The sequence below is a fragment of the Delphinus delphis genome, chromosome 6, assembly GCF_949987515.2.
Source record: "Delphinus delphis chromosome 6, mDelDel1.2, whole genome shotgun sequence".
NCBI lineage: Eukaryota > Metazoa > Chordata > Mammalia > Artiodactyla > Delphinidae > Delphinus > Delphinus delphis.
In genome coordinates, this window is record NC_082688.1 from 19,839,243 (window position 1) to 20,127,600 (window position 288,358).

Consider the following 288,358-nt stretch of genomic DNA (forward strand, 5'->3'; position numbering starts at 1 on the left):
GGGGGAGACCTATCCAACCTGTTACATACACATTCCGCTCTTACCATTGCCGGCTACTGTCCTAGTGCTTTACAAGCGTAACTCCATCAATCCTCGTGACAATGTTCTGAACCAGGAACTATTATCCCCATTTGCAGATGAGGGCACGGAGGCACTGAGAGGGAAAGTCACTCACCCAAGGCCACACATGCCAGTGAGTGGCACAGAAAGCAGTCTGGCTCCCGAGTCCACGCTCTCAGCCACCACCAGATGCTGCCTCTCCCAGCAATGCTGCTTCCCAGCTGGGAGACCCTAGGCAAGTCACTTTACCTCTTGGAGACTCAAATGCCCTACCTATAAAGGGGAATAATAGCACCTACTTGACGAGGTTGTTGTGGGGATGATCAATTCCGTGGCCGGTGGAAAGTGCTGGTGGACAGCTGGCACACAGCAGGTGCTCAGGGAATGGAAGCTGTGAACATCATCATCATCATTTCTACTATTATTTGCTAGGGCTGTGGGAAGCCACGGCTCAGAGAAGGAACTCTGGGGACAGGACACCCGAGCTCTCGTCTGGGCTCTGCCACAGACCTCCCTATTGTCTCTGCTAAGTCACTTCCTCTCCCCGGGCCCCAGTTTTCTCATCTGAGAAATGGACCAGTCAGGCTTGTCCTCCTGGCTCCCAGGTGGAACGACCCAGCGGGAAGGGCCGGGGGCTGCCCGTCTCTTCATCCCACCTGGGACAGGTGAGGAGTTTCTGGGGAAGCCTTCATGGGGCCTGAACCTAGCGCCCGGCTGCACCAGGACCGGGTTGCATTTGGCCAGCAGCTCCTCTGAAGCAGCCACCCTGGCCCCTCGGGACCCTGACCCCGGCCTGGGCACTACAAGGGATCGATTGGCCCTGGCCTTGGGGCCCTGATTGGTCCCGGCTGAACAGAGCAAACAGCAAGGTCATCTACAGCCACAGGCCCGTTCCCCAGCCTCAGTCCATAGCTGCCTCGTGCAGGCAGGTGGTGGCTCTTCTGTCCCCAGACGGAGCCCGTGAGTGACACCCCAGGCGGAGGAGCCCGGAGCCATGCAGAGTCTACGGGCCCTGCTCTTGCAGCTGACCGCCTGCCTGGCGGTGAGTGCCAGCCCTGTGACGACGTTGCCCGACGACATCCAAGTGCAGGAGAACTTCGACCTGTCTAGGGTAAGGCTGGCCTCTCTGGCAGCGATGACAGGGTGTCCGAGCGGCTGGGCCTTGCTGCGGGGGAGGGGCAAGTCCTAGGCCCTGGGCTCTCAGTCTCCGCATCTGGAACTCCACGCGTGGGTCCCTCAGGGCCCTCGCTGCTGCCCAGACTCTCAGGGATCTGCTGAAGCTACAATTCTGCATGCACCGTTCTGTGGGCCTCCAGGCTGACATTCTGAGTCAAAGGTCCTCACGTCTGACCCTGCCCTCTCGGGTTCCCAGGGGAACCCATGCTCTGATTAGAACCCACCCAGAAAAGGCTCGGTGACGACTGCTGCCCTGCAGCCCCCAGCAGCACCGAGGTTTTTGTGACCCTCCACCCCGCAGCCCTTCAACCTTCAAGTCCTCACCTCACTCGTAGCATCTCTGTTAGCCCGTCCTGGGTCCTCCGCCCTACGTGTGGGATTATGGGGAGATGAGAAGCACGACAGAGGTCAGGCTGGTGGGATTAAGAGGCCCAGGCAGGGCGCTGTGTGTGGGGAGTCTGCCCTCCGGCCCCAGCTCTGCCCGAGGTGCTGGGTGACCTTGAACGGGGCCTGCCCCTCTACCACCATCCTGGGTTCCGTCAGACCCTTGTAGCCGTGCTGGCCTGAGGACTTTGCTTATGTTCAGGGATGAGGAAGGTTGTGGAGGAGAGGCGTGAGGAGAGGGCCTCTGGTGGTCAGGGATGGCGAAAGGTCTGCGGGGACCTGAGGGCCCTTTCAGGAGAAAGAGGCGGCAGGCTTGCCCTGGGTCAGATGCAGCTTAGGGAAAGGAGATACTTTCTGACACGGAGGTATGGGCTGTGTGCAACGTGGTGAGCAACCTGTCCCCAGAGGAGTAGAAGACAGGACTCCTGCTTTTGGGGAGCGGTGGTGGATGATGACCTTAAGGCTTGGAGATTTGGACCCCGTCCAGGTGAGCAGCCCAGATCCTACATCTCAGCAGAGTCAGGCCCTCTGCCAGCGAGGTGGGGCCCACCTGCACATCTCCGTCCTAAGCTGGCCTCGATGCCTGGAGTTCCTCCATCAGGGCTCCACCCTCCCTGGAAGCCCTGTAGCCTCCAATTACCTGTAAGACAAGGATGATCACTTAGGAGAAGTCACTGAGAGGAGGGAGGGGGACAGATATCCTCCAAATCTTCCTCGAGGTCCAGATCCTCAGAGCTTGTGGCTGCCTCCTAGATCTACGGGAAATGGTTCCACGTGGCCGTGGGTTCCACCTGCCCGTGGCTGAAGAGGTTCAAGGACAAGATGACCATGAGCTCGCTGGTGCTGGGAGAGGGAGCAACGGACAGGGAGATCAGCGTGACTAATACTCACTGGCGGTGAGTGGGGACCCACCTCCACCCCACCCCCTGCCCTGGCTTCAGTCACCACCCCATCCTAGAAAGTGACAGGTCTCCACTTCCAGCCAGGACTCGGCCCTGAGCTCCAGACCTCTCTGCTGCCCTCCACCAGGGCAGCCCTTTCTAGTTGTCCCATCTCCACCTCAAGGGCAACGCCCCCAACACTGTGCCTTCTTTCCAACCTGCTCTTTCTCCTTGGGTGCCCTTAGTTCAGTAAGGGTACTTCTCCCCGCCCCCCCCCCATCTTGGAAAGCTGGGTGGGAGGTGGCTGTCCTAGACTCCTCTTTCCACTGCCACGGCCATTCGATCCATCATCAAGCCCTGTCCCTGCCCTTCCTAAATCCCTCCAGTCTGTTCACTTGTCTCCTCTTCACCGCCACCACCCTGGACCAAGCCACCACCCTTTCTTTCCTGGTTGTCTACAGTAGCCTCTCTACACTTCTCCCCACCTCTAATCGCCAACTTTCCATCCAATCCTTTCGTCACCCAGCAACCAGAAAGACCTTTCAAAAACTCAAATCTGCTTAAACCTTTCCAGAGCTCCCTACTGCCCTTGGGAATAAAATTCAACTCTTCAACGTGGCCTTTCAGCACCCCCTGCCCCTGACCCCCAAGCACTCACTGTTCCCTGCCCCACTCTCTGCCATGTACTCTGTGACCCACCCAAGCGGACCTTCTTTCAGTCCCTGGAACCCTCCATCCTCTGGACCTTTGCGTTGGATGTTTCTTCTATCCGAAAACCTCTCCCCACCTCCCTGCGCTAATTCCTATGGATCCTTCAGGACGCAGGTTCTTTGTCACTTCCTCCAGGAAGTCCTCCCTGACTCCCCCCAACCCAGGTTGAGGTTACATGCCTTCTTCTGTGTTCTCGGAGCACCTCGGGCTCCACCCCGCCCCTTGTGGCAATTCTCACACTGACTGTATCTGCCCCTGGCCTGCCCACCCACCTCACTCAATTATAAGCTCCATGAGGGGACAGGGTCTGTCCTGCCCTCCTCTGTATCCCCAGCATGTAGCACAGTGCCTGGCACATAGATGCTGCTCATTAAATATTAACAAGATAAATAATAATCATAGTAACCATAATACCTAATAAGTGCATAGTGTTTACTCTAAGCTTTTTGCATATAATATCTCAGTTGATCCTCACAACCACCATGTGAGGTAGAAGCTATCATTATCCCCATTTCTCAGATGAGGAAAATGAGAGAGACACAAAGTAATCCATGAATTAATGTGTTAATTCATCGTTCTGACTTCACGGTGCCTAAGTCTGATGTGCAGATTTGCTTAAGGAAGTTGATTTTTAGTGCTGGGCTTACCAAGAGGTTAGCATGGATTAGTTCCTTTTTTTCTCTGTCCCTCTGTTCCCTCATGTGAAATTTGTGTCTCCCAGGGCTGGTGTGAGAATTAAACCAGATATTTGGAAATGTTACTTTCCAAATTAAAAAAAAAAAAAGGCATTTAGAAGGACCCTGCAGGAGAGTGGGGTGTCAGGACCATGGTCTCTGCCAGAGGTTACCCTCCTTTTGGTTTGTTCATTTCCAGGAAAGGTGTCTGTGAGGCGATCTCTGGGGCTTATGAGAAAACAGGCACTGACGGAAAGTTCTTCTATCACAAACCCAGTAAGTTGAGTCAAAGGAGACATCTACAGTTCCCTCCTTTGCTAAAAGATACCTGCTGTCTTAAGCTCTCTTTCCTTCTGCCTCAGCCCTCTCTGCCCCTACAACTTTTCCTCCCACTTTTCTGCAGTCATCTAGCCTCCCTCCAAATTTCCCCCTCCTTCTCCTTCTCTCTCTCCTTCTTTCTTTTTCTCTCTCTATCCCTCCCCCCGCCCCTGCCCTGCCGTGCACGTGCTCATCCACAATTTGAGTGATGGTGCTGAATGCTAAGGATAACATCAAGATTTCATCAGTCCTCGTGTTAGGCATCTGCAGTCAGCTGACAAAAATTTGCTAGGCATCTACCATATACAGTGTGTGTGGTGCCAAGTGATAGAGGGACTTGGACATGAATTTAATCATTAATCCAGCAGATGCTTACTGAATTTGCTCTATGCATCAAATAATCATGTCAGGGGTTGAATGTTTGGGGTTGGATAAATAAATGAGTGAGAGAATTAAAAAATGGTAAGTGAATATAAGTATGATGGTAGATTAGTGGGGTAGTCAATCAATCGTTTAATAGATAAATTGATGGATTAATGGATGGAGGAAAGAAGGAAGGAAAGAGGGAGGGAAGGGAGAAAGGAAAGAAGGAAAGAAAGAAAGAAAGAGAATGAAAGAAAGAAAGAAAAAGAAAGAAAGAAAGAAAGAAAGAAAAAGAAGGAAAAAGAAAACGAATGAATTTATGGATTGATATATGATGAGGATGGATGGATGGAACGATGGTGGTTGAATTAATGATGACTATATGGAGGAGATAGATGGATGGAGAGGGAGAGAGTGAAGACGGATAATAAATATATGGAAGGGATGGGTGAACAGAAGGATGGATGAATAGATGATGTGTGGGTGAATAGGTGAAGGATCTCAGGCTAGAAACCTTCTGACCACTGATCTTTTTGTCTTCCTGAATCTTCCATGCAGAATGGAACATCACCATGGAGTCCTATGTGGTCCACACCAACTATGATGAGTATGCCATTTTTCTGACCAAGAAATTCAGCCACCGCCATGGACCCACCATTACTGCCAAGCTCTATGGTAAAGGCCTGGAACATGATACACTCGTTGGAGCTGGGCGTGGGAGGAGACCCGGGATTTAGGGAAATGGAGTGGGGAAGAGCAGGGAGTTTTGCTTTTTCCTTCTGACAAAACTCCAGTTAAGGGAAAGGTGAAAACATTTACTCTCCCTAGAGGAGGTAGAGCTCAGTCTCCCATTTGAGGTAGAATCCTCTTCTTTTGATCTTGAAAATTCCAGAGAATTCCAGAGCCTTCGGGTTCTTAAAAGAACCAGTGGAAAGAGAGCTGTGTGGGGAGTTGGGAGACCCAGATGGGGAGCCTGGGAGGGACACCTCATCCTCTTCTGGGGCTGAGGTTTCCATAAGGGTATCGAAGAGATGGAATTGGGCCAACAGTTTTCAAACTTCCCCAAAATGAAACTCCCTGGGCAAAATAACCTCAGGCCCTGATGGCCCAGGTACCTGTGGTTCTAGGAGTCTCCCCTGCTTCCTACTTGCAGGACGGGAGCCACAGCTTCGGGAAACCCTGCTGGAGCAGTTCAGGGAAGTTGCCCTGGGTGTGGGCATCCCTGAGGACTCCATCTTCAGGATGCCCGACAGAGGTAAGTGACACCTCCACCCCACCTCCCATTTCTGATACCCGTCTTATCCTTCACGACCCCCAGAGCACATCTTCCCAGTCCCTGGGTCTTTCCCATAACCCTCTGAGATAAGCTGAGCTACGATCCCCCTCCCCTCTTTATACAACAGGCAGCTCAGGCCTCTGGATTTGCTCCAAGTCGCACAGAGCGTACCTGGCGAAGCTGAGAGTAGACCCAATTCAGCGTTCCCTCTGCTGCCACCCGTCTAAGTTTGGTTATAGCCAGAATCCATGGCTACCTCCTGGGAGGCAATAGAGTGTTGGGGTTAGGAGCCTGGGCTCTGGAGTTAGAGCACCAAGTTCAGATTGAGCTGGGTGGCTTCTGGCTGGTCACCCTTCCAGAGCCTCATTTCCTCATCTGTAAAATGGGGATAATAATGCCTCCTTTAGAAGTTGCTGTGAGGAGTCAATGAAATAAAGCAATTAAATACAATAGCGCCGCACTTGGTGTCTAGCAAGTGCTCAATAGATATCAACCGTGAAATGCTGGTTGTGGGTGGAGACGATGCAGGTTGTGACAGTGGTGCAGCCACCAGTCTATCACTTTTCCAACAAGTGACCTGCAGCAAGCCATGGGGGTGGAGCCATCCACGAAGTGGGCTAATGCACAAGACAGGTCCCAGCGCACGTCCCGCCTGACACGTAGTCGTTAGCTCTATGGAACAAACAAAGCCTGTCTGGGTCTGGGATGTCTGGGTCTCATTCCCTCTCTCTCCTGTCCTCTGCCCTAGGTGAGTGTGTCCCTGGGGAGCAGGAACCAGCGCCCACTCCACTCTCGGTGAGTACCTCTGCCCCCCACCCCATCCCCACCCTGCCCACTTAGGCCCTGCTGTGCTGGTAGGTGGGGTCGTTGAGAGAAGGCAGTGATGGGCATGTTCTGCGATTGGGCTAACTGCTGCCCCATCTGGATGTCACTTTCCTCATCTGTGAAACGGGGTAATTACCTTTACCTTCCAGGTGTTAGAATCCAGTGACATGTTAGAAAAGGTCTTAGCATAATGCCTAAAAGCAGTGACATACTCAATAATGAGATAATGATACTCGATACGCAATAAATGAAAATAAAGTCAATTGATCCCCCAAAAACGCAAATCCGAGAGCAAAGCAGCTCTCCTGTGCTGACTTTTGATTTGCGGGGCTTCCTTCTTCTGTTTCATTTTCCTGCCTTTTGCCATATTAAGTCTTCATTCTTTCTTTCTCTGATTATTTGGAAATTATATATCCTAATTTAGTCTACTGCTGTGTGTTGTGTGTGTATATATCTATATATGTGTATATAAGTACATATATACATGTAATATTTATTTTAGAAACATATTCTTGAAAATGTGAAAAATACAAGAAAGCAAAAAAAAAAGACAATAATGTCCTTATTCCTACATAGAATTAACACTGCTAACATATTATTTGTTTGCTTACATATTTTTTAGAAAAAAATTACCATTGTTATTATAAAACTAACATACGATCAATATAAAGAATCAAAACAGTGCAGTATAAAGGTATAAAAAATAAGTTTTAAAAAATTCCACCACCCAACACCTACCAGCAGTCACATTACTCTGGTAATTTGACCTGCATACACCTGGAGAGGGGCAGATAGAAGGAAGGTTGGATAGATAGAGGAACAGACTTAAATATGCTATTATTAAATGGAATTACATTACAGATGCTATTTCTAAATTTTAAAAGGCATTCCTTGTAGTTTTACTCGAATTTAAAAGGGCCCTGGGGAATTCCCTGGTGGTCTAGTGGTTCGGACTCCACACTTCCACTGCAGGGGACCCGGGTTCGATCCCTGGTCAGGGAACTAAGATCCCGCAAGCCGTGCGGAATGACAGGGGAAAAAAAGCCCTGAAGTTTGAAGGTTTTAAAAAAAACTTCAAATAAATATTTCTTATCCACAAGAGATTTACTCCTTAAAGAATGCTCTAGATAAAGTCAAGGTTATGAACTAATATTTAAGAGGCTGGCATCGCTATGGATACTTTTAGAGAAGATCTGCTGTCTGCAGGATTTGGAAGACAGACATCCTCACTCCCAAACTTGGTTCCATCTTCTCTTCCCTTTTGCTTTTACATTGTCCAGACTGATACCATCCCCATTCTGCTCTGTCACCACGATTCCCAGACATCTAGTAATAGTTCTATATTTTAGTGGCGTCTACATTCACCCTTAGTGAATATAACACATTCTCCATTCCTGAGTTATTCTTTCTATTAATCTCTTAGTGCCATTTTTTTTTACCAAGTGCTGTTTTCAAGGAAGGTTCATGGGTGTTTTAATCCCAGAATTCTTCCCTGTTTGAGAATGTCTGCCCATTTCCTTCCTCCTTGAAGGGTATTTCGCTTGAGTGTCAAATTCTAAGGTCATGTTTTCTCTCCCTCAGAAGCAGCTTTGTGTGCACTGCTCCATTGTTCTTCCACACTTATGACCGCGGCAGGGAAGCCTGAGGCCAGCCTGCTATTTCTTCTCCTTGGAAGCAATTTGTTTCTTCTGCTCAGATGCCTGGACAGACTTTCTCCTTGATAAGAAGTCAGCATCTTAACAAGGACATGTCTTGGGGTTGAGAGTCTATATCAAAACTTCCTGGAGGGCTTCCCTGGTGGCGCAGTGGTTGGGAGTCCGCCTGCCAATGCAGGGGACACGGGTTCGTGCCCTGGTCCGGGAAGATCCCACATGCCGCGGAGCGGCTGGGCCCGTGAGCCATGGCCGCTGAGCCTGGGCGTCCAGCGCGTGAGCTCCGCAATAGGAGAGGCCACAACAGTGAGAGGCCCGCGTACCGGGAAAAAAAAAAAAAAAAAAAAAAAAAAAAAAAAAAAAAAAAAAAAACTTCCTGGAATACACCGTGCTCTTTCCATCCACAGATGACATTTCTACTGTATTTCAGGAAACTCTCTCATGATATGGAATTCATATTCTATTCGCTTTGTTGAGTTTTGCCATCTGGCGAACACTTGTTCTCTCATCCTGGAGCATCTTTATCCTCCATCATGCACTAGCTTTTCTCAAATTGCTTTTATTTGCATCCACTGGGACTGTCTCGTCTATGACAATCTTCTATTTAGCAGCATCTATTCTTTCTGCTCCTCGCTATTCCTAATTTATTCACGAGCCCTGAACCGATGTTGTTTTGCTTCTCGATTTGTTTATTTAGGCCTGGGTTCTCTCTTCGTCTTATTCTGTCAGCGTTTACCATTTCATCTTTGAATCTTGTCTTAATACGTGCATGTTCTTATTATGTAATTCCAAAACTTGAGGCCAAAGAGGGATTTCCTTCTGCTTCTTGAGTTATGTTTTCTTCTAGGTTGGGTTCCCTACATCAACATACATGGACGGAAGAGACAAAGGGAAGATTGGGCAGAGGCAGAAGGAGAGCTGCAGGGCAGTCACAACAATGGCTCAACCAACCCTATAGGGAGCTCTGGAACCAGGACCATCCTTGGGAGTTGTCCCATGATGGAGCCAAGGGACGGAGCCTTAATACCCTATGTTGATCAGTCTGGGAAGGGAGCATGACCTTGAATGAGAGGGCTCCCTTAGTTGAGGTGGTCTCCAACAGGGGCTGACAGTGGGTAGCTGGGAATATAAATCCATTGCTGATGGGAGGACTTGGCAGTTCATGGCCATGTCCACCACTGGACTCTTGGCCTCTTTCTCTAGTTCAGGCTACTTATTCATTCATTTCTGAAGTGGGTCTGCATAGTTTCTGTATCACTTCTTTTATCTGACTCCTGCTTAGTCCGTTTTAGATAGACTTTCTGTTTATTCTGATATGGTGGCGTGGAGGTTTCCTTATTCCTTGGCTCTCTTCCTGCAAATATAAGCTTAGTCCCCTCCCACCCAAACTTAGAGTAAGGGCTGGGTTTTTTGTGTTCCATCCACTTTTCTGAAGTCCAGAGCTGGTTGGAATACACTCGCTTTGCATTCTCTTTGGAAGGACTGATAAATACCCTATGGGGATTCATTCCACCTAGTCGGGGCTGGCAGCAAGGTACATCTGCCCCCAGTGACACCCCCTGGAGCATTGACTGTGTAGCCCCAGAACCTTCCCTTAGAAAGAGTCAGGCTCTGGTCTATTTTCCTCTTTTTTCCCCCAGAAGTCATTTTCACTACTCCTCTATCAGAAGAGGAAGAAGATAGGGTTCCCCACAGTTTTCTTCTCTTAGGACTTGGGAGTATTAGGGAGAGCTATCAGAAATTTGATGACTTGCCAGGACTGGGAGTTGGAGGGCAGGTCAGGAGCTGAACCTTGCTGACCTTCCTGTTCAGCTCCAGATTAGTGGATCGAGAGCTTTAGTTTTTCCTTCAAATTGTGCCCCTTTCCTCATTTCAGTGGTGTTGATCAATACTTGGGGGCTGGGATTCCTGAATTCATTCTTTGCTGATGGCTCGGTATTGGAGAGGGTAATTTCTATCTGCCATCTTAATCCAGATCTCAGCTGAATCTGTGCTTCTTCATCCATGTCAAGAATGAAACAATAGGGCTTCCCTGGTGGCGTAGTGGTTGAGAGTCCGCCTGCCGATGCAGGGGACACGGGTTCGTGCCCCGGTCCGGGAAGATCCCACGTGTCGCGGAGCGACTGGGCCCGTGAGCCATGGCCGCTGAGCCTGCGCGTCCAGAGCCTGTGCTCCGCAACGGGAGAGGCCACAGCAGTGAGAGGCCCGCGTACCGCAAAAAGAAAAAAAAAAAAAAAAAAAAAAGAATGAAACAATAACTGATGACTTCCCTTGCAAAAGAGAGAAAGGCAGCTTACTTTTTATTTCTTCCTTCCAGGCTTCCCACATCCTCATTTTTGTGGATATAATCTGAGATTGATGTTTATATTTTCCACCTTTTGTTTGGAGAATTACTTTTAACATTTACATTAAGTTGAATGACGATTTTAACAACAATTTAACCTCAACTCTCTATTTTACTGGCTTTCTAGTTTACCATCATTTCTTTTCTACCACATCATGCATCTTCTTGTATTTAGGTTCCCTTCTCAAGTGTTGGGACTATTTCTGTAAGTAATTTTTTTCTGGAAAGGTACATGGTGGAGAACTACAGGATCTTTGCATGTCTGAGAATATCTTTCTGTGTTTATATCACATGATCAACAGCCTGGTTGAGTGGAGAATCCCTGGGTTACAACCTTTACCCTCTTACAACCTTTAGATATTGCTCTGCCGCTTCTGTTATTCAATGCTCTCGTTTACTCTGAGGGCCACTACTAGGCTCTTTATCCTTTGTCTCTAGGAAATGTCGAGATAGGACTCTTCATTAATTTTCTCTCTTTCCCTTTGAGCCCTTATAATTGAACAACTCAAGTCTCTCTTCAACTTGGAAAACTTTTCTTCTATTATTTCTATATTGTTTGCCTCTCCTTCTAGAATTCCTATTCTGTGAGTTTATTTCTCATAATCTTTAAACTGCAGTTTATTATCCCTACCGTGTGGTTAAATTTAACAAAATCCTTTTCACCTCCAGTAACTTTCTACTTCTCCCATATTATTCATCTGCATAACTGTGGGCTCCTGTTAACGTTGATGCAATGCCATCTCGAATTTCATTGATGGTTTTAGTTTTCTTCCGTTTCTTACCTACACCCTGTGTTTAGTGGAGATATTTCTCCAGCTCAGTGTGATTCTTCTGAGCAGTTGCATTATTTAATTCGTTCCATGATTTTTCTCTTTTCCTTCATCCTCACCAAGCAAGACCTATGTGCAACCAGCTTGAGGTGGGTTCTGGTAGACAGTGGGAGTCCCTGATCACAGCTTCAGTTGCACCTTCAAAGGAGAAGGGAAAAGTTGAAGGTTACTACAGTTTTACCTTTTCAGATTCCAGGTCTCACCTGTGGGCAGGAAGACTGCCTGATGGCCGGCAGTGTCCCTGCTCATCCTTCTGTAACTGTCCCGGGACTGTGCCTCAGTGGACTCTACTCCCAGAGATCCTTTCGACAGCTTTGGCAGCCTGCCCTGCTCTGCAGTCCCCACCCCCACCCCCATATCTAGGAGTATTAGGGTCAATCTCGGGGTCCCTTCTTACTCTCCACATGACTTTTCCGCTGTAAGCAGTTAACGATGGTCTGGTCAGCCCTTCCTGCAAGTCACTCCCGCTCCCACTCCCTTGTGTAGAAATGCCTTTTAGTTTCTAGTATGGGAATGCTGCTCTTCCCTGGTTCCCAACTCTGGGTTAGGTTTCTTTTCCATTATTATATTCCTCTGGGCATTTCAGCTGGAAACTGGATATGTAGGTATTGTTCTGATTTGTCATTTCAGACCAGAAATCTATCTTGTGATGCCTATTCTGGAATTCAGGTTGAAGCTTTTGGGAAAACAGGCCATTAACCAATCTAGTAGTGTTTCTGTCTACACCCTGATCCCCAAAGCAAGTGGTTTGTTTATATATTCCAGGGGTATATAGGGGAGCAGCAGTGGCTAGATCCCTGCAACGGCTTCTTCTCTTTCTTCCCCCAGAGAGCCCGGCGGGCTGTTCTGCCCCAGGAAGAGGAAGGATCAGGGGCTGGACAACTAGTAACTGATTTCGGCAAGAAGGAAGGTGATGATCACCCCCCTTTTTTTAATCCCCTTCTGCCACACTCCAGAGAGGAAGGGTCCACAGTTGGCTCACCCCAGCTGCCCTCATCACCGTGAAGTCTTTCTTATTTTTCTGCTAGAATCAAGGACTGAGCCTAGAAAGGGCAAATCCAGTACTCTGCCCTGGGCCAGCGGTTATGGGGGAAGAGAGAGGAGTGTAAGGCATGGTCCCTGAGCTTAGCAAGTCTCAGCTCCACGACGAGAAGCGAGTTCTTGGCTTGTCTGTACCACTAGGTGGCCTCCTAGACGTGGCTTTCTCATCTGTACAATGGGATAACAGCCTGCTGAGCTGCCCTTCAGGGCTGCTGGGGGAGCACATGGGCAAGAACGTGAGAATGCTTTTTGTGATTGATAAAATGATCATTCTCCAAATCTCTCAGCAAACACTGAACCCCGACCCTGCTCCACCGCAGACTCTGCGCTGGGCATTGGGGTCATGGGGACGAACCACCATCTTTTTGGACCTTCTTGTCTAGTAGAGGAGGCAGTCAAGGAAGAAAGTGAGGGACCCAAAAGGGAGGGTCAGCTAAAAGGCTGAGGGAGTTCAGAAAATGGAGGATGAGGTGATCAAGGAGGACTTCCTGGATGAAGGGGAATTCATGCTGTGTCCAGATATGGTTTTAGGAAGGAAGGCATTCTGGCATTCTAGGGGCAGGAATGACGAGAGCAAAGGCACGGTGGTGGGACATAAGGCAGAGGTCAGGCTGGCTGGCATGGGTGCTGGTGAATGTACCATCAACTACTATCCTTACCGAGTCTTTGGGCAGACAAGACCAACACAGGGGATGTTGGGTCTCTGGGTCGTTGGTAACTCCCCATGTTATGGAATGGAATGAGCATGGGTTTTTGGAATCCAGCAAATATGGCTTTGAATTTCAGCTCTATGTAACTCTGGGCAAGTCACTTTACCTCTCAGGGAGTCAATTTCCTTACCTTTAAAATGAATTGAGAATCGTTCCTCTTAATGCAGAGATGAAAACTAAATGAGATGATACCTGTTAAAGTATCCGGCCCGGTGACAGGTACACAGTCAGCATTCAGTGAGCACTGCTGTTCTGCCCCTCCCCAGATTCCTGCCAGCTGGGCTACTCACAAGGTCCTTGCCTGGGGATGATTCAGAGGTATTTCTATAACGGCTCATCCATGGCCTGCGAGACCTTCCACTATGGCGGCTGCATGGGGAACGGCAACAACTTTGTCTCAGAGAAGGAGTGTCTGCAGACCTGCCGGACCGTGGGTGAGTGTGGCCCCACCTCTCCACCTCCCCCTGCGCCCCCCAACCCTGTCCTTCAGACAGACCACCTGCCCATTGAACAGGTAGCTAAGAGAGGATGCTCCAGTGGTGGAATTCCAGGGCAGGTTTCCTGAAGTCATAGGAATTGCACACTTGGGTATGGGTGACCCTCGGCACGTATGCCTTCTTGTGGTCCCATTTCTCAATCTATAAAAAGGGGTCCAGGTGTTGTGGATGAGCAGGGTCCCTGGCTCAGGCCCTTTGATGGGTGTCTTAGGTCAGCAGTCCTAAAGACTTCCAATGCTCTGCACCTCCCTCCCCCTCCACAGAGGCCTGCAATCTCCCCATAGTCCCTGGCCCCTGCCGAGGCTCCACCCAGCTCTGGGCATTTGATGCTGTCAAGGGGAAGTGCGTCCTCTTCATCTACGGGGGCTGCAAGGGCAACAGCAACCAGTTCTACTCAGAGAAGGAGTGCAAGGAGTACTGTGGCATTCCTGGTGAAGGTAGGAGGCCCGACAATGCCAGGCTGGGCCTGGGGGATATCGGGGTCCAGGTGGGGGAGCCCTGGTAGGAGGTGAGGGTCTGGAAAGCTGAGTTCTGTACTCTGTACCAGGTGACCAGCCCATCCACTCTCTGGGCCTCAGTTTCCCACCTGTAAAATGGGGCCAAGCCTGAGGCCTTACCCCAGCTGGGATGGGGCATCTGGGCCCAGGCAGAGGGAAGGCAGGACATGAGTGGGGCAGAACTGGGCTCCAATCCCGGCATTGCCACATTTGGGCTGGCCACACTGAGTGTCAATTTGAGCCTCAGTTTTCTCTTTTGTAAAATGGGACAAAGTACCTACTTCACAGAGCCTCGCACGGTCCACATCCACCTAGCGGCAGCCGTTACTAATAATGGTGGTGATGCTATAATGATAACAGGAATAGCATTCCAGGGAACAGCAGCCGTTAAAGATTTCTGTGCCTTATCTCCCCACTGGGAAAATGGTACCTAAGGTAAATCAGGAGGCAAAAAATCAGATCATTCCGTGGAACGCACTCTGGAGATAATCGAGTCACTCCGCAAGCAGAAGTTTCTGGCCTCAGGCTCCGGCTTAAGCTCAGCCCAAGCTGCCGTCCCTCCTCTATGAGGCATCCCCATCCCCTGACCGTCCCCACCCACAGACCCCTGGACGACCCCACACCTACTCCCCGAGCCTCTCTGTGTCCACAGGGGAGGAGGAGTTGCTGCGCTTCTCCAGCTGAACGGCCCACAGGCCAGAGGTCCACAGGCCACAGGGAGCGCGAGGGCCAGTGTCCGCCCCAGGGTCCCGTGGCAGGTTCCAATAAAAAGCAAATTGTAGACTCCTGAAATCCCATGTCCTGACGATTCATCACGAAGTATAATGAGATGGGGGGAGGGGAGGGGGAGACAAGCTGGGGAGCGGGCATGAGTAACCCAGCTTTCCCCACATGTGAAAAATGTATGTGTTGGCAATGTAATAGAGCTATCTTCAGGACATGAAATTGGCTATGCAAATTATGAAACATAAATCACAGCTCTGTATACAATGGGACTGTTTTGTCTTAATAAAGCTAGAAGAGAAAAGAGGGGAAAACTCTGGGTACTTGTTTCTGGGAGGGAGTTGACAGGGCTCATCAGAGACCCAGGGTCAGAAGAAATCACCGTGCCCTAGTGTGTGCCCAACTGGGTCTAGGTAAATGCCCCACGAGCGCCTGAAAGGATTCCCCTGTCCTTGGCCGCACAGAACCCCACGCCAGCGTTTACTTTGCTCACAGCTGCATCCCCAGCAGTAGCTGCCAGGGGCTGGAAGGCCTCGGGCTGTTTCTCCACAAGGGTCCTGGAGATCCCATCTCCTGGGATCCTTGCTCTGGCCCTTTGCCCCGGAAGAATGGTCACCACCCTTTGCGCTGTGCCCAGAACAACCAGCTGGCCCTGGACCGGAGCTGAAAGCCCTGGGTCTGGCCCGGCTTCTGCTCCCTGGAGGAAGAGAGCAGGTAGGCTGTCCAGGGTGGCTCAGGCACCAACTTGGCCCAAGCGCACAACTCCGGGAGCCTCCAGCTCACACACACCGGATTTACAAACATCGGACTTGTAAACACCTCTTTCGGGCTCCATCCACCCAGAGGCCTGACAGCTGCCGCTGCAAGAGTCCAAACCCCAGCCTCCTGGGCTCTGAGGTGGAATGCTGTGTTGAGGGGACGAAACCCAGAGGCAAGGATCTGGGTGGAGAGAGCTTTGCAGCCCCCTTGGTCAGACCACATAGAGATTCCCCGCCTTACGCACCCCGGAAGTCCCAACCTTGGGGCTTCCAGGTTTCCATAGAGAGGACAGTCCTGAGGGACAGCGTTTGTGGGCCTGGCTGGGAGTCACTGGGCAGAAGTGGGTGGGGTCGGGGGTGGGGACACAGGGAGAAGTGACAGGCTCTCCAGCCTGGAACTAACAAATGTCATCACGTCCTGCGTCCATACCTTGCCCCCTCCATGCATGATTCACACATGGGGCTGCCACCTATGGCAGTTGGAAGGTGCCATGCTGAAGAAAGAGATTTTTGAAGGGACCTGAAGGACAAATGCCTAAACCGGACAGTGCAAGCCACAGGTGGGCTGGCCAGTCTCAGCTCAGCTGGTGGATGGGAGTTTGGCTCCTAGGGTATTTTACAGTTCTGAGTTCACCATTAAAAAATGCACCTCCCGGACTTCCCTGGTGGTGCAGTGGTTGAGAATCCGCCTGCCAATGCAGGGGACGCGGGTTCGATCCCTGGTCCAGGAAGATCCCACATGCCGCGGAGCAGCTAAGCCCGTGCGCCACAACTACTAAAGCCCGCGTGCCCTAGGGCCCGCGCGCCGCAACTACTGAAGCCCGGGTGCCTACAGCCTGTGCTCTGCAACAAGAGAAGCCACCACAATGAGAAGCCCGCACACCGCAACAAAGAGTAGCCTCTGCTCGCCGCAACTAGAGAAAGCCCGGGCACAGCAACAAAGACCCAAGGCAGCCAAAAAAAAAAAAAAAAAAAAAAAAAAAGGACCTCCCATATAAAACTCTAGGTTTCTCAATTCTCTTGAAAAATAAGTTCTGGCCGCCTTGGGCCTGCATCCTGCACCCGAGACACCCCTCTAGCTGGGGCCTCCCCTGTGGGTCACCAGCCCTGCCTGCCACCCTCCCTGGTCCTGAAGGCTTTTATCTCCATGACAGTTACTAAAACTTTCCCTACAAAATCCCTTGGATCTTGTCTTACCCCTCAGGGGTGGGATGGGGTTGAGGCACATCTGTGACCTCCAGTCAGGAGTCCACTCATCCCAGAAGGGACCAGAATCCTTCTCAGCGAAGCGGCTACCCTGATGACTCATCTGATTCTTAAACAGTCTCACCTCAAATTCTCTCTTAAAGATACTGGTCATGCTCATCTCTGTCACAAAATACATGTGGCTGCTTAATAAACAGACATGCTTTTTTTTAAAATTTTTATTTTAAAATCCAGAGGCTGGCCCTTCAGTCGTATGGAGGCTCTGGCCACGCCCTGACCTCATTGGATCCCGACGTTCCCAGCTAGCGGGGGAGTCTTCCCGCTCCAGCAGGACTCTAGACTTTTGTTTTAGAGCCAATAGAAACTCCTTGATTAAACTTCAACCGCTGGCTCAGGAATGTCCACACGGTACACCGAACAGCAGGAAACTCCCACCGAAGGGGGGTTCTGAGGGCAGGGCTGATGCCCCCGGGAGGCTGGCCCAGACTCGGCCAATTCGTGCCGTCATCCTTGCGATTGGATGGAATTTGTTCGGCTGATCGAGCAGCACGTCCTCTTCGAGGAGAGCACCCGTTTCTGGTTGAGGACAGGGATAAAGCCGGACGTGGTTCTACCTTTGAACGGCTGTTCTGGCAGGAGCAGGCCTGCTTTAGGAGAAGCTGCCACCCTCCCTGCCCACTCTGGCCACAGCTGTCTTCTGGTGGCGTCTTCTCTCCATGACTTGCCTTCAGTTCGACTCTCCAAGCCAAGTGTTGATGTGCGTGTCTGGAGTGTGAGGCTCGGGTCGAGGCCAGCAGAGGGGCAAGTCTATGCGGCTGGGCCCCCGCAGCCCACCGTGGAGGGCACTGGCTAGAGTCACGGATGCCACTGGCAAAGCCACAGATGCTCTCCCCCGGACAGACAGTACACAACACTTCAAACTTCACACACATGACCACTGGGCAAGACGAACTTGGACGTGTGCTTTACTTAGGAGACGGGTGTGCTGACTCCAGGCAGGTGGGGCAGGAAGGCCACATCGTCTTGAAGGGAGTGGGAGAGCTGTCTGGGGTGCTGGCTCGGAGGATGGCAGCAGGTCGGTGGCCAGCAAATGGGGAGGAAGCATCAGAGAAGGGGACACTGCGGGAAAGCCACGCAGAGCTTCAGAAGGACAGAGGAAGAAGGGCACCCGAGCTACCTGGTCTGGCTGCCCGGCGGGCCCACCAGTCGCTTGGTTCACACCCACTGCGGGCATCTGAGCTTTGCCTGAACCTCTCCTGGGATGGAGAGAGCCTTTCCTCCCAAGGCAGGCTTTCCACTCTGACCTGTGTTGGGGACAGTGTGTCCAGACACTGGGCTGAAATGTGTCTCCACAGCTCCCACTAATTCTTAACTTTCTGAGTCACAGATGCCATCAGGAATTTGGCACAATCTACGGGCACTCTTCCCCAGAAAACGGACGGTTTACACAACACACATCACATAAATGATGGTGGCCAAGGCGAACTTGGATGTGTCCCTTGGGCACTGGGCCTGTAGGACTCAGACCAAATCCATCCTTCCTCCGCTGGGACAGTGTTTCACAACAAGGCCCACGGAGACCACGTCTTCTTGTGGCCGTGTCCCTCCCTTATGTATCAGACACCACCAACCTGGGTCTGGTGCCTGAGGTCAGCAGGGAGCTCCGAGGAGCTGACTAACCCCAACCTCACGTAGTATCCCCTCGGGATGGACTCCAGCTCTGTCACCCCCAGGTGACATCTCTGCCTCTGTCCACCTCTACTCCCCAGTGCCCTGCTCCTACCTGGATGACATGGCCCAATGCCAACCCAAGAAATCACACCACGCACTGCCATCTTCCTAAAGGTTGTTTTATTGTAAAACCATAAATACAACACTGACATGAAATCATTTAAGCAACTGATCCTCTCTAACCATTAAAAGGATGTCTTTTTACCTTGGCATCAACCAACCAGGAAATAATGTTGCAAGAATTCGGGGGGTAGGGGGGTGCTGATTTCTGGGTGGGGGCTTTTGGCGATTTAAAGAACCAAGTGGAACCTTCCTCTTCTCCCTGGGAATGTCCCACTTTTGGACAAGAACAGACAGGTAAAAACAGCAACATTTAAACAGCTCAGTTTTAAATTTTATTACTTTGTAAAAATCTTTTTTTTTTTTTTCCTGTTCCTTTCCTCCATTTGACATCAGTAAAAGTTTTAAACACCAGAAAACTGATTTGGCCGTAAATGGAGAAACGGTACCAAAACGAAATGAAACCAAAAATCCAAAGGACAAACAGAAAAGCCTAAATAAACCCTCAAGTTTGGTCTCGGGGGTTCACATATCACAAGAACTGTCAACTCAACCCCCATGCAATGTGACTCCTTGGAGAACTGTTGGGTCCACACCAACGACACAGGAGACCGCAAACAACGTCTTTTGTTAATTAACACAGCAAGGGTGACACTAGGTAACTTTTTTTTTAAATACAGTACATGGTACACAGGGTCCCAAGATAACCCTGCATAAACCCCTTGTGGAAACTTGAGCCAAAGCACTGGCTGTTTATAAAAATATTGTGTTGCTACAAAAGTATAAATTAATGCTACCGGTATTAAGAAATATTAAACACATAAAACTTATAAGGATTAAGAAAAATATTCATTAATACCTGTAGAAAACTCTGGCCTAAAAAAGATATTTTTTTTGTGTTTGTTTTTTTGTAAATTTTTTTTTTTTGTATTTTTTTAAGATGACTTGAGTTTCTTGCACTCGAAGACAGAGACACAGTCAGCTGTGCCTATGGTATTGCCTAGAACGTCTTAACTACTGAGAAAGGATGAGGGTGCACACGCATGGGTACCGAGTGGGGCCTGGGAGGGAGGGGCACCAAGGCTTTCTCAAGATTTACCTGATGTGAAACAATCACCGACGCAGTTACGGGGAAAAGAAAAAGGAAGGATCATCAGAAAACAACTGAAAATAATTTATGCTTTTTAAAAAATATCTCTGCTTCAGGTGGTTGTACAAAATGATTTCCTGATGCTCGGCATCTGAACGGCCCTGGACGCACTGCCCGGCGGGTCTGGGAGCCCCCAGCCCCGCAGGTCCCTCTGTCTCCAGCCCCCGTGCCAGTCCACGAGCTCGCTCACCGCTTTGGGACCCGGCCACCCTGGCTGGGTGGGAGGGAAGGGTCCCAGGCAGGGACCGGCTGGCACCTGGGTTGTGGGAGGAGCCCCCCTTTCCAGCTGGCCTCAGACCCCATGGTCTCTTGCCAAGCTGGACTTCAGGAAGCGCCACAGGGATCCCAGGCCCCTGAGGTTGCGGACCAGGCTGGGCTGTGCCCCTTTAAAAGGAACTTTGGTTCGAAGAGTCAAGGTGCCCAGTGGGACGCATGGGTGGGGAGGGCCCCTATGCTGACACCCAGCTGCAAACTCAGCAAATCCTTCTCTGTACAGCAGTTGAACCTTTAAAGCAACGCCCGTGGTGGTGGAGGGGCATGAATACTAACAGACAGCAACCCGATGCCCTTCACCCTCATCAAAGCAGGAGCAGGGCCTCTCCGCACAGAAACTACAGGGCCCCTCCAGGGAACGGCGGGGCTCCGCGGACCACGATCCTTAAACGCAAAGGACAGAGGAAGAAATACAACGACAACAAAATCCTCCAGAAAACCCTGAAAAGGGGAAACCCGGTGGGAAACAGAAAAGGGAAAACACTGTATCATTGGTTCACCATAACTGGCCTAGCAAACGTTAGCCACAGTGAAGAGGGGGCAGGCCCCTTCCCAGTTCTCCCACTGGCCCGGCCGGATACAGGGGGGCCGAGACAGGAGCCCTCCACCCACTGTCTCCAGGGGACAGCCTGAGCCTTACTTGGCCTCTGGGTTTCATCTAAACCAGCAGCCTTTCTAGAAGCCCTCCCTCAGGTACGTCCCAGGGACAGAGGCGCTGTCGCTGTGCCCAAGGCAAGGGGCAGAGCTATGAACTTGCCCGGCTCAGGGGGCAGGAGGAGACCGCCGGCCGTGCTTTGGGTGCCTCCTCTTCCTGTCTCTGCAAACACATCCATCGTCATGGCAACATCCAGGTACTGTCCCCTTCTGGGCCACGGCTCACAGGACCTCCCTTCTCCATCCGCATCCCAGGTTCATTCCAAACCTTTCTTGTGAACCTGTGGCCCCCAAGAATGCACGCTGCATCCCTGACAGCTCTTCAGGTGCCCACTTTCCAAGGAGTCTAGTCCAAGTCCAGACGCAAGCCTAGAGGACCCCTAAAGGCAGGGGGTCTGCTTCACAGTGGAAAACACGCCTTGCAGAGTTTTTCTCTGGTGTTTCTCGAAAGTGCAGGAGAGAAAGGAGCAAACTGAAGGAGAAGACGCTTGCCAGCCTACAGAGCTGGTGTCAAAAAAAGTCCTTCCCAGACATCTGGAGACGCAGAACTTCTCAACTGTGTCATCGGACTGTCCTCTCCTCACCAGGAAACCTCAACATCCTTTTCCCAGACAAGAGCCAAACCCCGAACGCCAAGCATGAGGCTGTCAGGCAGGTTGGTGGCGAAGCGCCCTCGCCCGTGGACACAGTAGGTGGCTTCCTATGCCGTGAACCCCGAGATGGAAGTGTGGCCAGAAAGGAGCTTTGCCCAGTGGCCCCTCTGTTTCGTTTCCTGGTTTCTAACTACCATCTGGAGGGAGGCCCGGCTGGTGGACCTGGGCACGGGGAAAAAGAACCATGTCGGCACAAGAGCATCCACTCACAGCGACTGGGACGGCACCGCTGCTCTTGGTGGAGCTGAGACCCCCCAGTTACTTCAAATCTGAGGGACCACCCACGAGGCTATGGTCCTTGGCTTGGGCTTCGGTGGTGAAGCCAACTGACCTCAGATGAGGGGGAACACCCTGCAGAGTGGAGGTGTGTTTTCTCCACCTCCCCTCTGGGGTCTGTGTATGTCAACGCAAAGGCCATTTCTATCCTGGGAATCACATGGTTCAGGCAAGTTGTGTCCAAGTCAGCAGGCAACCGCCTTGAGCTGTAAAGTCCCATAGTGGTCACAGAACTGGGAGGCAGAAGACAAAAACTTTCCGAAGGTCGATGCCAGGCTAGGGGCCGGGAGATGAACTGGAAGCGCCGACCTCAATCCTTTGGCTAAGCTAGAATTTGGATAGGGTGGATATTGCTGGAGATGTGGGGCCAGTGGCTGGGCCTGTGAGATCTTTGGGTTTTATCAAGCTGTTCACTGCAGCGGGCTCTGCACGAGTAAGCACACGGAGGGGGCACCTTGGTACAGCCTTTCCTGTTGGCAACGAGTTTCCGAAGAACCAGAGGCTGCAAGAGAGAAATGACTACCTGCCACCTTGTTCCCATATCTGGATGAGGCAGCCCCAGGAGACAGCTTTCCGAGACCTAGTGGCACTCACAACACATCTGCAGAGCACGCCAAGCCCTAAGGATTGAACTGAGGTGGAAAGGAGGACAGGACAGGAGGTGACACATATGACTAGATAACTGCAATTTAGTTAAGACTTAAATTTTTCTGAAGAGAAGAACGCTGATACCAGGGCGTGGTCCTGATGGCTCTGCAAGAAAGTGAAATGCCTATTTGCTAACCGAGTGGCCCCGTAATGAGGCAACACCAGCACAGCTCCGCTCTAAGAGGGAGGATGGGCTCCAAGGCTTGGCTCCCACTGACCACACAGAACGGGTAGCTCCCATCCTCTGCGTGTGGTTCAGAGTGCCAGGTCGAGGACCCTTCCCCAGCAGCAAAGCAAAGTTGGAGGTCTTTTGCTGCAGGCATCTGTCACCCATCAGCAACCCTGCAGCCACCTTCTGGAACGCCCCCAAAAGTCTCATCGAAAAGTCTGCGGATGCTCCCATATACTCTAGGAAGCGACACGAGGTGACTGTCCAGTGCAGACGGAGGCTCTTCTGACGGTGTGACCCCAACTGGAAGTGCCGTGGAGTTAATACCCAGAACTTCTCCGGGAGAGGAAATGGCGTGGTGGTTCCTGAGACCATGGCTTGCTGGAGTGAATGGGGAAACGGCCCACTTTGATGCCTTTCAGTGTGTCCAAGACTCGGGAGGGTTAGTTCTCACGAGGCAAAGTGAGCAGGCTTGACACTTGGGACAGTGTTCTGGTCCATGATCCTAAGCCTTGAGCTTTCAAATCAACTTTACTTCCCCAACTTTACTGCCACGGACCGGGGGGAGAGGGCCGTTGTACAGTGCTTTTTGTAGTCGAGGTATCTCACAGTTGAACAATGTTTTGTTACTAGGAAGGGATGGAGTGGACGTGGTCAACCCCCAAGATGGTAGAATGTGCCCCCCACGATGGCAGGCATCCTCAGCCTTGGTGTAACTATCTCTATCCCACAGCCGTGGGCACGGGGGGATATGGGACCACCAGCACTTCATTCACTGAGAGGTGGGGTGGGAGGCTGAGCACTGATCCTGACGGAACCACCTCTTCAGAGGGGAAAGGGTCACCCTGTTGGCATTTAGGCCGTGTGTGGAACCTAAACTGCTCACAGAGAAACAAAGCCTGAAAACCTCTTTCACAGCATCAAGTTGAATGTGGCCTAATGCCATTTCACCCTCAAAACATCCATCATTTGGCCCACAAGGCACCGTGCTCAACTACTGTCCTAGAAGGAGGGCTGAGGCTCGCGTGGGGACCCCCCAGGGCTGTGGGCAGCGGACCCGCCGGAATCCCCGGGGTCCTGGGGAGAGGAGGCCGTGGGTCTGAGGTGCGATGGACGTGAACATGGATCAACTCAGGAGTCCCTGCTGAGCTGGAAGGGTCAGTGACGTGGCGAGTAGTGTAGTGCACTCTGGGTATAGAAATCAGACATTCGCAGGACCAGACACAGCGAGCCAGGAGGGCGGTCTTCCGCTTACATTCAGGAGAACTCCTAAGCCACGTGCTTCCCTATGGCTTCCACCGAGCCCCACGTCTGTGAAACCTGTGACTCCAACCTCACTCCTCGTCTCCAAACAGCACAACCAAGTTCATGGTCCTGGCTGTTCGAATACAGGAAAACTGGACTGTACAGGGAAGTCTAATGAAAACCTTAGGATACTGAATATACCACTGAGATGAGCTAGTTTACAGTGTGACTTGAGGAACAAAAAGGGCAATCAAAAAACAAACAAAAAAACCCCCTCCAAAATATAAGTTACAGACATTCAGTGCCTCCTAGCAGAGCCTAAATCAAATTTGAAAAAAAAAAAGTAAAAAATGTTAGGAAAAAAATTATTAAGGAGTGGAGACAGTATCTATACTTCTTTGAAAAATGTCTTTTTTTTCTATCTTATATTAAAAAGCAAAAGGTCAGCTTTATATTCTTAAAGTCTCCTTTCCTGATTTGGGGAGATAGATAGGTGTGTTTCTAAGGCGGCTGCCCCATGACACCCAAGGGTATCACAAAGGCAGCAGCTCAATGCCCTGAAGGTGAACGAGAACAAAGTCCAGTGCAGAAGCTGTCCATCTGATGCAGTTTGGAGAATCCATGGCAGGGCAGCCGGGGAGGGGTGGGGTGCAATAGGGTCAGGAAGGCTTGGGGAGGGGGACGGAGGGCAAGGGGGACCACAGAGTGAAGGACAGAGAGCGTCAAGTCACTTCAGATCTCAGCTGCCTGAACGTTTTACATCAGTTTTCTACCAACCTGCGCACCTGAACATGGAGTCTTTTAAAGCCCCCTTACTGAGAAAAGGAGGTGAAACATCTTCCCTCTTTCCCAAACACTCAGCTTTCCTGACACGCCCAGTTTAATGCACACGCGCCCACGAGCAGGCGTGCGTACATGCACCAGGGGAGTATATGTGTGCATGCGTGTGCGACACTTCTGCGGCCACACGGATGAGCACAGAGCCGCCCACGCCCAAACTGCGCACGCGTGATTGCGTACACACATGCACACACACACTGAAAAAAGCACTTAAGTTTCCAGGGGGCATTTATAATGAGGTCCACAGTGTTTAGAACTTAAATTCCTTTTTCTTTGTTTGCGACAGTGTTGTGTGGTTTTTTTTTTTTTCCTAACGTCCTCTTCTTTTTTCTTTGTTCTTTCTTTTCATCCGGAAGTCTTAAAGCATGTTGGATTTCAGAAACATGAGTTTGTTCATATCTTCTGGACTGAGCAGTCGCCTCCTTCTGATGAGAAGTGCTTGTTCGCACATATTTACACACCCGCTCCTGGCCCCCACGGCCGGCACCGCGAGGAGCCAGAAGGCGAGCTTGGCGAGTTTTGTGTGCTTTTGGGTCACGCACGACCAGTACTGGAAGAGATCCGGGGTGGCCTGGAAGAGGGGTTCCTGCAGGTAATCGTACACTTCCTTCTTCCCGAGCCGGTCGTCCTCCTGGGCGGCGGGGTTCTCGCCGGGGGCGGAGCGGGGCTTCTTGGCGGCGGGCTCGAAGTCGGCCTCCTCGGTCCAGGACTCCTTGACCTCGTTGATGAGCTCGCACACCTTGCCAATGATCTCCTCGTGCTGGTAGGGCGGGACGGGCCGCAGCTTCTGCTGTGGGTCCAGGATCATGGCCACCTTGTGCGCCGGGTGCACCTTGAAGTTCTCCTTGAGCGCCTCCAGGAAGAGGTGGCAGAGCTTGCTGACGGTGCCCGCGTCGTTGGCCTTGGCCGTGAACAGCTTCTCCAGCCTGACGTAGGTGGGCAGCACCAGCTGCAGGGTGGGCTGGCTCTCGTTGCTCAGCTCAATGACCGCCTGCTTCACCGGCGTCAGGATGGCGGCCAGGTTGCTGAGCAGGTGCTTGTTGAGGCTCTGGATGAGGTTCATCTTCTTGGCCCGGCTGTAGAACTCGCAGATCTGCTCGTAGCGCTCGTGCACCAGCAGCAGCGAGTCCGTGACCGAGTTCCAGCAGGGCGGCGGCGAGGTCTCCTCCAGCGAGCCGAAGGTCTCCTTGGCGAGCCCGGTAGAGCCCGCCAGGTCCTCGCACACGTTGAGCAGCTCGATGACCTCGTGCATGCTGCGGGCCTGCAGCGTCCGCTTGCTCAGCACGCTCTGCACCACCGAGTTCAAGGCACAGGCTGAGCAGCGAAGGCACATGCCGGCCTTGGAGAAGGCGGATGCGCTCACCCGGCAGTCTGTCACATACACTGTCCTGATCTCCGACATCACGAACTCCGACAGCACGTTCTGCACCCAGTGGTGCACCAGGTCGCCACTGTCGCGAATGTCCGCGCCCTTCACGCCCAGCACGTAGCTCTTGATGTGGTTGCCCTCTGCCTGGTAGGCCGTGAGGATGTAGCAGGAGTCAGGGCCGACGCTCTGCGAGTGACAGGTGACGCCAATGCCCAGGCAGGCGTTGCTGCCCAAGGCGCACGTCACCTTCACCTTCACCTGGTTGTACATGCGCGGCAGGTGCTTCAGCGCCAGCGTGTTGAAGTTGCCCAGGATCTCGGTGACTGAGAAGGCCCCGTAGCGGGCGCCGCTGTCCACCAGCGTCTGGGCCAGCTTCAGGAACTCCTTCCCGCTCACAACGCTCAGCGCGCCCAAGTCGGCACACATGACCCGCAGCAGCCGCTCTGCGATGTTCTGCCGCTCCTTCTCGGGGATCATGCTGTTAGGTGTTAAACCACTGGTCGTGGCTGGCAGGGGACACAAAGAGAGGTGTGATTAACCCTGCCAGTCAAGGCTCCTTGGTCTGGCAGTGGCCTAATACTCAAGCATCTAGTATTAGGAATTATGAACAGATTTCATCTTCCACACAAACTGATGGTCTTGGCAGTCTTTAATATGTGACAGTCTCACAGGAATAAAGTTCTGTGATTGATTAGTAATCCCTGCCGTGAGCATGGGAATAGACTGTAGTGATATGTGTGCAAATACTTGTTGCATGTCATTCACCTTGACCTCTGAAGCCAACCAGTCTAACCTCTTCCTCAATATAGGAATGGCCTCTAACACAGGAGTCGCTAGTGAATAAGGTACATGAGGCCACAGTGTCAGGAAAAAGCAGACAAGAGAAATCGTGGAGAGTGGATTTGGATTCTAATTCTGATTGTCACTAATCTGTGTTCTCTGACCACAAACAGATCACCTCTCCCCAGGCTGCCTCTGTCCATCCCACGAGGTCAGAATTCCCACCAATGAGGTCTCAGGCATGAAAGTGCTTTGGAAACCATGATGCGTGGTCTTGCACCACCATGGGAGACACACAGGGGTGGGGATGTGGGAGCAGAGGGGAACAAGCTGGGGTTGAGGGGGGAGGCCTCTGGAGGTGGGTGTAGTAGACTTCCACCAGTCCCCGGGTCCTCCCAGGAAAGACCTACTGTTGTTGGCACTGTTCCTCTGGGCCTGGGGCTTCCACTTCTCCTCCACGACAGCAGGGGGCGATCGGGACTGGTTGGAGGCGATGTTGTTCTCGTTGTCTGCTGCGGGCACAAAGGGGACAGTGTGTTTCCCTGTAGTGCAAGAGGCCTGCCGGCTCACCAGGCGAGAAGAACTAGAGCATGTGGGTGGAGGCAAGAGTGGCCTCTGGGACTCAGGCCTGGGTTCAAATCCGGGCTCCTAAGACAACTATCTGAGGCCCGCAAAGCCTCATTTTCATCACTCGGAAGAATGAAGATAATCACAAATTGCCAGAAGGACTAACAAGAGATAATACAGGAAAAGAGCTGGGTACAGTGCTCAGCACGGAGTAAGCACTCAGGGAATGGGAACCGCTGTGTCCCGAGTCTGGCTGGGAGGCACCCCCCAACACCCCCGAGCACAAAGTTCTAGCTCTGAGACCCGGGAGGGGGTGCCCATTACACTCCAAGAGGCCAAAAGCATCTCACACTCTTGCTTCTTTAAAGTGTGCCTTTTCGTCTTTTTAGTATATTTTAAACTTAAATGAACACAACAAAACCAAAGCCCTATATGACATAAAATATACAATTCTCAACCCCCTCGCTACATGTAGGAAGTGAAAACCAAAGTCTAGATACAGGAAAGGATTTGCCCAGGAAAACACAGAAAACCAGCAGCAGAGCTGGGACGGACATCCCAGGTCCCCCGGTCCCTAGCTGCCTCCTCCCTGCACTTCCCTAATTTTTGTTAACGTGTGCAGCCGTTTTCAGTTTTAAGTAATGGGCAGGTACCATCCTCTATGCACGGTTACTCCTTGACATTTCCGTAAGATCATATCTGAGCGGAAATGGTCTGAGTTACATGCCTGCCATCACAAATGGCCACACAGTCTTTTATCACACAATATTCCACAAATTGCTTAACTACACTCCAAGTCCTAAGTTTCTGGGCTGTGCCGTTTACAATATTACTATTCTGCTACGAACCTACTTGCCTAATATTCTCATATTGTTTCTCTGTGCTCTTTGGCTGTTGTTGTGGGTGTATTTCCTTGAGACATCATCTTACAGGTAGAATTCACAACCTGAGGATATGAATGGGTCAGTGGCCTCTGTTCAGGGTTGCCAGACATCCTTCTTCCATTCTTCTCAGTTAAAGGCATCAGGCCTTAGAGGTCAAGGCCACACTATTCATACCTAGAGAAGAGGCTTCCCCAACTTCTACATATTCAGTCAGCCCTGCAAGACTAGTCAAGAGACTCTGGGATGTGCACTCAAGGAATAGTTTGCAGCCACTAGAAAGGTGGTCATGTAGACTGGAGCAACATGGGAAAATGCATAAGATAATGAAAAGCAAGCTCTAATCATCATGTCATATGTATTATTTATAGATACATATTTTAGACTCACAAGTCAAATAACGAACAAATCTATGCATCAAAAAAAGATGGGGAGGGGACTTTCACTTCTGCCCTCCACATGCAAACAACTGCTAATCATGATGATATATGACTGCTTTCATACAGGCAACCCAGGGTCTGATCCCAGAAAAAGAAACAAATGCGGTGAGCTCTCTGTGCAACTTACTGCCCGGAAGCGGTTTTCAAGCTGCTGCGTAGGACCAGGGAACTGAACAGAGCCCAGCGGTCCCCTTGAAGAGACAGGGATTAAAGTTCAGGCAGGCCCAAGACAGCTAGAATTTACAGGGAAAAGTACCAAAGAGGAGGGAGTTACAAAAAGAGAGAGCTCTGGAGATTTCAATGGGGTTCCCTGGAGCCTTTGCTGTAGCTACTCTGCCTATGCATAGGGTCAAATTCCACAGGACTAGGGCAAGAAACACTAAAATGCAGTAGGCTGATCGCTCCCAGGGCTCCCACGTGGGGGAAATCATCTGCATCCCCTCCACCAGAATGGAAAGACCTCAGTGCATGAGAAATACTATGGGGCTAAATTAGCCATAGACTAAGCCACTAGATCTGCCCTAATACATTGAAAGAGCAAGCCTCCAAAGTATTAAGGTGATCCCAGGTAACAAACTGTAAGCCAAGCTTAATACTCCTAAAAAATACAACATCTAGCATCTAACACCATAAAATTCACAATGTCATTCATCTAATAAGTACCAGACATTCAAAATAGTAGGAAAATATGACCTATAACATAAGGAGACAAACCAATCAATAGAAACAGACCTAGAAAGGACAGAGATGATGGAATTAGCCAATAAGGAGCTTACAACAGCTGCTGAAAAAAAATCAGTGAAGCTGGAGACAGAGCAAAAAAACTACCCAATGAAAACCAGAGAGAGTAAAAGACTGAAAATAAATAAATGGAGCATGGACAATGTTAAGTAGTCTAACATAAATATAATTGGAGTCCCAGAAAAAGGGGGTGAGGCAGAAAAGATATTTGAAGAAATGGCCAGAATCTTTCCAAATTGGAGGAAAACCATAAACCCAGGTTCTAAAAGCTCAACTGACCCCCAGCAGAAATACATAAAGAAAACACCACCAAGGCACAGTATCATAATCCAATTGTTGAAAACCAATGACAAGAGAAACTCTTAAAAGCAGCCAGAGAGGGGGAAAAGTTAAGTACAGGGGAACAAAAATAAGAATAACAACAGACCCAGCAGGTAACAGAACAAACTATTAAAAGAGAATGTCAACCTAAAATTCTAAATGTCCATCAATAGATGAATGCATAAAGAAGATATTTATATTATATTTATAATCTAAATTTATATAATATCAATTATATTTATACAATGGGATATTACTCAGCCATAAAAAAGAATGAAATAGTGCCATTTGCAGCTACATGGATGGACCTAGAGATGATCATACTAAGTGAAGCGAGCCAGACAAATACCATATAATATCGCTTATATGTGGAATGTAAAATAATGATACAAATGAACTTATATATCAATACAAAACAGAAACAGACCCACAGACACAGAAAACAAACTCATGGTTACCAAAGAGGAAAGGCGGGGAGGGATCAATTAGGAGTTTGGGATTAACATATACACACTACTATATATAAAACAGACAAACAACAAGGACCCACTGTATAGCACAGGGAACTATACTCGATATTTTGTAATAACCTATAAGGGAAAAGAATCTGAGAAAAAGATATGTATGTATGTATAACTGAATCACTTTGCTGTGCACCTGAAACTAATGCAACATTATAAATCAACTATACTTCAATTTAAAAAAAACACAAAAAAAATTAAAAATAAAATAAGGGAATTCTAAATCCAGTGATACTATCTTTCACAGATGGAGGTAAAATAAGGACCAAAAAAAAAAAAAAAATCATACCTGCAACTATAAGAAATGTTAAAGGAAGTTCTTTAGGTATTAAAAAAAAAAATGACATCACCCCCCCCAAAGAGAAAATAACATCAAATAAGAATCTGGATCTAGAGAAAGAAATAAAGAGTTCTGGAAATTGTACATGAATGGATATAAAAAGTGTTTTCCCTCATTTTTAATCTCTTTAACAAGATAACTGACTGCTCACTGGAAAAAAATAACAATGAATTCTGGTAATTATATATAGAAATAAACCATATGTTAACAACAGAAGAAAGACTAGGGAGGGGAAATAGAAGATTGTGTTGAAAGTTTTTCACACAATATGAAAAGGATAATAGCCTTTAAATGTAGACTTGATAAGTTAGAAATGCATAGTTCAAAACCCAAATAGACTATAAAAAAACAACAGTTATAGCAAATAAATCCATTGTAGAGATAAAAATGGAACCATAAAAAATTCTCAGTCCAAAATAAGGCAAAAAATTAGAGAAAAAGGAATAAGCAACAAGTGAAACAATTAGTAAACAAATACGAAAATGGTAGATTTAAACCCAGTAATACTGAAATCACATTAAATTTAAATGGTCTCCACATTTCAAATAAAAGTAGACTCTGTCATACTTAATAAAAAAGCAAGACCCCATGATATGCTATCTATAAGAAACCTATTTAAATATGAAGACATGGATAAGTTAAAAGTAAAAGGTTAAATAAAGGTAAAACATACAAACAGTAATGAAGAGAAAGGTGGAGATGCTGTGACAGTATTACAGAAAGAACAGACCTCAGAACAAGAAATATGATCAGGGGTAACAAGAGACCCTACATAATGATCAAGTGGTCAAATCACCAAGAATATATACTAATCCTAAGTGTGTGTGCAAGTGATAAAAGAGCATTAAAACACATGAAGCAAAAGCTCAGAAAACTGAAAAAAGAAATAGATAAACCTAACAACTGGAAATTTCAACTGTCTTCTCTCAGTAATTGCTGCTCTCATGAGAAAAGAGAAAAAAAGACTGAATATAAATGAACAGAGTGGACAACACCAAGCAGCCCCATATACATATAACCAGCTTACCAGAAAAAGGAGGTGGGACAGAAAAATACCGAAATCATATAAAGTATAGCCTCTGACCATAACTGAATTAAATTAGAAATCAACAACAAAAAGACATTTGGAGAAATTTCAACTATTTGAATATTAAACATCACAGTTGTAAATAACCCATAGGTCAGAGAAACATAAGGGAGATCAGAAAATGTTCTGAACTAAACATTAAAACATAACGTTTCAAAATTTGTGGGATACATCTAAATAACTGTTATTTATAACATTAAATAATTATATGAGAAAAGAATAAACATTTAAAATCAGTGTTATAAAGCTTCTACACTAAGAGATCTGAAGAGTAAGTTTAAAGAGTAAGTTGAGTCTAACATAAGCAGAAGAAAGGAAATAATACAGATAAAAGCAGAAATTAATGAAACAGAAGATGGATAAACACAATAGAGAAAAATCAATGAAACTAAAAGCTAATTTTTTGTAGAGATCAGTAAAATTGATAAACCTCTAACAAGAAACATTAAAAAAAGAAAAAGAGGACACAAATTATTAGTAGCAGGAGTAAAAGAAGGGGACATCACTACAGATGCTACACATATCAAAGGGATTAAAATGATTATGAATAACTTTAGGCCAATAAATTCAACCATTTAAGTGAGGCAAAAAAAAAACAAACCAAAAAAACCCCTAAAAAACATAAAGTACCAAAGTTCACTCCAGAAGAAACAGGTAACCTCAAATCTCTTAAGTTCTATAACTATTAAGAAATTCAGTTCATAGTTTACATAATTTCCCACAAAGAAAATTCCCATATGGGTTCACTGGAAAGTTTGACCACATATTTAAGGAAGGAATAATACAAATTCTAAACAAATTCTCCCAGAATTAGAATAGGAAAGAACATTTCCCAAATCATTTTATAAGGCTGTCATTATCCTGATCCAAAACTAGAGAAAAAAATTACAAGAAAAGAAACTACAGACCAACATCCTTCATAAACATATACACAAAAATCCTTAACAAACTATTAGCAAGCCAAATATAGTAATATATAAAAATAACAACACATCATGGGAGTTCCCTGGCAGTTTCAGTGGTTAGGACTCAGCACTTTCACAGCTGTGGCCCGGGTTCAACCCCTGGTCAGGGAACTAAGATCTCGCAAGTCATGTGGCCAAAAATAAAAAATATAAAAATAAAAAATAACATATCATGAATAAATGAAGCTTATCCCAGAAATAGAATAGTTACAGAAAACCAATCAGTGTAATTCCCTATACTAAGAGGAAAACAAAAATACGAAAAATCATCTCCATAGATATAAATGCACTTTAAAATGTGATAAAATTCGATACCCACCTATGATACAAAATCTCAGCAAACTAGGAAGAGAAGGAAACTTTATCAACCTCATAAAGGACATCAAAAACAAAAAACAAAAAAAAAACAAGTTTACTGATCTGATAGAAATAAAAAGGATTATAAGGAAATACTATGAACAGTAGTATTCCAACAAATTAGATGACCTGGATGAAATAGACAAATTCCTAGAGAGACATAAACTACTAAAACTGATTCAAGAAGTAGAAAATCTGGATAGATCTATTAAAAAGACTGAATTAGCAGTCAAAACACCGACCATAAAAAAGAAAAGGAAAGCCCAGGCTCAGATAGCTTCATCAGTGAATTCTATAAAAAGTTAAAAGAACACTTCACAAATTCTTCTGTGAATTTGAGAGGAGGGAACACTTCTCAATTCATTCTATGAGGCAGGTATTATTCTGATACCAAAACATGACTGAGAAGTCACAAGAAAAAACAAACTATAGTCCACTATGCCTTATGAATATAGATACAAACATCCTTAATAAAACAGAGCAGACCAAATCCAGCAACATATACAACAGGTTATACACCATGATCAGGTGGTATTTATTCCAGGAATACAAGATTAGTTCAACACACAAAAATCAATACCATATTAAAAGAATAAAGGACAAAAACCACACGATAATTTCAATAGATGCAGAAAAATTATTTGACAAAAATCCAACACCCTCTCATGATAAAAACACTCAACAAACTAGGAATTGAAGGGAACTTTTTCAACTTGACAAAGGGCATCTACGAAAAACCCACTGCCAACATCATAGTTAATGGTTAAACATGAAAAACTTTCCTCTTAAGATCAGGAACAAGATAAGAATGTCCACTCTCTTTTATTCAACATGTATTAGAGGTTCTAGCCAGGTCAATGAAAGAAAAAAAGAAAGAAAGAATAAAAAAGAAAAGAAAAATAAAGGGCATCCACATGAATGGAAGAAGTAAAATGATCTACTTACAGATTACAGATGACATGACTGTGTGTATAGAAAATCCTATGGAATACACACACACACACACACAACTATTAAAACTTATAAATAAGTTCAGCAAGGTTTCAGGATATGACATCAATATACTAAAAAAAATCAATTATATTTCTCTACGTTAGCAATGAACACTCCAAAAATTAAATTAAGGAAATAATTCCATTTATAAAAGCTTCTAAAAGAATAAAATACTTAGGAATAAATTTACAAAAGAAGTATAAGACTTGTACACTTAAAACTAAAAACATTATTGAAAGAACTCAAAGAAGACTTAAATAAATGAAGAGGCATCCCATGTTCAAAGACTGGAAGACAATATTGTTAAAACGGCAATATTCCCCAAATTGATCTAGATTCAACACAATCCCTATCAAAAGTCCTGCTGTCATTTTTGCAGATATTGACAAGTTGAGTCTAAAGTTTATGTGACACAGAATAGCCAAAACACTCTTGAAGAAGAACAAAGTTGGGGGGCTTAGACTTCCCGATTTCAAAGCTGTTATAAAGTCACAGTAATCCAGACAGTGTGCTTCTGGCACAAACACAGACGTACAGATCAATGAAATAGAATTCAGAATCCAGAAATAAACCCTCACATTTACAGTCAATTGATTTTTGACAAGGGTGCCAGGATCATTCAATGGGGGAACAAAGAGTCTTTTTAAAAATGGTGCTGAGATAACTGGATATCCACATGCAAAAGAATGAAGCTGGGCCCCTACCTCATACCACATACAAAAATTAACACAGAATGGAATACAGGCCTAAATGTAACAGTGAAAACTATAAAACTCTTATAAGCAAACAGAGGAGTTAAGTCTCTGTGACCCTGGGTTAGGCAATGATTTCTTACATATGACATCAGAAGCATAAACAATGAAAGAAAAAGTAGGTAGAGTCGTCATCAAAAATCTTTGTGCTTCAAAGGACAGCATCAAGAAAGTGAAAAGACAACCTACAGAATGGGAGAAGATATTTGTAAATCATACATCTATAGAGCCCTCGTATATAAAGATAAAAAGATCTCTTACAACTCAATAATAAAAAACCAAAAAAACCCAATTAAACAATGGGCAAAGGATGTGAATAGACATTTCTCCAAAGAAGATATTTAAATGGCCAATAAGCACATGACAAAGTGTTCAACATCATTTGTCATCAGGAATACACAGATTAAAATCACAATGACATATCCCTTAATGCACTAGAATGGCTATAATCAAAAAGTCAGATAATAACGAGCGTTATCAAGGATGTGGAGAAACTGGACCCCTCACACACTGTTGGTGGAAATGTAAAAATGGTTGTAGCCACTTGAGGAAACAGTATGGCAGTTCCCTAAAAGGTTAAATATAGAGTGACCAAATGACCCAGCATTTCTACTCCTAGGTATCTACCTAGTAGTTAAAAACATTGTAAAGCAATTATACTCCAATAAAGATGTTAAAAAAAAAAAAAATGTTCACACAGGGACTTGCACTTGGGCATTCACAGCAGCTTTATTCGTAACAGCCCCAAACTGGAGACAGCCTAAATGTCCATCTGTAGGGGGATAGATAAACAAATTGTGGTATATCCAAACAATGAAATATTACTCAGAAATAAAAAGAAATACTGATATCACAGAACAACAGGGATGAGCCTCAGAAGTATGCTAAAGTGAAAGAAGTGAGACACAAACGACTAAATATCATCTAATTCCATTTATACAAAATTCCAGTAAAGGCAAAACTATAACAAAAGAAAGCAGACAGTGGTTGCCAGGGTGGGGGCCTGGGAAAGGGACTTGCTGCAAAGGGAACTTTTTGGGTTGATGGTAACACTATACATTGTGCTTGTGATAGTGGTTAAATGACTATACGTTTGTCAAAACCCATCAAACTGTACTCTTAAAACTGGTGAATTTTATTTATGTAAATTATATCTCAATAAATCTGATTTTAAAATAGACTGAAAAGAAACCATTAAAAGAGTAACAGTTGGGCTTCCCTGGTGATGCAGTGGTTAAGAATCTGCCTGTCAATGCAGGGGACACGGGTTCGAGCCCTGGCCCGGGGGGATCCCACATGCTGCAGAGTGGCTAAGCCTGCACACCGCAACGGCTGAGCCTGCGCTCTGGAGCCTGTGAGCCACAACTGCTGACCCTCGCGCCTAGAGCCCGTGCTCCTCAACAAAAGAGGCCACTGCAGTGAGGGGCCCGTGCACCGTGGCGAGGAGTGGCCCCCGCTCGTCTCAACTAGAGAAATGCCCACGCGCAGCAACGAAGACCCAGTGCAGCCAAAAAAAAAACCATTCACTTTATAGCAGTACACCATATATATGCAATAAATAGTTGTAAAAAAAAAAAAAAAGTAACAGTGGCTAACTTTGAGTAGTGAGATTATGGCTGAGTCTTCATTTTGTAATTTCTCTGCATTTTCCCAATTTCCTTTAATGAACAGACCTCATGTGTAAAAAAGAGAAACACAAATTTTAAAACGGAAACCAGCAGCCATTCTTACTGACTTTCTCTGCTAGAGTACAGAGATTTGGAAGCCCGGGATTTGAACCAGGCTTTGGCTGAGTATTATAACCTTGAGTTAGGCACTTCAATTCTCTAGGGCTCAGTTTCCCCTCCTCCTTCCAAAATCCCGGGGCTGGGCAAGCTGCAGGGCGATTCCCTCATTCTCTGCCTTTCTGCAAGGCTTTGAAATTGGGATTACTCAACCTCTAATTAGATAATGATGTCTAGCATGGTTTATTAAAAAAATTTTTTTCTCCTTATCTCACAGATAATGCTGCTAAATGGGTGAGGTACTCAGTAAATGATCTACAGCTTGAGCTGGAAACAAGGTTTACTCAGTGCGGCTAACGCTGCGTACCAGTACCACAGATACACGTGCTCACACACGTACAGATACACAGACATCGGCAAAGGGCGGGATGCAAAGCTGGAATAAAGGCTGTCTCCCAAGGAGGGACCAGTTGCAGAAAGAAGAAAGCAGTTGTTTCTAGCAGGGGATGGAAAAAGAGAAAACTGCATTATTCAGTCTTATTTTAGAATGTGCTATAGCCCTTAATACTTTACATACATCATCTCCAGAACCCTCACCCAGCCTGTGGAGAATGGTGACGAGCCTACTTTACAGATGAGAAGATCGATGCCCAGAGAGGGGAAGTAGCTCAAAGGGATCAGAAATTAAACGTGGCCATTCCCAAATCCTACCACTCTGAGTTGCCAACTTGTTTGCCCCCTGGGAAAGTCCCCAGGCCTCACTTAGCTGCAATCCCCCGACTACTTGAAAAGAGGCTAGAAGAGATGACCTCTGAGGGGGCTTCCCCCACCCCTAATCCTCCACCCCATCTACGCTGCTGAAGAGGGTGTGTTCAGAGCACCGGCTCTGGAGCTCATGGGAGGGTCAGAATCCTGGTCTGATACTGTGGCTGCAGTGCCGTGGGCAAGTTACTTAGCCACTTTATTTTATTTTGAAATTTACACATTTTATTAAAAGAACAAAAAATAAACAACACAGAAACAGCACACTAAAATGAACTGCATAATGCACACTTCTAAACACAAACAAGCCAAACAGCACTATAACTTGGGAAAAAATCAAAGCATCTGCCCTACTGATAGCAGTTGAGGAAATGAGCTATTGCATTCTGGAGGCAAAACATTATGGAAACAGTGTATATTTCTTAAATATTATGATCATTGTTTAAATCATTAATTGTTGCACAGGACTAATCATTTTCTTATTGATAAGTAATTTTTAAGTGACATTTTTCTGCCCAAAATATGTGCTTCCATTTTCTATACTTAGCCCTTTTCACCTCAGTTTCCTTATCTATAAAGGCGAGCTAATGTGGACACAACTCAGAGGGATGTTCTGAGGATCAAATGAGCTAATACGTAAGAACTCAAACGATGTGAGGTACTTTTTACGAGCCATGCAACTTTGGGCCAGCGATTATGTTCTCTGAGCCTCAGTTTCTTCATCTGTATAATGGGGATGATAATGCCAGCCAGCTTGTTGAGGAGCCCGGCCTGACACACGGTAATCGCTCACTAAGTGTTAGCTATCTTTAGTATTATTGCCGCCAAAACCTGCTCCTAAGCTGTCACCAGGGGCCAGGCGGGTTCTCCTACAGCGCAGACGGGAAGTTTATTAGCGGGAATTACCCTGTGCCATTCAGCAGCCTCTTAATGAGATTGCTGTTATTCGAGGCTGATCCCCCTTATCAGCGGCGCTGTGAACTGCGCAGATCATGACGCTTAATTTCTCTCTATGGAGTCAATCCTTTAATCCCGACTCAGCCTGGCTGGGATTCAGCCTGGCTTTGCACTGGATTGCCGGCAAGGCATTCTCTGCCAGCACTGAACCAGAACAAAGCAGCCCACAGCTCTTCTCGGAAAACAAGTTGGGATGCTTGGGGGAGGTGGGGCGCCCGCAGGCGCACCCTTGATTTGCATGTTAATGGCCTCCGCCCAACTGCCTGAGGGACAGAGAGGCACTGGCACCCAGACTCTTCCCTAATTAGGGCTCAGCTTTCAGAGCCGGCAGAGGGGCAGAGGGTTTCAGAGGAGAAGGGAGCAGAGACGGGGCCGTGGGGGTCTCGGGCCCAAGCGCTGTGCTCAGGCAGTGGTCCCCAGCATCCTTCTAACTTTGGCTACTGGTTCCCCACGGGGTCAAGTCTAAGTGCTCTGAGTGCGTTCAAGGCCTTCCCTGGTGCAGGATGGCTGACAGCAAAGGCAAGCAGGAGCTGTGAGACACGTGAAGACAGAACCCTGGTGTAAGGGGGGCAGCTGGAGATTGCTGGTCTGTGTGCCCTTGTTTTAGAATGGAGACTCAGAGTGGGGGGGCACGACAAAGCTTCCTGCCTGAGGTCACATCAGTTAGAGAGGACTGGAACTCACGTGTCATGGCAGCCAATCCAGCTCTGCACTGATTTTATTTTATTATTATTATTTTAAAATTTTTGGGCCGTGCCGCGCAGCATGTGGGATCTTAGTTCCCCGACCAGGGACTGAACCCGCACCCCTTGCATCGGGAAGCACATATTCTTAGCCACTGGACCACCAGGGAAGTCCCTGCACTGATTTTAATGAGTACATTAGAAATAAATTATCTCCCTCCCACCCAAAATCATGCGAGTTGGTGCCTAGTGTACAGCAGATACCCAATAGATATACGCTGCATAAATGAAGAGGGGTCACACTAACAGAACAGCACCTGCCTGGAGAGCGTCTCGCCCTGTAATACTCTGTGCTAGTCAGGCCAGACCTGGAAGGTGATATGAAAGGTTCAGAAGCCTAAGAGAGACACAAGCAATAACTAACAACAACAACCACCGTGACAGCAGAAGTGACAGCAGCTAAGCAAACACTCAGTCTCTTTCCTGGTCAGCTCCTCTCTGGCCTTTACTGAGCCACCGTCTGTGTCAGGCGCTTTTCTCACATCACCTCCAATGCCTCCAGAGGATCACCCTACGGGAAGGGTGGCAGGGTCAGCGAGCTGTCTCCCCCATGTTCCCGTTTCCCTTGTCGGGCTGTCCCTGGGCAGGGCTCTGGAATTTGAGCATATATGTGTCCCTTGTGGCCTGAAGTGGTAAAGAAGGAAGTGTGCCTCTCTCCCCGCCCATCAGTCAGAGAGAGAGGACTCTGTGATCCAGGGAGGATGGAAACACAGGAAGGAAGGAGTCTGGGTCCCTGAATCTCCACGTGGAAGGCCGCGTGCATTAGGCTGTGATGTGGCTGAGAAGGAAGTGGTTATGTCAAACCACTGAGAATTTGGGATTTACCTGTTACAGCAAACAGTGTCTGCCTGCCTAAAACAGAGATCAGATCAGAAATCAGATCAGCTCGGTGCTCTGTGACCACCTAGAGGGGTGGGAGAGGGAGGGTGGGAGGGAGGGAGACGCAAGAGGGAGGAGATACGGGGATATATGTATAGGTACAGCTGATTCACTTTGTTATACAGCAGCAACTAACACACCATTGTAAAGCAATTATACTCCAATAAAGATGTTAAAAAAAAGAAAAAAAGAAATGAGTGCTACTATGACCAAAACCTAAAATTGGAGGCTGGTGGTCTCGCGAGGGAGCTGACATTATAAGCCGGACAGATGGCAAAACAGCTGATAAAAAGGGTGTCCAGACAGCAGACTCCTAGCTGTGGCGCTACAGCAGCAGTTCTCAAAGTGTGGTCCCGGACAAGCCGGGTGTGTGTGGCCTGAGGACCTGTCAGAAATGCGAGTGCTGGGCCCCGCCCTAGACCCACGCGTCTGAAGTTCAGAGTGCGGCCTAGAAATCTGTGCCGTCACCAGCCCTCCCGGTGACTGATGCACGCTCACGTTTGAGGACTGCTGCTTCGGGGGTATGACCGCGAAAGCAATGGGGCTCGCCACAGGCTGCCCCGGGCTGAGCCCTCTCCACTGCCCTCCCCTTCCTCCGCTCACCTGGGTCTCAAACCACACTCAACCCTACACACGCCCACGACTCTGTCCTGCCCAGCTCCTGTTTGGCCTCTAGGCTCCGGGCAGAGGTCACAATTTCTGGAAGCCTTCTCCAGCTCCGACCCCCTCTCTGGCTACGCTGCCAGCAAGCCAGCTGCCCCCGCAGGGCACAGACCGCCCTGACTTACAACGGAGTAACCAGGGCTCCCACGTCCTGGGACTGTTTTTTGGGAGAGCGGCCGCAGGCTGGCCCTGGCCGTCCCTGCCTTTCGCAGGATCTGAGGGTGGGAGGGATAAGGGGGGCTTCAGTACCCCGCCCCCGTCCACCGTGGGGCCCTTACCCGCGTGGGACTGCATGTGCTCCAGCAGGTTGTTGTAGAACTGGAACTGGATTCCACAGGCGCCGCACGTGTAGGGCTCTGCAGGGAGAAACGGAGCAGCCGTTTCAGGGGCAGCACGAACCCGGATGCCTTTCTGCTGGGCCGCAGGCAGCTTTGGAACTGGGCACCCAGACACACATGGGGGCTGTGCCCTCAGGGCTCTGGGCCTGTCTGCCCCCCTGTCACTAGCTAGTGAGGGAGAGGCTGCGGGGGAAGGAGCAATGGAGAGAGGAAGACTGGCAGATCAAGACCGCCGAGTGCAGTCAAGCGGCATTTATCGAGAGTTCACTGTGTGCCACACTGTTCCGGGCGCCGGGGACACTTCGGGACAAGAGCTCTCGGGGCGGAGACCACGTCTTATTTGTTCCACAGCCCACCTCTCAGCCGGTGGAAGCACACAGACAGCACTGTTTGCTGAGTGAACAAATGAATGAACGTATGAATGAACCAAAAACAACATAATGGACGTGGAGGGCAGTAAAGAGAAGGAGAGAAGGGGTGAGAGAAAGGGTGAGAAGTGGAGAAACACAGAAGAGCTAGAGAAGCAGGGATAAGACAGGAAAGGGAAGAGAAGCGGGCCGGAGGGCGGCAAGAATGAGAGCACATAGGAACGCGAGCACGCGTGCCCAGCAGAGGGACGTGGAAGGAAAAAGAAAGAGAGAAGAGAGCCAAAACGAGTAGGGAAAAGACAGCAGGAGGATGGCGGAGATGCGCTCGGAAGAGGCGTCCTGAGCCTGCCCCCGTGAGCAGGAAAGGGTGGCTTTGTTCCTGCAGGGCTGGGGGTGGCAGAGTCAGGACGCCCATGGTCACAGCTCTACCCGACACCTGTCCAAACTCCTCCACCCGCCTGGGCTGGGTCTCCCTGTGCCTCCACCTCCTTCAACTGGGTTTACCTGGGAGGGCGGCCCAGGTCTGATGCTCTGGGGAGGGCCCGAACGTGTGGCTGGCTGAGTTCATTCCCTACCCTGCCTCGCCCTCTCCAGCCCCCCGACAGGACCATCACTTACTCTGTAGGAGAGGGAAAGGATTGGAAATCAGGGGACTTGCAGTTTCTGCAAAAGAGAAACAGTTTAGCTAAGTCTCTTCTGGTTCTGGTGCTCGGAGATGACAGTCATTACTTCTGTCCTTAGGAAGTAGTGAGCCAGATGGGCTCTCGGAGGAGGAGGGGGCAGCTGGGGTGGGGCTGGGGCACGGGCAGGGCGAGATCAGCCGGGGCCATCCCTCCAGGACACCCCCAACTTTCAAAAAGTCAGCCCACAGAGCGCCAAGGAGAAAATATCCACGTGTGGCCGCCTGGTTCAGGACAGGGAGCTGGGAGCTGCTTCTAGGTCCTGGCACCGGGGTGGTACTGTCTGGCACCAAACACCAGAGAGGCCAAGGGAGGGCTGCGCTTTGAGGGCTTTTCTGTCTGCTGGCAGCTCCCCGCGCCTCCTGGCATGGTCAGCCGAGCCTCACAGGCAGGAGGCGGCAGAACGGGGCCAGACGGACTACACCGGGAATCCTGGCTCCACCACTCACAAGCTGGGCACCTGGGGCAACAATCAACGTCACCTGAGCCTCAGTTTCCTCATCCAAAAAGTGGGGATAACAATAACACTGACCCTCACTGGGCTGTGGTAAGGATGAAAACAGGTTAAGACACATACAGCTCTGAACACGTGCCAGGCACACAGTAAGCGCTCAATAAATGGTGGCTGCCGGCGGGAGCAGCGCTTCACACCGTCATTCCCAACTCTGAACATCGGCTCTGGTGGAAGGAGAGGCAGGGGGTGCAGCCTGGCTGGCTGGGAACAAAGGCTCCCGGGAGACCGCGGTTTCAGTCCTGGCTCTGCTGCTTATTCCTGTGTGGCCTTGAGCCAGTCACTCCAGTTCTTTAAGGCTCATCTTTTGGAGGGGCTGAGTGGGTTATAGCTTCCAAAAGGATGAAGCAGTTTGGAAAAGTCGACATGCTCTCTACGGTTTAAAGGATCGTGGCAACATTCTCGGGGCTCCCACGGCACACCTCACTCCCTTCCTCGGAGCACTTATTCATCAAATCACTTGGTTTACTTAAAAACACCACCACCTCCCAAACAGCCTACCATGTGAGTGTGTGAACTCTGCAGGGCACCCTCTGAATCTTCCCCACCACAGGGACGTGTGTGCCATGCCCATTCCACAGCAGAGGTGAGATCGAGAGGCGAGCTCAAGTCACCGGCTTGTGGATGGTGGAGCTGGGGTCGAGCCTCGGCTGGAGCTCAGATCACTGAGGAAGCTTGCACGTGCAAGTCTGCGCTCCTGGATGTTTCATAAAGCCCCTGACTGGTGGTCACGCCACGTGCATCATCTGTCTGCACCCAGGCAGGGCCCAGCACGGTGCTGAGCACAGGCCAACACCTAATCTGGTGAAGTAAACTTTAATTGAGCAAGAAAGTGAGTGATGGCTTACCTCAGTATAAAGGAAGTATCAAAACCTTTTTTACACCCTGCCCTGGCTGGCACTGTGCAGACCAGATTGCTGTGCCTTTCTCGGGCAGAGGCTGCTTGTGCTCACGCATGGCTCCGCCAGGCTGGCCCCAGGTCTGGCTGGGGACAGTGGCTTTCGGCTGCTCTAAGGTGCTCTAGGGTTCCACTAGAGTCCTGCAGGAGGCAACCACCAGGGGGCGCCAAAACACCACTGGGAACCTCAGGCAAGCCTACTTGGGCTGGTAGGGGCTGGAAGGGAACCTTTGGACGTTCCCAGGTCCAAAAGGGGACCAGAACTTGGGGCCTCCGGCTCTTAGGCCACAGCTCTCTCTACTGTACCCGCTTTGCTTCTTCTGGAAAAAAAAAATGGCTGTGATGTTCATCCTATAAACATAGCAATGGCTCAAAGGGGGCCATCCAAGTCAGTATATCACACAGGTCATGGGGCAGGGGAGTTCCTCTCTCCATGGGGAAGAGACAAAGAGGATCCACAGTCCCGGAGATGCTCCTGAGGCCCGGAGGGATGTCCCTCCCGCTTCTGCCTGCCGGGCTCTGGCCGCCCTCTAATGCTCTGCTCTCAGCCTCCTCCCGACACCCCGCCCCATCACGCACCGCAGAGGTCCCGCAGCGGACTGAGGCGGCAGCACAGGGTGACTGTCACGGGGCACACTCACCGCTGGAGTTTTGGGAACTGCTATTCGTCTCTTCAAAGTGGTTTTGTGCTTTGCCTTCTACCCTCCGACTGAAAGCGCTTTCTGCTGGGTGGGGAGAGGAGAGAGCAAGGAAACACCACGGTGATGGGTCAGCAACAGGTCCAAAGGGCGGGGCATGCCAGAGGGGGCTTGGGAGGCCAGGGACGCGGGAACTGCCCCGGCCCCTGGGCTGCTTGAGTGCCTGAGGCTTTATGCTGGGGAACCAGCAGAGGGATGGGCTCCAGAACCCCAAACCCCAAACCTGCAGTTCCTCAGGCTCACCTGAATTGCCTGATACCTCGTCAGGGTCCCAGGAGGTCCCCGACAGTGCCCAGGGTGGGTGGAGGTCCAGGCACGGGGGGGATGTGTGTGGGATGTGGGCGCACTCCTGAGCTCCAACTGATCGAGTAGATGGTACACAGGCCAGGGTCTCCCATCTCTGACCCCTGGGGAGCCACACGTGACACTAAGTAATCTGGATCTGCCACTCGCGACTTGCTCTGCCCGATTCTGCTGACACAGGCCCCACCAAGGAGCGGGGAGGGTGACAGACTGCTTCCTGGGGGTGGCTCCGGCAGAGAGGAGGGCCAGAGGGTGGAAGGGGTCCCTGGGTGGCAGAGATGTCATGATAGGCTGAGCCGGGTAGCCCCACACCCTGGGAGGCCAAAGACCAGGTGAGGTCTGGTCGGGGTTCACCGGGGGCAAGGGACTGGCTCCCTGAGTGATTCTGGGGTGTCTCCACTGACGTGCCTTCCTGAGTGGCTCGCCTTCTCCCAGAACTCTCTGTGAACGCCGGAGTCAGAGAAAGGGTCCAACCAGGTGGGAGACACCCACGTTCTGTCTCGAACGTCTGAGCCAGAAGGCGACGGCTTTTCCAAGCTGCTCAGTGGGGATGCTGGATGTGCCAGGATATAAAGGCTTCTGGGAACAAGTCAATCTGGGATGAGCAGCTGACCCAGCAGCATTTCTTAAGGAGAAACAGCTTGCATGAGGATATCAAAGGCTCTGAGAAGTTCGACCGGAGAGAGACCCATCTAGCTTCACTGAACCCGACCTTCCCAAATAGAATCGGCCACTGAAGCCCAATTAAAAATATGAGATTCCTTAACATCCTTCGAAAATGGTGATTCTGGGAAATGCCATTGTCACCCAGGCCACCCTACGCCAGGAGGGCAAGCACTCATACTATGGGAGCCGAGGTTCCAGACGGCCACTGGGGTGATGGGAAGGGAAGCCCCAGGTGGTTCCTATAGGCCCTGCTCAATTCCCCCGCCCCCGACTCTGACAGTGCCTCCTGAGGCAGCCTCCGCTTTGCAGAGGCTGTTGACAACATCACACACAAGACCCTCTCTTCTAACTGTGTCTGTAAAATGCCTGGACTGAGAGCTACACACCTGCCCACTTCAAGATACCATCTGTAAATTGGCAAAGAAAGCCCCTCAACTCTCCACCTAGGAAAAACGGGGGGACTCTTATTTACGAAGCACCTGCTATGGGCCAGGCACTGGTCCAGATGCTTTACATCCACATAATCCTCCAATCGCCCTATGAGGTCCACGCTGTCATGCCCATCTTATAGGTGAAAACACAGAGAGAGTGAGGTTGTCAAGTTCCTGGGCCTGACTAAGCTCCTAACCCTTTAAGATGGCAGAATAAGGAGATTTCATTCTTGGGACAGATGCTTCCTTTTTAAAAGGGGCTGGGGCAGGGAAGCAGTTCCTTCTGCCATCTTAAATCTCATGCATGCAGGGGACGGTTACCCATCTATGGAGGATTTTTGTGCAGCCTGACCAACACATTGGTACAATTCAGCACAACTAAGGTTGCAAACTCTTATAATTAGCCTCCTATGGCTCAGCTGGTAAAGCAGATTGTGATCAGCTACCCCTGCTATAGGCACCTCTGGCTGAAAACCAGCGAGCGGCTCCACAGGGGACATCCCCGCGCAGGCACGCGCGCGCACACACACACACACACACACACAAACACACACGCACGGGAGCGGCTGCCTGTTCTAGCATGACGGGGGCAGTGATGACTTCCAGCTCCAACAGCAGGCTCCGGCTCACAACCTGGTGTCCCCTGACCTGCGCAGCTAGTAGTCCAGGTGTGACACCCATCACAAGTCTTCCAGGTCACAAAAAGGCAGCCAAAGGCAAGCCCCATTGCTTGTGATGCTTACTTGGTGACTCTGGGCTCTGAGAGCTGCCATAGACCACACAGGCCCTACAGGCAGTTCTCTGCAGAAACTGCAGATGCAAAAACTCCCAGCCACAAGGTCGAGAGTAAAATCAAGATCTGAAAGCCGTGATCCCATTATTTAGTTGAGCGAGTATCTACCACCAATAAGTCCGTGACGACCAGCCTGTTTAACTGATTTATACCTACTGTTGCCAAAAAACAATGGCTACTAGCTCTTCTCTACACAGTAGCTGAACACCATTACCTTCAAAGTTGATTAACTACTTACTCTCCTTTCGGGAGATCTAAGCACTTAAGCATAGCTTCAAATATTTTTAAGAACCACGTCCTTGCTCCTGGTTAGCTTTCTGAACCAGAGGAAAGGCGAGCACCACTCATCACGTGGCTGTAATCGGTCCAGCCCCCTGGTTCATCTGAGTGAGTTCTCAGTTTGATCACTTGTATATTTTTAATGGATAACGTTGGGCCTCTTGAGGGTATCTGAAAGGCCCGTAGTCCCAGAATGACCAAGTCTTCACTCTACCCCACATCCCACATATCTAGGGAGAAGGCCCAAGGCTCTTTCCATCCAGGTGTGAATCAGGATTCCTGATTAGCTGGTACTCAGCACACAGTGTGTCTTATCATTCCCCGATAACTGGTAAGAAATGGCTGGTGTGCACGTTTCACTGCCTGTTCGCCCTTCCAGAGTCTGAGCCCTTTCTGCGTAGACTCAGACAACACTGGAGTGGGCATCCGTTGGCTTCCCGCTGGGCTATGGCTCACGGAGGGGTTTCCTGAACAGTGAGGGAGAGGGAGGCCAAGAGAACAGAGCTCCCAGCCAAACACTCTTCTTCACGGAGAGCAGCTCTTCGTAGAAATGAGTTTTTAGACTGGGTTTTCTGAAAAATGGGGGATGCGAACTCATGCCAAGAGGGTCCAGGCAGGTGACGTAAATGGATGAACTGGGCTGGATGTGAGACAGACAACAGTGTGATCACAATGAGACATGGCACCTGCCACGTGGCCACTGTATTGGGGAGGCAGGAGGGAGTGGTGGGGACTGTGGAAAACCGGAGAGCACACGCTCTACTGAAGGAGGCAGCTGTGGCTCGGCCCCAAGGCAACTGCTACCCTGAGGAAAGTGGGCCCAGGACTGCCAGATCTGACTTTTCAATGTAAGCCAGAAATCAAAAGTTTCATATATAAATCTCCTAATGCTCAAAGGTTGGCAATTAATTTGAAAGAATTTAAAACCCCTTAGGCCATGACTTGGGGAGAAAAACATTCTCCTACTTAAAAAAATTAGTTTGCAAACCATCTTGTACAACCCTCTGATTTAGGGTAAGGAAACCTAGACTCAGAGAGGCTAGGTGGCTTGCCGTGGTCACAGAGCCAGCCTGAGGCAGAGCCGGGACCCAGATTCGTCCCAGAGAGCTAGGGACCACCACCCTCGCTCTTGCAAGGGAACAATGACCCCGGGCACAGCTGTGGCAGGTGGGGAGAAGGGCGGGGAGTGGAGGAAGTGTGAGGGTAACATAGGCCATTGGTACCTGCAGTTGCCTTGCTTGCCGGAGATCCCGAATTTGGAGTGCGGAACGTCGGGGTTTGGGTGGCTGGAGGGGTGCGGTGTAAGAGGGTAGCGCATCGGACCACGGAGGCCGGAGCCTTTTTCCCCGACTGGTTCGTCTGGGTCTTCGCTGCCACGAAGCGTGGAGACGGGGAGACCTCTGGATGCGAACACTCAGACCCCGTGTCTGGATCGTCCGGTGGCTCCCACCCGGGGGCAGTACCTGAGAGGGTCACGCTCTCAGTTGCCGAGGGAGCTTGGAACCGACCAAGTACCCCTACGCTCGAGGACCAAAACTTCTTGGTCCACAGAGAGCAAGGGCTCTGGCTCCCACCTGGAGCCTGAGAAAAGTCTGGGAGTCTAGAACCTTCCCCAGCTTCTCCTCGAGGGAAGCCTGATCGCCAGCTCACACTCAGCATTACTTGGAGGCCACTGACCAGCCCACTGGCTGGGTCACCCATAACCCTTGACCAACCCAGGCTCTGCGTGTCTAAGAACTCGGCCTGTGACCCACGCTTGGGGCACTTGAATTAGTCGACCCAGGCTCAAATGCATTTTCTAAAATGCTGACTCCTGAGCCTCTTTTCCTTCCAAGGCAGGCTGGCTCAGCAGTAACGATAGACGACAGAGAGGCAGAGACGTGCAGGGTTGATTGATGGGAGAGGGGAAGAGCAGAGGGCCCAATGTCGCCCCACGGTCTTACGGGAAGGGGCTCGTGGAACTCCTGGGCACTGCCTGGGATTGACAATCTCAGGGGACAGTGCTTGACCCAACACCTGACGCTTTATTGGAAATCAGTGCAGCAGCTCCCTGGTGGGGTTAGGGGCAGCCTGTGTCACCATTTCCCACACCTCCTGCCTCCCCTGCCCGCCTTCTCTGCAGAAACTGGAGTTACTGAGAACAGGGGTGGGGGGCCCTGACCCTCAGCGGGTCTCCAGCTCGGCTGGTATCAGGTGGCAGCCTCCTGCACGCTGCCCGGAGACGTAGTTACCGGGGTGGCAAGCCCCTGAATGTGGCCACAGTGCCACCTTCCAACCGAAAGGGGAGACAGTGGTTTCACTCAACTGCAACTCTTCCCGGAGAGCAAGAGTGGACCAGACGGCAAGAGAAGGGACCCCTCCGGGGCTGACCGGGGGCTCACGGAAGCCACCGGCACTGGGAACATCTCAAGGGCACCACCTTGCCGCAGAGCCTGGCCGGAGCCTGGGAAGGACGCTGCCCTGCTGCCTGCCTCAGGGGCAGAGGAGAGACCTTCTTACACCCCTGCTCCCAGGGCAGTGTCCATCCTGGGCACCAGACGCTGCGCCCACGGCTCTCATAGCCAAAATAGACGGGCGCTCCCTGACCCTCCACCTCTGCCCACTCCTGGCCGGAGGAAGCCCAGGCCCAGAGACGCAGGAATCAGGGCCTTGTTCAAGGTCACACGGGACCCAAGGCCCTGAGGTGAGCTCAGAGGACTCAGGCTGGCCCCCCTTGTCCCTCTGGGGAGGTCACTGCCTTTCCACCTCAGTAGCAGCCAGATGCCAGGAGCTGGGGATGGGGCGTCCTTTGGTCGTGGCCCCGTAAGCAAGCCCTCACCTGCCCCCCCCAAGCCCCAGGAGGAATCCCCCAGGCTCAGTCTGTGGAGAACACGGGTGTCCCCCGCCACTCCTCTTCCCCGCCACCCCACTCTCCAGATTCTCACTTTCTCAATCAGGAACTGGAGACGGGTGGGTGGGGAAGGATACTTACATATGATCCCCCTTTCTCCCCCCCTCCCTTTCAGAGTGAAAGACCTTGAAGGTCCCGAGTTCAACCGGAAGGGTGGCTCATCTCCCAATTCTCAATTGTTTTTTTCTTAGCCACGGGATAAACCTACACATCAAACTCTGAGGGAGGCGTCCAGCGTCCCATCTCTGATTTCTCCCCTGTCTCCCTGAAGCGCAGTTTGGGGACCACAGCTTGTGGTTCGCTGTTTAACGGAAGCAGCCCTGAGTGTGCGGTGAGCCTGACCCACCTCTGAATCTCGTCTGTCACCTCCGGCTTCTGCGGTCTTGGACTCTTTATTCCCCTCTTGGCCTCACTTTTCCCACCTCACCTCCACTGATGAGAGCAGGACACCCATCTCTGCACTACCAGCCTCACGGGGATTTTGTGAGAATCCACACAGGTCACGGAAGCACCTTGACCGGTAAACTACTCTTCAGATGCAAACAGTTATTAATGGTATTTTTTAGGAATAAGGAAACCAAGGCCCAGAATGGTTAATAAGTTTACAGCCACACAGAAAGTTAGTGCCAGGATGGGACGGGGGCTCAAGCCTGCCAGCTTCTCATGGAGGTCTTTGCACAGGCCATGTGGTCCCCTTAGGCACTAACACACCCCCGGGCACCTGGGCACAAGGGACAGAGAATTTCTGAGCAATAAACAGAGCGTGTTGCTTCCCCTCTTAGGCCTCGTCTCCACCCGCAGAATGGTTTCTAGGAGACCCTCTGGACCAGATCTTTTCATGGTCTGCGAGCCTGCTGTCAAAATCCTGGCGTTCCGTGTGGGAGAGCCCCTCCTTCCCCGTGGCAGGGAGCTCAGGACACCCAAAAGCACATGATACAGTAAACCCTTGCCTGGGGCCTGCCCACTTCTTGCCCTCTCAGTCAACCCCTCTCTCTTCCAAGTTTCATGGCCTTTGCTCATGGTATCCCCTCTGCCTGGAATGTTCTTCCCTCCAGTTTCTGCCTGGATTACTACTGCTGGTCCTACATACCTCCACCTAAACATCACTTCCTCCGGAAGCCCTCCCTGATACCCCACCTGGTCATTTATCTTCCAGTCGCCTCCCTTGTTCCCTTCCAAGATCTGACTGCCACCAATGATGACCCAGGGTGTGATCTTTGATCAATGCCTCTTTCCCCATTACCCTGTATGTTCCGTGGGGGTAGGGACTCTGCCACTTTGGTCCAACCACGCACTCAGTGCCTGGCACATTCCCTAACACACAGGAAGTGCTCAACAGATACTGTGGAACCAGGAATCAAAGCACGAATGGCTCAGAAGCACTTAAACAGAGCACATTAAATATGGGATGCCCAAGAGAGGGCGAAAGAAGCTTCTCACATGTTATCCTCCCACTGGTACCAAGGGTATAAGGCAGCTAGGGACAAAGAGGCTCAGAGAGGTACGGGCACCATGCCAGGGTCACAGAGGAGATCAGTGCCGAGCCAAGATAAACTTCCCAGGCTCCTAACTCATTTCACTCAACCTTTTGCTCCATCTGTTGACTTTCTCACATGGAATGTTATCAGGCTGATATTCCTACCTGGGCTCTCACTGAGAAAGGAAGAAAGCAATTCAGACTGGCAGACTGGCCTAGTAAGAAAGGTATGAGATATTTACACATAAGAGATATTACAAGTAAGACAGCACGTGGTCTCTTCTTTCTGTAAAGCTGAAAATTTAACTGGAACAGAAATTCAGATACTATAAGGATTCAAGAAAGGTAACCACGCAGCGGAGAGGCAGGGAAGACCAGAGGATTTCCCTGAAACCTTTAACGCAGTAGAGGGGGGTGGAAACGCATTGGAGGCAAAAGGGAATAGGGTGCTCAAAGGCTAGAGGAGGGAATGCAAGGGAGAGGTGATGCAAGAGGAATCTCATTTGGGAACCACTGCTCACAGATTTCGTCTTAGAAAGAGAACTGGAGACCTTACACTTCTGGCCATGATGGTATGTATACCTGGTACAGGACTAGCCCTCCTCCAGATTCAGCTGTAAAGCTGGACAAAATGCATGGAACAAGAACTTTCAGACTCTGAATGTAGATGGTGCAAGACTGTGATTCATGAAAGAAGACCTGCTCTGAGCCCCAGGATCACCCCAGCTCTCTGCTAGGATAGACCCTCTGGACCACAGCACAGAGGTAGAGCTGGAAGGATGCGCTGTAATCTCACTGATCTGAGAGACAGTGATCAGAGTTCAGGGCTTCTGAGGCAGCTGGAATTGACAGGGAAGAATAACAAAGAGGAGGCAATTGTGCAAAAAAACAACTCCAGAAACGGGCAGAGGGGCCCCTTGAAGTCTCTGGCTGAACACCAAACTGTATTTGTACAGAGGGAGCCTCTGCAAAGACTGGCAACCAACAGCTGCTTGGGGGGGGGGCGGGGGATGCGGGGAGCTGACTGAAGATTCAGAGGTGGCAAAAGGCAAGGAGATGTCTGAGTTCCACCTGCCAGAGGAGAGATCTTGCTGAATACCTCCAGCATTCAGTTGAGACCCAGAAAAGCCATGCCTCAGAAGGATTACTCTAACCCTAGAATAAGGACTGCTCTGGAACTGCCCTAACACAGCTTTAAAACAAGGCTTTGAAGTATCGAGTTGATCTGTAAGTAGATGAACTGCCTGCCAGATGCCAGGACAAAATTCAACACTTTTTAGAAGAAGACAACAAAATCCACACACTCAGCAACACAGCATATGCATCCACAATGTTCAGCACAGAATAAAAATTTATTTGTTAGGGGAAGTGGGAAAATGTGAGGAATAATCAAGAGAAAAAAAATCAACAGGAACATAAAGAAATGACAGGGATGATGGCGTTAGCAGCCAAGGACCTTAACACGGCTATTATAAATATGCTCAAACACTTAAAGGATAATATGAATATAATGAAAGAAACAATGTAAAAAGGAACCAAGTGGAAATTACAGAGACGAAAAATACGATAGCTGAAATGTAAAATTCACTTGATGGACATTTCTAATGAAACAAGTAAGACCGTAGAAGAAAAGATCAGTAAACTTGTACACAGGACACTAGAAATTATCCAAATTGAAACACAGAGGGAAAACAAGGCTGGAAAACTGAACAGAGCTTCAACTGATGATCTGTAAACATCATAAAACAATCTAATATATATGCAATTAAAGTCTCAACAGGAGAAGGAAGAGATTGGGGAAGAAAAATATTTGCAGAAATACTGGCTGAAAATTTTCCAAATCTGAGGAAAACTATAAACCCACTGATCTAAGAAGCTCAGTGAAGCCCAAACAGGATAAACACGAGGAAAACTATACATCGTAATCAAACTGCTGAAAATTAGTAATATAGAGAGATATTTAAAAGCATTCAGAGAAAAGAGACCCATTAAATACAGAACGACAATCAGAATGATCTCTGAATTCTCATCAGAAACAACATAAGCCAGAAGATAAAGGAATGACATTTTTAAAATGCTGAAAGAAAAATATCTCAACCTAGAATTTCATAGCCAAAGAAAGTATCCTTCAAAAGAAAAGGTGAAATAAAAACACTTTCAATTAAGAGAATCTTTCATCAACAGACCTACAGTATAAGAAATGTTGGGCTCCCCTGGTGACGCAGTGGTTGAGAGTCCGCCTGCCGAGGCAGGGGACGCGGGTTCGTGCCCCGGTCCGGGAGGATCCCACATGCCGCGGAGCGGCTGGGCCCGTGAGCCATGGCCGCTGAGCCTGCGCATCCGGAGCCTGTGCTCCGCAACGGGAGAGGCCACAACAGTGAGAGGCCCGCGTACCGCAAAAAAAAAAAAAAAAAAAAAAAAAAATCCATGTAATTTACCACATTACCAGAATAAAAGATAAGAATCATAGGATCATCTCAACAGATGCAGAAAAAACACCTAACACCAATTTCTGATAAAAACTTTCAGTAAATTAGAAATAGAAGGTAACTTCCTCAACTGACAAAGGGGCATCTATGAAAACCTATTTTAGCTAACATAATACTTAATGATGGAAATGATCATACTTAACGATGAAAAACTGAACCCTGTGACTGGAAACTAGGCAGAGATATCCACACATTTCATTTATTCAGCATTGAACTGGAGGGTCCTAATCAGCATAATGGGGAAGAAAGAGAATAATAAAAGGAATACAGATTAGAAAAAAAGAAGTAAGGCTGTCTTTATTAGCAGATGACATCAGTATGTACAAGAAAAATTCAGATAAATTTAGAAAAAAGCTAAGAGAACTAATAAGTGAATTTAACAAAGTTGCAGGATACAAATTCAATATATACAAAAATCATAGCAACAAAAACTGGAAAATAAAAAAATCACAGTAGCATCAAAAAACCCCATAAAATACTTAGATATAATTTAATGAAATATGTAAAAGACCTCTGCTCTGAAAATACAAACTATTGCTGAGAGAAATTTAAATAGACCTAAACCAATGGAGAGATACACTATGTTCATGAAGTGGAAGATCGACTATTATTATGATGTCTATTCTCCCCAGATTGGTCGATAGATTCAGTGTAATCCTAAACAAAATCCCAGCTGGATTTTTTTGTGGCAATTGGCAATAAGACTAACATTTATATTGCAAGGCAAAGTTCCTTGTTTTAAGAAAAATATTCTTAAAAATACACAAGGTTGAAAAACTGAGAGTACCTGATTTAAGACTTACAGTAAATAAGACCATGTTGGCACCAACACAGGCAAATAGATCAGTGGAACAGAAATAAACTCACACGTACTTACGCATTCAACTGATTTTCAACAAAGGTCTCAATGCAATGTCATGGAAAAAGGACAATCTTTTCAACAAATGGTGTTGGAACAACCAGTCATATGGAATAAAGTTAATCTCAAATCATACCTCTCATCATTCACAAAAATTAACTTAAAATGGATCAGAGACTTAAATGTAAAAGCTGAAAGTACAAAGATTCTAAAAGATAATAAAGAAGAATATCTTCACCACCTTGAGGTAGGCAAGGATATCCTGAGTAGAACTGAGAAAACACTAACCATAAAAAAACTGATAAATTAGACTTCATTAAAATGAAAAACTGCTCATCAAAAGATACTATATGAAAATCAACAGTCACACCAAAGACTGAGAGAAAATGTCCACAAAATATATATTTGATAAAGACCCTGGATCTAGAGTATACAAAGAACTCCTCCAATTTAACAATAAAAAGACAAACAACCCAACCCAAAAAAATGGACAGAAGACTTAAACAGTTTCCAAAGTAAAATATACGAATGGTTAATAAGCAAATGAAAAAGTGCTCAACATCATGAGTCATCAGGAAAATACAAATTAACACCACAATGAAATACCACTACACACTCACCAGAGTGGCTTCCTACCACCAAATTGTTGGCAAGAATTTGGAGCAAGTGCAACTCCCATCTGTGGCTGGTGGGAGTGAAAGGCGCTAGTGAAAGGCGCATTTCCCAGTCATCTTGGGAAATGGTTTGTCAGTTCTTAAAAAGGTAAACATACTCTCCCCTATGACCTATCAATTCTACTCCCTGGAATTTATCCAAGAGAAATGAACACAGAAAGCCTAGTACAAGCATTTTCAATAGCAGCTTTATTCATAATAGCCTAAAACTGGAAACAATTCAAATGAACAAGCCAATGGCTCAACAAACTGTGGTACTTGCGCACAACAGAACATTGCTCAGCAGTAAAAAAAAAAAGAATGAACTGATATATACAACATGTATGAATCTTAAAAACATTTTGCTAAGTGAAAGCAGTCAGACCCCAAAGAGTACATATTATATGACTCCATTTCGTTACACCTCCTTCCAGTCAGTCTACGTCTCTCTGGATGCTCTCAGGAGACCCAGGGTCTCTCAAGGCCTGGCCCTGAGTACCACTTGATGAAGCCATCAAGTCCAGCCCCCAATTCCACACAGAACCCATGGACATACAAATATCTAGATCCAAAGGCCACTGGAGGGGCTATTTCTTGGTCAGCTTTGGAGAATCAATCCTCTGTTGGATCTAACCTAAATCTCTCTCTGTAATTTTAAACACAGATGATCACGGAGTCCCTAGACTTCACTAATAAAGAAGAGATGCACTCAACAAACAGATGCAGAAAGACAAAAAGAGTTCACGATAGAGAGAACAAGAAAATGAGGAACAGAGAAAGAGCAGACAGCCTTTCAGGAGAGAAGTACCTGGATGTTAGGGAAGTAATCAGGGTACAAACGAAGCACCCCTTCCTGCTGTACCATCTGACATGTGATGCAGGAGAACTTCATGGTTAAGAGTATGGGCCTGGAGGGTGCCTGTCAGGGTTCAAGCCAAGCTCCTCCTCTTATCAACTCCATGACCTTATTCAACTTGTTCCAGCAAGAGCCATTTGGGGAAAGAGCAGAAACAGCACTGAAGGTTTTCTCCAAAGGCTGAAACCCAAGTTGCAGGATGGCTTTGTAACTAACACCTAACCGTAAGTGCATTCTGCGTAGCAACCCCTCTGGGCACCAGGCAGCGGGGCAGTTGCTGCTTCCCCGGAGAGCACAGGTAAGCAGGTACCCACACACAATTGCCCCGTCCCTGCCCATGGAGAGCGGGATCCCCAGAGGGGTCTGAGCCATGGAGCTCAAGCCACAGCCCTGATGCTCCAGCACCAGCACCGTGAGTGGGTCAAATGGATGGGTTAGTGCCCACCCAGTGTAAGCTGTGGCCTCTCCCCCCCACACAGGACCTGGCCATGTGGTGGGCAATAAATAACCCGTACATGCTTAGCGTGGGTGGCAGGAGAGGCTCCTGTAATCGCGCCACTGCAGATGCCTGCCTGAGGGTCTCCTTATACTGGAGATGGCTGGAATCCAGACCCCTGGGCTGAAGAGACCTCGAGAGCTCCCACAGGTGGGAAAACTGAGCCCAGAGAACGGAAGTGACAGGTCCAAGGTTACCCAGCAGTCAGGGGCCGAGCAGTATGAGAACCTTAGCCCAGTATTCCACCTAAGGATGGGTGCTCCCCATCTGAGGGAGACCCCTCAGTCCTGCCGCTCTGCGCAGCAGGCAGGACTTCCTGGGGAAGCCACCTCCTCCACCGCCTGAGCTCTGGACACCCCTCCCTGCCCACCTGAAAGCCCTCAGGGGCCCAGGGGCCTGTGCTGCTACCGGAGGGTTGGGCCCTCTAGGCACCTTGCACCCTGATGACCTTGCATAATCCCTTCCCCTCCCTGAACCTAAACCTTCCCATCCACGGACTGTGGAGTGGGATCCCCATAGCTCTTTTGTGAAAAACAAAAGCAGGGATACTCCCAAATACCTCTTAAACACCCCGCCCTACTGCCCTGCAATGTGGTTAAGCCCCGCCCTGTCTGAACTTTGGCTGAGGACTGAGGGCCCTCTTAGCTCATATACTTGGGGATCTAAGGATACAGACCCCTCTGACATCCAAAAGGGAAGCTGGGAAATCAGCGGCATGGGGAGAATGGAAGGCCAGGATGTCCCTGTGGGAAGGATCCTTAGAACCCTTTCCCTCCCAGGCCAGGGGAGGAGGGAGAGATTGGGGCCTGCCCAAGGCCACACACATGCCTGTGACTCCACTGGGACTAATACCCGGGGCTTCTGAGGCCAGCCTGGCACTCCTTCTGACTTCTTACCCTTTCTACCTCCAAGGGCAAAGCTGTCTTGTCTAACTGACCATCCTCTAGCCTGGGTTAGGCCCTGCACTGGTTCAGACTGAAGCTGCATTACATGGTGCTGCCTTTGGGGGTGGCGACTCAGGAACCACACCATTTGGAGGTGCTTGGAAGAGGTGAGGACAAGGCTGCTGAACGACTTGGGTGAAGGATGCCCACCCTTCCTAACCCCAAATCCACATGGGCCCAGGCCTCTGAGACCACCAGGGGAGGACTCAGACTTTCCTGGCTGAAGGGTGGGGCTTTCCCTGCTCCTGCAGTCAGGTGGCCCCAGGTCACACCTGGACACCTAGAGGCTAACCCAGAACAAGTTCACCTGTGCTTTCACCCTCCCCTGGCAAAACTCCAGAGCCTCAGCCTATGGCTGGCCCACCCTTCCCCCAACCAGAGAAGGTACTCACTGATGGGGGCGTGTAAGGCCACGTGCTCCTGGTAGGGCGTGTAGTACTTGTACTGCTTTCCGCAGAATTCACAGGTATAATTGCCGGTTTCTGTCCAAGGAGAGGAGAGTGTGGGAATGGGTGCCTGTTCCCATCCAGAAGTAGCAGCTTGCTCCCTCCCCACAAACCCCTCCTCATTCTGGGACCACCAACTAGAATCAGGAGCCCCCTTGAGTCAGACCGCCAGGGTTCAAATCCCAGCTCCTCTATTTCAAGCTGTGTGACTTTAGGCAAATCTAATAACCTCTCCGTGCCTCAGTTTTCCTATCTGTAAAATGGGGCAATGATAGGACCACCTTATAGGATTGCTGTGAGGATTAAATTTGTATGTCACATGCTTAGAACAGTACCTGGCACACGCTGTCCTCCTCCATCGCTCCACCCCCAGGCCCCGGTGCTCAGGAAATGGGTGGTGTCCTGAGTTGACCTCCAGTGCCAACCTCTTTATCAGCCCCTTTTCAAGCCTTGCCCTCTGCAATGGCCACATGTGGGTCACCTTGTCTCCAGGGTCTTCCCTGCCCCCAAACGCCCCCCACCCCCTGGCAGAAGGGGCCACGTCTTCCTCTTGGGTCCCACCGGACTTCATCTTTACCTCTCTTTTGGCACTGCCTAACTTCTTTCTTCTTAAAAATTTCTGATGTAATATTGTTCACTGGGGGAAAATTATAAAATACTGATAAATACAAATACAAAATTTTAAATATAAGAGAAACTTCAATCATCTATAATCCCCCAAAAAGAGTAGCAGCTACCCCACAGGGTGGAGCATTCACCTGGCCACTTGCCCCAGACCCCACCCTGCACTCCCATCTCATCTCTCACTGACGTCAGCCATCTCATCTCTCACTGACGTCAGCCGTCTGGCTTCTACGGGCCTTGAATTAGCCGGCCCTGATCTATATGCTCTTTGTAACCTGGTGCATTCATTCAATCAACAATATTTTGTAGACATCTTGCTCAAATCAATAAACATCGATCTCTACTGCATTTATTGGCTGCCTGGTTACCACTGGACTTTGGAATTTGCTGAGCCAGTCTCCTAAACCAGAGGACACTGAGATTGTTTCAAAATTTTTCCCTTATAAAAAAATGCTGTGATCCATACCCTCGTAGAAATTTTTGCACATCTGCTCATTATTTTTGCACACCACTGCGAAATAAAGATTATTGTTCATAATCTTTGCACATATTTCCTCAGGATAAATTAAGGGTCTGCATTTTTAAGGCTTCTGATCACCACAGCACCAACTACTTACTGAAAGACTGGGCCAATTTTCGCTCCCATCAGAAAGATCTCAAAATGACTGTTTCCATATACTGTAGCCAGCATTTAGTACTATCATCTTCTTACTGTGCCTGATAGGGAGAAATACATTGCACTGCTGGTTTTATTTTCCATTTCTTTGAGTTCTAAGGAAGCTATTTTTGAGGATTAATGAACTACAGTTTTTCTTTTGTGACTTTCCTATTCGTGTTTACAGTCAATGTTTCTACAGGCATGTCTACCTTTTTAAAATCGCTAAGAACTCTATAGATGAAGGGCATCAACATTTCGTTCGACATGTTACAAGTATCTTTTCTCAATTGGTTTCTTAGTCTGTTTATGTTCTTTTCTCGCAATATAGAAGCTTTAAAAATTTTGGTAGCTAAATAATTTTTGTTAACTGATTCATGACCACGGTAAAGATATATTATTGCTCTTTGTGGGCTCTGAAGTTGTTAGATCAACTGTATTAATTGTATTATTCAAACTCTATATAACCTTTATTTCTCTCCTTGCTCTGTCAAAGACTAAATGTTGTGATCAATCCTTCCAATTCATTGTGTTTCTGAATTTATTTTGTATATTTAGATATAATGTTGTTTGATGCAGACGGGCTCATGAGATCAAAACCTCCACTTTGACCCATATCCTTTGTTAACATTACACTATTTTCTAACACAGCAGTTCTCAAAGCATGGTCCCTGGGCTAGTGGCAATCAGCATCGCCTGGGAACCTGTTAGAAATGCAAATTCTCGGGACTTATTCGAAACATTCTGCAAGAAAAATCCTAAGGATGGGATCCAGTAAACTGTGTTTTAACAGGTCCTGAAGAAAATCCTGAAGTGTTAGAAAGTTAAGAACCACCACTCTTTTTTTTTTTTTTTTTGCGGTACGCGGGCCTCTCACTGTTGTGGCCTCTCCCGTTGCGGAGCACAGGCTCCAGACGCACAGGCTCAGCGGCCATGGCTCACGGGCCCAGCCGCTCCGCCGCACATGGGATCTTCCTGGACCAGGGCATGAACCCGTGTCTCCTGCATTGGCAGGCGGACTCTCAACCACTGCGCCACCAGGAAAGCCCCACTCTAACTTTTAATTACACTGTTTTATTAGTTTGTCTGGTATTAATATTATTAGTTCTTGATAATTACTTTGTTAGGTCCTTCTACTTGTTCACATGTGCCTAAAGCTGTTTCCCTAAATTTTCTTTTACTTGCATTCATCAAACAGGTACTGTGCTAAATGCTGGCACAAGATGTTGAGCAGTGGTCCCTGCCTTCAAGGAACTTACAGTCTGGAAAAGGAGAAAGAAAAATCAAATCATCACACAAATCTAAAACTGCAACCACAATGGGTAGTCTCAAGGAGACACGGGGCTATGAAAATCTTAATAGGGAATTCAATTTAGTTAAGGGAGTAGGAAAGAGCTCCATGGGAAAGAGAAGACTAAAAGACAAGGAATTAACTAAGTATGTCTCATAAACCATTCTTAATTGGATTCTTTTAAGTTAACCTGAGAATCTTTGTCTTCTAATAAAGGAAATTATGCCATTTGCTTTTATTGCTATTACTGACTTGGTTTTACTTGTCTTATGATTCTTTTCTTTTCATCCTATACCCTTTCTGGTTTATTCCCTTAGTTTTCAGTTGTTTGATGTAGGAACTCTTTTCTTTGCCTTTCCATTATTCTCCAATATTCCAGCATTTTCCAATATTTTCCATTGTTCTAGACAGTATATAAGATACATTTCTCTAATTTTTATAGTCAAGCACGAAATGATATTTTCATATCTATTACCATTGAGAAAGGTAGTTTAACTCAGTGCCTCTCAAACTTTAGCCTAAATAAGAATCATCTAGAAAGATTGTTACAACACAGACACCTGAGCCCCACCTTGGAGATTCTGATTCCACAGGTCTGGTGTGGGGCCTGAGAATTTACATTTTTAATAAGCTTTTAGGAGATGCTTATGCTGCTGGTCTGGGGACCACACTATAAGCAGGACTGATTTAACCTACTTTATTGTATCCTTCACCTATTCCTTCCTTCCTGGTTTTTAACATTCATTTTTAATATTTTAGAATGATCTCTTTTTTTGCATTCAATTTTATAATCAGATTTGCAACATTTTAAACTTAAACTTACTTCTAGTTTACCTGGCTTCAGTATTCACAAGTCCTCTTTTACTATGAATTAATGCCTCATAATTGAGCCCTTGAATGTGTTCAACCACTCAGTTCATTGGAGTACATCTTCAAGTAATTTTTTGAAGTTGGGTATATAGGAGAAATAGCACGTTTTTGAGCCCTTGCTTTTTTTTTTTACACATAAATCAGTTTGTCTAGATATAAAATTCTTAGATTACACCTTTTTCCCTTCAGAACTTATTCCATGATCTTTCAGCATTTAGTATTGCAGGGAAGTCCGATGCAAGTCCACCTTGAAATCATTTGTAAGTAACTTGCTTCTTTATTTCCAGGTACCTGTATAGTTTTCCCCCTTATATTTATAGTTTAAAAAGCCACTAATATCTATCTAGTTATGGGTCCTTTTTTATTGATTCTATCTGACATATAGGTCTTCCTTTAGCTGAGCAATTTTTTCTTCTATTGTATCTTTGGAGTATTGCTTCTGTCCCACCAATTATCTGGAACAGTTTCCCCGTTCTCCATATTTATCATGTTTTCTGCTTATTAAGCTCATCTGTTCAAGTTTGTCCTTCACATTATTAATTCCATTTCTGCAGATCAACTCCTCTTTACTATCTACAATGTAGGTTTTAAATCTGCTCTTATATCTTCTGCTTCTCTCCAATTCTTCTCATCTCACTCCTCTCTCTTTGCTTTTTCATCTTATATTGTTGCTTTTTCACCATACAGCTTCCTTTTTTACAGAGGTCATGCTATGGACTGAATTGTTTCCCCCCCAAATTCAGATGATGATGTCCTGTCTCCCAATGCAATGCTATTTGGAGATGGGGCCTTTGGGAAGTAATTAGGTTAGATGAAGTCATGAGGATGGCAGTGGGGTCCCTCATGATGGGATTAGTGCCCTTATAACAAGAGGCACCAGAGAGTTTGCTCTCTTTTTCTTCTCACCATGTGAGAGTACAGCCAGAAAGAGGGTCATTGGACCAGAACTCAATCATACTGGCACCCTGATTTTGACTTCAGCCTCCAGAACTGTGAGAAAATAAATTTCTGTTATTTAAGTCACCCAGTCTATGGTACTTTGTTATGGCAGCCTGAGTGAACTAAGACAGGTCATATTTTCTCATACTTGACTGTGGTTGCCAAACAGCATTTCCTTCTAGACTCTGTGGTAGATCATTTTCAGAGGTATATTCTTCCTCTAAGTCTCTTAAATTCCTTTCTTGTCATGTGGAATTTTCATAGTTCCCAAGTTTTATTTTCTTATTTTTTTTTTTACCTTTCAAGTCACTCTTCCTTATCCAGGTATAAAACTCAAGTAACCTATAAATAAATCCAGATTTACACTGTTTCAATAGACTTGAACGAATGGTCCTCAATCATCCCCCCATTATCATGGTAGACCATTACCATGGGAGTAATTCTCAGATCTGCACCCGAAGAGCACGCTGACACACAGGGCCTCTTAGACCAACTCCCTCCTTCTAGCAGGATTCCTCTGCTCTGTCCTGGCTCTGGCTTCCTCCTCCTTGAGTACTTAATTCTCCAATTTGCTCAGCTGACATGGATGTGAAAGGCATACTTCCCAGCATGCCCTGCTGCCACTGTTTCTCCTCTTCCCCTGACCTATAGAGCTCTACTTGTGGGGACTAGTCCCTCCACAGTGCACTGTACCCCTACTGGCTCCCCTTATTCTGTGCCTCATCACTATCAGGGTTCTGTGGCACTGGCCAGCTTACAAAAAGTGGCAGAAGCCCAAGAAGCAGGATTCTGATCTCACAAGGCAGCTGCTGAGTGGTAAAGGAACAGCCTCATACTCTTATAGACATCTCAGTTCCATGGCGTCAAGCTGGGAGCCAAACTCAGTCAGTTTTCTCAATGCAATTCCCTACTCCATATAATTTGTGATAATTCCTCCTGGGTCCTAGCACCGGCTGGCTGTCAGACGTAGTTACTGATATAGAGAACAAGTTTCATCTTGCTCTGCACCTTTCTGGATAATTAATAGGTACCACTTGTTTAATGCTTTCCATGTAAATGTCAAGGACTATACTAATTCCTTTACGAATATAATCTCATCTAATCTCCATGACAATCCTGAGAGGTGAGTTTTACTGTCATTACTGTGATTAAAGAGATTACCAAACTTGCAGGACGTCACACAGGCATTAAGTACAGAGCTGGGGTTCATCTTTGGGATGGCTCTAAAGCTCTCGCTCTTGACTATCTCTCAGCAACATCGCTCATTCGTTAAGCCCTAAATACGAGCCGGGTGCTGGGCTAGACACTTGACACAGGCATCCTCCAACAGCCCTGAAGAACAGATAGATGTTCTTATTCCCAATTTATACAAGAATCAAAGGACACCCAGTGGGGGTAAGGAGCTAGTAAATTGGTGATGTCAGCATTCAAACCTGGGCTTGTCTGATTCTATAGCCTATGTTGTCTGTATTCTATTTTGATAATTATGATACTACAGATGGAAGGGGTGGTGCTATGCTGGGACTGCTGGCAGACAGCACTGATGCAGGAGGGGGGCAGTTTCACAGATCCCAATGTCCCTGTCCTGCACTGGTCTATGAACGTCCATCATGGAACATGTCTGATTCACATCTGGGTTCTCCCACAGTCTAACTTCTGGCAGTCTTACTGTTAAGGATTTCATCATTTTCTTCACTTCAAGATTGTTATTTTTTTGTTTTAAAGATTTTTTTTGTTTTGATGTGGACCATTTTTAAAGTCTTTATTGAATTTGTTACAGTATTGCTTCGGTTTTATGTTTTGGTTTTTTGGGTCTGAGGCATGTGAGATCTTAGTTTCCTGACCAGGGATCGAACCCACACCCCCTGCATTGGAAGGTGAAGTCTTAACCACTGCACCGCCAGGCAAGTCTCCACTTCAAGATTATTTTAATGTTACTGTTTATTGAATGTTTACCATTACATATGACAAGTGCTGTCATACAGACATTATTTTTACATCGTATTTACAGACATTATCACATCTCCAGTTTCCTGAGTGCTTTAAGAGGTAAAGAAAAGGAGAGAATCATCTCCTACGAGGAAGGAGGAAGAACACTCAGGGGTCCATCCAATGCCTTCCAAGGGCCGGGACCAAGTCCCGCCCTCTGAGGCTTGTCTCTGGCTTCACTGTTCCAGCTCCCTTGACTCTCCCTCCCTAAACTTCCTCATCCATTCAATCTATGTTTGTGTGTGTATTTTCACAAGCTGCCTTAATCCTTACTGCAACAGGTAGAGCCAATAAAGGTCTCTTCTTGCTGGGTAGTAAGAGAGGCACGGAAGAATAGAGAGGAAGAGGCAAGCATGCAACTTCCTGAAGGGCTGGACCAGTCTCACTTGCGAGAACCAACCTCCACCCCGACCCAAATCCACTCCCCCTGCGGCAGCCAAAATGTCTTCCTAAAACACAAACCTGATCGAGTCCCTCCTCCACTGAGTAAACTCCGGCTCATTCCCCTCAGGATGAAATCTAACTGCCTTCTTCTGGTTTTCAAGGCTCTCTAAGACCTGAACTCAGAATCGATTTGCCTTTCAGTTCCTGGAGCAAGTGCAGCTCTGCTGCCTTCATGTGGGATACAGGGGCTCATCCCTACCCTCATCCCCATGCAGAAGCCTCATGGATTCCCAAGGCTGGTCAGTTGCCTCCCAGCCCCACTGCTCCCTGGGCTTCTATGTTGTAACTACCTGCTTACTGACCTGCTGCCCCCTCCCTGTGTGAACTACCCGAGGCAGGGCCACATCTGTCTTGCTCACTGCTGTGTTCCCACAATACTCAAAACCGGTGCGTTGCGAATAGGCAGGTCAAGTGCGTGGCTCCTGCTCTCAGGGGTTTACTGGGATGAGGACGGAGCGTCTGCATGTAGCTCCCCCAGAGAGCTTCATTTGCTGATAAACCCCTTCTGACAACAGTAACGACAGTATTTTCCGAGCACCTACTATGTACCAGGCACTGTGCTAATTAAGAGGTGATTTATATCCATGATCTCATTTAATCCCCCAACAAACCTGCGGGGAAGTGTCACCCTTACTCCACAGGTGAGGAGCCAAGGCTCAGGACGGCTAACACTGGGCGCCAAGCCTGTGCTACCTTCACTGCCCTGACCTGGATCCTGTGCTGTCCTGCTGCTTCTCAAAAGCAAGTCCTAAGAGTGACTGACCCATTTGACAGGTGGGCAAAGTGAGGTACAAGGAGGCCAGTGCCTCGCTGGCCAGAGCTGCAGGATTAGCAACGCTGCCCCCTTCCAGTGGTGGGACTCGCCCTGCCACCCTCAGCCACCCCCACCTGTCTCCCCACCCAGCCCCGGCCCCAGAGAGAGGCCTGCATACTTGGCCCGATTTTCTGGAATGGTTCCGGGGGCTCCTCCTTCACCTCGTCAGTGGCCACGACACCTTGGTCGAAGGGGTCTGTGGGAGAACACACGGCCCTTAGTGCCCTGGTAACCAGGTCTCAGAGCCCAGGTTGGGACAGGGAGGTGGGCAGCCACCGAGGACTTACCTGCCCGATTCTCAGGGGCCCCTTCCACACTAAACACTGCGCCCGGGCGGGAGGCGGCAGCCGCAGAAGGAAAGAAGCAAACAGGAACCCTGTTAGTCCCTGCCCATAGCTGCCTCTGCCCAGTGCTCCCAGCCTCTGCCCCAGCGAGCTTGCCTTTGGGGCCCAGGACAGCTGCCTCAGCCACTGCGGCTGCCCAGGAAACCAAGGGCCACAGGAGGGCACATCCCTCTATTCCTCGAGGGCCCATCCCCGGGCAGGAAGCCGCTTTCGGGCTGGCCTGTTTCTGGATCACCGCCAGACGCTCGAGGGACCAGGGCAGGAGAAAAAAAGGAAGAGATGGGCGCGTGGGTAAAGAAAAAGGAGGTGAGAGGAAGGATGGACCAGAGGCGACAGGTGGTGAGACCCGGCTGTCACAGCCTGACACGGGCTTGGGGTGTGGGGCCAGAGAGGGAACCCTCCAGAGGCTTTTCCAGTCCAAGACCCTATTTCTAGGATTCTTAAGATTCCAAAACTAAATTACCTAAATTTATCGTTCTAATTTCTAACTGTATAATCTAAGATGCTAAAATATCATCGATTTAAAAAATTGGTTTAATTTCACCAGAGCGTGGGAATACTCAACATGAAATCATAAAATAAATCAGTATAAAATTGTTGATATCCGACTGATTTTGACCCTCAAAAACGGCAATTTCACTTGGGTTACCCTCATCAGAAAGACATATGGAATATGATGGGGACCTTCTCTAGCCCAGAACCCTCGGAGGTTCATCACTCCACTCGTGGCCTGCCTGCTGCCCGACCTTCCCTGGGTAGGAAGTGGGAGGGGAAGCTGTGGGTGGGCCCTGGGCCCCATAAGCAGTCCTGGAGGGGGGGTCTCTTTGCGGGACTCCGCTCCTGAGGAGTGAGGGGCCTGACTCACCATCCACTGCGTGCAGGTCTCGGTGCTCCTGGAAACAGCTGTAGTATTTGTACTTCTTCCCGCAGATGTCACACGTGTACCTGAAGTTGTCTGCGGAGGGTGGAAAGACACGTGGTTACCAGGGCTTTAGTCACTTGGGGCTGGGGAAGGTGGTATGGACCAGACTGGGCCCAACTGGTGACTCCATGGAGAATAGTTCCTGGGGTGTTAGGAGTCTTGTACACAAGGAGACCAGGGAGCCTTGAAGTGATTTTCAAAGGCACTTCCAATCCTACCCCATGCGAGCTGAGCCCCTAAGGGCCCGGATCATGACTTCCTTCGTTATGTGAGAATAACAATCACTGCGGCTACAGCTTCCTGGGTGTTGGCTGTCCTGTTGGGGGCCAGGCCAGGAGCTTCCCCAGCACTCCCTCCATTCGGCCTTGCAATCGAGGGAGGAGGTAATAACCCATTTAACACTTGAGTCTACTGAGGGGCAGAAGGGACCTGCTGCCAGCCCTACAGCAAGGGGGGCCTGGGTGAGGCCCATCACGGATGGTTCTGAATGACCCTGGTTACTGGCATTCCTGTCCTGTGCAATGTCTCGGCTGGACCCGCTAACTCGCTTCTAACAGAGACAATGCAGTAAGGTGAGGAGCAAAAGAGGGCCAGGAGGCTGGTACCCCAGCCCAGGAGCGGAGAGTGACTCATCTGGACAGAGAAGGACCACGTGCCCTGACTCAGCCACGGCTTAGAGTTAAGTGATGTCACAGGAAGACTACGACTTTGGCCTTGCTCACACCGTCTCGCTCTTGCTAGCTGCCCTGATGCAGGCTGCCTCACACAGAGACCCACTTGGCAGCCTCTGGTGAACAGCCAGCGGGGAACTGAGGCCCTCAGCCCAACAGCTTGGGAAGGACGGATCCTGCTGACAAACATGGGAGTACGTACAGAGGCGGTCCCTTCCCCGGCTGAGCTGTGAGGTAAGACCACAGCCCCGGCCTTGACTGCAGCCTCGTGAGAGACCCAGAGCCAGAGGACCAGGTGAAGCCACGGGGAAGTGTGTGACACAGCAATAAACAATGACAGGGCCTGTGTCTGGATGCCCCCCTAGGCCTCTCCAGAGTCTGAGGCTGGACTCGTACAGGACAGTGCCTTTGCCACATCGGCAGCCCCTCCAACGTTTGGACTAGCAAAGACCTTGTGTGTTTGCTCCTTGGGCTGATCTAGGGATGGCTCGTCCTCCCCAGCTTCCCGAGGATGCCCAGCACAGGGAGGTTGGGCGGCTTGCTCAAGGCTGTAGAGTGGGGCAGGGAATAGCCAGGATCCAGCTTCTCACTTAACTCTAAGCCACAGCTGAGTCAGGGCACATGGTCCTTCTCTGTCCGGATGAATCACTCTCCACTCCTGGGCTGGGGTACCAGCCTCCTGGCCCGTCTTTTGCTCCTTAGCCAAATACAGGATGTGATGTGACTGCCCCATCCCAAGGTTGCAGTGCCAGGCGATTCTGTGGGAGGGTTTCTGGCCCCCGCTTAGCTGAACTCAGGGACACAGATGGCATTAGCCAGCTCCCCGCCTCTGACTCCACCTTTTCCATGGCACCTGCAGTCCCTGGACATGCCTGGAAGATGCAGGGCCACAGAGACGACCTGGTCTCCAGGCGAGGTACACACAGACATTCTGAGGGTGTGGGGACCAGGAAGGGTTCAGGCGTCCACCATCCCACCAGGCCCTCCCATCTCCATGCCCCTGCCCCGACCCACCATGGAGTGGCAGGGTAGAGGTGGTGGGACGTGGGGAGGAGACTCTTGGTCCCGGCCTGCCTCACCCAGACTGCCAGCAAGTGACAACCCCACCTCGGGATTCAGCATCCCCATTTCCCCCCTAGTTTGGGGAGGGGGTGTGGTGGTAGATGAGCTGATTCTCAAGGCCTCTCCCAGGCTGGCAGTTCCAGGATTCCAAGCCTGGCACAGGCTTCGATCCTTCCCCATGGCCAGCAATCCAACACAGGCAACAACCTACCCCATCATGTCCCATCTGGACTGTAATCCTTCTCAGAGCTGAATACCCGGGGAACAGAGGTGGAGAAGTCAAGCCCAACTGGGGTCTGCTCGTTCCAGATGGGGTCCTGCCCCGTGAGTCCTCTCCCATACTGGTCAGCGCTGGTCGCCCTGCAGTTGCCCACCCCACGTGTCTCATCTCTGCTCACGCTGTCTCTCCTACCAGCTGGGCCATGTACATCCGCCACCTCCAATAAAAGGTGAACCCCCAGCTTTCTGCCACTGAGAAGTGCCCCACCCTGCTCTGTCGAATCCCACGCCACATCCTGATCTATGTCTCCTCGATGTGGACAGGATCACATGCCCGGGCCCTCCTAAGGCAGGAGCGAATTAGGACAAGAGAGTTATCCCCAAAGGAAGAAAGGCAAAATGATTTTTTGGTCAGTGAAACCACAACTTCAGAACCCCAAGAGAGTTCAGGGACTCCAGGAATCTCTGGGGAGGCAGGCTCTGGAGGCAGGCTGCCCAAGTTCAAACTCAACTCCACCACTTACAGGTGCCATTAACGTCGGGCACGTGCACTAAACTCTCTGCTCCTCGATTTTCTCAACTGTAAAACAGGACTGATATGTTCCTTCATCTCCCAGAATTGCGATAAAGAATAAATGAGCACAACACCTAACATACGATAAATACTTGGTAAATGTTACCTAATATTATTGTTAAACAAAGGCAAGAGAGCTCGATGCGGAGTTGATCTTCTATGTTCGTAGTTGAGAGATGGGTAACTGGGTATATGCCTCTATGTATGAATGTACTATTTTTCTAACAAATAAATGAAAGATTCCTGAACTAGAAGGTGTGAGACTTGGTTTCTATGCCCACTTCCACCCCTAAGAAGCTGCATGACTTCCCTCTGGAACTCTCTCTGGAACTCAGTATCCTCATCTGACATTCTCCACAGGACTCCATGTCGCAAGGCTGGGGTGTGAGAAGGCCAGGCTGTCTGAGCAGGCGCTGCTGGCCCAGGGCAGGGCGGGGGGGCAGGACGGAACACAGAGTCCAGCAAAGCACACTGGCCACGGGGAGTGAAGATCGCAGAGAGGAAGGACTAAAAATACCCCCAGTCACGAAGTCCTCCACAACTAGTGAAACTCCGGGAACAGCGGAAGCCAGATGGAGCATAACGGATCATTGAGGGGCTGCTGGAGAGGCCAGGGGCTCAGAATAGCCAAAGAAGGAAAGATAAATAGGGAAGTTCCTTAACTGTGCGGCTGACCACAGGCGGGCGATGGGAGCCGGAAGAGAAGGGAGCTATTGAGGGAGAAGGAGCCCGGGGCCAGGCAGGGGCAGCGTGGGGCTTGGGGAGGAGGCATAGGACCCCGAATTCCTCCTGCCGAGGACCCTGGGGCAGGTGCCTGACCAACCTGAGGCTCAGATTGTCCAGAAACCGGAGGGGTAGCCTCAGCCCTGCAGGCCTTTCACGTGGTGTAAGAATCCAAAGAGAGAGTGGATGCGAAAGTGCCTTAGAAGAAATGCTGTTAGGACCCAATTGCAGCTAAGGCCCTGCCTCCTCAAACTACTCGGTTTTGGATTTTTAAGGGGGGTGGCGGGGGGTGGCTTGTGTTTATTTATTATTCTAAGAAACTTTTCATGGTGGTACACCAAACATGCAGAACAGGGGTGGCCAAACTATGGCCTGCCCACCGTCTGTTTTGATAAGGAATCCATTTCCATACCGTCTCTGGCTGTGTTCGTGCTCCACGGCACAGCTGCGCAGCCGCGATGGAGATAACCTAGGCTGCAGAGTCTAAAATATTTTCTATCTGGTCCCCTATCAAAAAATATGCCGACCACTGATGGAGAAAAATGTACAAATCCTAAACGTTCAGCTCGTTACATTTTTGAAAACCGAAAACACCTGTAACCAGTGCCCAACTCAAATCACAGAACCCAGAAACCCCCTCCCAAGGGTAACCACGACGCTGACTTCTTGCAGCGTGAATTAGTTTCCCCTGTTCTTGTACTTTCTATACGCAGATCTTAGGGGAAGCACTCTTTGTGCCGGGCTCCTTTTCCTAACGTTCTGTTTGCGGGTAACCCACGGTGCTGTGTGTAGCTGTCCGCCTTTCCCTCTCACTGCTGTACTGTAGTCCTTTGTGGGACACACCACGACTCACTTCTCTATTCAACTAGCGCTAGGCACTTGGGTGGCTTCCAGTTTGAAGCCGTTACGAGTAGTGCTAAGAACACCCTGATTCCCATCTTTGGGTGGATGTGCGCACACACGCACCTGGGAGGGGAACTGCTGGGTTCCGGGGCTCAGTCAGGTTTGTTGTGCTGGCTGCCTGCCAGCCCTGTGGGCTTAGATCTGGAGACAAGGCAAGCAGGGGCCACACGTAGCCAAGCAGAACAGTATCCCCACATGCCGAGGGCCTGCACATGCCAAGCGGCGGGATGCCGCACCCCAGGGTGCGTGCCCATGCATTTCCCCAACATCAGCTACGGAGCCCCCGACCCATGAGTGGGAGTCAAAAGAACATAGGAAATGGTGTATACCCTGGACCCCTCTTGGGGATACACGTGCCTATTTTGCCGGTGAAGGGCCCTGAAAAGTCTACAGCAAAGAAACATGTTCAACTTAGCAGAACTCAAGGCTTCCCCAGGTTATCTGGCCAGAGAAGCCTTTACGGACAGAAAGCCTGTTAACTTCCCCCAGCATGCCTAGCCACGGAGCACACTTTGGGAAACGCTGCTCTGAGGTGCTGTGTCCAAAGCCAAAGTCTGCATCACAGCAACAGGCCTCCCAGAAGCCGCCTGGGGTGGGGGTGATGGGTTGAGAGCATCACCCCCGGCCCTGGCTCTCCCTTCTCCTCCCACCCCTGGCCCTCTCAGCCCGCACAGTCCAAGAGGAGGGAAAAATACTCACTGCCTTGGGAGGCTCCCTCCCCTGAGGTGGCTTCTGTGTCTGTGAGAGAGAGAGAAGAAGGAGGTGAGCAGAGTGGACCAATGGAAGGGCCAGCACCAAAAGAGAGAGAAGCCAGGCAGGCGGAGGCCAGGAGAAGCCGCTACCGCGTGCCCAGGGATGCTCTCTTCCCACTCAGGATGCGGGCACAAAGCCTTCCCCGTGTTCTCTGCTGTCTGTCAGGCCCTGAGCCGGTGCCCTTCCTCCCTGCCTGCCAGGGTCAGGCTCAGGGAGGGGCAGGCACCATCCCTCCTGTTCCCGTAGCTTCAGCACCCTCATCTTCAGAATGGAGACAGCACCCCGCCCCACTCCCTGGGCTGTCATGAGCAGCACATGAGATGACACACGAGCACCTTCCCTGCAAGGACCGCTGACAGTGAACAGCACTGAAGCACCTTGGGAGGAAGCGGGCCTGTGCGGGGCAGACAGGGGGCACTGGTGGCATATCCTGCTGTACCCCACCCCACCCCCATCCCTGGGTGCTCTCCCAAGTTAAGGAGGCCTCTCCTCTCCTCTTCAGGTCCCACTCCTACTGCAGAAAGAGCTCTGAGGGCCTCTGGGGTCACCCTGGAGGGACCCAGGCGGAGGATGGGGAGGTGCGGCCCCTCAGCTCTGCCCCAGGGACATGCCACTCACCTCGGTGTGCCCGTACGTGGGTCTGGAAACAGTTGTAATATTTGTACTTCTTGCCACAGATTCCACACTCGTAGGAACCTAGAAAACAGGAAAGGAAGGGACTGGTCAGCCAGCATCCAACGTGCGCAACCACGAGGCCCCGGGACCCCTGGTGATGCCTCCAGGTAATGCTAACTCTGTGCCAATGGGCTATCGTGTCTCCCACGAGCAAAGAGGCAGCAAGGACCAGCAAAGACAGCACTGAGCTGGAGGTCAGGAGGCTGGGGTCTATTTCAGGCTTTTGTCTCTATTTTCTGAGTGACCTTGGGAGAGTCACTTCCCGCCTCTGGGCCTCAGCTTCCAAATCTAAGACAGAGAGGGTAACTTCTTAGGTAACTCACAGTTATTCCTTGAAAGGAAAAAGGAGATGAATGTAAAAGAACTTCAGGATAAGGAATAAATTGCATCCATGTAAGGAAATCATCACTTAGATGCAATGGAATAATTTCTAGCTACTGCTCTCCCCGCCAGGATGGACAGAGGTTAAGAGCACAGGCTTTAAACCATGTATCTGGGTTCTGCCACTTACCAGCAGCATGACCTTGGTAATTTCCTTAAACACACTAAGCCTCAGTCTGCTCATCTGCAAAATGGGGCTAAAAGTACCTACCTCACAGAGTTCGCCCTACGCCCCATCAGGAAGTGCCCAGCTCTACTACAGATGTGTCTGACAAGGAGAGGGCCTCTCTTGTCTGTTGAGGTGCCGTCTTGATCCCTCAGACGTGCAGAGATCAACATGGTATGAATGTCTGACTCCAGCCCTCTGCCAGGCCCTTCTCCCAGAGGCAGGTAGACTGAAATGGCTGAGTTCCCAGCAGGCATTTCAGATAAGTCAAAGGCAGGGCCCACCCATGCAGATCCTAGGGCAAAGGCCCATGGCAGGAAGGCAAGCAGAGCCCATCAGACCCAGCCTGGCAGGGGTCCCAGGAGGTAGAGGCCCTGCCCATCCCTCACACAGGCCTGCCACCACCTGGGCCCAGGCCCCATCCCTAACAGAACGACCTGGGAGCTTGCACACACACAGAGTCCCTGACCCCACCCCAGGCTAACAGTACCAGAATGGCTCGGGCCAGGGGCCTAGGAAGCTGCCTTTTCCCACAGCATCCACAGAAGATTCTGGTGCCCAGCAACCAGGCGTGGGAAACACTGGTTTGAAGTCAGGCAGCCCTAGGATGGAGTCTCAGCTAAACCATTTACTGGCCGGGCCTCAGTCTCCTTATTGGAAAACTGTGGCTAACTTAAGAGCATCTATGTGAAGACTGGATGAAGCATGAGTAGTATTCCTACCACGAGTGCGGACAGTCGGTGAGTGGGACCATCATCAACTCCCACTGCCTGCGGTCTCCGACCTCGGGCCAGAGGCCCGGCTACTGGGTGTGAACTCCAAGTATCAGGTTAAGTCAGAAGAGCACTGGGCTCGGAGCCTGACCGTGAGCTCAGCTCTGCCAGCCCCTAGCTGTTTGATCGCAGGAACATTCCTTTTCCGGTCCGAGCCTCAGCTTCCTCACCTGTAAAACAGGACTATGATACCTGCATCTCATGACCAAGATCAGGATGACTGAGCTACAACCTGCGAGTCAGCGGCCCCCAGGGGGCAGCGCCACTTTGCTACTGTGGGTCACTCAAGGGAACGCTGTCCTGCAAACCAGCATGGAATTTAGCAGCCTGTTATTCAGTGGTTTTATATGTGTTACCCTTGTCTTACTGGGAAAAATATAAACCCACGGAGGGCAAAGATCAGAGTGTATATTTCCCTGTCTTCAGTCCCGTGACTAGCACACAGCAGGGGCTCAGTAAATTCACGCAGTCCTGCTGTTCTACTCATCTGTCACTGAGTAATAAAGACCTGGACTCCCTCTCTCTGTCTCCAATCCATGCCTCAACGGTTTCTGCTAATTCTCCTTCAACCGATCGGGAATTTATTGAGCGTCTTCACATGCCCGGCACCGAGGCCCCAACCATAAGCAAGACGCGATCGCTGCCCTCCGTCTGATGGGAAGCAGACAGCCCACCAGGCGAGAGGATGTGCAGACTGGCTGTGCTACGATGGCCAAGTGCAGGACCTGGTGGGCACAGTGCGGGGCCCTGACACGGCTATAGCAAGGGGCCGCAGGCAGGGGCCTTGAGCAGGGGAAGGGAAAGACGGGGGGACGTGTAGGGGCAGGCAGCCCAGGGAAGGGGGAGTCTCTCCCCAAAGGACCGAGGCCACAGTCTGTGATGGGGAAGACTTGTTTAGACTTGATGCACTTCTGATGAGGTCTCTAAGCCCCAGCTCTACCCCTCTCTGCCACTAGGCCTGGGCCTCAGTTTCTCCAACTGCCCTCAGTACCCAAGGTCTTTCCCCAAACCATACAGTAAGTGTAGGCTGATGGACAGAGCCTGCAGGCTGCGATGTCCCCGACTCACCCGCCCAGCTGACACTGTTCATAAGCAGGTGTCCCACTGGCTTCTCCCTCAATCCACAGACAGCCAAGGGTCCATGCAGCCTTGCTCACAGGCCTCAACCCATTCAGAGAATCACAGGGGCACAGTTCGCCAGCTTCGGGCCCTCTCCTGGCCCCAGGGCAGAGCAGACCCCTTGCTTGGCACAGAGTCTCAGGACAGAGCAGTGTGTGTTGGCAGGAGGGACACCTGAGTTCAAGGTCCTGCCTCTCCCCCACTCACCCTAAGACCCCAGGCTGCAGGTGCTCCGTCTGCAGAAGGGGCTGGATGGGCAGGGAGGCTGGTGCGTGGGGAGAGTGCAACAGAGTGGCAGCCCCACAGCGCAGCTGTGTCAGCAAGCCTGGGTTCAAATCCCGGCTCACCACATACCAGCCTGGGGCCCTGGACAAGTCATGGAAACACCCACACCTCAGGCTTCCTCTCTGTAAAATGGACACAGTAAAATGCTACCCACCTCATTGGCGGGGGGCGGGGGGGAGGAAGGGGGGGGCAAGCAATAATATGAGCAGTAATACTGTGGCCACTAAGCACAGTTCCTAGTACAAGGCAAGCACTCGGTAAAGGAGAGCTGCTGTTACTGTCAGCTTTCCCCAAAGTGCGCTGGGATCCAGCTTCCTGAATGCATCCCAGGGAGAGGAGCCTGTGACCAAGCAAGGGGGAGGCGCGGCCCATCGGGGGAGGCACCATGCACGGGAGCTGCGCCCGCTGGGAGAGGTCCTGCAGTAACGGAACCCAGCGGACTGTTAACCCCAGGTCTCCCAACAAATTTGGCCACGGAACTCCTTGCTCCCCTTGGCTTGTTTCAGAGCTGCAGCCCATAGCAAGTGCTGCTGAAAAGGTCCCGACGTTCCCGGCTTCCAGATTCCTACGTGCTCTACCATCCCTCCAGCAGCATGTCTTCCCGGGCCCCGGGCAGGCTCAGATTTGCTGACCGGTGGCAGTGATGGGTGGAACAGGTGGCTCCCTGTGTCCCTGCAGAGGCTAGCAGGCCCTGGATACTCAGGGGTCTGCAGCTGACGGCTGCACTCAGCCACGGCCCCGCCCTCATGCTGGCCCCCGATCGGTCCTCCTGCCCTTCAGCCATCAGGTACCAGATGCATATCTCAATGCTTGGGCCCTGAATATGGTTCGCACAGATTCACCGTGAAGGCTGCCTTCCGGCGCTCTTCCATCTGAACTAGTAAGAAATCAGACAGAGCCCTTAAAGATGGGGCCCAGTGAGGAGGGCTCTGAGTCTAGGGCTGGCCAGTCTCCTGACCTCTCCGTGCCTCAGTCTCCCCATCCACACACGAGACGGTTGGACAAGACCACGCCGTCTACTTTTTCACTGAAGAGCTTGTGCTGGCGAAGGGGCAGCCACACGTCCCCCGGGGAGGCTGGGCTATGGCAAACAGCAGCCGCAGGCCCAGATCCCCCTGCAGCTTTATGTTTCCTCTGTCCCGATTCATAACATGGATGTAACATAAAGTTACCCATCCCGTGGTTATAACCTAACATTTCTCCCCGTAATCCTTCCAGCAAAATGACCCTCCAGGGAGGATGTACCCCACGTGTGCTGTGGCCTTGTGTCCCCCTGGCCCACGGCCACCGTGTACCCCAGGTTGGTGCAGTGGGCGCTGGAGGGACCTCACCGACGGAGACTCTCTGCTCAGAAGGTCCCCCTCCCTGCTGCCTGACTCCCTGCCCCGCCCGCTTCTTCACTCCACCACGTTCCCAGCTACCCTCCTGTCCTTTGTCTCCATCTCTCCCAGCCTACTAAGTGCAGGCGCTGCAACTCATTTCACTTGCGCCTCTCCAACGTCTCTGCACAGGCTGGCCTCTGACCCCACCGCACCCCACTGCACGGTGCGGAAGCTGCAACTTGCCCACTTCACGCAGCCAGCTAGTGGGAGCGGGCTCTGGACTCGGGGGCTTCTCACGCATCGGCTCAGTTCATCTTCACAAATCCAGCACAGGAAGGTGGTTATTATCCCCATTTTTCAGATGAGGGGGAACACATCGGGCCAGAGGTCACCTGATCTGTCCTGCTGCTCCAGTGCCCGTGTGTGTGACCACCACACAGTCAGCCCCCGGGAGGATGCCAAGAAGAGAGGGCACCTGCTAACGGCTACCAGTTACCGAGTACACCCAGGTCTCATTTCCATCCTCCATCTTCCCAGAAGCCCTCATGTGGTTGAGACAACTCAATGGCCACTTCAACCATGAACTTGAAAGTTCTAGGGGCCAGGTGGTCCAGGGCTGGGGCCACTCAGATAGTGGCTAGTGAGGAACTGGGCTCAAAGCTGGCCTTCAGGGATCCAGAGCCATCCTACTGCCACCATGCCAGGTTACCTCCGGATGCCAAGGAACCCCCTTCAGTCATGGGGCTCCCCCTAACACTGCAGGGCAGCAGAGCCCCCTACCAGGTCTGGTACCACCACAGGACCCCCAGAGCACCCTATCAAGAGCCTTGGGAGAGACTGCCTGGGATGGATGGCAGGACACGTCAGCACACAGACACAAGCCTTTTCCTCTCCCCCATCCCGTTGTCACTAGTGACACAACAAGAATCCACAGGCACTGATGAAGAGCATCTGTCTAGCATTTTCTGTAACCACCTGGCAGAGAGCCTGGCTTAAGCTCCCTTCCCAAGAGCACTGGACAGACCAAGTGAGGCCAGGTGAGAGCAGGTGGGTGGAGGTCCCGAAGCCACTGGAGGGAGAAGTGGCAAGACGGAGGTAGAAGAGGAATGTGGGCGGCATGCCTGAACTCTATCACTGGCACCCAGAGAGCTCCAGATCAGCTCCACCACCTTTCAGGATACACAAAATGCAACAAGGCAGAAATCCAGAGCAGGGGAAGGAGAGAAGAAAAACACAAGGTGGGGGGACGGACACATGGCTCCTCACAACAGGCAGTCCCATATTTAGCTCAAAGAGTCTTGGGAGCCGCTGTTCACAGATCACATGCTCAGGAGCACCCTGCCCCCTTGGTCCTAAGAAGCAGCAGAGCTGGCCCAAGCACAGCCTGCTGGGGGACAGGGGGCCTGGAGAGGTTAAGTCGTGGACAAGTAGGTTTCCTGAGGCTCTCTGGGGCTGGGACTCAGACCAAATGTCCTCAGGACCACGGTCTTCCAAGTAGACTACAAATCCCCTGGGGATGTATGAGCACAGGGAATTTTAAGAGAATCCATTCCCAATGCATTTCTTCCTAAAACCAATGGGCCAGAGAACGTGGAGGGCAGGGAGGCCCCACTCAGCTGGTTCTCCTCACCGTCACCCTTCTCCACACGACAAACACAATGGTCCTTTCACCCACCCCAATCCCACCGTGGTGCTGTCCAAGGGGGATGAACATCTCAAGGCTCCAGGCAAAGAGATGCTGTGTTGGACTTAGAAAGTGGGTGGATCTAATGACTGGGAATAATTTCTTTTGTAAATTGGGTGATTTCTAATTCTTTGTTTTCAACAAAATTGAAGAAGAATCTAATGGAGTTGTCAGCGAAGAGACCACTGAAAATAATATCTGACGATAGACCCCTGTGTGATTTCTGGCGTACAAACTGGAAGGTGTTCAAAGAATTGAGTGACACTGATAAAACAAGACTGCCTCCACCCCTGGCTCCTTATTTATGTGATCAAGCCTTCTAAGCACTTACACTTAAGAAAATGGAGGGCTTCCCTGGTGGCACAGTGGTTTAAGAATCCGCCTACCAATGCAGGGGACACGGGTTCGAGCCCTGGTCCGGGAAGATCCCACACGCCGCGGAGCAACTAAGCCCGTGTGCCACAACTACTGAGCCTGCACTCTAGAGCCCGCGAGCCACCACTACTGAGCCTGCGTGCCACAACTACTGAAGCCCATGCGCCTAGAGCCCGTGCTCTGCAACAAGAGAAGCCACTGCAGTGGGAAGCCCGCGCACTACAACGAAGAGTAGTCCCTGCCCGCGTGCAGCAATGAAGACCCAACGCAGCCAAAAATAAATAAATTAAATAAATATATTGGAAAAAAGAAAAGAAAATGGAAAAAAAGGAATTAAATGAATGCTGAATCTTGTCTCACTCAACAATAAGAAATATTAATTCACAGAAACTTGAGCCAATTGAAGAAGAAATAAAGGCTCATCTATTTCATTAAGAGGTGCATTTTCAGTAATTTTTTACTTTTACGTTTGCTATTTATCTAAATTTGTTTTTGACAAAGTATATGCTAAGAGCAACTCCATCAGGAAAAACAAACGTTTTAAAATGTACAGCTTTCTGATCCCAACGTATTTTTTAGAAATTTCTATTTCAACTTACGTACATCTTGTTGTGGGAGATGAGTGTGAAACGGTGATCAATAAAAGACTCTCAAGCATAAAAAATACATTACATTAGGATAAAATCCTGTGAGGGAAGTGGGCTGGAAATGTGAGTTCAAGGAGAAAAAGGAAAGATGCATAACTTCTGACTGTTCAAGATGAGCCTGTTCATACGGTTTTTAAAAGGATGATGGTGGATATCAAAAGCGGTGGGGTTTGGATTCCCTTGGATACACTTAAAAGAGTGGTTCAGAGTTTTATTTCCAAAATGCCACATTTTAAAAAAAACAATACAACACGTCAGAAATTATATCCTTTGTAATTACTCCAACTTTGGATGAAAACGTTAGATGTCAACTCAAAAATGTGAAAGAGAATATAGTTTCTCAAAATTCTTTTAGGAGATATTGAAGAAAAGAAGTTTGAAGCCATTGGCCTTTCAGCTTCCTATCATTCCAGAGGTAACCCCGGATGTGTCAACATCCAAGGCTTTGGCTAATACCACTGGTATCTGTTTTGCATTTTCTGTCCCCCTCAAAACCACTTTTATACCTATGACTTCAGTCTGACCTCAACAATCCTACTGGAAAGACAGACAGACTTTATTACACCCACTGATCAGTGAAGACAGTGTGGCTCAGAGAGGTTAAGGGAGCCTTAACATCCTGAGCCCCACAGCGGGGCAGACCCCAGGTCTTTTGGTTACAGTCCAGGGGCCCTTTCCCACGGAGACCCTCCAATCAGGAACCCCATCCCACCCTGGACCACCAGATGGAGAGTCAGCAGCTGGGATAAGACGCACCTGAGAGGGAGGCCAGAACCCTCCTTTCTGAGTGGCTGCGGCAAACAGCTGAGCGTAGGCTCTGGCAGGCTCAGGCCCAAAGCCCTGCCAACGCCGACTGAAACAGGAAACTATCAGCTGGCACTACAAAGCGGGACCTGGCACCTTCGCTGCCCGGGTTTATAAGAGACCGAAACCCATGTGTCTGTGTCTGAATGGCTGTCTGCTCTTCTGTTGCTCCTTCCAGAGCTGTGGCCAAGGCCCCGCCTCCTCTTTCCCTGCCCCTCCTCCCTGGGCAGCCCTGTGTGTGTGAAAACACCACCACCCCTGGTGCCCAAAGCTCACTGCCTAGAAACATCCTTGCAGGATCCAGGCTCCCAGCTGACTGACTCTCCCTCCTGTACCTGGTCGTGACCCTCCTCTGCTCACCCATCTCCAGGACAGGAACTCACTCCCTCACAGGCCTGTATTCAGTTACCAAACACTTCCCATAATCACATAGTCCTCCCTTTCATGAGCTGAAATCACCTCCTGGTGACTTTCCTGTATTGGTTGGGGCTACTTGGAATGTGTCTGCCCGGTCCCGTCCCACCAAAATGCTCTAAGTCATGAATACTTAGACTCCATCATCTCTTCTGCACCATTCTTCCAGGAAATGCTCCATGGGCTGGATGCTTTTTGGTGTAAACCCAGCTCGCCTTGTCTTCATCATCTAGGACAAGGTTGACAAGCAGGTGTCTACTTCAGATTTTTCAATTCTAGCTGACCGGCAGTGACTTCCTAGTATACTGTGTTGAGAAGGATTCTGAGGTACACTGTTGGGACAGTGTGCAGTGATCAGTTAGGGATGCCTTTCACTTCTGGTTTTATCCAACAAAGTTGTCACAGTCAGTATTGTCTCTGCTCTTCTTGCTAAAAAAGGAGAGAGATAACCCTTTTCTCAGTCTCTCTAGACTGAGAGAGACCCTTTTCAGCACAAAGAATTTCTGGGCAGCAGAAAAGTAGCAGCAACTACGGCAAGCTTGGCAGCCAGCCTCCTGGGCACTGATGCCCCTCCCGGCTCTACAAGTCTGAGAAGGGGCCAAATGCCATCCATGTGTCCAGACCCAAAGGTCCTCCATGGGAAGTGCCTCAGATAATGTTTGTGTCACTAGGAACACTGTTTGTCTGATGGCTGTTAAAGGGCCAGTGAGGACTTCAGGGTGGGAACAGGCGGATGGAGCTCAGAGAAAAGGCAAGCGGGAGGTTCCCTCATGGCACAGCACTGGGTGACCGAACAGGAACACTATTGTATTGAGCAACAGAGCCCGGCCACAGCCCTGCGCACCCCTGCCAAGTGCCCTGGGAACATGTTCACTGCACGGCGCCCAGCCACCAGGGCACAGAAGCACACTGTGGCATAAGCTCATTTAAAGGGATGGCTCTAACCAGCATTCTGTCCCGGCCAGATCCCTGGGAATGCTTTCCTTCCTTGTTTTACTTCCAGGAGCAGGTGGGAGGTGGGTGCTGTGAGGTGGAGTGGCAAATCTCTTCCATTTCCTAGGCCTTTGTTTGTCCCTCTATAAAATAAGGGGGTCTGAGTGCCGCATCTATAGCATGCGGAGCTCCTCTGCCCACTTCCATATCCATGACAGACATCAATAATCAATCATGACACCCTTTAGAATCTTCAACACAGAACTCCTAATAGCCAGCAGCAATTGCTCGGATGTGGCCCATAAGATAATATCTACTTGCCTTTTTGAGATGAGATGAGTTCAGAATATTCAATTCTAACACTGATTTTTTTTAAAAAAGTTGCCTTTCTTTCCTGCTACTAAAAGGCCAAGCCAGATTCCTCTGAGCCTGACCCTTGGCAGAAGAGACTACACCCTCAAGGAGGTCTGCCTTGATGGATGTGAGACGCCATCATGACCAGCAGGGGGTGCCCTGGCCCTGCTTTGGTACCGGCTCCAAAATGGTGGCTCCGCTTCTAACTGTGGTTCTTACACCTTTTCCACAGAAGTCTTCCAAAAGCAGGTTACTCAGAAATTGCATAACATCCTCAACGTCCCTGGATTCTAGGGGGGCAGTACTAGAAGAAGCTCAGGGGAGAAAACCGAGAACCAACTAGAAGCCATGTCTTCTGACACCTCAGCCAATGCCAACTTTCTTTTCTATCCTGCTTCTTCTCTACATCACACTGGCTTATTCTTCAGATCTGGGAAAAAAGCAGAAACTATTACTACTCTTTCCTCTCGAAGAGGTACTTTATACTATCAATACTAGTATTACTGCTAATAACAGCGAATTATTTACTAAGTATAATGTTGAGTACTTTATACACATTATCCTATTGAATCCTCACCTAACCCCATGAATTTGCAATTGTGAGAACTGAGGCACAGAGAGGTCAAGCAGTTTGCCCAAGGTGCAACAGCCATTAAGTCAGGGAGCCTGGATCCACTCCCAGCCTGAGGAGCCGAGCTCATTCTCCTTGCACAACACTGTCCCCTTCGGTTCCCACACCTATGAGGTGGCCAGGACAGGGAGCATGTCTCCTTTAACAGAAGAGGACATTAAGGCACAGCAAGGCCAAGGAACCTATTGCTGAGTAGCAGCTGAGCTGGAAACCAGAGTCTGTGGCTGGCACGAGGCCCTGGGGCCTCTCACTGTGCAGGGAGTTGGCCCAGGGAGGACCCCCAGCATTTCCATGCATGGCCACTCCAGGCTTTCCCCACTGAATCCTGACTGCTGGCCCCGCCTCAAGGTTCAGATTCAACTACCCTTCACTGGGCATCTCCCAGTGAAGGGCATAAATAACTCCTGGGTCCAGTGAGTCTTAAAGTGAGCAGGGCAGGGCCTCTCCTCAGTTAACTAACACATCTATGAGTGGCTAACACAGTCCTAGGCCTTGGGGAGTGAACACTGGTGGAGGGAGGTCAGACGCAGGCCCCAGAAAAGACTCTTCTTTCATTCGACACTGGGCTAAGTCACTCATGCTCTTCAGCAAATATTTCTCGTTCATCCCCCCTTCTGTCACATGGGAAATGGCATTTCCCCACCTCCCTGGGGTTGGGCGGGGCCCCCTGACTAACCTGGCCAATGACTGTGAAGGGAATTAACACATCTCACTTGTGGATCACAGCTGGCACATGAGTCCCTCCAGAGCTCTTTCCCTCTGTCACTTGGCTGGCAGCATTCCAGACAATGGCTGCTTTAAGCCTGGGTCCAGAACAGAGCAGAGCCCCCAACTGGCCCACAATGGACATGTAGTGGGACTAAGAAATAAATGAACCTTTGTGGTTCTGAGCTACCAAGATCTCTTTACTTTTTAGGGTCTTTTGTTACTGTGGCATAACCTAGCCCCATTCTGACAGCTATAGCAGCAATGACAACACTGCTTCCTAGAAACTAGTACCTTGCTAGGAATTGTGTGGTGGGAGTAGGGAGCACAGACACAGATCAGACAGGTCCTGGAGCTCTAATCTCCAGGAGCTGCCCATCTTGTAGCAGAGGCAGGTGCCGACAGGGCCCCTCTAATCTCAAGTGGATAATGGGAAGTGCCCCCTGAGGGGCAGGGCAGAAACAGACCACTTCTGACCAGAAGAGATCAAGGAAGGCTTCTGGGAGGAGGGGGCACTGGAGCTAGTCTTGTAAACTGGGTTGGATTTCGGCAAAGACATTCCAGGGAGAGAGAACGGCAGGAGCAAAGGGTAGGAAATGCTGCAGAAGAGCAGACTGTGCTGGAATGAAAGGACCGGGAAGAAAGAAATAAGAAAGGGGGCTATGGGGCTCAGGTTATGGAGGACCTTGATGCTATGGCCTTGACCTTAGATACAGTGGGGAGTGACATGGTCAGTGTTTCATTTTTGTCCAGGTCCCTGGCAGCCAAAGTAGATGGCAGGTGAGGGCAGAAAGACACAGAGGCACAGCTGTTAGCAGGACGCCACAGTGACCCAGGTGGAGTGATGGTGGCCACAACCAGCCCAGGAACAGCTGGGAAAGGGAACCTGAGGCTGATCCCCAGCGGCTGGGAAGAAAAGGCAAGAGGTCTCGAGTCTAAACTTGGGGAAGCAGACACAGGGCAGCCTCCCCTGCCTGCCACACATGGGATGGGAGCCTGGAAGTCAGGAGGAGGTGGGCAGAGCTGCCCCAGGAGGGACAGGCAGAGGGGAGCGAGACGGTCTCCTGAGCACAGGAATGCGGAGGAGGGCACAGATGGAAACAGAGACCTGGGAGCAGACTAGGCAAGGTCTCCGTGCCAGGCTGAGGCACGTGGACTGTATTTTACAGACCGGGGCTGCAAACTGGTGGTCCATGGAGTGACTCTCACGCACAGGTATGTTTTGCTTGGCAGATTTAAAAAGTCAAATTAGTCACCAACGTTTAAAGCCAAAAGAATTTACATTCAAATTCTCATTTCCGGCATGTGTTCTGCCCAGAGATCTGGCCACCCTGAGCCCGTCTCCCCACCTAGTTACCATACGTGAGGGTGTGCTCTCCAGCTGGACCCAGGCCCTACCACCTACCACCTGCCTGTCTGGCTCATCTCCACGATGCTAAATAAACGTTATCTTTCGGGCTTTGTGGGCCTTTGCGTTTGCAAACTGGCAGGAGTGCAGGCAGCCCCTAAGGGGTATCCCCTGGCTCACGCTGTAATGTAGCGGGGAGAGATGGTTTCTAAGAAGCTCGTTTCTACTGAGCTCCTCTGAGCCTGGCCCAGACCAGAAGAGGCGGGAGAAAGTGCCAGACTGCCACCCATCTGATCCTGACTGGACAACTGGTCTGAGCAGGACCCACACTGAAAGCTGCCCCCAGAGGCCCCTGGGGAAGCCCAGGAGGAAGAAATGCAGACGGGCATTTAGGACACCGAGTGATACAGGCTGTGCTGGACCCATCTGGGGTGTGGGAGCCCCATGGTGTGAGAGATTCACCGCGCCTGCAGAAAGTTCCAGGCATCTGACTTGAGCAAAGTCTTAAAAGGACAGGTAGGGTTTTGCCACGTCAGGTGGGAAGACAAGAGCTCAGAGCAGAGCTGAGCAGGCAAAGGCGAGTGTCAGGAGCTGAGGCCCTTCCCTGAGGGCAGCCACAGAAGGCTCTCGCAGCCGGGGAGGGACAGGGATCCCAGGCCTCCCTTCCTAGCACTCCGGCTCCACGTTCCCACCCCGACCCCAGCCCGACCCTGCGGACGGGCGCTCACCCAGGGTCTGCTGGTTGCGGACACCGCCAATCACCACGCAGATCTCGGCAGGCACGTCGCCGGTCCCATCCTTGCTCACCCCCTTCTTCTCCTCCTTGGCCTCGCCCTGCCAGATCACCTCCTGGATGTAATCGTCGGGCAGCTCCGTCTTGACCTTCACCTCCGTCATCGTTCCCTGCTCGGCGCTCAGCGAGGCCTCGGCCGGCACAGGCTCTGGCCCCTCCACCTTGGTGCTCTTCTGGTTGCGCTTCAAGCGCTCCCTGGGAAAGAAGACAGTCTGCTCAGTGTGGACCCCAGACCTACCTGGGCGCGCCCCAGCCAAGGGGGGGGGTTGCAAAATTTTTAGCTATAGACCCACCTCTCACGGGACCCTCACCGTAAAGCACAGGTTCCCACCGCTGCCCCTGAGGGTCCTCCAGGGAACCCTGGGGCTCCAAGGAACACAGTTTGAAAATCACTGGACTAGGATGGCTCACACTGCACCCATTTTGCAGATGGAAAAGCTGGGGTCTAAATGTGACCAGTAACTCTTGTAACTGGAGTTACAGGAGACCTGCAAGCAAAGCTCTGGCTGGTTGAAATGAGTTCTTCTCAAGCTTCAGCGTGACCGTAAATCAGCTGAGAATCTTGGTAAAGTGCAGATTTGGTGCAGCAGGTCTGCGGCTTGGCCTGAGATTCTGCATTTCTAACAAGCACCCAGTGGAGACAGGCGCTGCTAGTCCTTAATGGCGGTTTGAGCAGCAGGGGTTTCAGTGGCTTGATGTATGCAGAGCACGTGGTCCCCTTCCCTTTGCTCCTTGGCGGAAGGGCTGCAGAGCTCACCCTGCTTTACACTAGGGAACATGCAGGTCAAAAGGCTCACTGAGGGGGAGGCCACAGAGCCAACACTTGGCCCCCCCACAATGCGGCCTCTAGGTGGCTCTTCAAATAGGAGAAACATCCTCAAGTTAATAGGCTCAATATCGAGGGTGGGCCCTGAGGCCTAGAGCAGGGCTGTGACCTGCCCAGGGCCACACACAAGATTGGTGGCAGGCCGAGGCACGAAGCCAGGTCCCGGCCATCCACTCCTGAACTGTTCTCCTTTCAGTGAGACTCTCTGTGTTATGAGAGCCCCCTCATCCTTCTGGCAGTGGTGGGGAAGCTGAGGCATGCACAAGCTGGGGAATCAGGTCACGTTCCAGGCCTGGGGATGCTGCCCTGGCCATGCCCAGCCCTCTCCAGTGCTCCAGAGAAGCAGCTGGACCGTGAACTTCAAGGCCCAGGCTCAGGCAAGGCCGACTAGCATACCAACTGGAGCTTAGCGGAGGTGCCCGGGCTGGGAGGCAAGACCCGGGATCTCATCCTGGATCAGCAGTGGGCTTGCTCTGTGACTCTGGACAAGACCCTTCCCCTCTCTGGGCTTCCAGCTCCATCTACCACAAGAACATGGGTTTTATCATGTCCACTGTCCCGCCCAGCTCTCAACTTTCTCCCAGGTTGGGGAACTGAGCAGAGAGAGAGAAGGAAGGCTCCAGCTGATGACGAGGGGGCAGAGAAAGGCCACTGGGGTGGTCCTATGACTGCACTGTGTCTCCCCACCCCCGCTTCACGTGGTGAAGTCCTAACACCCAACGCGACTGTATCTTGAGATAGGGCCATCAGGACGTAATTAAGATTAAATACAATCAGAACAGTAGGGCCCTTATCTGATAGGACAGTGGCCTTAGAAGAAGGAGAGAGATCTCTTTCCCCGCTATTTCTCTACCATGTGAGGACACAGAGAGGAGGCTGTCTGCAAACCAGGAAGAGGGAGCAGAGGCTGCCTGATGGCCTGGCGGGAAGGAGATGCGAGGAACTGAGATGGAAAGAGCACTGGGTTGTGAATTTGGATCATCCCAGAGCCGAATCTCAGAACTGCCACTCTCTCAAGTTGTGGGTTCCTGCAAAAGTGACTTCAGCCCCGAGCCTCAGTCTTCACACCCATTCGATGGGGATAAACACGGCACCTACCCCACCGCACTGTGATGCAGACACAAGGCAATGTGTGCAAGGGACCTAGAACGCTGGCCCCAGTGGAGATGTTCTGGGGTACCTATCGTCTATATGGGGGGCAGGGGAAAGAAGTCTTCAGAGAATGAGAGAACGCAGGGGAAGAGTCTTACACGCGTAGATTTTAGTGCAGGGGCTGTGGAAGCAAATCAGTGGGGTTTAAAGGCAGCACTGTCATGCCAGCTTGGAACCCTGAGTGGGCCCTGACCCTCTCTGAGCCTGTTTCCGCACCCGTGAGGCAGGGAGCCCCACACTAACTCAAAGGGCCTCGTGAGGACCAACTGCAAAAATGTACAACCAGGACACTGTCTAGAGTGACTCCTAGAGTGGAGATGCTAGTGCTGAGGGAAACTGGTGATAGAAGTTGCTGAAATCCCTCCCTATTCCCTAGCTGAGACCACGTGGGTGCTACAACTGGCCAGTCTTGCCCACCCTGAGGCTCGCTGAGCACAGAGATAGAACTCAGGGACCCTGTCCGACCCTCCATGCCAGCCTGGCAAGAACACAGCCCACGGGTCCTAAGGGCTGCTGGACAGGCAGGCAGCTGAGGACTCTCCCTGGCTTGGGCCTGGCTGGTCCCGACCCCGACTGCACATGGGGCTAAGCCCCAAGTTCAGGGCAGATGGGCTTCCCAGGGCCCGCAGAGAGGCCCACCAGAGCGGAGGTGTCCCACCTGTCAGTGTTCCCCACAGCTGACGTCACAGGATGGGAAGGACATAGAACAGCTCCCTGCCCAGAACGCCCTCCCCCCAGGGCCTGTGAGCGCTTGACCATCCTGTCTTAACAGACCTAGTGTCCCTTCCTGCCCTCAAGGACCTCATTAGCATCTCCCATCCTGGTGGGAGGGGGAAGCTGTTGGAGTCTGACAGGTTGGGTGTCCACAAACCCCGCAACCTCTGGCCAGAGATTCCCCTCTCTGAGTCTGTTTCCTTGTCTGCTAAAGGGGGACTGTGCTCCTTACCAGCGCGGGGCGGGAGGGGAGCCAGAGAGCTGTACAGAGTGGATCTCCTTGGATGGCAGCTGCCACTATGATGACACTGGTCCATGATGACATACCTGCCTCTGGGAAGCCTTCCCTGCTTGCTCGAGATGGCGTTAGACCCCGTCTCTGAATGCCCCGTCTGCCTTGCACAGGTGACTCTCACACCCTCTTGCCCACAAGCACGATGGCACACAACCACCCACTCTCTTACAGGTGACACCCCTGAACCCCTGCTGCACTGAGAACACGGGGGACTCCTCTTCCCCCAGCTTCACACTTTAGATTACAAGCCCAAGTGTTGCTTTCCTCGGATGCTTTACGTTTAATTAGGCCTCCTAATAACAATGGAATTGCAGAAGCACTTATATCACTGTGAATTAGTGCTGCAGCTCCTTCTAACTTCTTTAAGAAAATATTTTTTCATGTATCATTTTTTAAAATAGAGCTCATTATTTTAATTATATCCATTTAAATGTACAGTGGAACCCATGGATATTCTCAGCACGAATCATTAGGTATATTAGTGAAAAAGCACTTGGAATCTATCTACATGCTGACACTCCATAATCTATTCTATTTGTGTCACTGTAAAATAGATTTATATATAGATAACTACAAAATAGTTGCTTAAGATATGCTATGAATTTTATATTTAACCCGAGTCATGCTTCAACGTAAAATCCAATGTCAGGCACTAAAAGGATATTTCTCAGTAAGCACAGGATGTCTGTGGTCACTGGTTACTGCTCATCCCAGAATGCCAGGAGAGAAGTCAGACCAAGTGGGTCCCTGCCCAAGGAACTCCCTAACAGCCCTGGCCTTTCACTAAGGCAATGGTTCTCAAAGTGTTTTCCTTAAAGGCCTAGGGGTTCCAGAGCAAGGGCCCAGAAGCACCCATGAGGCCTGGATAACAGGGTGGTGGTGACTAGATCTCCAAGAACCCCTACTTTCTCCATCTTTGATATCTACAGCTTTGCTTTCAATGGGTGGTAAATGGCGGCTCCCCTGAAAGACGGGCCTACGACCTAATCCCCAGAACCTGTGAATGCAAACTCATTTGAAAAAAGGCGCTTTGTAGGTGTAATTCACTTAAGGATCTTGAGAGGAGATCATTCTAGATTATCTGGGTGGGCCCTGTATGCAATGACAAGTGTCCTCATAAGAGACATGTGGGAGATTTACAGACAGAAGAGGGAACAATACAGAGAAGAGGAGGCAGCATGACCACAGATTGCAGCCACGCGGCTCTACAAGCCAAGGAATGCTGCAGCCACCCAAAACTGAAGAGGCAAAGCGCAGATCTCCCCGGAGCCTCCAGACGGCGTGTGACCCTGGGCCAAGACCTTGATTTCAGACTTCAGGCCTCCAGAACTGGGAGATCAAATTTCTTTTGTTTTAAGCTATCTAGTTTGTGGTAATTTGTTACACCAGCCACAGGAAACTAATACACTAGGCGTGACTAAATTGGAAGAAATACCTCGGAAGCAGTTAACTTTTGCAAACCACTGACCTCCACCACCCCCAAAGTTTTCTTTTGCTTCGTTCTTACTCATCCCCCGGACTGAATCTGATATGGCCAGTCCAATGCGCCCGCAGAGCCTGCCTGGGGGAAGTTTCAGAAACAAATCTCTTCCTCTGGGTCTTACCAGATGGTTCGGTGCTTATACTCACCCCGTCACATCTGACACTCACAAGCACCCTGTGGCCAGATGGGGAACCAGAACAGAGGACAGGGCCCATGTCTGTTCCGTCCCCATCCACATCCAGCCCTAGCCTGGGCCCTGCGGCACAGTATGAACTCAGTCAACACGGAGAATGAACGGCATGCCCAAGGGCGCAAGACTTCCAGCCATGAGCTTGTCTGAACAACTCTTGTGACTCCTATCCTGGGGCCGTTCCCACTGAGCCCTGCAGCCCAAGACAACGCAACCAAACAACTTCTCAGTGGACTGGGGGCTCAAAGACAAATTCCACTTCTGGCCATGTTGACGGAAGAGTCCCAGTGATGCCCGGTGCCTGGGAGTCAGACAACGTCCTCTCTGAGTACAGTTTCTACATCATCCCACCGAAAATACTAATGCTTCAAGTTCTGCCAAGTCGCAGTAGTAATGAGACGTCCTCAGCACACTGGACTTCGGTCCCACCCCTGCTTGATTCTGTTTTCCCATCTGACGACAAGTGAGCTAGAGTCTGAGATGTCGAAGGCTCTGGTGGAGGCCAGACCTCTACCCCGAAAGTGTGCATGTCTCCTTGCACAGGATGGGGAGCAGGGCATCTGTCTGTGCTCCAAGACAGCCTGAGGGCCACTCCACCTCCCCCAAAGGCCACTGCTTCTTTACTCTAGTACTTTAGCCACCTGAAACAATGTTAAGGTGGGGGGGAATCTCTAATCACAGTGTGTAAGCAATGACTTGGTTAAGTCCCTCTAGAATAAAACCTCATTAAAAGACTCCAAGCAGGGCTTCCCTGGTGGCGCAATGGTTGAGAGTCCGCCTGCCGATGCAGGGGACACGGGTTCGTGCCCCGGTCCGGGAAGATCCCACATGCCGCGGAGCGGCTGGGCCCGTGAGCCAGGGCTGCTGAGCCTGCGTGTCCGGAGCCTGTGCTCCGCGACGGTAGAGGCCACAACAGTGAGAGACCCGCATATCGCAAAAAAAAAAAAAGACTCCTAGCATTACGAATGAGGGTTAACTGCCCTCAAGGTGAGCTTAAATACACTCTTCATGAATGCATGGATACATGGGGTGTTAAATGAATGAACACACATCCAGCCATGATTTCAGGGGCTGTGTTTACCCTGCTGCAGAGGCTGACCACTGACCTAGGCCTCCAGCTCTATCCAGCTGCCCACCTACCGATGATCTGAGTACAAATGATTATCATTCGTAGATGTTGGCAGGCTCCTCCTTGGCAATGCTTTCTAGGTCCAATGAGGTTTTTGCCTCCCCCATTCCACCAGAGCCGTTCTTTCCAAGGCCTCCTGGGACCTCCATTCTCCTAGATCCAACAATCTCTTCTGGGTCCTCATTGAGTTCGTCCTCTATCAGCAGCCTCTAACAAGCTCCCCTCTCCTCCTCCAACCCTTTCCTCACTAAGCTCTGGGCCTGCCCGGTGGGCCTCCCACCTTCCAGCCACTCTTCACCAACCCAACCCTTATATGTCAACCTGCCCCAAGGATCAGTTCTAGAGCCTCTTCTTTTTTTTTTTGCGGTACGTGGGCCTCTCACTGTCGTGGCCTCTCCTGTTGCGGAGCACAGGCTCCGGACGCGCAGGCTCAGCGGCCATGGCTCACGGGCCCAGTCGCTCCGTGGCACGTGGGATCTTCCCGGACCGGGGCACGAACCCGTGTCCCCTGCATCGGCAGGCAGACTCTCAACCACTGCGCCACCAGGGAAGCCCGAGCCTCTTCTATTTTTATCCATACTCACTTCCTACATGATCTCCCCTAGATTAATGCTTTTAAATATTAACTATGTGATGATAAATTCCCAAATCATACCTCCAACCTGGACCTCCCCCCCACCCCCGAGCTCCAGACCCGCGTGACAACTACCCACTGGACACTTCCGCCTGGACGTCTAACACGCACCCATATTTACAGGTCCAAACTGAACTGCGGCTACGCCCCTTCCCCCAAGTCAGGAAAACAATTCTTCTGACTCCAATCCCAGTGCTCTTCCCGCTAAATCCCACAGCTTAAGCCACGGTCATGAGATAGCGGCAGTCTTCTCCACTTCGTTTAGTATAATTCCGCCCCTCCAGCTCCTCAGACCCAGACTCTGGGAATCATCCTTGTCTCTTCCCTCTCACTCTCTCCGAAGCAACATATCAGCAAATCCTATCAACCCCAGCTTCAAAATATGCCCAGAACCTGACCACTCCTTACCACCCCACGGCCACCACTCTCGTCCAAGCCGCCTTCCCCTCTCTCCTGTCTTGCTGTAGCATTCTCACGGCCCGTCTCCCTGGTCCTATCCTGGCCCAACGCCCCAAAACTGACGTTCGACACAGCAGCCAGAGCCTTCCTATTCAGCTAGCTCGTGTCACTCCTCAGCCCAGCACTCATTCAGGGCTCCATGTCTCACTCAGCGCAGCAGCAGAGTCCTTGCCCCGGCCCCGCAGGGCCGTCTGTGACACGCCCCACACGCCCGCGGACCGCATCTGCTCACACCGCCCCTCTCGTGCTTTCCTCGCTGGCCCCACCAGCCTGCTCGCTGTCCCCTGAGCACGAAGGCAAGCTCCCGCCTCAGGCCTGAAATGCTCTGCCCTCCTCCCCAGATGTCCCCACAGCGAGTTCTCCACTCCCCCAGGTCTCTACTCAAACATCCCAGTGCCGGCAGAGAGATCCGTGGCCGCCTGATCCCAAACGTCAGCCGTCTCCGCTGCACCCCAGCTTCAACGCTCCACACCCCTTCCCGGCTTCACGCCTTCTGCTCAGCATCCACCCTCCATTCATGTAACATGCTTGTTACTCCTCGTCCGCTTCGCTGTCTCCCCAAGTAGAATGACAGCTACAAGAGGACGGGGACTTTGTCTCCTCGGTTCACTGTCACATGCCAGCACCTACGGCGGCGCCTGGCATGGGGGAGGTGATCAATAAGCACCTGTTCGCTGAAGGAGTCAAGAATGAGCTCTGCAAAGGTCAATGCCATTGTGGCCCTCGAGGCGTCTCCCTCTACCCACCCCCCAAAAGAACTGTCGATGGTTGAACTGCTTCAGCTGGTCCCCAGGACTGAAGGCAGCAATGTCCCACACATCTGACCCTCGGTACAACGTGGGCTGAGGACGTTTCACAGGAGCCAACGTTCTGAATAAGTGAAGTTTATTCCTGAAGTGTCACGGTCTTCTCTCCATCCTTCCCAATGGAAATTTTCTTAAATGTAACACACTCTTCCTACTTTCTAAATTGCCAAAATGCAGCAGCCTTGGTAATGCTCTAACACCAACTCTTCTTTTCCTCCAGCTTTACTGAGATACTAGTGACATATAACATGTAAGTTCAAGGCGGACAAGGTGATGATCTGATATTACATGATGACCTCAACTCCTGAAGATGCAGGGTCACCATTATATCTTCCATTAGCAGATTCGGGCCCTCAGGCAGGCATGGGGTGTTGACACCCTGTCTCAGGGTGACAACCGCCTGGGAGCCTGCAGCCTCCACCAGTGGCTCTGGGAATGCCCCCTCTGCTTCTAACAGGTCCCAGATCCGAATCTGCCTGCCAGTTCCATGTGGTTTTGGGAGACCTTCAGAGGTAAAGGCTCTACCCCACTGCTTTGCGTATCCCTGTGCCTAGCCCCTGGCTGATGTCAGCTAACGTCTGCTGAACGATACAAACCGAAAACGGCAGGTGCAAAAATGCCAGCATACAGGGTGGAAGAGATGCCGGTGGCCATGATGCCAATAACAGGGTGAGTGAGGACAGGGCAGCTGTGACATACCAAGTGGCTAGGACGGGCCACTCACAGTGCGGCTTCAGGCCCTATGCATGCACTGTCTCCCTGCTCTCCACAATGCCTTACACAGGAGGTAGTTTTGCTCTACAGATAAGAACACTGAGGACTGGAGAAACAGTGACTCATGGTCACACAGCTTTCTAGAGACAGAAGCAGGATTCAACCAGGTCTGCCTGACTCCAACCCCTGGGCTTTTTTAATCATTTGGATGATTTCTGTTTTTTCTCAAGAGAAGAGAAAATAATGAAAACACTTGTTGAATGAATGAACAAATAAATGACTAAATGACAGGAAGCTCCAAGAGATGGGGAACATGTGTATTCCCTTGTCTCCTACAGTATCCTTAGTGTCTTGACCGAACAGGCACATGCTAGATGCTAAAAACAGGAACACGGAAATGCAAGAAAACAAAGCAATGGAGGGCTCCATCTCTGCTACAGAGAAAGATGTTTGGGCTCCGTGTTCAGTGCTGACATTCAGCTCTCCTTGATGTGCCCTAGAAAGGCTGCTGTGCTCACACCTGTCCTTTGGATGTAAAGAGTCCTGTTTTTAGCCACAAGGACAGAAATCATCACGGGGACAAAGGTCGCAGCTTTACCACTAGCCTGGAAGGGCCAAAAGAGAGAAACTACAGCAAAACCCCAGTTTCCACAAACCCCAGTAACAAGGCAGCTGTATTTACGATTCCACCCATGATTCAAATCTTTACGTCATCACCCATGCCTTAATAACCCTCAGAATGATCTGCTTCTGGAAGGGAGCACTGATATATTTTAATAAACAGTCAAGTAGAAAAGATGAGATTAATAGATTAAAACTAATAACCTATTAAACAACTCTTAACAGTCTAGAAATTCAAAATAACCTGCAATGTATAAATATATCATTAGTTTGAGTTAATTCTTAGGCACTTAATTTTCTTCAATGTATGGTGTCAGTCAGCCACGACGCTGGGTAATACCGCAGCTCAGAAAGACAGCATGAAGACTTAAATATTAAGAGTTAATTCCCTGGTTAATTTAAACCTAAAATAGAGAAAAGCAGGAGTCTTGAGCAATGCTGTCAAGTCACAAACTCTGACATGTAGCAGGCAGGGCCCTCTGGGGAAAGCTGGGAGCTTCTCAAGGCTGCCATGGCACATGGAAGGTTGGCCCAGGTCAGCAGAATTACTGTTAACAGCCTCTTACACAGATGCACTGCCTTCGTTTTCCAATGGATCTGGCCTTGGTACAATACGTATCCGCCAGCAATGCGCACGGCTCTCTGAAGACCCACCTTGCCGCGGCTCTCCCTACACAGCTTTGGGACCCTGCAGACTCAGGAATTCTCACCCACTTAGTATGCCCTTGACAGGCAGGTGGGGAAGGGGAGGCCACAGAGGAGCCCACGCCCACAGTCCTGCATCTTCCGGGACACCCGTGGTGGCCCACGCAGACCCCAGAGAGCAGGTAACTCAACCATGAAGAGTGAGGCCACACCTAGGTTCTCTTGCTGGCCATATAAACAGAGGATAAATACACCCTTTCTGCCGTCAGTGTTATTTCCTGCTGAGGCTGTGACTTGGCCTCGATCGCTGATGCCCAACTCCTCTGGCCACCCTCCTTGGAATGAAACATAAAGAAGCTTCCCAATGGGACTGCTCCCCTTCCACCCTGCCCACATTGACAACTGATACCAGGAGCCGCTCAGCTGCTTAGAAAGCTCTGTCGTCCCTCCAATGTGCTCGTCCCATCCTGGCACTACCTCTGGCCTCCACCCCTCCGCTCTTCACCCACCAGCCCTTGAGATGGGCTGATGACAGATTTGAGGTCTGGAATGCACAGCCAGCTCTGTCCACACGCCCTCATGTGAGCACCTGGGCCTGGACCCTCACTGTCCAGAGGCGTGCTGTCCCCGGACACATAAACGAGACTCCTCACTACACAGTCCAGCCCTTCAAGGGGTTTGAGGATGATAAACTAGGTGCGTGGACCGTTGCCAAGCTTCCTAACCTGCCCACGCCTCTCCTTCCTGACGTGTAAGCACTAACCTCAAAGGGTTGTTTAGAAGATTAAAGCACAGGGCTTCCCTGGTGGCGCAGTGGTTAAGAATCCGCCTGCCAATGCAGGGGACATGGGTTCAAGCCCTGGTCCAGGAAGATCCCACATGCCGCGGAGCAGCTAAGCCCGTGCGCCACAACTACTGAGCCTGTGCCCTAGAGTCCGCGAGCCACAACTACTGAAGCCTGCACACCTAGAGCCCGTGCTCCGCAACAAGAGAAGCCACCGCTATGAGAGGCCTGTGCACCACAACGAAGAGTAGCCCCTGCTCGCCGCAACTAGAGAAAGCCCGGGCACAGCAACGAAGACCCAATGCAGCCAAAAAAAAAAAAAAAAAGATGAAAGCACAGAGATGTTCATAAGGCGCCCAGCACAGCACCACACACATAGTGGGACTCATTAGCTTTTTTTTTTTTTTTTACATCTTTATTGGAGTATAATTGCTTTACAATGGTGTGTTAGTTTCTGCTTTATAACAAAGTGAATCAGTTATACATATACATATGTTCCCATATCTCTTCCCTCTTGTGTCTCCCTCCTCCCACCCCTCTAGGTGGCCACAAAGCACCGAGTTGATCTCCCTGTGCTATGTGGCTGCTTCCCACTAGCTATCTACCTTACGTTTGGTAGTGTATATATGTCCATGCCTCTCTCTCACTTTGTCCCAGCTTACCCTCCCCCCTCCCCATATCCTCAAGTCCATTCTCTAGTAGGTCTGTGTCTTTATTCCTGTCTTACCCCTAGGTTCTTCATGACATTTTTTTTCCCCCTCAGATTCCATGTATATGTGTTAGCTTACGGTATTTGCCTTTCTCTTTCTGAGTTATTTCACTCTGTATGACAGACTCTAGGTCCATCCACCTCACTACAAATAACTCAATTTTGTTTCTTTTTAGGGACTCATTAACTGTTAGTTCTCTTCTCCTGTCCTTACCAAGCACTCGCCAGGCAAAATGTGACAAGTTTGGTCCAACTATGAAAAAGATGAGCTCTTAGGCCATGGGTGGAGAACTCATAAATGAAGGCAGGAGAGGAATGTTTAGCCCCTGTGAAAACCAAAGGCGTGGAGGGCACGGCCCACTACACGCAGCAGCGATGAAGAGGAGGGAGAGGTGGGGACACACGTCGGCAGGTTCACTACGGAAGGTGGGCATGACCAAGATGGTAGGTGTGACGTACCCACACTCTTAACCATCGCGGTTTGCATCGAACCTGGAGGAAGTGGAAGCCAAGGGTGAGGATTTTTCTCTCCTGTTGGCAGAGCCAGACAGACAGTGAGGCTGTGGATGCCTCCCGAGATACTTTCTCAGATCGAGGGCCCTTGTCATTAAGGGGCTCAAGAAGCAACCAGGTCAGATCATCCTGGTTCCATTCTCAAGAATGTGCTTCTTCAGGACAAGACAAGACTTCCAGATGCTCTGACCTGGTAACTGCAGCTTCACAAGGAGAACTTGCTTAATTTGCTCAAGGAGCACAGGTGGGAAACTCGAGCTGGGTGGGTGGACTGAGGCCAGGTTCCCTAGAGATCCCAATCACTTCCCTTTGCTGGATCACCCCAAGCTCAAGAACGCAGTACCATTTGGAAAAAGGACTTACTGATTTTGACGCATATGACTTGTAGTTTGCATTTCTGTGGCTGTCTCCAGAGGACAAATCCAAGGATGTCTGAATTTTCCAGAATCGGCCCTATTTGTGCAGAGGCTAGGCTTAACAGTAACTGATTAAGCAGAAAGTGAACTCTGCCCATCCAGAAAAGCAGGGGGTCCCCTTGGAGCAAGGATATGAACCCTCAGAATCAGCCTGCAATTTATGATTTTCGTAAGCCAAACTTTGGCCCAAGCTTGGTAGGGTGAGAACACACATTTCTGGAAATCAAATGAGCTCCAATTACAGGAACATAAACCTAGAGTCAAGATGAAGATGCAGCCTGACTAAAATACACCCAGAGCTGGTTCTCAAATAATTCATTCTGCTAAGACCATACTGGTCATTGACTAGCATCAGGCCTTCTGATACTATTGAATTTTGTGCAAATAAGGTTAATTTGTTTAGGGCTACTTTAATTTTCCTGCTGAAAACCAAAACGCTAAACAAGAAGAAGATATTATTTTAAAAATAATTATGCAGCCGTACACATGTGGTTATGAGATTAAACTATCCACCAGTGGAAAATCTTGGCTTAAAGGACAAGACTCAGCAAGGCCCAAAGCCATTTGATTATTTGGGTGACGGTGAACGAGTCTATTTCTCAGTTCTCTCTGAGGAGGAGGGATGCCAATCACTGCCTCAGATGGCCCCTGGGAGGAGCAATGTGAAAACTGCAGGACACAGGATGTGGATCACGGTAGCCCCTCCACAAACACAATCTCCACTCTCACCCACCCTCATCCTCACCTCCAGCCTCTCTCCCATGTCCAGGCTCTATGAGAAATCAACTGCCCTGAGATGGCCCACACTCTGTCTGGGGAGAGTGTTTCTCTCTAAATAAAGCCACTTCTTACCTATCACTTTGTCTCTTACTGGACTCTCTCTGCGATGAGACATCAAGAACCTGAGCTTCACTAAGTCCTGAGACCAACTAGACCAACTCCCAATCTTCGTCAACACCGGTGGGGACATCTTCTGTGCCGTTTCTTTGTCACAACTTTTTGGGCACTAATACCTGTTTGGGAGACTACCTTGGAAGGCACAGCATCTAAAATCGTAAGCGCAAATCTTGACCAAATTGCGCGGTGGATTTTGACTTAAGAGTGGAATTTTGGACAGCTTGGCAGTTAGAGACTTCACCTCAGGCTTGTCTGAAAGGGGTCAGGCTGCATCCATCGCAACCAATACCCCTCTGGGCCATATAGGCTGGGACTGGAAAGATGTGGACAACAGGAATTAAATGGGAAAAGACTTAGTAGGTTATGTAATTGGGTTTGGCCACAATATGAATTAGGACATTTAAAATGGAGTGAAGTACCCTATGTTCAAATTTTCATGGCCTTGTATCTAGGCAATGGAACCCAAAAGGAATTTAAGGTGTGTGGAGCTCGGAGGGATAACTCTAGGAAGGACACAGCGGACATTTTAACTGACCCACCCTACTGGATTCCTCCCCCCCCCACCCCGGCCCTGCCCCGAGGTACCGGCCCTTTTGGCTACGCGTTTCATAGCCCAGTCTGCCCCAGACAACAGGCGCAAAATCCAGAAAGCAGCTGCTGGTCCTCAGACTCCAGTAAATGATTTGTTCCAATTGGTTTATTTGGTTTTCAGTAATAGGGATATGGCCAAAGGTCTGAACGCACCCAGAGAAATATGCAAAAGGCCCAAATGACTGCAATGGCTTTGTCCGCTCACAGACCACCAAAGGGGAAGCCGGCTTTTCTTGGCCAATCTGGCCCTGGCAGACCACAAGGCCCTTGGATACCCATACAAGGCCAATGTCCCCTGTGTAGACAAAAGGGTCACTGGAGGGAAGATTTTGATCGATGTGCCCTTTACAGCCAGGGCACTGGAAGAGGGAATGCTCCAGATGCCGGACAGCAACGGGGCCCCTCGGCCATTGATGGTTTTGCAATCAGAAGACTAAAGGGGCCCAAGGCAGAAAGTGGCTCTGCCTAGAGATACCATCTACAGAACTAATGTTGAGCCTCGGGTGGTCACTGATGTGGCAGGCCACTTGGTAGAATTTCTTATAAACACTGAAGTAGCCTTCTCAGTCTTAACCCAAAGGACTGGAAACCTTTACAATCATAAGGAATACGTAATGCGGTTGTCGGGGAAGAGACAGGGGCACACTTTCCTGGAACCCCTTTTGTGCGAGATCAATGGCCAGCTGTTTTTACATTCCTTCCTGTTTGTGCCTGACTGTCCCATCCCTTCAATGGGAAGAGATCTGTAACGAAGTTAGGGACAAGGGAATTACCCTCATCACCAAATGGTTCTAATAAAAAGCAAAGAGGAACAGATAAAATCTGAAGCTAAAATAGAAGCCTTAGTAGACCCTGGAATGTGGAATACTGAGGTTCCAGGCTTGGCCAAAGATATCCAGCTGGTGATTATTAAGTAAAAAGGGTTACATAGTGTCTAAATATAAGGTACAAATTTCTTAAACCTAGGGAAGATCCTCAAAAATGTTTGTAAGTAGATTACCAAAATAGGAGGCCACTGGTCTGACTAAACTCACCATAGCTGATATCCAGAGCCTGACAGGAATTCTGTAAAAGGTCTTCTCCCCTAAGCTAAATGAGGAAAAGTAAAACTTTCCAATACATGTGAATGGGTATGTCAGTCCTCCAATACCACTGAGGTAACCACCCAATTCTTTGAAAAAGAAAACAAAACTGTCCTTGTTTTACAAATGCAGTCTTTACAGGACCAGAGGAGTGACTCCAAAAATAATCCAAAACCCACCAATCCTTCTACCACTCCCCAAACCTTCCCTATTTATCTTAAGAGGCTTGTCAGTATTAAACAAAGGGGAAACAAAGTCATCCTAGGAGGAACTTGCCTGTACCTTTGAGATGCAAATATCCTATCTGGTCTTCTCAGGAACACTTATCTCTGCCATCTTTTTTTTTTTTTTTTTTTTTTTGCGGTAGGTATGCGGGCCTCTCACTGTTGTGGCCTCTCCCTTGGCCGAGCACAGGCTCCGGGCGCGCAGGCCCAGCAGCCATGGCTCATGGGCCCAGCCGCTCCGCGGCATGTGGGATCTTCCCGGACCGGGGCACGAACTCGTGTCCGTTGCATCGGCAGGCGGACTCTCAACCACTGCGCCACCAGGGAAGCCCACTGCCATCTTTTTAAATGCAAATTTTTAAAAAAGGGAAAGGTAATTTAGAACTTGACTTGTCACAAGGATAAATAGAAATCTTAAGTGTCTTCTCTGCAAACACTAGTAAAAAGGATTTAGCCATCTAGATAGGTGACCTTGATTTGTTCCATCTGCTAGAAGCCTAATTTGAATCCAACCCCTTGTAACTGATGGCTTTTCTGTTGTACCTGACTCAGGGCTGAATTTTTGGAATGGGAACTCTGAGGCCTCTGTGTTTGTGTGTTCATACGTATCTATATGTGTGTTGTAGGTGTTGCCAAACATTAATTCGTAAAAGAGCTCTACTTAATTGGCGTTTTAAAAATTAAGCGCTCAGGGTTTCCCTGGTGGCGCAGTGGTTGAGAGTCCGCCTGCCGATGCAGGGGACACGGGTTCGTGCCCCGGTCCAGGAAGATCCCACATGCCGCGGAGCAGCTGGGCCCGTGAGCCACGGCCGCTGAGCCTGCGCGTCCGAAACCTGTGCTCCGCAACAGGAGAGGCCACAACAGTGAGAGGCCCGCGAACCACAAAAATAAAATAAAATAAAAATTAAGCGCTTATATAAATACTCAGAAATAGAAAATAATCTGGCCAGAATGAATTTCAGGTTCATGGCATCTGGAAAATATTCAGGACTAAACTGATATTTGGTATTGAGGGTGGCCTAAGCTTGTTGGTTTGATTAATAGAGACATGTTAAGAGTCATCAGTGTTAAGCATAATACTTCTGTTTGTTTACCTTAGTAAACAAAGGTGTGAAGAATGAAAAAAAACTGAAAAGAGTTATGCGTGATCGTTAGTTGGGTAATTGGATTTTGTTAGGAATGGCCTAAAACTAGGCTGAATTTGGTTTCTCCCTCCAAAGTTTTCTTGAAATGCTGCTTATAATAACAGATAGTATGAGTTTCTTTGCCTGTAAGTGATCTGTATTTGTTTTTGAGATCTCCTTCCCTCCTGTTTTACTTCTGATTCCCATAAGAATATGGCAGTAAAATCTCTGAGGGGGTAATGAAACAGGAGGGAAGGGGGCAGGGCACAACCTGTGAAAAAATGACATAGCCTGAGGACATGACATAAACTGATTAGAACCAAATGGGTCCAAGATGGAGGACAAATCGGACAAGTTGACTTCCACTAGACCTTGAGCCTCAGTATATGCTCACTGTAACACATCAGCAAGTTGAATGACATACCCACAGGCGCCATGACAGGTCCAAGGCCGACCATAAGGATCAAAAAGTGGGCAGTGGCCCAATTCCTGGAAATCCCGCCCCTTCCTAAAAGAGCTGGAATACTCCTCCCACTCATTAGCCTATGAAATGACCCACCCCTATAAAAACTGACAACCCCATACCCTGGTGCCTTTCTCACCTTCTGAGATGGCCCACACTCTGTGGAGTGTTTCTCTCTAAATAAATCCACTTCTTACCTATCACTGTCTCTCACTGAATTCTTTCAGTGATGAGACATCAAGAACCTGAGCTTCATTAGTCCTGAAACCAGGCGTGTGATCTCAGTTGGAAGACAGTGGGTTTTGGCTGGGTTTGAGTCCCAGCCGCATGGGCTCAAGTCCCAATCTGAGGTGCACTATTTCAAAAGGGCCAGGTATATTACATTGCTGGAGAAGGAACCTCCTGGGCATCTTAAACCCAGCCACTTATTTTTTGGCTCCTAGAGGTGAATGCTAAGTGGCAATAGAACTTTGCTGACACTATGTGAAACCGAGCAGGACCCTGGGGGACCCTCCTCAGTAGAAGTCCTTTCTGTGTCCCCCATTTCTTGTTTGTAGGAAAGAAGCTTCAGCCTCCTAGACCTTCCCTGAGTACCAAAGGGCAGATTCAAACAGCTGCTTGTCAGGTAAGGGAGGGAATGCAGAAACAAAGGAAGAGCAGTCAAGAAACAATAGTGCAATAATAAGGCAGGTTCTGGTTTTTCCTCAAGGAATATACATAACAATATCTTTGAGTTCTGCAGGAACTATGGCCCCCATCCAGGTGGAGGTTGGTAACTTCAGGCTGAGTATGATGCCTGGAGCGACACCCTGTTACCTCACCACCAACCAATCAGAAGAAAATCTGCACACAGTGGAAGATAAAAGACTCTGACCTCCTCCGCAAATGATTAACTGCGATTAACTTCCCCTTTTTCCCTTTAAAAACTTTCATGGTCAAGCAGAATCTTGGGAGTTGGTTCTTGGATACGAGTCCATCTTCTCCCCAGGTTGCTGGCCTCCTGAATAAAGCAATCTTTCCTCTCCAACAAAGAAAAAAAAAAAAAGAAATCAATTGCCACCCACTGTTCCCTCCTCCTAGGAATGGAATTCAGCATCGTGGTGATGGTGGTGATAAAAGCAAGCATTTATTGAGCACCTACTATAGGCCAGGCATTGTGCTAAGGGTAGACATATCATTATTACTGCACTTAATCCTCACCAACACCACTACGAGGGAGGTATGAGTATAATCCCCATTTTACAGATGAGGAAACTGAGGTCAGGTAACTAGCCTAAGGTCACACAACCAGGAAGTGGATGGTGCCAGGATCTGAACCCCGGTAGTCTGGGTTCAGAGAGAGGGTGAGTTAGATGCCCAGCAGACCAGGCATGGAGAGTGGGAGCCACAGAGGCCATGCTGCTCCACTCGGGCTCTCCCAGGACCAAGCAGGAGGCTGTGCATTTTGGATGCAGGACTTACACAATGCTTTGCTGAAATGGATTCCTCAGGCCTGAAAAAAAGGGCCTTTTGGAAACTCCCTTCCAAGCCTATCTTCTAAGGTCCTGCCTGTCCTGAACCCTTGGCAATATGTCTTATAACATCTTGCCCCCTTGCAGTTTATTCTCCTCCTGGCAACCAGAATGATCCTTTTAAAACCAAAGCATATCATGTCACTCCTCTGCTCAAAATCCCCGGTGGCTCCCCATCTCACACAGGGTAAAAGCCAAAGTCCTGACAAAAGTCTCCAAGGCCATATATGCAGCCACATCGGCCTCCTTGCGGTTGCTCCAGGAAAGCTCCTGCCCCAGGGCCTTTGCACCTATTGTTCCCTCGGCCTGGAATGCACTTCCCCCAAATGATTGCTTGGCTCAGTCCCTCATTTCCTTCAAATCCTTGTTCAAATGTCACTTTCTTGCTGATGCAATACTCCTCCTGACTCTCCCAACCCCCCTCCCTGCTTTCCCCCTACAGCACTTTTTACCAAATGCCATACAATGTGTTTTCAGTATTTATTATGTCTCCTCCATTCACACTAGAACATCAGCTCCACAAGACCAGGGATTTCTGTTTTGCTCACCACTGTATTTCCAGAACCTCGGTCACACCCTAGCACTTAGCAGGCACTCAGTAAGTGTTTGTGGAATGAATGAATGAGACTTGGTCTTATCACCTTCTCCCCCACTCCAATGTCCCTGTCCAGAAGATCCTGATCACTTGTTAGGGCAACTGGTACACCTGGTGAACAAGTGAGTCCCTCGGCTTCTTCTCTCTCTGGCTGTCTTATCTCCAGATGAAAGGGTTGGACCAGATTATCTACAGAGTCCTTCCAGCTCTGAAAACCTTCAACTGACAAAAAAAAAGGGCATACTTCTTCATTACAGCAAGCCTGTAGCTGCATTTACTTGATTATGAAAACTGCGTTTCCTTTAGAATTTTCCACAGTTAAGGCCCCGCAGCCTCCACGCTTCTCAAAATAAGTGACGTTTGGCTGCAGCTGTGCTACGTGATCTGTAACCTGCACACTAGGTTAGCATTAACCTCAAGTGCTGGGATCACTGGTCTTGTAAAATCGATCCAGGCTGGGTTACAGGGAAGTAAACCAAACCACAGTTAGTTGTTTCCTAAGATCAGAAACACCACCTCTCCTTGTCCCCCTCAATTTGACACTCATTCCTTAGCAGCCCAGGCTGTTGGTTTTGGGGTTTAGCCAGAGGCCCTCTGGAGAAGGAACAAAATTAGGTGTTCCGGGCCAAAAGGAAGGCGCTGGGACGAAAGCAGACCCTGGTGTGATAACACAGCATGCGCGGCACAGCTGGGAGCAGGGAGCGGAGGTCAGAGGGTCACAGGTCCCTCAAGGTCAGTCCCGACCAGGGCCATCCAGCCTAACTGACTTCAGGGAGCCTCGGGTCTTTGTCTGCCCATCTGAAACAGGAACTGCATGAGTCTAACGTTCCATCAAGTATCTACAACTCTAAACCCCACCTGGCCAGTCTAACCCAAGGCTGGGGTCAAATTCACCAGTGGCGTCAGCTAAGGACTATGTTAATGTTCTCCGGACAAATGTCCAGAGACGTTTGGAATGCAGCACTTCTCACACTGAATGCTGGGTCGCTCCACAATAATGCTGCTTTGGTCCTTCAAAGATGCTCTGTTAGGTTTAAGGACAGAATCGGTATAAACTCACTTGTGAGCTCCTTTGGAGGTCCTGCCTTTTGGACGAGCCCCCAGCCTATGGCCCAGCCCTGGTCCCCTAACAGGCTCCTCTAACCTCTGTAAACTGATCACTTCCTACGGGGAAGCAGGAGGGCACAGCGGTGAGGCATCTGCATCAGAGGAGTCAGACCTGGGCAGCCATCCTGGCTGTGGAGCTCACTTCCAACTGGGCAGCCTGATGCCTGTATACCTCTCTGGGCCTCAGCTTCCTGAGCAGTAAAGTGGGAATCATAAGCGCATCCTTCACAGAGCTGTGATAAAGATTACATCAATTAATAAATGTAAATCACTTAGCTCAGAGCCTGACTAAATGGTCGTTGTTATTATTATTATTAGAAATGTTTTCTTTACATCTCAAGTCAACACACTGAGGTCTGGGCTGGCCCTTCCTGGTGTATATCCTGGCACTGTGGTAGTAACATGGGGCCCCATCACTGAGTACATGCAAACCTAGGTTAAACAGGGAGAGCAAAGAGATGGCACCCATGCCACCTCCCGCCTCCCCTGACCGGGGCAAGCATCTCTAATCTATCGCAGCACTCTTCTCCCTCTCACTACAGCCTTGGGCTGATAAGATTCAAAACAGACCTTCAGGCACCTATGAGCACTGTGGGGAAACCCGCCTGCTGTCCTCTGATCACGAGGCAGAGATGCTGGTATGGGAGAGATTCATGCCTTGGAGAGTGAGGGCAAGGACCACATCCACATACAAGTTATGAGGAGTGGAGGGAAATCTGTCTCCATTCACTGCTGCAGACCCAGCACTTTGAACAGTGCCTGCCACACAGCAGATGCTCAAATATCTGCCGGATGAAAAAATTAGCATCTAATCCACCTGAGTCTGGGCCTGACCTAGCAGGTGCTCAATGAACACGAGAAGGCCGTGGGGGAGGCTGGCTAGACCCTCACTTGAGTACAGCATCACCGTGTAGAGAAAGCACTGGCTTAGGCAGGGTCAAGGCCTGGCACTGCCACTCACTCAGCACATGACCCTGAGCAGGGCCTTTCTTCACCATGTGTACAATGAAGGGGGTTGGGAGCGGGGAGGGGAACCTGACAAAGCCCAAGGCCCCTTCCAGTCCTGACATTCAGATCCAGAGAACTCTTCCAGGCACTGCCAGTCTAGGGACTCCCACTGCCCCGCAGGCCATAGCCTCATACACTGTTCTTACACAAGATTCCACTACCAGGGGCCCAGGAGAGAAACACAAAGGATCTGGGCAACTGCTGGCCACGTGAGTCACTGTCCAGTTTCCCAGGCCCAAGCCCAGCTGTGCAGCCCTCCATTCCAGCCCACACTCCTGACTCCTACATCATGCATCTTCTCCCATCTCACTCACTGTACCTATCCCATAAGCACTCACTGAGCACCGGCTGGAGGCCAGCCCACAGCAGTGAACAGGACAGACGTGGCCTCCGCCTCTGGAGCTGGCAGTCAAGAGGCAGAGAAAAGTACACAAATACGTGGAATAGTTGAAGAGCATAAACTGGCCATGAGGGACACAGGCAGGGCCAGAGGGGGTCAGAAAAGGCTTCTCAGAGGGGAGGATGGAATTGAGACCTGAAGGATCAAAGGGCACGAATCATGGGAAGATCACGGAAAAGAACATCCCAGGCAAAGGAACAGCAGCTGCAAAGGCTCTCAGGCCAGGGGCTGGCAAACTACGACCACTTGTGTATTTACGTATTATCTATGGCTGCTTTCGAATTACACTGGCAGAGCTGAGAAGCTGCCACAGAGACCTATGGCCTGTGAAGTGTAAAATACTTTCCGTCTGACCCTTTCTAGGTAAAAATGGGCGACCCCTGGTTTACAGTGTTAGATAAATAAGAGAAGGTCAGGGTACCTAAAACAGACTGAGCAAGGGGGAGACATACGAGGAGACTGGGGAGGTGGGTGGAAGCCAGGCCATGATGGCTTGGGTGGGACACACTGACCTCCAGCCTGGTATCTCCTGCAAACGGGGACCATAGTGATCTCCCTGAAACACAGGGCTGAACACCTTACTCTTCTGCGCTCTTGGTTTCCCAAAGCACATTGCACAGAACACTGGTCGGTCTCTCTCTCTCTCTCTCTCTCTCTCTCTCTCTCTCTCTCAGATGCTATCAAGCAAACACACCAGCACATGAAATGCTTGGAAAAGTTCCACAGCAAAGAAATCTGTTGACTTTGTTTAACTCACCATCCTTCAAATTTATTTGGCCATAGAACCCCTATTAACATTTGAAGAACTAGTGTTCCATGTGCTAAAGGGCAAATGCCTCTGCTTGGCACACCCAGCTCCAGTAGGTAACCCCAGAGCCTGTTCTAGATTTTGAGGGTGTGGCCTGGGGAGCCGTCTCTCTAGTCTGTCCCTTGCCTTCTTGCCTCCAATACCCTAAATAAAGGTCATCTGGCCACTGCAGCTCTGCTCTACCAAACGAACTGCAGCAGGAACACTAACATTTACACCAGGTTAAGTGCCTGCCTGCGCCCCCGGTGGTGGATGTCTACTACATGGGCCTGTCCAGCATCGCCTTCCCCCATCTTTGGTAACGACAGCCCAGCTCTCCTTTGGGGACCACCTCTCCCCCATCTCCTGCCAGCTCCAAGGGAGAGGTCTGGCTAAGCAGAATATTCCATCCTCCTGCTTTGGAGGGATGGGTTCAGGATACGAGCGCAGGACCCAAGCAGTATCGATGAATTCCAGACTAGGATGGGCGTCCCTGGAGTTCACGATGCAGCAGCCGAGATACGGGATTCAAGCCCAGGTTCTTCTGCCCAGCCTTGCACTTCACCCTAAGTCTCCCCCAACTTGAGCGGCCAAGGCCAGTTCAGCACTGAGTCATCCTTAGATTCCAGTTACAGGTGCCCAGAGAGGGCACCAGGGGGGCTGGAAAGTGCTACCCACAACCTCATATCCTCCAGGCAAGTATGGATACTTCTCAACAAACGGAGCTGGCCTGGACCATTCATCCTTTCAGGTGGAAGGTGATGACCACAGAGAGGTAGCTGTTAGTCATGAAACCAGGGCGAAGAAGACGGCGGGGGGCGGGGGGTGGCGCGGGGGTGCAGTAGGCAGCAGGGGAGGCGGAGCATACCTGCTTGCCGTGCTTTTCCTTCCAGCTGCACTGGCTCCGTCAGCCTGCAAAAGAAACCCAGAACACCTAAATCAGCCAAGAGGAAAACACAGATTCTACCCACTGTACCCTACCAAGCTCCCGCTCAAACACCAGCCTTCAGAGGGGGTGAGCCAGCCACAACGCCCTACTCCATTCTTCCAGGCTAGAAGTCTGCCCCCAGTGGTAAGAGGGAGTTAGGACAGCCAACCCCCCCACCCCAATTTGCTTGGCCCTTTAAATCCAACTGAGCACCCACTGCCAACACAAACCCAGCAACCACAGAGCCCTGGGGACTCAGTGAAAAGTAAGTAACCAACTAAATCTGAGATTGAATTGCACCATTTTCATTTTCAGCTGGGATTTCCAGTGAAACAGTAGCTGAAGATTTATTCCTACCAACTGGAGGGGGAAAATCCTATTATGTTAAAATAGTCTGTCCCCCAACCCTGCAAGCAGGATGAGGCAAGAGAGCACTGCTTCATAATCTCTTTTATTTGGGGCTGGGTGATGGGAAGATAAGGCTGACCAAATGGAATTTTCAGAAATCATAACATTTTGGTTCAGATGGAGAGACTGAGGCCCTGGGAGAGGAGGGAGCTGCCTGATGTCTCATGAGGACTGCGTGACAAATACCCGGGGATCCTGACTCCTAGGCCAGTGCTGGGGGGACCTCGATGAGGACGCCAAGGACATGGAAAAAACGCCTGGGTTCTCCACCACCCCTGGTTGCAGATGCATTCCCCAGCTTTGTCAAAACGTTAATAATAATGGTAATCACAGTTAGAATAATGCAGGTTCAAGACTCTAGCGTACATGTGTTTCCAAATTCAGAACCCTTCCAATTTTAGAAAGGCAATGTGGCGCATGTGTTCTCTATTTTGAAATAACCCTGGCAGGGTCTGGGGAGGCCCTGGTACTCAAGCACGTTGATATTTCTATAGTAAAACTTATGCAGTCAGCCCTAAGTGGGCTAAACGAAACCGGGCACTAGCCTCTTCTCCCTTCAGGTCAAGTTCTGCCGCCTAACCAGTTACAAAACATCTTTTTGTTTTCAAGCTTTTCGAATTTCAGGATTGCAGATGAAGGATTGAGGACCTACAACAAAAACAGCAGCAGCTACCTTTGGATGAGTGCTTTCGAGAAGCTGCAAGCTGGCAAACCCAGATGGCGGACTTCAATTTAAACAGTCAGTATATCAAAATAAAGGCATTTCACCCCCAAGAAAGCCAGATTTCAGCTTCTGAAAGCAACACGTAGTCCCACACGACTGGTCAGCTAAAGCTGACATACCTGGTTCACCACAGTCCCCACCACCCACTCTTGCCTACTTCCCACCCCACGGCCTGGCCCCTGCGGGTACCCCAGACTCGCTCCCTGAGCTAACTTCCCACCCGGCGCTAGCGTGTGGGCATTCAACACCTCTCACCGAATCCTCTTGATGGGTTCCCCAACACACACACACAACAGCCCCATTTAAGTATTTCAGGCATTTATCCAACATCCCACGGCTATAAGCCCAGGTCTGGGTCAACTCCAATGCCCACCTTCCTCAGCTCTGGAATATTCTATCTCCCTCCAACACTCAGGAGGGACAATCGGGAAACGGGGTGAACACACACAGCCTCCACTGCCCACACGAGGGAAATGGAAAGGTGAAGGACAAACAGGGAGGTAGAAACGTGAGGCCTGGGAGGGAGCAGTTAACGGGATGCCAGTGAATTATTTCCATGGAGGAAACAAGAAAGCGGAAAATGGTTTGCAAATCATTTCACTGGGAGCAAAAGAACACGATCAATTACAGCCTCTTTCCAACATCTTGCATTCGTCAAACTTGTATGGAAAGCGAATGGGAAGAAGTTGTTCTAATGCTCATATCAGAAGAGGCAGAAGTGGTAGAGGTGGAAATTCTATCCCAGAGAGCTTAAAAAAACTGTAAAATCCCCAATGATCTCTAGCCTTTCAAATTGCAAACTGAACTCCAGGCATGTATTTCTAGAATTTTATACATTCTTTTAATGTTGTTTTAATGCTTTTTTTTTTTTTTTTTGTCCTTTTCCTTCACAATTTCACAGAGTTGACCAGTTCAAGCGTACTGAACATGGGACTGGGTAGGGGAGAAGAGTCTCTCTTTTAGGCACATCTGACCATCTCCACCCATTTTCCCTTTCACTGTGTTTATGATATTTGAGCTTCTTATCACTGGTAGCTACATGCATTTTTGTTTTCCACCCATTTTTATAAAACAAAGACAAAATGCTGAAAATTTTCAAAGAGCTGTCCAAACAAATCCTTTTGTAGAAGCCTAGATGGTACAACTGGGGAAATGAGATGGCTGGAGGGAAGAGTTCATCCCTGCAGGGTGGGAAATGTCCGTTTATTGGCAGAGATGAGAAGTAGATATGGGAAGGGGGGTAGAGATGGACAATGGGCACAAGTGAGAGATGCCCAAGAGAGCATGTGTCAATATCACAGCACCTGTCAATCTCAGCCTTCAGGCCTGGCTGAGTCCAGACCCACCGTAACAACAGGGGACAGCCTCTCAGGCCCCCCCAGCCACAGTGCTCAGGACACCCATTCTCATTGTAGAGATCCCTAAGGTGCCAGGCCAGCTTTGTCTGTGTCCTCACAAATATCTCAGAGCAAGCCCTACTGTTTGAATTAAGCTGACTTTGCCATTTTCCTAGGCCCAAATGGTCTACTACCAGCAATTTCATGCAATTCATCCCAAACCACAAACTCACCTTTACCCAGTGTAATCTGATCTGATTCTCAATTTAAACCAAAGTTCAAGAGCACAGGGCTTAGAGTCAGACAAGTCTGAGTTCAAGTCCTGGGTCTGCCATTTTCAAGCTATATAATCCTTGGCAGTTCATCTGCACTCTCTAGGCCTCAGTTTCTTCATCTGCAAAATGGCAATATGCCAGTTGGGCCCAAGAAACCGAGGCACAGAAAAACAGAGTGACTTGTACAAGATTACACAGCAGACGAGCAAGAGGCAGAGCCACGCCTGGACTGAGCCAGGAGTCTTCCCAGCCTGTCTCCGGGCCTGATCTGAATCCTGGGCTGCAAGTCAGAAGGTCTACCAGACCCCACAGCCCTGAGGCCTTCTCCAAAGGGCTGGTCAGAATGATACTGAATGCAGCTATGTAGGTAAACTACTAAGCAGGCCAGGGATGTGTAGTAACCACTGAAGTAACAGAAACTCTATTGCTGTTGCCACTGGACCATGTGCTCCTGAAGAGGCAGCTTCTGCCTGGCTCTGTCTGGGTCTCACTTTGAACCTTGGGCAAGCTCTTTCCTTTCCCTGGACCTGAGGTTCTCATAGGTAAAAACAGGCACGGGAGGCACGAGAGTTCAATCCAATCATCTCCCCCTCCTTTTCATCTCTGATACTCTATGTGGAGCTGACCCAACCTTAACCAAACCCCTCAAGGGTAAATGAAATATGGTGGGGGAAGTGGACTCATGAGAGGTCCTCTTCCTCACTTTCACACAGCTGGGGGTAAAGGTATCCAAGCCCCCCCCTCACCCCGCCCCCACTCCCCGTAAGGGCACCTGCTTCCTCTCCCAGCCCCATCCATTCCTAACACACCAGCTTCTTCTCAGGACCTGGGCAAGGCTATTTTTAGTTTCATTCGACCCTCCTCTTCCCTCCCAAATGAACGTTAAGTTGTTCTTTTCCATTCTCTTATTAAGGATTTTCTTGGAAAGAAAATATTATTCCAAACCCAGAAATTTTATTTCTAAATTTGTGCAAATGTAAGTTGTAAGACATTAGCTGCATTTCACATTTTGTGCAAATGGCAGAAACAGGCAATTCGTGTGCTACGGGATGGGGGCTGGCCAACGATTTCGATAAAATAAACCCTTTTTTAATTTAAATGCTAATGCACTGAATTAAAATTTAATAACTGAGGAAATTGAAAAGCCGAGCAGGAATATTGGAAATAAATCCAAGCAGAAACAGCTGAAATTAAAAATTCTAGAGAGTGGGAGGATAGCAGCTAAGCTGTCTTATATGATTACATTTTTTTTCAGAATGAAGCAAAAAAAAAAAAAAATCCTATCTCTCGCTGGCTCTAGGGCAGTAAATCCGCAGTGCTGTGATTTATTGCTCAATTTTCCTGAGGGAAAAAGGCTTTCTTTCATGCTGAAATATTTCATAAATTTCAAGCCAGCATAAATTCTTAATTTAAAAGTTATGGAGGTCACATTTAGTGCACTGGTACTGTTCCAAAATCTTAAAGGAATAGCAGCGACCGGAAAAAAAAAAAAAGCAAAAAGGAGGGGTAGAATTTGCTCCTTTTTTTTTTTTTTTCCTTTTTTCATTTTGGTTTTAATTTGTGAGTTGAAATTTCATTATTAAAGATTCTTCCTGGATGGATGGAACCCAAGCAAGCACATGGGGAACTGGTGTGTGCTTGGAAATCTGCTGCAAAAGATGAAGAGATAAAGACTTAATTCAATTATAAAAAGGCATTTTTTTTTTTTAAAGCCACTTGAGGAATTTCTGGTAAAAATTTCCTTCCTTCATTGCCCGGGAAGGGGTGAGAGTGGGGGAGGGTGGCCAATGTAATTGCTTCTCTTAGATCGCCAATCTTTTGTGCACACTGATATATTCATTTGTTATACAGCTGTTCAGCGGCGGAAAGAATGCTGGGACGCCCATAATTCTAAGCAAATCAATCAAAAATTAATGATTTGTCATGCTTGCACAATGGAGGAAAACAGCTCCTTGGGTCCTGGCTGCCTGATCTCGAAGAATGAAATGTCTTTCTGCGATAAGAGAGCGGAGCCAGAGGCTCAGGGAGGCCGAGGGGCCACTGCAAATGTGAGGGCTCATGGACCCGGAGCTCTGAGAGGGTGGAGTGGGCATCTCCAAGATGGTGCATCAGCTAGTCAAGCCAAGGATGGACTTGAGGCAGCACATTTCCGTGGTGGTATAATTAGGATCTTGCCTTTTCCCTCCCCCACTGCAACACAAACATTGCTTCCTCTCTGGAGACTTCCAACGATTCCCCCTCCCCCCAGCAGATCTGATTAGTCCCTGTTCATTGTTCTCCCAACACTGCTAACTCACCACCACCAGTGCCTTTCACCAGCTCTATGGGATGGGGACCACAGTTCCTGGAAGGCCTGTGCCTCCCAGACTGTGCTCCTCCTGGATAAAGACCGCATCCTACACGTGGCGATGTCTCCAGCACCCAGCTCAGGGTCTGGCACAAATATTCAGCAAATAAGGTTGAATCCGTTAATTATTATTTCTCAGGAAATACTGATACCGAGAGGTTGCTGAGATGAACGATAAACTGCACTGGCAATTATACTTGGATAAAATGTAACAACTGATCTTAAATAATCAATCACTCCTTTCTTCATTCAACAGACATTTCTTGAAAGCCTACTATATGTTCAACACTATGCTTGGCTTTGGGTGGACAGCCTCAAATCCACTACTGGACAATTCCAAATCCCCAGTGTTCACTGCTTCTCGGCTTCCTTCCACCCTTGGAAGGGAAGAGTGAACGTGAACCGGGAGAGGAGGGACGTTCTCTGCATGCTCAAACGTCTTTGAAATCTCATTTTCTTTCTTACTAATTCACATGAATGTTATATCCACAAGTACCAAATGCATATTACTCCAAAATATGTCTGTGTACTGCATATATATGTATGTATGTTAGTTTGAACACAAAAATTCTGTTTTAAATTTCCAACTGGTATAACTGACCCTGCAGGAAGATGCTCAGCGTCAGTGGTGAGTGAAACCAAGTGCACTTGACCTGGAGGCCTGCAGGAGGCACCGAACCTTCGAGAAGCACCTACCAGAGCCCCAGGACCTGCCCAGAAGATGATTCTATGTCCCCTACTATTTACTGGGAGGAGGACAAGTGGGTCTGAAACAACTCAAACCTCATTTATGTATCTCTTTCCTTTCCAACAGCCAGTGGATCCCCCAAATTTAACTTGAACTTTCTGTTCCATTGAGATACATGACTCAAGTCAGAAGAAAGTCATTCGCTCATCTGACAAGTATTTACTGAGCTCCTTCTATGCACCGGACACTATTCTAGGCAGTTGGGATATATCCCTGCCTTCACTGTGATTATATGCAGAGGGGGCAGATGGTAGTATTAGGAGTAATAAACTAGTAAGATACATAGTATGCTAGAAAGTAATCCGTTCTATGGGGGGAAAAATAGAGAAGGGCAGGGAAGAATCAGAATGCTGGGCCAAGGGAGGAGCCGTGGGCTGCAATTTTAAATAAGGTGATCAGAGTAGGTGTCACTGGGTAAACAATGGAAGTTGAGGGGGTTGGCCATGTGGCGACTAGGGAAAAAGGAATGGCCAGTGGGAAGACCCAAGGGCAAGAGTGTACCTGGTGTGCTCAACGTACAAAGAGGATGCCAGTGTGTCTGCGGCAGAGTGAGGCAAGGATGAGAAGAGGTGGGGGAGGGGGGGGAAGAGCCTCACCGCCACTGAAGGGCTTTGGCTTTTACTCTGGGGAGCCACTGGAAGGTTCGGGCAGAGTCAAATGTAATTTGACTTCCATTTTGAAAAGATCATTCTGGATGCTGTGTTGAGAACAGATCGTAGGCAAGGATGGGAAAAAAGATCCATCTTTTTCCAGCCCAGGAAAAAGATGAAGGTGGCTGGGACCAGGGTCGTGGTAGTGAGGGAACTGAGGAAAAACACTGCGTTCTGAGTCTACTGGAAGGTAGAACCAATAGGACTTGCTGACGAACTGGAGGTGGGGTATGAAAAAAAGAATCAGGGAAGATTCCAAAAATCTTGGACCAAGAGAAATGGATGGCGTCTCTCTGGTGCATGAGAATATTAATCATCAGCACAGCACTTTATAGATTGTTACACTGCACTGAATCCTCCAATAACCCCGTGAAGAAGACACTGCAGTTTATCCCCTTTGACCAAGAATTCACCAAGCACCCAAGGGGCCAAGTGACGTACCCAAGGTCACACAGCTGGCCAATGGCATGGCCAGGGCTCACACATGTCTTCTCACCCCAAGTCCATGGCCATTTCCTCTACATACTTGGCCCTTCATCTCTAGAACAAACGAATCAAACCTGCCCCCAAACGATGTAGATAAACTGTTTTCCTATCCAACCACTGGGCCCCAACTCAAGCACAGGTAGTCCCCACTTTTACACACCAGGTGTTCATGGAACACATCCACGAAGGGTGACTGTACCAACACTGAACAAAAGCTTTGCAAGTTAAAAGAGGATTCCATTCCCAGGGAACTAAATCTGTTATAAATTCCCTAATTAGACCTTGCTTCTTAGATCGCGTTCAGTGATATGGTTCTAGCTTGTGGTACTTGGTTCTACTTTTGGATTTATTTTCCCAACTGAACATGGTTACTCAAAGCCACTGACGGAGTGGTTCCGAGCTTGAGGGGTGGAGTGGAGGCTACCAGAGAAGACTCTGGGTTAAAAGAACTGGAACCCAGGTAGCTGACACCATTTTTCGGTAGGTATTTATAGAGTTCAGACTAGATGTGTGATTCTGAGCAAGGCCTTGGGGGACTGATACTAGGATGAATCAGACATGGTTCCTTATTCATTCACCCAAATACTACCCATTAAGTGCCTACTATGTACTGGGCACCAGGGAAGTTACTGGGGACACAGCAGCAACGAGAACAGTGGGGGAGACAGGCCGCGATTATTTATTTCATGCTACCCATTTGTAATTGCCAACCGAGAGACATGCTCTGAAGACAAAGTCCTGGGTTCCATGAGCATCTTTAACAACAGGATCCACTGAGACTATAGGATCAGGAAGGGCTTTCTTGAGGGAGGATGCTGGAACAGGGCACACAGAGCTCCCAGCCAACAGTGGGAATGCGAAATCTAATGCAAACGGAGCTAACACAAGCTGGGTGCCGGTGAGCAAGCAGAAGGATGCCATCTTGCCAAGCTGGGAAGCCTGGGTCCCTGAACCCCGCAGGGCTGGAGACTTCTCTGAGGGTCTCCACCTCTGGAGGAAGGACATGGCCAGGCTCACACAGGGAGCTCCTGACCAGACCCCAAGCCAGAGCCCAGAGGCTGAGGGAGGCCCCTCATTGACTGGCCATGTTTCCAACCACAAGGGAAACCCGTGGGAAATGACCAATGTCTTTATTCCTCTAGGTTACGGGACCCCTCCCCAAGCCCTTGCTATCTGAGGACAAGTATCAAGAAATAAACCAGGCTTCCTGGGAATGGAACGAGCACATGCCTTGTCTGTTTCATACGAGTTTCCAGGTATAGGCAGGTTCTTCTCCTCTCTGGTGGGCAGCCACGTGGACTGGAGCAGGACCCTATTACTGACATCATCACCATCACCATCATCATCACCATCATCATCATCGTCGTCTTTGTTGGCGTCATCAACAGCTGGTCATTACTGAGCACCTGTAAACCAGGCTGAGGAGTTTCGGCTTTACTCCAAGGCTCACAGGCTGCCCAGAAGGCATGTGCACCTCTGGAAGCAACTGCTGGCTGCGGTATAGAGGCAGGGAGCCCAACACGGAGGCCACTGTCATCTTCCAGGGAAGAGATGATGCTTTTGGGAACCGCAGTGGAGGAGAGAAAGCCCCAGGACCTAGAGCTATTGGGAGTGACAAAGATCTCCTGCGATAGCATTTGGAAGGCACCCAGGGTGGAGCTGGCATGCAGTAGTTGCTCAGTAAGTGAAAGGTTTAAAAATAAATGCACCACTGCAGCTGCTGAGGAATGCTGTCAGCCTGGGATTGTGTGCAGAGGGCCAGGAGTGAAAGGTGAACCCACTTCCACCCCTGAGGCCTGACTCATGGGCCTTAGAAGAAGTGGTGGGATCCTGGCTCAGAGCGGAGGGGCAGGTGCCTCCCCTGGGCTGCCATGTGGGACTCACCACCCGGACTGCAAGACTCGTTCTCATCCCAGGGCGCTGGATGGGACCACAACGGGAGCCCATAGTCCCTCCCCAGGACCAGCAGTCAAAAAGCCCTCAGCCTCCAAGACTGAGGAAGAGAGATGTGAAGGACCTCAGCAGCAAGGGTGGTAGTCACTGGGAATCAGGCGGGAGCACAAACTCTGCCACTTGCTAGCTGGACCCTGGGCGAGTAAATTGACCTCTCAGTGCTTCACTTCCTTCCTCTGTAAAATGGGAATGATGGGAGTGGCCACCTCACAAGCTGCTGTGAGGATGAAGTGAGCTCATCAGTCTCACACTTAGGGCGGGGCCTTTACATCCACATAGCGCCAGCTTGTATTATTAGTCGGGCATCAGGGGCCCCGAAGGGGGACAACACCAGCGATCCCAAGAGGCCAGTATCTACTGAGCACCTCCTGTATGCCAGCCCGGGGCGCAGGCATCGTGGGCACCGTCTCATTTAATCTCCTCAACCACCCTAAGCAGTAGGGACCGTTCCCAGCCCCACTGTCCAGGCGAGGACCCAGAGCTTGCAGGGTGTTGGAACAGCCGGGAAGAGGCTCAGCCGGGCTTCCAACGCAGACACTCCGATTCCAAGTTCACGTTCTCAAACCCAGTGCCATGCTGCTCCAAGGCCCAGAGGGGTGACCTTGGCGAGTGACTTTCCCCATCTTTAGAAGAGGACACGCTCCTCTGGGTGCATAAATGCTGCTCTGTTTGTTTTCTTTTGAAAAAAGAAATGCATCTCAGTTCTTAACCATCACACAGTTAATCTCTCAATTTACAAAAGAGCGAGTCACGTGACTGGATTCCACAAAAATTCTCTCTCCAGGTTTATGATTTTACAGAAAACTCCAGGGAAAACCGCCTGGAGCGAGTTAAAACCAGATCAGCCATAAACCATGTCCTGGGTACAGCCTCACCAAGCCAAGACTCAGATTACTCATTAAATACATGATAAATATTCATTTCAGATCAGCAGGAAGTTGGGGGTGGGGGTGGGGCGTAAAAAAGAAAAACTTTTTTGCTTCATGGGAAAAAAAACCATATTATGAATACAGAGGGTTGCAACCTTCAAATTAGTGAACTCCAGGATTGGGGAATTGGGGGACAGAGTTTTTTCAAAGTCAACCCCTTAGGTATTTTTAAACAAGGCAGCAAGTAAGGGCAACTCCAAACCTCTTCAAGGGGACCAGGTAAAGGGCTTAGTGAGGCGGGCGTGCCCAGACAGTCCTCAGGGAGGAGCAGCAGTCCCCCATGCCAGGAGACCCCCTCTGACTGCTGGCAGAGGCAATGTCTGGCCCTCCATTTGCCCACCCGTCCAATGAGGCTGCTGGGCTGGCAGTGTCTCAGAAACCTTCCAACTCTGACATCTGGGGTCCAGCAGACCTGACTCCAAATTCTGCCTGGGACACTTACTAGCTCTGTGACCCACCTCAAGTCACATCACCTCTCGCAGTCTCAGTTTTCTCCTATGTAAAACAGACAGAAAAAGCCCCACGAAACACAGCTGTTGGTTAGAATAAAAACATATAAAGTCTGTTAACATTCTCAGCTAGTGCTAAAAGTACTGTATGAGCACAGATCTGGATGATGTCATTATGATTCCACTGGTGGTGGTGAGTAAAATTAATACAGTAAAAAAAAAACAAGAACATGTTCTGATGACTCCAACAGGATTTAGTAGTTCCCAGTAGAGAATCTGGATCCGGATGGCCTAGGTTCAAATCCTGACTCCACCACTTACAAGCCATGTGACGCTGGGTAAATCACTTAACCCTCTGAGACTCAGTTTCCTCATCTGTCAAATAGGAGAAATAATAGTATTCACCTTACAAGGTTACTTAGGACTAAATCAGTTAATATATTAAAGCTCTCAAAACAATGCCTGGCATATAGTGCTCTACAAGTATTAACTATAAAAATAATTATCATTTATTAAAATGATTTATCATTTATTAAACTTTAGCTATATAATTATCATTTACTAAAATTCAGGCAAGTCCCTTTCTTCCTCTGAGCCTCAGTTTCCTGAGTTATAAACGGAGAGTTCTGATCAGATGAGCTCTGAAGACCCTCCTAGTTCTGAAACTTGCTGGCCCTGTTGTTTGTTTCTCCCCACGCTGTCCCACTGCCTACACTGCATTCCCCTCTGACAGGCTGGACCCCAGGTCCTGCTCCAAGAAGCCTTCCCTGACCACAGGGACAACCTCCTACAGCACCAAGGGCGTGCCTGGGCAAACCTGGGAACATCATCGCTCTCTGCAGTCTTGCTCCCAACTAAACTGCAAGTTCCCTGAGGGTGGCTAGTTTTTTAGAGCTCCTCTGTGGCTCCACAGCGTCCAGGGCTGTGTTGCACACAGATGGAGTGTAATAAAGGTCAGTCAGTTGATTTAAAGAAGAAAGGAATCGTACTGCCAATACTTAGAGAACCATTATGTGAATGGGGTCCAGGGAATCATCTAGTCCAAGAATGGCAAACAGGCTTTCTTTTCAGCGCCAATTCTCATCTATTAGACATGGCTGCCTGGGGCAATGTGTTGAGAAAGATTCTGGGGCCGTATCAGAGCTCAGCTAGTAAGAGTGCTGTGACTGATTATTGATGTCTGCAGTGAGCGAGGTAAAGCTGGGGACAGTAGCATGCTTGCCCTCACTAATCTAGTCCAACACTCTTCTTTTACAGATAGAGAAACAGAGGTCTCCTGATCCCCAAAGCACCCATTTTCCAGTCACCACATTCTCATTTGCAAAAACATTTCCTACATGAAGAAGGAGCCATGGTCTTTTAAAATTTGGAGTAAAAAGAGACCCCAAAGAAGAGAGAAGACCAGATGGACTTCCCTGGTGGCACGTGGTTAAGAATCTGCCTGTCAGTGTAGGGGACACGGGTTCGAGCCCTGGTCCAGGAAGATCCCACATGTCACGGAGCAACTAAGCCCGTGAGCCACAACTACTGAGCCTGTGCTTGAGAGCCCACGTGCCACAACTACTGAGCCCACGAGCCACAACTACTGAAGCCTGTGCGCCTAGAGCTCATGCTCCACAACAAGAGAAGCCACCGCAATGAGAAGCCCGCACACTGCAATGAAGAGTAGCCCCCGCTCACCACAACTAGAGAAAGCCTGGGCGCAGCAATGAAGACACAGCGCAGCCATAAATAAATAAATAAATAAATTTATATATATATAAAAAAGAAGACCAGAGACAGAAGAAATACACACAAAAAAACTATGTGCAAAACACAAGGCTTACTTTGGCTGTGAAAAGAAATAATTACAGAAGGGCAAAGTAGATGCTCTAAGAAAGATTTTTTCTTTTTAAAGAAAGGAAAGTCTGGAACACATGCTCAAAGTAGAAATCTTACAAATTCCTATTGCAAAATAACTCCTGGTCAGCCAACCACGATCTCTATAAATATATCGCAAGATCAACAGCCCAGGCAAATAGGGGGAGGGGGAGAATGACTGCACGAATTTTTTTAAAAATCAAAATAGTCCTTCTCACAGTTGGAAAGGAAGGAGGCACCCATCATCCTACAAAATGAGAGGCCCACGAAGAAAAGAAAGATTGTAATTCTACACATCCCAATGGCCACCCGCGGAGAAATCTAGACAGCCAGACTATTTTGAAATTATTCTACAATTCTGTTTTCTTTGCAGGGGAAAAAAAAAATCTGGTACCTGAATTCATTAGGGCAGCCATTATCTTACCATGGCTTCCATGGGATTATTCAGGGTGGGAACAGCCAAAGGCTCTATGGGGCCTGATCTGGGTGGTACATCCTTCAGGGTCTGAGCCAGAAAAAGACAAGCCACTCTAGGTCTTTCAAGTAGAGGCAATTTAACACAGGGATTTGAGTGGAGAAGACACACAGGGGGCAGAAAGGCAACCGTGGATGAGCCCATGAGGAGCTTTGCTACCACCTCCAGGCCTGGAGAGAGACTGGTGTTACCAGAGTCGGGGCAGTTCGCAGGAGCTGCCCAATGGGAGTGGTTCAGAGAGGGAGGGGCTGGAGCTACACAGAAAACACCATAGGAGGTAGAGAACGAGTGGGGAGAAATACCCAGGGCTTTTCCCTTCTTCCCACCTTCCTATGTCCCTGCTGTGCATCCTTCTGGCTAAACTGTCCGAAGGCCAGAGGGCAAACACACCTGGGAAATGTAGTTCCTTGCAATTCAGAGCACACAGGGGAAAGAAAGGGATGGAGTTGAGGTCAAACCAATAGCTGACCAATTCAGATCGGAACACTCCTGGAGGACTGAAACCACTTGATGGTAGCGTCCTGCACAGCTCACCACAGGGTCCACCTGGGTCCCATTGCCGTGTTTAGACTGTAACTTCCTCACAGGCAAGGACTGCCTTCCCTTGACCTGCATCGTCTTCTGCAATATCCAGTAGCCACAGCTCAGGGCTGAAAGGACCCTGAATATCTGATAAATGGAAGCCTGGCCCTCCAGTCCCAGTGCCCCAACATGTGGGATGCTTGAATGGCCTTCCACCACATTTTTGCTTCTGGCCTTTGCTGAGAATCTACTATTGACAGAAAACTCATAATGTGGAAAGCTAGTTGTCCCCAATGTTACTCAGAAGACCCAAGCACCCGGTGCACACTCTAGAATCATCTCCTGACCAGATCTAGAACACTCAAGGGGACATTCAAGGGGATCAAGAGTGGAGGCTCTGAGGTGCCAAGTCTGATGCCAGCTGGGCGGGCTGCAAGGGAAACACTCCGAGCGTCCCAGGACTGTGTCCACCTCCAAGTCCACTCCAGATCCACAGTGACACTTCATGCTGGTGGTTCTTGAACTGTATCATAAAAGACAGGAGCGTTCCTGTCTCACAGGGCACGGACTCAACCCCGTGTCCCTCTGTGTCCTGGCTGTGGCTGAAGGCTTAGTTTCACACTACATTCTGCAAAGAAAGGAAGGGCCCTTCCCTTTCACTGAAGGCTCCATTTCCTCTCTCCCCAAGACACAGGGCCGATCTCTCTCCCCTGTTTTCTTAAAGCACTTATTGCCCAAGCCATTCAAATAGTATCGATCAACTAGCCGGTACACTCAGTCATCCTTTTATGACCTGCCTTCCCAGCTGGACCATATATCTTCCCCGGGCAGGGGTCATGCCTTTGGATTCCCCAGAGCTTACCACATAGCCCATCAGGCAGAAAGCACCTACACAGTATTCTTAAAGGAGAAAATGACCCAGGCTCCCCAAATGCCGAGTGTGGGATGGGGCAGGAATACCACTTTCTATCGATGCCTCATTTTTATTTACTGATTGATGGGATGTTTACATCCATTACTTCATTTAATTATTTACAAGGTAGGAGCCACGATTTCCACTTCGGACAGGAGGGAGTGGAGGTTAAGGGACTTTGCCCAAAGTTCCTAGTTACTGGCAGGGCCGAGATTCAAACCCAAGTCTTCTTCTAGGACAAATACCAAACTCCTTCCGTCTTCTGGCTCCAGTCTTCCTTTGCAAGATCCCCTGTCTTGCTTCTCTTTCACGAAATGAACTGATTTAATGAAATCATTAAGTGACAGAAGTTAATATATGTAAGGCACTTAGAACAGTGCCTGGCACAGACTAAGTGCTATGTAAGTAACAGCTACCACTGTCTTCACCGTTACCATCATTATTATTTCTCCATCTCCATTAAACTCATTTAAAAAGGTCAACCCACCACAACATCTACAGTCAGCAAACTTGACAGCCAAAGCAGTAGAAAACAGAAAACGCCTACATTTAATTAAAACTGGAAAACTACAGAAGCTCAAATGACTTAACAGTTAAGAGGAGGCATTCAAAGACATTGTATGATTCTCAGAAGTCTACCCAAAGCAGTCTACCTGGTACCCTGTACCAGGCAACCAGCAACACTTTATTCAAAAGTAAGCTCGAATCTTCTTTCCTGACTGACTTCACTGGGCAACACTTTCAGTGCACAAAATACAGTACTTTCTCATCCATGCACAGCCTTGAGAGCCAGAAGGCCTGTTTTACAGAGGGAAAATAAAGGCCCAGAGTGGAAGTAAAATGTGTGAGGTCACATGTACTTTAATGCAATCTGCAAGTCTCTAAAGTTAAAGTGGTAGCTTTATCGGGCCTAGTCCTTTGCTAAGCCCGACGTGGGACTCTGCAATCATGGGCACTGAATGTATGTTTTAGGCCAGGCATGTAAAAATCAGTATTTCAGCCACCAGTTCATGGCTCGGCCCAAAGTCTTTGGGCAAATAAAACAGGTCATCAGCTACCGACCCCAGCTAAGATAGAGGATGAGAAGGCGGCATTCTGCCATGTCAACTCTCCCAAATGGGATTCTTCTAAGAATCTCCAAAGCAGTGGTGTGCCCTCAGCTGTCACATCCACTGCTGCCTTTCTCTAAGTTTAACTTGGCACACTGTCACAACCAACTTACCGGCTCTCATGTCCTTTGACCATGTTGGGGAACAAATTCTATCCATATTGTACAAAAGAAAGAAAACGATTCATGTACAAAGATGTCCACTGCATTATTTATAATAAAAACTAGGGAACGACCTATATGTACAACAATGTAAATAAATATTTCCTTACAAAGCCATTAGAATGGAGGCTTACGAATGGTGGAGAGCTACGTGAAAAACACTTACGTACTAAAGTGAAATGACAAGAACAGAATCAAAACTACATATATAACTACAGAAACACTGCTTGCACATATATAATATACTGAAAAGGGCTTCCCTGGTGGCGCGGTGGTTGAGAGTCCGCCTGCCGATGCAGGGGACACGGGTTCGTGTCCCGGTCCGGGAAGATCCCACATGCTGCGGAGTGGCTGGGCCTGTGAGCCATGGCCGCTGAGCCTGCGCGTCCGGAGCCTGTGCTCCGCAGCGGGAGAGGCCACAACAGTGAGAGGCCCGCGTACCGCAAAAAACAAAAACAAACAGAAAATATATATATACTGAAAAGCGCCAGCCCTGGATGGCTCAAAAATATATGATTTTTTTCCCCTCCTTTCTGATTAGCTTTCTATCATTACTGCTTTTGAGGAAAAACTCACTATACTTTAAAAGACCCATGCTGCACATCTATAAAGGCAGGTAGTCTAGACAAGGAGATTTCCTGGCATGCTACCCTTCTCCAGATTGAAGACCTGTGACTCTACAAAGACCTGCATCTACACTCTGTCCTCTGAGGATGTAGCCACTTAAGCAAACATGGTGGTTGAGCCCAGGTACACACCAATCCACTGGGAAGCACTCAGCGCATTCAAGTCCCACCTCGGAGCAAAACAAGATGACCTGGAGAGTACCTTTAAGCACTAAGCTTTTCTCTAAGAGGCTCTTGGGAGAGGTAATGTTTAAGCCTATTGCCTTTTTAATACAGTAGACCCTGAGAGTGATGTTTTTATATTGTACGTAATTGCAGCCACAAAAACTATACGACTGCTAGTGTGTATTGAGATACTACGCTGTGCCAGTGACTCTAAAAGGCTCATTAAATATGTGAGAAGTCATCCAACATCCTCATTAACTAGGGATTATTCATCCACTTTAGAACTGGGGAAACTGAGGTCCTGAGAGGCAAAGTGACTTGCTGTTGTAGGGAACTGGATCCAAGTGAGAATGTTCAGAGATGAGTAGTCCAGCCGCATGGCACAGTCTGGAATATGAATAGAAGGTGGGCTTCTTTAATAAACCATCTCATTTTGTCCTCACCACTTACGTGTACAGTGAAGAATATTGCTGCCACTTTCCTGGGCCTTTCCAGAGTTCCTAACGCTACTGTGATTTTATAAAGAAAGTGAGGCTCAGAGAGGTAAAGTTACTTGCCCCAAATCACACAGCTAGTAGGCAAATCTGTACCCAAGCTTGTCTGGCCCCAAAGCCCATACACTCAACCATCGTGCCATACCTAACTCCCCCACCAAAAATATGAAATAAGAGTCCTATAAGGAGTCAGACTGCACCACAACATAAGGAAATAATGTTTAGAGCCGCATAGCTATCCCAGAAGTGGTGAGCTCCCTGGGGGAGGTGTGTCATTAGAGGGAGGACAGCCATCTGGTGAAAAAATAATCAGTATTACAAGCAAAAGGATGGATCAGCTCTGGGGAGAAGGGAGAAGAGGGAGAGGGGAATGAAAGGGGTGGTGCTCCTTGCCAGGATATTCCAGTCTCCAGATATGTCCTCATATCTGGAGATATTCCTCTGGAAGATCTCAGCCCTTCCTAACACTCCTTCAGACCAGCTCTAATCATCCAGGTTTTTCGGCCTCCATACTCAAGGGCCACCAAATATTTCATTTCCTTTTCTGCCCTTTTCCTGGCTTCACAAGTGTAGTAAAAAGTTAATGAATCTATAAATTGCTTACTGGCTTAAAAACATGAAACAAATAGTTAATGGAAATTTTAATGAAAACACCCCATCCGCATAACTGATGGCAAACCCAGGGCCGAAATACCTGGGATTTCATGGCCCAAACCAGGTGTCATGAAAGCTTGAAAACATTTACTGAGAGAAAGCGGGGTTCCAAGCTCATCACTGTCTGAAAGACGACCAAGTCTCCACTCCAGGCTTTGAAGGGGCACCATGCATTACATCTACCCTAAGGGAAACGCCGTCAGCACATTCCTTCATCAAACTGGGAGACCCTGTTTCTGAGAAAAGGAAAATGGCACAGAACCAGGAATCTGTTCTGAGGCAAGAGGCCAAGGCTTGGGACTCGACTCCAGAAATGAGAAAAGTCGTGATAACTGAAGAGCCATCGTGTGCTGCTGGGGTTCTCCAGAGGAGTCTATCAACGTAAAATTGCCCCATTTCCCCTCCTCTGGAAACGCAAGTTAATGGGAGAGGGATATGCGTATTTCGGAAAAGTGTCCCAGGCCACGCTGGTACATCCTCCCTATTCAAAAGTACCACCTTGATGTTTATGCTATGTCAAGCACAGAACCTTTACAGACTTTATTTCTCATACGCCCCCTACAACGCGGAAAGGTAAATATGAGTATCATCTTAATCTGGCAAGGAGACGGAGGTTCAGAGAAGTTAAAAGTCACACAACACAGCGAGTATATCCCCATCACAGAGTGTAGACACTTGGGAAGGCAGCACTCAAGAAAAATCATCCAGGCTTTCTTCAAAAGCCTCTAACGGGGCTCCAGCGTCCATTCAAGGTCCTCCAATCCAACAACCTCCACCTGTAGCCCGCAGAGTTTTTATAAGATAGAAATAGGACCCTGTCGCTCCCGTTTAAACCCTTCACAGGCTCCCCTTCTCCTGCCAAGGCAAACACTACACTCCGTCCCAGCTCCCGCCACCGCAATCCTCACGCCGAATGCTCCAGCTACACCGGGGTTCCTGCAGCTGCCCCCCCCACCCCCGATGTTCACTGCCCGGCTAATTCTCCTCCCCATCCTTCAAGTCTCATCTTAGACATCACCTCCACCCGGAAACTTCTCAACATCCCCACCCTGCCCTACTCCACCTCCCATCTCCCTGCAGCCACCCAAGGCAGGGCTGGATCCCCTCTGATGTACACTCCTCCCAATGGCCCCACTGCTCCATTACCTACCTGCCTGCCTCCTTCCCCAGGCCATGGGCGGCCCCCAGGCACAGACCAACACTTGTTCACCTCTGAGCACAGGGCCTGGCCCGGAGAAAAGACCCGGAAAATGCTGAGAACGGGCAGGGCGGCAGGTGATGCCTCTCTACAGCATCCTTGTCACGCAGTAGGTTCAAATCCTGAACCAGGTCCAGCTCCGCCCAGCCTTCCCCTGCTTCCCCAAGGGAGAATCACACGGACTAGCGGCCCACAGTTACTGGGGACATTGGAACGTTGGCAAGAGCAGGAAGAAATGTCATTTCCCCCAAATCTTCAACCTCCTCGCCTGTTCATTCTTTTCTCAGCGGCTCTAAGAGTATAAAAATGGTCGAGATAGAGTCAGAGAAATGAGAGCCAGAGGGAGCAGAGGGGGACAGGAAAGCACAGGAGGACAGGAACAGGATGCCACAAGCACTGTGCAAAGCAGAGTGGAAACAGGCCGGAGTTTGCCCTAAGGGTGATCTGGGTCAAAGGCAGAGCTTCTGGACATCCAGCCCGCCAGCAACCAGGGCTCTCAAAGAAACACGCAGGGACGAGAAATACCTGGAAATTATAACAGCTGCTTTCAGTTTCCAGAGATTTTGAAGCCTTTCTCTTTGTTTTTCCCCTAAACCAGTTACAATTAGCGTTGAGGGATATAATTACGTTGTTAGTCTAATTGCCTGTTTGAAGCAGGATCTACGGGGGTTTAATGGAAGATTTGAGGGGGAGGGCAGATAAAATAAAAAGTCAGGATAATCACAGAAGAGATGTGTAATGTGACTTTCTTCCCAGGTAGAGACAAGGCCTGAACCGTGCCAGAGGCCAGGGAATTGTCTTCTGCGCCAGCTCCCTCGCCCGGCTGGGCGGGGAAGGGCGCTACCAGGCGGCGCGACTTCACTGGAAATTGATTTTGGAGACGCTGACCTAATTAATCAGGAAACGATCCTAGAAAGGCCCTCGGATTTGGAGCCTTTGCACTATTATTGGCAGTGACACACTTACACGTCAGCGGGCAGTATTCTCCCCAGTGGAAGCCAGCATGGTGGTGGCTGACAGAGCTGGGCTGTGTGAGGCCAGAGACCTGCCTTCGCTACAGTAGGGTGGTCCTGTGCAGGGGGAACACACAGTTCTGTGGCCCTGGGGACAGAAGTCAGAGGGAGGCAGCTCTGAGCTCAGGATGAAGAGGAACGTTCTCCTCCAGGGAAAGAGGGCAATTGAGAGGTAGTGAGCACCCTGACAACAGAGGCATTCAAGTTAGATGACCTTGTGATGGGGATGCAGAGAAATCAGCTAGGAGGAAGAACCAAATGGCTTTGAGGGACTGTACAAACCACTCCTGTCTCCAGACCACAGAGGGGAAAGGGGTCTGCAGGGACAGTGAGGGAGAGAAAGGTTCTCTTCACATCAGAGGACCCTTCCTGCCTTCCATGGGACTTCACTGTGAAGACCCAGCCCTCATATCTGGGTGGCAATGGAACTGCTCCTCTAATGATTTTTTTCCAAATACAGGCAGCAATTTGCAGTAACCAAAAGCTACCTCCATGTGGAAAAGTGAAGGTCCGATGCAGAAGTCAAAAGCGAGGCACCTCATGTGCAGTCATGGCCACTGCAGTGGCCTAGCTCTGTTCCAGGGCCTCTTCCTCCATCATTCCATCTAATACAAGCACAACACCTGGACTGGGAACCAGAGAGCCTGCATTCAAGCCTGATCTTGCCACTCTGAGGTTAAGAACATAGGCAGAGATCAATTGCCCCACAGTCCTCCAGTTTCCCATCTTGGGGAGAAGGGGGAAAATGGATCATCTCATAGCAACCGCCCCTAGTTCCAGAATGTAGAAAAACAGCACACTTCCCTATCCAAGCCAGTAAGTGCAGAGATAACTCCACTACACACAGCTGACTCTGTATACACACTTTATCCATAAGAGGGCACTGCCTTCTGAAGTCGTTAACACCTGTAATTGCCACAAGGCCAGGGGCTCCCATCTGCTCACCTCAGCACAGCTGGCTCCTAGCACAGTGCCTGGCACAGAGCACAAAATTAGGTGGATAGACCATTGGCACTTAAGTGGCAACCACAGTTGATGAAATGGCATGTGTCCTTTTAATCCAGTAAGTTGTTGTCTGAAAACATCTCAGCTTCAGGGTGAGAGGAGAGGGCTTTCAGATTCCTTCTAGAACCTTCCAATTCCCAAGGCTACACGCCTTCTCAGATCCCTCTTCTGATCTGACAACGGCAAAGCCGTGAGGTCCAGGGGGCCTCAGCAATTCTCTTTAAAGCCCTGAAACATTCCACAGAAAAGTGTGAGGATTTGGGTCTGCAGGCAAAGGCTGCCACTCGAGTGCCATGGGGTTGGGAAAAAGGCAGTGTCTGCTTTCCTTCCCGACTCCACTTCCTGACTAGCTTGTGCCTACAAGACAAGAATGGTCATATTCCAAATCTCAGGGCTGCCTGGGACAAGTGAGTTCTGCTGGGTTTTCTGCACTTTCCCCACTCAGGGTTGACGACGGCGCTGGAGTGTGCTTGAGGCCCTCTGTACAAAGGGAGCCGTAAGTTCCACTGCACCATTTATGAGGTTGCACTGCACATATGACCCAGAGCAGAAAGACCCATTGAAATCCAATAAAGATGAGGGGCAGGGGAGGCTGCTCTTCCTGGACAGGCCACAGCATCTCCTTCCACGCAAGCTGCCCGGCTCTGCCACTGGCTGAGAGGAAGACAAATGGCCGTTTGTCTTTGCTCTTTGTCAAGGGCAACAAGATGGCGGCCAACAGGGCATCCTGGACTCACCCTTTTCCCCCACATTGTTCCAGGGCTCCCATTTAAAGGCCTTCAAAAGTTGGAGGCAGCTGTGGGTTTTTATAGCAGGGGGGCAAGGGGCAGGAGGAGGAGTAAAAGTTTCACTTATAATAAAACAAAAACAGAGCCACGGCACTTGTTTTTCTAGTGCAGACAATCATTGGCTGTTTTCACTTTGTAAAAGGCTGGGAGACCTTGTACCTGCTCAAAAGTCTCCACATCAGGGCTGGTTCCAGCCACAGAGAGCAGCCAGGGAGACGTGGCAGGCCTGGTCCCAAACCAGGGATGTGACCCTGAGCTTTGTAACACAGGCCATAACTCTCCATTCAGTTCAGTTCTGTTCAACAGTCAATAATCAGAGGCGGCATGTGGCCATGGGAACTGGAAGGTTCTAGAAGGAGTCTATGTGTCAAGTCCTGTGCTGGACTTGATGGACACCTCAAGGAACTTGCTACTGAGGAAGGCCAAGATGGCGTCCCCCGGAAATCACGTCAGTGCTGTGACGGTACGGTAATCCCTGGCGCCACAGTGTTCACTGTGTGCGTGCCCGCTGACTGAGTACTTTACACACATCACCTCTTTTAATCCTGACAGTAATGCTGCAGGGTAGGTATTCTGCATCTGAACTGTCCAGATGAGGAAACAGAGAACTACTAAGATTAAGTATCTTGCTCAGGTGGAGAAGCCCAGGTTCAAATCCAGCTCTGATTCCCAAATTCCATGGATGATCCCAACCCACCAGTAGATAAGGATTCACTAAAAGGCCCCAGGACAGAGAGCCCCATGGGCACGAGCTTGCTTCCTTCCTTCACTCTAAAAACCGTCTCTGAGCCCCTCTTCTGAATCAGACACTCTACCTACATGGTTTGAGTGAAGGGCAAGGTGGGAAAACTGCAGGTCCACTTGGAAGAGCAAAGGAGAGATTAATCCCCCAAACGGTACAAGGATTAGAGCACCATGGACAGGAGGGGGCAGGTCTTCCCAGAGCCATGCAAAACAGAATGAACGGGTTGCAGGGAAGAATCGGGTGCGACCCATCACCGGAAACGGGAAGGACCACCTGGCTGGGGATCCTGTCTCAGGGACAGGCCTCTGAGATTGTCCCCCTGGATAACCAAATGACCGCCGGTGTCTCCCTTTCAGCTCTGTGATACAGACGAGTCTAAGAGCGTGAGACGCCCCCCGGCTTGCACTCTGCCACTTACACAGCACGTGAGCACACACTCTCCCACCCACCTGGTCCCCATCACACCCCCGCAAGGGGTACTTTCATACCCCGCTGCAGAGAGGAGGAAACGAAAGCATATAGATCCTCACTCCTTGGCCCACAATCGCTAGAGAAATGTACGGGGCTATGATGATGATTAACATCCCAGCTTGCCCTCCACCTCGTGGAAGTAATTACACACTGGGTCAGGTCTGGAGTAGACATAATCCCTCTAGGTACTGCGTCTGCAATCACGTGAATGATGGTGGGGGGCATCTTGAAGGAGCGAAGGGCTGTCTGTCTCTGAACTCACATGAAGTCCCAGCACTCCTTGTTTCCTTGGAAAACAGTTTCTAGACTTGTCACCTATAAATTGCCTGCATCCTTTTTTCTGGGGAAGGTGTCCCCTACTTCACTAATTGCTTTCACTGCCTTTTTCTCTATACATTTAATTAACCTGCTATGTGACCATGGGTTAGGCCAGCTTCCACCCCTCTTCAAACTCAGTTTCCCCTTCTGTAAGATGAGAGTGGGCTCTAATCTCTCAGAGCCCTGACAGCTCGACAGGATTCTGGGATCAGGCTCGGGCTAAGCACGTGACCTTGATGTTCCTGGCTGCTTCGACGGCCGGGAGCTCACGGGAGCACCAAGGCCATTCTGCGCTGAACGGCTCCCAGCCCTGACTCAGTGGCACCAGCTCTCACGGCCTGGCATTATCCTCGACGAAAAGGCAGGACGGCCTAACTTGGCTAAGTCCCTCTGTCCCTGATGGACCCCCAAAGCTCAAATTTGCGCCTGGCATTTCAGTGGAGCTGCCAGTCCCCGGGTGTAGGAGAAACTCCAGATCAGGGGCTGGATCAAAAGCATAAGTGTGAGGCTGAAATTGTAATAATAATAACTGACATTTATATCACGCTTTTCATCCCCAAATCCCAAATTAATTAACTTTTTACGAGACATTTTTAAACTAGTGCCATTTAATAAAATTCTATTAGGAGAAGTCTTTTTTTTTTTCCCCCAGCCCTATATTTTTATTAACAGCCACCAGAAATATAATTTACAGGCAACCAAAAGCTAGTCAAGAGAGGGACAGGGAGTGGTGGATTCTGTCGGTGAGAAAGCAAGAGATTCTGCACTGACCACAGGGGCTGACCCCTGGCCTCATTGTTAGGGGGCCTGGGCCCTCTGGGGGGTCCACGGGTCCTGGTTACTCTACAACACTGAATCTCAGCCTTGCATCATTCATCTCGTATTTACTGATCATCGATTTTCTGCAGCCACCACGGGAGCTGCTGTGCATAAAAGGAGCAAGCAAAGCGCTCAAGGTCCTTGCATTCTTGGGGCACGCAACCTAATGGGGTAGAGGAATGTTCAACGATTATCTCACTGATTACTAGATAATTATGGTTGTGCTACGTGCTGAGAAGAAAGAGACCCCTCTCTCCCCTAATGACAGCATCAAATAGGGACACATAATTTAGCCTGGAGTTAGGGGCTGGGAGGATCAAGAAAGACCTCCCTGAAAATTGACATTATTCAAGGCTCAAGTAGGGAAGAAGCATGATCATACGTGTCCTTTTAAATAACTGGTTCACAGCTGGCCTGTATTCTCTTTTGTGTCTGTGGAATATCACCTTCTTAGGTGCACCTGTCACAGACACAATGTCCAACGCGATGGCCGCCAGCCACGTGTGACTGAGCATTTGATACGTGACGAATCCAAAGTGATACGGGTTGTATGTGGAAAATACCAATTTCAAAGACTCTGAACAAAATTCAAAAATGTATAATAGCGCTTTTTTTTTAGTAAACTTTTTATTGACGTCCAATACACTGTCCCACTATTGCGCTGGTAACAGGTTTGACTGGCAATCAAACTCATAAGACACAGTAGCATTTGATCCAGCACTTAGTTTGCTTAGCTTTTGAGAAGGATTCAGGACAGGAAAGAGCACGCACGGACCTTCAGTCTCAGCGGGAGCCAGCAATTCTCCATGTGCATCGATGCTTCGGTCCCTCCTCTCTTGCCTAGAGACTTGTGTATAGTTGCTGGTGATGAGGCCATGGGGTGTGGGGTTCATCTTCAAAAATGTGTAATAGCTTAATAAGAATTTTTATATTGGCTACATGTTGAAACAATAACATTTTGGAAATACTGGGCTAAATAAATGATATTACTAACATTAATTTCAACTGTTTCTTTTCCCTTTATTGTGGCTACTAGAAAATTTAAAGTTACACATGTGGCTTACATTATATTTCTATTGGACACCTCTGTGTTGTGTCTTGAAGAACAAAGAATTTTAAATAAAATATTTATTCATCTACTTCAGGGGGAAGGTGAGCGTGCATGGCTATTGTGGCTGGTTCAGGCCCAAGAGTGCATTTATCTGGCCCTCATTCCATCGTCCACCAGAACAGAAGAGGAGGGTGGAAAGGGCAGAAATTCCACATGGGATCAGAACTGTTCAGGGCAGGAGCAGGGGGCAAGAGGAGGCCAGAAATTCTAAGAGGCAAACCAGCCCCATCACATTCCCCATCCAGCTTTAGCAAGGGGAAAAAAAAGGGGTTAAAAGGAGAAAACCTAAAAACCTAAAACTTGTTGACTCCCACTCCCTGAGTCAAAGTAAAGTAAGGTCAGGGGAAGATCAAGTTTCTCCAGAGTCACCTGGACTTTGTTTCAAAACTCAAGGCCAAGCTCTCTTTCCTGACACTGGCAATGCACGGGACACGGGTCATGGGGGCCCGAGTCCCTCACCATCCTTGTTTCTCTCCACCCCCTAAACAGGTTTCACAAACTAGTGGTCTGGAATGAGTTTTAGGGGTTTTACATTATTTTAAAATTTTCTTCAATGAGTTGCCATAAGTTGAAAGTTAGGAAATTTTACAGAAAACTCTAGATTTAGAGCTTCTCCGTAAGGAAAAAAAAAAAAAAAGTCGGAAGCTCTGGCCACACTGGGCCTATGTTCTGACAAGGCCACGGTCAGCTGTAGCTGAGTGGCCATGGCGCCCCCTTAGATGGAACTCAGGGGCTCCCAGCCGTTCTGCATGTGGGTCTGTGCCCTGCCCAGACACACTTGACACTCTCACTCCACTTGCTTGGGAACCTCTGTTCATGCAGTGACCACTGCCCAGAACGCCCCCCTCTCTCATCCATGGCTAGCCCCTCCTTAGCCAATACTGTCCTCCCAGCCTCCAGCTCTCCTGAGTCGGGTGCAGAGTTTGCGCTTACCACACTCTACTGCAATAATTCAGTCCCATCCTGCTTCCCTCTCCTGTCTCATCAATGCCAGGCAGAAAAAAATGTTTACTTTGTGAACCATGGCAAGAAAGCAAAGAAAACATGCTGGAAATCATACCCTACCCTTGTCTCCTCCCCAGCTGAACTTCTGCTGTGATGTTTCCAGATGCGCCTGGAACAGTCCTCAGCTTGGTGAAACCAACCTAGAACACTCCTGTAAATAAACTACACTTTCACCAATTACCTTACAGGCCAAAAAAGCCATTAGAAGTTGAAAATTATATGTAGTTTGGAGTGAATCTGAACCCATGTAACCAGCCTAAATAGTTCTTTCTGTTGAACAAACAAGAATTTCTTGATCGCCCTTTTTGAAGTTGCCAAAGCCCTGTCTTCTTGCTATTAAAATGGAGTTTCACAATGGTCCTAAACCAGTTCTTCCTGTTTTCCTGAAAGAACTGTCTGTCATTCAATTACAAATAAAATCTTTTATAAAACAGCAAATGCAAGGGCACCTGCCCAGTGAAGTGAGAAGCAATGATTTCTCCACACAGGAAAAATGGAGCACTGATTCATCACCTGCTCCGTAAGCATTTCCTGAACACCTACTGTATGCAAGACCTGGGGACATGCTGGTCAGTTTATAGCCCAGAAGAGTGGCAACAGATAAAGAGGAAACAGAGGGCCTGTCAGAAACAGACCATGCACAAGGACATCCAACTTTTCATTCAGTCCATTAAAACAGGCTCTGGTAGGCAAGTCCGCAGTCCTTTCTCTTCAGCAAATTAAAGGTTCTTTGAACCCCTGGATTCTGCCTTTAATTAGGTCACATTAACCAGAAAGACCAAATAATGATGGAAAAAAAGGAAAGAAGAGCAAGAGAGAAAGGAGAGAGAGAGGGGAAAGAAGTGACTTAAGATTCCAAAGAAAGAAATGATCTCCCATCAAGCCACTCCTCTGTGTCAAACTAGAAAAAAAAAAAAAAAAAAAAAAAGATAACTATTACCTGTAAACTTATCAAGCTCCATCATTTTGAGCAGAGAGATTGTGGCTCAGAGAAGGTCCTAACCTGTCCATTCTTCAAAGTCCAGCTCAAAAGCCCACTCCTTCCTCCATCTCTGATGCCTCCAGGGAATTACAGAAAGAGCAGCTCCCACTACTGACTACTTATTCTGTGCAGACACTCCCAAATGTTTTTCTAGCTATGTCCTATTTCATTTCCCAAAACCCTATGTGACAAGAGCTATTCTCACTGCCTTTTCCAGATGAGAAATGGGTGGTTTGTAGAGGGTCGACCAGCTCTCCAGCTGCACTTGCATCCCAAGCCATCTGATGGCAGGGCCTCACTGTCTCTCTACCCTGGAGACCCAATATTGACCCAGTATTCACTCCTCTCTCCAGAGTGAAGAACAAAACAGAAATAAAGCCTGGAGTTTTCAGAGCACAACAGTCAAGTGCTGAGGAGGAGGAATGAAACAAGACACTCAGACACACCCTGATGAAATTTCCCGACTCCAAGAACAAAGAAGAATCCTTAAATGCCTCCACAGAGGAAAAAAAACCTATAGAGAAACAAGACTCAGTCTAGCATCAGACTTCCCATCTGCAAGATCAAGGGCTGAAGACAAGAGTGCAAAGGCTACAAAGTTCTGAGAAATAGGACTTTGAACCTAGAACTCAACTGCAAACCAACCCATCATTCAAGTGTAAGGAAAAAGAATGACCTCTTCAGATATACAAAGGTGCCATCCCAGCACCTCTTCTTAAAAACATTAAGGAAAATAAAGCCAAGAAAGAAGACATCAAATAGAATTTTAAAAAGAAGAGAAAGAAACTCAACAAAATAGAGTGAAGTCTATAAAGAGTGACTGAAAATGTAGCTGTGAAGCTTAAGGCAGCTCTTACATAATTCCCAAAAACACAACGCAGAATTTTTTTAAGCTGGAAATAAAATTCCGTATCATATTAACCAAGAACAGATTATAGAGAGAAGGTAAGGAAAGCATAAGTACATTTAAAGGTCAAATATTTGTGTGTGGGCGGGGAATCTTTGAGGGTAATTAGAGATACTAATTTATTCTTGTCCAAGTTTAAATATGTTTGTTAAAAATTTGAGCATAGGTAAGAAATGAGAAATAAGATTATGACTCTAAATTAGTAAGAATGAGGGTGGGGGTAGGGTCCAAGCAGGAGGGTTAGAAAGGAAAAAAACAGAAATAAGGAAAAATGGAGACTAAAGAAAACTTTGGCAATCCAACAATAAGCAGGGAAAAACATCATGGGAAACCAAAAACAAATTAAGGTGGCAGAAGGAAGTTGAAACTTCAACAAGCAAACATGATAAATATGGATGGTATATAAATTCCCCCATTAAAAAACATGGTATCACAGATGGGGGGATGCAGGGTAGGCCAGAAGCTAAAACAAAAAGACCCAGAAAGGCTAAAATAGAAAGGACTATAATGACATGAGACACTATCAATGAGGAAAAGCTAGGTGAAGGGTACGTGGGAACTATCTGCGTTCTAGCTGCAACTCTTCATGAAGTCTTAAATTATTTTAAAACAAAACGTTTTGTTTTTTTTAAATAAGGAATTAACAGAATGACACCAGGCACACGGCAGTAAAAAGGAGAAATGGTAACAGACTCCAAGGCAAAAAAAAGAAAAAAGAATTACAACGGACAAAAAGATATTTTAAATCAATACAAAATTCAACCACTAAAAAGATATTACTATATCCATTAAATATACAGATCAAAAATTGTTGAAAATACAAGGAGAAATGTAAAAAAAATCAGTTATAATACGAGACTGCAGCATACTCCCCAGAAAGGGACAGATCATGAGGGTTTAAAGGGGGCGGGGGGAGGCAATAAAGGATTTGAAAAACACAATTAGTTTGATATATTTTTGTATGTATTTATAAAACAATGCACATCTTTTCAAAAATCCATGGAACAATTACAAACTGATCATGCGATGGGCCACAAAGAAAACCTCAATAAATTTTTTTTAAGTTAGAAATTACACAGGCTATATTCTCTGACCACGAAGCAATAAAGCTAAAAATGAAACAAAAAGAGCCACAAAAAATTTAACCACTTGGAAATGTAACCCAAAGGTTATCTAGAGGAGTATATTTTAAAAAGAAATTAAAACAAACTGCAGACTGTTTAAAAATGAACAATGAGAGTACTATATAGCAAAACCCATGGGATACTTCCAAACAGTCACTCAAAAAGGAAGCGAAGAAGAAAAAAATGGAAATTGACCGAAAGTCAAAAATGAATAAAAATAATCAAAAGTTAAAGAAACAGAAAACAAAAGACTTGACAATAAAAGCAAGGGCAAGTCCTTTGAAATTATGAATAAAAAAAATAGCTAACCCTGCCTGCCCCTCAATGTGTCTGGCCAAGAAAATAAAAAAATAAATTTAAAATATTAAGAAATGAGAATGTGGCTGTAACTACAAAATCAGAAGGATGGATAGAAAGAGGGAAAGAAGAAGGAAGGATGACTTTTTATTTATATATATTTTAAAATGCATACAAAATAGATCTGTTTCTAAATTATAAAAATTACCCAAAATTAACTCAAGAGGAAATAGAAAATTTGAATAGACCAAGAATTAGAGGAAGAAATTTGAATTATAAAATTATTGGGAATATTCAAATAATTTTACTGGCAAATTCTACTAAATCCTCAATAAACAGATTATACCTATATTTTCTAAATTGTTGGGGGGAGGGCAGCATCCCAATTCTTCCTACAAAGTCAACATACTTCTATTAAAACTGGGTAAAGATCATTTAAAAGAGAAAATTATAGATAAATCTTAAATAAATACAGACCCCAAATTCCTACATAAACATCAGCAAGTAAGACATGGCACTAAATTACAAAAGTAATACAACTCTAGGGGTTTCCCTGGTGGCACAGTGGTTGAGAGTCCGCCTGCCGATGCAGGGGACACGGGTTCGTGCCCCGGTCCGGGAAGATCCCACATGCTGTGGAGTGGCTGGGCCCGTGAGCCATGGCTGTTGAGCCTGTGCATCCGGAGCCTGTGCTCCACAGCGGGAGAAGCCACAGCAGTGAGAAGCCCGCATACCACAAAAAAAAAAAAAAAGTAATACAACTCTAAAAATAAGCATCGACCTAGGTCTTCTGGATTTTGAGGGTTTTTTTTTTAAATGAGCAACATAATTCACTAGGAATTTTTTTTAAACCTCCACATGAAGGGTATCTCTCTAAAACCTCCCTTAAACACTTAATATAATGCCAAAGCTACTCCAATTAAAGTCAGGAATAACCAAGAATGCCCAATATCCCTATCATATTATTCAAAATTTTCTGGAGATCCTAGCTAACGTAAAAAGGCTGGAAAAAAGAAAACAGAAGTGTAAGTATAGGAAAGAAACAGACAAACCTGCCGTTATTTACAGATACGACTGTCTATATGAAAAAAAAAAATCCAAGAGAATTAATTGAAAAACTATTAGAATAAAAGAGAATTCAGCCAAGTAGCCAGATACAGGATACATATTCACAAGTCAGTGGCTTTCCAACACATCATCAATAATCAATTAGAAAATATAATAGGAGGAAGAATCCCATTCCTATGAGTAACATAAGTTACAAAACACCAAGAAGCAAACCTATACAGTTCGAAGGTATAGCAATTAAAACAGCTGGGGGAAAAAATGGCACAGAATTAGGTAAACTGATCAATTTAAAAGAATAACAAGTCCACAGGCAGACTTACGTAGATGTGAGAATTTAGACAATTGTGAACGTGTCATTTCAAACCAGTAAGAAAAGGACAGACTCTTCACTAACAATAATAACGCCTCCTGATATTATGCACTGAGAAGGAAGGCCACACCTTCACTTCCAGGTATTCCTGCAAAAACTGCTTGACCTGAATCTAATAACAAGGAAACATCAGACATACCCAAATGGAGGGATAGTCTACAAAATAACCAGCCCATACTCAAAAAAAAAGTCGAGGTCATAAAAGACAGAAGGAAGACTGAAATAGTGATCCAGATGTAAAAAGAGTAAAGAGACAGAACAATGGAATTCAGCTTGTGAACCAGGGTTTTCTTTTCCTATAGAGGACATTATTGAAACAGATGATGAAATAGGAATCAGGTTTCTAGATTTGCTAATAGTATTCCACCAGTGTTAATTTCCTGATTTTGATCACTGAACTGTGGTTATATAAGCAAATGTCCTTGTTTTTAGGAAATACACTCCGAAGTATTTAAGGGTCAAGGGGTATCATGCCTGCAGTTTTGTCTCAAATGGTTTAGGAAAAGGATTTACTAGAGAGTTGGGGGAGGAGAAGGGAGGGGAGCGGGGGAGAGAGTGAGGGAGAGGGAAAGCAAACATGGAAATGTTAACCTTTGGGGAACTGCGGTGAAAGTGATACAGGAATTCTTTGTACTAGTCTTACAACTTTTCTGTAAGCCTGAAATTATGACAAAATACATTTTTAAAAAGAAAAATGTAAGTTGCAAGAATGCCTTGGGATAGTTGTGGTTTCATCCGTATACAGCATTATTATAAATAAGTCTGGGAATTATAAACACCAAATTCTAGACTGCTGGTACCTCTGGAGAGGGAGGGGACTGACACTGGAAAACGGGATCCCAACTCTGTCAAGTTTTGTTAAATAAAATCAGATGTGGCAAAAAAAATAAAATTTAGAAATAGATAAGAGTGGGACACCTGGAAAAATACACAAAATTAAATGTCAGATGGATTAAACAGCAAAACAGGAAAGAAACACACTAAAAAATACTAAATAAATACAGGAGAATTTTTTAAAAATTAATATTGGAATGAAGAGGTATTTCTAAGCATCTTCAGAAAACAAAGTACAACAAGGACGAAAATTAATAATTCTTACCAGTATGCCAGGTTCTAAGCATTTCATACACATATTATCTCAATTGATCCTTAGAACAACACAATGATACAGGTTCTATTATTCCCAGTACACAGATGCGGTTCAGAGAGAATGTTTGGTCACAGGTCCAAGACACCTCCCAAATTCTGCACCAATCCCCATTCTATGCGCTCATGGCAGAAAGTCCCCCATTTTTTGCAATTCCCATGCAGCAAACCGAAGAAAATCCAGGAGAAGCCAGATTCCAGAAGGTTCTAGAGGATTCCCATTCATTCTTTCAACAAATATTTACCAATCATTAAAAAAAAAAATTATCTTTTTCTATTGGCTCCGTAATAGGCATGTCACTTACTTGATTTAATCCTTAGACCACCATCATGAGGTAGGTTTTTCTATTCCTATTTTCGAGCTGAGATAACTGAGGCTCAGACTCTGGGAGAGGGATATTCAAGGTAACAGTTGGTCCAGCAGAGCTGGGATTTGAACCCAGGCCTGTCTGCCTCTGGAGCCTGGTCCCTGACCACCCAGCTGTACCGCCTTTTCTATAGAGTGCTCCATGTGCAAGATTCTGCATGAGAGACTTTCCCTGGAGTAGGAGAAAGAAACCCGGCCCGTGGTTTCAAGACAACCACCCCCTTCCCTGGGATTTTAGGAAGAACGGGCCCCATCCGCTTCTGCTCCAACAGCTGAGCCCCTGAGTATGAAGCGCCCAGAGCCGCAAGTAAGCCTGAATGCCATCCGTTCAGCGAACATTTGTGGAGCAGCTGTTATGTGCCAGCTGCTGGGACACGCTGGGGAGTAAGAGAGGCTTCACCCCATCCTCAAAGAGCTTGCAGTCCAGAGAACTGAATATCCAGCCATAATTAAGGATGAAACCAATCAAGACTGACTGGGGTAGGGGGAGAAGGGAGGAGGTAAGGGGGCTTCACAGAGGCCCCAACACCCCCTCTTCTTTCAGAAGCAACACAGAGGCCCAGAAAGAATTCTGTGTTCAGAGGTGATGCAGCCAGGAAGTGAGAGACTGAAATTCAAGGTTCCCAACCCCCATCCTAGGGCGGTGCTCCTTCTCTGTGGTCAGTCGACATGAAGACATGCTCTGGGCACAGCGCTGGGTGTTTCCAGAGCCAGGTAGACAGCAGGTGGTGCTTCTGTCCCTGCAAATAGCTCTCATCCCAACGCGGCCTTGTGGGAAGCCAGACAGAGGACGTTGGCTGTGCTGTGCCCTCTCCTGGACCTGCCCCCGGACTGGCAGCTCCCACCTGAGCTCCTAAAATGACTGGCCTTCGTGAACCTGCCACAGTTGGCCATGGTGTAGTGTGGGAGGAAAAGTCCGCCTGCTTCCACAGGGGGCGCTGGCCGCCAAGGTCAGAGTAGCCACAGCGAGCCTCCCCATCCCGGGGCCTGGGCCACAAAGCAGCTTCCCACCAGGCAGGGGACGCTGGCTGCAGCCCCACACCAGCCAGAGGGGCTCCAGCCACGCCACCCGGACACACGACCAGCCAGCCAATCGGCCTCGTGGCCATTCGTAAAACCATGTCCTGCGTCTGAGGCCACTCACACCCGTACTTGGGGAGGGCTGGGTTTGTGAGGCATCCTGAGCGTAGCTCAACCGTTCTGAGCCCCATTCTCCTCTTCATCCTGCCACGGCTCTTTCACGGAGGTGCCGTAGCAAATGAGCTTATAAAGGGCTCTACAAATAGGATATCCTGGCGGCCCCAGCCTCTCCACGCTCAGGCCAAGGCCAGGAGCATCCTCACAGCCAAGGTCTCCCTGACTCCTCTTGTCTGCCCGAGTCACACACTGCTCAGCTTGTATCATTATCTACACCCTGTGCCTAAAAAGCGATGCTTCACCGACGGGCCTGAATGCGTTTGATCTTCAAAGTACCCTTGGGAGGCTGTGTTCTCATTCCAACAATCCCACTTTGGGGAACACATCCACAAATCCGTCTCTGGGAACAAATCTTCCCCATTTAAGGACGGTTCTGTTTTGGTGAAAAGAGTTACCAGTCTCTGGGCACTTACTACAAACCGAGCACTGGGCTTAACCGTGTTCCGTGTATTCTGTCCATTTAATCCTTGCAACGGATGGACGAGGCTGGTGCAATTATTATCCCCCTTTTTAAGATGAGGAAGTCACCTGCCCAATGGCAAACACTGGTGCAGAGCCAAGGCTGGGCCTGGCGTGGGCTGGCTCGGCCTGTGGCCGTCCTTCTCGCTACTCTGCCAGCTCCGGGGCATTTCTCCTCCTCCTTTGAAAACGGCAGCAACGCTGAACACACGGCCCAGGCAACCCGAGCCACCAGCCTTCCTAGTGGCGTCATCTACAGACACCTTGCGCTGAAGAGGTCAGCCCAGGCTGCCTGTCTTCCCTCCACCGTTATCTTCAGAACAGCTCCTGTGATTCCAACAGTTCTTTAATCTCTTTTGCTCCAGTGGCCCTCCTTTCACCTCCCACCACCAGCCCAATTCCCCACTCCCACTTCACACCGAGACCTTGTCCTCGCCAGTGACACCCCACACCAGTAGTCTCAACCTCCAGCATCCTGGGCCCAGACTCCCAGACCGGGCCCCCAGTCCTCGACCCAGGGGGACCTCCCACCCACCGCCGTGTCTCCCCTTCCCTCCCTCCTCCCCCACTGCCATCCTTCCCCAGTCAAGACCAGACCCATCGTGATCGACCCCCTTGGCAAATCATCTTTCAACTCTCGAGCTCCCTCTAGCCTTTTACTCCCTGGCAAACCCCACGTCAACCCCGTGCCTACCCTGCGCTGGAGAAACACACACAACCAGGCAGGATTGTCTCACTGTATATTTACGACCACAAACCTCAAGTGGGCCCTTACTGCAGCCCAACCTTTTCCCTCCTCAATTCACTCTCCCAGATGAATATCTGAGACTTTCCCCCTTCTCCTCAAACCTCAAACAACCTGCTCGCTCTCCACTGACGGCTACTTTCCCTGAGAAAAGAAAAGCCATCAGAAGAAAACGACTCATCTTTCCACCCCCAAATCTAACAGGCTGCTCCACCTGTACTGAAGAGTCCCCCTTGCTGCCTGTAACACCGGCCCAAGCCTACCTCTCCCATCCAAGCCGAGCCCTCACTCGACGCTGGGTCCCATCCCCTCTTCCCAGCCCGAGGTCACTGCTCTGGCAATCCCCCTCTCTCCTGGGACGGTTCTTCCTTCTCCACCAGCTCCTTCCCACGGCACAGAACAGGCTGTCACAGCGGCACCGGGGCTCACGTCCCCCTCACCTAACTCTGCCCCCCTTTGGAGCAAAATTCCTCACACTGGTCTATGCTCTCCCACTCCACCTCCTCGCTCCCATTCTTTGGAGTCCACTCCACTCAATGAGCCAACCTGCCCCCCAGCACACCACTGGAATCACTCTCCCCAAGGTCACCAGTGATTGACCCTCCTGCTGCCAAACACAACAGACATTTCTCAGTCCTCATCTTGGCTAACACAGTTGACCTCTCCTTCCTTCCTAAAACTCTTTCCTTGGATTTGGAGACCCCCTCACCCTCATGGGTCGTCCCCTGGGCTGGTTCTGCCGTCCGTTCCCGAGACAGAGGCTCGGGAGGTGCTTTGGGACTCCTCTCTCCCTATACTCACTTCGTAGGTGACCTCAGCAGGCCCCACAGAGTTCAATGCCATCTACATGCTGACGACTCACCGATTTAATATTCAGTTCTGAGCACTGCTCACCTGAGCTCCGGACTCACCTCAGACCGCTTACTTATCTCAGAGGCATCTTAAACTTCACAGGTCTAAAGGGTCCCATTTCCCAGCCCCACCCCACCAGGACCTGCTCCTCCCTGAGTCTCACCCCATCTGGCAGTGGTGCTACCAAGCACACGGGGCTCCAGCTAACATCTAGGCTGGAGTCAGCCTTGATTCATTCCGCTTTCCCTCCCACTGCACATCCAACCCGGTGCTAAGTTCCGTTGTCTCTGACATCGAGAGTCATCCCACCTCTGATCCTTCCTCAGCATCTCTCCATCACCTCTCCCCCACCCTCCCAACCAGCATCTCCTCTTACCTAGGCTACCTCTCAGTTTCCCATCCAGTCTTCTCATTTTCATTCTTTCCCCTCCCAGCAGCCTGGGGGATCCTTTAAAAATGTGAATCAGATCCCGTGAACACCCAAGCCCAAAACCTTATAAAATCTTCCACCCCATTCTCGGTGGCCTGCTAGACTCTCCAGGATCCGGTTGACTCTGCCTATCTGGCTGCATCATCTCACTGCTTCCCTCACTTTCTCCAACTAGCCACAGTGGCCTTTTACTGTTTCTCCAACACACCACACTCATTCCTACCCCAGGGCCTTTGCACTCACTGTTCCCTCCACCTAGAGTGCTTTTCCCCATCAATCACAAGGTTTGTTTCCTCATTCCATTCAAGCCTCTGCTTATCAGTGGCCTTTCCTGACTCCCAAACTCAAAGAGCCCTAGACCTCATTTCCTGTATATTACCACTATGTCCCAACCACGTTTCATTATCTTCACATCACTGAACATTATCTGAATTCCACTACTTATTTAGATGTTAAGTCTCTGTGAGGGCAGGAGCCTTGCCTTATTTACTCTTGTATTCCCAATGTCCACAACAATCCCTGGCCCATAGTAGGTGATCTATGAATAGATATAAATGTGCTGAATAAATGAATTCACAAACAAATGAATCAATCACTACACTAAACAGCCTCCCATCAACCCGGAAAGTGGAGAACAGCGCTGTCCGACGGAAATATAATGTGAAACTCACATGTGATTTTAAATCTTCTAGTAGCCACATTTTACAAAGAAACTGCAAAATTAATTCTAATGATATATTTTTTATTTAACGCAATACATCCAAAATGTTATTTCAACATGACATCAATATTGAAAGAACTATTCATGAGCTGTTTTACTCTCTTTCATACTAAGCTTCTGAAAACAGGTGTGTATCTTATACTTAGAGCACATCTCAACTTGGACTATAGCCACGTTCTGGGGGCTCAACAGCCGCATGTGGCAAGTGGCTGCCGTGCCAGCCAGCACAGATCTAAAACATGAGCCTGACCAGGTCGCTCCTGAGCCCAAACTCCTTCCTGACACCTCACGGCTCTCGGGATAAAGTCCTAGCTCCTCTGCGAGGCACGAAAGGTGTCTTACGACCTGCCCCTCTGGGCTCTAAACACCCGCCTGTACCAGCCACACCTTCAGAGCTCTGAATGTGCCGTCTGCTCACTTGCCTCTGAGCTTTAGCACATGCTGTTCCTGCTGCCTCGAAGGCTGCTTTCCTATTCATCTGAAACCTCCTACTCAATCTTCAATGCCCCTTCACCTAGGAAGCCCTCGCTGCCACCCTAAGTTTGGGGGAGGGGCCCTCCTTTGTGCTCCCAAACTGCCCATCGCCTCGACTTGTGTGTGGTCCCCGAAGGCAGGGACCACCTTGCTCATCTGTGCTGAGCACACAGCAGGTGCTATGTGACTACTTGTTGAATTAATGACTGAACAGGACTCCCCTGACAATCAGCGCGTAACTGATGCCACTTCCGTTCACTCCATCTCCCAACATCTCTCTGCCCTTACTCACAGCATAAAAACGGAGCCAGAGTCATGGTCCCAACTCCACAACCGTCCCTATTCCTTCTAAACCCAATAATTTTTGTTGAATTTTATCCTAAGAAAGCAAAATTCCATATTTCCCCAAGGACTGTGATTTGCTGGGGGATGATGAACATACATTTTAATGTCAAATATGTGCCTGTGCTTATCGGGACTTTACTTCCCTTTCCTACCCAAACAAGACTAAAATCCAGGCAGGAGAAATAACTGTATGCGAAAACTGCTCCTGTCGGGTCAGCATCCATCCTCAGCCTGGGAAATCAGCAGTTCAATACCAACACCAGAGACACTGGCAGGTACCACTGTTGCCCAAAGGCGAGAAAGATGAGAGGTCTGAGCCAGGAAGGCAAGGAATCAGAGCCTGCTCTGCTTGTGGGCATCTTCTTGTCGAGTTTTGATGGACAGAAATGTAGGCATGTTACTACACTCAATGATTCACTCCACAACATCAATGAGCACTTCCCCTTTGCAGGCATCACGCCAGGTGCTGGGATACAGGATGAAAATTACGCCTCCGAGTTTGTTCTGCTAAGATGGCAATAATGTCTTGTCCATTCAAGGACCAACCTGCTTCTTTTGAACAAGTTTAAAAAAAAATAGGAGACCTCTGAACCTACGAAGCTCACCATCATAAGGTTCAACACATGTCCAAAATTTTTTAAATTTTAGAAGGAAATTCATAGAGTAGAATTGAGATAATGACTTAAACTAACTGTAGTTTTAAATGCATAAACCTTTATATGAGCAAGCAGAACATATGCAATGCTTTTCCCACCCCCAAATGAGTTAAGTGACATCATATCTAAGAAAATGAACAAAAGTTAACCCCAACATATATTTCCATCCCCCCCCCAAATTTCAGTTTTCCAAGAGGAAAGCAATTTCCCCAAGTTTTGGCTTCAGAACCTGCAGAGAATGTGTTAACACTGGGTCTCCTGTGCTCACAAGGAGGAATGAATGAAGGCCACTAGTTTATCACACCCTGGAAACACCCTATTCCTCTCACAAGGCGTGGAAGCCCCGTAAGCCAGGCCTGTTATCAGAGGAAATGCTTTTTAAAAAACATACCCATCATGGGAAGAAAAGTCCAAGATAAACATGCTCTGCGTTACTGGTTATTCATTCACCCACATGTGACTGCTATTCCCACTCTTCCTATTAGGAAGCTTTTTTATTATTTAACAGTAATACCAAAGGCAAAGCTGGCATCTGGAAACACTTCCATAAAACACACACTCATTACAAAATCATTCCCTCATCTCTGGCAACGTATCAACTAAAGGTGGTGTTATTCTCGCAAGAGCATGCTATGTTGGAAGGGGTTCTACCCCCTCCCCACTGCACAGGTGGAAAAACTGAGGCCCAGAGAGCACAGATCGGACCTGAACGCAGGACTCTCAGCCCTGCTTGGTTCACCCTCACTTGTCCCCCAAATGAGAGGCAGAAGTACTAGCCAAACCATGGACTGTGATCTGTCTGGCCAGGCCAGGCAGGGCCAAGAGGAAGAGGGGAGGCAGCAGCGTTATGACATGCCCAGGCCCTGGCTGTGTCCCCATCTCCCAGAAAGCTGAAGGGCACCAAGCCCTCCAGCACAATCATGAAATAAGAGAACATCAAAATACACGAGGCGAGGACTTCCAGTGTCGGCTTCCACATGTAAAGAGCATGGAAGTCATCACTCCCTTCCTTATAACAAGAAAAAAGCTGAACAAACTGAAAATACACAACTTTCTTTGATTGGAGAGTTGAGGTCACAGAGCAAACCATCACCCTGATGACTGGAGAGACAGGCAAATGCAGAGAAGTATAGCTTACTGGGAACAGTGGCACAGCTGGAGCCAGTACACTGGTAGGAACACTCAAACCATACCTGCCTAACTGCTGGAAGCTGAGGGTCCACTGGCTTGGGACTCCTGAGGGCCCAGTCTTAGGGGAGCCCCCACACTCTGTGGGAACCTCAACAGGTTCATGCTTTGGGGAGAGGGGTAACCATTTTGAAACACCACAGAGTACTCTATTCTCCAGAACAAAAGCCTGTCCTCGAGAGAACGTACTTCTCATAGTCTTATCTGACCTGGGGGGAGGGCAATTGGACCATGCCAGGCCCTTGAGCCTCCCTGTCTCACATAAGGGGAGAGAAAGAAAAGGCTCAGAAATGCTTCTGTAGGTCACAGCCCAGGGACTCAGGCCCACTTAAAAAATGAGAGAGATTTAATCCTAAAATGTAATCCTCTCCCTAACATTTTACCACCACATCAAAAAGACTAGAGTATAGCAATAGTGGATTACAACTGAGACCTGGAAGACACAAATTCTATTTAAGGAGTTCTTAGGTAAACCCAAAGACAATAGGAAAAGGGGAGGGGGGGGGACAGACAAGGAGGAAATTGAAACCTGACATCTACACGTACAGCAAACATTAAATGTGGCCCAGTAACATCACATAGTCAGAGAAACAAAGCTTCACACTAAAATCCTCACAACCTCAGTTCCTGTTACTAAATACATTATGTCTGGCTTTTAACAAAAAATTACAAGGCATGCTAAAAGGCAAGAAAAAACAGTCTGGAGAGACGAAGTAAGCAAGCATCAGAACCAGATTCAGATATGACACAGATTTTGGAATATAATTTAAAATAACTACGATTAATATGTTAAGGGCTCAAACAGAAAAATCAGACGATATGTAAAAATAAATGGGTAACATAAAAAGAGAGTTGAAACTCTAAGGAAAAAATGCTAGAAATCAAATACACAGCAACAAAAATGATGAATGCCTTTGATACGCTCCTCAGCGGACACAGCTGAGAAAAGAATCACTGAGGTGGAAGGTAGGTTATAGAATAGAAACTACCCAAACCAAAATACAAAGAGATAAAAGAATGAGATAATACTTCAACTTGTTCACAACAAGAGAAAAAGCAGGACAAACTGAAAAATCAATAACTTGTCTTAGACCATCAGAGAATTGAGATCACAGGACCCTGATAAGTGGAGAGACAGGTGAATAGAGAGACTCATAGCCTACCAGGAACTGAAGCTGCCCCCTAAAGCCAGGAGCTGGTAGGAACATTTGGGGTAACTGTGGAGACTGAGCAGAGATGAGCTTGCGAGAGAAAAACTGCTGGGGGCGTCACTCTTTCCTGAGTTTTATCTCCAGGAGTCTTACCAGCTTCTCAGGGTTTTAAGATGGAAAAAAAGTTCTCCTCTTGGTTCCAGCAGGGGGAGGGGAAAAGTAACAATTCTGAATTACACCCAGAACATTCTGTCCTATTCAACAAAGGCCTACCCTCAAGGGAAAATATTGATGGAGTCTAACCAAAGTGAGTTTTACAAGGAATTAACTGACATAAGGGAAGGGAAATACCCGACTCAAGTCCCTTCTGGACTTCCTGTCTGACCTAAAAGAGGAAAAGAAAAAATTAGAGAAGCACTTGTTAAGGTCACAGCCCAGGGATCCAGGCCCACTAAAAGACTTAAAACTAATCATAAGAGTCTAAAATGCTTCTTCTCCCCCCACACCTTACCACCACATCAGTAGGGCTCCTGAACAATTAACAGAAGATTATAGCTAAAAGACCTGCAAGGCTCAGACTCTATTTAAGGAGTCTCACAGGAAATCCAAAGACTACAGAGAAGACAAAAACAAGAACACCAGAGGAAATTTTAGCCTCTGACACCTACAGTTATAGCAAACCGTTAACACAGGCTAACTCCTAACCAGATAAACATAAAACCTCAAACTAAAATGCTGATTACTTCAGTTCTAGTTATATCATGTATGGCTTTCAACCAAAAATTACAGGGCATGATAAAAGACAAGTCTAAAGAGACACAGCAGGGGGACTTCCCTGGTGGTGATTAAGAATACGCCTGCCAATGCAGGTTCGACATGGGTTCAAGACCTGGTCCGGGAAGATCCCACATGCCGTGGAGCAACGAAGCCTGTGTGCCACAACTATTGAGCCTGTGCTCTGCAGCCTGCGAGCCACAACTACTAAGCCCACGTGCCACAACTACTGAAGCTCACGCGCCTAGAGCCCCTGCTCCACAACAAAAGAAGCCACTGCGATGAGAAGCCCACACACTGCCATGAAGAGTAGCCCCTGCTAGCTGCAACTAGAGAAAGCCAGAGCACAGCAACAAAGACCCAACAGAGCCAAAAATAAATAAATTAATTAATTAAAAAATAAGAGAGAAAAAAAAAAGAGAGAGACACAGCAGGCATCATAGCCAGACTCAGATATGACACAGATTTTGGAATTATTAAGCCAGGAATTTAAAATAACTATGATTAATATGCTAAGGGCTCTAACGGAAAAGGTGGACAACATACAAGAACAGATAGTAATGTAAGCAGAGAGATGGAACCTCTACCAAAGAATCAAAAGGAAATGCCACAAACTGAAACTTCTCAAAATGATGAATCAAAGAGACTAAAGAAGGTAAAAAACAGAACTGAATGTCCAAGAACTACAGGACAATTACAAAAGGTGTAACATATACATAATGAGAATATCAAGAAAAGAAAGAAAAAAGGAACAGAAGAAATATTTGAAATAATAATGACTGAGAATTCTCCAAAATGAATGACGAGACACCAAACCACCACAGATCCAGAAAGCTCAGAGAGCACCAAGCAAATAACAAAAAATCTACACCTAGGCATATCATGTTCAAGCTACAGAAAAATCAAAGACCAAGAGGAAATCTTGAAAGAAGCCAGAAGAGATTAAAAAAAAAAAAAAAGTTCACCTATAGAGTAACAAAGATAAGAATCACATTGAAGTTCTCTCTAAAAACCATGCAAGCAAGAAGACAGTGAAGTGAAATATTTCAAGTGTTGAAAGAAAAAAACTATCAACTTAGAAATCTGTATCCAGTAAGATTCCCCTTTAAAAGTAAAGGAGAGGGCTTCCCTGGTGGCGCAGTGGTTGGGAGTCCGCCTGCCAATGCAGGGGACACGGATTCGTGCCCCGGTCCGGGAAGATCCCACATGCTGCAGAGCGGCTGGGCCCGGGAGCTATGGCCGCTGGGCCTGCGAGTCCGGAGCCTGTGCTCCGCAGCGGGAGAGGCCACAGCAGTGACAGGCCTGCGTACCGCAAAAACAAAAACAAAACAAACAAAAAAAAAAGTGAAGGAGAAATACAGACAAAATTGAACGAAATCTGTCACCAGTAGATCCCTGCAAGAAATGTTTAAAAGTTCTTCAGAGAGAAGGAAAATAACAGGGCAGAAACTCAATATACATAAAGAAAGGAATGGTGGGCTTCCCTGGTGGCGCAGTGGTTGAGAGTCCGTCTGCCGATGCAGGGGACACGGGTTCGTGCCCCGGTCTGGGAAGATCCCACATGCCACGGAGCGGCTGGGTCCGTGAGCCATGGCCTCTGAGCCTGCGCATCTGGAGCCTGTGCTCCGCAATGGGAGAGGCCATGGCAGTGAGAGGCCCGCGTACCGCAAAAAAAAAAAAAAAAAAAAAAAAAGAAAGGAATGGTTTGGGAGAAGGAATAAATGAAAGTAAAACAAAATTTTTATTTTTCTTATTTTTAAGCCATGTAGTAGATAACACTTTGTTCAAACTAATAAGAACAACAACATATTGATGATTATAGCTTATGGATTAGTGAAATGAATGACAGCAGTTTCATAACAGATGGAAGGGAACCACTGGGAATACTCTGTTATAAGGTACCTGTACTACCTGTGAAGCAGTATAATGTTATTTGAAAATGGACTTAGATTAATTGTAAATGTATATTGCAAAGTCTAGGGTAATCACTAAAAAAAAATTTTTTTAAGACTTGAGATGCTATGAGAGGGAAGAAAATGGAATCATATAAAATGCTCAATTAAAGCCAAGAAAGGCAGGAAAAAAGTAGAAGAGAACAAGGACAACAAGTAGAAAACAGTTCCAAATATGGTAGATATTAATACAACTATATTAAAAGTCACTTCAAATATGAATGGTCTAAATACACCAATTAAAAGACAGAGACTATCAGAGCAGATTAAAAAAAAAACCAAGATCCAACTATACGTTTTGAATCAAAAAAATAAAATCCACTTAAAATATAAAGACACAGATATATTTGGTTTAAAAGTAAACATATAGAGAAAGATATACCATGCTAATACAAATTAAAACAAATCTAGAGTAGCTACATTAATTTCAGATAAAGCAGAAATCAGAACAAGAAAAACTGTCAGGGATAAAGAGGAGCATTACATGGTGATGAAGAGGTCAATTCTCCAAGAAGACGTTAACAATTTTTAATGTGTATGCACCTAAGAACACATCATCAATATACATGAGGCAACACTGAGAGAACTGCAAAGTGAAGCCAAACATCAGCAAGGATATAGTTAAACTGAACAGCATCATCAATCAACTATATATAACTGACATTTATAGAGTATGTCATCCAACAAGAGCAGAATACACATTCTTCTCAAGCTCACATAAAACATTCACCAAAACAGAGCACATTCTAGGCTATAAAACACACCTTAACAAGCCTAAAAGAACAGAAACCATACAAAATATGCTGTAGGACCACAATGGATTTAACTAGAAATAAATAACAGAAAATTGTGGTTAAATTTCAAAATATTTGCTGGAAAACTTAAATTGGGGGATTAAACAAAAGACTTCTAAATAACACATGGGTCAAAATGGAAATCTCAAGAGAAATTTTAAAATATTTTGAACTAAATGAAAATGAAAATACAATTATCAAAATTTGCGGAAAGCAGTGAATGCAGTGCTTGGAAGGAATTTTATAGAACTGAATACATATATTAGAAAAAAGGTAGATCTAAAATCAATAATCTATGCATCAACCTTAGGAAACTAGATAAAGTAGAGTAATATAAGCTTAAAACAATCATAAGAAAAGAAATAATAAAAATTAGGGCAGCAATCAATGCAATTGCAAACTGGAAATCAATAGAGAACATTAGCGAAACTAAAGACTGGTTGTTTGAAAAGATCAATGAAACCGATAAAACTCTAGCCAAGGTAACCAAGACAAAAAAACAGAAACTCAAATTACTAACATCAGAATTGGAAAAGAGGCCATCACCACTGACCCCATGGACATTAAAAGAATAAAGGAATATTATGAACTCTTTGCACATAAATTTGATAACTTAGATGAAATGGACCAATTCCTTGAAAGATACAATCTACTAAAACTCACATAAGGAGAAATAGATAATCTAAATATGTATATATGTGCGTGTTTATATATATATATATATATATATATATATATATATATATGTATATGAAACTGAATCAATAATTAATAGCCTTTCAAAAAAGAAAGTACCATGCCCAGATGGTTTCAGTGGTGAATTCTAGAAAACATTTAGGGATGAAATGATACCAATTCTCTACAATCTCTTCCAAGAAATAGAAGCATAGGGGACACTTTTAACTTGTTATATGAGGTCAGCATTACTCTAACACCAAGACCAGATAAAGACATTACAAGAAAGGAAAACAACAAACAATTATCTCTCTTGAACACTGATGCATAAATCACCAATAAAATATTAGCAAACTGAATCAAACAATGTATAAAAATAAGTATACACCACAACCAAATGAGATTTATTCCAGGTATGCAAGGCTGGCTCAAAATTGAAAAATCATATAATCCATCACATCAACAGGCTAAAGAAGAAAAATCACATTATCATATCAATAGATGTGCATCTGACAAGATCCAACACCTGTTCATGATAAAAACTCTCAGAAAACTAGGAATAGAGGAGAACTTCCTCAACTTGATGAAGAATATGTACCAAAAGACCTACAGCTAACATCATACTTAATGGTGAGAAACTAGATGCCTTCCCCCTAAGACTGGGAACAAGGCAAGGATGTCCCCTTCTCCACTCCTATTTAACATCATACTGGAAGTCCTGCTAATGCAACAAGACAAGAAAAGGAAATTAAAAGTATATAGATTGGGAAGGAAGACATAAAATTGTCTTTATTCACAGATAACATGACTATTATGTAGAAAATCCAAAGAAAAACTGTTATTAAAAAAAACTGGAGGGCTTCCCTGGTGGCGCAGTGGTTGAGAGTCCGCCTGCCGATGCAGGGGACACGGGTTCGTGCTCCGGTCTGGGAAGATCCCACATGCCGCGGAGCGGCCGGGCCCGTGAGCCATGGCCGCTGAGCCTGTGCGTCCGGAGCCTGTGCTCCGCAATGCGAGAGGCCACAGCAGTGAGAGGCCCGCGTACCACAAAAAAAAAAAAAAAAAAAAAAAAAAACTGGAATAAGTAATTATAAGAAGGTTGCAGGATCCCAGGTTAATATTTTAAAAAGTCAACTGCTTTCATATATACAATGTGTAAATGGAATTTGAAATTTAAAAAACAATACCACTTATATTGGCACCAGTAAAAGAGAGAATTACTTAGGTATAAATCTAACAAAATATGTAAAGGATATATGAAAACGGCAAAACTCGAAAGAAATTAACAGAAGTCTAAATAAATGAAGAGATATTCCATATTCATGGAAGGAAAAATCAATATTGTTAAAATATTGATTCTTGCCAACCTGATCTATAGAATCAACACAATCTCAATCAAAATTCCAGAGTTATTTTGCAAATATTGACAAACTTATGTTAAAGTATATATGGAAAGACAGAAGACCCAGAGTAGCCAGCACAACGCTGAATTAGAACAAAGTCAGAAAACTCACAGTATCTGACTTTGAGACTTACTATAAAACTATGATAATCAAGTATGTGGTATCAGTGAAAGAGTAGACAAATAGATCAATGGAACAGAACAGAGAGCTCAGAAAAAGACCCAAAAATACATTCAACTAATCTTTGAAAAAGGCAATTCAATGGAGAAAGGATAGTCTTTCAACAAATGGTACTAGAACAACTAGACAGCCACGTGCAAAAAAAGCAAACAAACAAAAACCATCTCAGTCCTGTCCTTGTTCCCCAGTATACAGACACCAAACACCACCACTTTCTTTGGGCAGTATGTGTCAGCTCTCCTGGCAGATGCCCCCCCATCCAGCCCATTTCATGCCCAACCCCTCCCGAGTCAGGTCAAAACTCTCAGAACTCATGACAACTTTTACTATCAATGTCAGGTCTTTCCTCAATGTCAGGTCTTTCCACTTCAATTTTTTCCCTTGCTTTTGTCTACATAAATTGCTTCCTGGAGGAACTGTATCTATTTTTTGCTCCCTGGTTTCTCCCCAACACTATGCACAGGGTAGAAGCTAAGTAAATAGCTTACTTACAACTGGGTTGGCCAAAAGTGCCTTCGGTTTTTAAGTAAAAATAAAAGACACATTTTTTTCATTTTCACCAAGAACTTTATTGAACAACGTTTCACCCTTTTGTTCTAGTATCTTCTGCCATTTTTCAGGCAACTTCATAATTCCATCTTCCCAAAACTCTTTATCTTTTTTGAGCAAAGAACTGTTCCAGGTGCCTTTTACATTCTTCCAGGGAATTGAAATTTTTCCGTTAGGAGAATTTTGTAAAGACCGAAATAAATGGAAACCTGAAGGTGCAATGTCTACTGAATACGGCAGATGAATCAGAACTTGCCAGCCAAGCTGTAACAGTTTTTGCCTGGTCATCAAAGAAACCATGCGGTCTTGCGTTATCCTGATGGAAGATTATATGTTTTCTGTTGATTAATTCTGGATGCTTTTCATCCAGTGCTGCTTTCAGTTGGTCTAATTGGGAGCAGTACTTGTTGGAATTAATCGTTTGGTTTTCCGGAAGGAGCTCATAATAGAGGAGTCCCCTCCAATCCCACCATATACACAACATCACCTTCTTTGGATGAAGACTGGCCTTTGGTGTGGTTGGTGGTGGTTCACTTCGCTTGCCCCACGATCTCTTCTGTTCCACATTATTGTACAGTATCCACTTTTCATCGCCCGTCACAATATGTTTTAAAAACGGAACGTTTTCATTACGTTTAAGTAGAGAATCTCATACGGAAATATGGTCAAGAAGGTTATTTTCGCGTAACTTACGTGTAACCCAAACATCAAAGCGACGAACATAACCAAGCTGGTGCAAATGATTTTCAACACTTGATTTGGATATTTTGAGTATGTCGGCTATCTCCCATGTGGTATAACGTTGATTGTTCTCAGTTAATGTCTCGATTTGATCGCTATCAACTTCAGCTAGTCTACGTGACCATGGAGCAACGTCCAGCAAGAAATCTCCGGCATGAAAATTTGCAAACCACTTTGGATACGTTCAATCAGTCACAGCACCTTCTCCATACACTGCACAAATCCTCTTTTGCGTTTTGGTTGCATTTTTACCTTGCTTGAAATAATAAAGCATAACATGCCGAAAATGTTGTTTTTCTTCCGTCTTCAACATTAAAATGGCTACATAAAAATTCACCAATTGTGATGTCTTTTTTAAAATGCACGCTGATATGACAGCTGTCATATACAATCTAACAAAATTGTTTCGAATGAAGTTAAAGACAACTAAGTGCTACTAGAGCCATCTTACAGAAAAAACCAAACGAATCTTTTGGCCAACCCAGTACTTCCTAAATGGGTGAGCTTCGACGTTCTACACATGTCATATGTCTCTTGATACATCAAAATACCAATGCATCAAATATCAACATCCAGAGTGATTATCTCCGGGTTCTGGGAAGGTTATAGGCGACTTTGACTTTTTTATTCCTTTTTTGCTCACCTGGACTTCCTAACATTTCAACAGTGAACATATATTCCTTTGGTTAATTCAAATAATAATAGAAGCAAAAAAAAAAAAAGCAAGAAAACACAACATAAGAAAGGTCAGGTTTATATAAAGGAAACACCAGGAGTGATGATTCACTTTAGGAGGCACTTTTTGCTTTGTAAAAAACTTTGTCATAAAAATCTTTTATGCAGGGAATAGTCCAAAAAAGGATTTGGTTAGCGGGAAACTTTTCAGGATGATGTGAAGTTCAGAAAGTCCTGTCTCCCCTGCGGGGAATGAAGAAGTTGTTCCTTCTTCCTTCCTTCCAGCCATGTGCTGTTTCCTTCTCTTCTCCTCAAAGGAGGTCACAGCACATCCCAATTCATCAGTTCTGAGCTCGGTGACCTCTGACCCCATCAGCCTCTGAGGTTTCTCCTTCAGATGCGGATGTCTTGTGACTCCGGAAAAACAGACTGGATCCTCAGCTGCTATAACCAGGAAGAAACCTTTGACCGACTGGACGGAGACAGAACATCCTCAGCCTGACAGGCAAAAGGCCAGAGCAATTCTCTGGCCTCAGAGCAGAATCTAGGTACATAACACTCACCTACTTTGAGAGATGAGGAAACAGACCAGAAAGGTGAAGTAACTTACCTATAGTCACCCAGCCATTGAAAAGAAGAAACAGGACTCAGGATTCCAACCTCAGTCTGACAGATAAATGAAGCTTTATGTTCAAGGAACTTTTAAAAATGGCAAAAGAGGGGCTTCCCTGGTGGCGCAGTGGTTGAGAGTCCGCCTGCCAATGCAGGGGACACGGGTTCAAGCCCTGGTCACAGAAGATCCCACATGCTGCGGAGCAACTAGGCCCATGCGCCACAACTACTGAGCCTGTGCTCTGGAGCCCACGAGCCACAGCTACTGAGCCCACGTGCCACAACTACTGAAGCCCGCACGCCTAGAACCCGTGCTCCACAACAAGAGAGGCTACCGCAGTGGGAAGCCTGCGCGCCGCAACAAAGAGTGGCCCCTGCTCGCCACAACTAGAGAAAAGCCCACACGCAGTAGCGAGGACCCAATGCAGCCAAAAATAGATAAATAAATAAATAAATTTATTTAAATCTAAAAATGGCAAAAGAACTAAGTGCCTGATCTGTGCTGGGTTCTGAGCCAGGACCACCAAGAGGAGAGCCATTGGCCCTGCCCCAGTGGAGCTCACAGGCAAGCAAGGGAAACCCATCACATAACTCCTAATAACCACAGAACTGCTCGTAACCATACAACTGACTTCCGCCTGTGAAATGGGCTACCCAGGGAGAGCTCATGCCCTCAACCACGTGAATGGAAACACAGCTAAGCAAAACTACAACCAGCCACACGGCAAACTGCAGAAACTCACCACAAAATCCTATTTGTACTACTACGAACTGTCATTGTGGCTCCTCTCATGTGCACTTCACATCCAGTGCTTCACTTAGTCCTCACTACCACCCTATGACGTGAGCTCATTTATCCCCATTTTACAGGTAAGTAAACTGAAACTCTGAAAATAAGTGAGAAATAAAGATCTCCTTCTCTCGTCTTAGAGTACCCTCTCCTAGCACGGCAGAGAACGGCCCCTGGCACGGGATGCACCCTGCAGAACGGCCCCCACGCCTTGCCACACACACACACACACACACACACACACACACACACACACACACATCACAGCTGAGGGGGTCTCCTAGCCTCCAAGGAGCTCCACACTAACGGCTTCTCTTGAGGCAAAGTTCTCAGAGACCAGGTGACTTCTGCATCACCATGGCAACTGGCTGAGTGAGGCCTGTCAGGAACGCGGGGGTACAAAGGCCTGAGGGTACCAGAAGGCTTGTTACCCTTGACAGGTGGTCTTCCAACACCTGCTGGGGTCTCTCCATGTCCTTGCCCCAGTAGGCATCATATAAGTGCTTGATAGATACAGATTCAAGGAAGCTGACACTGCCCTCTCCCTCCCAGGTGACCTGCTCCAAGCAAGTCCAACTCTCCCTCCTGCTCCCCCCATGTCTCCTTCACCCACATAAACCTCTGCTGTGTTACCCCAACCCAGGAGAGCCCTGAGGTGTCGGCAGTTAGTAGTGTCCAGGTATCCCCTGCAGCTCCACCTGGGTATTGTGACATTTTTTAATTTGTCATGATTTCCAGACCCCTTAGCACTACGGAGAGGCAGCCACTTCCTTTTCCTGGGCCTCAGTTTCTCCGTCTGCAAACTGAGACAACCATCCTCGCCTGGCCTGCTTCCCAGAACCACCCTGCAGAATCAGTGAGAAGACAGACGCTGAGGCACTCTGCAAACCTGAACTGCTGAGTCAAGGCGGGAGTGGAGAAGGTTCCCCCTGTGAAGGAGCCAGCGCCATTCTCAGGGGTCACCGGCAACGGCAACGCAGAAGCCAGCCGGGCCTCCCCTGACTCTGAAAAGGCTACCACTTGCCAAGGATGCTCCCGGCATAGAAGTCTGCCAGAATGGTCGGCAAGAAAGCCCGGCAGCCAGTTTTCCTCTTCGGGGGCGCGTGCACAATCACACACACACAATCCAACCCATAAATAAAAGTCTGATTATCACAAGCTTTTCCAAAGCCAATGTGACTGAGTTTTAATCTTTTATGAAGAAAAACTCACAGAATACTCAAGCGAGGCCTGTGCGCCTCAGGAGACCAGAAGTGGCTCTCGGCAGCCCCCAGCTACAGACACACCAGTGAGGGTCCCGGGACCTCTGCCGTCAACCGCTGCAGCATCCCGCCCGCCACAGCTGGTGTTCAACCAAGAAATCAGCAGTGAGCGGGTGCGGCTCTGCCAGCCCCAGCTAGCTCTCCAGCCAGCCCGCTCCTCTTGGCTGCTGTCCCCGCCTTTGGCTCTTTCTACTCTACAAGATGTTTCTACAAGATCAGGGATGCCTTGGGATCCTTTTCAGACTGCGCGGCACTGGGAACAGGCTGAAAAGGATAAGACGGGACTGTCAAAGCCCCCAAGGCACACAGGAGAGGAAACAGAAAAGATCCCTCCCTTTCTAAATCATTAATTCAGGCTCGCCAGGAGGAGGCTACTCAAAGTATGAATTGTAGCCTCTGGCCTACGGAATCTTTCTTTCCAGGATTCATCTACTCATCCATTCATCCAAAAATTATTTGATGTGGCCCTACTATGTGCCAGATGCTGTGAGTACTAGGAATGCAGCGAAATGAGGGCTACAGACAGAAAGCTTTGCCCTCCTTCACAGAGTAAGGGTTGTTTCCAGGGCTGGGGCGGGGACAGCACAGGATGAGCCTGGAATACCTTGCAGAGTGTGAGGACATGCTCAAAGAATAATGGACACTTGTCCAAAGGACAGAGGAGCCTGCATGAAGGGGCTGCCACTGGCCAAATCTGAAACAATTGGAGCAACAGAATGAGAGTAACGGATTACAGCCCATAAAACAAACAGCCAGGAGTTAAACTGGTATAAATAAATAAGTGAATAAATGGGGGAGAAAGGAGAGCTCTTTCTACAGCAGAATTCCAATTAACAAAAGCAGAAGGAATGACAGAAATAGGAAATCACTATTTGGCAAACCCCACAGCAATAACGGTTGCAGGCAGGAATCACCAAAGGATGCTAAAATTCGCAGGCGAAAAGTATGATGAGAATCAAGATATCTGCATAGGCGCAAAGTACCTCCCATAAGATACTTATTAATACAATAGGTAAGAGAGTAACTTGGGAAACCAGGCAGACACCACCTAACTGGAACCACGTGTTCAAAGTTCACATCCCCAGTGATAAATCATATCAACATCCTGTACCTCCTGCTGTGATGCACTGAGGAGGGGGCACCACTGCTTCTGGACATACTACTGCCAGAAACACATAACCTGAATCAGCGATCTAGCAAACATCTGGCAAACCTACGAGGAGCATTCTACAAAATAACTAGTCAGGACTCTTTAAAGGGGTCAAGGGCATAGGGCCTCCCTGGTGGCGCAGTGGTTGAGAGTCCGCCTGCCGATGCAGGGGACACAGGTTCGTGCCCCGGTCCGGGAAGATCCCACATGCCGCGGAGCGGCTGGGCCCATGAGCCATGGCCGCTGAGCCTGCGCGTCCGGAGCCTGTTGCTCCGCAACGGGAGAGGCCACAACAGTGAGAGGCCCGCGTACCGCAAAAAAATACACACACACACAAAAAAAAAGGGGTCAAGGGCATAGAATTCAAAGCAAGGCCAAAGACCTGTCCCAGACTGGTGAAAATTGAGGAAACGTGACAACTAAATGCAACGGGGGATCCTGGATTGGATCCTGGACCATTAGTGGGACCACTGGTGAAATCTGAATAAGGTCTGTGGGTTAGTTAGTTCATAGGACTGGATTACTATTACCTTCCTGTGCTAATATGAATTTCATAATATAACTGGAGCATTATACTATGGTTATATAAGGTGCTAACATTTGAGGAAGCTGGCTAAAGGACACATGGAAACTCTCTGCATTATTTTGCATAATTTTATGTCTAAAATGCTTTCAAAATGAGAAGGGTTTTTTAAGCCCTGCCCTCATAAAGTTTACATTCTTGGGAAAGAGAAGGAGGGAGACAGGAAGTATGACTTCTTTCTAGAGGTAAAATATATACTGTTCGATGGTAATAATATCAATACTATGGAGAAAAATGGAGCATAAAAGGAGGATGGATGGCAGGAGGGTATAACTTTAAATATCACGGTCAGAGAAGGCTTGCTGAGAAGAATTATATCAAAATGAGAGAAAGAGCCAAGAAAGTAACTGGAGAATGCATTCTGCGCAGAGGAACAGCAAGTGCAAAGGCCCTGTGGTTGCAGTGCCTAGTGTGAGAGGAAAAACACGGCCGAGTGAGCCAGGGCAATCTCTCAGCTCCATCCCTGCTTCCAGGGGAACTGGCCACTCCATTCCACCCTCTCCACACGTCCCAGTCCCTCCTGAACAAGCTGCCGGATCAGCAACCTATAGGCAGGGCAAGGTTAAGTCTTAAAGCCAGTACATAAACCTGGAATCTTACCGTTTAAACTTCCAATCAACTACTCCTCAGGAAGGCATCACACTGAAGACTGTTTTCCCATTTTTCCAGAAATCCAATGGCCAATTTGCCCTCCAGAGTTGGAAAAGAGCAACGCTTTTCTGGTTGAGCACCAGATGAAGATGTTGGCTTGCATTAAAGGACCATGTTGTATGACACACATCTTGCAACACAACAATCACAGTCAGCGGGGCAAGATACTCTCACTCTGAGAGGGACTAAGAGAACAGCAGTTCTCAACACCTAGTTATCTGACCCTGGGACACCAGCCACCTGCACAACTCGTATTCTCAAGTTAAGTGCATTTCTGCTGAGATGTCATGACACCTGCTCATCAAATCATGTCCCTGCATCAAAACCTTCCCATGGGACAGTTTTCAGGCTAGACTGGTACCCTTTACATCTACAACTAAACAACACTGGGCATTTCTTAATTGCAGGAGAACTGCAAACTGAATTCGGTGTTCATTTTTTCCTCTATAAATTTTCTACTGGGACCTGTTACCTCCTATCTGCAACGGAGCTCATCACTGGCACCATGAAGAAACAAACAGCAAACTAACACTGGCAGAAAGACACGGAGTCAACGAGTTCCGCCTACACTGTCAGCTTGCTTCGTTTTCTGGGCCTGCGCTCATGGATGTGATTTTTTGATTGCAGCCATATAACGTGGTCATGTTTTCCGCTAGTAAAACTGTCCTTCGGTCATACAATGGAATCAAATGGATCAACATCTCACGGTGCTGCAACAACAAAAAAAATCTTTCTGGTGTCCTGGTGCTTCCCCTCAACACCATAATACACACACACACACACACACACACACACACACACGTGCACACGCGCACGCGCACACACGCGCGCACACACACACACACACACACACCCTGAGAATGGTCCATCTTCATTGGTTCAAGGGGATAATAATATCTTTTCATAGGGTTGCCGTAAAGATAAATGTGATAAATACCGACCAGGTACCTTCATTCACTCACTCACCTAACATTTAGTAAGCATTTACTATGCCAGGTCCTTGCTGGCAACTGAGGACACAGTGATGAATAAGGCAGACATAGACTGTGCCCTCATGGGCCTTAAGGCTGGTTATATATGTTTCCTTAGCTAGCAAAATTCTTCAGCTGGTTTTCAGGGGCCTCCAGCAGATAGCTGGTATCTATCTGTCCATCTACCTCTCTCTTTCTCTTCCTCCCCCTCCAACCCCACACCCTTATCACTACCCGAACACTCTCTGTTCAAGTAGACCACCTGCTATTTTCAGTCTCCCTCAAAAGATATTTTTAAGCATTTTCAAATACCATTTGCATATAAAGCCTCTGCTAATTATCATCTTTCCACCTCTTCATTAGAGCCTGGGATGGTCTCTCCTTTCCCCTCTGCCCATCTCAATGTTAACCACACCACAAGGTCACACACCTCCTCCGGTAGGTGTCCATGACCCCCTACCAACCAGCCCCCCTCCCCTCCCCCCAACACACCTCACATCCCCGAAGCTCAAAGGGAGCCCACAGCCTAACTTCTCAGGAGTTCACATCACCCTTCATCTCATCTCTCTACAAAGGCAGGGCAAGGGCAAGGACCTTTTCCACCGTTTGAGAATCCTCTGCCCCAATTCAGGGCACACAGGACACAAGCTCTGGGTGACACCTGGCTGGCAGCCGCACAGCAGCTCCAATGAACTCTGCCACAGCCAGCAGGCTCTGGAGAGGCAGGGAGATTTTTCTCAACCCTGAATTCCAGCACCCTGCACAGAGCCTGATGCCTAGTAGATGCTCAATAAAAAATGCTTGGTTGTTCTTGACACTGTTTATCTTTGAAAGTTTTGCTGAACAAGGCAGAGGACTTCCTCTACTGTTAGTGGAGAGGAAATCAGCAATTATATGCTAATTATGCTCTTAAAATACTGGGGAGAATTGTTAGAAAGGCAGGGGTGTAAATTTCAAGGGGTCAGAGCAGTACAGGTCATTCCCACAAGTAAGCCAGGCTGGGGTCCAGAGCTGGGAAGGTAAGGAAGCCACTCCCATCTGTTCCTGTTGACCTCTGGCCAGCAGGAGCTCCTGTCCACTGCTGCCTGGGCATCCAGGTTGTCAAAACAAGTGGGAAACCTGAATTTTTAAAGATGAGCAACTAAGTCTACTAGTATGGGCAGACAGTGTTTAATTTCCGGTTTAACCTCCGTTCAAATACTCCTTCCCTCCTCCACCCAACTCCCATCTTGTTTACCGCAGTTTTGAACAGAAAAGGTGTTTTTATAATTAGCATAGTGTTTATGTTCCAAGGGAGCTTTCAAAAGGCTTAAAAATAGGCTGATTCCTTACACACCTTAACAGTTCTTCCCCTGAAGATCTTGTTTACACTAGCATTTTCCTTAGCAAACCTTCTTTGGGAAAGTCCAGCTGCAGTTCACGAATTCTTAAACAGGCAGCTCTGGATTACTGGGACTTCGTGGTACACATATAGGCAACTTCCAAGCCCCACCAATGGGTTCCTCTGCCTTGTGGTGTGAAGTGGGAAGGAGGGTTTCCCCGAAACACCAAATTCTATAGCTAATGCTCACAAAGGGAACCCTGAATAGAGTATATTCCAGATCTTGACGGCCTGGCTACTCGAGGGCTCTAGGAAATAAGAGAAGCTCCTGGAACCTGGCAGGACTCTGGGATCCTAGAATAAACATGGACTTCAGTTTAAGAAAACCCAACTTAAGGGAGTTAGTCACCACCTTGCTAAAGGCTGGTTTATCCAATTTTCAGAAAGGATGTTCTCATGACAAAAAGAACCACCTCAAAAAGCCACTCTCGGGCTTCCCTGGTGGCGCAGTGGTTGACAGTCCGCCTGCCGATGCAGGGGACGCGGGTTCGTGCCCCGGTCTGGGAAGATCCCACGTGCCGCGGAGCGGCTGGGCCCGTGAGCCATGGCCGCTGAGCCTGCGCGTCCGGAGCCTGTGCTCCACAATGGGAGGCCACAACAGTGAGAGGCCCACGTACCACAAAAAAAAAAAAAAAAAAAAAAGCCACTCTCTCTAGGGTAGTATTTAAGTCTTCATGTCTATTCAGGTCATTAAACAAAAGGTGTGCTTGGAGAGGGAAAGAGTGGCCTGGTTGAGGGAGGCTGGGTAAACAAAATTAATCTCCTTTCTTTACTGTAGGACTTTTCAGAGACTTTAAAGGTCCAGTGGTTGCTTTGTATCTCTAAGATTGCACATGCTCCATTCGCAAGTGTATCTGGCCCTGAACTCATCCTCCTCCTTATTCCTCCTCTCCCTATGGGCCACCCATGCAGCATACTGCCTGAGTCGCCTTTCAGAGATGTTAGGGGAACAAACCTAAACTTCTAGGATTCGGAGAGGAAGGGACTTGCCAAAGATCCACAAGGTTAATTTAAGACAGAGGCTTCCCTCGAACCCAGGACCACAGCCACCCTCAAGACCAGCACTGCCTAGCCTACTGGTTTGGCTGAACAAGATCTGATCTGACAGAAGACAAGACAGTAACCCCAGAGCCCATGCACCAGGGAGCAATTCTTGCTGAATTCCCAGCCTGCTCATAGCACAAACTGCCGAAAAAGTATCAACCAACAGGTAGGACCAGAGCTGCAGGATCTTGTTTCTAAGAGGTCTATCTGAGCCGTCAGCCAACCATGACTTACATACCTCTAGGGACGGGGATGTCACTCCCTCTCCTCGGTTCCTCACATCTGGATACTAACTAGAGAAAAAGAACATTTCGGTGTTTTCTTTCCCGTGAATGCAATGTTGCACATTGTAGGGTTTGGCCAGGGGATGCAGCTGTATTTTAAATTCGTCTGCAGAGGAAAGCAGTCAGCCACGGGGACTTTGAGGCACGGCAGCCCTGAATTCAAATCTCAACTCCACCAGGTACTCGTGGGTAGGTCGCTCGGAGTCCTGTGAGCCTCCATTTCCTCACCTGTAAGAGCCTGCGGAGGGGGTGCTGAATGAGAACCTGCGAGCAGCCCCTGACTGGCACAAGGGTTAGGGGTTAGGTGAAGTCCACTCTCTCACTCTCTCTCCAGAGCCTGCACCTCCCCTTTGGGTCACTGTCCCCACAGCCTCCCCTAGAAACTGCCCAGATGAGCCTGATGAGAAGGAAGGGCAGAGACGGGGCAGCGCATCTGTAGCAACAGCTGCCTCTGACCAAAGGGACTGGAAAATCCTCATAACTCTGGTGCCGACAGGGTGTTCGAGAGCCAGTCCATCACTCAACTGTGCAGATAGGGAAACCAAAGCTCAGGGGGGTGGGACCGGCCTCAGCACACACAGTAGGTTGGCGGGGGTACCAGACAGGGCGTCCGCACCCACAGCAGGGAGGAAGCTACAGCATCCCCAAACCCTCATCACGTTCCACTGATTTTTTAATCGACTTTAATAATTTACTGACACCAGTGGAGCTTATGAAGTAGTTTAATTGAATTAATTAGGCAGTCATGACTTACTCCTGAGTTCCCCCTTTGGCTCCGGGGAGGCTGTACCAGCCGCCTGTTTAACCCCTCGCATCCTAGAGGGGCTGTCACTCACTCTCGTTTAAAATGTATCACCACAGTCTCCGCCGGTTTCTTTCCTAAACTAGTTCTTACCCTGGTCCCACCTGTATCCCAACACTAAGCTCACATCTGCACCCAGCATCTGCCTGCCCTGAGTGGCTGAAACACTTCGATGGAGGAGATCCCCTCACGTGGATGAATGCCGCGTTCTCCTGCAGGTTCCCCAGGCAGCAGGGGCAGCAAAGCATGGGGATCCGTGACCCAGCGTGGAAACCACCGACTGGCCGGGCCCAGGCAATGGTCACCCATCACCCACTCTTCCCAACTCGTAGGCCTCAACTTCCCTCACCACCCAGGGGAGGCTGGTTGATGCTACTTGGAGTGTGGTCCACATCCAAGCACCATCAGCACCACCTGGAAGCTTGTTAGGACGCAAGACTCTCGGGCACCACCCTCACCCACTGAATCAGAACCTCCGGGGGTGAGGCCCAGGGAGCTGCATTTGAACAAGCCCCCCTGGTGATGCTCACACACACTAAAGATGGAGAAGCGGTCTGGGCAATCACTAAGACTCCTTCTAGATGACAAAGTCTGGGAAACAATCCAAAACACGAAAACCAATTCACTTATAAGATATTCTTCACAGCATTATTTACAATAGGGGAAGACCGGAAATAGCAAAATATCCCCCAAACAGGGCACTGCTGGGTAAACTAGGATACAGCCACTTCATGGAACACCCTACAGCCAAAACCGCAGGGTTTACAATAAAACTGGGAAAGGCTAATCTTATAAGCTGAGCTTTTTCCTTCTAAGCAGGAGAGAAATTGTATCTATTGCACCCATTGGTTAAAAAAGAAAACAAAAAAACAGAAGGTCAAAACGTCAAAGGTGTAAGCATCCGGTAGGGACCTAGAGGTGATTTTCTTTCTTCCTCAAACTTTTCTGTGTTTTCCAATTTTTTCAACTAAGAACATTTGCTACTTTTTATAATGAAGTAAAACAAACTTTGTTTTAAACAAAACCGAAAGATTCTGGGAGAAGATGCTGCTTAGAAAGCAGGAAGTTCTGCACTAATTTGGAATTCACTCAGCATCGGGCTTCCTATCTCTCCCACTGGACCGTGAGCTCCCTGGTGGCTGGGACAGGAGGGAGGGAGGGAGCGAGGGAGGGACGGACGGACGGACGGATGGATGGAGAAAAGTGATTTCAGATGAACAGCCCTATGAAACTGACTTTTCCCTTGACGCATAATCGGATGAGTTATTTAAGTAAAAACGTAATGGCGAGAGAGGAAACAGCCCTGAAGATCCGGACTCGAGAGAAAGGAAAATTCATCCAGTGTCCACGAAGATGTCCTGCCCAGCACCTCACGCACTCACGCTTTCTCCTGGACACACCTGGCTGGCAGAGACACGCTCATTAGGCGAGTAATAAGTCACTGTTTCCAGGAACTTCCAAGCTCGACGGCAAGTCCTCCCAGCTGGCTCACGGTAAGTGGACGCGGCAGGAATCAATAATTACAAAGTGCAGAGCAGGAGCCAGGTGAGCAAATACCAGGCGTGGATTAGAAGCTGGCCGGGCAGCATGCTCCCCCACTTAGAGGCCAGGACGGGGACTCACCTCGCACCAACTCTCTCTCTGTGGTCTGGGAAGCCATCGCACCAACTGCCCTGGCAGCAGTGACAGCGTACACCTGGCGCGGAGGTGAGAAACCATGGGTGTGTCCAGGAGAGCCGTCTAATGTGGCAGGGACAAGGGGCAGCATGGAGGGTCATAAGGATAGGCTGGGCCATAAGTACCAGGGGCGGGGAAAGGGGTGCATCCCTCTTCCAAGCACCACCGACTAGGAGAGGCTGGATGAGGAGGGGTAGAAAAGGAACCTTCCCACTGTGCTGAACTGCTGCTCATTTCTGAGCAAGCCCAGGCTTTGGGGCCAGGAAGCCCCAGGGAGGAAAGCACGTCACCGTCCTCATTCTCCTCTCCCCCAACCAGAGCGGGCAAGCACACAGCACCATGAGGCACTGTGGGGTGGCCAAATGTTCTGAAACCTCAGGAGAAAAACCTCAATCAGCAGCCGACTAGGGGACCAGGAGTGGAGTGGTCATCCTGAACCACCCGGCCCTTCCCTTCCTCCGCAGATTTTCTCCTGTGGTTTAACAGTGCCCCTCCTGGAACCAGGGGGACAGGGACATACAGAGTCTCTGGCCCTTGAACTCCAAGCAAGAGCCAACAAGCTCTCTACATCCCAGAAGAACCTGGGCTGCAAGCAATCCCTGCCCAGGACGAGCCTTAGTCTCCCTCTAGCATCACACGATAGCGATACGTGCAAGGACCATCACGTCCAAATGAGGCATCTCAGGCTCAATGAGGGAGAGTGTCCTTGCTCGGCTCACACAGCAGTGGAGGGGCAAAAGCTGCACCTCAAACCCCAGACTCCTACCCCACCTCAGCAACGGCGTGGGCACTACAGGATCCACTGGCTTAGGGGATAAATGGTGATCAACCCAGGGGCTTGCTGGGTACCGTGAAGTCTTATGGAATTGGACCAGAAAGAACCCAAACACAGTAATGAGCTCCCTGTCCCTACAGGGGTTCAAGCAGAGGCTGGGGAGATGATCTCTTCGTAGGAATGATGCTTTAGAGACTGAAGGACAAGACCTGGGTTTTTTGGGGGGGAAGGAGGAGAATGACTTTGACATTCCATCCTTATTGTGATATGTTATGGTTCTTCCACAGTGAGGTAGACCGGTGTCTGATAAGGTACAAGTGATGAGTCTGTGCCATGGTCCTCCAACTGGGTTCCTCTCCTCCAGCCTGCTTCAGGGGCCAACCAGGAGGTGGTCAGGCCAGGACCTGTCTCGTCAGGGCCGACTTCCCCACCAGGCAAAGGAGTCACAGTGCTTGGGCCCACAAAAGTGCTTTAATTTCTTTAAAATCAAAATAAAGAAACGGAATTTTTAGGTCAGAGAAAATATTTACCAGATAATATTAATACACTCCTCTTTATAGCAATGCAGTCATAAAATGTAATTTTTAATATTTTTATGAAGGAAGGAGCCCACAAAGGCAAGAGTATCTGGGGCCCACGAAAGTCATAACATGGCCCTCCCTCCCCAATTAAAAAAAATTGCTTTTACCTATTTAATAGATCGAGCTCCTCTGTAAGACTTCCTTTGTGAAAGGGTTCTTTGGCTAAAGAGATTTTTGAAAGCTTGAAGTAAGTCAATGTAATATTTTACTCAACCAAGTGTTAGGGTCTTAACTTATGAACCAATGAAATGTGGTGTCATGTTAATCACTCAGCTTTCCCAAGCCAAAGGCTCCAGCACGTCTGTGCCTCCCAGGTCTTGGGACCAATCCTGACGTGCCACTGGCTTTAGGCGTCAGCGTTTCTTACTAAGAATGTAGACTCACTGTGCGCTATCCGCTCTTTTCATGTCATTTCCAATGGATGTCTTGAGACTCAGAAAGTACTAGATGGAAAACAATAATGCTGATCTCTTCTAAAATGGATTCCTCACTTCAGACTCACTCCCAAGCCCCAACAGTGATACCTCCTTACTCTGAAAGGAGCAGTTCAGATCTGAACAAGGGCAATCCCTCAAATTGGATAAACGAGGTGAATAGTTCCATCAGGAGAAAGGAGAATCCAAGAAAAACCTAAGGCAGGGGAAACTCAGCCAATTCAAAGACAGTCATCTACCAGAGGACCTCAACCCGCAGTGTGTGACGGCACTGCCCGGGTGGGGAGTTTGTTAAAATCTCTGATTCTTCACCGCCCCTGCCCCCCGAGATTCAGAAACAGCAGGGGGAAGCTGAATTCGCCAGCTGCTTTGGCAAAGGAGGTCTCAGACCATCCTTGGAAAAGTGCTCATTTACTAATGATGAAAGAGAGAGTTTGGGGGAGTTCCCAGCCTGTTGGGCCCTTGTTTCCTGGTGCCAATTACGGGGTAAGGCTCTCTCGACATGCAGCCTCCCCCCCACACACACACACAATTCCTCTGCTCTCCCAGCTTTACCTTCCCCAGGAGCACCTCACCCCCACCCTGGGGCTGAAGAACAGGGGCTCCAGCACTGAAAAGTCAAGGCCTGACACCTCCCCGCATCTGTTCAATGCCTGGGCAAGAGTTGACTCCGCCAAGAGAGAGTGATAGCCAGGAAGCCTCACTTGTCCCAGGTGGTGAGAGAGAACAACTGACGGTTAGAACCTGGGAGGGGGGAACGCTATTGTCAAACCAAGGCCAGACAAGAGATGTTGCTCAGCAGGTGGCAAGTAGACCAAGGGAGCACCATGGATGACGGAGCTTCAAGGGCCAGAGGGATGCGGTTCACACTTTTGTTTCTGCCTATTTGGCATTCTTTCTTCCAATAAAGAACCATCTTGTCCTTTCAGGAACCCACAATCCCAGTCCCCAACTCCAAGAGGACCAAATGACCCACGTCCATCCAATCAGAACAGCACACCCTCCTGCACTGTGATTGGCTCACGGATAAGCCTGTGACCCAAGCTGGGCCAATAGGAGCCTTTCTTGGGACTTTGGTTGAAACCCTTGGGAAACAGGTTCTCTCTTTCCACCGGGACTACTCCACTGGGGTGAGAAATAAGCCTGGAGACACTACAGCCATTTCTGCCACCACTTGGGGAAGGCCTGCATAAAGAATAAGTCAACAAAAGGAAACAAGAGCTGAATGGAAAGCAACACATTTCTGATAACCCCACCTAAGTTACCTGAGTCCAGCCCTGGACTTTACCTCACCTAAGCTACCTGAGTCCAGCCCTGACGTACCTCCGTAGGTACGTCAACAAATGTCGCTTTTCGCATAAGCAAGTTTTAGATGAATTTCTATCACTTGCAGCCTAAAGGGTCTTGACTAAAATGGATAGTCTGTTGTATGAGCCGGCAGATTAGGTTTAAAGGTAGAAAGAATCCTCACTTTCCTGGAAATTAGCTGTGTGACCTTGGACAAGTCATGACACCTCTCGCAGTTTCCATTTCATCCCAAGCTCCCAAGGTTGTGGTGGAGATTTAAATTATATCACAATGACTACATGAAGCAATTGGGACATTATTTAGCATTTGCAGGTGCTCAACAGATGTCAGGAAAGAAAGTAGCAGCCTAAAAGAAGATCCCCCAAGGCATCCCCATTTGTTAAGGAAATTATATTAGTCCTACAATGCCCAGCTGAAGGACAGCATGGCCAAATGGCCACCAGGGACTCAAGTCGAAAGAGAAACAGCTAAGAGAAGCCCTTTATTTATTTTTTTAATTTATTTATGTTTTTGAGATGAAAAACAAGTTGTTTTAATGTTTTGGGGGCTCTCAATATCGACGGTCCTGATATAATTATGAGGTCATTGTGAAGTTCAAATGAGTTAATACACACAAAGCACATACAACAGTATGTGATATATAATAAATGCTCAATAAATTTTGGTTATTACTATCACCATTAGTTCCAGATAGAAGTAGTGCTTATTACATGGAAAAGAGAGGCAGAAAAAAATCCACTGAGATATGCAACTACCTATTTTTTCTTTCATTTTTCTATCCTTTCTACATTTATATACTCCTTGGACGCCACTTTAATTATTGCAGTGAAAGTATTATTTATTTATTTTTTAAAACATCTTTATTGGAGTATAATTGCTTTACAATGGTGTGTTAGTTTCTGCTGTATAACCAAGTGAATCAGCTATATGTACACACATATCCCCATATCCCCTCCCTCTTGCGTCTCCCTCCCACCTTCCGTATCCCACCCCTCTAGGTGGTCACAAATCACCGAGCTGATCTCCCTGTGTGATGCAGCTGCTTCCCACTAGCTATCTATTTTACATTTGGTAGTGTATGTATGTCAATGCTACTCTCTCACTGCGTCCCAGCTTACCCTTCCCCCTCCCCGTGTCCTCAAGTCCATCCTCTACGTCTGCGTCTTTATTCTTGTCCTGCCCCTAGGTTCTTCAGATTTTTTTTTTTTTTTTAGATTCCACATATATGTGTTATCATACGGTATTTGTTTTTCTCTTTCTGACTTACTTCACTCTGTATGACAGACTCTAGGTCCATCTACCTCGCTACAAATAACTCAATTTTGTTTCTTTTTATGGCTGAGTAATATTCCATTGTATATATGCACCACATGGAGAAGCCCTTTCTTAAGAACTGTAAACCCTGGCATGTTCCCAGCACTTTACAGAGCTCAAAGCAGTTTCATATCATCATCTGTCCCCACAACCTCTGCTATTAGAATGAGACTCTCAAAGTATAAAGTGGCACAGCCTTTACAAGAGCTAATTTGGTAATATTGTTAAAATGCACAGTCTCTGAGCCCCCGATGCCTCTTCCAGGAGTACCCTCATAAATACAAAATAACATTGACATGAGAAGCGCTGGTGGCTTCTAGTCATGAGGAGTAAGAGGGACCAGATTTACTACCCACCTTAAACAACTAAGAAACCGGACAAAACACTTGAAACAATTATTTCTAGACACTGGGCAACAGGCTTACAGAGCAGCAACCGGTAAGAGAGGAAAAGCAAACATGCTGGTCCTACAATTGTCCCAGCTAACTGCCTGGAGAATTTCTAAGCTGCAGTGCAGGGAGGAAGAGCGCAAGCAGAGTTCAAGAGTTCCCCCCCCGCCCCCGCCCGCCACCAAGTTGAGCAGACAGTTTAAAATGGGGGAGGGCCAAGGAAGCTAGAGAGGGTAGAGAGTCAGAGCAGATAGAGCTGCCCAATGAGCTCCAATTCTCCAGCTGTTTTAGTGCTGATCAGCACGTGCATATAAGGAAACTGTCTAAGCCTGGAACAAGAACCAGAGAGAACCTAGCAGAACAATTCTCAGAGCTCACACAGGGCTGAGAATAGTTCATATTCCCACCAGCCAAAGTGGGCAAATCTCCTAGTACACAAAGGCATCAGGGAGGGTACTCAGAAAGGTATGGCCTCAATAGTGGGGAAAAATTAGCACTAGACCAGGAATCAGAACACCTTTTCTATGAAGGTCCAGAAAGTCAGTATTTCAGGCTTTGTGGGTCATCGCAGAATGAAAGCAACCACAGACAATACATAAACCAATGAGCACAGTTGTGTTCCAATGAAATTTTATTTACAAAAACAGGCCAGATTTGCCCCATGGACTATACAGTCTGCCAAACTCTGCTCTAGAGACAGCTCTGGTCCCACACAACAATTTAACTGCTGTGGTAGGCAGAATAGTGGCCTCCCAAAGATGTCCACATCCTAACCCCCAGAACCTGTGAATTTCTGAGGATACATGCAAAGGAAATTGAGCTTGCTAATCAGATGAACATGAGATGGAGAGATTATCCTGGATGGATTCTAGATGGATAATCCTGGATGGATTATCTGTGTGGGCCCAATGAAGAGTCCTTCTAAACAGAAAAGGGAAGCAGAAGAGATGGCAGCATAAGAAGGACTCTGTCCAACATTTCCGGCTTTGAAGATGGAGAAATGGAGCCACAGGCCAAGAAATGCAGGTAGCCTCTAGAAGATGGAAAAGGAAACAGTTTCACTCTTAGAGCTTCCAGAAGGAACACAGCCCTGCCAACACCTTGATTTTAGCCCAGTGAAAGCCATCTTGGACTTCTGATCCCTAGAACTATAAGATAATAAGTCTCTGTGGCTTTCAGCCACTAAAATTGTGATAATTTGTTACAGCAGCAATAGTAAACTAATACAGAAACAATAACAGAATAAAGTACAAAATATTTAAAGGAATGCTAACACATCCAGCACTTAACAATGTAAAAGTCATAATATCTGTCAATCAAAAATTACTAGGCATGAAAGAAGCAGAAAAATCAATTCATAGGAAGAGACCCAGAAATAACAGAGATACAGACTTTAAGGACATTAAGGTGGCTATCATAAACGTACTCCATAAATTCAAGAAGGTAGGGAAAAACATGAGCCTGTTAGAGAGACAAGGGCAATATTTTAAAAGAAGCAAATCAAACTTCTAGAGACGAAGAATACAGCGCCTGGCATGAAGAACAGATTAGATACTAAAGAAGAAAAAGCCTGACAAACTTGAAGACACGACCATAGAAACTAATACTAATAAAACACAGAGAGAAAAAAGATAGGCAGAAATAAACAGGGCATCCACATGCTGTGGGACTTCGAAAGGCCTAATACGTATGCAATTGAAGTCCCTAAAAAAGTGAGGGGCAGGAGTGAGGAGAGAAAAAATATCTTTAGAAATAATGGCCCGAAGTTTCCAATTTGATCCAGACTACTATAAACCTACAGAACTCAGAAATTCAGAAGAAGAAACACAAAGGAAACTACGCTCAGGTATATCACAATCGAAGTGCCTAAAACCAAAGATAAAGAGAACTTCTAAAAAGTAGTCAGAAAATTTTAAAGATATAACATACAGAGGAATGAAGATAAGAATTACAGCCAACCTCTCATCAGAAACGATTAAAACAGAAGGCAGTAGAACAACATCTTTAAGGTACTGGAAAAAGAAAAGAAAAGAAAAGTCTGTCAACTGGAATTCAATACCTAGCAAAAGTAGCTTTCAAAAATAAAGATGTACAAAAGCTAAAGGAATTCATCACCAGCAGACTAACGCCAAAAGAAGCGCTGGTTCTGTCATTATACAGCCAGAAAACTGGCTATACCCAAAATGCCCATCAGAAGGGGACTAGTTACATAAACTACGGCAGAATCTTAAAATGAAATACGGAGCACTGATAAACACTGAAGCAGATCTGCTGGGGCCAACACGGAATGGCCTTACGACATCCTATTAAGCGAGAAAAGTTAAACTGTAAAACATTATGTAAGGTTCACATTTGTGCCTGTAAATATGGAAGACCTAACATAAGCTATTCCACTGTCACCGTGCTTAACTCCTAGAAATGGGGCTTAGGAGGCTGGGGAGCAATGTGAAGGGGCCCTTTACATTTTTAGTCTTTCTTCTACTTATTTCTGTGTCATCTAAATTGTTTTCAAAGAACACATATTCATACGATTTCCGTTAAAAATTTTAAAAACAAAAGTCCTTAGCTGGGATATAGAGCAAGCCCAATAGACAGTCAACTTCTTAACTGGCCAACTGCTGTTCTGATTTACTCAATTCAGGGCATGCAAACATCCACTCCTTTTGCTTCCTTCAAATGCTCTCCATTTCATTCTATACTAAATTCCACTCCTGGGTACACATCATAACAAAGGTCTTACGGAGATCCACGTGGGAGCATGCATAAGGAGGCTGGCTGCAGCTTTATCTGGGGTCGGGGGGAGTTAAGGCAACCTGGTTGTCCATCAGTGAGAGGTGGATGGGTAAAATGTGGCAGCTGCACCCACCGGCTAGAAGTAACGTGACTGTTTTCAAACACTCAGAGCTGAGGGGCAAAAGTGAGAGACAGAATGAGATCCAGATACTAAGGCATTGATGTCAACTTTTGAAACATGCGCACGAAACAACAGCACACGTTTTGTAAGAATCTATATAAACCCCCGAAAAAAGCATGTTAAATACACAAAGTGAATGGCTTAGAGATAGGGGAGAAGCAGAAGGGGGAAATAAGGATAAAAAGAAATAACAAACAAAGCAAGAAAGGGCTGTAATGAGCCGAAAATGATCATGCACCCTAAACTGAGTATATAATTAACTTCACCTGCTGCTCATGAGCTTAAAAAGGAGGGCAGGGCTTCCCTGGTGGCGCAGTGGTTGAGAGTCCGCCTGCCGATGCAGGGGACGCGGGTTCGTGCCCCGGTCCGGGAAGATCCCACGTGCCGCGGAGCGGCTGCGCCCGTGAGCCATGGCCGCTGAGCCTGCGCGTCCGGAGCCTGTGCTCCGCAACGGGAGAGGCCACAACAGTGAGAGGCCCGCGTACCGCAAAAAAAAAAAAAAAAAAAAAAAAAAAGGAGGGCATAAAAACAGGTAACATTTGAGTGCTCGCTGTGTGCCCGTGCTTTATATGTATTAACTCATTTAATTTTCACAATTAACTTTCATGGGGTTTTCTGATCTCCAGTTTATAAAGAGGAAACTGAGACCCAGAGAGGTGCAGCAACTTGCCCAAGGTCACACAGGGAGGAAGTAACTGGCAAGACTTGAATCCAGGCTGGCTGGCCAGCCCTGGAATCTGTGCTCTTCACCCCCACCTAGGCAGCTGACTCTACCTACCCTGCTTACAATGAGGAAATGGAAGCTCTGCCTTTCCTTCTCAGTACCACAGGAAGTTAGAATTAGAGCCTATATTACACCTCTTATATTATAAGACCTCTTATCCGAATGCAAAAAACAGACCCCAAAAGGCATGCTAGGAGGCACCTGGAGGCCAAGAAAACCCAAGCCAATGTCCCTCCCTCTGTGGCACACTTAGTCCCGCTGCTTCCAGACTAGATAGAAACAAAACAAAAATGGTTGGAAAAACAGTAACTTGGAACAAAAGACATGAAGGGTTAGGCACCAAGGGAGCGACAAGAGAGAGGACAAAACCTGCTTCCAGGCTTGTGACCCAGCCCCAAAGACAACAAGAAAGCCTGGGGTTCAGCCACTACAAGGCGGCGTTTATGAGCAAGAAGACCCTGTGAGGACCCTGCACCGTGGCTGGGCCTGCCTCTCAGCTGGGATGGGGACTCCAGCCAGGGAACAAGGGGCTTTGCTGGGCCTGGTTTCCTCACGTCCCGGAAAAGCCCATGAGGCCCTGGCACGGGTGCTGATGTATCAGCTAATATCTCATTCAAGTTGTCAGCGTTCTGTTAGAGCCAATTCAGTGGGTAATTAAGGAAAAAGTTGGGACCAGATGGGAAAGCAGATGCTAGCTCAGCCGCAAGTACAGTTCCCTGCAACTGTCTGGAAAAGCGCTGGGCTGGCTAAGCCCAGGAGAGTAGGGCTGAAGCGACAGCAGCCCAGAGGGGAGTGGGAGAAAGGAGGTGCCCATTTTAAAGATAAAGAAACTGAGGTCCAGAGAGGCAAGAAGACTTGGGGGCTGCTGGAAGGATGAAAGAGAATGAGAATAAAAGGAAAAGCAGAAGCTTGGAATAAAGGGGGTGATCTCCCCTGTGGCAGAACTGGACACAAGGCAGGACCCCCCCCAAGCAGAACAAAGGACCTCTAGAAACAGCGAGAAAGGACGGTGCTGTTCCAGCCTCAGCTCCGTCACTTCCTTGCTGCCTCACCTCAGGTAAGTCACTTGTCCCTTCTGTGCCTCAGTTTACTCATCTGTAAGATGGAGGAAAGGACCCCTGTGCAGCCCACTCAAAGGAACGATGAAGTTAATTACAGTGCCTAAGTGTTGGGGATAGGAGCCAGAATGCCTGGGTTTGGCTCCTGGCCTCCCTGCTCACCAAATGTGTGACTAATTTCACTTGGCCTCAATTTCTCCACCTGTAAAATGGGAAGAACAGTACATACCTCACAGGTATGTTGTGAGGATCCAATGAGTTAATAAGACTTAGTACAGTGCAAGACACAGTGTAAGTGCTCAAATGACAGCCCCTACTACAGCAAGTACGGAGCCAATAAAAAAGGACCACTGTTACGTTCATGGAGCCAGCTAGAAAAACACTGACGTTTCAGTGTTAAGTGAAAAAAGCAGGATATAAAATTGTATGCACTATGATGACAGTTATATTACACAACAGAAAAAAAGTACATGTAGAAAAAAGACAAACTTAATGAAGAGAACCGCTAATCATGATTACAAAGTGATAAAACAATCATGGATTTATTTTCCTTTAATTCTCTATATTTCAAGTTTTTAATATATGAATAACTGCTTTTATAACAAAAAGGGGAGTTAAATACAGTGAGTTTTAAATGTTGGGGAAATGGCTGGGCTTTTTCATTGGGTTCCTAAGTTATAACAGTAGCTGGGGCTTTTTCATTGGGTTCCTAAGTTGTAACACTAGCAGGACAGAATAAAAACAAAAACCAAAGGCAGTGGTTACCTAACCTGACACTGAACCCCAAACCTGCAAAAAAGATGAAAGAGCAGAGTCCTGTAAGGCAGGGGACACAGGGACCACCAACACCCCACAGACCGACCACAGGAATATAAAAACAGGAGGTGCTATTTATATAAATTTTACATCTAGACCAGGTGAACTAGTCTAACATGAAGACAATCAGAACAGCGGTTGCCTCTGGGAGAGGAGGTGGCAACTGACAAAGGACACAAGGAGAGCTTCCAAGAGGCAGAAAGGTTCCATAGTGCAGTAGGGATATGAGTTACACAGGTATATCCATTTATCAAAACCTTCAGCTACAACTGTCCATTTTACTTATGCAAGTTCTTCTTGAAACAGCTCTAATAATTTAATAACCACCACCATCATCGACCGGGGAGAGCAGGTGGAGGTATAGGTGATGAAAGACTAGCAACATACTGATGACTGTTGAAGCTGGACAATGGAACATGAAGGGTCATTATACAACCTTGTTTACTCTGCATACTTTTGAAACTTTCCATAATCATTTTTTTAAATAGGAGGAAAACAGTATGCTAGTTTTCTCAAAAAGTTAAACATGGAATTACTATATGATCCAGCAATACCACTTCTGGGTATATACCCAAAAGAACTGAAAGCAGAATCTCGAAGAGATAATAGTATACTCATGTTCACTGAAGCATTATTCATGATAGCCAAAATGTGGAAGCGACCCGTGTCCACTGACAGATAAACAGATAAAATGTGGTATATACACACAATGGGAGATTATTCAGCCTTAAAAAGGAAGGAAATTCTGACACATGCTACTATGTGAATGAACTTGGAGAACATTATGCTAAGTAAAATAAGCCAGTCACAAAACGACAAATACTGTATGATTCCTTTCATATGAGATACTTAGTCAAATTCATAGACAGACATAGAATGGGGGTCGCCAGGGGCCAGGGGAAGTGGGTCATGGGGAGTTGTTTAATGAATAGAGTTTCAGTTTTGCAAGATGAGAAAGTTCTGGAGATGGACAGCACAGCAGCATGAATGTACTTAACACTACTAAACTGTACACATAAAAATGGTGAAGATGGGCTTCCCTGGTGGCGCAGTGGTTGAGAGTCCGCCTGCCAATGCAGGGGACACGGGTTCGTGCCCCAGTCTGGGAAGATCCCACATGCCGCGGAGCGGCTGGGCCCGTGAGCCATGGCCACTGAGCCTGCGCGTCCGGAGCCTGTGCTCCACAACGGGAGAGGCCACAACAGTGAGAGGCCCGCGTACCGCAAAAAAAAAAAAAATGGTGAAGATGATCAATTTTGTGTGTATTTTACCACAATTAAAAACTAAAAGGAGGTCCTAAAAGTTAGAAGAGGATTTCACACACAAGTCGCCCACTGAAGACTTGGTGCTAGATGTTAGGGACAACAGGAACGAACCAAGAGGCATCACAGTGGATCATCTCACAGCCACGCTCCTTGAGATTCCGACACAGAATTGTTAAGGTGAAAACCAAAGGCAGCTGGGGGTGAGATGGAGGGGCTGTGACAGGACCTAGAGAGACCGCCCCCCCTCCCCTTTATGGAATTTCCACGTAGAAATCCCAGTGGCAGCTAAGCTTCTTCCAGGCAGAGCTTTTCAGTTCAACCCCGAGCCCATCAGGAAAGAATCTTAGCATGGCCTGCTGGGTATATCACAGTGTTGCTTTACTGAACCAAACTAACGATGGAACCCAGACTGAGAAAACCTACAGCCGCATCAAGTTCAGGCTGCTGCATCACTCATCCATCATATCAACTTCTAACATCTGGCCCTCCCCTTTCAAGATCTGAGCAAGCGGCTACTGATATCATTTTAATACCAGACCAAAACATACCTTTCCTTATTTAGAATGAGTAAAGGACGCAAATAGGGGGAGGGCAAATGAAACAAAATTGTGTAACCAAAAAAAAGGAGATAAGCCTTCCACTCAAGATGCAGAGAAGGGACATACAAAACATAGTTTTCACTCTAGGAAACTGAAATAAATGTTAGACACACTCTCCTTTGCCCTCTCAATAAAACTAAATGAGAGCAGAGTGAAATGAAAAGGAAGCTCAAGAAATTAAGGAGAACAAGGAACCAAATAAGGCCACTGCAGAATTAACAGCAGCATCAGAAGCAGTAAACAGCAGAACTGTCAGAATAAAAAACTGAGGATGTAACGCAAAGGATAAGCTTGAGAAGTACTCATAAAACTCAGAGGAAATAAATAAAAAGAGATTAAAATAATCAAAAGAAGAGATAATTATGGAAAACAAATAATAGGGATATATGGATATAAATGATTAAATGCCATTCCAAAAAGAGATGAGACCAGTGGAACACACGGAACAAAAATTTCTCTATTATTAAGAGCTAAATCTACAGACCGAAAGTACATACCATGTACCTAGCAAACGAATTACAAGACACCAAACATAAGATATTGCCTGGAATAACCCTGGGATTTCATGGGGGAAAAAGAATATGACAGGCGTTCAGGAAGGATGGCGATGGGGTGCAGGAATCAACCACAAAAGTAAAATACCATGTGGGCTCTGAACTACCTTCTTCCATATTAACAACCTAAGACTCCAGAACATCTATAGAGTATTGAGAGATAAAATATTTAACCCAAAATGCTCTATTCATCCAAAATGACATTTACATAAGAAGGAATCAAAAATATCTTCTTGGGCTTCCCTGGTGGCGCAGTGGTTGAGAGTCCACCAGCCGATGCAGGGGACGCGGGTTCGTGCCCCGGTCCAGGAAGATCCCACGTGCCGTGGAGCGGTTAGGCCCGTGAGCCATGACCGCTGAGCCTGTGCGTCCAGAGCCTGTGCTCTGCAACGGGCGAGGCCGCAGCAGTGAGAGGCCCGCGTACCGCAAAAAAAAAAAAAAAAAATTCTTCTTAGTTATACAAGTACTTAGAAAAAAAGAAAACTATAATTAGATGAAAGAAGTAAAAAAACAAAACAAAAAAAACAAACAAAACACATTAGGTATTATAATAAATATAAACAGGGGTAAGTTCCAAAGACACAGATACTCAAAACTCCAGGTTTTTAAATATAAAAAACTACATGCCATCTGAAAGAAATATAGCAATTTTTTAAAGGGCATAGAAAGGTTAAAAGTGAAATAAATATATAAAATTTTATCAGGTAAGTTCCAACAACATGAAGTAGGAAGTGCTTTATAAAAATCACTGGAACTAAAGGTGAAAGCAGAAAACATTATAAAAATTAGAAAAACTATAACTGAAAGTAGAAAGCATAAAATAGGTCAAGGAGGGCCTATTTTTACAGATGAAGGGTACAACCCGTAATGAAATGTAGTAAGCAGGTAAATTTCTGTTAAATAACCTAGCAACAAAATATATACAGTAAAAGGTAAAGAGCAAAAGGAATACAGTATGGGAAGACATAGTAAAGAAACATAGTATGGTAAGACATTAACAGACTCTCAAATTCTTGAAATAATAAATGAAAAAGCAATATGACTGGAGCCCTATAGGGAATCTGAAAAATGTAATTAATAATGATAATGATATATAAAATTGGGAAATATATGTATATAGCAAATAATAAACTCTAAAAGAGGAAATTACTACTTCTGCAAGCAAATGAAACATTTACACAAATTAATATTTAAAGAGGAATCCAAAAATGCCTATAAATTACCAAAAGCAGAACTATCACTGGCAACATTCTCTTAAAATAAACTAAAAATGAATAAAAATAAACACTAATGTTAAAAAGGGAATCACACAAAAATTTAAATTATATTTTGAAATAATCTGTAGGCTAAAGAGAGCATCAAAACTAAAATTACAGAATATTTAGAGGAGAAAACAGTAACAATACTTCACAGTAAGGTTTATGAGATGTGACCAAAAATGTACTCAGAGGAAAATTCATTGATTAAGCACCTTTATTACTAAACAGAAAAGCATAAAGAGCTAAGGATTCCATTTTTTAAAAATCTAAAGAAAGCAGAAGGGTAGATTTATTTAACATATATATAATAATTTGGAAATTTTAGGTAGTTAGAATTGATAAATAACTTTAAAATTTTAAGAGGTGGGGTACAAAAGTAATAAATTGGCCTGGATATTAGCATTCAACCAAAAAATAAACAGAAAAAAATACAACTACAAGAAAATCAGATTAGGAAATACAACCAGAGGCATTTAAAATATAATATATATGTATATATTTTTTCTGTTGTTCTATGCAAATACAATTCAAATTCTTGATGTAAAGAATTTCTAAGAGGGCTTCCCTGGTGGTACAGTGGTTGAGAGTCCACCTGCCGATGCAGGGGACACAGGTTCGTGCCCCGGTCCGGGAAGATCCCACATGCCGCGGAGTGGCTGGGCCCATGAGCCATGGCCACTGAGCCTGCGCATCTGGAGCCTGTGCTCCACAACGGGAGAGGCCACAACAGTGAGAGGCCCACGTACCGCAAAAAAAAAAAAAAAAAAAAAAAATCTAAGAAAATATAAATGACCAAAACTATTTCAACAAGAGCAAAAGCCAAAAAATTATTAAATTACAAAAGCCAAATTACTATTAAAAATTATTAAAGAAAAAATTATTGTAACAGTGGAAAATAATTATCTCCAAAGCCTAAAAAGATAGAGAGTTTTAAAGACAAGTCCTTTTAAACTTTCAAAAGATAGATAATTCCCGTGCAATATAAATCATTCCTGGCAGGGACTACAAATAAACATGTGGCACGCATGCTTAAACTCTCATTTCCTAGACTCTTCCAAAACACTAAATTGTTTACACATGACAGGGCCTCAGAATCCTTCTCAACACAGCAATCTCGGCAGTCACCACCAATAGGGATGCAATCTGAAATGCATCTATCCTCCTGTTCCAGATCATTGAAAATGATGGAAAGCTTTCTAATTTACAACCCACTGTACTAGCAAAACCCCCATAAAAAAATGCCAAAAACAGCACACTAAAAATAAAACTGCAGGACAATCTCACCAGTGAGTATAGTCACAAACCTCTGTTAAATGGACTCAGGATGTATTAAAATAATGAAACACCATGAACGAAATGGGTTCCTTCTAGGATGGTTTAATATTAGGAAATCTATTAATATAATTCATCACATCAGCAGATCAAAGTAAGAAAAACATATGGCCAAATGGGTACATAATGAAAGGGCATTTGTTAAAAATCCATCATCCTTTTCCCCCTCTTATTACTAGATAGCTTTATTGTGGGGGAGGGGACGATTCACACTCCTTGCAAAAGAAAAATTCAAACACAGAAAAGTAAAAATCATTCCTAAATCATACCACTCACCTGCATCTTGATAAAATTTAAAAAAGAAAAGAAAGAAAGAAACGAAGGAACAAACGGGGAGAAAGAAAGGGAAAAATACTCAGCAACTCAGAATGATACTTACTCAATGATAAAGAATACATATCGAAAACCAAAATAAACTTCATACTTGATTACAAAACACTAGAATGGCTCCCACTAAAATAAGAAACAATACAAGAGTATTTGTTATTCCCACTATTATTCAAATGGCTCTAGAAGGTCTAGTCAACCCATACTATATGGGGTAAAAGGGACAATATTGAGGAAGAAGAAGGGAAATGAGAGTATTGTTTGCATATATTATCACCTACCTAGAAACCCAAACAAACTACTGGAACTACGAAGACAATATAGTATGCTATCCACTACAACAATAACAAAAAACCAACACATAAAAACGGGTAGCTTTTCTATGTACTTGCACTAATTAGGCAAAATATACAATGAGGGAAATTATCCCACTTACAATTGCAGTCAAAAATATCAAATACCTAGGAATATACTTAGAAAGAAATGTCCAGAACTTATGTGGAAAACTACAGAATTTTACTGAGGGTCATATAAGGGAACATGAATAAGAGACAGACCACATTACTGGGCAGAAAAACAGTATTGTGAGTATGTCCTTCCTACTCAATTCAATGCATACATTTATTGAATGTGGTTAAGGTCACAAGGCAATTTTTACATTGAAAAAAGTGATTCGAAAGTTCATCTGGTAGAATATATGAGCGAGACGAATGAGAATTTTGAAAACAGAATAATCGGGAGAGATGTTTATCAAATATTAAAATACCTTAAGAGCAACATTAACAGAAATAGGGTGGTACTAGAACTAGTTAATACATGGCAGGATCCACTGGGTCTGTTTCTGCACTGTAATCTATTCCATTTATCTGCCTGTCCATGCCTATGCCAGTTCCACCCACATTCAGTTATTGTAGATTTAAGATATTTTAATGTATACATTTGGAAAATACGACCTCCCACTTCCTGGTTACAGTGCTACACAGCCAACTCCTCAATCCTTTCATAATCTTAGAACCACCCAGCCATGGATGAGGTGGGGCCTGGAAGCCATGCAGCCCTGGGGTAGCAAAAGTGAGACATCACAAATCAATCTTGGCATCTCTTTCCCACTATGGGCTAGCCACAGAACCCATAACCAACCACAGATAGAACGCATAATAAAACTCCTGGACATCTCAAAAGTCCAATCTCTTCATTTTACGGATGAACGTGTTTTTTATCCTCATGGCAATTCTGCAAGGCAGAGCAGAAAAAACTCGCTATCTCATACTCTAGACAACAATGTTTCCAAGAGGGAAAATAACACCCCAAACTCAGCTAAGGCCTGATAAGGGAGAGAGCCCTCAACACTTGGTCTTTCGCATCCAGTCCTACGGTCCTTCCACTCTCTGTGTCCTATACCCCAAAAGGACTCAGACAGACGAAAAGTGGGCCTACATGAAGTTTCCATCTTCTGTGCAAGAAAAAAATTCAGATGGAATTAGCCAAGCTAGGCCTCACGTAGGACTTACTATGTGTCAAGCACTGTTCTAGTGCTTTTAATATTTCCTCATCTAATTCTCACTATACCCATTTTGTAGATGATGAAACTGACATAAAGAGAGGTTAAGTAATTTTCCCAGAGTCATGTGGTCTAGAAGGGGCAGATCTGGGTTTTGCATGCAGGTAAGTCTGACTATAAAGTGTACATCCTTAGTCCTTCTGCTGTACTGCTTCTCAGAGCAGTCATCTAATGACTGTTTCTCCTGGGGCCAGAGCAGCACCACGAGCCCCAGCACTTGGTCCCACAACGCATATTCCTACCAGACCTCATGCTGGCCTTCTGTAAACTTACACTGTAATGAATATCTTCGTACATAAAATATTTTGATATTTTAAAATCTTCTCCTTTGTATATATTCCCAAAGAGGGATTACTGGGTCGAGGATAGATATTAGTGTAACACATTTCCATAACACACACACACACACACACACACACACACACACACATATTGATTCTAAGCTTTGGGAACCTCTGTTGATTTGGAAAAGAAATATAGTAAATTCTTCAAAAAGTGTTTTGTTGACTCACTTATTATTATGAAAGAGGTTCAAGTTCAATAAAGAAAACTTAGAATATATACACAAAAGAGAAAAAAAAAGACCTATAATCCTATACCTCTCTGAGATAATCTCCATTAATGATTTTGCTCCTTGTGGTTCATTGGAACCCCTGAGCCTTCTAATCACTTGTGGGAAACTGGTCCAAGCTTATCTGCAAGCTCAGCTCACCAACTCAGGAACTCCACAGCTGCCTGCTTCATGCATTCACATCTTCAATGGGAAGTGACAAAGATCAATATTCACCACGAGGATGGGGGAGCCAGGCAGGCAGGACACACCTGATCTATTCCTCACCTGCTAGACAGAAGGGGGAAAGGAGCTCTGGGTTCTACCTCCTCAGGACAGCTGGGAGGTCCTGACAGGAGAATCCGACGCCAAGCTTTCAGGGGCCTCCAGGCTAGCAGTTTTCAAACAGCAGGTCATGACCCACTGTTGGGTCTTGAAATCAATTTAATGAGTCACAGCCAGCATTTTTTAAAAATAAAATAGAAGAGAATAGGAAGTATCACAATGCATGCAAGTGGTTACGTGTAAATACTGTTCCCTGCTTTTGCTTTATTTATAAAATGTATTTCTTCCTGTGGGTCAGTCACGAAAGTTTGAGAGCCATTGCCGAGCACCGCTCCTCCCTTGCAAATGCCACTTCCTCCAGGAAGTTGCCCTGGATTTTCTTTACCAGGATTCAACTTTCCCTCCACCAAACACCCTTGGCAATCAGTCTTAGAGCACCAAACACTTTCCATGGCACATTACAGATGGCTGTGAACAGAATCCACATTGATTAAGCACCTTGACAACTATCAACGGTTGTCACCCATAGTTGAAACAAATATTTAATGGATGGGTGATGGATGGATAAATTCAGAAGGTGTTTAGGATCTCAAAAGACAAAGGATCATCATCCAAAAATGGTTTATCAACATAAATGCAGAAAAATGAATTATTAGAGAATTCCAACTAATAAAATGAAATTTAAAATAATTTACTGAAAAATAAATACTGAAATAAATAAATAATGCAAGGATAGACACAAAATTACCAGAGGTCATCTTGGAAAAGTGTGGAATTATGGAATCTTTTCTTTTTTGCATATATATTCTAGGTTTCCTCATTGAACAGGAATTCCTTTCATAATAACAAAGTTGATGAAACATTCTTTAAAAAACTCACTATAGTTCTTTTCCAAATCAACACAGGTTCCCAAAGCTTAGTAACAAATGCCCAAAACTAGTATCTCCCCTTGACCCAGTAATCTCTCTGGGAATATATCCAAAGGGGATGGCTTTAAAATATCAGAATAGGGACTTCCCTGGTGGCACAGTGATTAAGAATCCGCCTGCCAATTCAGGGGACACGGGTTCGATCCCTGGTCCAGGAAGATCCCACATGCCACAGAGCAACTAAGTCCATAAGCCACAACTACTGAGCCCGTGCTCTAGAGCCCGTGAGCCCCGACTACTGAGCCCGCACGCCTAGAGCCCAGGCTCCGCAACAAGAGAAGCCACCGCAATGAGAAGCCCACGCACCGTAACGAAGAAATAGCCCCCACTCGCTGCAACTAGAGAAAGCTCTCGCGCAGCAATGAAGACCCAACGCATCCAAAAACAAATTAATTAAATTTTTAAAAAACAGAATATTTAATATAAGAAGATGTTCATTACAGTGTAATTTTATAAAAGAGAAAAATCAGGACCAACCTAAATGTTCACCAACAGAGTATGGGTTAAATAAACTATGTTTGTTCTCTTCTGTGAATATTGTGCAATCTTGAAAAATGATGTTTATGAAGACAAAGAAAAAATGGGGGAAGGAAAAGATAGGAGACAAAACTCTAACACATTATGATTCAAACAATAAAAATATGCTTATCCAATAACAGGAAGGAAATGCACCAAAAGAGTGAATATAAGGGGGCTAGAATATATTTAGCACAATTTTATTTCTCTATTTTCTGATTTCTCTGTAATATCATTAGGTTACCTTAATTATTTAAAAATTAACTTATTAAAACAAATGTTACCATATATCTAACTGCAGCCAGGGAATAATCTGTTTAATAATATCCATTTCGGATAAGCCATGAATTGCTTCCCTTCCAATTCAAGAAGTGCACACTAGCACCATTCTGTGCCAGGCATGGTGGGGATCAAGGTACGTATGGTCTCTAAGGAAAGATATCCGTGCATCCATGACACACAGCATGTTGTTAAAGGAACTCCACAGGCTCTGAGCTTGTTCAGACCCAGGCTCCAACCTCCACTCTGCCACTTCCCAGATGTGAATGAGAGCACAAACTGCGTACCTATGGCAAGTTACCTAACCTCACTGAACCTCAGTTTCCATTATCTATAATGGCACTGATACCAGTGTGGGTACCAAGGAGAGTGTGTCTGGTGAAGGAGCCCACCAGAAAGCTGCCCCAACGTGGTAAGCACTGCAGGTGGTCATTTATATGCTAGTTTGTAAGTCTGTTCTTAAGATATGATTAAAGTTTATTTTAAAGTGATCAGATGAAAACAGTGTGATACCTGTACACCCAAAGTACATAATAGAGTCCAGAAATAGACCTAAGTATATGGAAATTTAACATACTATTAAAATGGCATTTCAGATCAGGGAGGAAAAGCTGCATCATTCAATTATCGATGTTGCAGCAAGGAGCTCACCATTTGGAAAGAAAACAGAGCCTGACCCCTTTGCCCCTCCTTTAAAGCAAATACATTCCAGATGGATAAACAATTTAAATGTAAGAAGACAAAACCTATATAAAATAATAGAAGAAATAAGGGTGACTATTTCTATAAATTCTTTTTGTGTTGTTTCCAGGTATTTGATCTTACGAACAGTTCTACTGTGAGCACTGGTGCACATTTCCAATGGTACACAGGCACAAGTAGTTCTTGTGTGTATGTTCCAACAAGACAAATTGCTAATTTGTTAACTTAAATAAATGTTAAATTTTTCTTAAAACCATCTTAAACATTTTAAAGTGTGCAGTTCAGCAGTGCTAAGTACATTCCCAGTGTTGTGAAACAGATCTCTAGAACGTTTTCAACTTGCAAAACTGAAACTCTATACCCACTCAACATCCCCTCCCCGCTTCCCCCTTCCCCCTGCCCCTGTCAACCACCATTCTACTTTCTGTTTCTATGCGCTCCACTGCTTGAGATACCTCACATGAGTGGAATCATACAGTATTTGTTTTTTTGAGGCTGGCTTATTTCCTTTAGCATAATGTCCTCAAGGTTTATCCATATTGTAGCATATGACAGGATTTCCTTCTTTTTTAAGGCTGAATAATATTCCATTGTATGTCTATACCACATTTTATTTATCCATTCATGAAAGGACAAATGAGTTACTTCCTTGTATTGGCAATACAAGGTGATGGCCACAATGTGTAAAATGAGCACTGCCAATCTCCTGGTAGAAAGGTAACTGATACCACCTGTAGAATGTGACTATGCTGTGATTCAGCATATGTGAGCGATGCCGAGGAGATCACCACACAAATGAATGTAAAATCACATGGAAAAAGATTAGAAATAACCAAAATCCTACAGGCGCTAAGTTTGAGGACACATACACAGCGGAAATACAACGCAGTCAGTAAAATAATAAACAAATTTACTGATGAAAAAAAGATTATCAATGAGTTTAAAAAGAAAAAAGCAGCCTACTGAACAGCATGAAGAATATAGTCCCATTTCTATAAATATTTACAAATATATTTAAATATGCAGAGAGATGACTTGAATAATGTCCATCAAAATATGAACAGCGGTAGGATCTGGGGTGATTTTTTAAAGAATAATCACGTTTTTCTAAACTGCTTGTTTTTATAATGATTTTTTTTTTATAATCAGGAAACAAAAGAACCTATTTTCACTTAGAAAAAAAATAGAAGCGTAGAACCAACTCTCGGACAGCCATTTCATACTCAGAAACAGAATGGAGATAACCAGGGACAGTGTGATCAGGAAGTCCTGAGTTTCCATTCTGGCTCTGACACTAATTAGCTGAATGACCCTGGGCAAGTTACTTCCCTGTGCCTTGGTTTCCTCACGAGTAAATAAAGATGATAATAATTCTATGTTACGGAGTTATTTTGGGGATAAAAAGACTAACACTGAGTAGGGTCTCAATAAACATTAGTTTCACTCTCCCCTTGAGTTTGTTATTGAAAGCACCTAGCTGTCCCTGGCTCATATCAGATGCTCAAAATGTGCTGGGTGACTGAATGGGATGCATGGATAAGCAGATAGTCATGAGGAAGGACAGATGTCCAAAGGAAGGAAAGATGAAATGGGTGGATGAGTGGGTCAGTAGAGAGAAGGATGAATATGTGAAGAGCTAGCTAGACAGATGGGTTGGTGAGTAGACAAATGGAATGTCAGCCTGTGTTTTCCAAAGAGCCACATCAATATATATTCTATCCTACATACTCAACGTGACATTGACACAACTCCATGGAGAGGTGGAGTTTATGTCTCTCCCCTTGAACTGGGGCACACTTTTATAATTGCCTCAACCAACAGACTGACGTGGAAGTTGTGCTGCATGATGTCTCAGGTTAAATCATTCCAGGAGATGCTGCATCTGTTTGGCGCTATGTCTTCATAGGACATGAGCCTTCAGAGCCTCAAGGTGCCATGTAGAAGTCCAGCCAAGTATCTCTATGCTGGAGAGACCACATGGAGATAAATGGAAAGACAGGTGGATTAGATAAACAGATAGATTAGATAGATGTAGATTAGATACATAGATGGACAGATTGGATAGATATAGGTATATCAAGTAGATAGATGGATGGATAGAAAAATAGATAGATACATAAATAGATACACAGATAGATAAATAAATGGGTGGGGAGGTGGATGGATGATGGATGGATGGGTGCTCCAGGAGCCCCATCTGTTTGAGTTTTCCAAGCCCTGGCTCCAAACAAGAGAGTGGGGAAGCCTTTAAGATGACCCCTGCCCCAGCCACCATCTGGCCACAACTACAGAGAGACCCTGAACCAGACTGACCAGCTGAGTCACTCCCAAATTCCCAACCCACAGAAACCACGAGAGACAAGAAATGATTATTGTTGTTTTAAGCCACTAAGTTCTGGGGTGATGTGTATACAGTAATAGATCTCTAATACAGATGGTGAGATGAGTATATGGGGTAGGAGGAGGGACTGGTGCAGAATAAATAACTTCTCTATGTGGAGCCCTGGAAATTAGCAACATCTTGTCTAGATACCAGGCCTTGTCTTGTATACCCTTCTCTGTGTTCCAACAGCCTCCTGCTTACCTACCTATTACAAGCCTTTCTCATCTCAATTGTTAATACTCCCAAAAGCCAGCACTCCAAGTTCTGACTCTCTAATTAATAGGGAAGGGAAGGTCAGGGAACGGGAGGGGAGGGGAGGACGGGGCGGGGGGAGGGAAGGACCACCTAGTCTAAGCCCTTATATTGTATAGTAGGGGAAACTGAGACCCAATGAGGGAAAAGAGATTCCCCAAACCACAGCAGAGTTAGAAGCAGGGCTCAGACTAGAGCCCATGGTTCCTGCCCTAAAGCCCAGGGCTATTTCTCCTCCAAAAGCCTGTGGGCTCCAGCTATCCCCAAGTTTGAGTCCTGCCTCCACCACTCACTGCCTGTGACAGTAGTCCCATCAGGGCAGCAAGCGATGTTGCAGGCCCTGGCTGGGATGTGCCAGAGCTCTTGGCTCCAAGCATACCTTACATCTGTCTGGGCATAAATTTGCATTCTGAATCCAGGAGGCCCCGATTCCAAGTATGTCAAATGTAATTAATTAGAGCAAACCTTCTGCAACTGTTTTCAAATGCGGTGTTAAAGGCTCTGTGTGCATGAAACACATAGACCGGGTCCACCGAGGCGCGCTGGGAGCTGAGGAACGGGAGACAGCAAGTGCTGTACCCAGGTCCTCAGAGTGGGGAGGGCAAGTTCCCATGACACAACAGTTCAGGACAACCCCCTCACGGTGAGGTTTAGAGCAGGGCATGGGCAGCGCATCTAAGGAGCTGGATTCAGGGCGCAGCCAATCACCAACTCCACATCTTGGTTACTTCACTTTCCTCAAAGGGCTGTTGAGAGCCTGGAATTTGGCATCCATCTGAATTTGAATTCAACTGCCCCCTACAAGCTGTGTGCCCTTGGGCAATTCCATTCACCTCTGAACCTCAATTCTCTCAAAAAAGGGGAGGGAAGGGGGAGGGGAGGGGAGGGGAGGGGAGAAGAGAAGAGAAGAGAAGAGAAGAGAAGAGAAGAGAAGAGGGAAGAGAAGAGGGAAGAAAAGAAAAGAAAAGAGGCTTCCCTGGTGGCGCAGTGGTTGAGGGTCCGCCTGCCGATGCAGGGGACGCGGGTTCGTGCCCCGGTCGGGGAAGATCCCACATGCCGCACAGCGGCTGGGCCCATGAGCCATGGCCGCTGAGCCTGCGCGTCCAGAGCCTGTGCTCCGCAACGGGAGAGGCCCGCGTACAGCAAAAAAAAAAAAAAAAAAAAAAAAAGAAAAGAAAAGAAAAGAAAAATCCCTACTTTCCAGGGTGATTGTATTAAATGAGATAACAGATGTTAAATGCTTAGCCCAGTGCCTGGCATATAACAAGCCAACAAATGTGCAATGATTATAGCTCAAGACAGACAAATTCTACTTTGCAAAAATCAAATGAGATAAATAAGAATGCTAAACTTCAGTCTTTTGACAGAAAGAGTTCCTGATCAAAGAAAAAAAAATTGTAAGGCTGAATTTCCAACACATAGCTCAAGCTCCTTTCAAACCACTAAGAGCAGGAGGACGAGGCTGGGAAGTTAGACCTGGGTTCAAGTTTAGCTTTGCCGCTCCCTGCAAGGTTAGTCACCCTCCTCCAGGTCTCTCCGCCAGGGGAGCTAGGTAACCTCCCCACCCTGCCAACTCTGTCCACTCTGGTTATATGCCCTCTGGGTTTTCTAGAAGCCTTGCTTTCTAAATCATTACAGGGAGCAGACCTGTCTTCGTAAAAGAATGGCTTCCAGCCCCCCAGGACCCAAAATCCATAGCCCCTATGGATTTAAAATTTTATGGGTTTAAAAACCCATAAAAACCCGGGTTTTTATCCCCATACCAGCCCTGAACTGTACTGATTCAAAAAGACCCTAGTTAAAGACTCAAAAGACTGACATTTTTTGGCAATCAGAGAAATTGTCAGGGGTAATCTTTTAGATTTGTTTTTGCTCATCTTGTTAGGTTTACTTTCTTCCAAAGTGTTTAATTAATGTTTAGGGGAATGGATAAGCAAAGTGGGAAGCAGTTTAATTTTTTTCCCCATGAATTACTAGTATCTCTCTCTCTCTCTGTCCCTCTCTCAAGTTCCCCATTACCCCTCCATTTTAACCACCTAGTTATGATGATACCTACACCACTACATCATCTTTCCTTCTCAATCCCAAACTCTTGAGTCTTGTAGTCTGCCCAGTGACCTGATGAAGCTGCCCTGTGACCTGACCCTGAGCAAGCTACTCCCCCCCTCTCTGGGGGATGCAGGTTGCCTTAGATCAGCACAGTCCAACAGGAATGTAATATAAACCACATAGGTAATTTCAAATTTTCTAGTAGCCACATTGTAAACAATGAAAATAAAAGCAAGCAAAATTAATTTTAATAACATATCTTATTTAACACAATATATAAAATGCTATCATTTCAACCTGTAAACCGTATTTTAAAAATAATGACTGAGGGCTTCCCTGGTGGCGCAGTGGTTGAGAGTCCGCCTGCCGATGCAGGGGACACGGGTTCGTGCCCCGGTCCGGGAGGATCCCACGTGCCGCGGAGCGGCTGGGCCCGTGAGCCACGGCCGCTGAGCCTGCGCGTCCGGAGCCTGTGCTCCGCAACGGGAGAGACCACAACAGTGAGAGGCCCGCGTACCGCAAACTGAGATCTTCTACAGTCATTTTTTTCCTACTAAGTCTTTAAGATCCAGACCTAGAGAAGACATAATTATAATTCAATAAAAAATAAATAAAAAAAATAAAACCCAGTGTGAATCTTACACTTAACAGCGCAACTCAATTTAGGCTAACCACATTACAAGTGCCCAACAGCCACATGCGGCTAGTGGTCACCAATACATACTGGATGGTACAGACTTAAGTAATCTCCATGAGCCCTTTTAGCTCTAGACTCCTCTGATGCAAAAAGACTAGCCTCCCGACAAATTCCACCTCAAGCTAGTAGCACTCCAGGGAAGTTTTCCTTCCCTGAGGCCTCATTTCAGGCCAGTTTTAGTTTTATTTCAGATCAGTTTCACTTTCTGCTTTTCCAGCATACATTGTAAGAAACACCCACATAATGTACTTACATTTTTATAGTTATTTTTCCCCAGTTGATGAAATTAAAAAAAAATATCTCCAGCATCCAAAAATGTCTTCATCTATTCTCTCCGGGTATTCCAAGGGCTCTGGCTATGTTCACTTGTCTCGCAAAATTCTGAGCCCAAAATAAAACAGAACACAAACTCCCTGCAAAATTTCACCTGATAAAAATTCCCATTCTCAATTCTCTGTAACAATGTTGGGGCTGGTGAGAATTTGTCCAGGAGGAGGCTCAAAGCTGAGAGGTAGAATGGCTAGCCCCTCAGGCATGCTGTCTTGGACAATAACACATCCAGAAAGGGAGCCAAAACAGCTTCTGACTTTTAATGTTACCAGCAAACTGCAAGCCAGGGGCTTGCTGAGGGATACTCAGACTTCCTCCACTTGGTAGGAGTCATTTCCACCCATGGGGGAGATATGAGATTTCGTTTCTCCCTGGATCCCCCCCAGGACCAGGGCTGGCCCCTGGGAATCAGAGATTCCATCCCTGAAACAGAACTCGCTTCACTAGAAAGCAAGTGTTCCTGTGTTTTCTATAGCAGACTGGGGAGCGGAGTATCACCTGACTCCATTTTTTCTCTTTAGCTTATATGTGAAGCCTCCTTATGCTTTGTCAGCCAAAATATTTATATCATTTTTCTGTTGACTCAATACCATCCTCACCTCAGCCTCCCTCCTTTCCTTTTTAAGAAAAGAAAGGAGTTGTCACCAACACGTTTCTCCAGCTCTGCCCTGTTTATGAAGCATTTTTGAGTCCGTTAACACATGGGATGCTTGCAAGAAGCCTGTGAGGGGTACACAAATAGGCTGTTCTCCCACTTCGCAGATTAACAAACAGAGGGTACACTGGGGTGGGCAGACCCCAGTGCCTTCTAGGGCGCAGCAGGTCACATACAGGATCGAAATCAGAGGAGGTTGGAAACTGACTCAAAACAGGAGAACACATACACTGCAAACGCTGAAAAGTTCTGAACTTTTTAAACCTTAGGCCAGCAAATCAAATCAAATAAAAAAGATAAGGGGCCAATTCACCTTGTGGGCACCCATCTGTGACTCTGGGTTTATACAATCTACCCAACAGGGCACTAATAATTAGTGATTAATGCTAGTTATAAAAATTAACACATATAAAATAAAAACAAAACAAAATAACCCACACGTAGGGCTTCAGAGTTTAAAAAGCATTTTTAAATATGCTGTCTCATTTCACTCCTCTGAAGATTATGTCCATCTCAGGTCCCAGATGTAGAAATTAAGATGCCCAGGGACTGAGGAACCCGATTATGGTCTTAGAATGTAACCTGTCATAAACCCACGTGGTCATCCAGGAACCCCAGGGCCTGCCCTGCCCCTCTGCCACGTCACCTATAGCACAGGAGTGAGAAAGCGGGCAACACCACCCAACCCAGTGGCCCAGCCACTGCATCTCCCCTTTGATCACTCAGGGATCAGACACAGAAGCAGGTTATCCAGCCCTGCTTTGATGACAACCCCAAGGGTATCTAATTATAACAGGGAAGGGAGGAGTCAAGATCCTCTCACTATTTCTCAAGAACAAATTAATTCCTTTTGACATAGTATATGTGCAAAGAGTAGGAAAAGCACTGGTTGAGGAATTAAGAAATCTGAGGCTTGAAGTAGCTCCGCCTATTCACAGAGGTTCTGGGCAAGTAACTCCACCTCTCTTCCCAGGTATGTGTATTTGTGTGTGTGTGTGTGTGTGTGTGTGTGTGTGTGTGTGTGTGTGTGTGTGTATGACTAGATCAGAAATGACAAATTGGCTTCATGTGGTAGCATCATAGTAAGAAGGGCTCTGAGGCCACTGGCCAGATTCAATGGAAAAGACTGCCATGATTGATTAGCAATGTCTGCCACAGGCTTAAAAATGGGGAGTGGCGGCATGCATATTACTTATTTACCATCCCTGGATTAGATGTACAAATAACATGCTGCAAGTGAAAAGCACTTTGCCCTTTACAAAGCTTATTTTCTCCCATCCCTCGCAACTTTTCACAAGAACCCTGTGCCACACTTATTATCTTCATCATCATCATTATCATCATCACCACCTTACAGATACGGAAAACAAAGTGTTAATACTTTGACAAAGATCACAATATGACTAAGGAGGGGAGCAGAGAGGGGAGCGGAGCCTTGTCCCTTCAACTTCAATCGCTTTGTTCTACCCTTGGAAATGTCCAGCTGGTGTTCTGCCACTGGTAGGACAGCTCATCCATGTGACCATACAGAAGGGACCACCTGTTCACAAGGCTTCACCTCCCTCCCACTGGTTACTTCTGCCTTATAGAGAAGGGGCCCCAGCAAGACACAAAAGGAAAGGGGTGCTAATTCAGAGTTCCGGATGCTTCTTCCCAAGGCGAAGTTCCGGCCTCACTGTACAGGTGGAGAAGCCAAACCCAGAGATAAGTGAGGTTAAAAAAAAAGGGCAGAGGGACTTCCCTGGTGGCGCAGTGGTTAAGAATCCGCCTGCCAACGCAGGGGACATGGGTTCAAGCCCTGGTCCGGGAAGATCCCACATGCCACAGAGCAACTAAGCCCGTGCGCCACAACTACTGAGCCTGCACTCTAGAGCCCACGAGCCACAACTACTGAGCCTGCGTGCCTAGAGCCCGTGCACTGCAACAGATAAGTCACCGCAGTGAGAAGCCCACACACGGCAACGAAGAATAGCTCCGGCTCGCCACAACTAGAGAAAGCCCACGCGCAGCAATGAAGACCCAACGCAGCCAATAAATAGATAAATAGACAGATAGATAAATAAATAAATAAAAATTCTAAAAAGAAAAAGGGCAGAATTGGAAGTCCCTAATGTCACAGTCCACCCCACCAGGAACAGGACACTCTATATCCTCAATTCCAATGTGCCTTAGACTGTTAGATACACCATCGATTTTATAATAGCTTTTTGAGACAAAAAAAAAAAAGAGGGAGAAATAGTGCTCTAACAGAACACATCTACTGTAAAACACATGCCAATTTCAGAAATATGAAAATGTGGGAACTTGACCATTGAGGAAATACGGGATCCTGTGCTCACCTGCTGAGCTGGGCCATAAAGTGTTAACGATGACAGCATTTTCAAAAACTTACAGAAAAAAAAATTAAGCAAATAAACAGAACATTCTCAGTTTTCTCCCATAAATTTTCCCTGAATCTTTGGCATGTGCAAACGGGAATCCGACCAAAGGTGGGGTCTGGTTGAACATCAAATCACACATTTAGCTACTTCACATCTAAGGGGCCCGTGTGACCAGCTGTTCTGCAAACAGCCCCCTGAAGTCCAACTCCAGGGCCCATGGCCAAGACCAGCTCCTAGAGCAAGGACGGGGTATTGTCAAGTCCCTCCACCTCAAGGCACACCCCCCTTTTCCACCTCCTTAGACATGCTGGGTCCCATTTGCCATATCTCCAAATCTGGATGATAACCCCAGATGCCCCCCAACCATTTTAAGGAAATGGTTTACACAACAGGAGCGAAGGGGGATGAGGAACTTTTAAAAAATTCTCCACAGCATGTAAAGTCAAAGGAGCCATCCAAGGAGCCCTCTCTGATTTATTATTCCAAGGGAGCCGCGGGCTTCAGAGCCGGCTCTAAGAAAATCCATTTTCTTAGGTAAAGAAAACAAAACACGGGTGTTGACCAAATGTCCAAACCCAAAACTGGTCACCTACTCTTCACTAGACCCAAATCTAGATGATCTGAGTTTTTTCCAAAAAATCACATTAAGTCATCAGTTATTGAGCTGCTGCTCCGTGCCAGACCCTAAAATGAGTAACCCATGACCTCTGCCCTCAAGGAACTCACAAGCCGGCTGGCGAGACAGAAATGCGAACAACCGACTCTCATCTGTGGGCCCAGAGTATCTGCAAAGTACTGCAGTTTGGGGAAGCTCGGGAAGTCTCCACAGAAGGGGACATGCAGGTAGGTCTCAAGGGGGGTAGGGGGGTCTGGTTTCTCATGGAGCAGAGACAAAGGAGGGAAAGGGCACAAGAGACAGAAGGCCCAGTATGAGCAGAAGCTCAATGGTAGACAGTTCACGACAAATTAAGATTTGTCCCTTTAAACACTGTGCCACCGGCTTTGAAACAAATCCAGAAATACCTGGAGGAGCCAGAGCATCCCTGAAATGAAAGCATTGAGACCACTTTTGACAAGAAAGATGTGTACGGTCCAAGGGATGTCTCTTCCTAGTCTGTTCTAAAATAAAGCAACAACCAAAGAAGTGTACATTTTCTGTTGTTACCTAGCTCTGCCTATTAAAGATAAGTCATCAAGTTTCCAGAACTACCAAAACTCTTGTCACTGGGACTCAATCTCCCCAAATGGAGACCACTGGGTCAGGCATTACTGACATGTACTGACCACCCTTCTAGGAACAACCTTCTAAGGACTGGCTGGATGCAACACATGAATTGCTTCATTTAATCATAGAACAACCTTTCAAGGTCAAGATTATTACCCCCCCTTTTCCAGATGCAGAAGCTGTGGCTCCGAACCCGGAGGTGACTTTCCCAAAGTCACATAACGCCAACCACACAATGAGGCTGGATTTTAAACTCTGGTCTGGCTGACCTCAAAACCACCTTTCCATTTCACCAACTGGGGGAGGTGTCAGAAATTTTCTATGCTTCTAACTTAAGGCCTATCCTAGGGGGATTTCATGGTGGTTTTTGCCCCTGGATCTCCCCCCACGCCGAGGACCCCAACCCTGGTCCTACCCACCTGCTGTCTTCTTCCAACTTAATCCTTCTTTCAGGCAATACTTTATTAAAACCCACCTCTTACAACAGCCTCCTGTACTTCTTGACTTCAACGGCACACATGCTGAGACACAACATTCTGGAGTTGCTAGTCATCATCTGTCACTTTTAACTAAAGCGTTCTGGCCTAACCTTGGCAGAAGACTGCTTTGAGACAAATAAAAGGGAGGCGTGGACCACTTTAGCCAGAAGAGGCTAAATGGATGGAACGTATCACCTCTACAGGCTGAAATGCCTCAGAGCATCGAGGGTTCAGGAACGAAGTCCCACCAGCAAACACCAAGAGCTTTCAAAGATGTGTCATAACCTTTTGAGGCCACCCAGTGACAACAACGAGATGGAACATTGGTCTGGCCCTGTGCTATCCAATATAGAAGCCACTAGCCACATGTGGCTACTGAGCTCATGAAATATGACTAGTCAGAAAAGACTTAATATCCCCCCAAAGAATGTAAAATAGCACATTAATAATTTTTATGCTAATGAATACTGAAATGATAGCATTGCAGATATACTTTGGGTTAAATAAACTATATTATTAAAATTAATTTCACCTGCTTCTTTTTAGTTTTTTTAAAGTGTTACCAGAAAATTTTATTTATTTTTGTTGTTTTTTGTTTTGTTTTGGCCATGCCGCACGGCATGCAGGATCTTAGTTCCCAGACCAGGGATTGAACCCGTGCCCCCTGCAGTGGAAGCACAGAGTCCCTCCAGGGAATTCCCCAGAAAATTTTAAATGACATATGTGACTCACATTTGTGGCTCAAATTATATTTCGATTGGACAGTGCTGGCCTGACACATTTAAAAGATGAGGAGACCAAGACAGCAATTCGAGAGTTTTTAGGAAGGGCACACACACAAAAATATAGACATTCGCTCAGAGTCTGATTGGACTTTAAATATAGCACAAACATGAACTCTTTAACTCCACAAAACTTCCTCTGGCAATCTGAAGTAAAAGTGAGGAATGAAAGTAACTGGGGCTGCTTCTCCCTCCCACCAAGACAGGGATCCCACGCTACTAAAGTCTCCATTCCAGCCACAGAATCTGGCAAAGATGCTGTTTCACTGTGGAAGGACAGAGCACCTGCTGGCTGCCATGTAGCTGAGACTTCTTCACAGCTGGCCCTTCAGGCGGGCTCAACCAGGGGACAAAACACGTGGCCCAGGGCACCTACCCCACAGGGTTCATGTGAAAGTCAACTGGGATAATAAATAAGAAGATAAAGTGTAAACAGCAACGTGCGATGTTCTTGGAGCACATCACTGTCGGTCATCTAGACCAGTATCTGTCAAACTCTTTTAACCGTGACTCACGGTAGGACTTACATTTGTCATGCACATACATTGGCATATGTAAATAAAACTGAAGTTTCATGAGACAACACTTACCTTCAATACATAGCTATGCCTCTGCTAGTTCGTGTTCCCCTGTATTCTATTCTATTCTTTTTTTTTTTTAATGCTGATTGTGACCCACTAAATTGATTTTACAACCCGCCTGGGTATGGTGAATAAGAGGTACACTCCCCACTCTGTGATGGACACTTTTATTTGATCACTGCACCCCACTCTCCAGAATATGGGAGTCCAGATGTGACCTCAGAATCCTTCTCAACACAGTGATCCAGGCAGCTGTAGCCCATTGCTTGGAGTCAGAATCAGAGAAGAAAACTATTTATTAATATCTTTGTTTTGATCCAAAGCTCTCATATGACAAACGCAAAAACTGAGGCTCAGGAGGAAAAAGTGGTTTGTCCAAGGTCATACAGCAAGACTTTGGGAGAGCTAGGGCACCTGTGTACCCACAAAGCCACTTCACCTGCCATCACCAGGGAGGAGACGCATGAAAAAATTTCCAAATTTCACCATGACCATGAAAAGTCAGCCTATACATCCAGTGAAACACACAAGGAAATTCTCATCACCCCACCAAGGAGAAGACATGAGGATTCTGAGGTCAGAGGAAGCAGCAAGCCCAGAGCTGAGTCAAAGGTGGGGGCAGTGGGCGGGGAAATTGTGTCTGACAATGGGGGAGTTTTTAAACTCTGTTTCTCAAACGAAACAAACCACTGGCTATTTATTTTCTAGGACCAGAGAGAGGTCACACTTACACTGACCAGCCATCTTTGTTGCTTTCCTTCTGCAAAAGCAAGAGCCCTTGTTCAAGTTCACCTCTGTGCAGGGCTGAAAGTATAAGCAAACCCTTCTTCTTAGCTTGGTCCAAAGTCAAGCTATAAAGCAAGCCCTTGAAATTTCAAACCTTATTAGAAAAAAAAAAAAACCTCCTTAGGCAGAAAAGCAAAACATTAATAAGAGTCTCCTCTGTGAAACTGAGCATAAATGATCTTTCACCAAAATAACCCGGCCCATCATCAAATTACCACCCCTCAAGTCCAATCTGTCAGATTTTTTGCCCAATATTAAAAAAGAGTTTGGTGAACAGACATGGCCTAACAAAAAAATCGGCTGAAATATCCATTTCTGATCACACTTCCATCCATGATAGGAGGTGAGAGAGGTATGGCCCAGGTCAGGTCTCAATCCTGAGAGACGCCAATAGAAACAAAAGAAAACTGACCCCGCCCCCAACAGTGCCATCATGCACCTCTATTTCCTTAACAACAAACATGATCCGAATAACCAATTAAGAAAAAAAAAAAGAAAGAAAGAAAAAACAGGCCTACAAAACAGAGATGATTTTCAATTTCCAGCCAGGAGTTCCCTTTAAACCGTAGACAACACAACAAAATTTCAATAGAATGGAATGAAGGAATCTGAGTTGTGTGTCAGGAGATCCAGGACACACAAAGGGACGTGCTGCAATATTTTTATTCCTTGCACCAGAAATAACCTGTTATCTACAACCCTGACTTTTTCTCAGATGCCCGGTAAGGGTGCCCAACCCACCCCTCCCCAGTCCAGGGCACAGCTCTCCTCCATCACTTGCTAAGCTGGCCCTACTGTCTCATGAGGCCTCCAGAGCCCTTGGAAATTATAAATTCTTTGACCGTCCTAGGCATCGGCCTAAATAATTCAACAGAGAAAAAATTTTTAATTACGCTCTGTTTAAAAAAAAAAAAAAAAAAAAAGCTCATTCCAAATGTCAGAATGTGGCCAGTCAGCCCTGAAGGATTTTGTTACTAAAAAAGTAAAAATCTCCCAAATGCAATGGTGCTGATGGGTAATGTCGAACCTCTGTCACTGTCAAATACATTTCACATAATTTGTATCCCCTTAGAAAACTGAATTTCCAAAAAACTGGGATGGGAATCCATGGACTGGGGCCATCATTTCTTCTAAGACCAACTGGTGACTGGCGAAAGGGGAGAGGGTTTCCTGTCCCAGCCCTGTGTGACCCATCATCAGGTCCCATCAAGATCCCACTCCACAAATGCTAACAATATTTTCGCCTCCTTTTGGACAGAAAAATTAGAACTTTTTTTTTTTTTTTTTGGTGCAAAATCCCCAGCAAGTTCAGATACTAATTTATCACAAATAACCCTTCAACTTTGGGTAGGTACCTTATTTTCCTCTGTTAAATTTCAATTCAGTCAGTGTTTGTCTTCCCAAAGAAAAAAAAGAAATTGCGGTGTGGGGGGGTTCACCTTATTTGATTCTTTTGAAGGCCAAAAAACTACATCAAATACTATTTGCACATATGCTTTCATGTTCCAAAGACAAGTACCTTTGCGTTTGGCTTTTGTTTATATTTTGATTTTTTTCCTTGAAAAAAAAATTAAATTTTGATGCTAGAATCAGCTGAATTGGTGTGTTACCCCAGTTTTTCAGCAAAGTAAGTATTCCACTAGAGAAGATGGATAAAAATAAGAATTTTAATCTCCTCTGTTCTTCCCTCTTTTATCTTTCCTTCTTAAGTCAGTAAAATTTGTGCTTTTTAAAAAAAAAAAAATCACAGACCCCCCCCCCAAATGATCAAGATTAATGGATTTCCCCCCCATTTGAAAGTAATCAAATTTGTGAAAAATACCAAATGTTAATAAACTACCAACCCCACATCACAATCAAAGAGGCTGAAACCAATCCGGCTATTTTTTTTTTTCAATAATAAAATTTTCAAATTGGAAGACTAAGCAAGCACACAGAAAGGAAAATTTTTTTCCTACCAAGGATTCCTCAACCCTTGTATTTATCAACTGATTCAGTTGCATGTCATAAAAAATGAGCTTCTGTGAATCCACTGTTAGTTTTTTCATAATAATGTTAATTATGCATATCTTATTTTAATGGCGGTCTCTCCTACAAATCTGTGGGCTACTCAGTTTGTATAATGTAATGAATTTACATTTTTTTTCCACTGACCATTGCTCAGAAAAGGTTTCTGACATTTTCTGGATAAAACAACAACAAAAAAAGAAAAGCCTAGACCTTTCAGGAAACAAAATCAGAAAACAGTCTTAATTATTCCATCAAAACAAAAAAAAATAACACAAAACCCAACAAATGCAGGGAAAAAAAGACAGGATTTCACTCTAACTTTTCCAGTTTCTGTTTTTCTTTAGAACCTTGAGATTCAATTGCAGTAAAACATAAATGAAAAATTTTCTAAAAAACCTACAATTTTTGGGTGTGTCCAAAGCCAACATTTTAGGGTCTATTTTCTCTTTTAAATCCTTCCTTCTTGGAAATAGAAAAACTTTAAATATTGCCAAATGGCAAAATTAGTCTTTTTTGCCCGCTGAGCTAAACAAGTTCCAAATTACAATGAAGTACAATTTCTAATTGCTTCAATAAAGCCAATTCTCCCAGTTTCCCCTAAACTCAACAATTTCCCTCCTTTCCTCAACCCAAATAGTTTTTTTCTCAAACTAAAATGAGTTGGGCAGCCAAATTGACTTTGGTTTTAGAAGGCTTTTTGCTTTCTCCCCTTCAAAAACTGAATTCATTCCAATTCCAGCTTAATTTTCATTTACATATTATCTGGATTTAGCTTCAGAAATAAAAATTGTCTCTATACTCCTGGAAAGATCAAAGTGAAAATTGTCACCCCCAAAAAGAAAAAAAAAGAATCTCTTTCCCCTCCACTGTCTTATAGAGCAAACTTTTGAAAAAATAAGAAATAAAAAATATTTCTTTTCAATTTTAATTTCTTTTTTTATTTACAAAATAGTATCCTCTAGGTGGCGTCGTTTTAATGGGAAAAAACTACCGTTTGAAGAAAAATTAGAAAAAAAATTGAGAAAGGGAAATATGGCCTAAAAAAAAAAAGACTGTTGCAAAGACAGAGGACCAGGGGGGAAAGACCTCCCGGGGGGTCATCAGGGACCCCGAGCGCACAGAGGGTCAGGGGGAAATTGCAAATTTAGGGGGGAGGGGGGAGAGCTGGAAGGGGTTGTATTTTTGCAAAATGTGAATTGTCCAAACTGAAATGGCTGCTCTGTTCTCTCGCCGCTTTGTTTTCTGGGCTCCGGTCCGAGCCCGGGGCTGGAGGGGGCGCCGGGTGGGGGCCCGAAAAGACCCCCCCGTCACCCCCACCCTCCTCACACCCCGCGGCGCCCGGGGGGGCTCTCCAGACCCCGACCCTCCTGTTTGCGCCCACAAAAAAGCCCGCAAACGTGCCCAGGCACTTTGCATTTTGCAAATCTTGCAATGAAGTGGCGCAGCGCCCCGGGCCCCGGCCCCCCGGGGTCCCCAGCGCCGTGCATGCCCCCGGGCCCCCGTCGTACCTGCGGAGCCGCCGCGCCGCCCGGCTGGTTCATGGGTCCGTGCGGGAGGAGGCGGCCCCGTCGCGTCCTGCTCCTCCCGGGCCGGGCTGCTGGTGCGCGCACAATGCCGCCGCCGCCGCCGCCGCCGCCGCCGCCGCCGCTCCCTCCTCCGCCCGCCCCGCTCAGGCCGGGGGGGCGGGGGCGCTGGGGGCGCGCAGGGGGGGCGCCCGGCCCTCGCCCCCACCCCCGGCCCGCACCCGCCGCCGCCGCCGCCGCCGCCGCAGCCGCCGAGCCGCCCCTCGCGGGCCCGCGGCCGCCCCCCGCCGCCCTGCCCGCCCCCGGGCCGGCCTCGCCGCGCGGCCCGCGAGCTCCGGGCCTCGGCCTCGGCCTCCGCGCCGCCGGCCTCCGCGTCGCACACAAAGCCGGCCGGCCCCCGGGCGCGCCGCTCCCGCCCGCCAGCCTGCCCCCGGGCCGCGGCGCACCCGCCCCCCAAACTTTCCCGCGCCGCGCCCCGCTCTCCCCGCGCCTCCCGCACCCGCCCCCCAGCGCCCTCCTGCCCTGCCCCCGCTCTCCAGCCCCTCGGAGAGGTCATTTTCACGTTGGAAGAAAAGTTTGGGGAGCCGCCCCTGGACGGAACACAAGGGGTTAATGGGAACTCCTCGGCGCCCCCCTCCACCCCCCAAAAAATCAGATTGATTTTTTAAATAAAGTTTGAAGAACTGGCCTTATGGAAGAATCGGAAGGCTCAATGGGGATATTCCTATTGCCCCTGCACCCCTCCAAAAAAATCTAATGTAATCGAAAAATAAAAGTTTGAAGAACTAGCCCTATGTCAGACAGGAGGGGTTAAGGGGACTCTTTCTAGCCCCCCCAATCAGATTGAATTTAAAAATAAATATTTGAGGAGCTGCTTTTATGTGAAATGCGGGATAAAGAGAATGTTTCTCTCTACTCCTGTCAATTTTTTTTAAAGAACGTATTTATTTTTAAAATAAAAGTTTGAAGAACTGGCCCCATGTAAGATCAGAAGGGCAAAAGGTTAAGGGGGGGTTAGACGCCCCACCCACATCCCCCAATCAAGTTGATTTCAAAAAGAAAAATTTGCAAAACTGTGAAATAAGCAAGAATATTTTTATCCAACACCCTAAAAAAATCAGATTATTTTTAAATTTGGGAACTGCCTTCTTGTAACTTGGGAAGGTTTAAGGGGGATTTTTCCCCCGTTTCCTCCTCACCCTCCAAAGAAATCAGATTTTTTTAAAAAATTAAAAGTGTGAAGGACCTGCCCCATATAGGGATGGGAGGGATTACTGGAGATCCTACGTCTCCCACAACTGATAGATTTTTAGAATAAAAATTTGAAGAACTGCGTATATATGAGATGAGAGAAATCTTTCTTTACCCCTCCCCAAGAGAAAAATAGAAGGATAGTTTTTTAAAATAAAAACATTGGAAATTAAGGGTAAACAGGTATCTCTTCTCTGCCCTGACCTTAAAAACTCAAATGTGTGTATGTGTGTGTGTGTGTGTGTGTGTGTGTGTGTGTTTTGTTTTGTTTTGTCTTGTTTGATGTTTAAGAAGTCGGGTCGATATGAGACAGGAAGAGTTACAGAAATTTTTTCCCTGCACCCTCTAGAAAAGTTATTTTTTAAATGTCCGGAAACTAAGGGATTGTATAGAAGACACTGTCTCTCCCTAAAGAGTGAACATGTGAGAAATTTATCCCTACACAGGAGGCAAAGAATTAAGAGACACACACTTCTCCAGACCAAACACACACGAGAGTGAGAGGAATCTCTGAACAATTCCCCCACTACCCCCAAAGCTGGAAAGTCGTTGAAAATAAAAAGTGGCCATTTTTCTCCCTGCCAGCCTGGCAAGCGTGTCCCTGGCAAAGGTTTGGCAGCCTGTGCCAAGGCTAGTGTAGGGCAGGCGCCGAGGGGAGCAGGGCAGCCTGTGGAGCTTGGCAGTGTTGGGCTCCTGTGAGCCCGGGACACACGTGCAGGCCAGGCAGCCCCCAGCCTGTCTGCCCCTCAGCCACCAGATGGCTGAGGCCCTGTTACCCAGGGAAATGCTCCATGTGTGATGTCTCTCTGGCTCCATCCCTCTGTGAAGGTTTCTAAGCACCTGTCTCAAGACCAGACCCCCTGCTCTGCCTAGCGGAGCCACACCTGACTTAAGGCCTTGGAGCAGAAAAAAACTGGATCCAAAACAACACTGAGTCTCGGTCACCACGGCTGAGAGCCATGCGGTACCAAGGGAAAAAATCCTGCCCTGGGAGTCAGGAAAACGTGATGCAATAAATAGTCGTTGAACACTTAACTATGTGCCAGGCATGTTGTGTCTAGTAGGGCAGCTGCACCACGGAAAAGAGGATTGCAGCAGCCCTTCTCAAACTTGAGCGATCCTCAGAGTCGCACCGAGGGCCTGTTCCAACACTGATTGCTGAGCCCCACCCAGACTTCTGATTTAACCAGTCAGGGGTAGGGACCAAGAATTTGCATTTCTAACAAGTCCTCAGGTGATGCTGATGCTGGTGGTCTAAGGACCAAATTTGAAAAGCCATTGTCATACGGCGCCAACAGCAAAATGCACAGGCATAGGGGAAAGAGAAAGGACCCAACCAAGCCCCAACGGGGTCGGTGAGGATTCCAAGCGGAATAACACCCTGCAGGAAGGCTGGGTGGAAGCATCCTTCCTCCCTGGGTCTTAATCAGATGGCAGAGTCTCCTTAGATCAGGGATTCTTAAATAGGTTTGGGGATCCGTGAATTAAGAAATTGTATGCTTTAAATAAATGTATCTCTGCATGTGCATTCTGGGGAAGAAAATCTCTGACTTTCACCGATTTCGCAAAAGGGTCAGTGACCCCAACCTGGAATGATTTTTCAGGCGCCTTCGGCCTGGAAAATACTCACGGGACCTTCTCAGCCTTCTCTTTCTGGAATGACCGCAAGCCTTTTCTGCTTCTCTAGTACCCACAGTCACAGGAACTGGGCCTTCTCTTGCATGAGGCACATCCCGACAGAGAGCCTAGAGTGCATTTAACACCACTGAGGGGAGGGAGGTGTGTCCTCCATCAAGGTCCTGGCCCTGGAGGGTCTGTCCCTTCTTCACTCTGTCCCTCCTGGGCCACGAAGGGTATGTGCTCAGGGGACGAAGACTGGGCTTGATATCTTCCTGACAAAATCCGGTTTCTAAATGAACGCACACATGTCCCAAACCATAGTGGAAACATCGCAGTCACACAGAGCTGTGATTTATCGCCGTTCTGGAAGTTAACTAAGAGTAGACTCGCCACAAGCAGGGATGGGGCTGGGGGGAGGACAGGGAGTATTTAGTGAGAGCCCGGGGGCAGGACAAGACCTGCTCAGTGACGGGACAGGCACCACGATATCACAGGGACAGGATGACCATAGGTCAGAGCTTCTGGGAACAGACACTTACATTAGTTGGATACGTAGTCAAGTAGGGACCTCCAAGGGCTTACCTATACTCTAAGGGTCCATGATTCAGCTTGACATACCTGTGTTTATCAAATTCTAGAAACTTCTGACCCCTTCCATCCCCAGCCCACTTCCCCCAGAACCAGCACTGCTTTAATTACTAAGAGCCCAGGCTGTGGAGTCAACAGCCTGGGTCCCACCCAGCCCTGGCTCTGGCCCTCGAATGCTACCTGATCTTGAGCAGACAGCTCAATCTCCCCTTATCTCTGTAGTGCTGACAGTAGGGGTGCTTTGAGGATGAAATGAGATAATACACATAAAGCTTTTAGAAAGTGCCTAGTATAAAGAAAACACTCCATACACGTCAGCTATTGGAATCAGAGAAACGAGTTTCCAGCCTCTGCCACTGACTGGCTGTGTGACCCTGGGCTCCTGACTTAATCGCTATGCCTTAGTTTCTGTCTCTGTAAAATGGGGGTAAGCCTACCAGTCTTATCAACACTCTTTTAGTTGTAACCAGTAGGAACAAAATCTTGCTTAACAAAAAAGTGTTATTTTATTAAATTAAATCATGGTACCCAAGGGCAGGAAATGAAATGAAACCTCCAGAGGTTTGGAGCCAGGAACTAGAAAATCATCAGGAACCAGGCTTGCTCTCTCCGTCACTCTGTGCAACAGGTCTCCGGACATCTCAGCTCTAATTCATTGTCTGTCTCTCTGCCCCACTTCCTTCCCACCTCTCTCCAGGTGGGTGCTCTCTGCCTCTCTGGGCACACAGTCAAAATGACCTCAGTGCCAACAGGTGCTGACTGGTATCTCTGTGTTCCAGTCCAACTTCTTGGGACAGAGAATGTGGTTGGCCAAGCTCATCGGCTCAGATGCCACCAGGAGCCAATCACTGATGAGCAAGGGGAATGCCATCACATAACACACAGAGACTTCGGACACCCATCCCTGAGGGAAGGGGGTGTGGTAGGCTGGGCAGGGTGGTAATCAGATATTGAGAATGGTGAGATTTTGAGATTTTGTCAAGTGAGAGTGCAAGGTAGATATCAAGCTTGTGTCACAGGCTGATGAGGGGAACGGAGAGACAGCAGTTGCCCCAGAAATAGCCTTTGGGTCTGAAACAGAACCTGGGTCTTAGCTAAAATCTTGTGGGCTGATCTTGGTGAAGAAGATGCCTTTAGAGTGAAACAGTAGGTTCTCAAGAGTGTGGAACAGAATGAAGGCAGGGACTTCACAAAATGATGTCTTCTTCCTCAAGCCAAGTTCCTTTTTTAAGCCTAAATAATGCTCTTTTGTGAAACCCCTGCCCAGGAGACTCAGGCTGCGTAAGTCTCTACATGATGGGAGAGAACCACGCAATCCAGTCTTATACGATTTCTTAGCAATTTACTAAACAAGATGGCAGCATTTTCTTATTCGATCCACTACATCTCTGAGATGGGCAGAGAAGGTACAATCACCCCTATTTTAAAGGTGAGGGATTTGAGGCTCAAGTCCTTGCCCAAACCAGCCAGTGGCAGCCCAGTCTGACTCTCAGGCCGGGCTCTGCCCACAGCGCTCTGGCTGCCCCCATGGAAATTTCTGGTGATTGGAATAAAAATCGACAGGTTCGGGAATTCCCTGGTGATCCAGTGGTTAGGACTCAGTGCTTTCACTGCCAGGGCCTGAGATCAATTGCTGGTCCAGGAACCAAGATCCAACAAGCCGCACAACGTGGCCGAAAAACCTCCTGCCCCAAAAGACCAAGATCAACAGATTCAGTAAATCGTCTTGATTTGACTGCGGAATTTTCTTCTTTTCCTACCTTACCCACTTCTTCCTCCCCTCCCCCACAAAGAAAGAAGTTGGGAAGGTGTGGCATCAACTTATTTCCTTAAGAGAGGTCCTTGCAAGTCATGGTGAAGTCTCCAGAGAGACAGGGACTTGAGGCCTTAGCAGTCCCCCAGGGAAGAAAAGCCAGAAAGAATGAAGGCCCAGGACACAAGGCTGGCAAATCAAAAGAGAGGGGATCAAGCTGATGGCCCAGAGCAAATATCAGAATTAAGGCCAAATCTGAGAAACCCATCCATAGCTTCAACAGCAGGTGCAGTAAAATGTGCCACATGTTTCAAAAACCTATTCCATACACCTGCCATCCTATGAAGCCTAGAGAAAGTCTAGCATCCTGGTGAAGATCTCATCCAGTCTTAGCAATTAGATCTGGTAGGAATCCCTGCTCTGTACTCACCATATTGTGACCTTAGCTACCATAAAAGCCCCAGTTTTCTCATCTGCAAAATGGGCAAAATATGGTACCTAACATACAGGGTGATTTAAAGCATTAATTCATGTCATGCACTCAGCACAAGGTAGTTATTATTTCTAGTCCCAGCTCATTTCCACTTTAACGTACATAGGGAAATGCAGGCCCCTGGGTGGGGGTGGGATGGAGTCACCTCGTTTGAGCAGCATCATCTAGCCAGAAGGGAACAAAGTCAGCTTTGCAGCTGCCCCATGTCCAGCAGGCTACGCCCCCAACTACGGCAACAATCCTGACCTTAGTTCTTCTGTATCTCAGAAGGGAGTAGAACCCAGGCCAGGGGAAGGAGGGAGAGGAACGAAGATGGCAGGAGGTGGTCCATCTTGTTTTTTCTCATTATGCCATCTGGAGGTCCTCAAAGGAGGCTTTAATCTGTCCTTTCTGCCATGAGGTACACTTGTGAATGGGATTAGCTGACAGTGTGGCATGGTGCAGGGCTGAGGCTCTGGACCAGACCAGACTGGGCTCAAATCCCAGCTCAGCCCCTTTCCAGCCATGAGAGCTGGAGCACATCACACTACTGTCTCTGAGCCTCAGTTTCCTGAACTGTTAAATGGGAATAATAATATACATATTCATATTTTGTATGAAGGTTAGAAAAAATGTTGAGTGCCAGAACACATTAGGTATCCTAGATGTTAGTAATGATCAAAACTAATCATGACGTGATCTCAGTGGCTTGTATTTGCAAAACTGTCCAGTGGGTGGAGCATGTCTGAAATGACCGCTCAGCCATAGCACTGTTCAGTTATGCTCCTGAGTTACCTCCACGAACAGATGAGGAGAGTGAGGCACAGAGGTAAAAACGGGATCTATCTTTCACCAGTTAATGGACAAATGGACACGATGTACCTCTACGTGAGGCAGCAAGAACCAAAGGCACTCACGTAGAATTCCTGCCAAAAAATGCATAACCCAAGTCTAGCCATGAGGAAACATCAGACAAACCCAGATCGAGGGGGTTCTACTAAACAACTAAACAACTGGCCTGTAGTCTTCAATGTCAATGTTATGAAAGACAAAGAAAGGCTGAGGAACTGTTTCAAATTAAAGGAGACTAAAGAAATATGACCACTAAAGGCAGAGTGATCTGGAATTGGACCCTAAATCAGAGTGAAAAAAAATTGCTATAGAGGACATTATGGGCACAATTGGTGAAATCTGAATATGCTAGGATATTAGATAATAGTATTTATTCATGTTAAATGTCTGACTTGATAGATGTTCTGGGTTGTATAAGATGAAAGAAATTATTTCTACATATGTTCCTATATGCATACATACATCACATATATATGAGATAAAGCAGTAATACGTGACTGCATGTTAACGATTATGAAACTTGGTAAAGGGTATGCAAGAGTTATTTGTACTATTCTTTCAACTCTTCCATATAACTTTGAAATTATTTCAAAATAAAAAATTAAGAAAAGTAATAGATCTGAAATGTTCAAAAAAGATAGAAGTCTACACTGACATTTCTTTCATCAGAATTATGTCATTTCAATGTATGTTTGACAACAAAATTTGATTCATTGATCAGTGGTTTGTCCCCATCAAAAACTGCTGATTTTTTTCCTAACAACGTGAGTTTTCTTTTGTGACTCTTATTCCTACCAGGTTCAATTTTTCCAGGCAAATTTTGTGATCTAGATTTTGTCAAGAAGATTTAGGGTCTTCCATCCATTTTTAGTCAATAACAATCTTTACTATGTGCAGCATTAGTCTTTGTCAGTTTCACTTTCTGTTGCTTATTTCTACCAAGTAAAATGTTTTCAATTTTCAATGTTACCAATTCTTCAAACAGTTTTTTTTCTCTAATATTAATCTGTGTATAGTTTAGAGGGATTTTCAACCTGGCTATACATCTGAATCACCTATGAGGCTTGTGAAAAAGACAGGTTTCCCACCCCCAACACCTCCAAGATTCTGAATTAATAGGTCTGGAAAGGCACCTATCTGTAGTTGTAACACACCTCTCAAGTTCTGTAACAGTTATTGGCCATGGCTTTATGTGGAGCCCAAGTTGCCTTGTATTATAGGTAACACAATATTGTAAACTCTCAGGGCCTTGCTATCCTCATGATTTTTTTTTCTTTTTTTTTTTTTCTGCGGTACGCGGGCCTCTCACTGTTGTGGGCTCTCCTGTTGCAGAGCACAGGCTCCGGACGCGCAGGCTCAGCGGCCATGGCTTACGGGCCCAGCCACTCCGCGACCTGTGGGATCTTCCCAGACCGGGGCACGAACCCGTGTCCCCTGCATCGGCAGGCGGGCTCCCAACCACTGTGCCACCAGGGAAGCCCTATCCTCATGATTTTAATATTCCAGTTCCCCGACTTGACTATGAGGTTCACGAGGAGAGGACCAAGTTCCTGTTTTCCATATGGCCAGCACACCCATATGTTAACGTTAGGCAGCAAAAATATTAGCTGATTGGCTGTTGGCTCAATCAAAACCTCGAATATCAATGTCAAGGGAAGGAACGTCTTTTTCTTATTGTGGTAAAATGTACAAATCTAAAATTACTATTTGAACCATTTTTAAGTGTGCAGTTCAGTGACATTAAGTACATTCACATTGTTGTGAATCACGACTATTCATCTCGAGAGTTTTTCATCATCGCAAAATTACACTGTACCCATTAAACAATAACTCTCTGTTACCTCTTCCCAGCCCCTGGTAACCACCATTCTACTTTCTGCCACTGTGAATTTAACTATTCTAGGGACCTCATATAAGTGGGATTCATATAATATTTGTCCTTTTTTGTCCTTCTGATTTCACTTAGTATAATGTCTTTAAGGTTCATTCATGATGTAGCATGTATCAGAATTTCATTCCTTTTTAAGGCTAAATTATATTCTGCTGTACAGATGTACCACATTTTGTTTATCCATTTATCCATCGACAGACATTGGGTTGTTTCCACCTTTTGGCTACTGTGATTAATGCTGCTATAAACATGATTGTGCAAATTTCTGTTCAAATCCCTGATTTTACTTCTTTTGGGTATATACCCAGAAGTGGAATTGTTGGATCATGTGGTAATGCTATGTTTAATTTTTTGAGGAACCATCATAATGTTTTCTTTAGCAGCTGAAGAAGGAACTTTTTTAAAAGCAGCTTTAATAAAGGTAGAACGATAATTAATCCTTTAAGACTTTTATCCCAAGTTTATTGAGAAACAAAATTAATACATTTACCTTTAGTTACCTCAAAGGATCATGGCTTGTTGTACTTCCCCTTTTGTTGTGGTAGACCGATTGCATTAAAAGCCTCAACTCTGCACACCTCCCTGCACCTATCCCTCTTTGACGTGTGACTTTGCAGTTCTTCTCCCTAAAAAGGTAGTCTATTTCCCCATCCCTTGAACCTGAGTTTGCCCACATGACTTGCTTTGACCAATGGGATGTTAGCAAATTTCATATAAGCAGAGTCTTTAAAGGTGTTTGTACAACAGGGTTTGTATTCACTCTTGCATTTCTGCCTTCACCATGAGAATATACTCAAGCTAGCCTGCTGGAAGACTAGGAGAGTAAGGGGAAGCACCTTGGTTGCCCCAGCTGACCACAAATTGTGTGAGACCCCAGCCAACAGCCAGCCACCGCCAGAGTTAGATTAGAAGAACAATTCAGATTAAATCCCCAACCCACAACTCATGAGTTAAGTAAATGCTTATTGTTTTATATCACTGAGTTTTGGGGTGGTTTGTTACACAACATTATTGTGGCAACAGATAACTGATACATCTTCCCTCCTCCGCCAATGTGTTGCAGTTTCTGCATCTGTCAAAGGGTGATGAGACCACTGATTTCACTGACTTCATGGAGCTGTCATGAGACATAAATGCCAGAATTGGTCAGGTCTAGCAACTGGCAGGTATAATCTAAAGGCTTATTTCTCTCTTCCCTCTTGAAAGTTATCCTCTTCTAGTTTTTTGTGGAAAGAGGGCTGTAGAGGTCATCTGTTCTCCATCACACCTCATTCTAGTGACAGAATTTCAATGTTCCTTGGAGAACAATACCTCCACCATGCTCAGTCTCTGTATTCGGGGTGGAGTTTCTCTACTCACCCCTGAGTGCCATTAGCAAATGACCCAGACCTGGCCAATCAATATATTTCATCCCCTTTGCCCCAGATTGGTTCAGGAATGGTTACATGGCAGGTCAAGCCAATGAGATTCACTTTCAAGAATACGGAATGCAAAGTTTCCCTTTCCACTGAGATTACTGAGAGGATAGAGCTTAAGTCTAGAGGAACCAGGGACTACCGTGTAGAAAAAGTTTCCCTGAAGATAGCTAACAGAGAGGAAAACAGAGCCCAGAGGTGGGAAGGAACAGTTGTGATGACAGTTAGAACCCCTAGATCCAGCCACGCCTGAAGCTATACTTCCTTTGACTTTTTAATTACATGAATCAGTTATACCCTTTTTTGGGGGGTTTGGTTTTGTTAAGCCAGTTTGAGTAAGGACTCTGTCCATTGTAACTGAAAAAAAAAACGATTTGTGTTGCATTCCTCCGGGGTCACCTTTCTGACTGCTTTGTTCCTGATCATCGTGGGTTCCTCTACAGTGCTCTTAGTCCCACTGCTGTGAAGAACCACTGTGCTTATCAGTGCTGGTCACTACCTGAGATTCCCAGGCAAAGTCTACCCATTAGGATGATTCTTCCTCCACACAGTCTCCAGGAGCAGGGAGAATGAGGGCAGGACTGGGCTGACCAGACATCCTACTTTGCCCTGAACAGTTCTGATTTATGCCTCTTGTCCCAGCAAGATTGCTAATAGCACTCCCTTTCACTCTCAATAGTGTCACTATTTGGATAATAAAAATATGGTCCCTTTTAGCAGACCACACTTCTTTTTATTATGTCATCCCTTGATTCTCCACTACTCCCCTATGTAAAGCTGAACAGTAGTTTCAGACTTTACCAAAGGGTTGGGATAACAGCATCAGAGGCGTGACAGAGCTCGGAGATGGCTACAACAATGTCTCTCATCCCACATGCTCTTCTACGACGTGACTTTCCCTCTCCTCCTCAAGAGCTGGAGTCTAATTCTCTTCTCTTTGAATCTGGGTGAACTCCTGACTGCTTCAACCAATAGACAACCATGCAAGTGATGTTGAGTGACTTCCTAGACTGAAGCATGAAAGACAAAGCAGCTTCCATCTTATTCATTAGAATGCTCATACTTGGAGCCCTAATTCATCATGTAAGAAACTCAACTTCCTTGAGGCTGCCATGTCGTGAGGAAGCTAAGCCACACTGAGAGGACATGTGCAGCCTCTCTGGTAGGCAGCCAGGCAGGCAGACTCTAAGGTGGTCCCTAGTTATCCCCACCTCCTGGTATTCATGTCCTTGCATAATTCCTTACCATTGAGTGAGGGAGAGACTTGCTTCTAATCCGGAGAATACTGCAAATTATGGGTTGTCATTTCCATGGTTATGTTACATAAGACCATAACTTCTTTTTGTCTAGTAGACTCAACCTTGCTGGCCACATTGAGGAGTTCCACATGGCAAGGAACTGGGGACAGCTTCTGGCCAACGCCACATAGGAAACTTAGCACTTAGTCCAACAATCCAGAAGAAACTAAGTCCTGTGGACAACCGGGTAAGCAAGCTTGGAAGCAGATCCTTTCCTAGTTGAGCCTTCAGTGAGACACCAGCCATTGCTTACAGCCTCATGATAGACCCAAAAGCAGATTCCTGACCCACAGAAATTGTGAGATAATAAATGTATGTTGAGGATTATTTCTCTGTGCACCAAAACTTTTATTTCACTAATTTGGAATGGAAATCCTTCCTGGCCTCTTAAACAATGAATAACGCCATTTCTGCCAACTTTCCTGAAATCTCACATTGAGCACTGCCCCAGACTTAGTAAGGTGAATTAACTGAGCCGAAGGTATTCACACAATAGAGTGAATTTTCCAAAGGAAAACATTTTTTCCCTAGATTTTTAAGAGCTGTTGAGTATGCACTCAGCTTTTCAGAAGTCAATGTTTGACTATATGAAATGAGAAACAGCCCTTCCATGATCTAAATGTATCCTTCCTACCAAAAGACAAATGTGATCCAGAAGTCTCCCAGGCCTTCCTAGCCTGTGGGTATAAATGAGGTCACATTTTATTTATTTATTTAACAAATACTTACCTAGAGCTTGCAATGAGCTGCTCTTAGTGCATTAAAACCATCAATTCTTGTAACAACTTGATGAGGTAGGTACTATTTTTTATCCTTCCTGTTTTATAAATGAGGAAACTGAGGCACAAAGAGGTAAAGTAACTTGCCCAAGGATACAGAGCTCCTAAGTGGATCTGGGTTTTGGACTCAGGGGTCGAACTGCAGAGCCTGCACTCATATTCACTTTGCTATCCTGAATCTCACTGATGTAGATACTCACCTGCAAGGTGGAAGCATTTGAGCCTCCCAGGTAAGATTCCCTACTTCTTCTAATTCTCATAATTTCCAGAGTCCTTGAGAGTTGTTGCATGTGGACTCAGGATTCCCTTGTTCCTGGAAGGCAAGTCGGCCAATATGCTAGCAGCTATCTATTGCCACGACAATGTTACCTAACAAATAGCCCCAAGACTCAGAGGCTTCAAATAATTGGCATGAATTTAATTCGTGCGTCTGTTGATCAGTTGAAAGGTTCTTCTGATCTTGGCTGGGCTTGTCCACGTGGCTGGGGTTGGCTGGCTCACGGCTGATCTATGTTGGCCATGGCTGGGACAACTAGGGCCACGTGATTCCGGTCCACACATTTCTCATCCTCCAGCAGGCTAGCCCAGGCACATTCACTTGGCCATGGCAGAGGGGAGAAGCAGACAAGCCCAACTGTGCAAGCACGTTACAAGCCTCTGTTTAAGTCACATCTGTGAGCATCCCATGGACAAAAAAGCAAGTCACGCAGCTGGGCCCAGAGTCCAAGCAGGAGAATACTGCACAGTTACATGGCACAAGGCATGGATACAGGGAGGGATAAAGAATTGGGACCTTAAGTGTAATCAATCTACTATACTTATCACCAATTTTCTTTCTTCTCAAAAAATGTTAGAACAAAATTAAATTTCAAAATAAAAAAGCATTTAGATAAAGTTGTCCAAGACTCCATAAATTAAAGCTGTGCTCTGAGAGACGGTAAAGAAGGAAACCACCCCAGGGGCAATATGCAGTTTCTTTCGAAGGGGAAAATAGCAGGGTTCCTCTGCATCAGTGGGAAATGAAACAGACTTCAGAACTCAGCCTGCCCTTGTGTCAGGGAGGCCCACATTCTGGTGGCAAAGTGGCAGTCAGCAGGGGCATTGTGCAGGTCTAGTGTCTGAGGAATAACGTTCGCACAAAAGTCACATCAGAGCAGGTGACAGCAAAACTGCCTCAGTTAGCAACTTTTTAGCATATCAATGTCTCTTTCTGTTTCTCTGGCAGAAAGTTCAAATATTGGCTTGCCTGATTCAGAGGTGGCTCCTGAGCAGCCCCAGCGTCTCCAGGAGGGTATAAGTGAATAGATACTTTATTCTCCTTCCTGCAAAGCAGGAGGTGTCATTTTCCGGTCTTGCACACTCTGCATATAGCCTGCTTATGATTATTTCTCTGAGAAAGAGGGGAGCCCTATTAAGACAGACAAATGGGTCTGTAAACCTACAGTCCCATGGCCCCTTTCTTCTACCATGAGAATGCACTGGAAATATCACCCTCTCTGAGGGGGCAAAGGTCAGTACCTAAGGATAAATATTGACTGATGCTTTTTTGGAAATTCTGGAAAAGCCGCAGTAGACAGTAAAACTTACCCCCAAAGCAGAGTTAAAGAACCTGGAGTATTCTGCTTTTCATTCGGCGACATCAGGACATTTACAGTGGCAGCTCATTGCCTTAAAGTGGGAGGCTTAGCGGAAGAGAACAGATCACACCCAGTGGATCCCAGGCCCCTTCCTCAACTATGTCAGAGCTGGGAGGAACCTCCACAATCCTATGAAGCCTTTCTGGATAAACCATTTGCCATATTCCAGGTGCTTTACACATTTGACCTCAGTTAGTTCTTAAAGAATCCCTATGAGGTAGAGCTGTAGGCATCCCCATTTTAGAGATGAGACAGGCGTGAAACTTCAGTGAATGATGTTGCCCAAGTCACACAGCACATTCGTGTTGAGGCTGTCTGACCGTAGAAATGGCTTTCTTAAATATGACTCTGGGAAAGCTCCCATTCAGGGATGCCCTTTAAAGTCGGGGACCCATCCACTGGGGATCCAATTCCAAGGAGTCGTCGACACAGAGAATTTTAAGAGAATTAATTTCTAGATCTCAACTGCCATCTGTATGATTTCCTACAATTGACCTGCCTGAGAGCTCCGATGTGAAAGCACGAATCTGGTTCTCCTTTCCCACCTTCCCTTTCTTGGTTGCCCTTCTCCCATTTGACAAAATAAAGGTGCATCCCTTAATCTTACTGTGGGGCATTGACCTCGGTGCATAACCCTGGGTTGGGGGCGGGAGGGAGAGGGCACCAAATAGAGGCCTGATTCCAAATGTTGGGGAGCAGAGTTTCCTTTAATCAAGACACCACAATCCTTCCATTAACTTTAATGCATTTCCATTTATTTTACTTTTTATGCTTAACAATTACCAACATTTTGGTCAACTGTATCCTAAAATGAATTGGGTTGATGACCTAATTCAGGAAAGTGCTTATGATCACAGGAAATAAAAACATTTTTCAATTTCCATCTACAAACATATTTTTGATTTAGAGGCTATGCCAAGATGATCCATATGAAACTTACAAGCAGAAGAATATATTACATTCTTATAAAACTCTGTGAGGGATGTGGAACGGAAAAATGATTTAAAGGAGAAAAAGAACATTGTAAAATTTCTAACTGTGAAGGGTTTGTTCATCTATTTTTTTAAATCGATGAGGATGGGACATAAAATCAGCACGATATTTAAATTCCATTGGATATATTTTAAAGAGTGAAGGAACAGTTTTATTTTTAAACACCATTATTTACAATACGCAGGACATTGTATCCTTTACAAATATTTAAAATCATGATGACAAATTTTTAAAATATGTGATTATGTGGTATTTCAGAATTCTTTTGGAAGGACATGAGCAAAAAATGTGCTAAGTCCTCTGATTTTGTCCAACCCCTCTTTTTACAGATGAGGCATTTGCAATCCAGAGAGTAAAAAGGATTTACCCAGGGTCACATAGCAAAATAGTACCTGAGCTAGAACCAAAAGTAAAGCCACAGGACTCCCAGTTTGGCCCTCTTTTCCTTATCTGTGCTGGCTTTCTGTATCAGTCAGAGTCCCAGCAGTTCCCAGCACTCAAAAAGATGAAAAGCAGGAAAGTTAATCACATGTCCATTTACAGAGCAGGAAAGTTAATCACGTGTCCATTTATAGAGGTGAGGGCAGGGTTAAGGGAAAGCAACAGGGGCTGCTAAAGAACCGGGGACTACCAAAGGTGCAAAGCCATTTCCACCGCTGGGTCAAAGGGGCAAAGAGAAGTAGTACTTCCTGGACCCTGTGAGACTGTAGCTGTAGGAGAGGGCCACCAACTGGAGGATCATACCTTAAGTAGAGGAACACGATCACTGGCAAACCACAGCTCGCAAGGAGAGACGTGGGGGAATAAATACAACCTCTCTCTTCTCCTGCATGGTTTTCCTATTGGTTCCTCCTGTTGGGCAAATCTCCCAGAAGCCAGAGGGCAAGGAAGCTGGTTGATACACTCCTTAGAGGTCAACCTCCTGGGCACAGAGCAAAATAGAGAAGGAGAGAGAGTAGACCCGGAGAGACAAGAAGAACACGTCCACCACGTTTTCCATTTTGAACTTGACATTTGGATTTAAACAAAAAGATTAGGCTTTGCGGTCAAGGCAAGCAAAATAAAGAGATTTTTCCCCAGAAGAATCCAAAAGCCTGTGTGTATGAGGTGAGACGAATTTCAGAGAACTTTGGAAAGATTTTTATTTTTCATATTGTAACTATGATACACTGATATCTACTTGTTTTAATACTATAAGTTTTTGGCATCTCCTTTCATTGCCAACTGATCTTTATTTCTCTAAAAAGTGCCTTGTTAAATCCCCATTCATGGATGCCTTCATAGACTGCTACAAACTCCAATTAAACTCCAGGAGTTGAGGGAAAGTTCCTGAGAAAAGTAATGTGAATGGACATTTTAAGCAGAATTATATTGTTAAAGGTAACAATATAAATTATTAATAGTCATCTATTAAAGACAGATTAATTCTGTATAATTAGATTGAAAGAATGCATTCAATTGACAGAATCCAGAATGCTTCAACATTTAAATTACCTTTCTAGGCAACCTGAGTTCATGTTCTAGAAAGAGCAGTGCCCTCTAGGGGCAGGGATCTCCAGTGACCCAATGCCCTTTGACCTGTGCTTTTTCTTCACACAAGTAAGCAATCTAGGGAGTGAGGTGGAGTAGAGTGGCTAAGGGGAGGTTTTGGGGGAGTGAGAAGGGATATTCTTATCCCCAATCCTTCCCCAAAGGAAGGCAGTTGGGTGACACACAAAGACCCTCAGCTGGGAAATGCAAGACCCAGGTTCTAGTTCTGGTAGCCGTTGACTCAAGTATTGATATATCTTTGGATATATTCTTCTCTCTGATCTGAGTTTTCTCACCTGTAAATATTCATCTCCAGTATCTCTTATACCTGAGTTGCCTTAGCTCTATCACTAGAATATAAAAATAAACTTTTGGATTGTCCTGGGCACTAAATAAAGTTAATACTTGTGAAAAAAACTTGTCAGGTGCTAAATCAAAATTATGAAGAACACATTGTACTGTAGAAAGAACACATGCTCAGGATCAGTTAACACAGGCTTAAAATTATAGCTTCAAACAGCAGCCTTTTGGCTATGACCAAGTAAGAGATCAGCAAACATTCTCCCCAAAGAGCAACTATAAAGCTGGACAAAACTGACAAAAACAACCCCTTCAATCCTCTGGAAATCAGCGAAAGACATGCACCAATCTGAGAAGCATTTATGTTTGAAAAACTACTGAACTTTGGATAAGAACAGTGGACGTGTGGTCTTCTTGCCTGCAGCTTCTCCCAACTCCCATCTTCCTCCCAGTTTAGTTGGTGCAGAGATTCTGCCAGGAGAGGGTGGGCCATGAGTCTAGGCAGCTGCACTGCTGAAATCAAAGAGTCTTTATTCAATTTGGGTAGTAAGCACCCACATCCAGCAGCTTGTGAAATAATAATCACTTGTGAAACTGATTATTTTGGTGGCGAGTGAGCAGAGAGGGTCAATGGTTCTACTAGTCTGAGATTATGGTCATGGCTGGGCCAAGCATATTCCTGGCTGAACCTACTCATATGAGCAGCAGAGGGCACAGGTTAAACACACAATCCTAGCTAACCCTGAGGCTACACACTTGTGTGTAAGAGACCCAAAGAGGTCCACAGAAAGTAAAAAGCTGGGACTGACTTTAAAATGGTTTGAACTTTGAATGTTCTCCTTTACCCACACACAGATTGCAACAGAAGACGGAAGTTTGACTAGCTTGAGGTGTTTTAGCACAACCTCTGTTCAACCACTGGCTGACTACTAAGCAACATGGATATGAGGATGACCCTTAGGAGGTCAGGCTTAAAAAGAAACAGCGAAAAAACAAAACCTGGGAAGAGATAGCAGCAGCAGCTGCATATCACTAGGGAGAAAGATTTAGCTCAGGCAGATTACTAAACAAACAAATAAAAAAATTAACAATAATATCAATAACTTTCAGGGGGAAAATACAGAATCCTGAGTTGTTAACTATGTTATCTACAGTGTTCAGGTTTCAACAACAACAAAAAGTGTGAGACATGCAAAGAAACAGGAGTGTAACCCAAACTCAGGAAAAATGAAACAGTAGAAACTGCCTCTGAGTGCCTCCAGGTATGTTTGGCAGATGAAGACTTCATAGCAGTTATTTAAATATATTTAAAGGCCTAAAGAATATCGTGTTTAAAAAATTAAAGAAAAGTATGGCAACAATGAATGAAGAAATAGAGAATCTCAATGAAGAGATAGGAGTTATTGAAAGGAACCAAAAGGAAATTCTGGAGTTGAAAGTACAATAACTGGAGTGAGAAATTCAGCAAGAGGACCTTTACAGAAGATTCAAGATGGACAAAGAAAGGATCAGTGAAGTTGAAGACTGACTAGTAGAAATTATCCATTTTGAAGAGCAGAGAGAAAAAGGATTGATGAAAAGTGATTAGAGACCTGTGGGACAACATCAAGCATACCAACACACATGCAATGGTAGTACCAGAATGAGAAGAGAGAGAGAGAAAGCAGGGAAAAAAATTGAATAAATAACGGCAGAAAACTCCAAATTTGAGGAAAACATTAATCTAGACATCCCAGAGAATCAATGAACCTCAAATAAATAACCTTTAAATATAAAAAAGATTCATACATAGATACATCATAGTTGGAATGTACAAAGGCAAACAGAAAACCTTGAAAACATCAAGAGAAAAATGATTCAGCACATACAGGAAAACATCAGTACCTTTACTGACTTTCCATGTAAAATAATGGAGACTAGACGGACATACTGAAAGTACTGGAAAAATAAAACCTGTCAACCAAGAATTCCATATTAAACAAAACTCCCTCAAAAATAAGCTAAATAAAGACATACCCGGATTTTCTTTAAAAAAAGACTGAGAGAATTCCTGGATTCATGGCTATCAGACTTGCCTCACCAGATACTGTAAAAAGTCTTTTGGGCCAAAAGGAATTAACACCAGGTGGCAATTTGTATCTACAGGAAGAAATAAAAATCATCAGAAATAATAAATGTGTCATCACTTAAAATAAAAGAGTTTAATATGAGAGTCTATATATTTTTTTGTTTCATTCTCTTAATTTTAAAAAATGCATAAGAGTGTATAAAACAATATTAACACTATTGTTAGGTTATATATAGATATTGAATACACATGACAATAATAACACAAAGGAGGAAGGGTAGGAATGGAGCTATATACTGGGGCAAAGTTTTTATATTTTACCGGAATTAAGTTTGTATTAATTTAAGTACACTATGATAAGTTAACATTCATATTATAATCCTTAAATAAGTAATAAGAAAATAACTAAAAAATATATAGGAGTTAAAATGGTTCACAAAAATATTAATTTAATACAAAATAAGGAAGTAACAGAGAAACAGAACAAAAAAGATGAGAGGTCCATAGAAAACAAGTTACAAAGTGACAAAGGTAAATTCAACCTATCAAAATATCAATGGTCTAATCTGCTAAATCAAAAAGAAGAGATTGGATAAAAAAAAGCATGATCCAGCTACATGCTCTCTATAAGAGAAACACTTTTAGATTCAAAGGCACACATAGGTTAAAAGATAAAGGATGGCAAAGATACGCCATGCAAATGGTAACCAACAGAGAGCCAATGTGGCTATATTAATATCATAAAAATAGACTTTAAGGTAAGAAATATTACTAGAGACAATAATTTCATACTAATATAAGGGTAAATACATCAGGAAAATATGCTATATATGTATCTTATAGCTTTGAAATATATAAAATAAGAATTGAATGAAAAAACTGACAATTCAGCAACAATAGTTGGAGAATTCAATATCACACAAACCTCAGGCTGTGCACTTGGGAACCCTTACTCCAGCCCCATCTCCTAACCACCTTAAAACCCCAAACCAGTCTCCTTTCCTTGCTCTCTCAAGTTATTTTACATATCAGCCGTGTAAACTTCCCTGATCTCTCCAGAAAGCTTCATTATGTGAATAATAAATGTTTCCCCGCCCTCACTGGTGCACGTGTGGCATCATCAGATTCATCATCCAAACAGAATTTTGGGTGGCAGATCCGTGCTACAGCTGTGGGTTAGCCACCACAACTGGAGCTGTGAGCAGGATGTCTAGAGGATGATCACTGCCACCAGGACTTTTCCCCTTTTGCTTTGGCTTGTTAACTGGCCCTGCCATCTATCATTCTGAGCTGCTCCTTGTTGACTAGCATGCCCTTTGAGCTGTGCTGCTGCCTGCTGGCAAGCTTGAACCTTGAGCTGTGCTTTGTTTTGCTGCATTTGCTGAATTCTACTGAGCCTGTGATATAGATTTAACAGCCCTAAATCAGAAGTTTTAATAATTTGTGTTTGGGGACAGAAATATGGGATTAGGACCCTCCTTAAACAGGCCCTAGGTCTGCAGGGTGACCATAACAATAGGACTTCCACAGCACCATCAACTAACTTGATGTAACTAACATATATAGAACACTCCACCCAACAACAGCATATTTCACTTTCTTTTCAAGCACACATGGAACATTTTCCAAGAGAGACCATATGCTGGGCCATAAAACAAGTCTCAATAAACTTAAAAGGATAGAAATCATAGAAAGTATCCTCTCTAATCACATTGGAATTAAATTAGAAATCAATAATACAGGGAAATTTGGAAAATTAACAGATATTTGGAAATTAAGTGACACAGTTCTAAATAGCAAATTGGTTAAAGAAGAAATCACAAGGGAAATTAGAAAATATACTAACTGATTGAAAATGAAACCATAATATGTCAAAATTCATGGGATGTAGCTAAAGAAAAGAGGGAAATGTATAAAATGTATAACTTTTAAATGCCTGTATCAGATATAAAATTTGATAAGAATGAGTGCATTCAAGTGGTCTTGTATTGTGATTATATCAGTAACCTAAATTTTCACCTTAAGAAGCTAGAAAAATAAGAGAAAACTAAACCATAACAAGCAATGAGAAAGGAAATAACAAAGATTAGAGCAGACATCAATGAAATTTTAAAAACAGGTTTAAAAATAGAAACAAAATGAAGTCAAATTTTGTTCTTCAAAAACTTCAACAAAATTGACAACCTTTAGCTAAGCTGACCAAGAACAAAAGAGAGAAGACACAAATTCCCAAAATAAAGAATGAAAAGGGGCTGGGACTTCCCTGGTGGCGCAGTGGTTAAGAATCCGCCTGCCAGTGCAGGGGACACGGGTTCAATCCCTCGTCCAGGAAGATCCCACATGCCACGGAGCAACAAAGCTCATGTGCCACAACTACTGAGCCTGCGCTCTGGAGCCCACAAGCCACAACTACTGAGCCTGTGCACCACAACTACTGAAGTCTGCACTCCTAGAGCTCATGGTCTGCAACAAGAAACCTGCGCACTGCAACGAAGAGTAGCCCCCACTTGCCACAACTAGAGAAAGCCCGTGCACAACAACGAAGACCCAATGCAGCCAAAAAAAAAAAAAAAAAAAAAAAAAGAATGAAAGAGGGGCTATCACTAGAGACTTTACAGAAATAAAAAGCAATACAAAGGAATGTTATGAACATTTTATGTCAACAAATTAGGCAACGTAGATGAAATTGACAATTTCCTAGAAAGACACAAATTATCAAAACTGACTCAAGAAGAAATAGAAAATTAGACTAGACCTAAAATAAGTAAGGAAGTTTAATTAGCAATTAAAAATATTCCCACAGGAAAACCCAGAGCCAGATGGCTTCACTGGTGAATTTTGTCATATATTTAAAGAAGAAATAACACCTATCCTTTTCAAACTCTTCCAAAATATAGAATAGGAGAGAACACTTCCTGACTCATTCAATGAGGCTAATATTACCCTAAAACCAAAGCTAAATAAAGACATTACAGGCAAAGAAAACAGCAGACTGCTATCCCTTGTAAAGATAGATGCAAAAATCCTCAATGAAATACTAGGAAAGTGAATTCAACAGCATATTAAAAGGATCATACACCATGACCAAGGTGGGTTTTATTCCAGAAATGCAAGGTTAGTTAAATGTACGGAAGTCAATCCATGTAATATACCATATTAATAAAATAAAGAGAAAACAACCACATAACCATCTCAGTAGACACAGAAAAATCCTTTGAGAAAATCCAATAACGGTTCATGCTAAAAAACCAACAAACTAGGAAGAGAGAGGTATCTACAAAAGAAAGAAAGAAAGAAACCACAGTTAACATCATACTTAATGGTGAAAGACTGAATGCTTTATCCTTAAGATCAGGAATAAGTGAATGATATCTGCTTCATCACTTCTATTTAACGTTGTACAGGACTTTTCCACTAGTGCATCAGGGGAAAAAAGACATATAAATTGGAAAGGAAAAGTAAAATCACGTTTATTTACAGACGACATGATCCTTTATGTCACAATCCCAAGGAATCCACAAAAGAACCACTACAACTAAGATACAAGTTGAGAAAGGTCACAGGATAAATGTTCAATATATAAAAATTAATTACATTTCTAAATACGAGCAATAAACTATCCAATTAAGTGATTCCATTTACAATAAAATGAAAAAATAAAATAGTATAAAGCAACTATACTCCAATAAAAATTAATTAAAAAAATACTTAGTAATAAATTTAACAAAAGAAGTGCTAGACCTGTAGACTAAAAACTACAAAACATTGCTAAAATTCAAGAAGAGCTAAATAAATTAAGAGACATTCTATGTTCATGGATTAGAAAACTCAATATTGTCAACATGGCCATTCTCCCCTAATTGATCTATAAATCCATTCTCTTCCTGAGGAGCTTGCTTAAGCCCTTTGGGCCTATTTCCTCATCTGCAAAATTGACACAATAATCTCTTCCTCACAAAGTGGTTGTGAGGATTAAATGAGACAATGAGTGTCAAGTGATTAACATAGTATCCGGCACCAAATAAGAACTCAATAAATGAGAGGAGAATGGAATATTCAGATGGTACTTCTGGTGGAGGTGTGAACTATTTTAAGAAGTTGTCTGCATTTCTGTTTCAATTTTAATCACAACTTTTGCTTTTGTGAAGTTTTAGCAGAATGTATTAATTTCACAGAGCTCATATTAATTTGTACAACCAAGTCATAGTTACACCAATTGGCTAAGAAATTCATGTCTGAGATAAAGAAATTATCCCAGACCACTTTTTGGTTGACATCCAAGGAAACTTTCTCACTGAGAGGTTGGGTATTGGAGTCTTTTGCAGGGATGTTCATTTGTTCAACAGCATTTATTGAGCCCTACTATGTGCTGGAGACTGGAAGTATAGCCATAAAAAGGCAACATTTTCCATCGTGGAGCTCACATTCTAGATAAAGAGACAAATGATCACATGACACTAACTTTGTGTCACATGATAAGTGCTACAGAGAAACACAAAGCAAGGTGAACATACAGAGAGTTGTGGAGGGGAGACAAGGAAGGTCCTCTGCTGAAATGGCATTTCATCAGAGACCAGAGAGAAGCGAGGGAACCAACCACATGAATGGTTATTTTGCACTTTTAAAAGGTTGTAATCTGTGATCAAACACATTTGGAAAATGTGAGTTCAGTGTGAGTTGACGGGTCCCTTTCTGAGCACCCATCAGGGGTTATATTATGCCAACCTGCAACGAGCAACTCCATTAGGGAAATATGGTTTGACTTCTTCCCGAATTTTCTGATCATGGAATCCTCTATACCAGGGTCTTCTACATGGAATCTGCCCTTCAAGGGGGCAGGGAAACGCTGGATTGGGAACCTCAGAGGATGGGAAACAATGATTCTTACCAGCGGGTGGGGTGGTTTTGTTGGGAGCACGCTGTGCTCTGGTTCATACGTCACACGAGGCCGATGGTGGGCTTCTAGCCAAGAGGCATCTTTTTTCCTAAAGAGAAGGGGAGCCTGCCTCTGCCAGCTCTTCTTAGTGAGCCTGTTCAGGATGTGCCAGTGTGCAGCTGAGCTGGAGTTAGCAAGTGCAACATACGTCAGAAAAGGGCAGCCTGGCTTCACCGCTCACTAATGGTGCAAAGACAGCTATACCAGGGAAACTCAAGTTACGGCAAGAGAATGGGGGCAATCCCTCTCTTCTTGGAGCTTAATTTTTTTTTTAGAAGCTCAACTCTTCCTCAGAGAAAACATGTGGCTTGGTGGAAGGCACAGGCCTGGGAGGCAGAAGACCTGGGTCTTGGTGGTCATGACAACAGGCTCCCTGGGTAGATCTTGGGCAAGTCACATCTCCTCCGGCCTCAGTAGCCTTGTCTGTCATATGGGAGTTCTCAGGTCTCACTGTGACCCAAGTTGACAGGAGTGGCAGGTAGCGGTGAGGTCTCAGGTAGTCCTTCAGTCCCACCAGAGCTGATGCATCTAATAAATATCATAACCATGAGGAAAATAATGGCAACAACTAAAGCTCCATTTATGGAGCCCAAGTCTATGGACTTCACACACATTATTTCGCATAATACTGTATTCAAAACTATTCTGTGAGGCATGCATTATAATGAGACCCAAGCTTGCAGGTGAGGAAACAGGCTCAGAGAGGTAAAGACAGTTGCCCAAGGTCACACAGCTTCTAAGCTCTTGAGTTGTTTTTGATCCCCCAATCCTGGGCTCTTGGAATACCCTGTCCAAATCCTTGGCTCGTCCCTCTTGTTAAGGGAGCCAGACAGAAGGAGCAAGAGGAAGGTAGCCAGCTCGTTCTCAGCCCATGCCCAAACCCCAGTCATTCTGGTTTCTCACCAGTCACTGAACACGTTTTTGCCAGCTGGTGGTGGGCGCTAGTTAGGCAGAAAAACAGGTATGTGTCAGGCACATAGATGTTCCTTGGTGAACACTTGTCGAATGATGAGTGGTAGCCAGGAACAGCAGGCAAATGAAATTTCATCCCAGATTTCCAAGGATTCGTAACAGGTTTACTGCATCTGGCCAAGTGTTAGGGCCTCAGATACAAACTAGGTGGGTTGCTGCCTGGGCTGGTGGAAGCCAGTCTGATGGAAGATACAGGTCCATAAGCAGATAGTAATGTGGGGTGATAAGTCATTGGCTGTGCTCTGAGCAAAGGGCTTGGTGAGGATGGAAGATCTGACTGGTGAACTGAGCATGGTCATATTCGCCCTTCTCAGTGGCTCTGCGGGATCTGAATGAAAACGGTGGTTGGTCATCACTGAAACAGAATGCAGCCAGAGGGGTACGTGGATCCCACACTCTCAGGGACTGTTGTCTGGTCTTCTGGTAGAGGAGATAGAAGCCACAGATCCATGAGATGGGGCAACTCAACACACAGATCACTTTCTGACTGTCTGGGAATTTGGGGTTCCCATGGTGCTTTCCCTCCAGCCTGAGGAGAACGCACATGGGCTCCAGCACCCCAGCACCCAGGCAGCTTGGCGATCTCTTCTCATTGCACATTTATACCTTTAATATCGGCCAACAACACAGTCTCCAAGAGCCTGATCCAGTCCTTTTGTAAACAATGCCCTCCGTTTCCCCTCATTTGGAGCTGACAGAGCGTATGTATCTGAAGTAATAAGGACCAAATTTAGTTGGGTGGCATCCTAAGCAAGCTTTAAAAATATATATTATTGGCAAAAGTCATGTCCAGTGTTGAAAAAAGTTATAGATCAGCCAAAACAGCAAAAAAGTAAAATCATCTTTAACCTACCACTAAAGCTATGAGTGTCGGTATTTTATTGTAAAGCCTGACACTTTCTACACTTCCATATAATACAGATATGGGAATAATAATATTTAAGAACAATAAAATTAGAGTCTGTGTGCTGCCTGGGATGGTACTTTTATAATTATATCACGAACCTGTCTCCAAGTCAATAAATATGTACTTATATTTAATGATAGCATAGTATTTCATCATATGAATATACCATACCCTTATTGTATGGCATGTATGAATATAGCAAACTCTTATTATTGACCAGTTAGGTGTTTCTGACATTTTTACTGATAGAGACAACATTGTGAAGAGCTTCTTGAATATTCTTTGTTATGAATCTTCCTGAATATTTCCTTAAAAATGAAATTAAATGCATCAAAACTATGAGTGTTGTAAGAACTTCCAAATACACCTTCACCCCATCCCAAACCATTGCTCCAGCTTACACTTTCCCTTCTCCATACACTAACCAGTAGTTGGCATGACTCTTTTTACTCTTGACCCTTGTGATAGGTGAGAACTGATACCTTGTTTTTATGTTTATTCTTTGATTACAACTGAGTTGAGCATCTTTTCTTGTGCTTACTGGCCGCCTGTGTTTATTCATAAACATGTTCCTGTCCACTTTTTTATGGAATGGTCAACTTTTTCTTATTGATTATTTTGTTCTTTATTTTTTACTTTATTCATTATTTTTATGCAATTTTAAATTATTATGTGATCAAATCTTTTTTTCTATGCTTAGAAGATCTTGTTCTATTTCAAGATTCTATGAATATTTCTCTTTATTTTTGTCTAATTGCTCTAAAGATCTCATTGATATTTAAATCTTTAATGCTACTGGGATTTGCTTTGGTGTATGATGTGAGTTAGGCATCTAACTTTGTTTTTCAAAATGACTAGCCAGTTGTTCCGCTATTTATTGAAGAACAATCCTTCTTTTTCCTTTGAATTTGAGATGCTGCCCTTATTACATACTGAATTGGTATATACCTTGGGTCTTTGGGAACCTTCTATTCTGTTTCATTAATATGTCTATTTATTCTGGTCTTAAAACTACATTATTTTCATTCTGCAAATTTTTAACACCTGTTAACATTTAATAAAACAAACCCAGTACTCTCTGCCCTATCCTTTTTTCCAGATTTTTTGTTTTGTTATTCTTACATATTTATTTTTTATCAAATTTAATACTATATAAAAACCTTTAAAATAATTTTATCAAGTTCAAAAATGATAGCATTATTTTGATAGAGATAATATTACGTATATAGATTAACTTGGGGAGAGTTACAATATTAAATCCTTTCATCTAGGATAATACTATATCTTCTTCTGTGTTCCGAGTCAAGTTCTTTTCTTCGTACATCTTCTGCGTACTTTTTATTAAGTTTGAATTGTCCTTGCTATATAGTTAAACTAGAGACAGATATTGATAAACACACACATATACATTTTTATTTTGCAATAGATTTTTTTTTTACTAAGTGCCCTAATTACTTTGATTTTTTAAAATCTTCTTGGCTTTCTTATGTCAATACATTACTGACAAAGAATGACAATTATAACTCTCCATTTAAAATATTTATAACTCTCAGCAAAGCTGATATTCCATGCTACTTACCAGGATGATTTACCGGTCTTCAAATTTTGAAATACTTCCATACCAGTTGGTAAATAGTGTACCAGTAGCATCAAGGTACAGCAAAATCAGTTAATAATATAGATTCTAATACAAATCCATTAGTTCAAGCTAATGGCTGTAGCACATGACAACTGCTGATAAATGGGTCCCCCATCAGAGTGACATCTGAGCACTTATGCAGGATTCCCAGCCAGTTTGGCCCATTTCGTAGAAGGCAGCATGGTTTCGTGGTACATACTTTAGGAAGCACTCTATACTTTAGGACAGTAGTTCTCAACCTGTGGGTTGGTGACCTCTGGGAGAGTCTCTGAAACCCCTTCAGGAGTCTGTGAGGACAAAATGTTCAATAATAATACCAAGACATCTTTGCCTTTTTCACTCTCATTCTCCCATGAGAGTAAGTGGAGTTTTCCTGAGGCTACATGATGTGTGATATCAAAACAGATTAAATGCAGAAGCAGATTTCAGAGTCCAGCTGAATTCTATTAAGCCAGACATTAAAGAGACGTAAAACAATGGTACTTTTTTCACTATTTTTTTTGGAAAATATAGTTATTTATGTTAATATTTAATAAGTTTTATTTGGTTACACAGTGGCATAGGTCATATTGGGAAGGCAGGATAAATGCTTGATTCGTTTCTTTTTTTACCTGTTTCCAAGATAATGAATTGCTTCCCTATAAAAAATTTAATAGGTTTATTATTGTTATTTTTAACTGAATAAAAACAAAATATAAAAAATTCTCAGTTATAAGTTCTAATATCATAAGTACCAATAGATATAACCCCTATAAACAAAAGATCTAAGGCTGTCCTAAGTAATTTTTCACACTGTAAAAGGGTTCTGAGACCAAAAAGTTTGAGAACCACTGCTTTAGGAGAATTCATAATTTATTATTATGCCCAAATTATGTAATTGCACCTACCACTAAATAGTTTAGTTTATACTTTGGTTTTATAGTTAGTGTGCTGTAATTCTTTGTGTAAGTAGTAATTGTGCAATGTTCTGATGTTTATAAATTTAAGACTTTATAATAAAATATTAAAGATGAAACCCAGAATGAAGATACAGCAGAGTTTGGATAAATTTCTTAATGTTCTTTTTAAATATTGTTAACATAAATCTTCTGACTGTGGAAGAACAAAGAAGAAATGATATTAATAATGAACCTGCCAGTTAATATCATCAAAACAAACAACCCAATCAAAAAATGGGCAGAAGACCTAAATAGACATTTTTCCAAGGAAAAATGGCCAAGAGGCACATGAAAAGATGTTCAACATCACTAATGATTAGAGAAATGCAAATCAAAACTACAATGAGATAGCACCTCACACCATCAAAATGGCTATCATCAAAAAATCCACAAACAGTAAATGCTGGAGAGGGTGTGGAGAGAAGGGAACCCTCCTACACTGTTGGTGGGAATGTAAATTGTTACAGCCACTAATGAGAACAGTATGGAGGTTCCTTAAAAAACAAAACAGAGCTACCACATGACCCTGCAATCCCACTTCTGGGCATATATCTGGAGAAAAACACGGACTGAAAGGATACATGAACCCCAGTGTTCATTGCAGCATTGTTTACAATAGCCAAGACATGGAAATAACCTAAATGTCCATTGACAGAGGAATGGATAAAGAAGATGTGGTACATATATACAATGGAATATTACTCAGCCATAAAAAGAATGAGATAATGCCATTTGCAGCAACATGGATGGACTTAGAGATTGTGGTACTGAGTGAAGTAAGTCAAACAGAGAAAGAGAAATATCGTATATCACTTATATGCAGAATCGAAAAAGAAGTGATACAAATGAACATATTTACAAAATAGAAACGGCCTCACAGACTTAGAGAATGAACTTATGGTTACCGGGAGAGGGGGAAGGGTGGAGGGAAGGGATAGTTAGGGAGTTTGGGATTGACATGTACACACTGCTATATTTAAAAAGGATAACCAACAGGGACCTACTGTATAGCACAGGGAACTCTGCTCAATGTTATGTGGCAGCCTGGCTGGGAGGGGAGTCTGGCGGAGAATGGATACATGTATATGTATGGCTGAGTCGCTTTGCTGTGCACCTGAAACTATCAGTATATATAATTGGCTATACTCCAATATAAAATAAAAAGTTAAAAAAATATTCAGAATTCAAAGAAAATATTTCATCATTCAAATGATTGCCCCTATATAAGCTCTTTTAAGAATTTTACGGCAGAACATTTAAAAGAATAATATTTGGTGACCTGGTGATGATGATGATGATGATGATGATGAAATCCCTTCAAAAAAAAAAAAATAATGAACCCTGCCAGGAATAGCTCCTTATATTATGTAGAAATCAGAACCCAGGATATCTTTTGATACTGTGTAGAAACAATGCAAAATCAAATAAATAACTTTGTATATGTGGAATGAAAACAGCTCAGTTATTTCAATAAAAATAATATGAGTGACTTTTTCTAGTCAGTGTGTAAATGTGCCTCAGATTATCAAAGTGCAAAATTTGTATACAATTAAAAGTTGAAAGTGTTATGCTTCCACATTTCATCAGAATGGCAATTACATTCTGTTAAAACTCATTGTCTAAATAAAGAAAAAGTTCTCTCATCAATGAGGAAAATTATAAGAACATTATAAATCAGTTTCCTATAAAAACATTGGCAATGATAAAAACTTCTGAAAAAAATGATCAGAATATTGATAAAACAAATGAAAAACATCTAGAAAATACCACCCGTTGGTTAAAAATAATTGAGATTGTCAAACATAAAATACTTTAAAAAGAATTGTTCTTCAAAAAAAAGAGCAATTATCAGTATGGGCTTATCATAGCAATTTAAATTTATGGACTTGCTTGTTGCCAAATACTTATCTACTGACATGAGAAAACAACTTTTTGGAAAATGTATAAATCAAGGCAGTAAAACTTCAGTTATTATTGATGTAGCCTCAACTGTTTCACATAAAATAGTTTTAATAATTTACTTAAATGTGAAATTCAAGACTTTGAAGATAATTCAATGGTTTTTGTTGATATCATGAAGCAGGAAGGAACAACATCTGAAATAATTTATCAAAATTTATTGACACATGAGAAAAAAGGTTTCAGTGAGAAATATTTCCATGAAAACCTTATTGAATTTTATACAAACAGTGCCTGTGAATAGCTGGGGAGGGTGTCTGCAGTTTCAGCCAAAATTTAGGAAAATTTTTGGATGTTTCAATTTGATACTATCCAAGTCACTGAATTCAATTATCCCAGAATGATGTGATAAAATGCATAAAGCAAGTAAATAATTATAAGTGCTTTCTTAATTTATCACCATACATCAAATAACATCAGGAAAAATTTATATCTGAAAATATGGGAACTGAGCCAATGAAAATTAGAACGCTTGGGCTATGATGCTAGAATTACAAAAGCAGTTTAAAAATTATGTCAAGTTTATCAATTGAGCAAAAATTGTGTAATAGGAACAAACAATTGGAAAATTATCCATTTTAAAAAAGAGATTTTACTTTAAGCTAATTTATTAATCAGACATCAATAATATATTTAGCTTAATAGGAGGCTTTACTGAGTATAGAGGACAATTAGTGCCCCCAAATTAAAAATGTTTGAACATATAAAACTAAAGGAAAATGAAGATTTTTTAGAAATTTTAAAAGTATACCCTTTTGGACTTCCCTGGTGGCACAGTGGTTAAGAATCTCCCTGCCAATGCAGGGGACACGGGTTTGAGACCTGGTCAGGGAAGATCCCACTTGCCACAGAACAACTAAGCCTATGCGTCACAACTACTGAGTCTGTGTGCCACAACTACTGAAGCCTGCAAGACACAAATATTGAAGCTCGCGTGCTCTAGTACGTGCCATAACTACTGAGTCCGCATGCCACAACTACTGAAGCCCCTGCACCTAGAGCCCGTGTTCCACAAGAGAAGCCACTGCCATGAGAAGCCTGCACACCACAACGAAGAGTAGCCCCTGCTCGCCGCAACTAGAGAAAGCCAGTGCGCAGCAAGGAAGACCAAACACAGCCAAAAATAAATAAATAAATAAATTAAAAAAAAAAGTATACCTTTTAAAATAAGATGAAGTATTAATTCAGAGAAAAATACATTAAATTGATAGATTATCAGAAATATATTTGCTGTTTAATGACCAAAAAACTAAAAATAATAATTTTTGGTTTTATTTTATTTTTCTTTAATAAAATATGTTCTTTCATTTGTTAAATTATTAATATTGCTTTGGACATTATTTGTGTTCATAAATGCTATATATCACATATGTTCATATATTGTGTTCATAAACACAGTATTTATGAAACGCCATGGATTGAAAGTAAATGAAGATTAATAAATGATTTTTGTAATTAAATACAATATTATAGTAAACAATTTTGTGGCTTATTTGATAATAGAAATTAAGTATATAAAAATCCAAATATTTTAAAGGATAGAAAAATTCTAGATTAATTGCTGTAATTTCATCAGAAGCTGAGAGATGAGTCAGCACTATGAACAATATTTTGGACCTTAAGAGACATTCATTTACCGAGTCACCAACTGACTACCAATAAATGGTAAATTGTTAAAAGATATTCATGTGATTCAAGTGTCAGATTATAGCTCGGAGAGATCATCATTTAAATAGGATGGCTGTATTTTTAAAAGTTACACCAACAGTGTCTAAAAATCAACAAATGGTTTGGAAATTATTAGAATGATTTGATGAACAATTTTAACTATAATCTCTTTTAATTGGAGAGCAATTTTATGATATATCTTAATTTCCTTAGAGAATAAAAAGGACTAAATTTAAATATTTTTAATGAATATATATGTTTATGTTACTACACTCCTTGTTAAATATTTTTAATATCACCCATGCTTTGTTATAGTTTATCATTTAATTGCCTAGGCAGTCACTTATATAATGAAGTTAAGTAACATTGATGGTTGAGGGCCTTGTTTTCTTTCCGATTTTAATTACAGTGTTCCTGCTGCCTTGCCATTAAGTATAATGTTGACATTTGATTTGATGTAGTCTTAAAAAAATCAAATTACATAAGTATTACCTTTGGTATGTAAAAAACTTAATATGGTTTTCCATCTTTGACATTAATATGATTGGTTATAATAGCGAATTTTTAATATTGAATTGACCTTTTATTCTCATGATGAGTCCTATTGGATGGTGGTGTATTATTTTTTAAATGTACATGTGGATCCAATCATTCTTTTATTTTTTTAAAGAAATTTTATATTCATAACCCACAGCATGACTGGTTATTAGTTTTCTTTTCTATGTATGTGTATAAACGTTATCAGACTTCAGTCTGAAAAATCTACTGATGAAAAAATATAGATTTAATGCATTTTTGGTACAATTCTTTGATAACCATCTCAAATTCAGTTATGTTTTTTATGTTTTAAGTCTGTGTACATTTTCTATTTCTTTCTGAGTCCATTTGGGGAAGATATATTCTTAAAAAATAATTTAGTTCATTAAAATTTCCAATTTTTGGAGCATAGCATTTTTATAATTTCTGTATAATATGCACTTACAAATAACATTTTTTTCCTCTAGATCTTTGGTTAAAACTGGTTTATCATTCCAAATACTATACATTTTTTACTGGGATATGATTCACACATCATAAAATTCACCCTTTTAAAGTGAAACATTCACTGGTTTTTAATACATTCACAGGTTTTACAACCATCAGCACTATCTAATTCCAGAATGTTTTCATCACTCCAAGAAGAAATCTGGCAGCCATTAAGCTGTCATTTCCCATTGTTCCCTCCCCCTCAGCCCCTGACAACCACTAATATACTTTCTGTTTCTATGGATTTGCTTAATCTGGACATTTCATATAAATGGGATCTGGCCTTTTTGTCTGGCTTTTTTCATTTAGCATAATATTTTCAAGATTCATCCACGTTGTAGAATGTAACAGTGTTTCATTCCTTTTCATAGCTGAATAATATTCCATTCATATGGATATATCACATTTTTTCTATCCACTCACCCTTGCTGGACAACTGGGTTGTTTCTACTTTCTGGCTATTATAAATATTGAATATTATGAATAATGCTGAACATATATGTACAACTTTTTTGTGTGAACACATATTTTCAGTTCTCTCGGATATATACCTAGAGGTATAACTGCTGAGTCATATGGTAACTCTATGTGTAACCTTTTGAGAAACAGATAAACTGTTTTGCAAGATGGCTGTACCATCATACATTACTTCCAGCATTATGAGGGTGCCCAATTATTCCACATCCTTCTCAACACCTTTTATTGCTTGTCTTTTAAATTATGGTCATTCTAGTGAGTGTGGAGCAATATCTTATTGTTGTTTTTATTTGCATTTCTCGTCTTTGAAGAAATGCCTATTCATACCCTTTACCTTTTGAGTTATTTTAAATTGGTTTATTTGTCTTTTTATTGTTGAATTGTAGAAGTTCTTCATATATTCAGGATATAAGACAGTTATCAGATATATAATTATCACATATTTTGCAAATATTTTCTCCCATTCTGTGGGTTGTCTTTTTAATTTCTTGATCATCTGTGATGAAGCATAAAAGTCTTAAATTCTGATGAAGTCTAATTTATCTGTTTTTTCTCCCTCATTGCTTGCTTAGCTGTAGATGTTTTATCTACGAAAATATTACTTCATCAAAAAATCACAAAGTTTTACATTTATGTTTTCTTCTAAGAGTTTTATAATTTTAGCCATTATATTTTATCTTTGATTCATTTTGAGCTAATTTTTGTATATGGTGTGAAGTAGGGGTCCAACTTCGTTCTTACGCATGTGGATAGCCAGTTATTCCTGTACCATTTATTAAAAAGACTATTCTTTCACCATTGAAATTTCTTGGCACCCTTATTGGAAATCAGTTGACCATAGAGGACCATAGTTTATTTCTGAACTCTCAATTCTATACATTGATCTATGTCTCTTCTTATGCCAGTACCACATTGTCTTGATTACTGTAGCTTTGTACTAAGTTTTGAAATTGGGAAGTATGAGTCCTCCAACTTTGTTTTTCTTTTTCAAGGTTGTTTTGACCATTCTCAGTCCCTTTCACTTCTTTGTTAATTTTAGGATAAGCTTCTGAATTTCTGCAAAAAAAAAAAAAAAAAAAAAAAAACAGCTGAATTTTGAATGTAATGTCAGAGTTTTTCAAAGCCCCAGTGCACATCTCATTTCCCAGATTCTCCTATTAAGTTTTTGTTTTGTTTTGTCTATTGTTTGGTCCAACTATTAGCTACCACTTCAGGAAGCCAGGAAGTTAAATAATTGACTATAATTGTTTTTGACAAATGTTTCTAGGGAAGAGGTTTTTTTGCAGTGAGCAAACACTGAATCAGGTCAAATAAAGATAGCCTTGAACATGCAGTCTTCCAGGGACTCACCAGTTAGGTCAAATAGTGAAAATTGTTTGGGAAAGAGGATTTGAAGGAGCTACAGTCCTGTTCTGCTCCCTCTAGATGCAGCCAGCCTACTGGTTTTCACCACAAGTGGAGACTGTTAGTTGTCAAGACAATTGCCGAGCTGAAGAATGGAAGATTAGATTAAAGCAATTAAAATACCACAAAGTTTTCTGTTCTTTCTGAGGTTCAACTGTTTTTCTTGAACAAACACTCCCCACATTGCTACAAGCTTTTAGTTAATTTCCAGAGTTCTGAAAAAGTTGATTCTGACCACTTTTGCTAGTTTTCTCACAGCTTTTAGGGAGGAGAGAATTTTTGGACATCTTTGTTTTGCCATATTCATTGCCATCACTCAAATAATGTTAATTTAGCTTTTCTCTCCATCTCTTTCTCTCTTTTTGATTAGTTTTGCCAGAACTTTGTCTTACTATTGATATTTAAAAAAACCAAATCTTGACTTTATTAATTCTCTTGTTTTCCCTTTTGCCAATTCATCAACTTTAACCTTGTTAATTCTTTTCTCTTTCTTTAGTTAAACCCAATTTATTTTCCTTTTTTTTACCTCTTGAAATAAATGTTTAGTTCATTTATTTTGATTCTTCTCTGTTTCATAATAAACAACACTAAAAAATATAAATTATCCTCTGAACATTATATTGGAGTCTCATACACAGTGTTATCATAATTATTTTCCAGGCTGTAGTTGCAATGTTGTTTTGTTTTTGACTTAAGCTTTATTTATGAGGGCATTTTAAATTTTACAAGTGATGTTTATTTATTATTTTGCATTCCAGTTTTTTTTTATTGCATTGCAGTATGTAAATGTGTCAATGAAATCCTACTCTTGTAGGATTCATTTTTTTCTTGGTAACATATGAGATCATCAATTTAAAAACTCTCCTGAGGGCTTCCCTGGTGGCGCAGTGGTTGAGAGTCCACCTGCCGATGCAAGGGGCATGGGTTCATGGCCCGGTCTAGGAAGATCCCACATGCCGCGGAGCAGCTGGGCCCGTGAGCCATGGCCACTGAGCCTGCGCGTCCGGAGCCTGTGCTCCTCAACAGCAAAGGCCACAACAGTGAGAGGCCCGACGTACCGCAAAAAAGAAAACAAAACTCTTCTGTGAACATTTGAGAATAATATATTTATAAAATATTCTCTCTCTCAGTTGTCATAATTAAATATGTTATTCTGTTAACGAATTCCCTTCTTTGATCTATCAAAGACTGAGAATTATTTATTTGAAATCAATTTTACCACTTTAAGCAAAAATTAATTTGTGTGTAAATTAGATACATTAAGATGTATCAGTTTTGAGTGTACATTTGATTAGTGTGACCCATACTATAGTCAAGATAGAGAACATTTCCATCATGCCCAAAAGTTCCCTTGTGGCCTTTCCAGTCCAACCTCTCTCCTCTCCCCACAACACTGGTCCCAGGCAGCAACTCTTTTGTTTTCTGTCACTATAGATTAGATTTGCCGCTTTAGAATTTCATATAAAGAGACTAATACAGATTGTACTCTTTTGTGTCTGATTTCTTTGGTTGACATAATATTTTGAGATTCATCCATGTAGTTGCTAGTATCACTAATTCATTCCTCTTTGTCACTGAGTTGTGCTTCATTGTATGGATATACCATAATTTGTTTATCCGCTCACCAGCTGGTGGGCATTTGGAGTTTTTCCAGTTTGGGTTACTATGACTAAAGCTGCTATAAATATTTATGTACAAGTCTTTATGCAACATATGGTTTTATTTCTCTTGATTGTATTTTAAGTGTATGTTTAACTTTATAAGAAACTGCTAAACTTTTTTGCATAGTGGCTGTACATTTAACATCCTCACCAGCAGCACAGGAGTTTCAGTGGTTCTACATTCTCACTGATACCAGAGTTTTCATTTGGGCCATTAAAATGACTATATAGTGGTATCTCATTGTGGTCTTGCTTTACATTTACTAGATGATGTTTGTGCATTGACATTTTATATATCTTCTTTTGTGAAATTATCTTTGCCATTTAAAACATTTTCAATCTTTGCCATTTAAAAAATTGGGTTGTTTTCCTTCTTGTAATTGAGTTGTGAGAATTCTTTTTATATTCTTGATACAAGTCCCTGTCTGATATAGGTCTTGATTACTGCAGCTATGTAAGTCTTGAAATCAGACAGATTCCTTCCACTTTATTTTTTTCAAAATTGTTTTAGCTATTCTAATTTCTTTGCCTGTTCATATAATTTTTAAAAAATCTTGTGTATATCTACAAAAAAATTTGTTGATATTTCAATAGAAATAGCATTAAATCTATACAACAATTTGAGAATATTTTACTATGTTGAGTCTTCTAAAACATGAACATGATATGTCTTACTTAGATCTTCTTTGATTTCTTTCATCAGTGTTTTACAGTTTTCAATATTTCAAGTCTTGTATATGTTTTGTCAAATTTACACATAAGTATTTCATTTTGTTTTGAGCCATTTGAAATGGCATTGCATTTAAAATTTTGGGGTCCACATATTCATGGCTAATATATAGAAATACAGCTGAGTTTGACAAAGCAGACATTCTTCCCTTTTTCCCAGTCTTAGGCAAAAACATTCAGTCTTTCACCATTAAATAACATTAGCAGCAGATTTATTTGTAGAACCACTTTATCAAGCTGAGGAAATTCCCCTCTATTCCTAACTTTCTGAAAATTTAAGTCATGAATGAGTATTGAGTTTTGTCAAATGCTTTTTTCTTTTTGCATCACTTGATGTGATCATGAGATTTTATTCTTTAGCCCATTAATGTCATGGATCACATTGATTGACTTTTGGTTATTGAATCAGCCTTGTATCCCTGAAATAAATTCTTCTTGGTCAAGGTGTATAATTCTTTTGATACATTGCTAAATTCTATTTGTTATTATATTTTAAGGACTTTTATGTCTATATTGATATGAGATATTGGTCTGTGGCGTCTTTTCTGTACAGTATTTGTCTGGTTTTGGTAGAAGAGTAATACTACCTTCTTAAAATGCACTTAAAGTGTTCCCCTCTTTTCTATTTTTGGAAAGAACATGTTGAATTCTTGTTAAATCTTTATATGTTTGATAGGATTCTCCAGTGGAATTCTCTGGATCTGATTATTTCTTTAGGAGGAATTTTTAAATTACAAATTTAATTTCTTATAAATTATAGGGATATTCAAATTATCTATTTAATATTTGGTGAGTTGTTGTAGTTTGTGTTTTTCAAGGAGTTTAGTCCACTTCATCTATATTTTTGAGTATATGTGTGTGAAGTTGTTTTTAGTATTCCTATGTTTTCCTTTTTATGTCTTCAGAGTCTGTAGTGATTCCTCTTGTTTGATTGCTGATAGGGTAAACATGTCTCTCTCCTTCTTTTGTTAAATATTGCAAAAATTTCTCAATTTTTTCAAGGAATAAACTCTCTGTCTCATTTATTTTCTTAACTGTTTTTCATTTTAAAATCTCATTGATTTCTGTTCTTATATTTATTTCCTCCCTTCTTCTTGCTTTGGGTTTATTTTTTCTCTTTTTCTAATTACTTGATGTGGGAGATTAAATTATTGATTTGGGACTTTTCCTCTTTCCTAATGTATACATTAGTGTTATAGATTTCCCTCTCAGCACTTCTGTAGCTGTGTCTCACAAATTTTGATATGCTGTGTTTTCACTTTCATTCACTTCAATGTATTTTTAAATTTCTCTTGAGATTTCCTCTCTGATCCATGGATTATTAAAAAGTCATTTAGTGTTGTTTAGTTTTTAACTGAAGATTTTTCCTGTTATCTCTCTGTTACTGATTTCTAGTTTGATTCCATGTGGTTGGAGAACATACTATTATTTCAATTCTTTTAAATTTTTTGACGCTTCTTTTATGACCCCAAATATGGCCTATTTTGGTATATGTTCTGTGGGCACTTGAACAAAATGTATGTTATTTTCTTGTTGGGTAGAATGTTCTATATATGTTGATTAGATCCTATTTGTTGATGGTGTTGTGGAGTTCTATATTCTTGCTGGTTTTCTATCTGTTCTATTGATTGCTGAGAGAAGAGTGTGGAAGTCTCCAATTATAATTGTGGATTTGTCTATTTCTCCTTTAAATTTGATAAGTTTTCACTTCACATTTTGCAGCTCTATATTTTGTTGCATAGATATTAAGGATTACTGTGTCTTCTCTGTGGATTAATTTTTTAATCATTATATAACATCTCTCTCTGTCTTTGATAATTTTTATGCCTCCAAGTTCTACTTTACTTGATATTAATATAGCCATTCCTGGTCTCTCTCTCTTTTTTTTTTTTTTGCAGTTCACGGGCCTCTCACTGTTGTGGCCTCTCCCGTTGCGGAGCACAGGCTCCGGACGTGCAGGCTCAGAGGCCATGGCTGTCGGGCCCAGCCACTCTGCAGCATGTGGGATCTTCCCGGACCGGGGCACAAAGCCGTGTCCCCTGCATCGGCAGGCGGACTCTCAACCACTGCGCCACCAGGGAAGCCGCCGGTGTCTTTTGATTAATGTTTGCACAATGTATCTTTTTACATTCTTTTACTTTCAACTTGTCCATATCATTATATTTGAAATCAGTTTCTTGTAGTTTGCTCATGTTTCTCCTCCTCCTCCCCCTTCTTCTTCCTTTTGGCTGCACTGCACAACTTGTGGGATTTTAGTTCCCCAACCAGGGGTTGAACCTGGGCCCTCGACAGTGAGAGCGCAGAGTCCTAACTACTGGACCACCAGAGAATTCCCAATATCTGTTTCTTAATTGGTGTATTTAGACCATTTACATTTAATGGAATTATTGAGATATTAGGGCTTAAGTCTCCCATTTAATTTTTTGTTTTCTGTTTGTTCTCTCTGTTTTTCATTCATCTGTTTTCTCTTTCTTACCATCTGTGGCTTACTTGAACATTTTTAGACTTCCATTTTGACTTATCAACAGTGTCTATCTTTTTAAAGATTTTTTAGTGGTTGCTCTAAGTATTACTTAGATATCTATAGGTATTATATATGTATAACTTATCAAAGTGTACTAGCATTCTGGTTTTACCAGTTCAAAACCTTACTTCCCTTTATGTCCTTTAACCCTCCCCTATTTATATGTTATTGTCAGTGTCTGCTGACACCCAAGGTGGGGCACTCTTCATTGCTGTTGGGCTGCATGGTAATTCCAGCTTCCCATTAGGCCTCCACTGATACCCTCCTGGTTGGAAGAGTCAGGAATGCCTTGTTACTGCTCCCCACGTGGCCTCTGTTGGCATGACAGGAAGGAATGAACTTATTACTGCTGAATATGGTGAAAGTTCTTGTTCTCTCCTTATTATTGATTGTATTTTTCTGCTTCTTTACATGGCTGTTAAGTTTTTTTATTGGATGTCATATATTCTGTTCACTTTTCTAGATGTTTATGACAGGAGGGATAGTCTGTTTCCAGTTACTCCTTCATGATCAGAAGTGAAAGTGTAGATAGAGTAGTGTTTTTAAAGCCTTTCATCATTATTGTTCGCTTTGTATATTCTAATGCCTTGTTATTTAGTGCCTAAATTTCATGACATCATAAATGAGGATTTTACTTTTATCAAAGAGTAGCTCTAGGGCTTCCCTGGTGACGCAGTGGTTGAGAATCTGCCTGCTAATGCAGGGGACACGGGTTCGAGCCCTGGTCTGGAAGGATCCCACATGCCGTGGAGCAACTAGACCTGTGAGCCACAACTACTGAGCCTGTGCGTCTGGAGCCTGTGCTCCGCAACAAGAGAGGCCGCGATAGTGAGAGACCCGCACACCGCGATGAAGAGTGGCCCCTGCTTGCCACAACTAGAGAAAGCCCTCACACAGAAACGAAGACCCAACACAGCAAAAATAAATTAATTAATTAATAAACTCCTACCCCCAACATCTTCTAAAAAAAAAAATGTAGCTCTATCCCATTTGAAAATTTGGCTTGAATTTAACTTTTTATGTTAACATTGTCCCTGTATTGCTTTTGCAGATTAACAGTTATCTTATGTCTTTTTACCTATTCTTATATTTTAAACATTATCTTTTCTGTTTAAGTGGAGTTTGCTTTTAGATTCAGTATGATAATCTTTGTCTTTTGATAGAGAAGTTTGATCTGTTTATATTTATTGTGATGACTAATATCTGTCTTCTTGATTTTGTCACTGTATCTTATGTTTTTTCTTATATTCTTTCCCAGTCTTTGCTTATATTGTTCACATTTTCCACTTCCTCTTTTCCTACTTTTTCAGAAGTTACATATACTATCTTGTTTTTATTTGGTTGATTCTATTTTTAAAATTCAAACCCTATTAATCACTGACTCCTTTCCTATATGTTTGACATTTGGAAATTTCACCAGGATGTACTGAAATGCAGATTATTTTAATTAATTTTACCTGCTCTTGGTGGGTGCTTTTTCGCTCAAACTGTTATGCCACTCTTAGATTTATTCTCATGTTTTTGCTCATCTTTCATCTCACTATGTTTCTTAATGAATTCTAGGAGATTTTCTTTTTTTCAACAGACAATTTAAATTATTAATTCAGTTTTCTTCAATGTTTAATATGCTCTTCAATGCCCCTACTGCATTTTAAAATTCTGTAATCATGGTTTTCATCTTAAAGTAAAATGTTCTTATCTCAGAGGATTACCTTTTCATAAATGCAATATATTCTCTAATCTCATGGAATATATAAATTTTATATTAATATTTTCCCATCTGTTTCATAGGGGAACATCTGTACAGATTCTATATCTGATTTGTTTCCTTCTTTTGTCCTGGTAAATGTAACAATCTGATGATTGTTCTTGTTTTACTTACTCTTTGGAAGCAAGCCTGGGTTTGCAGATAATGTCTGTAAGATGAGGATCAATTTTAGTTCTTTTGATCTCAAGCATAGAGAAATTTTATGTTTCTGAAGGTTTGGTTGGCTAGTCAGCACATTCAACTTACCACGAGGTGTAGGTTATAACTACTGGTAAGGCAGTCATCTGAGAGAGAAGCTCACTTCTTTGTGGACATGTCCTTTCACCCCCTCTGTGTGTAGGCATGGGCAGACACAGTTCCCCAAGTCATTCTTGGGCTAGTGATTAGCTCACTTCTCACTGCCTCTTGGCTCACCCTCAATGCCAGCCCCTGATTCTAGGCATCTGGATGAGGACTAAGGTCCAGATGCCAGTGGGAATTGGAAAAGGTCTCTACCAAAGGGCCCTACAGATCAAGGACATTCACAATTCAGTAAAGCATATTTTGCTTTTGATATTTGAGTTAGTGGGCAACACTGTGTCCCTTCTCTACTTGGTCTATCCATCTCAACCTAGTGCATCAGCTTTTAGTGCACCTTGGGGAAAGATGGAGGCAAATTCTGCAGGCACATGTGCTGAGTGTGGGCTTGTAGCAGTTCCTACAGTCTTTTGATTTGCCCCTCTTGACTTCTGTGTGGATCTCCACAGCCATGATCTACTGAGTTTTCGGGTTTCCAAGCTTATTTCTCTTTGCTTCTTAGGTGGATTCTTCTTTGTCTCATCCATACATCCCTCCAACAATCTGGTATTTATTGAGCAGCTGCTATGTGCCAAGTACTGTTCTGGATGCTAGAGATTCAGTGGTGGAAGAAGACAGATGTGGAGCTTGCATTCTAGAGAAGAGTTGAATTACACGGTGTGAGGACTTTTATCTCCCTCAGTCTGAGTTCATTTATATCACATTACTTTAAAATATCATTGCATTCCAGCACTGATACAGGTATGTTGAATATGAGTCTGTAAAGATTTGGGGAAGAAGTAAGCTCACATCATGATCATGAAGTATAAGAATCACCCACTTGAAGGAAAGAAGAAAAAGGAAAAAAAGAAAGAGGGAGAGGAAAAGGAACTTAGAGTTCATCACAGAAGCTCTAGGGCCCTACTTGTCTCAAATAGCTCATGTGCACAATTAGATTGTCAGGAGTCCTGGATGTGGGTTGCAGCCCCTAAGCTCTCAAAGGTTCCCTTTCTTGGATTCCATTATATTCAATATTATGATGTCCTCTCCATGCTTAGCATAGAATACAACTTTTTATGTGTGACATTAAGGGAAATTTTAAAAAAAATAATGTATTATTCATCATGATTTTTGTAATTAAAAACTATACAGTTTTATTTCATTTTTAACTTAGTATATCACAATCATTTTATTTTCATCATTTTCATTTTAATGGCAGTATTTTGTTCCATTATGTTGATTCCCAAAATTGTTTAGCTCTCCCCCTGCCCTTTCTTTTAATATTTAGAGGGTTCTAATGGTGTGAGGAATGTCTATGAAGAACTTTTTTCCTAAAATTTATTTCATGAGTATGAATTCCCAGAAAAAGAGCAATTAGGTCAAAAAGTATTGATGTTCTGGGACTCTTGTTAGGTATTTTAAATTACTTTTCGAAAAGGACCAGCAATGTGGCAATTTTCCTGAAACTTCATCAACATTAGTTTGCTTTTTAAAATTAGTTTCATACCAGTGTGATAATTTACTGGACAAAAATTGGAGCGTAGTTTATGGCTATTGATCATTTGTCCTTGCGTTAACTATTTCTATTTCCTTTTCAGTGAGTTGTTTTGTTTTTTGCTCATTTATTTCTTTGGCTTTGGGGTGTTCTTACCTATTTTAATGCATTCTATTCCGTCCAAATGAGGTATTCTTAAACTTGGGACCAAGGAAGGGCTTAGGGAGCCCACCAGCCCTGTGCAAGTGTATCTACTGCTTATGTGTGTGTATCTATGTATGCGTATGTCTGCCTGTGTCAATATGAATGTTTGTGAGTGTTTCTGTGCGTCTGTTTATGTATGCCTGTCTTCAAGTATGTGAGAGGGTTCTAACTTTCTTTAGATTTTCAAGAACGTCAAATTTTAAAAAATAGTTAAGAGCCTATTTGATATAAATCTTTTCCCTAGTGTTTTCTTTTTCTTTTAGTTTGTGCATACATTTAGAATTTTAATACGGCTTAATCTGTCCATTTTTCCTCTTTGTAATTTCTTCTATTTCTTCTACACTTGGCCTGTTGTTATTTCTTAGATAGGATGAATATACCATTTTATCTTCCACTGGGTTTATAATTTTAATTATATATTTTTTCAATTGATCTCTTATAAATCTGGAATTTATTTTTAGGTGTAGACCTAAACTAATTTCTTTGCTTATCTACCATCCAACTACTTTATTACATGCTGTTCCCCTTCCCTATCATTTTGTGACATTCTCTTCATATATTACAGTCTCTTATGTCATCAAGTCTGTTTTTGTACCTTTGGTTTCATCAAGTTTTAGATCTAATTTTGCTCTGGTACCACATCATTTCAGTTATTGTTCTTTAATGACATTTATATGCTATCCATTATCATTGCTCTTTTTTCAGAATATTCTTTGCTATTTTACCTGTTCTTTTCAAAATTATTTTTAAATGCATGTTGTGAAATTCTGTAAGAAATTCTTTTGTATTATTTTGAGATTATCTTGAATCATTAAATCAGAAAATTCGAGTATTTAGACTTTCTGTTGAGAAATATGATGTTTTTCTATTATTCAAGTTTTCTATTACACTTTCCAGGAAAACGTTGAAATTTTTTGTTTGCCATCCTTATATCTTAGTATTTAATTCGTTATATTTGGTTATAACTTGGACCTCATTTTAAAATTTGTTTCCTGTCTTGTTATTGCATTTATTTAAGAAAGTTATTAATTTTTAAAATATTTACCATGTATCCATGTATAGCCAGTTATTGAACTTTTATATTACTGCTAATGGTAATTTAGATGAGAACATCAGATTTTTAAAGGATATAATCATATCATCTGTGAATGAAGTTTTTATCTTTCTAATAACTATTCAGATGGTTTCTTTTTCATGTCTTATTACATCAGCCAGATTTATCAATATAAAATAAATAATAATGGTGATAGAGAGCTTATTTTGTTCTCTTTTCTAATGGGAAAATCTCTAATGTTTTTCCATTAAAAAGGTTACTGGCGTGGTTTTAAATAGATCCTTATTATGTTAGGGAAGTGTCATTCCATTCCTAGTTTTAAAAATGTTTTGACATCTACTGAAATGTATTTTTTGACATCCATTTGGATGACCATATGGTGCATATTATTTAATCTATTGATCTGATGTGTTGTATTAATAGATACCCTTGTGCTGAACTTTCCTTGCATTGCTGGAGAAACCCTTTGTGGTCATGGTATTTTAGTTTCTTGATGTGCTCCTGAACACAGTTTGCTGGGACTGTACTTAAAATGATACTGGACCCTGTTTCTTTTTTAAAAAATTCTGTATCAGGGCTTAAAATCAGGACTGCATTTGCTTTGCAAAATGAATTAGCAGTTTTTTAAAACCATTCTTCCTATGTTAAAGAATAATTTATGTAACATGGAAATGCGCTCTTCTGTAAAATTTAGATAGATTTCTCCAGAGACTCCAGGGTGGGTACCAATGTTCTTTTCAGGGGTGGGGAGGGTTGTTCTTTAATAAATTTCTCATTCTTAGAGTCTTCCTTGTTTACTGATCTAACCTACATTTCTTATTGGATTATTTGATATATTTGTAGACTATTGTCTGTTTAACTGATAATTTAAAGCAAATTTGCTATGGTGTTATGTGCAATGTCCCTCCTGCCCCAATATTTGTAATCTTTTTGATTAGTAATTGTAATCACTTCCTCATTTCTGATTTCATTTGGGTCTTTTTTCTTAATTATATTTGCCAGAGGTTGGTCTTTTTTATTAGCTCGCTCAAAGAGTCAGCTCTTGGTTTCATTTATTTGTTCCATTGTTTTTGTGTTTCCTAATTTGTTTATTCCTGCTGTCATCTTTCTTTCCTGCCTACTATTTTCCATAGGGTTTGTGTGTGTCGGGGGTGGGGTGGAGTGGAGAAATCTATTTGCCAAGATCTAAAGTGGTAAGCTTAGTTCATTGGTTTACTTTGTTTTATTTTTTAAATTTGAAAAGCATCTAAAACAGAATTTACCTCTTGTACTAGCTGAGTTGGTTTTATGCCACAAGGCCCTCCTAGTTCCCAACTCTAGCCTGTCCTGTGTCCCCTCCCCACCTTGAGCTCCACAGGTGCCTGAGTCTTTGTGTGTGTTCATGTGTTTGTAAAAGGAGACATTTCCCCCCCAAATACAGTGGTGAGTATGGGTCACTTCATTATTAATAAAAACAGTTTCAAACACCTGCAGGGACTCGTAACCTGAGATGTATGGTTAGAATTCAGGAGGTCTGCAAACTTGGATGGAGAAAAAACTCTATGTCTATTTTTCTTTATTTTCACTAATTTTGCAACTAAAATTTAGCATTTTGTTCCCTCTTGAACATAGGTGACAAACCACAGACACATTAACAATACTATGACTAGAGGAAAACATAGGCAGAACACTCTATGACATAAATCACAGCAAGATCCTTTTTGACCCACCTCCTAGAGAAATGGAAATAAAAACAAAAATAAACAAATGGGACCTAATGGAACTTAAAAGCTTTTGCACAGCAAAGGAAACCATAAATAAGACCAAAAGACAACCCTCAGAATGGGAGAAAATATTTGCAAATGAAGCAACTGACAAAGGATTAATCTCCAAAATTTACAAGCAGCTCATGCATCTCAATAACAAAAAAACAAACAACCCAATCCAAAAATGGGCAGAAGACCTAAATAGACATTTCTCCAAAGAAGATATACAGATTGCCAACAAACACATGAAAGAATGCTCAACATTATTAATCATTAGAGAAATGCAAATCAAAACTACAATGAGATATCATCTCACACCAGTCAGAATGGCCATCATCAAAAAATCTAGAAACAATAAATGCTGCAGAGGGTGTGGAGAAAAGGGAACTCTTGCACTGCTGGTGGGAATGTAAATTGATACAGCCACTATGGAAAACAGTATGGAGGTTCCTTAAAAAACTACAAATAGAACTACCATATGACCCAGCAATCCCACTACTGGGCATATACCCTGAGAAAACCTGAATTCAAAAAGAGTCATGTACCACAATGTTCATTGCAGCTCTATTTACAATAGCCAGGAGATGGAAGCAACCTAAGTGTCCATCATCAGATGAATGGATAAAGAAGATGTGGCACACATATACAATGGAATATTACTCAGCCATAAAAAGAAACGAAATTGAGTTATTTGTAGTGAGGTGGATGGACCTAGAATCTGTCATACAGAGTGAAGTAAGTCAGAAAGAGAAAGACAAATACCGTATGCTAATACATATATGTGGAATCTAAAGGGAAAAAAAAAAAAAGGTTATGAAGAACCTGGGGATAAGACGGGAATAAAGACACAGGCCTACTAAAGAATGGACTTGAGGATATAGGGAGGGGGAAAGGTAAGCTGTGACAAAGTGAGAGAGTGGCATGGACATATATACACTACCAAACGTAAAATAAATAGCTAGTGGGAAGCAGCCTCATGACACAGGGAGATCAGCTCGGTCCTTTGTGACCACCTAGAGGGGTGGGATAGGGAAGGTGGGAGGGAGGGAGACGCAAGAGGGAAGAGATATGGGAACATATGTATGTGTATGTGTATAACTGATTCACTATACTCCAATAAAGATGTTAAAAAAAATGTGATACACACACACACACACACACAAAATGGAATACTACTCAAAAAAAAAATACTATGACTACCACCTATAAAAATCACAGGTGTTTTTTGTTTTCCTATCACAATAGTTATTGCAGCTACCTGGAAATATCATTTAGGTTCCTCATTATTTCAAAATCTTGTTAGTTCTTAGATGTGTTGCTAGAACTTGTTATTCAGTGCATTAATAAAGAAACCTATTTATTACTATTTCCCATATTCGTTCTTTTAATATGTTGAAAACTCTATTCCAATACAATTAATTTTCTTTGCAATCCCATAATATATTTTCATTAAAAATGCATATACACTTAAATATATACATGTTATTTCCATTTAAAAACACTATTCTGAAAGGGGATCTACGGGCTCCCGTAGACTGCTAAAGAGGTCAATGGTTCAAAACACACACACACACACACACACACACACACACACACACACGCGGTCAAGAACTCTGCCACAATGCATGATTATAACCAGGACTTCCAGGACCTCTGTGGGGTTTCAGGAAGATTCAAAGATCTTTGTCAACTTTTTGAAGACATCTACCACCCAAAAGGAGAGCGGAGGGCAGCTCTTCCTAGATCTGATTTTAAAATACTATTGTTATTTCATTCTTTCTTTCAAAAGGGAGTGTCTGCTATGAGCTTGGTACAGTCAGAGACCTTTCCTTCACACAGCTAACGGGACAGCAGGGAGTTACCAAGGAGTCTCCCATTCCCACCCCTGCCCCCAACCTTCGCAACTAAGTCAGATTCCTAATAATAAAGGTGTCACTTTTATTTCAAACTGGCCTCTTCCTCACCCCAACCCCTTCTATGGGCAGGCTGTGTTCCTCATTTCTGTATCTTCTGTGCCTTGGGCAGGAAGCAGTGTGTGGTAAGTAGTAAGGAAATGGATGTTATAGGTCAGGAAATGGACCTTCCCAAAGACTTGCTTTCCACACTGCACTTTCATGTGAAATCCCCAGCATTTGTATAGACCTTTACAAAACTTAGTTTCTTATACCATCTCCCTTGACTAACCCTTTGAGGGACCAGTTCCATTTTACAGATGAGGAAAGTCTGAGAGGTTAAGCCAACTATTTTAAGGCCACAGTGCTCATTTGTGAAAGGGTTGAGAGTTAAACTCAGCTTCTCTGACTCCTAGTTAATTGCTTTGCCTCTTCTGCTGCAATGATTTCTGTAAATTTTAATTTTCTCTAATCACACATGTAGCACTATGATTGTGGGACTTCTTCTTCATTTTCAACATTACTCTATTCTAATTTTAAGTGGGACGTCCAAATATGCTTGAGGCTCTTCTAGGTAATGGAGACGCCATCCACCAATCTTCTGCTTTAACCTGACGTGTCCCCTCTGAGCTCCAGGGAAAATCTGCAAATCCACCTGAAATGACAGGTTCATTGTAGAAAAACTAGAAAATATAGAGGAGACAACCCAGATATCCACCAGTATTAGAATGGGTAGGTGAATTGCAGTATGGACATAAAATTTACTTCAGCACAGCATCAGAAATGCACCATTTTTAACCACATGCTCAACAAGGATCCATCTGAAAAACATAATGTTGATTTAAAGAAGATAAACACCTTCCCAGGAAGCCCTTCTAGTATAATTCCATGTTTATAAATTTCAAAAAATAGGAAAAACCAACTACTCTTTAGGGATGCTTGCTACGGGAGTAAAACACTGAAAAATAAAAACAGAGATGATTGGCCAAAAGCTGCCTGTCCAGAAGCAGGGGCGGCTTTGCAGAGAAGAGCGCTTGAGAGGTTTCTCAGGAGCACCATTGAAGATGGTGGCATAGATGCTCACTTTATCATTATTCCTTAAACTCTACATTTATGTTCCATGCACTCTACTTTGCCCCGGTCCGGGAGGATCCCACATGCCGCGGAGCGGCTGGGCCCGTGAGCCATGGCCGCTGAGCCTGCGCATCCGGAGCCTGTGCTCCGCAGCGGGAGAGGCCACAGCGGTGAGAGGCCCGCGTACCGCAAAAGAAAAATAAATAAAAAAAGAGGAAAATCCCCCCAATTCTACCCCTGACTGTGAGCATTTCTGGTACATTCTCCCAGCCACTTTTTTTTCTGTGCATATATTGTCTTTTCTAGGAAAAATGAGATCACGCTTTAATAAAATTATGATTTTTCATTTTGTTCCTTTATCAAAGATTGTTACCCGCCTTCCTCCTCAGGGATCCTCCCACCAGTCTTGCACATGGCAGCCCCGGATGGTGGAGCTGCCCCTTATGACGGACAAGTACAACCACATGAGATGGACTTCCAAGTAGATTATTTTGTGTCAAACAACCACCTTTGAAATGCCAATAAGAGCCTGAGCCTCCCACCAACAATTTACAAAGCAACAAAACCTTGGGCCGTTGCCCCATTTTACAGTTGGAGAAACAGAGGATCAGAGGGGTGGAGTGACTTGCCCAAGGGCACAGAGCACACAGGTCAGCTGCAGAACTGGCCCCCACCTCTCCCATCTGGCTGACCCCTGTCCCCACCCCAGTTTACCCATTCTAATCCCAAAGGGCTACTCTAGTTCTCACCGGAAATAAAACGACTCCACCCCGCATCCAGTCCCGCTCCTTGCAGGGAGTCAGGTTGCTTCCTCAGAGACCAAGCTGTGCAGCCATCACTCCAGGACTCCAGGGAGGGCGCGGGGATGGCTCCGGGCCGCGGCCTACCGGGGCTCCCAGCACAACTGATTGCATCATCACTCGCGCCTTATCAAGTCTTATTGCTCCAACTTCCCCTAAATGACAAAGGTGGCTTCATTAAGTGCAAATTCAGTCAAACTTGAGAGAGAGAGAGAAAATAAAAGTGACGCAGAATAAGAGAAATGGAAGGGCTGGTAAGCGGTTCCTGCTTTTCTTAGGAGAAGGGGTCTCTCGGCCTTTTCTGTGCTCCAGGCAGCATAAGGCGGTGGAGTCAGCAGCGTCTCCGGGTGAAGTTGGCCCTGGTTCAAGTCCTGCCTCTGGCACCTGCTAGCCGTGAGGTCTTGGGCAAGTCACATCACCTCTCTAAGCCTCAGTTTTCTCATCTGTAGATGGGGTAAGATCCACCACGAGTGATTGCATTAAGGATAAATGGCATGTGCATATTATCAGCATATTAAATGATGGAAGACAGGAGTCTACTAGACCTTTCTGCTGCTGAGGCAGCAAGTTGCCTAAAGTAGAAATGAACATGGGTAGGGACTCCTGGGCAACATGGGGGTTGGCTTGCAGATGTGCAGCTGCAAAGGGCAGGAGACTTTGGATTGCAGAATGCAGTTAGAATCGCCCTTAGACTGGGTTCCCAGAACTGTGAGACTGTGATGAATAAGACAAAATGCCTTTCACATCAGGACCCAGTACACACACACATCTCACACACACACACGGACACAGAGACACACGTATATGGACACAGGATTTTCACACTGTGTGTGTGTATATAAGTGGAACAATTTTTTTAAAAAAACAATGTTTAGCCGTAGTATGGCAGATATATGCCAGCATTTTAAAAATTCTTTTCTTTTACAATTAAACACCCACTATATTGATTTTATGACCTACTAATGAGGGTGTCAGTCAAGGTCACATAACAAGCTCTTGGTGATATTGGAATTAGAACCTCATCTCCTGGCCTCTAGTCCATCCAGGGTGCTTTCTGTTACCTCTCCTGTCCAGTGTCCAGTTCAGGCTAGGTGAGTACTTATCCCAGTGAGTACAGCCCAGGAAACAGTGGGAGATGGCAAACACGGAGGTCGGTTGGGGCTGGGAATCAATAAATATAATAAAACTCATGGGAAAGGCCTCACGTAAGCATTTACGCCCAGTAGGAACCTAGTAAATAGGGGTTGAAGAAGGAAGACATTCATAGACCACCAAACTGGGGTCTGCTCCTGGCTCTGCCACTGTGTTATGGTGGGTCCTTGGAAGTGGTGCTTCTGACCTCTGAGCATCACTTTTCCCTTTTTAGAGGTACATATGGGGTGGGGGGCTAAGGTTTCACATACCAAAACGGAAACGTTAATAGGACGTTCCTTCAGGCATCCCACAGGCTGCTTTGAAGCACTGCCATCTACTGGTCACTCCCTCTCATTACACCCGATCACTTGCCCAGGGCTCTATCTTGGTGATAACACTCCTTAGATGCTTGGTCCTTCCCAGGGTGCAAAGCCCCCCTTTTCTGCAAGTTCTTTGAATTCTCAGAACAACCCTGTGAGAAAAACTTATATCCTTATATACATCTTACATATGAGGAATTTGGGGGCCAGAGAGGTTAACTGATTTACTCAAGGACACACAGGAATTTCACACATTGGGTGCCCTGACCCCCAGTCCAGTACTCCTTCCGCCCGGACCAAGTAACAAACCCCAGCAGGCTTATTAGCTAAAGGCTGAAAGAGAGGAGCATGGGTGGAGATCTCTGGCTGGTCAGAGAGGAGAGGATGAGACGGCTTGTTGGGGTAGTGCCAGGAACCACTGCCAAGTGTAGCACATTTCATACCAGCTAGCCAGTCCTGCTTTGGGCACTCCAGAAACCTAGATAGAGGAGTGATTCTGAAAAGCGATGTCATCTGGCTCCGTTATGCATGAGGGGGTTTGGGAATATGACAATGACCAGGTTAATTTGGCCCTGGTCACATCAGACACCTGAACTGTCCAGCTTAGACCCTGGCAGAATCTGATTTCATTTCTCTTCACAATGCAACAAGCAAAAAGAGGTGGGATGGTGGGACGGCTAAGAGGCTGGTTCTAGTGTCATACTCTCTGGGTTCAAATCCCATCTCTGCCATTTTACGTGCCATTTGCCACATGACCTTGGGCAAATTACTCAAGCTCCATGTAAAATCGGGACGCTCAGCTTCTTCATCTGTAAACTGGGGATATCAATTGTACTTGATCTCATTGGCTGTTGTATGAATTAAAGGAGCTAACGTATATAAAGCATTAGAGAGTATCTGGAACATGGTAGGTACTTAATAAATATTAAATAGCTTTATAAGATTTGAGAGAAGGAGCTGGAGTTATACCAACCTGGATTAAAATCCTAACTTTGTCACTGACTCATTTCATGGCCTTGGACAATCCTCTCCCTCTCTGGGCCTTCCCAGCCCAGACAGCCAGACCACCCTGCTCCACTGTTCTCTGACTCCTGTGACTGCTGTGTGGTGACCGTGTCATCGTCAAAGCCCACAGTCAAGGTCAGCTGGGCAGTGGGTTTGCTGGTCTGTAGAAGGGGTGGCTTGTGGGGTGGGGGGTAGCTGGACCACATCTGCTCTCTTGGCTAGAATTGTGCTCTTCTATTTTTCCCCCTTGGAACTATTTTATGCAGCAAGGTCAAGTGATCAGGACTACAAATCAATTTAAACAAAAGCTCTGAGGCAGATACCCTTGAACTCGGTGACTTAAAATAGCCTCGTTGTCATCCTTAGACAGACACCCAGTGCCTGAGTTCACTTAGTCTGTCATCGGCAACTAATAAACTGTCCTCCTCATGGAAAGCAACCAGAATGAAACCTTTGAATCAAAGTGAATGTGAGACCTGCTTGGATTAATAGAGCTGCATCTGCATCCCCCTCTGGTCCCGGGATGACTAGAGCAGTTGATGCATTCTTAGGGAAATGAATATCTTATTCATTAATATCAGGAAAGACCAGCCCAGCCATCTTAATAATGACCCTGGCTGCTCTGTGAGCAGCCAAGCATAGCATAGCCTTCTTTGCGGAATGCCTCAAAGTTCTGCCTTAGACACTGGGGTGGAATTGCTTAAAGAGGATTACTGGGTAAGGGGGTAGGGGAGTTGGGAGTATTTCTTTGGAAAGAAAATTAACACTTAGCACTTACTGTGTGCCTAGCAGTGTGCTAAGAATTTCAGATTCAACAATTCATTTCTTCTCCATAATGACCCTGTATGCTGGATGTTTTGAAACCAGTTTTAAAGATAACAGCCTTATTGAGATATAATTCACATACCATCTGTACTAGTCAGGGTTCCCTGGAGAAACAGAATCAATAGGATCTATATCTATATAAATGTATATTTCTAAGTAAAATATAAAAAAGAGATTTATTATAAGGAATTGGGTCCCATGATGATGGAGGCTAAGAAGTTCTACATTTTGCCATTTGTAAGCTGGAGGCACAAAAAAGTCAGTGGTGTAGTTCCAGTTCAAGTCCAAAGGTCTGAGAACCAAGTACACTAATGGTTTAAGTCCAAGGGCAAGAGAAGTTGGGCAGAGAGAGTTGTTCTCTTCAGGCCCTCAGTGGGTTGGGCGATGCCCACCCACACCGGGGAGGGCAATCTGCTTCACTCAGTCCACCAATTCAAATGTTAATCTCTTCCAGAAATACCCTCACAGATATGCCCAGAATAATGGTTAACCAAGATCTGGGTACCTTGTGTCCTCCAGTCAAGTTGACACATAAAATTAACAATCACACCATCAACTCACCTTCTTAAAGTATCCAGGTCAGTGGTTTCAGTACATTTACCAAGTTTTGCAACCATACCAGTATCTAATTTCAGAATATTTCGTCATCCCACAAAGAAACCCCACACCTATTAACAGCCACTCCCCATCGTCCCGTTCCCCCAGGTCCTGGAAACCACTAATCTACTTTCTGTCTATAGACATCTGTCAAATCTAGACATTTCATATAAATGGAATCATATAATATGTGGCCTTTAGTGACCTATTTCTTTTACTTAGCATGAAGTCTTTAAAGTTCATCCATGGTGTTGTACGTATCAATACTTCATTCCTTTTTAGGGCTGAATGATATTGAATCGTATGGAATAACACATGTTGTTTATCCAATTTTCAGTTGATGGCCTTTTGGTAGTTTCCACTTTTTGCCCGTTATGAATAATGCTGCTATGAATGTTCACGTACACATTTTTGGGTAGACGTATGTTTTCAATTCTCTTGAAAGTAGGAGTAGAATTGTTGAGAGTGGAATTGCTGGGTCATATGGTAACTCCATGTTTAACTTTTTGAAAAACTGCTGCGCTGTTTTCCAAAGTGGCTGCACCATTTTCCCTACCAGCGACATATGAAGGTTCCAACTTCTTCATGTCCTGAACGCTTGTTGTTATCCATCTTTTTGATTATGGCCATCCTAGTGGATGTGTAGTGATATCTCATTGTGGTTTTTGATTTGCATTTCCCTAATGATGTTGAGCATCTTTTTATGTGCTCATTGGTTATTTGTATGTCTTCTTTTGAAGGTAGACACACTTGAGAAATGTATATTCAAATCTTTCAATATCTAATTAAAAATCCAATTTTTAATTGGGTTATTTCTCTTTTTATTATTGAATTGTAAGCTTTCTTTATATATTCTGTACACAATTACTTTTTCAGGTGTATGATTTGTAAATATTTTCTCCCTTTCTCTTTGTAACTTTCTTGGTAATGTCCTTTGAAGCACAAAAGTTAAAAAAAATTTATTGAGGTATAATGGATTTACATTATTATATTAGTTTCAGGTGTACAACAGAGTGATTCAAAGTTTTTATAGATTATACTTTATTTAAAGTTATTATAAAATATTGGCTATATTCCCTGTGCTGTACAATATATCCTTGTAGCTTATTTATTTTATATATAGTAGTTTGTACCTCTTAACCCCCTACCCCTATCTTGTCCCTCCCTAATCCCATCTCCCCATTGGTAACCACTAGTTATATTCATTAATTTGTTTTATTTTTTAGATTCTACATATAAGTGATAACATACCATATTTGTCTTTCTCTGTTTGACTTGTTTCACTAAGTACAATACCCTCCAGGTCCATCCATGTCATTACAAATAGCAAAATTTCATTTTTTTTAATGACTGAGCAGTATTCTTTTGTGTATATATACCATATCCTCTTTATCCATTCATCTGTTGATGGACACTTCCATATCTTGGCGATTGTGAATAATACTGCTATGAACATTGGGGTGCATGTATGGTTTTGAATTAGTGTTTTTGGTTTTTTTGGATATGTATCCAGGAGTGGAATTGCTGGATCATACGGCAGTTCTATTTTTAGCTTTTTGAGGAACTTCCATATTGTTTTCCACTGTGGCTACACCAATTTACATTTCCATCAACAGTGTACGAGGGTTCCCTTTTCTCCACATCCTTGCCAAAATTTATTATTTGTGTTTTTTTTGATGATAGCCATTCTGACAGGTATGAGGTGATATCTTATTGTGGATTTGATTTGCATTTCTCTGATGATTAGTGATGTCGAGTCATATGCCTGTTGACCATTCTGTATATCTTCTTTGGAAAAAGGTCTATTAAGGTCTTCTGTCCATTTTTTAATTGAGTTGTTTGTTTTTTTAATATTGAGTTGTATGAGCTGTTTATGTATTTTGGATATTAACCCTTACGGGGTTGCAAATATCATTTGCAAATATTTTCTTCCATTCAGTAGGTTGTCTTTTTTTTTTTTTTTTTTTTTTTTTTGCAGTACGCGGACCACTCACTGTTGTGGCCTCTCCCGCTGCGGAGCACAGGCTCCGGACGTGCAGGCTCAGCGGCCATGGCTCACAGGCCTAGCTTCTCCGCAGCATGTGGGATCTTTCCCGACCGGGGCACGAACCCGTGTCCCCTGCATCGGCAGGCGGACTCTCAACCACTGCGCCACCAGGGAAGCCCAGTAGGTTGTCTTTTGATTTTGCCAATGGTGTCCTTTGCTGTGCAAAAGCTTTCAAGTTTAATTAGGTCCCATTTGTTTATTTTTGCCTTTATTTTCATTAATCTAGGAGGTGGATCCAAAAAACTAATTCTACAATTCATGTGAAAGAGTGTTCTACCTATGTTTTCTTCTAGAAGTTTTATGGGTTTTGGTCTTACATTTAGGTTTATTTTGTGTTTGTTTTTTATATGGTTTGAGAAAATGTTCTAATTTTATTCTTTTACATGTATCTGTCCAGTTTTCCCACACCACTTCTTTAAGAGACTGTCTTTTACCTATTATATATTCTTGCCTCTCTTGTCATGATTAATTGACCATATGTGCATGGGTTTATTTCTGGGCTCTCTATTCTGTCCCATTGATCTACATGTCTGTCTGCACCAGCATTATACTATTTTGGTTATTGTAGCTTTGTAGTATAGTCTAAAGTCAGGGAGCATGATACTTCCAGCTCTGTTCTTTCTCCAGATTGTTTTGGCTATTCTGGGTCTTTTGCATTTCCATACAAATTTTAAAACTATTTGTTCTAGTTCTGTGAAAAATGCCATTGGTATTTTGATAGGGATTGCACTGAATCTGTAGATTGCCTTGGGTAGTATGGTCCTTTTAACATTATTTATTCTTCCAATACATGAACACAGCATATCTTTCCATCTGTTTGTGTCATCTTCAGTTTCTTTCATCAGTGTCCTATAGTTTTCCGAGTACAGGTCTTTTACCTCCTTAGTTAGATTTATTCTAGGTATTTTATTCTTTTTGATGCAATTGTAAATGAGATTATTTCCTTAATTTCTCTTTCTGATAGATCATTGTTAATGTATAGAAATGCAACAGATTTCTGTATATTAATTTTGTATCCTGCAACTTTACCAAATTCATTGATGAGCTCCAGTAGTTTTTTTGTGGCATCTTTAGAATTTTCTGAGTGTAATATCATGTCATCTGCAAATGGTGACAGTTTTACTCCTTCTTATCTAATTTGGATTTCTTTTTCTTATCTGATGGCTGTGGGTAGGACTTCCAATACCATGCTGAATAAAAGTGGTGAGAGTGGGCATCCTTGTCTTGTGCCTTATATTAGTGGAAATACTTTCAGCTTTTCACCATTGAGTATGATATATGGCCTTTATTACATTTGAGGTATGTTCCCTCTATACCCACTTTGTGGAGAGTTTTTAATCACAAGTGGATGTTGAATTTTGTCAAAAGCTTTTTCTGCATCTATTGAGATGATCATATAATTTTTATTCTTCAATTTGTTAATGTAGTGATTTGTGGATATTGAATCATCCTTGCATCCCTGGTATAACTCTCACTTGATTTATAAATCCCACGTTTAGATGTATGATCTATTTTCAGTTGATTTTTGAATAATATTTGAGGTAGGGGTCCAACTTCACTCTTTTACATGTGGATAGCTAGTTGTTCCAGAGCCATTTATTGAAAAGACTATTCTTTCCCCATTTAATTGTCTTGGTACCCTTGTTAAAATCAGTTGGCCGTAGATGTATGGATTTATCACTGCACTCTCAATTCTTTGCCACTGATAATTTATGTCTATCTTTATGCCAGTACCACACTGTAGCTTCATAGAAATTTCTGAGATTAGGAAGTTGAATTTGTAAGTTCTCCACCTTTATTTTTCTTTTTCAATATCGTTTTGGCTATTCTTAGTCCCTTGCACTTCCATGTGAATTTTAGGATCAGTTTGTCAATTTCTAAAAAAAGGTAACAGGATTTCACAGAGATTGCATTGAATATGTAGATCAATTTGAGTGAGTACTGCCATCTTATCAACATTAAGTATTCCATGAACACAGGATGTCTACATTTATTTAGGTCTTCTTTAATTTCTTTTCTTTCTTTCTTTTTTTTTTTTAGATTTGGGTTTTTTTTTTAAGCCATTGCTTTTTAAAAACAATTTTTATTTATTTGGTTGCATTGGGTTTTCGTTGCTGCACGCGGGCTTTCTCTAGTGTGGTGAGCAGGGGCTACCCTTCGTTGCAGTGTGTGGACTTCTCGTTGTGGTGGCTTTTCTTGTTGCGGAGCACAGGATCTAGGTGCGTGGGCTTCAGTAGTTGTGGTTTGCAGGCTCTAGAGTGCAGGCTCAGTAGTGTGGCACACGGGCTTAGTTGCTCCACGGCATGTGGGATCTTCCTGGACCAGGGCTCGAACCCGTGTTCCCTGCATTGGCAGGTGGATTCTTAACCACTGTACCACCATGGAAGTCCCTAGGTCTTCTTTAATTTCTTTCAGCAAGTTTTGCAGTTTTCAGTGTGCAAGTCTTACACTTCTCTTGTTAAATTTATTCCTGAGTATTTTATTCTTTTGGAAGCCATTATAAATGCAATTGTTTGCCTAATTTCCTTTTTGGATTGTTCATTGCTTGTGTATGGCAATACAATTGATTTTTGTATATTCATCTTGTATCTTATTCCTGCAACATTTCTATTGATGCTAATTTACAGATGAGAAAAGGGAACCAGATAGAGTGAGTGGCTGGCTTGAGGCTACATGGCTGTTTGTCTTCCCAATCTCCCTTTCTTTGCAGAACCATTCTTCCCTGCTGTAAGGAAATCCTGCTCAGTCTATGTAGTGGGCTCATTCTACCTCCTCTCCCTCTCCCCAGAGGTGGGCCACAGCCATCTTTGCCCACCATTGTGAAACCCTGCTGAGGAATGAAGTCAATAGACAGAGAGAAAGACAGCTCTGTCATCATTGAGCACCTGGATCCAGTCATCCCTAAAGCCAGGACCTCTATAATGTTTAGATACATTAGCTAATATTTCTTTTTAGCTTAAGCTCATTTATATTGGGTTTCTGTCTCACGTCAATTTCTTTTAGTTCAAAGAATTTTGACTAACACAGCTAGTAAAGGTCAGTGTATGTGTTTGAAACCATACCTATATGATTCTAAAGCTGTGCTCACTCCGCTGTCCCTGCGTTAACCCTTCCTGACACTCAAACTGGTTGGGTGGATGTTTGAGTTGCTTCTAGAGAGAAGTGGAGCTTGCAGTAGGTAAGCAACAAGGCAACTGGAGTTCAAGACCCCTGGGACCTTCAGGTGCAAGGAAAGTCTCAGGAAGCTAGGCAAAAGGACAGCTGGCATCAGAAGCAGACCCCAACTCTTCCTGCCTGTGGGGTCCTGACCAATCTCAGTCTCTCTGAGGCATGGTTTCCTCTGTTGGGACACCCTTTTCTGACTGTTTTTCAGGTTCATCCCAGGCATATCAGCCCCAGAAGAAATCGTGAAATGCCCATCATCTCATGTAATTCCCAGGAAAGCTCTGAGATGCCAGGAGGGTGAGACAATCCCAGCCATTGTATAGATGGGGAAACTGAGGCTAGGCAGTGCTCAATAACTTGTTTAAAGAGTCCCAGCTCCTGAAAGACTAAGTAGAACCTAGGTCTTAACTCTTTGTGCCTAATATTCTCACTGTAAACCAGGGGAAGCAGCAGTGCCTCTTTGGGATTTGCCTGGGGCCTGAGATTTCCCATAATCCAATTAATAAATTGTCCAAGATGGAAGGCCAGCTCCCAATTAGTTCTCCTCCCTCCCTGGTGTCTCTCTGAGCGTTGTGGGTAGCAACTCCCTGGAAAGGAAAGAGAAGCCCCTACTTTGCACACTCCTTCCTTGGGAATCAGGGGTCTAGAAATTAGCTGATTCTTGATAAGCCCTAATTATAAATTAGGCCTTATTATCTGTGGCTCCTGAAACTACACTGGATGAATTAAAACTCTAGGAAAAGGAATATTTCAATTAACCATATGAACTCAGGTAATTGCCTATGGAGGAAAAGCCCTTATGAACGAGTCCTGGAGCAGTTATGAGGACATCAGAAGGGGAAGACAGGATCCAAAGCCTGTGTGGCCTGCGTGAGATGGAAATGAGGTGTGGGCCCCTCTGGTGGCTGCTGTTTTCTGAGGACACAGTGCTGGAAATGGCAGGAGTTGTGGATGCATAGTCACCAGCGCCTTAGTCTTGGAATCAGAGGACCAAGTTTGGAGTCCTCTCTCTGCCATCTACTGCTCCAGAGACGCTGCGCCTCAGTTTCCTCACCCTAAAATGGGCAGGTCAGATCAGATGATGGAAATGAAAGGGCTTTAGCAACTAGAAAGTGTGGCATGCATATCAGACATTGTGGTTTTGGTGCAATTAGATGCTCTTAAAAGAGGAAGAGAGAGCGGGGAAGAAAGGAGTGGAAAACTCTGTCTTAACCGACTTCAGGAGTCAGGAAAGAGTGGTTTGAAAACAGTTCCAACCTCTTTTGACATTCATTCATTCATCCCAGAAACACTTCATGGATGCTTACCACGTGCCTGCCACTGGGCTGGGCAGATTAGGGCACAAATTGTGGAGAAGCACAGTCTAGTGGCAGAAGGATGGGAAACCAAATAGGCAGGATGCTGCTCAAGGACAAGGTCTTCCAGCACTGGCTCTCCATGGAGATATACTGAATGAGGGACACCAATGCCCATGATGGCACTGGGGTACCTGGAACAAAGGTCAGCATGGGGCCATGGAGATTCCCCCCAAATGAACCCTACTTTCCCTTTCAGTTCATACATGCAGCCAGGGACCCACAGAGAGTCCTAAACTTTCTCCAAGGAGTTCCAGGAATCCCTGGGTAGTTCTAAAACACCCTGACATTTGCTCAAATCTGATTCCTGATGTACAGAGGGAATCCTGTGCCAAGGTTATTTCTTGTAGTAAACACTGAAGGGACTTACTCCACTGAGTCTTTCTTAGCTCTCCTGACCACTTGCCTTGGGAAAGCAAATGGGAAGAGCAACAAGTCTGAAGTTTAGAATTAAGTTAAAGACAATTCAGCTTCATTACTCTGAAGTATAAGCAATGACTCAGAAAACCCCATCACGTTGCCAAGCCTGCAGGAATGAGTGACTGGAGAACAGCAGAATGAACGAGTCAGCTCAGAAGAGCACATTGTCTGTTAGCAGGCAGGTGCCACTAAAATCCTGTGAATTGGAGATAAATTCCCCATACAACCTTCCTTGCAGGTCATGCTAAAAGAAGCTCCTGTGCGGGTCCTGTCCACAAATCCCTGTAACTTTATGAATATGAATCCCTTCTCTAATGTTGGAATCCCCTCTACAGCTCAGCAGTTTACAAGCCATATTTGAATACCACTAGCTATGGGGCACTCACTACCTTAAAAAAAAAAGTTGGGACTATTGCCGGATGACTGTAATCATCATAAAGTTCCTTTTTGTAACGGACTGAAATCTGAATCTCGCTGTATCTGTGGGTGAGGCAACAGGGCCAGGATCTTTGCTGGTTGAAGGTAGGAAGGTCTTTCCTATGTAGTGAAGGAAACTTTCTTATTTGCTGGTGCAACCAAACATTTAATTATAAAAGCTTCTCCAAGGCAATAGATGTTAAAAATTAAGATGAATTCTTTCATTTTGGCCAATAGCACAAACTGCTATTATTCTGAAAGTCCCAATTCATTACTGAATATTGTAACGGAACATTAACACTCGCATAACGACCTCAAGACCTGTCTCGCATGAACAATCAGTAAGAAAGAAAAAAAAAAATCCAGATGCCCTCGGAAAATTGCCTTTCCAGCAGAAAAAATGACAGACCTTTAATTACAATAGCTCGACACACGAAGCCTGATGCCACAACTCAATTCCTCGGCCCGTCCTTGTGACGGTGAGGATGGGGAGGGAAGCAGCGGAGAATCTGGGGGCCCCAAACCACCTGAATGCTCTCCCACTGCTGTGCCCCCTCCATCCGCTAGGGGGTGCTTCAGTCTCCCCACCCCAGAGTGCCTGGGAGAGTTGGCCAAAAGTAAGGCAGGCACCCAGGGACCGTTCTCCATGGACCCCCGTCCCCAACTACCCTACCCCCAAGAACATCCACGTACCTTGGCAACAAAGCAACTCTAGTGGACCCCATTGTCCCTGCTTGAAACCCTTCAGGGGCTCCCGTTGCCCTTGGGATGAAATTCCAAGTCCTGACAGAGGCTCACAGACCGTGTGGTTCAGTCCCAGCCTAGCTCTTCGGCCTCCTCCCTGCCGCATGCTTCCCTTCCTGCCACTGTGGACTATCTTCTCCATCTCGCTAATCTCCCTCCTGGCTCAGGGACCACACCCTTCCTCTTACTCCTGGGCTGGCTAATTCCGCCTCCTTTATCAGGTCTCAGCTGGGAGGTTTCCCTAGAGATGAGGACCCTTCTGTTGGCTCCTGTCCTTTGTATAGGAGGGAGAGAGAGAAAGATTGATTGATTTTAAGGAATTGGTTCACATGATTATCGAGGCTGGCAAGCCCCAAATCTGCAGGGTGGGCTGGCAGCCTGGAAACTCAGGGATGAGCTGATGGTTTAGCTAAGTCTGAAGGCAGTCTGCTGGCAGAATGACCTCTTCTTCATGAGAGATTAGTCTTCTCCTATCGTGACCATCAACTGATAGGATGAGGCCCACCTACATCATGGAGGATAATCTGCTTTACTCAAAGTCTGCTGATTTCAGTGTTAACCTCATCTAAAAAATACTTTCACAGAAGCCTCTAGCATCATGTTGGACCACATATCTGGGTACATGACCAAGTCAAGTTGACATATAAAATGAACCATTGCAGGAGGTCACCTTCCTGGATTCCCCCAGGAAGTGAGGACACAGTTGTGAGTGGAGGGTCCAGTTCAGGTTGGCCTGTGAGAGCAAGGTTCAGGCTTCATGGAGGCTCTGTCTCAGCTGGTCCTCTGAAAGTCTTAAAGAGGTAATCACTGAAGGTGGGGCTTGGTCTTTCATTCCCAAGCACCCTGTTTCCCGAGCCCAACCTGCCTCTGGAAATTGAGGGCTGAGCAATGTTCCAAAACTGTGTAGAATCCTGTTATGGCCTGATGGTTGTGTGCCCCACAAATTTATATGTTGAAACCCTAAACTCCAGTGTGATGGTATTTGGGGTTGGGGCTTTGGGGAGGCAATTAGGCTTATATAAGATCATGAGGGTGGGACCCTCATAATGGCATTAGTGGTTTTATAACAAGAGATCTTCTTCTCTCTCTCCATGAGGATACAGAGAGAAGTTGGCCAACTGTAAGTCAAGAAGTGAGCCTTCACCAAGGACCAAATCAACCAGCACCTTGATCTTAGACATCCTGGCCTCCAGAACTGTGAAAAATAAATCTCTGTTGTTTAGGCCACCTAGTCTATGACATTTTGTTATGGCAGCCCAAGTCCAAGACAAATTCAATCCATAAGACAAATCCATCCAAAGAAGACATGCTGGCATCAGAGCCCAGCCTTGAGGAACTGCCACCTCCACGTGGCCAATGGGAGAGCTGGAGTGATGGGGACTCAGGGATGGGCCATGTCTCTCTCCAACCAGCTCTAAATCAAGACCTATCCGTCTTGTTAAATCAGCAGAGTGGCTAGGGAGCCAAGTCTTCTCCAACAAAAGAATTTTCTTAAAAACACAAAAACATAACCTCTTGTCCATCCTAATTTGTTAATGAGATGAAGTTGTGGGTGGCAGTGAAAACAGGTCCTCCCCAGCTCCCTGCCTCACAGTCCTGGGCCATGAAACAGGCCTGTGGTCATGGAGAGGTTGTTTTGTTTTAGTTGGGACAATATTTTAAAACAGAAATGAATATTGTAGACTAGTATTTCCATTTCCCACTTGACCTTTCCCTCATTTCAGTCAACCAGGCCAGTGTTTTTCAGACTGTGAGGTATAACACATTAGCAACGAATGAAATCAGTGTAATGGCTGACAGTTAGGACTGAAAAATAAAAGGGTGGTGGGTGGTAAACCCCCAAAATGTGCAGAACATGAGCCAGTGGGTCCTGGGCTTCATATCCCAGGTGAAACCTTGGTGGGGGGGCTGCTGGATCCCCAGAGAGGGGACCCAGGGCCTCAGCTGTCTCACGAAGGCCTCTGTGCCCAGCAAGGTTTGCCAAGGGAGGCACAAAAGAAATAATACCCGAAGGGTCCTTATAGAAGGAAAATGGAGAGGATTCAGTGGGCCCAGGCATGGGGCAGCAACTGAGGGGGGTGAACGGATGGCTGTCCCACCAAAGATCAGGTGCACCTAACACCTTAGCATGACATAAGAACCTTGAAACTTAGAAACAGTCTCAGAGAAAGGGGGTGGCAGGGAACGGATGGGCGCACAAAATAGGAACTAAAGATAGTGATAGAAAAATTATTGTTAATGTACATATTTTTTCCACCAGAGTATTCATTGCTTTTTATTCAAGGGCCCTGTAATATTGTGTCCAGGGAGCCAGCTCCCCTTCCCCTGGAGGGCAAATTCCAAGTCCTTCCTCTGCCTTCAGCAAAGGCAGGGGGATGACAGTAGCTGACACTTACTGAGCTTTCAGTGCTGAGCCCTGTTCTGTGAACTTCATCTGGATTTAGCCCATTTAATTCTCCAACTACATCCTGATGGGCAGCTGTTATAATGATCTCCATTTTACAGCAGGGGAAACTGAGGCCTGGGAGGTTAAGTGACTTACCCAAGGCCATACCACCAGCAAGTATCAGGGCTGGGACTTGAACCCACTACTCTGTTTCAGAACCTGGACTGGGAGCCACCAAGCTCCGTTCCACATCCAGCCTCTCAGACTCCCCCTCCTACCAAGGGAGTCCTCCCACCCGCTGGGCATAGACAAGGAAGAGCCTAGCGTTGGGTCTCATCTCTACCATTAGTAGCAATATGACCTGGACAAATCACCTCGTTTTAATGCTCCAGTTTACCACTGTAACATGGATGATAAGTCCTACTTCTTAGGGCTGTTATGAGAACTCAAGAGTTATCTTGGATATAAAACACTTAGAACGGTTCCTGGCAATATATAAATAGAGGTTATTAATAATCATAGCAATATTATTAATGGGTGTAAAAACCCTTTGTAAACTCTACAGTGCTCTTGGGACATGACCATGAAATCATTCAGGCCTGGTTTGAAATGAGGGTGACCGACTCCCTGGTTTGCCTAGGCCTGTCCTGATTTTAGCACTGAAGAGTCCCATGTTCTGACAACCCCTCACTCACAAGCAAACCAGGCCATCTGGCACTACAGGCCCTGCCCCTTTCTAGCTCTGTGAATGGGCATGTCACCTTACCTCTCAGAGCCTCAGCTTTCTCACTTGTAAAATGGGGATAATGTTATAAGCCAGTGGTCCCTGAGCCAGCGGCATCAGTATTGCCTGGGAACTTGCTGGAAATGCAAATTCTGCAGTCCTACCCCAGAATAATGAATCAGAAACTCTGGGGCTGTTTTACAAACGCTCCTGGTGAGTCTGATGTCTGCTAAAGTATAAGGGCCACTGATGTAAAGTACCTAGCAGGGGGTAGGAGGGCAAATTGGACCAGGTGAGCACCTGACATGCCGTGTGCACTCAGTGGCCAGTGGCCATCACCATCATCAGTACAAGGGAGATGGTGGAATCATGTCGGGGAGGAATGTGGGATGAACAGTAGGATCCACAGGGCCCCCAAAGTCTTTCCAACCAGGAGGCTGACACATGTTTGGGTTTTGCGTTCTGTATGCTGGGATAACCTCCTGCCTTTAGAAAGCTCAACTCTGTCGTTCCCATTTGGAGATGATGGGGACTGTTTGTGGACCCTTGGCCATCTGGGTGGTATTCCTTCTGAGCTCTGCTCCTGCTCTGTGGGTTAAGGTGGGTGCAATAATAATGATGACAGCTACAATTTCTTGGAGCTGTACCGTTTTCCAGGTACTATGTAGTTATCCTGGGTCCTGGACCTGCCTCTGTCCACCATAGAATCCCCCTGCCCAGCCCAGTGCCTGGCACCAAATTAGTGCTTAATACATAATTATTAAATAAATGATTCAATATTCTGAGTGCATAATACATGTCATCTTTTTTTTTCATGTCATCTTATTTAATTGTCATGATACCTCCATTAATTAGCTTCCTCAGGTAACACTCCATTCCTCTATTGTGCTCCTGGTAACATATTGCTTCACCCATGACTTTTTTTAACATCTTTATTGGAGTATAATTGCTTTATAACGTGTTAGCTTCTGCTGTACTACAAAGTGAATCAGCTCTATGTATACACATATCCCCATATCCCCTCCCTCTTGCATCTCCCTCCCACCCTCCCTATCCCGCCCCTCTAGGTGGTCACAAAGTACCCAGCTGATCTCCCTGTGCTCTGCGGCTGCTTCCCACTAGCTATCTATTTTACGTTTGGTAGTGTATAGAGGTCCATGTCACCCTCTCACTTCGTCCCAGCTTACCCTTCCCCTCCCTGTGTCCTCAAGTCCATTCTCTACGCACCCATGACTTTTTAAAACAATGAAAATTAAATGGTCCAGCTTCAAGGAGAAAGATGAATGATTGGGACAGTTAAATTTGGTTTAGTATTCATTTCTAAGTAAATGGAGGAGTGTTGATATTACCCAGAGCGCCCTGAATACACATTCCTCTTTTTGCCCAAGATTTCAGGGAGCAGAATTGTTGAACAGCCCCCACCTGCCCTTGGTTGATTTAAAGGTTTTCCAATTTGTAAACAAATATATTTAGAAAAAGGCCCCCTCCCCCCACCGACCCAATGGGAGAGCTAAGTCAAATTCCTTTTGTCAAGCAAACACTTGTCAGACATAATTTTCCTTGAATTTCTAAACCCAGACTATTAACCTTGGCTATCAAGATAGAGTAGCTATAAAGGAACGTGAACGTTCCTGTTGAAAAATCCCAACCTCACCATCCTTGGAGAAGTTGGATTTGCCTGAATCACTTTTTCCCTTGTGTCACAGTTGTTACCATACATGTGTTTCTTATCTTTCTAGACTGTCAGCCCCTTGAGGGAAGAGTCCATTAAAACAATCATCTTTTACCCTCCCTATTCCCTAGTGCTGCCTGAGTCCCGTATGCAACCACAGCAAATAGGGGCCCCTTGATGAGTAGGGTGGTCATGAGGGTGAAATGAGAAAGTCTACCCCAGACCCCTGGCAAAGGCAGATTAGCTTGTATTAGTTTGGTGATGGGGAGAGTTAGAGTGACCAGCCACCCAGGTTTGCCTGGGACTGAGGGGGTTCTAAGGATGGGAACCTGGCTGAATTTGGATGAGTTGGTCACCCTAGGGATGGTGTTGACTCTTGAGGGAGGATGACTTGTCAGGCAGGGTGCAGGGCAATTGATGTGGATTATCTCACTTAAATCTCACAAGCGCCCTGTGAGCTAGTTGTGATTATTCTCACTTTACAAGAGTTGTAAATTAAAGTTTTAAGTCATATCCCTCCAGCTGCTAGCTCCTTCCCCATCAAATACTGATTTTTAAACAAGTAAATTACTTAACTGTTGTTTATTGCACTGCGGTAAATTGAATGCCTCTCTTCCTCATACCTCTTCACTTCTCTCTGCATCCACACCCTTGCCATTGGCCTTGGGATTGGCCATGTGCCTCGGATTGGCCCTGTGACTTGGGACTGGCCATGTGACTTGGGATTGGCCATGTGACTTGCTTTGGTCAATAACATGTGGACAGAAGTGACAGTGTGCCAGAGCCAATCCCAGGACTCCCTTGCATGTTTCAGTTCACACTCTTGAGCCTCTAAAATCCCCATGAGAAGATCATACCCCAGCCAACCGGCTGGTCCAAGGAGCCTGAGAGACATATGGAGCAGAGCTGCCTAGCTGAGTCACACATCTACAGTGAAAGAAGGGGTGCCCAGACAAGCTCAGCTGACCAGCAGACGGGCAAGTAATAAATCATTGTTTTTAAGCTCCTGAGTTTTGAGAAGGTTTGTTACACAGCAATAGCTAACTGATATATCCACCAACTTGTCATAATAATATGGATGAGTAGGTTGCTATTCTTTTCAGGGGTATTTCTGAAGGGTAAGATGAAGGGAAGAGGAAAGAGAGAGCTTATTGTGTGCCCAGGGCAGTGCTCAATGTTGTTAGATATTCGATTGTTTGGGTCAAGTTACAAGGAATCTGTTGACCCTGAAGCCGTCTCAGGCCTTCCTCTCCCTAGAAACAAGGACTTCAGAACTACAAGGCAATTCTAGGGGAGACAGAGTTACCAGAAGGACGCTTTTTGGTGGCCTTCCCCAGGCTTCATTTTCCATATACACCAATGGGCACAGTAGAAAGGGCCAGACAGTGAGAGGCAGGAGACTGGGATTCCACCCCACTCTGCCGGGGGCTTGCTGCCACCTTGGCAAGCCCCTCCCTCACTGGGCCTCGGCCTCCTCATTTGCTAATTAGTGTTTGGGGACTAGATGTGAACTCTGCCAGGCTGCTCTCACCAGGCAGCGCTGAGCAGCCGTGTGTCGGGTGGTTTTGCACAAAGATTTTAGAGTCAGACCTCGTGTATATCCTGCTGCCCGCCTTGAGAGCTAAGCGAGCTGCTTCACCTCCCTGACCTTAATTCCCCTCTCTGTAAGAGAGTCATTGTGTAACTTGGATGCAATAAAGTATGTCCTGAGCCTGGCTTGGGGAGGCCCTCAACCAGTGATGTGTTATTACTAATACGGTCCAACTAGTGAGTCTTCTGAAATCAGTCATCTTAAAAGAACAATCACTTTCAACAGAGTAAATATTTTTCTTCTTCTGCATCATTTCAAGCATCCCCTCTTTAACTTTACAGTTGCATTTACAAAGAGTTATTTACAGTGCAGAGGGATGGGATGGGCTGCCTCCTTGAAATGGTTTCACAAATTCCCTCTGCTTCCTGTTAAGATATTAGTGCCCAGTGACTGTCACTCTATATAAATGTGGAGCCTCGGCTGTGAACGCACGCCCTGTAGTAATTGTGAGCTGTCTTGACGCTAATTACATAGGGGAGCCTGTTTAATTGCCAGTTAAATTGACTGTGTGCGTTTTCTCTAATCTGTGTTTCCGGGCAAGTTGGATGACATCAGCTCCTTATTGGACTAAGCATGAGTTTGGGAGACCCAAGGAGCCGGCATGGGAGGAATCGAAGCTGGTGGGGGGCAGGTCCAGAGCGTGGCAGCCAATGACAACACGATTGTGTATGGTTCGATGTGTGGTCACCATGGGACCCAGCCTGGGGTGTCCTGGAAGCTGAGGAAAGGAAGATGATCTGGATGAAAATCGAGTGTAGCACAGGGTGGAATGATAGCTTGGATCTGTCATCAGGACCAGGCTCAGCCGAGTCCCACCTGATAGCACCCAGATCCGCCACAGCATCCCTGTCCTGGGTGCTCCCCCTCCAGGTCTCTGCTGATGCCGTTCCTTCTGCCTGGAGTGCGGGTCCCAGTCCTGGCTCCCCTGCTCTCTTAGCTCCACATCTGTAGCGTTGTTCAATGCCCAGCTACAATGTCACGTTTTCCACGAAGGATTTCTTGATTTCCCAGCTGGAGGAAAGGGTCTCCTCCAGTCCAAATCCCCAGAACTTCTCAGTGTTTTCTTGAGTCCATGCCCATGTTCCTCCTTTGATTTGAACAAATTGAGAACCAAACCGTGAGCTCCCTGAAGAACAGGTCATGCCTCCTACAGATTGAAGTGCTTGGTGACAGGAGGTGGGAATCAGGAGAGAGAAGAGACAGAAGAAGAGGAGGAGGGGGAGGAGGAGGGGGAGGAGGAGGGGGCGGAGGGGGAGGAGGAAGAGGAAGAGGGGGAGGAGGGCAAGGAGGAGGAGGAAGGGGAGGGGGAGGAAGAGGAGGAAGGGGAGGAGGGGGAGGAGGGGGAGGAAGAAGAGGAGGAAGGGGAGGAGGAAGAGGGGAGGAGGAGGAGGGGGAGGAGGGGGAGGAGGGGGAGGAGGAGGAGGAGGAGGGGAGGAGGGGAGGAGGGGGAGGAAGAAGAGGAGGAGAGGGAGGAGGGGAGGAGGAAGAGGAAGAGGGGGAGGGGGAGGAAGAGGAAGAGGTAGTGGCAACAGAAGGAAGGAAAACTGAGGGATAAGATAGCAACTAACACATCCGGAGTGTTGTTGCTTTGTGTGTGTGTGTACATTCGTGTGCACTAAACACTGTCCTAAGTACTTCATCCTTGTTAATTCATTGAATCTGCCCCACAATCCAAAAGTAGGTACCATTCTCATCCCCATTTCACAGGTGAGGAAACTGAGAACTTTGAGAGGCTAAGTAACTGGTTAACACAGCCTTCCATGCTAGATCCAGGACCCTGAGCTTTCAACTACTGGGCTAAGCTATCTTGAAGGAAGGGAGGGAGGGTGGAAGGAGGAAGGTAAGGAGGGAGGGGGAGAGAGAGGAGGAGAGTTGAATTCCATGGCATGAGTTCTCCTGATGTTTAAAAACCTCTCCAGCCTTCCACACACGCTTTCTCCTTAGCTCAAAAGCTAAATTAGAGTGGATTGCACTCTCCTCACTTTAGTAATTTAGATAAAAGTAAAATTTTGTCTGAGAGCAGAAGCAATTATAGCGTGGGTTTCGTGATTAACTTGATTAACACTGTTTCACTCTAAAAATGATCCCCCCTCCCTTTGCCAGCAAACTGTAATCAGAGCCACATCTTTCAACTGTGCTACAGCTGCTCTTTCTCCCCTCTACTCCCCAAAAAGGAGTTTGACATAAATACTTATTAGGGAGAACTCTAGTCTCTGGCTGGAACAGTGAGGCGAAGAGCTAGGAACTGCCTATCTCCACATTAGCATCTGTAGCCGGTTAAAAGGCTGTCACTGGCTCCCCTGTTACTGACAAAGATCCCAGTTATGCAGCAATGAAATATACATACAGGAGGGCTTATACATTTTTAATTTTTTTTCAAAGAGAAAATGTTCTGAGAAAACTCTAATTAGAGATTTCGCTTCTTTAAGGGGAAAATGATATGTGGTTTCATGAAAGATTATTTGCGGTTATCATTGGGCAGTTGTGAATCTTTCCAACCCTGGGTTTTCTGGGGCTGACTAAGAAAGGGACTGGGGCTGACTGGGCACCTAGGGAAATGCTGAGGTCTGCCTGTACAGTTTTGAGGTTTGAATCCCAGGTGGATTTGAGGTTTGGGCTGTTTCCTCCCCTGGTCTGCTCCCGTGGACTCCTGGCACTCAGGCTCTCCTCTGTTCCCTCTGATTCAGAGACCAGCTTCCTACCATCTTTGCCTAGCCCTACCTGATCGTCAGCTGCTACTTCTGGAATCCCCACTACCAACCAGGTGCTTTACAGAATCCTCTGTTGAAGCAAACCTACCAGCCCAAATGTAGGAATGACTACTGTCCCATGATGGCAGATAAAGAAATTAGCTAGGTGGGTGCGGTGGGGGACACGTCACTTGCCCATCACACAGCTACTCAGTGGTGGAGCTGGATCTGATCCCACACACACCGGCTTCTGCCTGCTCTTACTTTCCACGCAGACGCCTAGAGAATCACAGACCGTTACAATTCAGAGGCACTGTGGAGAGGGGTGATCACCCCACTCAGCAGTGGAGGAAACTGAGGACCCAGGAGGGGAAGGACTTATCTCGGGTCACAGAGCCTCCACTCTGAGGTAGGCTACATGTCCTGATCCGTCCACCTGCTCCCATCACCTCTTGGGTCACGGAGGCTATGTCCAGCATCCCTCTGTACTGACCTCTATAAATTGAATCGTGTCTCCCTCCACCCCCCAATTCATATGTTGAAGTTCTAATCACCCATTGTGACTGTATTTGGAGGTAGAGCCTTAAGGGAGGTAATTTAAGTTAAATTAGGTCATAAGGGTGGGGCCTTAACCCAACAGGACTGGTGTCCTTATACGAAGAGGGAGAGACACCAGAAATGGGCACATACAGAGGAGAGGTCAGGTGAGGACACAGCCAGAGGGACATCTGCAAGCCAGGAGGTGAGGCCACACCAGAAACCAGCTCTGCTGGCACCTTGATCCTGGGCTGTCAGTCTCCAGAACTGTGAGAACATAAGTTTCTGTTGTCTAGGCCCCCCAGCCTGTGGCATTCTGTACAGCAGCCCGAGCTGACCCAGACAGCCTCTAAGACTTGCTTGCTTTACTGTCAGGTGCTCGACGTGGATCAGAACACACAGAGGAAGGGGCTCCTTTTTCTGGCATCCACAGGCTTTTCTAAAGACATATTTGGGATGGCCAGCTTCTGGGTCATGTCTAGAACCTTTCTGGGATCCTATGACATGCTGTATGTACAAAAGTCCCAAACAATTTCCCTCTTTCAAGGTCTTTACAGTTTATCGAGAGCTTCTCCACATCAGCCATCGAATCTGGAAATCTAGGGCTCTCTCTCTGCCTTTCTCCCCCCCATGCACAGTGGCAGCATCTTCCCAGGGAAGGCCAAGCAGCAGTGATGTCATGACATGTCAGTGAGAGGAGCTCTGGGGCTAGACTGGGTTCAGATCCTGCCTTAGTCCCCTCGTCAGCTGGGTGCCCCCCAGCAGGTTCCTTGACCTCTCTGGGCCTCAGTTTCTCCATCTACGAAACGAGGATGATAACTGTACAGCCTTCATGGGGCTGAAGTTAAATTGGTTACTGTGGGAGGCATGTAGAATGGAGCACACAGTAAAGTCTCCATGTCATCACTGCATGCACGTATAGGCTGAGCCTGAGCCGTATGAATCGGTCCTTTTGTTGGGTAAAGCTGTTCACCTATCAGCAGGTGCGTACGTTCCAACCTCATTTCTATTGAGTAGTCAATAGATGCTAGATGCTGTGCTTCACACGCTCATCTGGATAAGGGCATATGGATGGGGGTGCCAGGAGAGGGCAGGACCCACAGCAGGCAGAGAGCAGAGCAGGGATTCAAACCCAGGCCTCCTGGTTTTCAGCCTCCTGGACACACAGTCACTCGACAGTTGGAGCCACATCTCTGAACCCCAAGTCCAGCTCTCTCTGCACTGTACCTCCCTCCTCATGCCAAGATGGAGGCAGGCAGCCTGCAGCTGGAGAGATGGAGGCTGTCAGAATCCATCCTCTTCATCCATGTCCCAGCATCCTGGAGGAGCCCACAGGGGTCCACCTCCACCACAAGGGCCCTCTGGCTTCGTCGGCCCCCTCCCATCCAGCCCTCAGCTGGCCTCCTGATTTCACATCCTGTGCCACCAACCTCCTTCCTGCTTTTCCTGGGGCGGGCTCAGGCCTGGCACCACTCCAGAATGGCTTAATCAGAATAAATCCTGAGAAAGCACATGTATTATTTATTCCAGCAAAGGTTAAATAATCTGATGAATTTCTCAGGACGCTGACAGAATGCTGATGGCCTCTTGGAAAAAATACACACACACACACACACACACACACACACACACACACACACAAACAAAAAACAATAACAAATTTTTCTCTGTCTCTCTGCACGCGCGTGCACACACACACACACCCGCACAGAGTAGCTACTGTCCCTTGCCCCATGGCGCACACAGGAGATGGAGTGGGCACCCTCCATGACACTGGCACTGGGGCCCGGGAGGAGACATAGACTTTCCTCCTTGCTGACTGGAGATGACAGCTCCGCCCCTGGCCTCCCTGGCAGGATGCATTATCTGGAGCTGACTATGCCTTTGACTTTGCAAATGGCCACCGAAAGCCTATTGATTTCCAGGCCGAAACGATGGCCTTGCCTCAAGCGGATTTGTTAGGGAGTTCCTTGCACTTGGGGCTCTAGGGCTGTTGGGATCAAGGAAAGGGCTGTCAGGGAGACAGGAGGGCCTTCAGAGAAGCCCCTGCCTGGAGACTGTGGGTGGCTGGGCCCTTCTAGCCCATGGCTGCCATGCCAGGTTGGCTCACCTAAGCCAAGTGAGGAAGGCCAGGTAAATACAGGAGACTTGGAGGAGATAACGGCTGTCCTCCTCTTCCGCGCCATCACTGCGGCTGCCATTCACCAAGCACTTACATGTGCCGAGCTTGAGGCTGCGTGTTTTATGTATTGAAAGTCTCCCAACAGCCCCAGTGAGCAGGGCACTTGCATTGAAATCTCCATTTAAGAGATAAATAGTCCCAGATAGGGTTAGTGAGTTGCCAAAGGGCACAGAGCTATTGGGTACAGCCTGACTTCTCTGCCTCTTGGGGCACCAGACCTGCATCCTCTCCACTCTGCCATGTGGACTGGAGTGGAAAGAGCTTGGGCTCTGAAGCCAGGTGACCGGGTGGGGAAGTTGGCTCTGTACATGCAGCTGTGTGCTTCTGGGGAAGTTTCCCAACGCCCGGCGCCTGTGGAAGGAAGAAGCTCCTGGTCCCTCCCTCCCAGGGTTGGGTGAGGATTGAATGCACTCCTATCATGAATAGTACTCAGAGCAGTGCCTGGCACAGACTAAGAGTGGGAGCACGGTTTACCACCATCGTTCTCCCTGCACTGCTTCTAACTAGCAGCCACGCCCCACTAACTTGGATAATGAGCCCCACTTGACAAATACTCCTTTGTCACATGGATTCATGCAATCCCTCATTCCCAAGCAACCCATTTTACAGACAGGGGAAAAGAAGTCGAACAGAGAGCTCTGGTGGAGGTTCTGCTGGTTTCAGAGCACCCCTTGGGGAGACAGCAGAAGAGGCGGTGAAGGGCACAGTCCTTGGGTCACACACACTTGGGCAGGAATCATGGCTCTGGCCAATTTGGGGCAGGACCAGGCACTTGAAGCTCTAGCTCTCTGACCTTTAATTTCTCATCTTCAGTGAAAAACAAATGGGGAAAATACAACCTATGTCATAGGGTTGTTCCTCCCAACGACCTGGCACTAGACTAAACACTTCACAGATATTTTTAGAATTAATCTTGTGCATGTGGAGAGTCACGACGAGCCTGGTGTATGGTGCTCAGCACACAGTGGCTGTCACCATCCTCCAGCGGAGCTCTCCTCCCTGCCCGTCGTAAGTTTCTGCTGCCCTAAAAGGGAGCTCCCTCCCACTGCCTCCTTTGGGCCCTGCCCCCTGTGTAACCCCCTCACGCCACTTTCCCTTCAAAAGGAAAACTTGTTCTAATTTTCTGTTCCAGTGTTGCCTCTTCTCTTTTACTTACTCAGCTCTTTGGATACAACCCTCAAGACTGTCCCTTTGTTTGGAGCCTGCTGTCCTCAGGGACACTGCCTTCTATTCCCCTTTGTTTAGTGTTCTGTTCCCTGGCCAAAGAAGGATGTGTCTTCCTTTGGTTTGCCTGGATGGCATGGGGGTGGAGGTCAACAGAGCTTCTGGGGACAGAAAGTGAAGGCTTCCTAAGCCTCCCCAAGACTGGATGTCACTGGAGGCAGACAAGGGGTCTATTCACCTCTGTGATTCCAGCACCCGTTGTAGGGCCCAGCACATAGTAGGTGTGCAGAAAATGTTTGCTAAGCCTGTATCCTGGGCCCCTGGCAGAATTCCTGCAACTGTTAATCTTCCCAAACATCCTGCCCTGAATTTAGGAGACGTGATTCACAGAACTGAAAGCGTACTGAGGAGTAACTTCAGGATGTGATTGTTCTGTGTGTTTGTGTCAGTCATGAGTATTTCTGAGAGCCACGTGGGGCAGGGCTGAATGTTAATCTATTGATCATGCAATCAGGGCTGCAGCTCATGGAGAAACAACAAGACGCCTGTGGAGGCCTCTTCTCCATGCTCTCAGTCACCCATGAAAGCTGAGACGAAATGGTGAGAAAGCTACCAAGATGGTTATGGGAACCCTAACTCTGGGTGAATAACATTATACTCAGCTTTCCATCCATCCATCCATCCACCCATCCATCCATCCATCCATCCATCAGTTCATCTATCTATCCATCCATTCATCCACTCATTCATCCATCCATCCATTCTTAAGATGGATGATGGCTCAGTCACAGTCCCCACTTGACACAGTGCATTGGCCTTAATGCTTCAAAAAGAGTATAGCACACCTATATTAATCAGCTTGGGCTGTCATAACAAATACCATAGACTGCGTGACTTAAACAACAGAAAACTAGTTTTTCACGGTTCTGGAGGCTGGAAGTCTAGATCAGGGTACCAGCAAGGCTGAGTTCGGGTTCTCTCTTCCTGGCTCACAGAGCGCCACCTTCTCTGTGTGTTCACATGGCCTTTCCTCTGTGCATGCGTGTGGAGAGAGAGAAAGATCTCTTTCTCTTCCTCTTCTTATAAGGCCACCAAATCTATCGGATTAGGACCTCATCCTTATGGTCTTATTTAACCTTAAGTACCTCCTAAAACCTCTATCTCCAAATACAGTCACACTGGTGATTAGGGCTTCAACATATGAATTTGAGGGCATACAATTCATAGCATAGCATCCGTAGCAACCCTGAGGGACAGGAGCACCCTATTGGGTCCTCTTCTCCCACACTCATAGCCTAGCAGGATACCAGTGAAAACTATCTGTTAGTCTACTATTTGGTCTTGACCAGTTTTATCCCAAATACTTACAACTGGGAGCAAGAAAGGCAGGATGGGCTATTTGAAGTCAGACAGATACAGATTTGATTCCAGGCTCTGTCACTCAACTGGGTGAGGGGTAGAATTTAAACTTCAAGGGCCTTAATTTCTCTGTCGGTAGAATGGAGATAGTCACACTACCTGCTTGATGAGATTCTCCACATCCAGTGCACAGCAGAATTCCTGGAATAGGAATAGGGAAATAGTAAATAGGGCAGGTATTTAACAAATGGTAAATCTATTATTCAGGGCGCCCAGGTCTAGGGAAGAGCAGTTCATGAAGGGGAGAAGCAGTTGAGTATAATGCTTAAGGGAGTGGGCTGCAGAGCCAGACTCCTGAGGCTTAAATCCTAGCTTTGTCTCTGTCTCGCTGAATGGGCTGGGGCCTGCGCCTCAGTTTTATCATCTGGAAAAATGGAGCCGAGAACAGCAGCTATATCTCATAGCACTATTATGACTTAATACCTATTCTTGTGACATAGGAAAAATTAAAATATTGACTATGATTATTTGGGAACAAAGGAATTGTGACTAATCTCCAGGAGCCATATGGCATCCCCTGAGATGCACTTGATTAATGTACCATAATTTTTATTAACTGACACCACTTGTTGTGAGAGATGGGGCTGGGTCCCTATGTCTTCCCTCCCTCCATACTTTACCCAGGCGAGCTCTGCCTGGGACAGGAGCACAGGCCCTGGGCTGATCCCCTAAGCACCCTGGATCTCGCTAGTCAGTGGGTCCAGGCCCCAGTGGGAAGATAAGATTGGAGAGACTGCATGCTGTTCCCCCTTTTTAATTACTGCTTCCTTAATTGAGTCACAAGTGGTGTATGTGTTGCTATTAAACCCACGAGGACCTTGTTGTTTATATGAATGACTCTCAGTGGAGTGATAGCTCCGAAATGTGAGATGTTCTATTTGTACCAATTTGAACAAAGTGGCGGCCGGCGGCTACAGGTTTCCTTCTTAACACATGGCCTGAGAGCTACTCAAAGGGGCTGATCTTTCCTTTGCAAAGAATGACGTGAAACACAGACTAGAACCCTATTGTCTGTCACAGTACCCTGGAGCCGTGGAACCTTGGAGATTTTGAGCCATGGAGGGTCTCCCGTCTGCTGCTCTGATGCTCGTAGAGATGGTGAACCTTGTATCTTCTAAGCAGCCCATTCCCTGCTGAAGCCCCCGGTGGCTGGGAAGACCTTCCTTGCTCATTAAGCTTCACTCTGCCTTTCACTGAAGACAGCTGAGTCCTCAGGAGTAGTCATAGCTGGAGAGGCAGCTGGAAAGGGAGGGACCAGGATCCACTGAGACTTTAAATTCTCTTCCTTTCTGTTAAGTGAATAGCTAAATGTTGAGACTTTCTATGGGCCTGGGTCTTGTGCTGGCAGCTACAGAGAGGACAAGAAGAGGTTCCAACAGCCCTTTGTCCTTGAGAAATTCGCCCTCAAGCTGGCAAAGGCTGCACTGCAGAACAATAGGGGTGGTACTGCAGAGAACCAGGTCCAGGGGCAAGTATTCTACATACAACCAGGAAAAGATGTCAGAGAGGGCTTTCTGAAAGAGGAGGGGTCATGTGAGCTGGACCAGGAGGGATGAGCACAGTGAGGAAGGATGGGGAGGAACAGAAGCAAAGGGAATGGACAACACCTCCTGCCCTCGGCGCGTCAAACACAGCCATAGCTCTGTGAGGGGAGTTCTCTCTCCCCTCGCACATCCCTTAAGACCCTGGCCAGGCTGCAGCCCAGGAGGAGGCTGTGTCTGCAGAGCTTCCCACTTATTTATTTATTTTTTCCATTTATGAAAAGATAATTCAGGAGATACTATTTCAATCAGACCCCTACGCAGTTTAGGAATGCTAATGCTTCCTCTATTAAAAAGGTGTGGAATAATTAGGTTGCTGATGAAGACTGGGGGCAAACTCTGGAGAAATCCATTACCCAGTGCTCAATGCTTTTCCCGTCCCCTCCGTATCCCCGAGTGACAAATTAACACGTAACAGAACAACGGCTGCTAACACTCAGGGTGCATTTAGCTCAGATTGGAAGCTAGGTTTTTCAGAAAATGAAGATTTTCATGGCTCAACCTTGGAACAATTTGGAATCACAGAAAGGAGTCAGGGAGGATGAGCAGAGTGCAGATCCGGGGCGAGGGGAGCCACAGAGCAGCAAGGCAGTACAACCGGCACTGGATTTGGAGGAAGAGGTCCAGGTTCTAATCCTGTGGACTTGCAGTGTGACCTTGGGATGCCACAGCCTATTTGGGGACAGTGAAAGAGTGAGCCTCACTGCGAGGAAGAAACAAAGAAAGACTTCAAAAAAACATAAAAATAATAGCAATTAACATTCACTGAATGCTTCTTATGAGTCGTTCAAAGGGTTTCCTTGTACAAATTCATTTAGCACTCACAACAATCCCTTTGAGGTAGGTACTATTATTATCCCATTTTAGAGATGAAGAAATTGAGACACAGAGGGCATAAGTGAGCTGTTAGATGGCAGAACAGAAATTTGAACTCAGACATGACTGTAGATGGCATCTGATGGTGTTGTAGCCAGCACTATGAAGGTACAAGCATGGTCTGGGGAATATCCAGGACAGGGAGTGTGGGCTCAGCTCATGAAGGACCTTAAAAGACAGGTGTTATGGGTTGAATTGTGTCCACCAAAGAGATGTTGCGGTCCTAACGCCTAGTACCTGTGAGTGTGACCTTATTTGGATACAGGGTCTTGGAAGACGATCAAGTTAAGACGAAGTCATGAAGGTCGGCCCTAATTCAATATGACTGGTGTCCTTACAGAAAGGGAAAATTTGGATGTGTAGAGAGAGGGTGATGGGAAGACGCAGGAAGGATGCTATCTTCAAGCCAAGGATTGCCTGAGGCTACTGAAGCTAGGAGAGCAGGACAGAACAGATTCTCCCACAGACCTTAGAAGAAACCAACTCTGCCAGCACCTTGATCTCGGACTTCTAGCCTCCAGAACCGTGAGATGATAAATTTCTTTTGTTGAAGCTGCCCAGTTTGTGGTACTTTGTAACGGCAGCCCCAGGAAACTAACACAACAGGGAAAGGAGATGGGTCTCTGGGACCAAGGCGATAGGGAGCTATTGCAGATTTCTGACCAAGAGAATCACATGTGATTGGCATCTTTAAAAGATGACTCCAGTGATGTGTGTACCCAGGGTCTTGAAGGGTAGAAGTGCTGGAGGCACAAGAGCTGCCGTTATCATCTGTGAGATGATGTGAGAACGGGCTGGGGGCTGTGTGGGTTCCGTGGGGTAGGGGGTGGAGCAGGAACCGTGGGATTGTAACAGGAACGGGACAGTCTCCCCTTTCAGGGCTGCAATAATAATGACGTTAAATAACTGTATTCACTAAATCAACTGCCCACTTTCATCGCTTCATCCCCGGGGGAGACTGAAATGCTCTGAGTTAATATCTAAAAGGAAAAAAAATGGAACTCAGGGATCAAACAACTTTTTTGATGAGGGAAGTGTTATTTCTACCAAGCTAAGACATCAAAGCCTGTGAACGGTGCTTTTTAGGTAATATTAAAGTGGGCTCTAAATAATGTTTGAATATTTCTCTGCTTTTCCCAGGGATCACAGACAGTCTCTCTTAGAGGAAGAACACCAGCGATGCCCCAAGCCAGCCTCCTCTCCAGGAGGACCTGTGGGTTTTCCTGGGAACGTAGCACTTGTGTAAATATGGCTTAAATTTCTTTTTGCATTTAGCAGCCCCAGCATTAAAATTTATTGTTCTAGGCATAATGTGCATTTTTGCAGATTAAATTGGCTAAAATCCTGACAAACAATTCAGCTATGTTTTGACAGTTCTATTAACATGGATGGCCCTTGCATCAGGGGATATATTCGTATTACGGCAAAGTCACCTATTCAGTGAGTTTCTGAAAAGCGAATGCCATTTTTGCATGGATTCCTACAAAGCACATTAATCGTAGATGACTTTTCCAATCTGCTTGTAATAGCTACCTTCTGCTGTGTAACAAACCACCCCAAGACCTAGTGGCTTATAACAACCATTTTATTATTGTTTATGAACCTGTGGACCAACCAGGCAGTTTTGCAGTTAGCTGGAGGGATGGCGGGGGGGCTGGAGGACCTGGAATGGCCTCTGTCATATATTGGCCAGAATGAACAGGGGAAACTAGCTATGTGTCTCTGTCCGTCCAGCAGGCTAGTCTGGGCTCACGTTGTCATAGTTTTAGGGTTCTCAGGTATCCTTTTCAAGTCCCCGCTTGCGCCACATTTGCCAGTGCCCACTGGGCAAAGCAAATCACATGACCACACCCAGATTGCCATGTGGAGAGAGAGAGTCTATCTCTGGGTGGGAGATGGGTATGCTTTGGAGATGGGTATGTTTACAGGGATGGGATGGGAGGGATTTGGGGACAATTTTGTGATCTATCATACCCCTCCTCCTCAAATAAAGAGGGCTAGAATATTTTAAATGGACTCTGTGCCTGGCACTGTGCTAGGATCTTTATAATTTTTTCTCTCTTTTAATCAGAGAAATTACGTAAATTTCTCAAGGTCACACAGCTAGTCATTACTGAAGCCAAGGTTCAGTCTCAAGACCGTCTGAACCTAAATCTTACGCTATTTTCCACTACTCCTTTCTGTCTGCCAGCTACGGGGTTGAATTTGTCATTTGGGGGTTTGGAAAGCACATTGTTAAACTTTTCACTGTATTTCTAGTCAGTTATTTCTATTCTGTTTTTGCCATTGTTAGTCATCCAACCTCCACTTGCCTACCTTTAGTGACAGGGAGCTCACTATCTATCTTGACAGCTTAATTAATGTTGAAAGCTCAATCTGTTACAAACTTATTTTAAGTCAAAATGAGATGCTGAAAAACCTGGATGGGAATGAGGGGAGTTGACAGGCGAAGTTTTGTTTAAGTTTTCTGTTCTGAAACCTACAGTTTATCTTTTTAAGTTGCCTTGTTTTGTAATTGTGGTTATCTTTTTTCTGTATCATTTGGAAATTGCCGTTTTCATGGAAAGAATCAACACAGGAAACTTTTGATTAACTAGGTGAATATATATTTTTTCCTTAAAGAAACTGAAGATAAGAAAATAAATGTTTATATTTGCATTCAAACTATCCTAGCCTCGTATTCATATTTACCCTTTCCTGTCTTTAACTTTGTATTATTTTCATATTCTACCATACCGTTTTATTTCTTCTACTGTATTTGTAAACACAAAAATATTAATAGACACAGTTCTTTCCTAATGGACTTATTTTGCCCATATCCCATAAGAGACTATTAAAAAAAACATACATTGGGTAGAGACATCAACTGACTTGAAGAATGCATCCTCAATAAAGATATTTTGAACTCCAAAGTAAAAAAAAAAAAAAAAGGAAAATAAATGTTTTAAAAGCCTTATAAAGTAGGAGCAATGATAACAACCTCCCTGGAACTCCTAGGGCCATTCACACGTGGTTGTCTTTGATAGAATATATTCTAGGAAGGCGGGGGCTGTGTGCAGAATATGATGTTCATGGAATCATTCATTCATTCATCAAACACTGAAAAGAGTTTCCAGTATTCCAGACACTCCATTGAATAAACTTGGGGGGATAACTAATTTTACACAGCCCTTACTCAAGGCTTTCAGAGTCTAGAAGGGGAATAAGGTAGATGAATTTGACCTGAGGGAAAAAGTGCCAGGGGTCTGTTAAAGGTATAAAGTGCAGCAGGAGCCCAGGGTTGGGGGAGTTGGTAGTAGGGGGGTGGGAAGAGGGGAGTAATCACATCTAGGGTGGGGTCCATTCTGGGTCCTTCCCCTTCTTCTGAAGGCAGAAAACTACTCATTAACACGCTGCAGCAGAAATCATTAAACCTAGCTCTTCAGGGCTACCCTTCTCTGAAACCCCTCCACCAAAACAAGCACACAATGTGAAATCTTGAAAGTCAATGCTGTTCTTATGCAAATCCCAAACTCAAAAGGACCCAGAGAAGATGAGCAATGCTGTGGTCAGCCTCCCGTGGATGGAAGGAGCCGTTCTGGGTGGTGGCGTTGTCAGGAAAATCAGTAACAGAGCTGGGCACTCCTCAGGCTTCTATAACTTCCTCTCTGCAGATGGTTTCAGATGTTCTCTCAATAAAAATTACCACTGGGCAAACACAAATAAACTTAACGGATTTAACTGACAGAGTTAAACAAGCAGAAGATAGGATTTCTCTTAATGAGAATAAACTACTTGCATATGAAAAAGATTTAAAACTGAGGATCCAATAACTCACCAGAAACTTGGAACAGATTCACAGAACTGGGGTGGGGGGGGGGAAACCACCAGGCAGAAAAACTCTGTCTGGAAGCTGGGCGCTTCAGAACAGCCAGGCTGAAGCAGCTGGGGGGCAGTGGGAAAGGCACAGAGAGTGACGGGGAATGGTCCGGCACTGGACTCCAGCCCCTGCAACTGACTGGCAGACCAGTAGACACCAGTAAAGGGTTTTAAGCAGGGATGACTGAATTAAGTCTGTGCTTTTGAAAGATCGCTCTGATTCCCTGCATGAGTGAAGGCAAAAAGGGGGCTGGGAGGTGATACAAATCCAGGTTTTTGAATAACGTCAGAACCCGGTTGCTGCCACTATCTAGCTAGGTGCATTTGACCCTTACCTTACCATTTGGCACTTTGGATAATAAGGTCTCTCTATCAGAGTTTGTGTGAGGATCCTATGAGGCAATATTCATGTGCTCTATTCATTTAGCAAATTTCCTGAGAATCTACTATGAGCCCGGGACTGTTCACAGCACTGGGGATGCAGCGGTGAACAAGACTGTTACAGCCTGGCTCTTGCAGTTATGTTCTAGTGGACCTTAGATTCTAATGTAATTGTCTGAATTCTTTTGGTTGCAAAAAAGTTTTTTGTAATTGTTCGAATTTTTTTTTTCTGCAGGTAACAGAAACCCAACTTGCTTAAGGAATTGGTTAAGGAATTGCTTGGCCCCTATGGTTCTGTGAGGAATGATGTAGTCCACTGAAGCTGAGGAAGAGCTGTAGGGACCAGGGCCTTGGGACCTGGAACTGAGGACTAAATTCTGAACCACCATGACTCTCCCTCAGTATGTCTCTTGTCTCTGCTTGTCCCTGCCTTTCTGCATGTTGGCTTCTTTCTCTCCTGTTGCAGAGAGGTCTTCCCAATATGGTGGGGACAGGGCCACCACCAGCCTCAGTTTAGCAACTCCAAGAAAGAAAGTGCTTCCTTCTCTCAGCATCTGCATGGCAATCCCAGTGAAGGTCCCTCCAGACCCTGCTTGGGTCACCTTCCCACCTTTTGAACTAATTAATCATTGCTGCCAAAAAGATGGAGAAGCGTGATCGGCCAGGCTGTGGCCAATGGCTGGGGTTTACTGTGTACTGCAATCAACGGTCTACCAGAAACACATGAAGAGGAACAGGAATGTTCCCCAATAGGAGGGAAGCAATGAGACAAAAACAGCACATGTCCCACCATGAAAAGTGCTTAACCTAGAGCCTGGCAGGTAGTAAGTGTTATAAGGAGTAGCCAGAAGTCGTGATAGTACTCAGTAAGCCCTGGGAGAAAACCCAGATTGTCTTTATTTGTTTTGCTTATGGGGAAACTGAAACCCAGAGAAGGAAAGGACCTATCTTAGAAACAAGGATGCAGTCTTCTATGGAAATTCCAGTTTATAATCTCAGATTTCCCCCTTTAACTAGCTGAGTTACCTGCAGTGAGCTGCCACTCTCTGGGTTTCTTTATCCCATCCCCAGATGGGGTCACTGATAGCCACCAGACGATGCTCACATGGACACCATAGGACTGAGTAAGATGATGACTACAGCACAAAAGTATAAGGCAGAAAATGAGTCCTGGCAGCTGCGGCTGAGTCTGGTCCACAGATGTTTTGTTTGGCTCATCCAATGTTTTCAAAGAGTTGAGCCAACATTTAATAATTGGAAGATTTTACATTAAAAATGCAGATTTCTGGCTTCTCTTGAAAAAAAAATCAAGAGATCTGACAACAGCAGATGTGAATTCCCACATGGCAGCAATCAGGTGAAACTGAATAGCAACCACCCCTTTAAACAGGGCACATGCTCTCCATTGCTCCAGTTCACCGCAGTCCCCACCACTCCCTGTTGTCCCTGGTACTGATGCCAAAGTGCAGTCACCATTTATCACTGTGTTTGCACTGTTGTTTTTCCTATAGTAGAGAAATATTTCCCTGTGTTCGTTTCTCTTTCAAAATGGAAGATCAAATAGAATTGAGGTGGCTGGCACAAATTTTCTTATACCCAGCCCACTTCTACCTCCAGTCCCTGCAGCCATTTCAGCTTGTGAGTATTGTGGTTTAGGATTATTATTTTTTTATTAGGTCCTTATTTCCCAACCAAGAGAACACAAGGCAGGCATGGCAGTAACCTTTCTGGAAATAATAACAAGCAATTTCCCAGCATTTACTATATGCCAGATACCATATTAAGCCCTTTACACATAGCATTTCAATGAATCCTCAAAACAACCCTATGAAGTGGGTACTAGCAGTATTCTCACTTATAAATGAGGAAACTGAAACACAGAGAGTTTAAGTAACTTGCCCAAGGTTAGCATTGTTGGGATTTGAACCTAGAGAGCCGGACTTCAGTGTCCAGGCTCTCAACCATTAACTCTACTAAGATTGCTAGTACGTGTGTGGGGGTGGGTGAACACAGACAAGCATATATATGTGTCTACACACGTATAAGCTATAACACTGTGGTTTGTAAGGGTAAATTCACAGGATGCCTGAATAGAAAGGACCAGGATATCATGGGGCTGAGAACTGAATTCTGCTCTGGACAGCAGAATGGCTGGGTCTTAGTCATGAATCTGCTGCTCGTTTGGGCAACCTCTCCATCCCTGTGGTCCTCAAGTTGCGCATTTCTAAAATCAGGTGAAGGCAATGATCTCTAAACTGCCCCCACCCCCAACTCAACTGTTCTGTGGTTCTCTGACTTTCTCTCCTCTCTTTCAATCTGTTACCTGGAGCTGAACCATGGCCAAGTCAGAACCATGTACCAGCTTGG

The 288,358-nt window shown here is 45.7% G+C and overlaps 2 protein-coding genes across 4 annotated transcripts; one reads left to right on the forward strand and one right to left on the reverse strand.

Moving 5' to 3' along the window:
- The first annotated feature begins 949 nt into the window (after window positions 1–949).
- AMBP (alpha-1-microglobulin/bikunin precursor) lies at window positions 950–15,269 on the forward strand. Its single transcript, XM_060014276.1, has 10 exons — window positions 950–1,171; window positions 2,374–2,516; window positions 4,086–4,162; window positions 5,126–5,242; window positions 5,721–5,822; window positions 6,592–6,638; window positions 12,323–12,404; window positions 13,512–13,679; window positions 14,006–14,179; window positions 14,892–15,269. The coding sequence occupies exons 1-10, from the start codon at window positions 1,055–1,057 to the stop codon at window positions 14,921–14,923; spliced, it is 1,059 nt and encodes a 352-aa protein (XP_059870259.1). The 5' UTR covers window positions 950–1,054; the 3' UTR covers window positions 14,924–15,269.
- A 3,497-nt stretch (window positions 15,270–18,766) lies between these two features.
- On the reverse strand, window positions 18,767–203,519 carry ZNF618 (zinc finger protein 618). Of its 3 annotated transcripts, XM_060014279.1 has the most exons (16): window positions 203,332–203,519; window positions 107,496–107,539; window positions 84,684–84,943; window positions 71,958–72,035; window positions 71,286–71,324; window positions 66,378–66,467; window positions 65,456–65,491; window positions 65,287–65,364; window positions 58,120–58,179; window positions 57,489–57,578; window positions 47,656–47,895; window positions 43,904–43,987; window positions 41,792–41,836; window positions 40,746–40,823; window positions 27,185–27,286; window positions 18,767–26,500 (listed from the first exon to the last, which is right to left on the reverse strand). In XM_060014279.1, exons 1-16 carry the CDS (start codon window positions 203,362–203,364, stop codon window positions 24,984–24,986), a joined length of 2,874 nt encoding a protein of 957 aa, XP_059870262.1. In that variant the 5' UTR covers window positions 203,365–203,519; the 3' UTR covers window positions 18,767–24,983. The 3 variants fall into 3 exon arrangements, with proteins under 3 accessions (XP_059870262.1, XP_059870261.1, XP_059870260.1); XM_060014278.1 differs by lacking the exons at window positions 41,792–41,836; window positions 58,120–58,179 and having other exon boundaries at window positions 43,904–43,984; window positions 203,332–203,440; XM_060014277.1 differs by lacking the exons at window positions 41,792–41,836; window positions 58,120–58,179 and having other exon boundaries at window positions 203,332–203,440.
- Between the last annotated feature and the right edge of the window lie 84,839 nt (window positions 203,520–288,358).

Excerpts from the sequence above, each read along its gene's own strand:
- AMBP (XM_060014276.1), top strand. The coding sequence starts at position 1,055 with ATGCAGAGTCTACGGGCCCTGCTCTTGCAGCTGACCGCCTGCCTGGCG. Across the intron at positions 5,243-5,720 it reads CATTACTGCCAAGCTCTATG|GACGGGAGCCACAGCTTCGG; the intron begins GTAAAGGCCTGG and ends TCCTACTTGCAG. Across the intron at positions 6,639-12,322 it reads CAGCGCCCACTCCACTCTCG|AGAGCCCGGCGGGCTGTTCT; the intron begins GTGAGTACCTCT and ends TTCTTCCCCCAG.
- ZNF618 (XM_060014279.1), bottom strand. The coding sequence starts at position 203,364 with ATGAACCAGCCGGGCGGCGCGGCGGCTCCGCAG. Across the intron at positions 58,180-65,286 it reads ATTCCAGAAAATCGGGCCAA|TGAACAATATTACATCAGAA; the intron begins GTATGCAGGCCT and ends ATTTTCCCCCAG. Across the intron at positions 40,824-41,791 it reads TCCTTTCCCTCTCCTACAGA|AGCCCTACACGTGCGGCGCC; the intron begins GTAAGTGATGGT and ends TTCTCCCTGCAG.